The sequence below is a fragment of the Somniosus microcephalus genome, chromosome 11 (genome assembly GCF_052327205.1).
Source record: "Somniosus microcephalus isolate GS21.2 chromosome 11, FLI_Smic_1.0, whole genome shotgun sequence".
In the NCBI taxonomy this organism is placed as follows: domain Eukaryota; kingdom Metazoa; phylum Chordata; class Chondrichthyes; order Squaliformes; family Somniosidae; genus Somniosus; species Somniosus microcephalus.
Window position 1 is genome coordinate 224,870,369 of NC_140997.1, and position 288,358 is coordinate 225,158,726.

The 288,358-nt window shown below is 48.0% G+C and overlaps 1 protein-coding gene and 1 long non-coding RNA gene across 4 annotated transcripts; both read left to right on the forward strand.

Moving 5' to 3' along the window:
- The first annotated feature begins 28,707 nt into the window (after nt 1-28,707).
- On the forward strand, nt 28,708-179,916 carry hemk1 (HemK methyltransferase family member 1). 3 transcript variants are annotated; one of them, XM_086002046.1, is made up of 11 exons: nt 28,709-29,090; nt 34,213-34,700; nt 37,196-37,287; nt 37,817-37,910; nt 119,694-119,861; nt 122,965-123,029; nt 135,254-135,303; nt 148,116-148,221; nt 150,200-150,295; nt 171,847-171,960; nt 178,265-179,916. In XM_086002046.1, exons 2-11 carry the CDS (start codon nt 34,413-34,415, stop codon nt 178,293-178,295), a joined length of 1,104 nt encoding a protein of 367 aa, XP_085858172.1. In that variant the 5' UTR covers nt 28,709-29,090; nt 34,213-34,412; the 3' UTR covers nt 178,296-179,916. The 3 variants fall into 3 exon arrangements, with proteins under 3 accessions (XP_085858174.1, XP_085858172.1, XP_085858173.1); XM_086002047.1 differs by lacking the exon at nt 28,709-29,090 and adding an exon at nt 29,137-29,251; XM_086002048.1 differs by lacking the exon at nt 171,847-171,960 and having other exon boundaries at nt 28,708-29,090.
- Nucleotides 179,917-231,877: 51,961 nt separating this feature from the next.
- LOC147111289 (uncharacterized) lies at nt 231,878-237,949 on the forward strand. Its single transcript, XR_015080116.1, has 2 exons — nt 231,878-232,221; nt 236,576-237,949. It is a non-coding gene; the product is annotated as an uncharacterized LOC147111289 (long non-coding RNA).
- The last annotated feature ends 50,409 nt before the right edge of the window (nt 237,950-288,358 follow it).

Consider the following 288,358-nt stretch of genomic DNA (forward strand, 5'->3'; position numbering starts at 1 on the left):
CTTCGTCAGGACTGAAAAAACACAGGACATGAAACAGATTAAAAGGCCAGTTTGGGGGCTGGGAAATGGGGATGAGAGAACAAAAGAGAAGTGAAGAGACATTAAGAGGTATTCAAAACCAGACGAGATGGTGATCGGACTAGTGGAGACAAAAGACGGCTCTAGATTAGCTGTGAAATGCGCTGGCAGAATGAGAGACAGCTGCCATGTGGGAGAGAGAAAAAGGGGGAAGGGCACAAAACAAAGGTGTGGATAAAAAATATATATAAAAATGTAATAGGGGCCGAGGTTATGATCTGAAACATAAGAACATAAGAAATAGGAGCAGGAGTAGGCCAATCGGCCCCTCGAGCCTGCTCCATCATTCAATAAGATCATGGCTGATCTGATCCTAACCTCAAATCTTCTATCACTCTCCATCCACCCGAACCTATGTGATCTCCCGGGAGAGGCGAAAAACCAGATAAAAAACCCAATGGCCAAATTGGGAGAAAAAATCTGGGGAATTCCTCTCCGACCCATCTAGGCGATCTAAACTCTTCCAGGAGATCACTCTGTCCCTATATTTTCTACAGTACTTACCTTCTGTAAAGGCAATCTCCACCCCAGCCAGGAACAGGAATAAAACCATCTCCTGAAATCTAACACAGAATTAGAACACAAGAAGTAGGAGCAGGAGCAGGACCAGGCTACACGGCCCCTGGGCCCGCTCCACTACCCACAGGGCCATGACCATTCCGAACCTAGACTCATGTCCAATTTCCTGCCCGCACCCCGTAACCCTTAATTCCCTTTACTTCTCGGAAACTATCTATTTCTGTTTTAAATTTATTTAATGATGTAGCTTCCACAGCTTTCTGGGGCAGCAAATTCCACAAACCTACCACCCTCTGAGTGAAGAAGTTTCTCCTCATCTCAGTTTTGAAAGAACAGCCTCTTATTCTAAGATTATGCCCCCTAGTTCTAGTTTCACCCTTCATTGGGAACATCCTCACCGCATCCACCCGATCAAGCCCCTTCACAATCTTATATGTTTCAATAAGATCGCCTCTCATTCTTCTGAACTCCAATGAGTGGAGTCCCAATCTACTCAACCTCTCCTCATATGACCACCCCCTCATCCCCGGTATTAACCAAGTGAACCTTCTTTGTACTGACTCAAGAGCAAGTATGTCTTTTCTTAAGTATGGACACCAAAACTGTATGCAGTATTCCAGGTGCGGTCTCACCAATACCTTGTACAACTGCAGCAATACCTCCCTGTTTTTATATTCCATCCCCCTATCAATATAAGCCAACATTCCATTGGCCTTCTTGATCACTTGCTGCACCTGCATACTAACTTTTTGAGTTTCGTGCATCAGGACCCCCAGATCCCTTTGTACTATAGTACTTTCCAGTTTCTTGCCATTAAGATAATAACTCGCTCTATGATTTTTCCTGCCAAAGTGCATAACCTCACACTTTCCAGTATTGTATTCCATCTGCCAAATCTCTGCCCACTTACTTAGCCTGTCTATGTCCCTTTGCAGGTTTTTTATGTCCTCCTCACTCACTACTTTCCGTCCCATCTTTGTATCATCTGCAAACTTTGATATGTTACACTCGGTCCCCTCCTCCAAATCGTTAATATAGATTGTAAAGAGTTGGGGACCCAGCACTGACCCCTGCGGAACACCACTAGTTACTGATTGCCAGTCTGAGAACGAACCATTTATCCCAACTCTCTGCTTTCTTAGAGAGCCAATCCTCCACCCACGCCAGAATATTACCCCCAATCCCGTGATATTTTATCTTGAACAATAATCTTTTGTGTGGCACCTTGTCAAATGCCTTTTGGAAGTCTAAATACACTACGTCCACTGGTTCCCCTTTATCCACCCTGTATGTTACTTCCTCAAAGAACTCAAGCAAATTTGTCAAACATGACTTCCCCTTCATGAAACCATGCTGAGTTTGTCCTATCAAATTATGTTTATCCAAATGTCCCGTTACTGTCTCCTTAATAATGGACTCTAACATTTTACCAACCACAGATGTTAGGCTAACAGGTCTATAGTTTCCAGCCTTCTGCCTACTACCCTTTTTAAATAAGGGTGTTACATTAGCAGTTTTCCAATCTGCCGGGACCTTTGCTGTGTCCAGGGAGTTTTGGAAAATTATTACCAATGCATCCACAATCCCTACCGCCACTTCCCTCAAGACCCTAGGATGTAAGCCATCAGGTCCAGGGGAGAGCTTAAAGGCTTGAGAGGGAGCAGTCAGAGGCACCGAGGCCCACAGCCCCGAGACCGGAGGAGCAGCGGACCTGCGCGGAAGCAGCCCGAGGCGGGAGAGCTTAAAGGCTTGAGAGGGAGCAGTCAGAGGCACCGAGGCCCACAGCCCCGAGACCGGAGGAGCAGCGGACCTGCGCGGAAGCAGCCCGAGGCGGGAGAGCTTAAAGGCTTGAGAGGGAGCAGTCAGAGGCACCGAGGCCCACAGCCCCGAGACCGGAGGAGCAGCGGACCTGCGCGGAAGCAGCCCGAGGCGGGAGAGCTTAAAGGCTTGAGAGGGAGCAGTCAGAGGCACCGAGGCCCACAGCCCCGAGACCGGAGGAGCAGTGGACCTGCGCGGAAGCAGCCCGAGGCGGGAGAGCTTAAAGGCTTGAGAGGGAGCAGTCAGAGGCACCGAGGCCCACAGCCCCGAGACCGGAGGAGCAGCGGACCTGCGCGGAAGCAGCCCGAGGCGGGAGAGCTTAAAGGCTTGAGAGGGAGCAGTCAGAGGCACCGAGGCCCACAGCCCCGAGACCGGAGGAGCAGCGGACCTGCGCGGAAGCAGCCCGAGGCGGGAGAGCTTAAAGGCTTGAGAGGGAGCAGTCAGAGGCACCGAGGCCCACAGCCCCGAGACCGGAGGAGCAGCGGACCTGCGCGGAAGCAGCCCGAGGCGGGAGAGCTTAAAGGCTTGAGAGGGAGCAGTCAGAGGCACCGAGGCCCACAGCCCCGAGACCGGAGGAGCAGCGGACCTGCGCGGAAGCAGCCCGAGGCGGGAGAGCTTAAAGGCTTGAGAGGGAGCAGTCAGAGGCACCGAGGCCCACAGCCCCGAGACCGGAGGAGCAGCGGACCTGCGCGGAAGCAGCCCGAGGCGGGAGAGCTTAAAGGCTTGAGAGGGAGCAGTCAGAGGCACCGAGGCCCACAGCCCCGAGACCGGAGGAGCAGCGGACCTGCGCGGAAGCAGCCCGAGGCGGGAGAGCTTAAAGGCTTGAGAGGGAGCAGTCAGAGGCACCGAGGCCCACAGCCCCGAGACCGGAGGAGCAGCGGACCTGCGCGGGAGCAGCCCGAGGCGGGAGAGCTTAAAGGCTTGAGAGGGAGCAGTCAGAGGCACCGAAGCCCACAGCCCCGAGACCGGAGGAGCAGCGGACCTGCGCGGAAGCAGCCCGAGGCGGGAGAGCTTAAAGGCTTGAGAGGGAGCAGTCAGAGGCACCGAGGCCCACAGCCCCGAGACCGGAGGAGCAGCGGACCTGCGCGGAAGCAGCCCGAGGCGGGAGAGCTTAAAGGCTTGAGAGGGAGCAGTCAGAGGCACCGAGGCCCACAGCCCCGAGACCGGAGGAGCAGCGGACCTGCGCGGAAGCAGCCCGAGGCGGGAGAGCTTAAAGGCTTGAGAGGGAGCAGTCAGAGGCACCGAGGCCCACAGCCCCGAGACCGGAGGAGCAGCGGACCTGCGCGGAAGCAGCCCAAGGCGGGAGAGCTTAAAGGCTTGAGAGGGAGCAGTCAGAGGCACCGAGGCCCACAGCCCCGAGACCGGAGGAGCAGCGGACCTGCGCGGAAGCAGCCCGAGGCGGGAGAGCTTAAAGGCTTGAGAGGGAGCAGTCAGAGGCACCGAGGCCCACAGCCCCGAGACCGGAGGAGCAGCGGACCTGCGCGGAAGCAGCCCGAGGCGGGAGAGCTTAAAGGCTTGAGAGGGAGCAGTCAGAGGCACCGAGGCCCACAGCCCCGAGACCGGAGGAGCAGCGGACCTGCGCGGAAGCAGCCCGAGGCGGGAGAGCTTAAAGGCTTGAGAGGGAGCAGTCAGAGGCACCGAGGCCCACAGCTCCGAGACCGGAGGAGCAGCGGACCTGCGCGGAAGCAGCCCGAGGCGGGAGAGCTTAAAGGCTTGAGAGGGAGCAGTCAGAGGCACCGAGGCCCACAGCCCCGAGACCGGAGGAGCAGCGGACCTGCGCGGAAGCAGCCCGAGGCGGGAGAGCTTAAAGGCTTGAGAGGGAGCAGTCAGAGGCACCGAGGCCCACAGCCCCGAGACCGGAGGAGCAGCGGACCTGCGCGGAAGCAGCCCGAGGCGGGAGAGCTTAAAGGCTTGAGAGGGAGCAGTCAGAGGCACCGAGGCCCACAGCCCCGAGACCGGAGGAGCAGCGGACCTGCGCGGAAGCAGCCCGAGGCGGGAGAGCTTAAAGGCTTGAGAGGGAGCAGTCAGAGGCACCGAGGCCCACATCCCCGAGACCGGAGGAGCAGCGGACCTGCGCGGAAGCAGCCCGAGGCTGGTGAGTTTAAAAGCTCACCTTTCGCGGGCTTTTTCTTTCACAGCTGGTGCAATCAGGAGAGCAGGAGGCCAGTAACTCTTATATAGGTGGAGCTGTTGCTAAGCCCGAAACACTACAGTGTAGTGTCTCCCACCCTTCCACCTCCTCTAACCTTTTAGGGGTTAGGGGAAGTTGAAAAGGTAGGTTCAATTTATTTTATTTCAGGAGCCTAACCTAGGTGGAAAAGGTTCCAGGACAGGAGGCGGCAGTGAAAATACAACACCAGAAAACAGGTAGGTGACTGGTTGGTGAGTACTTTCACAAACTTATTCTAAGTAGAATTCAATAATTAAGCTAAATCGTAGTAAATAAAAGGGTATTGTAAGGGTTAAGTCATGGAAGGGCAGCTCGGACCCGTGCCATGCTCCTCCTGTGCCATGTGGGAAATCAGGGACACTGTCCCTGACAACTATGTGTGCAGGAAGTGTGTCCAGCTGCAGCTCCTAGCGGACCGCATGGCGGCGCTGGAGCTGCGAATGGACTCACTCTGGAGCATACGCGATGCTGAGGATCTTGTGGATAGCACATTCAGTGAGTTGGTCACACCGCAGGTAAAGGCTAGCTCAGACAGTAAATGGGTGACCAAAAGGCAGGGTAAAGGCAGGAAGGTAGTGCAGGAGTCGCCTGCGGTCATCTCCCTCCAAAACAGGTTTACCGTTTTGGGTACTGTTGGGGGAGATGACTTATCAGGGGAAGGCACCAGCAGCCAGGTTCGGGGCACCATGACTGGCTCTGCTGCACAGAAGGGCGGGAAAAAGAGGGATAGGGCTATAGTGATAGGGGATTCAATTGTAAGGGGGATAGATAGGAGTTTCTGTGGCCGAGACCGAGACTCCAAGATGGTATGTTGCCTCCCTGGTGCAAGGGTCAAGGATGTCTCGGAGCGGGTGCAGAGCATTCTGAAGGGGGAGGGGGACCAGCCAGTTGTCGTGGTACATGTAGGTACCAACGATGTAGGTAAAAAGAGGGAGGAGGTCCTACAAGCTGAATTTAGGGAGTTAGGAGCTAAATTGAAAAGTAGGACCTCAAAGGTAGTAATCTCTGGATTGCTACCAGTGCCACGAGCTAATAAGTTTAGAGAGAGTAAGATAGATAAACTAAATACGTGGCTTGAGCAGTGGTGCAAGGGAGAGGGATTTAAATTCCTGAGGCATTGGAACCAGTTCTTGGGGAGGAGTGACCTGTACCAAGGGGACGGTCTACACCTGAACTGTGAGGGAGCCGATGTCCTCGGGGTAATATTTTCTAGGGCGGTTCGGGAGGATTTAAACTAATTTGGCAGGGGGATGGGAACCTAGGTAGTGGAAAAGAGGGAAGTCATATGAAGTCAGAAATAGATGGTAGAAAGGTGAGAAGCAATAAGCAAAGGAGAGAAACACAAAGGGCCAAACTAATTCATAATGAGAGTGTGAAAAAAGCAAGCCTGAAGGCTTTGTATCTTAATGCTAGAAGCATTAGGAACAAGGTGGATGAATTAGTTGTGGAAATAGAGGTAAACAAGTATGATTTGATTGGGATTACAGAAACGTGGCTGCAGGGTGGGCAAGGCTGGGAACTTAACATCCAGGGATATACAATATTTAGGAAGGATCGGCAAAAAGGTAGGGGAGGTGGGGTAGCATTGCTGGTAAAGGAGGGGATTAATGCAATGGAAAGGAAGGATATTAACTCGGATGAAACGGAATCTGTATGGGTAGAAATGAGAAATAGCAAGGGGAGGAAAACGTTAGTGGGTGTGATATATAGGCCTCCAAATAGTAATATGGAGGTGAGGGAAGGCATAAAAAGGGAAATTAGAGAAGTGTGCGATAAGAGCACAGCTGTCATCATGGGTGACTTTAATTTACATATTGATTGGACTACCCAAATTAGTAAAAATTCTGAGGAGGAGGAATTCCTGGAATGTTTTCGGGACGGTTATCTGGACCAATATGTCGAGGAGCCGACTCGAGATCAGGCCATTTTAGACTGGGTATTGTGCAATGAGAAGGGACTTATCAGCAATCTTCTTGTACGAGGCCCCCTGGGTCAGAGCGATCATAATATGATCGAGCTCTCAGTCGAGATGGAGAGTGAGGAAATTGAATCAGAGACTAAGGTCCAGAACTTAAATAAAGGGAATTACGAGGGTATGAGACGGGAATTGGGTAAGATTGATTGGGTGGTGTTTCTGGGGGGATTGACAGTGGATAGACAATGGCAAGCATTCAAAGATAGAATGGAAGAATTCCAGAACATGTTTATACCGGTTTGGCATAAAAATAAACCTAAAAAGGTGACTCAACCGTGGATAACGAGGGAAATTAGGGACAGCATAAAATAAAAAAAAAGGGCATATCAACTGGCAAAAAAAAGCACCAGACCGGAAGATTGGGGGCAGTACAGGATACAGCAAAAGAGGACAAAGGGATTAATCAGGAAGGGGAAAATAGAATACGAAAGTAAACTTGCAGCAAACATAAAGACAGACTGCAAAAGCTTTTATCGGTATATCAGGAGGAAAAGACTGGTAAAATCCCAAGTCGGTCCCTTGCAGTCCGATTCGGGAGAATATATAATGGAGAATAAGGAAATGGCAGACCAATTAAACTCATACTTTGGTTCTGTATTCACAAAGGAGGACACAAATAACCTCCCAGGAATATCGGCAAACATAGGGACTAATGAGAGGGAGGAGCTGACAGAAATTAGTATCTCTAGGGATATGGTGTTGGGTAAGTTGAGGGGACTGAAGGCCGACAAATCCCCGGGGCCTGATAAACTACATCCTAGGGTACTTAAGGAGGTGGCCCTGGAGATAGCAGATGCTCTAAGGATCATCTTCCGGAACTCCATTGACTCGGGAACAGTACCCGTGGATTGGAGGGTAGCTAATGTTACCCCAATATTTAAAAAGGGGGGTAGAGAGAAAGCAGGGAATTATAGACCAGTAAGCCTTACATCGGTTGTGGGCAAAATGCTAGAGTCCATTATTAAGGATAAAATAGCGGAGCACTTGACAAATGGGGAAAGGATCGGACAGAGTCAACATGGATTTACAAAGGGTAAATCGTGTTTGACTAATCTGCTGGAATTTTTTGAGGAGGTAACTGGTAGAATAGATGGGGGAGAGCCAGTGGATGTGGTGTACCTTGACTTCCAGAAAGCCTTCGATAAGGTTCCACACAAAAGATTATCATGCAAAATTAAGGCTCATGGGATTGGGGGCAAAGTATTAACGTGGATAGAGAACTGGCTGGCGGATAGAAAACAGAGAGTTGGAATAAACGGCTCGTTTTCGGAGTGGCAGGCAGTGACCAGCGGGGTGCCGCAAGGATCTGTCCTGGGACCCCAGCTGTTCACAATATATATAAATGATCTGGATCAGGGAATTGGATGCAATATTTCCAAATTCGCTGACGACACTAAACTAGGAGGAGGGGTGGGCTCTGATGAGGATGTCAGGAGGCTACAGTGCGATTTGGACAGGTTGGGGGAATGGGCGGATACGTGGCAGATGCACTATAATGTGGATAAATGTGAGGTTATCCACTTTGGGGGTAAAAACAGGAGGGTAGATTATTATCTAAATGGCAATAGATTGGGAGATGGGGAAGTGCAGAGGGACCTGGGTGTTCTTGTGCACCAGTCACTGAAGGAGAGCATGCAGGTGCAACAGGCGATTAAGAAGGCAAATGGTATGTTGGCCTTCATATCAAGGGGGTTCGAGTATAGGAGTAGGGATACCTTACTACAGCTGTACAAGGTGCTGGTGAGACCGCATCTGGAGTATTGTGTACAGTTTTGGTCGCCCCATCTGCGGAAGGATGTTCTTGCCATGGAAAGAGTGCAACGGCGATTCACCAGGCTGATACCTGGAATGGCGGGAATGACCTACGAAGAGAGATTAAATAGTTTGGGCTTGTACTCACTGGAGTTTAGAAGATTGAGAGGGGATCTCATCGAAACATATAAAATTATGGCAGGCCTGGACAGGCTGAATTCAGAGAGAATGTTTCCAATGGCCGGGGAGCACAGAACCAGGGGCCACAGTCTAAAAATAGCGGGCAAATCATTTAAAACAGAGATGAGGAAGAATTTCTTCACTCAAAGAGTGGTGAGCCTGTGGAATTCCCTGCCACAGAGGGCTGTGAAGGCTAATTCAATAAATATTTTCAAGAGAGAATTGGATATATTTCTGAAGGCTAAGGGGATTAAGGGTTACGGAGAAAAGGCGGGGACGGGGTACTGAACTGGTAAGATCAGCTATGATCTCAGACGAAGATCAGCCATGATCTCATTGAATGGCGGAGCAGGCTCGAAGGGCCGAATGGCCTACTCCTGTTCCTATCTCTATGTATCTATGTATCTATGATTTATCCGCCTTGAGTCCCATTATTTTACCAAGTACCACTTCCTTAGTGATTTTAATCGTATTTAGCTCCTCCCCCCCTAGGGCCCCCTGTTTGTCCAGTGTTGGGATATTCTTAGTGTCCTCTACCGTAAAGACCGATACAAAATATTTGTTCAGCGTTTTTGCCATCTCCATGTTTCCCACCATTAATTTCCCGGTCTCATCCTCTAAGGGACCAACATTTACTTTAGCCACCCTTTTTCTTTTTATATAACTATAGAAACTTTTGCTATCTGTTTTTATATTTTTTGCTAATTTACTTTCATAATCTATCTTCCCTTTCTTAATCAATCTTTTAGTTATTTTTTGCTGTCTTTTAAAGACTTCCCAATCTTCTATCCTCCCACTAGATTTGGCTACCTTATGTGCCCTTGTTTTTAGTCAGATACTATCCTTAATTACTTTACTTAGCCACGGATGGCTATCTTTTCTTTTACACCCTTTTTTCCTCAGTGGAATATATATTTTTTGGAAGTTGTAAAATAACTCCTTAAATGTACACCACTGATCATGTACCGTCTTACCCTTTAATCTATTTTCCCAGTCCACTCTAATCAATTCCGCTCTCATACCTTCATAGTCTCCTTTATTCAAGCTCAGCACGCTTGTTTGAGATCCAACCTTCTCACCCTCTAATTGAATATGGAATTCAACCATGTTATGGTCACTCATTCCAAGGGGATCCTTTACTAGGACATTTTTAATTAATCCTGTCTCATTACACAGGACCAAATCTAAGGTTGTTTGCCCCCTGGTCGGTTCAGTTACATACTGCTCAAGAAACCCATCCCTAATACACTCAATGAACTCATCCTCAAGGCTGCTCTGCCCAATTTGATTTGTCCAGTTAATATGATAGTTAAAATCCCCCATAATTATAGATGTTCCCTTATTACAAGCCTCAACTATTTCCTGATTAATACTCCGTCCAACAGAGTTGCAACTGTTCGGAGGCCTATAGACTACGCCCACTAGTGTTTTTTTCCCCTTATTATTCCTTATCTCTACCCAAACTGTTTCACTATCCTGCTCCTTTGACCCAATATCATTTCTCTGTATTATAGTGATTCCTTCCTTTATTAACATAGCCACCCCACCTCCCCTCCCTTCCTGCCTGTCCTTCCTGATTGTTAAATAACCTGGTATGTTTAATTCCCAGTCATGGTCACCCTGCAGCCATGTTTCTGTAAAGGCCACAAGATCATACCCATATGTAGTTATTTGTGCCGTTAACTCATTCATTTTGTTACGAATGCTACGTGCATTCAGATAAAGAACTTTCAAATATGTTTTGTGACACTTAATTCCTGTTTTTTCCCCTTTTAGTACTTTACCTTTTACTCCATACCTTCTGTCCCTTCCTGACATGTTGTTTTTTAATTCCCCCACTGCTACCTAAGTCTATGACCTTCTCTGTTGTCATTTTTATTATTTGCTCTCTAGGAACCTCCCCCCCACTAGTTAGTTTAAAGCCCTCTCTACAGCCCTAGTTATATGATCCGCCAGGACTCTAGTCCCAGCACTGGCCAAGTGGAGTCCGTCCCAACGGAACAGCTCCCCCCTGTCCCAGTACTGGTGACAGTGTCCCAAATTAAAGTTTTTTACGGGGCTAAAAATAAACGTATCTTTTAAAAAAGTATTTTAAAATTATAAATGAGTAGGAATTTTTTTTTTTTTTTAACTTTTTTTAAACTCTTATGCTGGTAAAAGCAGGCCTTACGCTTGCTTTTACCAGGCGTAAGATTTTTAAGTGATTTCAACGGGCGGAGGTTCTGCAGAAAGCAGAACACTCCACCCCCACAGAGGCCCTTCTCCAGGGCTGGTGTGCGATCCATCAAGAGCATTCTTGACAGATTGGAAGCACCGGTTTTCAGAGCTGTTTACACACCCGTAGGGATCGGAAAATACGGGTCACTGTCTTAATCAGCTGAGCCATCAGAGAGGCTGCTATGCCGATTTTCAAAGGGGCACAGTAAGACACTTTATCGGATTCGCAAACATGATCTTCTAGGTGCAAGTGATGTTCTGCTACAATTTACAAACATGAAAAGAGAAACGGGCCTAGAAATTCATCTTGGGCAGTGGCACAAAGCGAGCATTATTGGATCGTCGGCCCATTATGCGCAGCGCCCAGTGTTCCATGTAAACTGAACGGCCAGGCGTGCGTACGTGCAGCTCTCTGCCAGTCCCACACAGCCAGGGACTGGCTTTTTCCGTGTAAAGTTTTGCGCAATGGGCCATCAGCTCCTTAAAGGGAACATTGCTAATGATCCCAAAACACAAGTTCAAATCTCCACCACGACAGCTGGGGAATTTAAATTCAGTTCATTCAATAAATCTGGAATAAAAAGCTAGTATCAGTAACAGTGACCATGTAACTACTGGATTGTCGTAAAAACCCAGTGTGATGAAATATTCCATTCATCACTCATCAGTATTTCTCTGCCTGTGACTGTGGTTGGTTACAGTTTCATTTCCATTGTATTGTACTGTGTGTAGGGCTCCGCCCATACCTGGCTCCTATGTAAGCTGGCCCAGCCTGCAGCACATCCAGTACGGCAGACCTCTGGATGGAAGATACATTCTCCTCTGTGTGTTACCTTCTAAGTCAATAAAAGCCTTGTTTTGTTTCGCTAACATCGAGTCTCGGATTTATTGAGGCACATCACCCAGCTGGTTCACTAATGTCCTTTAGGGAAGGAAGTCTGCCGTCCTTACCCGGTCTGGCCTATATTTGACTCCAGACCCATAGCAATGTGGTTGACTCCTAACTGCCCCTCTGAAATGGCCCGGCAAGCCACTCAGTTGTATTCAAGGCGGCAGCTCACCACCACCTTCTCAAGGGCAATTAGGGATGGGCAATAAATGCTGGCCTTGCCAGTGACGCCCACGTCCCGTGAATTAATAATTAAAAAAAACTGAATATCAGGTGCTGCATATAATGGGCGGCCGATCCACTACTGCCCGTTTTGCGCCACAGCCCAAGACAAATTTCTAGGCCACTGTATTTTCAGAGTTGCCACATTATTATGCAACACCAGCAGATCTCTCTGCCATTAATGGCCCAGAAATTCGGGTCGGGGGCTTCCCGCGGGTGCAAGCCCCCGACCTGCACTTACCGAGCGCGCCGGCCGTTGAGCTGTGGGCCCGCGTGGGATTCCGATCCTGGGCCTCCTCCAACTGCCGGCGCGCAGTGCTTGCGTATCCCACGGGCGCAGTTAGTTCAAAGCGTCCCGTGGGATCACGTGGGCCATGGAGAGCCAATGGAATTGACAGGAAGAGCTGTCAAAACTATAAATACTATAAGCCCGAAAACATTACTAAAACTTCAAATAAATTTTTTTTTTTTAAATCACATTTTTATAAAATAACTATAAATTACAGAAAATAACTATTTTAACCAATAATTTAAATTTTTGAAATAAATAATTACATTTTCTAACGGGGCTAAAAATAAACTTACCTTTCTTTAAAGTATTTAAAAATAATAAACCTGTGGAAAAAATGTTTTAATTTTAATTAAATCACCACTTACCTTGTTAAAAGCAGGCCTTGTGCCTGCTTTTTACATGTGTAACTCCTGGAGACTTACCCTCCCGGAGAAACCTGCAAAAAAACCGTAAGTTCCAGGCGTACGCGCTGCCTCTCCGGCGTATGCGTTCGACCTCTGAACCCCTTCCTTTAAGGGAATGGAAGTTCTGTTTTCCCGCGCATGCGCAGTGCATGCACGAAACCGGCACTTCCGTTGGGCCTACGGGCGAGTACCCCATGCGTACTCACCCATGGAGACTCGAATTTCTGGGCCATTATGTAAGTAGGTAGAACATTTCTGGGCCATTATGTAAGTAGGTAGAACAATGGCAGATGCAATTTAATACAGACAAGTGTGAAGTACCGCACGTAGGAAGGAAAAATGGGGAACACATTTACTCCATGAACGGGACTGAATTAATTAATGAGGCAGTTAAAAAGGATCCAGGCGTATTGGTAGACTTGATGCTCAACATGTTCAACCAATGGAGAGCAACAATCAACATAGTCAAAACAGTAGAGTACAAGTCAGCGGAAGTGACGATCAAACTGTTTAGTGCTCTGGTTAGACCACACCTTGAGTACCGTGTCGAGATCCGGTCTTGAAGGAACAAGGGTCATAGAAACATAGAAACATAGAGATAGGAACAGGAGTAGGCCATTCGGCCCTTCGAGCCTGCTCCGCCATTCAATGAGATCATGGCTGATCTTCGTCTGAGATCATAGCTGATCTTACCAGTTCAGTACCCCGTCCCCGCCTTTTCTCCGTAACCCTTAATCCCCTTAGCCTTCAGAAATATATCCAATTCTCTCTTGAAAATATTTATTGAATTAGCCTTCACAGCCCTCTGTGGCAGGGAATTCCACAGGCTCACCACTCTTTGAGTGAAGAAATTCTTCCTCATCTCTGTTTTAAATGATTTGCCCGCTATTTTTAGACTGTGGCCCCTGGTTCTGTGCTCCCCGGCCATTGGAAACATTCTCTCTGAATTCAGCCTGTCCAGGCCTGCCATAATTTTATATGTTTCGATGAGATCCCCTCTCAATCTTCTAAACTCCAGTGAGTACAAGCCCAAACTATTTAATCTCTCTTCGTAGGTCATTCCCGCCATTCCAGGTATCAGCCTGGTGAATCGCCGTTGCACTCTTTCCATGGCAAGAACATCCTTCCGCAGATGGGGCGACCAAAACTGTACACAATACTCCAGATGCGGTCTCACCAGCACCTTGTACAGCTGTAGTAAGGTATCCCTACTCCTATACTCGAACCCCCTTGATATGAAGGCCAACATACCATTTGCCTTCTTAATCGCCTGTTGCACCTGCATGCTCTCCTTCAGTGACTGGTGCACAAGAACACCCAGGTCCCTCTGCACTTCCCCATCTCCCAATCTATTGCCATTTAGATAATAATCTACCCTCCTGTTTTTACCCCCAAAGTGGATAACCTCACATTTATCCACATTATAGTGCATCTGCCACGTATCCGCCCATTCCCCCAACCTGTCCAAATCGCACTGTAGCCTCCTGACATCCTCATCAGAGCCCACCCCTCCTCCTAGTTTAGTGTCGTCAGCGAATTTGGAAATATTGCATCCAATTCCCTGATCCAGATCATTTATATATATTGTGAACAGCTGGGGTCCCAGGACAGATCCTTGCGGCACCCCGCTGGTCACTGCCTGCCACTCCGAAAACGAGCCGTTTATTCCAACTCTCTGTTTTCTATCCGCCAGCCAGTTCTCTATCCACGTTAATACTTTGCCCCCAATCCCATGAGCCTTAATTTTGCATGATAATCTTTTGTGTGGAACCTTGGCCTCCACAGCCTTCTGTGGTAGAGAATTCCACAGGTTCACCACCCTCTGAGTGAAGAAATTTCTCCTCATCTCAGTCCTAAATGTCCTACCCTGCATTTATTGCCCATCCCTAATTGCCCTCGAGAAGGTGGTGGTGAGCCGCCGCCTTGAACCGCTGCAGTCCGTGTGGTGATGGTACTCCCACAGTGCTGTTAGGGAGGGAGTTCCAGGATTTTGACACGGCGTAGATGAAGGAACGGCGATATACTTCTAAGTCAGGATGGTGTGTGACTTGGAGGGGAACTTGGAGGTGGTGGTGTTCCCATGCGCCTGCTGCCCTTGTCCTTCTAGCTGCAAGAGGTCGCAGGTTTGGGAGGTGCTGCCAAAGAAGCCTTGGCGAGTTGCTGCAGTGCATCTTGTAGATGGTACACACTGCAGCCACGGTACGCCGGTGGTGGAGGGAGTAATGTTTAAGGTGGCGGATGGGGTGCCAATCAAGCGAGCTGCTTTGTCCTGGATGGTGTCGAGCTTCTTGAGTGTTGTTGTTGCTGCACTCATCCAGGCAAGTGGCTATGTGACCGGAAGCTCATTTCAGGGTCAAATATGACACCAAGGTTGCGAACAGTCTGGTTCAGCCTCAGACAGCTGCTAGGGAGAGGGGTGGAGCTTTGCGGAACACCTCCGTTCAGTCCGTAAGGGTGACCCCGAGCTTCCGGTCGCCTGTCATTTTAATTCACCACCCCATTCCCACTCAGACCTCAATGTACTTGGGCTCTTGCATTGTTCCATGGAAGCTCAGCGTAAACTCGAGGAACAGCACCTCATCTTCCGATTAGGCACTTTACAGCCTTCCGGACTCAATATCGAGTTCAACAATTTCAGATCATAACCTCGGCCCCCATTACATTTTTACTTATTTTTTATCCCCACCTTTGTTTTGGCCCTTTTTCCCCCCGCCCCCTTTTTTTTTTCTCTCTCCCACATGGCAGCTGTCTCCCATTCTGCCAGCGCATTTCACACCTAATCTAGAGCCGTCTTTTGTCTCCACTAGTCCTATCACCATCTCGTCTCGTTTTGAATACCTCTTAATGTCTCTTCATTTCTCTTTTGTTCTCTCCCAGCCCGGCCTTTCAATCTATTTCATTTCCTGTGCCTTTCCAGTCTTGACAAAGAGTTTGACTCGAAACGTTGACTCTATTTTCTCTCCATGGATGTTGCCTGGCCTGCTGAGTTTTTCCAGCATATTCTGTTGTTATTTCGGATTTCCAGCATCCGCAGTATTTTGCTATCGTCGTAGAGGGATGGAGTCGGTGGATAGGGAACGGAGTTTGTAGCGGGGCCCAAAGACAATGGCTTCAGTCTTCCTAATAGTTAATTGGAGAAAATTCCTGCTCATCCAGAACTGGATGTCAGACAAGCAGTGTGTCAATTTAGAGACCGTGGAGGGGTCGAGAGAAGTGGTGGTGAGCTAGAGCTCGGTGTCGTCAGCGTACATATGGAAACTGACGGCGTGTTTTCGGATGATGTCGCCAAGGGGCAGCATACAGGTGAGAAATAGGAGGGGGGCCAAGGATAGAACCTTGGGGGAACCCAGAGGTAATGATGCGGGAGTGGGAAGAGAAGCCATTGCAGGTGATTCTCTGGCTACGATTAGATAGATAAGAATGGAACCAGGTGAGTGCAGTCCCACCCAGCTGGACGACAGTGGAGAGGCGTTGGAGGAGGATGGAGTGGTCAACCGTGTCAAAGGCAGCAGACAGGTCAAGAAGGACGAGAAGGGATAGTTTACCTTTGTCACAGTCACAAAGGATGTCATTTGTGGCTTTGATGAGGGCCGTTTCGGTACTGTGGCGGGGCGGAAACTGGATTGGAGGGATTCAAACATGGAGTTCCGGGAAAGATGGGCATGGATTTGGGAGGTGACAACACGTTCAAGGGCTTTGGAGAGGAAAGGGAGGTTGGAGATGGGGCAGTAGTTTGCAAGGACGGAGGGGTCAAGGGTTGATTTTTTGAGAGGGGTGAGGACGGCAGATTTGAAGGAGAGGGGGACAGTACCTGAGGGGAGCGAACCGTTAACAATGTCAGCTAACATGGGAGCCAGAAAAGGAAGTTGAGTGGTCAGCAGTTTAGTGGGAATAGGGTCGAGGGAGCAGGAAGTGGGTCTCATGGGAAGGATGAGCATGGAGAGGCCAAGAGGGGAGATTGGAGATAAATTGGAGAAAAATGCAAGTTCAGGGCTAGGGCAGAAACATAGAAGATAGGAGCAGGAGTAGGCCATTCGGCCCCTCGAGCCTGCTCCGCCATTCAATGAGATCATGGCTGATCATCCAAATTCAGTACCCTGTCCCTGCCTTCTCCCCATATCCCTTGATCCCTTTAGCCTTAAGAAATATATCTAACTCCTTCTTGAATATATTTAATGAATTGGCCTCCACTGCCTTCTGTGGTAGAGAATTCCACAGGCTCACCACTCTCTGGGTGAAGAAATTCCTCCTCATCTCTGTCCTAAATGGCTTACCCCTTATCCTTAGACTGTGACCCCTGGTTCTGGACTCCCCGCCATCGGGAACATCCTTCCTGCATCTAGTCTGTCTAGTCCTGTTAGAATTTTATAAGTTTCAAGAGATCCCCTCTCATTCTTCTAAACTCCAGCGAGTGTAAGCCCAATCGACCCAATCTCTCCTCAAACGTCATTCCTGCCATCCCAGGTATCAATCTGGTGAATCTTTGCTGCACTTCCTCCATGGCAAGAACATCCTTCCTCAGATAAGGCGACCAAAACTGCACACAATACTCAAGGTGCGGTCTCACCAAGGCCCTGTACAACTGCAGCAAGACGTCCTTGTTCCTGTACTCGAAGGGGAGGGGAGAACCTTAGAGGAAGTTTGACCCGGTGGGCTAGGGCAAGTGAAGTGGCAGAGGCAGCTGATCGGATGGTCTCGACCTTAGAAAAAGAAGCCCATGAGCTCCTTGCACTTGTAGTTGGAGGTGAGCGTGGAGGAGGCAGGGGAGAGGGGTTTAAAATGTCGGTTAGTAGTAGAAAATATTAGCCTGGAGTTATCTTTGCATTCCAGAATGATCATGGAATAGTGAGCAGTTTTGGCAGACAAGAGTAGGACTCGATAATGCTCTACGTGGTCCAGCCAGATCTGGCGGTGAATGGCTAAACCAGTTGGCCGCCATATCCGTTCCAAGTCTGCGTCCCTTGGACTTGAGGGATCGAAGATGTGGGCTGTACCGGGGGAACGGCCAGGGGGAGAGAGAGTAATGGTTTTAATAGGGACTAGGGCATCAAAGGTGGTGGTGAGGGTGTGGTTGAGCAGATCGGTAGCTGCAGAAATGTCGTGGTGAATGGAGGGCCAAAGGCTGGATCATTGGGATTTTGCTGTTGTAAGGGAGTTGGGGGGAGGAGAGTTTTTTCCAGGGCGGGCACAGAAGTAGGGTTGGGTGGGGAAGGGGGATGTGGGTGGAAAGCGATACAAGGAAGTGGTCAGAGATGGCTTTACCTTCGATTGACACAGTGGGTGTAGCGAGGTCATGAGAGATGGCAAGGTCAAGGGGTGGCCGTGAATATGGGTTGGGGAGTTCATATGGAGGGAGAGATTATGGGAGGATAGGATAGTGAACTCGGAGGAGAGCATGATGAATTGAGTTGGAGGTGGAAATCACCGAGGAGGAAAAGTCCTGGATGGGGCAGGAGCACCATTACATACAATGCACCTAGTATTCTGCAGCTAAGATCCAGTTGTGTGTTCTTTTGAAGCATCATGGTTTCACTGCTGCAAATTGGTGCCATCGTGGCTCAGTGGGTAGCACCCTTGCCTCGGAGTCAGAAGGTTGTAGGTTCAGAGTCCCACTCCAGAGACGTGGGCACAAAAAAATCTAGCCTGACACTCCAGTGCTGCACTGTCGGAGGTGCTGCCTTTTGGATGAGATGTTAAACTGACTGCCCTGTCGGCTCTCTCAGGTGGATGTAAAAGATCCCATGGCACTATTTCAAAGAAGAGCAGGGGAGTTATCCCCGGTGTCCTGGGCCAATATTTATCCCTCAATCAACATCACAAAAAATCAGATTATCTGGTCATTATCACACTGCTGTTTGTGGGAGCTTGCTGTGCGCTAATTGGCTACTGCGTTTGCTACATTACAACAGTGACTACACTATCCCTCTACACCTCCATCCCCTATCAGGATGGCCTGAGGGCACTCTGCTTCTTCCTTGAACAGAGGCCCAACCAGTCCCCATCCACCACCACCCTCCTCCGCCTGGCTGAACTTGTTCTCACATTGAACAGCTTCTCCTTTGACTCCACTCACTTCCTCCAAATTAAAGGTGTTGCTATGGGAACCCGCATGGACCCTAGCTATGCCTGCCTTTTTGTGGGATATGTGGAACATTCTTTGTTCCAGTCCTACTCAGGTCCCCTCCCTCACCCTTTTCCAGTACATTGATGACTGTATTGGTGCCATTTCCTGCTCTTGCCCTAAACTAGAAAATTTCATTCACTTTGCTTCCAATTTCCACACTTCCCTCACCTTAACATGGTCCATCTCCGACTCTTCCCTTCCCTTCCATTCCATGACTTCTCTGTCTCCATTTCTGGCGACAGGCTATCGACAAACATCCTCTACAAGCCCACTGACTCCCACAGCTACCTGGAATAACTTCCTCCCACCCCGCTTCCTGTAAGGACTTTATTCAATTCTCCCAGTTTCTCCGTCACATCTGTTCTGACGATGCCACCTTCCATATCAGTGCTTCTGATATGTCTTCCTTTTTCCTCAACCGAGGATTCCCCTCTACCGTGGTTGGCATGGCCCTCGACCATATCCGTTCCATTTCCCACACTTCTGCTCTCACCCCTTCTCCCTCCCAGAACCACGATAGGGTTCCCCTTGTCCTCACCTTTCACCCCACCAGCCTCCACATTCAATGGATCATCCTCCACCATTTCCGCCACCTCCAACGTGATCCCACCACCAAACACATCTTCCCCTCCCCTCACCTTTCAGCATTCCGAAGGGACCGCTCCCTCCGCAACACCCTGGTCCACGGTCCACTCTTCAATCACCCCCAACAGCCCCTCCCTCCCCACGCAAGCGCAGCAGATGCAACACCTGCCCTTTTACCTCCTCCCTTCCCACTGTCCAGGGCCCCAAACACCCCTTCCAGGTGAAACAGCGATTTACTTGTACTTCTTTCAATGTAGTATACTGTATTCGCTGCTCATGATGCGGTCTCCTTTACACTGGGGAGACCAAACGCAGATTGGGGGACCGCTTTGCAGAACACCTCCGTTCAGTCTGTAAGGGTGACCCCGAGCTTCCGGACGCCTGTCACTTTAATTCTCTGCTCCACTCCCACTCTGACCTCTCTGTCCTCGGCCTCTTACACTGTTCCAATGAAACTCAACGTAAGCTCGAGGGACAGCACCTCATCTTTTGATTAGGCACTTTACAGCCTTCTGGACTCAACATCGAGTTCAACAATTTCAGACCATAGCCTCTGCTCCTATTTTTTCAGGCGGCAGCTGTTGATGATTCTGCCATCCCCATTTGCAATATTATTTCTCTGGCCTTCCATTCTAGCACAGACTGTCCCTTTAGTTCCTTCCTCCCCTGCAACCACACCCCCCCCCCCCCCCTGCCTCTGCACCTGCTTAAAACCGGTTACATCCCCAACTTTTTCCAGTTCTGATGAAGGGTCCCAGACCTGAAACGTTAACACTGTTTCTCTCTCCACGGATGCTGCCTGGCCTGCTGAGTATTTCCAGCATTTTCTGTTGCTATTTCAAAAAGTACCTCATTGGCTGTAAAGCGCTTTGAGACGTCCGGTGGTCGCGAAAGGCGCTATATAAATGCAAGTCGTCTTCTTCTAAATAAGCACCTCCTGAGGTTAATTGTAGGCTAATGGGTCTTCGGCGGGTGCTGAGGTAAATTTTCTGTTACTGAACAAGTTTCTTTGCAGAGTGTGTGTAAATTCCCAACTCCACATCAGCAGGAACCATCAGGAAGTGCCTTTCTCTTAAAAGTGTAGAGACAAAAATTTAGTTTGTGGCAAAGTGTGACAGACACATTTGAGAAGTTTATTATACATCTTTGTATTATTAAAAATCTGCATGGGGCACAAACATTCTGTCCACAAGCCACACTTCCCATTGCATGATCTTTGGTCACACTTTTCTGTCAATATTTAACACTGTAAATTGCTATGTTAGCATTTCCTATTCAATCTTGCTATGTTAACTCTCATGCTGGAGTGAGCCTGGGATCGATGGTAGCATTCCTGGCACTGACTCAGAAGGTTAAGGGTTCGAGCCCCACTCCAGACATATATTCTCTGGAGCTTGGAAGAATGAGAGATGATCGCATTGAAACATATAAAATTCTTATATAGGGCTTGACAGGGTAGATGCTGAGAGGCTGTTTCCCCCCTGGCTGCAGAGTCTAGAACTAGGAGTCATAATTTCAGGATAAGGGGTCGACCATTTAGGACTGAGATGAAGAGAAATTTCTTCACTCAGAGGGTTGTGAATCTTCGGAATTCTCTACCCCAGAGGGCTGTGGAGGCTCAGGTGATGAGTATATTCAAGGCCGAGATCGATAGACTTTTGGATACTAAGGGAATCAGGAGATATGGGAATGGGGCAGGAAAGTGGAGCTGAGGTAGAAATTCAGTCATGATCTTATGGAATGGTGGAGCAGGCTCGATGGGCTGTATGGCCTACTCCTGCTCCTATTTCTTAAGGTCCCCTTAAATACATCTACGCTGTTCACCTCAACTACTCCATATGGTAGCAAGTATTTTTTTAAACAAGGGAAACAGGTTGCAGATTTAGGAAAGTGCAATTGTTTACCAGTAACTATAAAGCTGTGGAATGAAACCTATTTTGTTTTAAAACATATGGAGGGATATGGTAGCATAGTGGTTACGTTACTGGACTAATGATCCGGAGACGCAAGTTCAAATCCCACCACAGCAGCTGGGGAATTTAAATTCAGTTAACTAAAATCTGGAATAATAAGCTAGTATCAGTAATGATGACCATATAACTACCAGATTGTTGTAAAATCCCATCTGGCTCAGTAATGCCCTTTAGGGAAGGAAATCTGCCGTCCTTACCCAGTCTGGCCTATATGTGACTCCAGACACACAGTAACTGCACTCTGAAAAGCCACTCAGTTGTAACAAGAATAATAAAATCGGACAGACCATCCGGCATTGACCTAGGCAACGGCTGCGGACACGACAATGGCGACAGTCGACCCTGCAAAGTCCTCCTCTCTAACATCTGGGGACTTGTGCCAAAATTGGGAGAGCTGTCCCACAGACTAGTCAAGCAGCAGCCTGACATGGTCATACTCACAGAATCATACCTTTCAGCCAATGTCCCAGACTCCTCCATCACCATCCCTGGGTATGTCCTGTCCCACCGGCAGGGCAGACCCACCAGGAGGTGGCACAGTGGTATATGGGAGGAAGTGGCCCTGGGAGTCCTCAACATTGACTCCAGATCCCATGAAGTCTCATGGCTTCAGGTAAAGCATGGGCAAGGAAACCCCCTGCTGATTACCATCTACCGCCCTCCCTCAGCTGATGAATCAGCACTCCTCCATGTTGAACACCACTTGGAAGATGCACTGAGAGTAGCAAGGGCACAGAATGTGCTCTGGGTGGGTGACTTCAATGTCTCGGTAGCACCACTACTGGGCTCGGTAGCACCACTACTGGCCGAGTCCTGAAGGACATAACTGCCAGATTGGGCCTGCGACAGGTGATGAGGGAAAAACCTACTTGATCGCGTCCTCACCGATCTACCTGTTGCAAATGCATCTGTCCATGTGTGGTAGCAGTGACCACTGCACAGTCCTTGTGGAGATGAAGACCTGTCTTCACACTGAGGACACCCACCACCGTGCTGAATGGGATAGATTCAGAACAGATCTTGCAGCTCAAAACTGGGCATCCATGAGATGCTGTGGGCCATCAGCAGAATTGTATTCCACCACAATCTGTAATCTCATGGCCCGGCATATCCCTCATTCTACCATTACCATCAAGCCAGGGGACCAACCCTGGTTCAATGAGGAGTGTAGAAGAGCATGCCAGGAGCAGCACCAGGCGTACCTAAAAATGAGGTGCCAACCTGGGGAAGCTGCAACACAGGAATACAAGCATGCTATAGACAGAGCTAAGTGATTCCACAACCAATGGATCAGATCAAAGCTCTGCAGTCCTGTCACATTCAGTCGTGAATGGTGGTGGACAATTACAACAACTAACGGGAGGAGGAGGCTCCATGAATATCCCCAGCCTCAATGATGGTGGAGCCAAGCACGCGAGTGCAAAAGATAAGGCTGAAGTGTTTGCAATCACCTTCAGCCAGAAGTGCCAAGTGAATGATCCATCTCGGCCTCCTCTTGAAGTCCCCAATCACAGAAGCCAGTCTTCAGCCAATTCCATTCAAACCACGTGATATCAAGAAATGGCTGAGGGCACTGGATACAGCAAAAGCTACGGGCCCCGAAAACATCCCGACTGTCGTGCTGAAGACTTGTGCTCCAGAACTAGCGGCGTCTCTAGCCAAGCTGTTCCAGGACAGCTACAAAACTGGCATTTACTGACAACGTGGAAAACTGCCTAGAAATGTCCTGTCCACAAAATGCAGGACAAATCCAATCCGGACAGTTACCGCCCCATCAGTCTACTCATCGTTAGCAAAGTGATAGAAGGTGTCGTCAACAGTGGCATCAAGCGGCACTTACTCACCAATAACCTGATCACCGATGCTCAGTTTGGGTTCCGCCAGGATCTCTCGGCTCCAGACCTCATTACAGCCTTAGTCCAAACATGGACAAAAGAGCTGAATTCCAGAGGGGAGGCGAGAGTGACTGCCCTTGATATCAAGGAAGCATTCGACCGAGTGTGGCATCAAGGAACCCCAGTAAAATTGAAGTCAATGGGAATCAGGGGGAAAACTCTCCACTGGCTGGAGTCATACCTAGCACAACGGAAGATGGTTGTGGTTGCTGGAGGTCAATCATCACAGCCCCAGAACATCGCTGCAGGAGTTCCTCAGGGCAGTGTCCTAGGCCCAACCATCTTCAGCTGCCTCATCAATGACCTTCCTGCATCATAAGGTCAGACGTGGGGATGTTCGCTGATGACTGCAGTGTTCAGTTCCATTCGCAACTCCTCAGATAATGAGGAAATTATAGACCGGTAAGCCTGACATCGGTAGTGGGGAAAATGCTAGAGTCCATTATAAAAGATGCAATAGCAGAGCACTTGGAAAACAGTGACAGGATCGGACAAAGTCAACATGGATTTACAAAAGGTAAATCATGCTTGACTAATCTACTGGAATTTTTTGAGGATGTAACTGGTAGGATAGATAAGGGAGAACCAGTGGATGTAGTGTATTTGGACTTTCAGAAGGCTTTCGATAAGGTCCCGCATAAGAGATTGGCGTGCAAAGTTAAAGCACATGGGATTGAGGGTAAGGTACTGACTTGGATAGAGAACTAGCTGGCAGGCAGGAAGCAAAGAGTTGGAATAAACGGGTCTCTTTCCAAGTGGCAGGCAGTGATCAGTGGGGTACCACAGGGATCGGTGCTAGGGCCCCAGCTATTCACAATATATATTAATGATCTAGACGAGGGAACTAGATGTAATATCTCCAAGTTTGCAGATGACACAAAGCTGGGTGGGCGTATGTGCTGTGAGGAGGATGCCGAGAAACTCCAGTATGATTTGGACATGTTGGGTGATTGGGCAGATGCATGGCAGATGCAGTATAATGTGGATAAATGTGAGGTTATCCACTTTGGTGGCAAAAACAGGAAGGCAGATTATTATCTGAACAGCAATAGATTGGGGAAAGGGGAAGTACAACGAGGCCTGGGTGTCCTTGTGCACCAGTCACTGATGGTAAGCATGCAGGTGCAGCAGGCGGTTAAAAAGGCAAATGGTATGTTGGCCTTCATAGCGATAGGATTTGAGTGCAGGAGCAAGGATGTCTTGCTGCAGTTGTACAGGGCCTTAGTAAGACCACACCTTGAGTATTGTGTGCAGTTTTGGTCGCCTTATCTGAGGAAGGATGTTCTTGCCATGGAGGGAGTGCAGCAAAGATTCACCAGACTGATACCTGGGATGGCAGGAATGACGTATGAAGAGAGATTGGGTCGATTGGGCTTATATTCGCTAGAGTTTAGAAGAATGAGCGGGGATCTCATTGAAACTTATAAAATTCTAACAGGACTGGACTAGATGCAGGAAGGATGTTCCCGATGGCAGGGGAGTCCAGAACCAAGGGTCACAGTCTAAGGATAAGGGGTAAGCCATTTAGGACTGAGATGAGGAGGAATTTCTTCACCCAGAGAGTGGTGAATCTGTGGAATTCTCTACCACAGAAGGCAATTGAGGCCAATTCATTAAATATATTCAAGAATGAATTAGATATATTTCTTAAGGCTAAAGGGGTCAAGGGATATGGGGAGAAAGCAGGGACAGGGTACTGAATTTGGATGATCAGCCATGATCTCATTAAATGGCGGAACAGGCTCGAGGGGCTGAATGGCCTACGCCTGCTCCTATCTTCTATGTTTCTATGAAGCAGTCCATGACCACATGCAACAAGACCAGACAAAATTCAGGCTTGGGCTAATAAGTGGCAAATAACATTCATGCCACACAAGTGCCAGGCAATAACCATCTCCAACAAGAGAGTCTAACCACCACCCCATAACAGTCAACGGCATTACCATCGCCAAATCTCCCATCAACATCCTGGGGGGTCACCATTGACCAGAAACTTAACTGGACCAAGAGCAGGTCAGAGGCTGGGTATTCTGAGGCGAATGCATCACCTCCTGACTCCCCAAAGCCTTTCCACCATCTACAAGGCACAAGTCAGGAGTGTGATGGAATACTCTCCACTTGCCTGGATGAGTGCAGCTCCAGGAACACTCAAGAAGCTCGACAGCAGCCAGGACAAAGCAGCGCGCTTGAATGGTGTTAGATTCGTGATTCTGAGAGTATGATGTTTTCAAATAACTACACGGATGCTGTAACTTAACAATCAACAGGTGTTTACTGGAGTAGGGTAGTCTCAAGACTGGGGTACAGAGGCATGCTCAAGGCTTATATACAGGTGTGGTCACTGCCGGTACTACAGTATACAGCTGTAAAAGTAGTTCTCTCTTAAAGGTACATACACTACAATTCCTCCCCTTTTAGATTAGCAGTACCCATAATATTCAAATAACAATTAACACTTTAACATGCACATTACACAAAAATAGTCCATTTATAGATTCAGTCTTTGGGGCGGCTTCTTGATCCTTTCTGGATAGCGCCTTTCCTGAGGTTCTTGTTCTTGGTGCGGAGGCGATTCTGGCCCCTTTTCATCGGTTAGTTCATCAGTTTCCACTGCTACTGGTTCTGAGGTAGATGCTACCTGTATGTCGGGTTCATCCCCAGGTACTCGAGACATGGGGTTGACTCGTTCCTGTGACGCTAAGATCTGATCGACGTGGCGTCTCACAATGTTCTCCCCGACATCCACTGTGTACATTAATGGCCCCTGCCTTGTGCATATCGTTCCGGGTTGCCATTTCTCTGTTCGGTAGTCACGGGCCAAGACTGGTTGTCCTACAGTGAAGCTCCTTGTTGGCTTCTCATTGATGTGCTGGAATTGTTTATCCTCAACATTTCTTCGCACATTTGGTCTGAGCAAATCCAGACGAGATCTCAACCTTCGGTTAAAAGAACATCATGGCCGGGGTCTGGTTGGTAACTGCATGTGTCGCATTTCTGTAGGCTAACAGGAAATTGTCCACCTTATGCTGTAGTGGAATTTCATCATCGCACATGGCCTTTATCACCTTTTTAAAGGTTTGTACGAACCTCTCAGCCAATCCATTTGTGGCTGGATGATACGGGGCGGATGTGTAATGCCTTACCCCATTCCTTCTCATAAATTTCCGAAGCTCTTCGGACACAAACTGTGGTCCATTATCAGAGCAAATCTGCTCTGGCAAGCCGTTCCTGTCAAATATGGTCCGTAGGACTGCAATCGTTTTCTCTGTAGTGGTCGAGGACATTTTTATCACCTCAGGCCATTTCAAGTGAGCATCCACTGCTATTAAGAACATTGAGTCCATGAATGGACCAGCAAAATCAATATGCACCCGTTGCCATGGAGAGGAGAGCCACTCCCATGGGTGTAGAGGGGCATGTGGTGGTGCATTTTGGACTTCTGGCATCCCGAGCAGCTCTTGGTTAGGTCCTCGATTTGTTGATCGATCCCCGGCCACCACACATAAGCCCTAGCAAGGCTTTTCTTTTTCACCCCTCCCAGATGACCTTCGTGAAGCTCATTTAGCACTCTCTCCCTTAACTTGGGTGGAATTACCACTCGGGATCCACACATCACTGTCCCCTGGCATACTGACAGCTGTTCTCTTCTGGATGAGAATGCTGGCAACAGTGAGTCGCCATGTGTTGGCCATCCCCTCACCGTCAAATCATATACCCGAAACAGTGTCGGATCATTGTGGGTCTCCTTCACTTTGAAGCCCACACACAAACTTGTCCCTTAACGTATCTGCTAGTCCCACTCCAAACTGGCAGTGTTTCGATAGCTTGCGCAGTTCCGTTAAGTACTCAGCATTACTTTCATCTTTATGCTGGTTCCGTTTGTGGAACTTAAATCTTTCTGCTATCAGCAACGGTGTGGGGTTTAAGTGGTCCTGTAGGATTTCTACTATGCTTCCAAAATTCTTATCCACGGGCTTCTCTGGGGTTATTAGGTTTCGCAGTGAGCCATAAGTTTTTGCACCCATGGAATTTAACAAAACCAGTGCTTTCCTAGCATCTGGCACTTCATTCGCCCTGCAGTACACCTCAATGCGTTCCACATATGTCGCCCAATCTTCGACTTCATTGTCGAACGCAGAGATACTGCCACTCTTCGGCATCCCTGGGTGTGATTTAACTGTCAAAAATGGCGTCTCCCGCGCTCTCCCTTCTTCTCCGCTGGCACAAAATGGCGTCTCCCGCGCTTTCCTTTCTTCCCGCGCTCGCCCTTCTTCTCCGCTGCGGCTTCTAAAAATGGCGTCTCCCGCGCTCTCCCTTCTTCTCCGCGGCTCAATGGCGTCTCCCGCGCTCTCCCTTCTTCTCCCCGCGGACGCTGTTCAGCCCTTGAGCCCTGGCTGTGCTCTGTGCCTTCTCCTGTGCGCCTTTCCCATTTCCGCCGCTCAGTCCTGAACCCGGCTGCTGCTTTACCCTCTCTCTCTCTGTTTTTGTTTTTCCTCGACGCCGCTCGGTTTTCAACTCCCGGCTGCGCCCTGTGCGCTTCACCCTCTCTCTTACCCGTCGACGCTGCTCGGCTTTTTCTCTGCCGTCGGTCGGCTCCGGGAAGGGTCTGCGCTGTACCTGTTGTCAGTCTGTTGCTGGATCGTCGTGGCTGGGGAACCAAGCCCGGCTCTCAACAGCCTCCCCTGCGAGGTTCACTCTCTGCCGGATGACTGGGCGGTTGCTCGTGGTCGACGCCCGTGCTTCTGGCCTCAACTTTCTTCCACCGCCCTCCCGGAGCGAATCCTTGAAGGGAAATGCAGAGTTGCAGGTAGATTCGAATCGACACTCGTCGCCACTGTTAGATCCGTGATTCTCAAAGTATGATGTTTTCAAATAACTACACGGATGCTGTAACTTAACAATCAACAGGTGTTTACTGGAGTAGGGTAGTCTCAAGACTGGGGGTACAGAGGCATGCTCAAGGCTTATATACAGGTGTGGTCACTGCCGGTACTACAGTATACAGCAGCTGTAAAAGTCATTCTCTCTTAAAGGTACATACACTACAACAATTGGCACCCCATCCACCACCTTAAACATTCACTCCCTCCACCACCGGCGCACCGTGACTGCAGTGTGCACCATCTACAAGATGCACAACAGCAACTCGCCAAGGCTTCTTCGGCAGCACCTCCCAAACCCGCAACCTCTTCCACCTAGAAGGACAAGGGCAGCAGGCGCATGGGAACACCACCAGCTGCAAGTTCCCCTCCAAGTCACACACCATCCTGACTTGGAAATATAATCGCTGTTCCTTCATCGTTGCTGGGTCAAAATCCTGGAACTCCCTCCCTAACAGTACTGTGGGAGCACCTTCACCGCACAGACTGCAGCGGCTCAAGAAGGCAGTTCACCACCACCTTCTCAAAGGCAACTAGGGATAGGCAAAAAATGATGGCCTTGCCAGTGACGTCCACATCCCAGGAACAAATAAAAAAATTAAAGATCAGAAGTATCCAATAGGGAATTCAGGAGCAACGTCTTTCCCCAAAGAGTGGTTAGAATGTGGAACCGCAACGAGTAGTTGAGGCGACTAGCACAGATGCATTAAGGGGAAGCGAGATAAACACATGAGAAAGAGAGGGATATGTTGGTGGGATTAAATGAAGAAAGGTGGGAGGAGGCTCATGTGGAGCATAAACACTGGCATGGACCAATTGGACAGAATGGCCTGTTTCTGTGTTGTAAATGCGATGTAATGTCATATTATGTAAGAAAGTGAGCAAGCAAAAGAAAAGCAAGATAAAAGATAAGCGCTTGCTGCTGTCGGCACCTTCTCTGCAGGCTTGGGTTTGTGACGCGGAACCCGCGGCGAGTGCCCCGAGTCTCCAGCCGGAGCGGGCTCGGGGACGGATCCCCCTCCCCTCCTTAGCAACAGCGGCGGTCGTTACCCGGGAGGAGGCGAGTGGGAGAGAGAGTGTGAGTGCTCGACGGAGAGATCAATCCCCAAACAAGAAGGTAAACCGGGGTGGCTGTACACCAGGATAGGGTTGGGTTTGATTCTCGCTGAGAGGGAGCAGGGAGGGGAAGCTCACTGCGCTGATTCTACTCTAAGTCACCCAGCCCGGCCTGGCCGCGCTGCCATTTTGTTCTACCGGTGCCGTGACGTCACGTTAAAGGTTGGATTGCAGAACGTTTTTTCCCACGCTTTTTAACCCCACCCTCCTCTTCTCCTTGTTTCCTCATTCTCCCCTCTCTCTCCTCCTCCTTCTCCTTCTCCCTCATCCCCTTTCCCTCCCCTGCTCCTTCTCTCTATCTCCTCCTCTTCCTCCCCTCTTCCTCAGTTGCTCCCTCTCTCTATAGAAACATAGAAGATAGGAGCAGGAGTAGGCCATTCAGCCCCTCGAGCCTGCTCCGCCATTCAGTGAGATCATGGCTGATCATCCAAATTCAGTACCCTGTCCCTGCCTTCTCCCCATATCCCTTTAACCTTAAGAAATATATCTAACTCCTTGAATATATTTAATGAATTGGCCTCAACTGCCTTCTGTGGTAGAGAATTCCACAGGTTCACCACTCTCTGGGTGAAGAAATTCCTCCTCATCTCCGTCCTAAATGGCTTACCCCTTATCCTTAGACTGTGACCCCTGGTTCTGGACTCCCCGACCATCGGGAACATCCTTCCTGCATCTAATCTGTCTAGTCCTGTTAGAATTTTATAAGTTTCAATGAGATCCCCTCTCATTCTTCTAAACTCCAGCGAGTATAAGCCCAATCGACCCAATCTCTCCTCATACGTCATTCCTGCCATCCCAGGTATCAGTCTGGTGAATCTTCGCTGCACTCCCTCCGTGGCAAGAACATCCTTCCTCAGATAAGGCGACCAAAACTGCACACAATACTATCTCCCCCTCTCCGTCACCTCTTCCCCGTCTGGAAAGGTACCCACTGGTGACAGGAGTTTTAGTTCCATAACCTCCCCCCTCCAAATCCCTGGCTGTACCTCGCCTGACTGGCCATGCTCCTCGTGATGCTGACCCTTCAGGATTGACCTGTAGTCTGCACAAATTAAAGATTAATCTCCTGGAAACTGCTGTGAGCAACAACCGGAGAAAAATCATAGAGGTATCAAAAGAATTGTGCGTGGTTTTTTTTTCATTTGTTTTATCCTTTTCATTTATTAGTTGTAAAAATATTAGAGAAAGGGGGAGAAAAAAGGCTGTTTGACTGGGCGGTTGGAGGCAGGAGGTCATGTGATGGAACCTCCAGCAATATGGACCCTGGCCTGGTCAGTGAGCAGCCCAGTGGCGGTGGTGAAGTCGATCCTTGCTCATCCCAGGAGTCCAAAGCCCAGGCTGATGCATCGCATAGCACCAAGGTTGTGATGCGTTGGTGCAGGTGCCCATTGCCCATCAGGTTGAGAGGGCTCAGTGTGCAGACATACAATCCCACGGCACTTGTGCATGCCAACCATTGGCTTTTTAACCCAAGCAAAATGCTGCCGATGCTGGAAATCCAAAATAAAAACAGAAAATGCTGGCAGCATGCAGCAGGACCTGTGGAGAGAGAAACAGAGTAAACGTTCTGATGAAATGCCATCGACCTGAAGCATTGCATGTTACAGAAACCGCCTGATTTTTATTCCCATTGAAATCGATAGCAATGACAATTCCTATCCCCTTCATTTTTTAGTGAAAACTGATCAAAGATGGCGGGAGAGTCACATCATCTGTGTCTGCTGACATTGATACAATCTGCAGTTAGTGAGGCACCCCATAGAATAGAGTGGGATAACAAGTATTAGGCCAGATTCCTATGGGAAGCCAGCCTGTTCCTGACAAGTGATGAACAAAGTTCTATTCAGTCATCCCCTAGCCATGCCCATAAATTGAGAATGTCCAGATCATTAAGGCCATTGATTTTGTTAATTGCACAACAAATGTCTGACCTGTAGACTGTGACATAAAGCACTGGGAACCATTTGGGGGTAAGGGCTGTGGGGGGGAACTTTGCTCACCAACAAAAGGAGGAAGGTTACAACATCAACTTTCCATTTATATAGCGCATTTAACGTAGTAAAACGTCCCAAGGCGCTTCACAGGAGCGTTCTCATGCAGAATTTGATACTCGAAACATAGAAACATAGAAGATAGGAGCAGGAGTAGGCCATTCGGCCCTTCGAGCCTGCTCCGCCATTCAATGCGATCATGGCTGATCCACATGACACTGAGCCACATGAGTAGATGTTAGGGCAGGTGGTCAAAGAGGCAGGTTTTAAGGAGCGTCTTAAAGGAGAAGAGAGAGGCGGAGAGGTTTAGGGAGGGAATTCCAGAGCTTAGGACCTCGGCAGCTGAAGGCACGGCCGCCAATGGTGGAGCGATTTAAAATCGGGGTTGCGCAAGAGGCCAAAATTGGAGGAGTGCAGATATCACGGAGGGCTGTAGGAGGTAACAGAGATAGGGAGGGGCTAGGCCATGGAAGGATGTGAACACGAGGATGAGAATTTCAAAATCGAGGCGTTGCTGGACCGGGAGCCAATGTCGGTCAGCGAGCACAGGGGCGAAGGGTGAACGGGACTTGGCGCGAGTTAGGACACAGGCAGCAGAGTTTTGGATGAGTTCAAGTTTGTGGAGGGTGAAAGATGGGAGGCCGGCCAGGGGCGTGTTGGAATAGTCGAGTCTGGAGGTAGCAAAGGCAGGGATGAGGGTTTCACCAGCAGATGAGCTGAGGCAGAGGCAGGGAAGCAGGCAATGTTACGAAGGCTGCTCTTGTACACCTCCCAGCAGCCAATTACAAAGCGGCACTGGCGAAGGCCTGTGAGTAGGTAACCTGCCCGCCTGGGTGGGGGATTGTGTGTAGCATTAGGAGACTTAAAAGGAGCAGAGAAAGGTGTTGAAAATAATAAAAAATCAGGTTCAAGAATGTTGTACTGTGCTAAACCAGGTAGTACTGCACTGTGAAGCACCAAAACGTCATTGGGGGAAAAATTTGATTGCTTTACGCCTCCTGTTAGCGCCCTAAGAGGGCGCAAAGCAACTAGCGCCTGGGGGAGGCGCCACCAACGCCACCTGTGAAATTCAGCTCCCCGCTCGCGCCCCGGCCGTGATCTTCGGTAGCGCCCCATGACTTACCGCCGGACACTATGTCTGACGGGGTCGGGAGCCTACCTGCGGTCGGGGCGACGCTATTTAAAGGCGAGGTCCCAGGCGATCATTTTTTTGCTGGCCACCTGCCTCCATTGCTGTCCCTGGCCTCCTGAGCACCCCCCCCCCCCCTCGGCGGGGTGCCGGCTGCGCACCAAGAGCCCGGCACTTCTCTTGAGGGCCACACTCTTTTGCCGGCACTCCCGTTCCCCGGGGGGCCCAGCTGGGCACCGGGTCGCGCTGCGCAAGGCCTAAGGGAGAGGAAGGCCTGCTATACCGCGGCGCAACGTGCTGCAGCGCCGCGATATTCCCTCACAGCGCCCCAAGAGGGAGGCGGGGCACTTCCAGTAGCTCCCCGCTTCCCTCTTGGGGCGCTCCCATTCAATTTCGGCCACGGGGGTGCTAAAAGTAGCCCCGGCGAAGTTAGCGCCCCAAAGGGAAGGGGGGGCGACTCAATTTTCCCCCCATTATGACTTATGCTCTGCTTCATAAGTGAGTGCCCCACTATTCTATCATAATATCTGAGGCATTAGTTATATCAGTTCTTTTTCCAATATGCAGCACGGAGTAGGGAGGCAGTAGCTGTATAAGAAACTGTATTTTTGGTACTTCTGGTGCACCAGGAATTTTTAACTATTAGGGGGAAAAATTCGGTATTGCCCACTTTGGGGCGCTAATATCGGCCAGGCGCAAAGTTTAGCGCCCGGCGCTAATTATCGCCTCCGACTGCAACATTCCCCTCTATCGCCCCTGGAGGTGATTTGAGCGCTAAATCAGGCGCTACACATCTCTTAAGGCGCAAACGTCAGGGAGCGAGGCGTTACCTCAGAGCGCTACCAAAGCTCAGGCGATGTCCGTTACCATGGAAGCCAGACAGACTGGCGCCATCCAGTTCTTAAAGGGGTGGGGCCATCTTGCTGGCCAGCCACACCCTGCTCATTGCAGCCTTGCATCTCGGCCTGGAGAGACCTCGAAAGCAATTGTGTTGGAAGCACTAAAGCCCAGGGAAAGAGCTCGGCGCTTAGGAACCTCAAAAGTGGTGCTGAGGGCCAAAACTCCTTAGTTAAAACCAAAAATGTTGCCGACAAGAAAATGCAGGATGCGCCCGCCTTCAAATAGCGCTCCCCAAGTCCCTTCACGACTTGAAAACGACGTTCCCCTCTACCTGTCGTTCCTAGCGGCAGGCACTAAGGCAGGGGGTGTGACTCAATATCCGGTCCGGGGCATTACATGCTTGACTGACGTCACGATCTGTGGGCGCAGGAGATTGTGGCGGTAGTGTTTAGCGCCACCGCAAAATGATTGGTCAATTTCGCGAGCGGCGCTAAATTCACCTCGCTCGGGCGCTCAGTTCCTAGCACCCCATTAGCACCCCCTGAAGGCACTAACGGGAGGCGCTAACCAACTGAATTTTTCCCCCTTATACTTTAAAAGAAAAGTTTGTTTAAATTGTATAATTTTATATGTCTTCACAGGTTGCCCACACTCACGTTGGACTAGTTGACTGCAGTGGTTAAATGGAACATTATTAGAGCTCCATCCATGTGTGTCAGCCGTGGCTCAGTGGGTAGCACTCTCGTCTCTGAGTCAGAAGGTTGTGGGTTCAGAGACTTGAGCTGACACTCCAGTGCAGTACTGAGGGAGTGCGGCACTATTGGAGGTGCCGTCTTTCAGATGTGACGTTAAACCGAGGCCCCGTCTGCTCTCTCAGGTGGACGCAAAAGATCCCACGGCACTATTTTGAAGAAGAGCAGGGGAGTTATCCCCGGTGTCCTGGCCAATATTTATCCCTCAGTCAACAGCACTAAAAACAGATTATCTGGTCATTATCACACTACTGTTTGTGGGAGCTTGCTGTGCGCAAATTGGCTGCTGCGTTTCCTACATTACAACAGTGACTACACTTCAAAAAGTACTTCATTGGCTGTAAAGTGCTTTGGGATGTCCTGAGGTTGTGAAAGGCGCTATAGAAATGCAAATCTTTCTTTCTTCCACAGTAACCATGGGCTGAAGTTGGGGATTACAGGAACACGGCAGGTCAGACCCCCGATTGAAACCATTGATATGAGCTCCTCACACGAGGCAAGGTGCCGCCAACAGCAACGCATTTAACAGTTTGAGGAAAATTAGTATCGCAAGGACCCCCTGATAAAATACGCCAGGGCCGTGGAGAGAAGTAGGAAGGAACATCAACAAGATGAGAAGCCGGCATGTGTGGTCGAATGTTTTCTCGGGATGCCGTGTCTGCTTGGCCTCACGTCTCGGAGCACAGTCACACTTTCGCAGCAGAGGTGAACACACTGCGTTTCATGGGGCTGCCTCCTTTTCAACTGCTCTCTCCAGGAAGCTTTGCAGATTAGTGCATGAGACAATGACGGGAGCTAGCTGCGTGACCCACTGGCAAAAGATGTTTGAACAGGAGGGAATATCGGAGCCACAGCACTCAAGTGAACACATAGTATCCCATGTGCTTGGAGGAAAAACTGTTAAGTATCATGAAATTGAAGTCTAGATTAGACAGCTAACAGAGATTTGGGTCCGTTGAAATGCTTTTTAAATGTGATGCAATTGGCTGGTTGCCTTAAAGGGAATAAAATCCTTGTGTATATTCTACATGAGGGGGGATTGGAGGATGTGAAAAGGATGTAAAGATGTCACACAGGTGTTCAAAATTGTAAGGGAGATTTAGGAACGTGGGAGCAGGCGCAGGCCATTCAGCCCCTCAAGCCTATTCCGCCATTCAATGAGATCATGGCTGATCTGTATCTTAACTCCATCCACCCGCCTTGGCTTTGTAACCCTTAATACCCTTGCCTAACAAAAATCTATCTGTCTCAGTTTTGACATTTTCAATTGACACCCCCCCCAGCCTCAACAGCTTTTTGGGGGAGAGAGTTCTCAAATTCCACTACCCATTGTGTGAAGAAGTTCCTCCTGACACCACCCTGAACAGCCTAGGATTGATGCCTAGGCGTCGAAGTTGTCACTAGGATTGCAGTATAGTGTAATGGTGGCCAGTGTTCCCCCTCATTTTTTTTGGGGGGCGGGGTGGGGCGCAAGGCCTCTTCAAAGTTTTGCGCATGCGTGAGATTTCACATTTATAAAGCTGGTATAGCGCTGCACGGGTCCGGCAGACAGCTGTGCTGCCGCGCAGCTTAGAGGGAACATTGATGGTGGCTGACATGAATCTTGCCATTCATGTAGAAATGACTTATGGAATAATACTGAGCGGCCTGCTGGTGGCGCTGTCCAGGGAGAGTATAAATACTCGGGCACGGGCCCAGCTTGCTCAGGACATTTTGTAAACAGGAACTAGTGAAGGACAACTAGATCTCCATGTTGTAAAACAGTCGATTAAAGCCTTGTTTAATACTCAGACCAAGTGCCTAGCAGTTTTCCTACATCAGTGGCCTTGTGAAATCTCCATGCTCAAAACATGTCTTTTTTAGTAAAATGTGTGCAATGTTTGTACTATATCCACTTGAACTGTGAAAAGCACCTGTCAGCACAGTTATAGATTTTGCCTGCTGACGGTCGGGCTGTGTCCAGAGACAGCATTTTGAGCTGTTTAACACTAGTGAAGTACTGGTAATCTCACACTGGAGTTGGGAGCAGTGGAAGCAATTTGAGGTGTTGAATGAAAGGTGGCTTTACACTGCAGGAGCGTAGTTCACCTAGCGCTGGCTGCAATCCTTAGTGTAATTGAGTTGGCCATCAGGGACCCTACAACGGTGTAGTAAAATGCGGATCTGCAAATCTGTCTTTGTTTTAAGGCCGCCTGCTCCTGCAAGCTAAACTTGGGGAGCTGGTCCCTAGCCTTCGCACTCGATGCCAATTGGGTCTCTTCATTCCACAGCTAAGCACAGCAGCGTTACAGACACCGGTACTAAATGGAAATGTAAGAGAGGGACAGACAGGGCTACGTAACAGAATGCTTATGTTACTGGACTAATAATCCAGAGGCCTGGACTAATGATCCGGCGACTAGAGTTCAGATCCCACCATGGCAGCTGGGGAATTTAAATTCAGTTAATTAAATAAATAGTATCAGTAATGGTGACCATGAAACTACCAGATTGTTGTAAAAACCCATCTGGTTAATGCCCTTTAGGGAAGGAAATCTGCTGTCTTTACCCGGTCTGGCCTATATGTGACTCCAGACCCACAGCAATGTGGTTGACTCTTAATCTGCCCTCTGAAATGGCCTAGCAAGCCACTCATTTGTATAAGGCGGCTCACCACCACCTTCTCGAGGGCAATTCGGGATGAGCAGTAAATGCTGGCCTTGCCAGCGACATCCACATCCCGTGAATGAATTAAAAAATCATCACCCTTCTTAGATGGGAACAATCTTATTATGTAGTGTAACAGAACCTTAAGTGTATTGTGAAACTTTCAAAAGGGAATTGGATAAGTACTTGAAGGGGGAAATTTGCTGGGCTATGGGGAAAGGGCAGGGGACTGGGATTAATGGGAGAGCACTTTCAAAGTGTTTTTGAGAGGTGATCTCATTGAAACATATAAGATCCTGAGGGGGATTGACAGGGTAGATGCTGAGAGGCTGTTTCCCCTGGCTGGGGAGGCTAGAACTAGGGGGTTGCAATCTCAGGATAAGGGGTCGATTTAGGACTGAGATGAGGAGAAATTTCTTCACTCAGAGGGCGGTGAATCTTTGGAATTCTCTGCCCCAGAGGGCTGTGGAGACTCAGTCGTTGAGTATATTCAAGGCTGAGATCGATAGATTTTTGGACACTAAGGGAATCACAGGATATGGGGATAGGGCGGGAAAGTGGAGTTGAGGTAGAAGATCAGAGGTAGGTTGAATGGCGGAGCGGGCTCGAGGGGCCGCATGGCCTACTCCTGCTCCTAATTCGTATGTTCTTAGCACGGCGAATGAGCGCAGTGACGACTGTCACGTTCATCTTTATTCAACAATCTTGTTCGCTTTTTAATAATTGTCTTTCTCTCTGCTCTTTGCAGATTCACAGCCTTGCAGAGGAGGTCCTCTCTCGCCCGCTCACTGCAGAGCAGAAGCAGAAGATCTGGGATTTGTGTTCTCGGCGCCTTCAACAGTGCGATACTTTAAAAATACTTCCTTTCCCTCCTTTTTTGTAAAAGTATTTTCCCCTCTTTTACTGGCAAGATAGCTGGCCCCAGGCCTCCTCTAATACCACTTTATACCCAGTGACTGAGCAGTACGAGGGTAACCTGTTAAAATTCACCCAGCAGCTTTTACTTCCTTTACTGTGGGGATGCATCTAGGCTCTACATCACTTCTCCAATTGACAATTCTGGCAAAAATCAGGGTGTCTTCATGTGGGAAATGGAGAGAGCAGAACTCCCTTTCAGTGCAGGGCACGGTTGCACTGGTGGCGCACAGTTGCACTGGCGGCGCACAGTTGCACTGGCGGCGCACAGTTGCGCTGGTGGCGCACAGTTGCACTGGCGGCGCATGGTTGCACTAGTGGTGCATTGCTGCACTAGTGGTGGAACACAGGTCATTGTGGGGATTCCTTGTATTTAGTGAAAGAATATATTAGTGACTTTGTAAATGATGGTTTATTTTTCAGCCTGAGTGATGTGTTCTCTTTTCTCTCCTAGCATGCCCGTGCAGTATGTGATCGGGGAGTGGGACTTCTGTGATCTGACCCTGAAAATGAAGCCACCAGTTTTTATTCCCAGACCGGAAACAGAGGTACCCAAGTACATTCAATCACTGGATTGTCTCGAGGGATTGCATGGCGTGTTTTTGTGCTCCAGTTCGTCAAGGCATCCTGCATTTCTGTATCGATAAATAAATCGAGTGCAGAGCCAAAGCATTCAGTGTAGGACACCACTAAGGTTGAAAAGTGTTGTAGGAAGATGAAATAAATCAAGAAAGAGGTACTTAGGTGACACACAGTCTGGGTTTCAAATGGCTGCAGATTGATTGGAAGGCTGAGGGTTTTTCGGAGATCCCTGGTGTTGAAGTCCTGGGAAGGAATGAGTAGACAACAGTGAAGTGAGCGTTGAGAATGCAGCAAAGAGCAAGGGTGAGCAGGATGGTACATAAGGGGAACATGAATGGAACATTTTGGAAGAGCGAGAGAGGGAAGTTGTGAGGAAAGTCACCAGAAGCGAATCCTGTGCACTGTATTAAATGGATGTTTGCCTAACGTTCTTGTTGCAAAGCACATATGTGCACGTTTGAGCAGCATTTACGTGGCAATCTGTGACTGGTTGTCACCGGGTTTTCAGTAAAACACGATGGTGAGTGGGTGAATTATTTTTGTACTCTGTCTCCACTCAAACTATGAGAGCCACCTACATCACAATGATAGATTATGCCTTACGCAACTTGTGCCTGGTGTGAGCATTTTGAGATGTAACACACTTAGAGTGAAATACTGGTGGTTACAGATCTGTTACTGGTGGTGGGAGCAATGTAAGATGATAAGTTAAGAGTGTTGCACTGTATTAAGGTCTGTTGACTAAGTGTCATCTTTCCTTGAATGTGTTAGTACCAAAATGATAATTAAGTGCCCTGACAACATTGCATGAAGTGAAAGGGCAATGCAACTAAAGGAGGCCAATGAAACTGTAAAGAGAAAAAAGAAATGAACTGAGAATTAAAGTATATTTTAGTTATTATTATCATCGAAGGAGTTAGCGAGTAGGAGGAAGCAGAAAAAGAGGGGGCGTATGACAGATGTCAGCTTGCTCATAGAAGGGAGAATCAGGCTGAATATAAAAAGTACAGAGAAGAAGTGAAAAAGGAAATAAGAGGGACAAAGAGACAGTACGAGAATAGATTGGTGGCTAATATAAAAGGGAAGCCAAAGGTTTTCTATAGGCATATCTATATATATAAAGCGGCTCTTCTGTCTGTCTGTCTGTCCGCCTGGTCTCTATACGTTTGGAAGTTACAGAGCGTACCGACACGCGCGTCGCCTCAAAAGAAAGCTTGCGATTCCGGACCGGTCATCGGCGTATTTACGTTTCGGCCGGACAAAAGTCACGCCCGCGGTATCCCAAAAACGTTCAGCGTTCCGCTCATTAGCATCTCATTAGCGACCGTGTGACGTCGAGGTCTTCCTACAGTTGAGTGTCGAGTGACTCGACGATTGACCAATCCCACGCTTCGGTGACCTGACCGGTCGACCAATCGGTGCGTGTGTGGGCGGGCCTTATCCTTCTGAACCGAGGTGAGTGGCCGCCATCTTGATTTTTCACGATTTTTTTCCCCCCACACTTTCTCTGTGTTAGGGAACTAAGGTAAATATTTTAATGATGTGTTAGGGAATTAAATAACAATTTAATGGGGGGGGGGGAGAGCCTCGGGAAATCGCGGGGGGGGGGGAGAGCCTCGGGAAATCGCGGGGGGGGGGGTGGAGAGCCTCGGGAAATCGCGGGGGGGGGGGAGAGCCTCGGGAAATCGCGGGGCGCTCGCGCCGGCCGCACTGACCGCGCATGCGCCGGCCGCACTGACCGCGCATGCGCCGGCCGCGAGAGCCCGCTCCCGGCGCCGGCCGCCGCTCAGCATTCCCGCTCTGGCAACGGCCCTCAGGTAGGCAGGGGGAGGGGCCGGAGAGAGGGACAGAGGGGAGCGGGGGAGGGAGGGACACAGACAGGGGAAGGGGTGGGGGTGGGCGACGGGAGGGGGGGAGCGGGGGTGGGGAGGGGAGCGGGTGGGCGAGGGGAGGGAGACAGGGGAGGGAGGGATAGGGCAGGGAGAGGACATGACAGGGAGAGGGGGGACACACAGGGGCAGGGAGACCAAGCGCCCCAAAATTGCCCTCGCGCCCCAAAATTGCCCTCGCAACGCGGGGCTCCCCAGCTAGTTAATAATAAAAGGGTTGACAGAGGAGCAGTGGGGAGGATTAGGGACTAAAATGGAGATCTATTGGTGGGGCAGATGGCATGGCTGAGGTACTAAATGAGTACTTTGCATCAGTGTTTACCAAGGAAAAGGACTTAGCCAAAGCTACGGTAAACAAGGAGTTTGTCTGGATACTGGATGAGATAAAAATAGATAAAGAGGAGGTACAAGAAAGCTCTTAAAGTGGATAAGTCACTCGGTCCGGATGGGATGCATCCTCGGTTGCTGAGGGAAGTAATGGTAGAAATTGCAGAGGTTCTGGCCACAATCTTCCAGCCCTCCTTTCGATAAAGGGGTGGTCCCAGAGGACTGGAGGATTGCAAATGTTACACCCTTGTTCAAAAAAGGGGAGAAGGATAAACCTGGCAATTACAGGCCAGTCAGCTTAATGTCGATGGTGGGGAAGCTTCTAGAAACAATAATCCAGGAGCAAATTAACAGCCACTTGGACACGCATGGGCTAATAAAGGAGAGCCAGCACGGATTTGTTAAGAGCAAATCATAACTAACTTGATTAAGTTTTTTGATGAAGTAACCAGAGGGTGGATGAGGGCAGTACAGTTGATGTTGTGTATCTGGACTTTCAAAAGGCATTTGATAAAGTACCACATAATACGCTTGTTAGCAAAATTGAAGACCATGAGATAAAGGGGGCAATAGCAGCATGGATACAAAATTGGCTAAGTGATAGAATACAGAGAGTTGTGGTGAATGGCTGTTTTTCGGACTGGAGGGTGGTATACAGTGGTGTTCCCCGAGGTTCAGTACTAGGACCACTGCTGTTTTTGATATACATTAATGACTTGGACTTGGGGGTACAGGGTGCAATTTAGAAATTTGCAGATGACACAAAACTTAGAAGTGTAGTAAACAGTGAGGGAGATAGTAATAGGCTTCAAGAAGACATAGACGGGCTGGTGGAATGGGCAGACACGCGGCAGATGAAATTCAACACAGAGAAGTGTGAGGTGATACACTTTGGTCGGAGGAATGAGGAGAGACCATACACGCTAAATGGTACAGTTTTAAAGGGGGTGCAAGAACAAAGACCTGGGGGGGTGTTTGTGCACAAATCTTTGAAGGTGGCAGGACAGGTTAACAAAGCAGTTAATAAAGCACATGGGATCCTGGGCTTTATAAATAGAGGCACAGAGTGGAAAAGCCAGGAAGTTATGCTAAACCTGTATAAAACACTAGTTCGGGCCCAGCTGGAGGATTGTGTCCAATTCTGGGCACCACACTTTAGGAAGGACGTGAAGGCTTTGGAGAGGGTACAGAAGAGATTGACTAGAATGGTTCCGGGGATGAGGGACTTCAGTTACGTGGAGAGACTGGAGAAGCTGGGGTTGTTCACCTTGGAGCAGAGAAGCTAAGAGGAGATTTGATAGAGGTGTTTAAAATCATGAAGGGTTCAGATAGAGTAAATAAAGAGAAACTGTTTCCGATGGCTGAAGGGTCGATAACCAGAGGGCACAGAGTTAAGGTGAATGGCAAAAGAACCAGAGGCGACATGAGGAAAAAAAAATTTACGCAGCGAGTGGTTAGGATTTGGAATGCGCTGCCTGATAGGGCGGTGGATACAGATTCAATAGGAGCCTTCAAAAGGGAATTGGATAAATACTTGAAGGAGAAAAACTTGCAGGGATATGGGGAAAGAGCGAGGGAGTGGGGCTCTTCAAAAAAGCAGACGCAGACGCGATGGGCCAAATGGCCTCCTGTGCTGTATTATTCTATGATTCTATCATATATCTCTGTCTATATTCTATTAATATATTAAGGGCTAAAAATTGAGTAGTGCCCCCGCGCCGGAACTTGAGTGGTTGCACCCCAAGAGGGAAGCGGGGCGCTACTGGAAGCACCCCGCATCCCTCTTGGGGCGCTGCGAGTCAGTATTGCGGGCCTTCCTCCCCTTCTTAAAGGGGAGGGGCCTTGCGCAGCGTGACTCTGGGCCCCCGGGGATCGGGAGTGCTGGCAAAAAGGAGCCCAGCACTCAAGAGAAGTGCCGGGCTTTTGGAGCGCAGCCGGCACTCCGCGGTGGGGGGTGGGGGGGGTTCAGGAGGCCGGGGATGGGAGCGCAGGCAGGTGCTGGCAGGTGGCCAGCAACAAAAATGGCCGCCCCACACCTCGCCTTTAATTGCGCCTCCTCGGCTGCAGGTAGGCCCCCCTGACCCCGTCGGACATAGCGTCCGGCGGTAAGTCGGGGCGCTCCCGAATATCGCAGCCGGGGCGCTGCGCATGGCGGTGATGTCATCGCCGGTGGCGCAGCGCTGCAGGGCGCAACTGGTTACGGCCGCCAATAACCTCCCGCTGAATTTTGCGAGTTTTTTTGCGGGAGGCGCAAAGCAACCCAATTTTTTCCCCCTAAAAGTCTTGCATATGGAACTCTTTTCCTGTCCTCATTAACTTCGCTTCCTTAGTCACAACTCAAGAGTCACATTTTTTATGTCATCATTTTATAATGGCAAAACGTTGTCAAAATTTTGCTATTGTGTTGTAATTGTATGGCTCAAGTTACTAGGTGGTGACATTGCGACAACCTTCCAACCATCAGGTAGCGCTGCTGCAAAAACCTGCCCGCCACCGGGATGCTCTGTGGCGACAACTTCCCAGCCGCTGGGTAGCGTTATTGTGATACCATATGTAAAATATGTAAAATGCCTAGATGTTCCCGCTCCAAACTAAATACATGCTGGCCCTACACCAATGTTCCCTGTTAGCGGCACTTTGTTCTGCGCGGCCTGTTTCTGTTAATGCGCAGTCTCTTTAAATTTCTGCGCATGCGCGGTATTTACAATGTAAAATCCGGTGAGCGGCCTGCGTGGGACATTTCAGATTACTGTGCAGCTATGCACGCACGCACCTTTGTGGGAACATTGCCCTACACCCACTTCATCTCCCAGCTGCCTCTGGATCCGCTTCTCTCTCTGGCTCTGCCTCTGGATCCGCTTCTCTCCCTGGCTCTGCCTCTGAATCTGCTTCTCGCAGCGGCTCTGCCACCAGTCCCGCCCCTTTCCCTGGCTCTGCCTCTGGCCTCACCCCCCCCACCCCCGCCTCTGGCCCCTCCCCGCCTCTGGGGCTTCTGCTGCTGGCCCAGCTACCATTAGTTTTTAAAAATGGGAACAGTATTCCCCCAGCCTCCATGGCTTTGCCCCACACCTGCAGCCCAGCAACCTGTGAGCTTCCTTAAGGCTTTGCCTTGCCCGTTGCATTGCCTCCCATCCTGCATCTACCTGTGGCTCCACTCCCCTCCCAGTTCTGCCAACAACAGTGGTGCTCTTATTGTCTCACCTTGTCTCCTGTTAAACTGGACAGGCCTCGACTCCCTGCGTGCAGCACCACGGGAGATTGAAATGTATTTTAAAAAACTTCCGTGTAATGCACACTTCCTGTTAGGGTCACACTTACTTTCCTCACCACACTTTGTCGCTAGCACCCCTATTGTTACAAAATCCTGCATTCGCCGACTCACTGTGAGCAGCACCACTGGGGATCTGCTAGTGGATAGTCAGACTTTTCAGCTGTATCGAAAATGTCGCAGTTTATATAGGATTACTTACAGGCTGGAGTGTGTTACAAGGCAGCTCAAACTGGAGCCGTGAAGCCTGAGCCATTTATCAGTGTTATCTGAACCTTGAGATAAGGTTCATCCTTCAAACACACTCTAACCTTTCCTATTTATAATCTGTACAGGTCGAGTTCAAGGAAGCTGTTTGATTCTGTTTTCTGGTGATAGTTATGTTTCTGCTGATGGTGGGCATTGCGGAAAATACCGACCAGCAGCAGAGTTCAGCTGTTCAATGACATAAAGTGCTGGAGCATATAGTAGTAACTGGATTGATCTATCAGATTTGGGCTACAAGGTTCGAAAGAAAGACTTGCATTTATAAAGCACCGTACAAAACCTCAGAACATCCCACCTAATGAAGTGTTTTTGAGACGTGATCTCATTGAAATATACAAGACTCTGAGGGGGATTGACAGGGTAGATGCTGAGAGGTTGTTTCCCCTGGCTGGAGAGTCTAGAACTAGGGGGCACAGTCTCAGGATAAGGGGTCGGCCATTTAGGACTGAGATGAGGAGAAATTTCTTCACTCAGAGGGTGGTGAATCTTTGGAATTCTCTATCCCAAAGGGCTGCGGACGCTGAATCGTTGAGTATATTCAAGGCTGAGATCGATGGATTTTTGGACTCCAGTGGAATCAAGGGATATGGAGATCGGGCGGGAAAGTGGAGTTGAGGTCGAAGAACAGCCACGATCTTATTGAACAGCGGAGCAGGCTCGAGGGGCCGTCTGGCCGACTCCTGCTCCTAATTCTTATGTTCTTTAAGTGTAGACACTCTTGGAATGTAGAAAATGTTGCAGCCAATTTGAGCACAGCAAGCTCCCACAAACAGCACTGCGATGATGACCAGATAATCTGTTTTAGCGATGTTGGTTGAGGGATAAATATTAACCAGGACACCGGGGATTAACTCCCCTGCTCTTCTTCAAAATAGTGCCATGGGATCTTTTACGTCCACCTGAGAGAGCAGACAGGGCCTCGGTTTAACATCTCATCTGAAAGACGACACCTCCAACAGTGCAGCACTCCCTCAGTACTGCACTGCATGTAACACTTGGAGTTTCCCATATTGCCTATACACTGCTATTTTAATTTGTTGAAGGCGCCATAATATTGTGCACGCTGTCATTGTCTATTCCCTCCTTTATTAGTGGTGTACTGCACTACCCTTGGTGTCCAACAGATGGCTGCATTGGCACATTTGTAGTTTGAATCTCAGACTTGCATTTAAAACAGATACTTACAGTTTTGTGCATGAACACCCACTAATCAAAGGAGATTTTTTTTATATCCCTGTCTCATGGAGATTTGTGAATAATCTTGCTTCTTTATTTTTACTTAATTACTCATTGCAACTGCAGAGTAGTTTTCCAGTGGTGTTCTGAATGTGCTGAGTGATGTTCTCATTCAAGTTCAGATCTGCACGTTGTTTGCATCAGATTTGTGTGACACATTAGTTGTTAAAGGAGCTCTTAACTCAGGCTCTGGATAGTGATCAGTGCCAGGAACCCTGGCTTTTTTTTTGCTCCCTGTGGAAGCATTTTTCCACACAAAAGTTAGTGGAAATCTGGAACTCTCTCCCCGAAAAGGCTATGGATGCTAGGGGGGGGGGGTCAATTGAAATCTTGAAGACTGAGATTGATAGGTTTTTGTTAGGTAAGGGTATTGAGGGATATTGAGCAAAGGCGGGTAAATGGGGTTGAGGTGCAGCTCTGCCATGATCTAATTGAATGGCGGGGCAGGCTCAAGGGGCTGAACGGCCTACTCCTGTTCCAATGTTTCCAGCCATAGTACTGAGGTCAGCTGTTGTCCTGACTCAGATCAGCTAGTTACAGGAAACTCTTTATTATCCGGCACCAACAGGACCGGCGTGGTGCCGGTTTATCAAAAAGTCCGGATTACAGAGAGGTATAGTTAAAAGGTACGAGAGCTCCGTACACAGCAACAAATCCAGGCTTCCCTGTTGCTTAGCAACATGTGCAGGAACTCCGGCCACAGACCAAGCGTCCCTGTTGCTTAGCAACAAGTGCACGAACCCCAGTTACACAGCCACAGATCCAGGAACTGCCACTAATATGAAGTAAAACTTACCTGAACCTACTCCTGAATTTTGCCGGTTAACAGAGATTTCCGGCTATTTAGGTGCCGGTAAAAAGAGAGTTTCCTGTAACTTAGTCCAGATCATGGATTAACCAGGCATCTTCTGGTCTTCATGCTCTACTCCTACATTGAGCAGTACATTTACCCACTGGGCACTTGCCTGCAATGTTTTAATATCCAAGTGCTTTTGACGGAGCGAGCACCACAGGGTCAGCAAAAGCAATCAATTCTGTAGCACAGGAACAGGAGGAGGCCATTCAGCCCCTCGAGCCTGTTCTGCCATTCAGTGAGATCATGGCTGATCTGTATCCTAACTCCCTCCACCCGCCTTGGCTCCATATCCCTTAAGACAGTTGGCTAGCAAAAATCTTATCAATCTCCGATTTCAATTTCTGAATTGAACTAGCATCTACCGCTTTTTGTGGGAGTGTATTCCACACTTCTACCATCCTTTACATGAAGAAGTGTTTCCTAACTTCTCTCCTGAGTGGCCTGGCTCTGATTTTAAGGTTATGTCCCCTTGTCCTAGACTCCCCCACCACCGGAAACAGTTTCTCTCTGTCTACCCTGTCAATTCCTTTCAAAATCCTAAAAACCTCCATCAAATCACCCCTTAACCTTCTATATTCCAGGGAATACAAGCCTAGTTTATGTAAGATAGCAAAATACTGCAGATGCTGGAAATCCGAAATAACAACAGAAAATGCTGGGAAAACTCAGCAGGCCAGAGCAACATCCGTGGAGAGAGAAATCGAGTCAACGTTTCAGGTCGAAACCCTTCGTCAGGACTGAAAAAACACAGGACATGAAACAGATTAAAAGGCCAGTTTGGGGGCTGGGAAATGGGGATGAAAGAACAAAAGAATCTAGAGCCGTCTTTTGTCTCCACTAGTCCGATCACCATCTCGTCTGGTTTTGAATACCTCTTAATGTCTCTTCACTTCTCTTTTGTTCTTTATCCCCATTTCCCAGCCCCCAAACTGGCCTTTAAATCTGTTTCATTTCCTGTGTTTTCTCTCAGTCCTGACAAAGGGTTTCGACCTGAAACATTGGGGTCGATTTTCAGTGAGGCGGGCTTTTAGGCGTGCGGGGGGCTAAAATCCCGATTTCGGGGGTCCCGACACCATCCCGCCCAAAACCCGCCTCCACGTAAGTTTCACAGGAGGCTGGGACCCGCCGACCCGAGGCGGGAAGGGATTAGTGCCAATTAACTGCCTGTTAACAGGCAGTTTTTAGCCTAATCCCTATTTTGAGGGGTGTCGTGTGGGATTCCTGACGGCTCCAAACCACGCCAGGTTAGAGCAGGCGGGCTGTCGGGTTGAAGGACTTGGAGGGGTCGCGATGTCGGTGTTCAGGTGAGTGATGGGTGCATGAGTGCAAAGGTAAGTGTGTTTGGTGTGTCTAAAGTGTGTAAAGAAGTTTATATTACCTGTACTTACCTTAACAGCCTTTCTTCCTCTAGGTTTCGGGAGTCCATCACTCAGCCAGCACTGAAAGCAAAATGGCTGCGAGCTGTCAAAAGTGACAGCCTTCAGCTTTCAGTGCTGGTGACAGTTCTAACTGAGTCTGTATAGAAGGACTCAGGTTAGAAGTCAGAGTGTCAGTGTTTGACAGCTTCAAACAGCTGTGAAACACTGATATTTCATCTGTCAAGACCTCTTGACAGATGAAATTTCAGTCTGTGACATCACCTGTTGCCGGGTGGCCCTTAATTGGCCTGCTGAGCCCGCTGGGCGGGCTCAACAAGGTCAATCAAGGGAAAATCGCGTGGATTGGCTGGACGTCGATGTAGGCGGGACTAAAACCCGAAAGTTGTAGTCCCGCCTCCTTCCCGACTGCTGAATGAAAATCGACCCCATTTACTCTATTTCTCTCTCCACGGACGTTGCCTGGTCTGCTGAGTTTTTCCAGCATTTTCTGTTGTTATTCCTAGTTTATGTAACCTCTCCTCATAATTTAGTCCTTGGAGCCTTGGTAACATTCTGGTGGATCTGCGCTACACTCCTTCAAAGGCCAATATCTCCTTTCTAAGATGTGGTGCCCAGAACCGTACACAGTACTCCAGAGGTGGTACTTCCCACAGTATCACGGGTGATGTTAATTCAGGTCCATGACACTATCAAGGCCCCCATATCTCCTTGAAACCAGCTCCTCTTGTGATGTTATCAGTAGTCACTGTTTAGCAAAAATTCAAATGGAAGAGGTAGGGATATTAATGGGTGTGTTGGGGTGGTAGGAAGGGAAGGAGGTAGTGGAGATGAAGTAGTAGACAGTGTGAGGGAAGAGAGGGGGCGGAAGGAAGCATGAGCACTGGGGGGGGGGAGGGGATGGGATGGGATGGAGGCCGGAGGGGGCAATATTTATCCCGCATCCCAAATGTAGCCGCTGGTGGCGCCTTGCCCTGGCACGCCATGCCATGCCACCTGCACTTCCAACCCAAAGGAAGGAAGAGTAAAAAGACAGAGAAAGAAGCAGAAGAGGACAGAGTGAAGCAACAATGAAGGTTTAGGGAGAGAGAAACAGACAAGTAGGGAATGAGAAACAAATCAGAAAAGACACAGCGAGAAACAGCAGCAGAGACAGGTAAGAGAGACCATATTCTTTGACTTATTGTGTGCAATGCCAGGGGACATCATCTAGTATGTATTTTGAGGATACTGTCTTGAGCTTTATAGTATATGTCGAATATCTTTGCTTCTGTATTTTCATTAAATGTCAATAAACTTGATTAATAGTTTTAGCCTGTACACATCTGGTTTAGTACAAAATATTTTCCATCATCAGTTAAACTGAAAACGCAGTGGGAATCTTATGTAGGTTCCAATGTGCGATTTCCTGCAATCAAGGTTAATAGTTGAACCTGAGCCATGTTCTGGCTGCAAGTTCAGAAAGTGTAAGAGGCGTATTTCTAATCATAAGGGACGTAGAGCACTTAAGAACATTTTTGTCAGGCTGTGGACAAGAAACACAGTTTAAAAAAATAAATTTTGAATACTTATTCTTTAAAAGATTAGAGAAAGAAAATTCACTTCTAACAGATCACAAGATTCATTTTAACTTGTTTATTTATGGCCATTTACAGCTTGTCTGGATATTATTGATCATTTAGTCATTGAAACGCTGGAAAAATGAGAAACAGTTGAAGCAAAAGTAGATCACTACAGACTGATCATTTGTGATAGTGTTGTGCTGTTTCAGATTTACGCAGGTCCTGGTTATAAAATGGAAAAGTACTGGTTTAATTTACTCAGCCACATCATCTGATTTTGGTCTGTACAAAGGCTCCTTTCCTCTCATTCCACACTTCTCTTTTTTCCCCCCATTGTAAACTGTCGCCTCCACTAATCTTTTTGCACAGGGAGAAGGTATTGATGGAGAGAACCACCAATAGATTTCTCAGTTTAAAAAAAAACTCCCTTTCCCCCTCACTGCACCCTGTGTGTGCGCACGAGCAGTTTGGCAGGAAGCACATCTGTCGCTGGATAATTGTGTTTTTTTTGCTTTTTCTCATGCACTAAGATGCTTTCTTTCCAGGGGAAAATGTAGGGGCGGTGATGGGGCTTCCCCATCTGGTGATTCAGCAGAGAACTGATGAAAGACATCGCATGACTTCCTGATGATTGCAAGCAGCACTGAGTTTTGTATTGTTAAGCGAGAGAGAGGACCTTTCTATGTTGGTGTAGTCGGTGGGAACAATCTTGCTGTCTGTTCGAAAATTTGCTTGAACAAAGGAGTAAAACAAACTTGAACATATACAGTACTATCCCTCAGAAATGACTCAAAAGTGCTTCACATACAGTGATTTAAACATAGAAACATAGAAGATAGGAGCAGGAGTAGGCCATTCGGCCCCTCGAGCCTGCGCCGCCATTCAATGAGATCATGGCTGATCATCCAAATTCAGTACCCAGTCCCTGCCTTCTCCCCATATCACAGAACAGAACACAGAAACCCCACAGTACAGATAGAGGCCATTTCAGCCCATCGAGCCTGCACCGACACATATCCCACCCGATCCCTGTAACCCCTACACCAACACATATCCCACCCTATCCCCGTAACCCCACGTATTTAATCCCCCTAACACTAAGGGTCAATTTATCATAGCCAATCAACCTAACCCGCACATCTTTGGACTGTGGGAGGAAACCGGAGCACCCGGAGAAAACCCACACAAACACGGGGAGAATGTGCAAACTCCACACAGACAGTCGCCCGAGGCCGGATTCGAACCCGGGTCCCTGGCGCTGTGAGGCAACAGTGCTAACCACTATGCCACCGTGCTGCCATCCTTGATCCCTTTAGCCTTAAGAAATATATCTAACTCCTTGAATATATTTAATGAATTGGCCTCAACTGCCTTGTGTGGTAGAGAATTCCACAGGTTCACCACTCTCTGGGTGAAGAAATTCCTCCTCATCTCAGTCCTAAATGGCTTACCCCTTATCCTTAGACTGTGACCCCTGGTTCTGGACTCCCCCGCCATTGGGAACATTCTTCCTGCATCTTCATTTACTTTGAAGTGCAGTGATTGTTGGTATGTAGAAAGAAAAAGAAAGATTTGCATTTACATAGTGCCTTTCACAACCTCGGGTCGTCCCAAATTGCTTTACAGCCATTGAAGTACTTTTGAAGTGGTGGAACTGTTAGAATGTAGGGAAACACAGCATCCAATTTGTGCACAGCAAGGTCCCACAAACAGCAATGTGAGAATGACCAGACATTTTAGTGATGTTGGTTGAGGGATAAATATTGGCCAGGAATAAATATTAGAATACTCTCCATTTGCCTGGACGAGTGCGGCTCCAACAACACTCAAGAAGCTCGACACCATTCAGGACAAAGCAGCCTGCTTAATTGGCACCCCATCCACCACCTTAAACATTCACTCCCTCCACCACCGGCGCACCGTGGCTGCAGTGTGTACCATCTACAAGATGCACTGCAGCAGCTCGCCAAGGCTTCTTCGGCAGCACCCCCCAAACCCGCGACCTCTACCACCTAGAAGGACAAGAGCAGCAGGCGCATGGGAACACCATCGCCTCCAAGTTCCCCTCCAAGTCACACACCATCCTGACTTGGAAATATATCGCCGTTCCTTCATCATCGCTGGGTCAAAATCCTGGAACTCCTGAAGGGATATTTACTAGTCCCAGCCCCTTTAGGGCTACCCCAGATCAGGCATATTTCTCAGACGTTCACTTTCAACTAAAGTTTGAGGTAGCCGAATCCTAAAGACGCTTAATTGGGTCTAAAGGTCCGGGCCATCTCTCCCTAAATGAAAGGAACAACCCGAGAATGTTACCGTCCTACAGATAGCGCTTTTAATAAGTTTAGCTAGGCTGTTCTTCGAAATAATGCCACGGGATCTTTTACATCTGTGAGGGCAGACGGGGCCTCAGTTTAACGTCGCATCCGAAAGATGGCACCTCCGACAGTGCAGCACTCCCTCAGTACTGCACTCCCAGCCTAGATTATGTACTCCTGGGGCTTGGACTCACAACCTTCTGATTCAGAGGTGAGGGTGCTACCACTGAGCCAGCGCTGATACCTTGGCAAATGTAGGCAACCAAACAACCAGTGTGTGCACAGCAAGATCTCACAAGCTGTAATGAGATGAGTGGCCAGTTAATATACTTTTCATTGAAGGGTGAATGGTGGCCAGGCCAGGACTGGAGAACCACCGGCTCTTGTTCGAATATTGGAATAATGGGATCTTTAATGTCTCCCTGACCCCCACTGGAACAGGCAGATAGAGTGATAGTTTAGCGTCTCATCTGAAGGACGACACCTCTAACAATTCAACATTTCCTCAGTGCTGCACTTAGCTGTCAGCTGAGGTTAGGTTCTGAGTGGGGTTTGAACCACAACCTTCGGACTTTTAGGTGAGAGTATACTGCCAGTTGAGCCAAGCTTCCCCACTGCCCCTGTTGGTAAATACACTGGCCAGTGCACTGAACCATACAGACCAGGAAGCTTGCAAGATCCCTCGCTTGTCTCTGCTGATTTAGTTCGTGTCAGCCGAGCAGTACACCCCAAATGGCCTCCGCACCATATGCTGCAAAGGGGAGAAAGGCAGCGGGAATTACTGCTCCTAATCACTACTTCTTGACTCCTGCTGGAAAGTGGGACGCGAATGTTGGGGGAAAACATGGTGTGGACTCGGCTGTGATGTTCCCCGTGATTGAATAGCCGCCGACACTCATTGCCTTGGGCCTCATACGAAGAGCATCGGAGGGCTGTCGCCGCCACACCCAGGATGGTTCAGTGGCTTCACCTTACCTGAGGAAGGACGTTCTTGCCATGGAAGGAGTGCAGCGAAGATTCACCAGGCTGATACCTGGGATGGCAGGAATGACGTATGAGGAGAGATTGTGTCGATTGGGCTTATACTCACTGGAGTTTAGAAGATTGAGAGGGGATCTCATCGAAACCTATAAAATTCTGTCAGGCCTGGACAGACTAGATGCTGGAAGGATGTTTCTGATGGCCGGGGAGTCCAGAACCAGGGGTCATAGTCTAAGGATAAGGGGTAAGCCATTTAGGACTGAAATGAGGAGGAATTTCTTCACCCAGAGAGTGGTGAACCTGTGGAATTCTCTGCCACAGAGGGCGGTGGAGGCTAGTTCATTAAATAAATTCAAGAAAGAGTTGGATATATTTCTTGAGGCTAAAGGGATCAAGGGATATGGGGAGAAGGCAGGGACAGGGTACTGAATTTGGATGATCAGCCATGATCACATTGAATGGTGGAGCAGGCTCGAGGGGCCGAATGGCCTACTCCTGCTCCTATCTTCTATGTCTATGTTTATGTTTCAGGAGAAATGGTGAGAGAATTTCCCTAAACATGAGTTCCTCACCTTGGGCATGGTACCATGGATAGTTGCTGGACTGATGCTCGGCACTTTTCTGCCTCACAGGAAAGGAGTAAAATATCATTAAGGAGCATCATTGATACTGAGAAATAGTGTGTCATTTATACAAAATATTTATGTTCACTTATGTAACATGTACAGTTATGTGACATAAAGCCATATAATCGTAATATTTGTTATTGCTGCCCCCTTAATGTGGGAACGTGACTTGTACACGATGCCCATTTTGAGCCGGTTTCCGGAGCTACACGTATTTCTCCCGCTCCGTGTCTCAGTTTGGCGTAGCTTTTAAAAAAAAAAATTATTGTTCTTGGGATGTGGACGATGCTGACAAGGCCCCAATTATTGCCCAACCCTAGTAACCCTGACAAGGTGCTGGTAGGCCTTCTCTTTGAACTGCTGCAGTCCTTATGGCGCTGGTGCTCCCACAACGGTATGAGTTAGGGAATTCCAGCGATAATGAAAGAAGGGAGATATCTGTCCATCAGGATGGTGTGTGACCTGGAGGGGAACCAGGAGATGATGCTGTTCCCACATAATCGCTGCTCTTGTCCTTGATCGAAGGCGCAGCAGGGAAGTTGGGTGTTGTTGCGGCTGCACCCATCCAGGCAAGTGGGGAGTATTCCATCACACAAGTAAAAGATGTAATTTCACTTAATCAGTCACTGAGTTAGTGGCCCTGATAATACATCATGTGTTACATAGCATAACACCTCTTGTTATAAAACAGTGAGCAAGGCCGTGAGCGGTCTAATGTGAGCAGAATAAAATGTTCTGGCCTGGCGGTCAGTGTGAATCAGGGCCTTCCTTTGCCCACTAAAAAAATAATACTCCGACTCAGTATGCACCAGTGCCTGGATATTCCACGGGAGTTCTCACGATCGTCCACTGTAACTGCAGACGGCCGTTTATGCCATTTATTCGGGGTTTCTGCTGAAGTTATAGCGGTCGATCATGAGAACCCACCCCCCCTGTTTCCCCTCTCCACCGCCTCTTGGAGGAAATTCTACCCTGTTATTTTCATGCGTTTCGTTGCAACAGGAAACCTGGTAAATTTTCCCAGTCACTTTTGCCTTTTGTTTGATGCCATCAGCGCTGGGTAATTCCCTTGCAGTTTCCTTTTACTATCTGATGTCAGACTTAGAGAAACCCCTGCCGAGATTAATTCTTGCTACGGTGCTGTTGATAGATAACGATATCAGAAGAGGACTTTTCTTTTTTTTTTTACAGCCTTGTATGGTAGTCATTTGATCTCTGATATGTGCTGATCTCAGCTTGAGCAGCTTTTTGGGGTTGTTGCAGTTGGCCTCAGCATCGTGGCGTAGAGAAGATAAAAAATTAAAATCTGGCCAACTTCCCATTCCTGATAGTTGTTCAGTGAGTTCCACTGTAAAGTCTGCACATGTCCACGCTGGGTGAGAGCAGTATAGGGCTAAGTTGTGATGCCCCATGCAGTTGAACAGCCTGCCTATACTCACTGTCTAAACTCGCGTGAAGAATGGCCACTTGGGTGGACCTGAGCAGGAGCGGCAGCAGCGGAGGCAGCATAAAGGGAGGGGCGAAGAAGGCCCAGGACAGAGCGCGGACCGGAGCAGGAGCGGAGGCAGCAGCATAAAGGGAGAGGCGGAGAAGGCCCAGGACAGAGCGCGGACCGGAGCGGGAGCGGAGGCAGCAGCATAAAGGGAGCGGCGGAGAAGGCCCAGGACAGAGCGCGGACCGGAGCGGGAGCGGGAGCGGGAGCGGAGGCAGCAGCATAAAGGGAGAGGCGGAGAAGGCCCAGGACAGAGCGCGGACCTGAGCAGGAGCGGAGGCAGCAGCATAAAGGGAGAGGCGGAGAAGGCCCAGGACAGAGCGCGGACCGGAGCGGGAGCGGAGGCAGCAGCATAAAGGGAGAGGCGGAGAAGGCCCAGGACAGAGCGCGGACCGGAGCGGGAGCGGAGGCAGCAGCATAAAGGGAGAGGCGGAGAAGGCCCAGGACAGAGCGCGGACCTGAGCAGGAGCGGAGGCAGCAGCATAAAGGGAGAGGCGGAGAAGCCCCAGGACGGAGCGCGGACCAGAGCGGAAGCGGAGGCAGCAGCATAAAGGGAGAGGCGGAGAAGGCCCAGGACAGAGCGCGGACCGGAGCAGGAGCGGAGGCAGCAGCATAAAGGGAGAGGCGGAGAAGGCCCAGGACGGAGCGCGGACCGGAGCAGGAGCGGAGGCAGCAGCATAAAGGGAGAGGCGGAGAAGGCCCAGGACGGAGCGCGGACCAGAGCGGAAGCGGAGGCAGCAGCATAAAGGGAGAGGCGGAGAAGGCCCAGGACAGAGCGCGGACCGGAGCGGGAGCGGAGGCAGCAGCATAAAGGGAGAGGCGGAGAAGGCCCAGGACAGAGCGCGGACCGGAGCGGGAGCGGAGGCAGCAGCATAAAGGGAGAGGCGGAGAAGGCCCAGGACAGAGCGCGGACCTGAGCAGGAGCGGAGGCAGCAGCATAAAGGGAGAGGCGGAGAAGCCCCAGGACGGAGCGCGGACCAGAGCGGAAGCGGAGGCAGCAGCATAAAGGGAGAGGCGGAGAAGGCCCAGGACAGAGCGCGGACCGGAGCAGGAGCGGAGGCAGCAGCATAAAGGGAGAGGCGGAGAAGGCCCAGGACGGAGCGCGGACCGGAGCAGGAGCGGAGGCAGCAGCATAAAGGGAGCTGAGCAGCGATTCAAAAAAAAACACGAGTGACGTCACAGGATAGCTAGTAACTGATTGGTAAAGGTCACACCTTTTTTTTCTCCAAGTTAGGGACCGGGGTTAAATAGCTTGTTAGAGACAAAGCAGGAGCTTGGAGATTAGTAACTGTTAATACTATATTAACTTAATAACAGTTAATACTATATTATATTAATAACTTGAATTAGATACATCCTAATCTTAAATTTCTGTAAAGTTAGTTATAGTCAAATAAATAAAGGCATGGCAGGGCACCTCGGTCCAGCGGAATGCACATCCTGTGCCATGTGGGAAGTCCAGGACACTGGAAGTGTGCAGGAGGGGTCATCAGCTGGAGGAGCTCGAGCAACAGCTGGCGTTGCTGTGGTGCATCCGCGAGGCTGAGAGCTACGTGGATTGCACGTTTCAGGAGGTGGTCACCCCGCAGCTAAGAAGTGTGCAGGCAGAGGGAATGGATGACCGCCAGACAGAAGAGGAGGACCAGGCAGGTAGTGCAGGAGTCCCCTGAGTGCATTTCGCTCTCCAACCAGTATTCTGTTCTAAGTACAGGTGAGGGCAATGGTTCCTCTGGGGAGTATAGCCAGAGACAAGTCCACGGCACCATGGATAGCTCAGCTGCACAGAGGGGGAGGAGGAAGGTGGGGAAAGCCATAGTGGTAGGAGATTCGATAGTTAGGGGAGCAAACAGACGTTTCTGCGGCTGCGGATGTGACTCCAGAATGGTATATTGCCTCCCTGGTGCCAGGGTTAAGGATGTCACCGAGCGGCTGCAGAACATTCTGAGGGGGGAGGGTGAAGAGCCAGAGGTCGTGGTCCATATCGGTACCAGCGACATGGGTAGAAAGAGGGTTGAGGTCCCTGCAGGCAGATTTCTGGATTACTCCCAGTGCCACGCGCGAGTGAGTATAGGAATAGGAGGATAGAGCAGATGAATGCATGGCTGGAGAGATGGTGCAGGAGGGAGGACTTCAGATTCCTGGGGCATTGGGGCCGGTTCTGGGGGAGGTGGCACCTGTACAGGCCAGACCGGTTGCACCTCAACAGAGTCGGTACCAATGTCCTCGTGGTGAAGTTTGCTAGTGCTGTTGGGGAGGGTTTAAACTAAGTTGGCAGGGGGATGTCACCAGGATTTTTTATTTATTCATTTATGGGATGTGGGCGTCCCTGGCAAGGCCAGCCTTTATTGCCCATCCCTAATTGCCCTCGAAGGTGGCAGTAAGCCGCCTTCTTGAACCGCTGCAGTCCGTGTGGTGAAGGTACTCCCACAGTGCTGTTAGGGAAGGAGTTCCAGGATTTTGACCCAGCGAAAATGAAGGATGAAACGTTAACTCTGTTCCTCTCTCCACGGATGCTGCCTGGCCTGCTGAGTATTTCCAGCATTTTCTGTTGTTATTACTTCTAAGTCAGGATGGTGTGTGACTTGGAGGGGAACTTGGAGGCGATGGTGTTCCCATGCACCTGCTGCCCTTGTCCTTCTAGGTGGAAGAGGTCGCGGGTTTGGGAGGTGCTGCGAAGAAGCCTTGACGAGTTGCTGCAGTGCATCTTGTGGATGGTACACACTGCAGCCACGGTACGCCAGTGGTGGAGGGAGTGAATGTTTAAGGTGGTGGATGGGGTGCCAATCAAGCGGGCTGCTTTGTCCTGGATGGTGTCGAGCTTCTTGAGTGCTGTTGGAGCTGCATTCATCCAGGCAAGTGGAGAGTATTCCATCACACTCCTGACTTGTGCCTTGTAGATGGTGGAAAGGCTTTGAGGAGTCCGGAGGTGAGACACTCACCGCAGAATGCCTAGCCTCTGACTTGCTTTTGTTGCCACAGTATTTATGTGGCTAGTCCAGTTAAGTTTCTGGTCAATGGTGACCCCCAGGATGTTGATGATGGGGGATTCGGATATAGTAATGTCGTTGAATGTTAGACGCTCACTTGTTGGAGATAGTCATTGCCTGGCACTTCTGTGGCCCGAATGTTACCTGCCACTTATCAGCCCAAGCCTGAACGTCATCCAGGTCTTGTTGCATGCGGGCATGGACTGCTTCATTACCTGAGGAGTTGTGAATGGCACTGAACACTGTGCAGTCATCAGCGAACATCCTCATTTCTGACCTTATGTTGGAGGGAAGGTCATTGATGAAGCAACTGAAGATGGTTGAGCCTAGGACACTGCCCTGAGGAACTCCTGCAGCGATATCCTGGGGCTGTGATGATTGACCTCCAACCACCACAACCATCTTCCTTTGTGCTAGGTATGACTTCAGCCAGTGGTGGGTTTTCCCCTCTATTTCCATTGACTTCAGTTTGACTAGGGCTCCTTGATGCCACACTTGGTCAAATGCTGCCTTGATATCAAGGGCAGTCACTCTCACCTCACCTCTGGAATTCAGCTCCTTTGTCCATATTTGGACCAAGGCTGTAATGAGGTCGGGAGCTGAGTGGTCTTGGCGGAACCCAAACTGGGCATCAGTGAGCAGGCTATTGGTGAGTAAGTGCCGCTTGCTAGCACTGTCGATGACCCTTTCCATCACTTTGCTGATGATTGAGAGTAGATTGATGGGGCGGTAATTGACCGGATTGGATTTGTCCTGCTTTTTGTGGACAGGACATACCTGGGCAGTTTTCCACATTGTTGGATAGATGCCAGTGTTGTAGCTGTACTGGAACTGCTTGGCTAGAGGCACGGCTAGTTCTGGAGCACAAGTCTTCAGCACGGTAGCCGGGATGTTTTCGGGGCCCATAGCCTTTGCTGTATGCATTGTGCTCAGACGTTTCTTGATATCATGTGGAGTGAATCGAATTGGCTGAAGACTGGCTCCTGTGATGGTGGGGACCTCAGGAGGAGGCCGAGATGGATCATCCACTTGGCACTTCTGGCTGAAGATGGTTGTAAACGGTTCAGCCTTGTCTTTTGCACTCACGTGCTGGGCTCCTCCATCACTGAGGATGGGGATATTCATGGAGCCCCTTCCTCCCGTTCGTTGTTTAATGGTCAATCACCATTCATGACTAGATGTGGCAGGACTGCAGAGCTTTGATCTGATCCGTTGATTGTGGGATCGCTGAGGGAGGGCGGTAGGTGATAATCAGCAGGAGGTTTCCTTGCCCATGCTTGACCTGAAGCCATGATGGGGTCCGGAGTCAATGTTGCGACCAGGATGTAGCATTAGAAAGGAGAAACAAAGTGCACAAAGTATTGGGAGAGACGGATAGCACCAAAGTAAGAAAGAGTAAGGTATTAGGTGGGGTCAGACTAACGGAGAACACAGGATGGTCTAAGAGGTTTGCAGAGTATGTATGTGAACATAGAACATAGAAGCTTAGTAAACAAGGTTGGTGAGCTGCAGGTGCAAATAGCCACATGGGAATATGATGTTGTGATAATAACGGAGATCTTGCTCAAAAAAGGGCAGGATTGGGTATTAAATATTCCTGGATATAAGATATTCAGGAAAGACAGGAGGTGGTGTGGCAATATCGGTTAAGGAAAACATTACAGTGCTGGAGAGGGAGGATGTCCTGTAGGGGTCAAAGACAGAATCTATATGGCTAGAGTTAAGAAATAACAGAGGTGCCATTACACTACTCGGTGTATTCTATAGACCACCAAATAGTGGGGAAATTATGGAGGAGCAAATTTGCAGAGAAATTACAGAGAGGTGCAAGAACTATAGCATAGTGTAAATGGGGGACTTCGACTATCCTAATATCGACTGGGATAGTGATAGTGTAAAGGGCAGAGAAGGGGAAGAATTTCTGAAGTGTGTTCAAGAGAACTTTCTTGATCAGTATGTTTCCGGCCCAACGAGGAAGGAGGCATTGCTGGATCTGGTTCTGGGGAATGAGGTAAGTCAAGTGGAGCAAGTGTCAGCAGGTGAACATTTAGGGAACAGTGATCATAAGGTTTAGATTAGCTATGGAAAAGGACAGGGAGCAATCTAGAGTAAAAATACTTAATTGGAGGAAGGCAAGTTTCAGTGGGATGAGAACGGATCTGGCCCGGGTAAATTGGAATCAAAGATTGGCAGGCAAAACTGTAATGGAACAATGGACTGCCTTTAAAGAGGAAACAGTTCGGGTACAGTCGAGGTACATTCCCACTAGGGGGAAAGGCAGAGCAACTAAAGTCAGAGCTCCCTGGATGACGAAAGAGATAGAGAGTAAGATGAAGCAGAAAAAGAGTGCATATGACAGATCTCAGGTCGAGAATACATCTGAGAATCAGGCTAAATAGAGAAAGTTCAGAGGAGAAGTGAAAAAGAAAAGAGGGGCAAAGAGAGGGTATGAGAATTGAATGGCAGCTAACATAAAAGGTAATCCAAAAGTTTCCTATAGGCATATAAATAGCAAAAGGGTAGTAAGAGGAGGGGTGGGGCCGATTAGGGACCAAAGAGGAGACCTACGCATGGAGGCAGAGGGCATGGCTGAGGTGCTAAGTGAGTACTTTGCATCTGTCTTCACCAAGGAAGAAGATGCTGCCATAGACTTAGGTAAGGAGGAGGTAGAGGAGATAGTGGATGGGATAAAAATTGATAAAGAGGAGGTACTAGAGAGGCTGGCTGTACTTAAGGTACAGATGGGAGGCATCCTAGGACGCTGAGGGAAGTGAAGGAAGAAATCGCGGAGGTACTGGCCATAATCTTCCAGTCCTCCTTAGAAATGGGGGTGGTGCCAGAGGACTGGAAAATTGCAAATGTTACACCCTTGTTCAAAAAAGGGGTGTAGAGATAAACCCAGCAACTACAGGCCAGTCAGTTTAACCTCGGTAGTGGGGAAGCTTTTAGAAACAATTATCAGCGAGAAAATTAACAGTCACTTGGACGAGTGTGGAATAATTAAGGAAACATAGAAACATAGAAGATAGGAGCAGGAGTAGGCCATTCGACCCCTCGAGCCTGCTCCGCCATTCAATGAGATCATGGCTGATCATCCAAATTCAGTACCCTGTCCCTGCTTTCTCCCCAAATCCCTTGATCCCTTTAGCCTTAAGAAATATATCTAACTCCTTCTTGAATATATTTATTGAATTGGCCTCAATTGCCTTCTGTGGTAGAGAATTCCACAGGTTCACCACTCTCTGCGTGAAGAAATTCCTCCTCATCTCTGTCCTAAATGGCTTACCCCTTATCCTTAGACTGTGACCCCTGGTTCTGGACTCCCTGGCCATCGGGAACATCCTTCCTGCATCTAGTCTGTCTAGTCCTGTTAGAATTTTATACGTTTCATTGAGATCCCCTCTCATTCTTCTAAACTCCAGCGAATATAAACCTAATCGACCCAATCTCTCCTCATACGTCATTCCTGCCATCCCAGGTATCAATCTGGTGAACCTTCACTGCACTAACTCCATGGCAAGAACATCCTTCCTCAGATAAGGTGACCAAAACTGCACACAATACTCAAGGTGTGGTCTCACCAAGGCCCTGTGCAACTGCAGCAAGACATCCTTGCTCCTGTACTCGAATCCTCTCGCTATGAAGGCCAACATACCATTTGCCTTCTTAACCGCCTGCTGCACCTGCATGCTTACCTTCAGCGACTGGTGCACAAGGACACCCAGGTCTCGTTGCACTTACCCTTCTCCCAATCTATTGCCATTCAGATAATAATCTGCCTTCCTGTTTTTGCCACCGAAGTGGATAACCTCGCATTTGTCCACATTATACTGCATCTGCCATGCATCTGCCCAATCACCCAACCTGTCCAAATCATACTGGAGTTTCTCTGCATCCTCCTCACAGCACACACGCCCACCCAGCTTTGTGTCGTCTGCAAACTTGGAGATATTACATCTAGTTCCTTCGTCTAGATCATCTTAATATATATGGTGAATAGCTGGGGTTCTAGCACCGATCCCTGCGGTACCCCACTAGTCACTGCCTGCCACTCGGAAAAAGACCCGTTTATTCCAACTCTTTGCTTCCTGTCTGCCAACCAGCATGGATTTGTTGAAGGCAAATCATGTTTCACCAACTTGATCGAGTTTTTTGATGAGGTAACAGAGAGGGTTGATGAGGGCAATGCGGGTGACGTGGTGTACATGGATTTCCAAAAGGCGTTCGACAAAGTGCCACATAATAAATAGGCTTGCCAGCAAAGTGATAGACTTCAAGAGGACATAGACAGGCTGGTGGAATGGGTGGACACGTGGCAGATGAAATTTAATGCAGAAAGGTGCGAAGTGATACATTTTGGTAGAAAGAATGAAGAGAGGAAATATAAACTAAAGGGTACAGTCCTAAAGGGGGTGCATGAACAGAGAGACCTGGGGGTATATGTGCATAAATCGTTGAAGGTGGCAGGGCAGGTTGAGAAAGCAGTTAAAAAAGCTTACGGGATCCTGGGCTTCATGAATCGAAGTATAGAGTACAAAAACGTGGAATTTATGATGAACCTTTATAAAACACTGGTTCGGCCTCAACTGGAGATTTGTTCCCAATTCTGGGCACCGCACTTTAGGAAGGATGTGAAGGCCTTGGAGAGGGTGCAGAAAAGATTTACAAGAAATGATTCCAGGGATGAGGGACTTCAGTTACGTGGATAGACTGGAGAAGTTGGGATTGTTCTCTTTAGAGCAGAGAAGATTGAGAGGTGATTTGATCGAGGTGTTCAAAATCATGAGGGGTCTGGACAGAGTAGATAGAGAGAAACTGTTCCCATTGGCGGAAGGGCCGAGAACCAGAGGACACAGATTTAAGGTGATTGGCAAAAGAACCAAAAGCGACATGAGGAAAAACTTTTTTACGCAGCGAGTGGTTAGGATCTGGAATGCACTGCGTGAAAAGGTGGTGGAGGCAGACCCGATCACGGATTTCAAAGAGTTGGATAAGTACCTGAAGGAAAAAAATTTGTAGCGCTACGGGAAAGGGCGGGGGAGTGGGACTAGCTGAAGTGCTCTTGCAGAGAGCCGGCACAGGCTCGACGGGCCGAATGGCCTTCTTCCGTGCTGTAACTATTCTATGATTCTATACTGGATTACCAGTCCCCAGGAACTGACCCAAGCAAGAGAAGGCACCTGTCAAGAAGAAAGTTGAAGTAAAAAAAAATCAAGTGTACTGAAATCCATGGAAAGTTACAACATTTTTCCAACTGATGATTTGCAGATCAGAAAGACAATTTCATCACTTTTGGTAATTTTTGTGTGTCTTTAGCAGCTTGTCATTATCTGAATTATCAGCTGGATTCCTGCCTTAGAATTCAATGAGAGGTATCCATTTACTCGTGTAAATCAGCTAGTGGTCCGGCTTTTTGTCTGCATAGGTTTTGTTTTATGGACAGCTTGTTCTATTTTTTGTGGGTGTTTGTATTTGATTATTTACCTGCCTGTATTTGGCTCCCTTTTTATTAGGTCCCACCATTCCTTTACTGAGATGTGGACCTGATCTGAGGTCCCTGTTATATTAGGTCCCACCATTCCTTTACTGAGATGTGGACCTGATCCCAGGTCCCTGCTATATTAGGCCCTACCATTCCTTTACTGAGATGTGGACCTGATCCCAGGTCCCTGTTATATTAGGTCCCACCATTCCTTTACTGAGATGTGGACCTGATCCCAGGTCCCTGCTATATTAGGCCCTACCATTCCTTTACTGAGATGTGGACCTGATCCCAGGTCCCTGCTATATTAGGTCCCACCATTCCTTTACTGAGATGTGGACCTGATCCCAGGTCCCTGCTATATTAGGTCCTACCATTCCTTTACTGAGATGTGGACCTGATCCCAGGTCCCTGCTATATTAGGTCCTACCATTCCTTTACTGAGATGTGGACCTGATCCCAGGTCCCTGCTATATTAGGTCCTACCATTCCTTTACTGAGATGTGGACCTGATCCCAGGTCCCTGCTATATTAGGTCCCACCATTCCTTTACTGAGATGTGGACCTGATCCCAGGTCCCTGCTATATTAGGCCCCACCATTCCTTTACTGAGATGTGGACCTGATCCCAGGTCCCTGCTATATTAGGTCCCACCATTCCTTTACTGAGATGTGGACCTGATCCCAGGTCCCTGCTATATTAGGTCCTACCATTCCTTTACTGAGATGTGGACCTGATCCCAGGTCCCTGCTATATTAGGTCCTACCATTCCTTTACTGAGATGTGGACCTGATCCCAGGTCCCTGCTATATTAGGCCCCACCATTCCTTTACTGAGATGTGGACCTGATCCCAGGTCCCTGCTATATTAGGTCCCACCATTCCTTTACTGAGATGTGGACCTGATCCCAGGTCCCTGCTATATTAGGTCCTACCATTCCTTTACTGAGATGTGGACCTGATCCCAGGTCCCTGCTATATTAGGTCCCACCATTCCTTTACTGAGATGTGGACCTGATCTGAGGTCCCTGTTATATTAGGTCCCACCATTCCTTTACTGAGATGATCACCTGATCCCAGGTCCCTGCTATATTAGGTCCCACCATTCCTTTACTGAGATGTGGACCTGATCTGAGGTCCCTGTTATATTAGGTCCCACCATTCCTTTACTGAGATGTGGACCTGATCCCAGGTCCCTGCTATATTAGGTCCTACCATTCCTTTACTGAGATGTGGACCTGATCCCAGGTCCCTGCTATATTAGGTCCCACCATTCCTTTACTGAGATGTGGACCTGATCTGAGGTCCCTGTTATATTAGGTCCCACCATTCCTTTACTGAGATGTGGACCTGATCTGAGGTCCCTGTTATATTAGGCCCCACCATTCCTTTACTGAGATGTGGACCTGATCTGAGGTCCCTGTTATATTAGGTCCCACCATTCCTTTACTGAGATGTGGACCTGATCCCAGGTCCCTGCTATATTAGGCCCCACCATTCCTTTACTGAGATGATCACCTGATCCCAGGTCCCTGCTATATTAGGTCCCACCATTCCTTTACTGAGATGTGGACCTGATCTGAGGTCCCTGTTATATTAGGTCCCACCATTCCTTTACTGAGATGTGGACCTGATCCCAGGTCCCTGCTATATTAGGTCCCACCATTCCTTTACTGAGATGTGGACCTGATCCCAGGTCCCTGCTATATTAGGTCCTACCATTCCTTTACTGAGATGTGGACCTGATCCCAGGTCCCTGTTATATTAGGTCCCACCATTCCTTTACTGAGATGTGGACCTGATCCCAGGTCCCTGTTATATTAGGCCCTACCATTCCTTTACTGAGATGTGGACCTGATCCCAGGTCCCTGTTATATTAGGTCCCACCATTCCTTTACTGAGATGTGGACCTGATCCCAGGTCCCTGCTATATTAGGTCCTACCATTCCTTTACTGAGATGTGGACCTGATCCCAGGTCCCTGCTATATTAGGCCCCACCATTCCTTTACTGAGATGATCACCTGATCCCAGGTCCCTGCTATATTAGGCCCCACCATTCCTTTACTGAGATGTGGACCTGATCCCAGGTCCCTGCTATATTAGGTCCCACCATTCCTTTACTGAGATGTGGACCTGATCCCAGGTCCCTGCTATATTAGGTCCCACCATTCCTTTACTGAGATGTGGACCTGATCCCAGGTCCCTGCTATATTAGGTCCCACCATTCCTTTACTGAGATGATCACCTGATCCCAGGTCCCTGTTATATTAGGTCCCACCATTCCTTTACTGAGATGTGGACCTGATCCCAGGTCCCTGCTATATTAGGTCCCACCATTCCTTTACTGAGATGTGGACCTGATCCCAGGTCCCTGCTATATTAGGTCCCACCATTCCTTTACTGAGATGTGGACCTGATCCCAGGTCCCTGCTATATTAGGTCCCACCATTCCTTTACTGAGATGATCACCTGATCCCAGGTCCCTGCTATATTAGGTCCCACCATTCCTTTACTGAGATGTGGACCTGATCCCAGGTCCCTGCTATATTAGGTCCCACCATTCCTTTACTGAGATGTGGACCTGATCCCAGGTCCCTGTTATATTAGGTCCCACCATTCCTTTACTGAGATGATCACCTGATCCCAGGTCCCTGCTATATTAGGTCCCACCATTCCTTTACTGAGATGATCACCTGATCCCAGGTCCCTGCTATATTAGGCCCCACCATTCCTTTACTGAGATGATCACCTGATCCCAGGTCCCTGCTATATTAGGTCCCACCATTCCTTTACTGAGATGTGGACCTGATCCCAGGTCCCTGCTATATTAGGCCCCACCATTCCTTTACTGAGATGATCACCTGATCCCAGGTCCCTGCTATATTAGGTCCTACCATTCCTTTACTGAGATGTGGACCTGATCCCAGGTCCCTGTTATATTAGGTCCCACCATTCCTTTACTGAGATGTGGACCTGATCCCAGGTCCCTGCTATATTAGGTCCCACCATTCCTTTACTGAGATGTGGACCTGATCCCAGGTCCCTGCTATATTAGGTCCCACCATTCCTTTACTGAGATGTGGACCTGATCCCAGGTCCCTGCTATATTAGGTCCCACCATTCCTTTACTGAGATGTGGACCTGATCCCAGGTCCCTGCTATATTAGGTCCCACCATTCCTTTACTGAGATGCTGACGCTACTCCACAAACACCTCTCCTGGGAAATGCACAGGTGAAACCTGGGTTGACTAACCAATCACTTCTCCCTCTTCCTCTCTCTGAGGAGCATTTTGTTTCTGCTCGATAGCTTTAGCTGGAAGTCCAGCTTGCCAACCCCTGTGCTGCCCTTCAGTGTCCCTTTTTGTAGCAAGTGTCACCTAATCTGCTTTCAGGTGGTTTTAAGAACTTGACATCTAAATCCATTGTGATACAAGGCACAAGCAGACTTATTGAATAATTGGTTACTAAATCCGTAACTTTAGCCAGTTGATGTCGCCGTAAAACTAGACTAGTGGGCTCTGTCTTGCAGTACCAATAGATATAACAACTGGCATCATTTCATGCGTAAATGCTTAATTTAATGCCAGAGACTTGAGCACATAAATCTAGGCTGACGCTCGAGTGCAGTAGTGAGGGAGTGCTGCACTGTCGGAGGTGCCGTCTTTCAGATGAGCCATTAAACCGAGGCCCCGTCTGCTCTCCCAGGTGGACGTTAAAGATCCCATGGCACTATTTTGAAGAAGAGCAGGGGAGTTCTCCCCGGTGTCCTGGGCCAATATTTATCCATCAATCAACATCACTAAAAACAGATTATCTGGTCATTATCACATTGCTGTTTGTGGGAGCTTGCTGTGCGTAAATTGGCTCCGCGTTTTCTATATCTCAACAGTGACTCCACTTCAAAAGTACCTCAGTGGCTGTAAAGCACTTAGAGACGTCCTGAAAGGCACTATATAAATCCAAGTCTTTTACAATTAGTTGTAACCTCACATCAGCTTAATTTCCCAGAGAATTAGTCACTACCAATGCTGCTTCACATAGATGCCTCATTACAAAACACAGGAGAGGGATCTCGAGCTACTGGTGGATAGTTTATTGAAACAAATAGTGCAGTGTAAAAACAGCAAACAAGATCTTATGATGTTCACTTGGAAGGACAGAACATAAGTCCCTGGAGGGAATATTGTGCCTGTATAGGGCACTGGAGAACTGTTTACTTATTCTGATCACTGAACTGCAGTGGGAACATCCTGACTTTTAAAAGGGTATGGAGGAGGACAACTAAACTGATATCGGGGACTAGGCACCTGAACCATGACGAGAGACTAAGGTAGATGGGAATGTCTACACTCAGGCAAGATCTTCTCAACAACAACAATTGCCATTTATATAACACTTTAAAAGAAAATGCCCAAGGCGCTTCACTGGGGAGAAAAAGAGCAGATGCTGAGCCTTTTGGGGAGGTTTAGGAGAAATGGCCGAAAGCTCAGTTGAAGAAGGGTGAAGAGGGAGGAAGAAACTGAGGAATATAAGAGGGAGAGTATAGTATGCTTTTTAAACTTTGGGACCAGCCAGATGGACTGCAATGTCCTTTTACAATCCTGTACATTGGTCTAGGTATACCATCCATCTTTCTCTGTACATCAGCCAGTGGTCCAGCACTCAACTATTTCCACTCAGGATACACCTGTTACTGTAGTGCGAGCAATCCATGACTGACTAATCACAACACTGTCTAGAGCCAAATGGTAGGGTTGTCACTCAGATTTCAGTAAAGCACAGTGATGAGTGTGAAATTTTCTTGCTTATTATCCACATGAACTGTGGTTAAAAACCCAAAATATTTCATCCTTCCTGGAACTCCCTACCTAACAGCATTGTGGAAGTAACTTCACCACACGGACTGCAGTGGTTCAAGATGGCGTCTCACCACCGCCTTCTCAAGGGCAACTAGGAATGGGCAGTAAATGCCGGCCTTGCCAGCGACGCCCATATCCCAAGAATGAACTAAAAAGAAACCTATGGTTGTGTCTGGAGAGAGCACTTTGAACTGTGTAACACTCGGGTGAAATGCTGGTGGTGTCGGATCTGCCGCTGATACTGGGAGCAATCTGAGGTGATGAATTGAGCATATCACACTACATTAAAGCATAGTAGCTTAAATGCAGTTTGTTTTCTCTTATGTATCTGTGTCAATCAATGCACAAGTAAATCTAGTGACAACACAGCTCGAGACAAGTCATGATTTTTATTTGTGGGGAAGAGAATTTAAATTGACTGGTAAATTCTAAGGCATGTTGTGGCCTGCCAGATATGCATCTATTGTTACTGTTTCTGAGTCAGATACTTGGTTTTATAACTTTTTTCCACATTTATTTATCTTCCTGTCCTTTTTCAGTATTTTTTTTCTCCTCTCTTCTTTAGATTCCCCTGTGTTATTCAGCATTCCCTGACCTGTTCCTGTGCTTCTATCTATACCTCTCTGTAGCCAAGTGTTAGTGACTTGCCCTCCTGTTCTTCTTTTCCCTTCTTATGGGAGAGCATCTGTTATCTCTCACCTCACCCCATCCTGATTAACATTTTGGGAGTGGTGCTAAAGAGGACACAATAGGGTAGAATGAAACCTCAAAGGATATCAGTTTCAATGGATGCTTAAGAACAATTGTTCCTATATTTAAAAAAAACAGTTGATCTGGTCATTTATTTAACCGCTGTTTAATGGGACCATGCTGTGTGCAAATTGACTGTCACATTTCCCTACATTACAACAGTGACTACACTTTAAGGGGTAAAAATTGGGATGCGGCCAGCGCCCCGAAAAAGTTAGCGCCCCCGCGGCCGATTTTCCCAGGTAGTGCCCCGAGGGGAGGAGGGGGCGCTACTGGAGGTGCCCCGTGTCCCTCTTGGGGCGCTGCGAGCCAATATTGTGACGCTACGCGCTGCAGCGCCACACGCTGCAGCATGTCGCGCTGCGGTATTGCAGGCCTTCCTCCCCTTAATAAAGGGGAGGGGCCTGGCGCAGCATGTCTCGGCGCCCAGCTGGGCCACACCATGGAGCGGGAGTGCCGGCAAACGAGCCTTGCACTCGAGGAGAGCAGCCGGCATCTCGTGGGGGATGCTTCACAGGGGCCGGGAGCAGGTGCTGGCAGGCTGCCACCTCCCTTTTAACTAGCGCCGCCCCGGCCGCAGGTAGGCCCCCATGACCCCGGCGGACATAGCGTCCGGCGGTAAGTCGGGGGGCGCCACCCAATATTACAGCCGGGCGCAAGCGGGGCGCTGTGCACGGCGATGACATCATCACCATGCGGCGCCAACGGTTAGCGCCCCACTAACCTCCCACTGAACCCTCTTAGGGCGCTAACGGGAGGCGTAAATCAACCCAATTTAACCCTCTAAGTGCTTTGGGATATCCTGAAGGGCGCTATATAAATGCAAGTTCTTTAGTTGAGACTAGGAACTTCCTGTGAAGGTTAACAACCAGGATTTTACCCCATCAGTCTAAACTGGCCACTACATTTTAGTGATCTGTGTACAGGGACCCCTAAATCTCTTTGGACCTCCACTGTTCCCATCTTTTCACCATTTAAAATATACTTGGATCTATCTTTAATGTGTCCAAAATGGATGACCTCACTTACTTGTGTTGAAATCTATCTGCCACAGTTTTGCCCATTCACAATCTATCGATGTCTCATTGTAAATTTAAGCTCCAATCTACACTGCTTACTATGCCACCTATCTAGGTCTGTGCCGACTTAGATAACATAATAGTGAGCCAATAATAAAAACAGAACATGCTGGAAATACTCAGCGGGTCAGGCAGCATCTGTGGAGAGAGAAACCGAGTTAACGTTTCAGGTCAATGACCCTTCGTCAGAACTGAAACGTTAACTCTGTTTCTCGCTCCACAGATGCTGCCTGACCCGCTGAGTATTTCCAGCATTTTCTGTTTTTATTTTGTGACTGATGACTAGAAATTCCTCCATGCATCACATTTGTCCAAAGGGCAAAGTCTTGCCAGTGTGGAGTTCCATCAATGGGATGACTAATGCTTGGAGGAATTTCCAGCTATAATGAGAAGAATGAGAGACAAAAACTTTTAACAAGGAAAGAAAGTGAAGGTGAAAAAGGGAAAGAACTCCCTTTTGAAATGCTCTTGTTTCCAGAGCAGCAGAATAAGAAATTCTGCTTCCACACAAATTGTCAGTGGCGCTGTTGATTTTACGACTTGTGGGTTTTTTGCTCAGTCATGAGCTAATGTGCATTTCTAATTGCAAACCGCCCGTTGTGTGTTCTATTTATACTGTATTTGTCGGTCAGAATCTGATTAAGTACCAGCAATGCTGAGTAACAGCAAGGGTGTCAATCCTAACCTACACAGCAATTACTGTGCTGAAAATAGCACAATTTGATTTCCTGTGTTTTTTTTCTATTGTGTTTATGAAGAAATGTAGAGAAGTAGAACAAACAGTGGAGGGGAGACAGAATTAAAATTAGCCAAGCTACTCTTAAAACATTTTCACACACACTAAATGGTTCGATCGGTAAAGGTGACATATAAAGAAGCCACATGGCCCGGATTATCCCAGGTTCAATTGCGAGCCTGTTGTCTGATCTAAGCTGGGGCTGCAGTTACAACTGACCTCCGCAAACTAGGGAGGGGGAATTAATTCCTAAAGATTTCTTGGAAAGGATTATCATTCTTACAAAATGAATTATACAGCACTGGCTACAGATTTAGTAAAAGGAATAAAAAAGGAGGTGGCATCTTTAGAAGAAACAGCTGAAAGGAGCTGCTTACGGAACTGGTAAAGGCAGGGGTGGGGACTAAAACAGTAACAGGTGGGATAGCCTGGCGGTTAACAAAGCCCTTAGCCATTGCCTACTTGACCCCTTAACGCTAGAGGAGACAATCAGACAGCGTTCCTGCTCCTGTCCTGGAAGCATGAAGGTGTGGATGGAAGAAAGAAAGAAAGACTTGCATTTATATAGCACCTTACATGACCACCGGACGTCCCAAAGTGCTTTACAGCCAATGAAGTACAGTCACTGTTGTAGTGTAGGAAATGCAGTAGCCAATTCCCACAATGTGATAATGACCAGATAATGGCCTAGAAATTCAGTGGGCTTTGCGCCCAGTTACCGCCCAAAGAGGGCTTCTGCGCCAGTCTGCAAACTTCGGGCGCACTTCATTGACGCGCTAATTGCGGCGGTAGCCGTTAGCGCTGCGCCGCCACCGATGACGTCATCGGTGTGCGCAGCGCCCCGGTACTGGCCCGACCCCCATCTTCAGTAGCGGCCGCCTCTTCCGTGGCGGCCGCTAATAACATTCGGAGACCGGGTCCACAATCTTCTGACTCAGAGGCAAGAGTGCTACCCACTGAGCCACAGCTGACAGCTGGATGCAGGGTGAGGACAGATTGGGTTCGGCTGTGTTGTGCACCATGGTTCAATATGCACAGTCTTGGGTCATGCATGCAGAATGGCTCTTGAGCAAAGTACTGTGGAGGGTGGCCAGTCCCTGTGGAACTTTAACTTAACAGGAAAAGAGGGCAGAAAATAAAACACCAAAACAAACCTGTGCCTTTTGTTTTCTTTCCACTGTACACACCTCTTGTGTCCTTTAGGCACAGTAGTTGAATGGGAAAAAATAAAAGTTTGTTCAAGTGCACTGTGTGACATCAGTAGATTTAATACCGCTAACCACTGTAGTAGTGCGATAGAAACATAGGTGCAGGAGTGGGCCATTCAGCCCTTCGAGCCTGCTCCGCCATTCAATATGATCATGGCTGAACCTCTATCTCAATACCATATTCCCGTTCTCTCCCCATACCCCTTGTTGCCTTTTGTGTCTAGAAATCTATCGATCTCCTTCTTAAATATATTCAGTGACTTGGCCTCCACAGCCTTCTGTGGTAGAGAATTCCACGGGTTCACCACCCTCTGAGTGAAAAAATTTCTCCTCATCTCAGTCTTAAATGTCCTACCCCGTATCCTGAGACTTTGACCCCTTGTTCTAGACCCCCCCAGCCAGGGGAAACATCCTCCCTGCATCCAGTCTGTCTAGCCCTGTCAGAATTTTATACGTTTCAATGAGATCCCCTCTCATTCTTCTAAACTCTAGTGAATACAGGCCTAGTCGACCCAACCTCTCCTCATACGACAGTCCTGCCATCCCAGGAATCAGTCTGGTGAACCTTCGCTGCACTCCCTCTATGGCAAGTATATCCTTTCTTCGGTAAGGAGACCAAAACTGCACACACTACTCCAGGTGTGGTCTCACCAAGGCCCTGTATAACTGTAGTAAGACATCCTTGCTCCTGTACTCAAATCCACTTGCAATGAAGGCCAACATACCATTTGCCTTCCTAACTGCTTGTTGCACCTGCATGTTTGCCTTCAGTGACTGGTGTACAAGGACACCCAGGTCCCTTTGTGCATCAGCATTTCCCAATCTATCACCATTTAAATAATACTCTGCCTTTCTGTTTTTCCTACTGAAGTGAATAACTTCACATTTATCCACGTTATACTGCATCTGCCATGTATTTGCCCACGCACTCAACTTGTCTAAATCGCCTTGAAGCCTCTTTGCATCCTCCTCACAATTCACAATCCCACCTAGTTTCGTGTCGCCAGCAAACTTGGAAATATTACATTTGGTTCCCTCATCCAAATCATTGATATATATTGTGAATAGCTGGGACCCAAGCACTGATCCCTGCGCTACCCTACTAGTCACCGCCTGCCACCCTGAAAAAGACCCATTTATTCCTATTCCCTGTTTCCTGTCTGTTAACCAATTTTCAATCCATGCCAGTATATTACCCCCAATCCCATGTGCTTTAATTTTGCACACTATCCTCTTATGTGGGACTTTATCAAAGGCCTTCTGAAAATCCAAATACGCCACATCCACTGGTTCTCCCTTATGTATTCTACCAGTTACATCCTGAAAAAACTCCAGTAGGTTTGTCAAACACGATTTCCCTTTCATAAAGCCATGCTGACTTTGTCTAATCCCGTTGATATTTTCTAAGTGTCCTGTTACCACTTCCTTTATAATAGACAGATGTTAGGCTAACTGGTCTGTAGTTCCCTGTTTTCTCTCCCTCTTTTTTTAAATAGTGGGATTACATTTGCCCCCCTCCAATCTGCAGGAACAGTTCCATAATCTATAGAATTTTGGAAGATGACAACCAATGCATCCACTATTTCCATGGCTACCTCTTTTAGTACTCTGGGATGCAGATTATCAGGCCCTGGGGATTTATCGGCTTTCAGTCCCATTAGTTTCTCCAGCACTTTTTTTACTAATACTAATTTCCTTTAATTCCTCCTTCACACTAGACCCTTGGTTCCCTAGGATTTCTGGGAAGTTATCTGTGTCCTCTTCCGTGAAGACAGAACCAAAGTATTTGTTTAATTGCTCTGCCATTTCCTTGTTTCCCATTATAAATTCTCCCGTTTCTGACTGTAAGGGACCTACATTTGTCTTCACTAATATTTTTCTTTTTACATACTTGTAGAAGCTTTTACAATCCGCTTTTACGTTCCTTGCAAGTTTACTCTCATACTCTATTTTTCCCCTCTTAATCAATCTCTTGGTCCTTTTTTGCTGAACTCTAAACTGCTCCCAATCCTCAGGCTTGCTACTTTTTCTGGCAACTTTATATGACTCCTCTTTGGATCTAATACTATCTTTAATTTCTTTTGTTAGCCATGGTTGACCGCTTTTCCTTTTGTGTTTTTGCGCCAGAAAGGAATGTATAACTGTTGCAATTCATGCATTCGTTCCTTAAATGTTAGCCATTGCCTATCCACCGTCATGCCTTTTAATGAAGCTCCCCAATCTATCAAAGCCAACTCATTCCTCATACCATCGATATCCCTCCTTGGCGTGTCACAAAAGTTTTTCCCCTCTTCCCAAGGCCCTTAAATAGCTAATCAACAGATCTTCATCATACCAAGACGTGGTAAGGTGTGGGTTAATGCCCTGCACTTTTTCCACCGTGAAAGTACCTGGTTACTATTATCCTAATGAGTGGTAGAGAAGACACTCAAACAGAGACATGAACTTTTACTGATATCAAAGGGACAGTAATCCTGGGTCATGCTTGCATGTTTTCTAGAGAGAACAGGTTGAGTAATAGCCTGTTGCCTCAGCCAGGATGTGGGGTACAGAGAAATACAGAATGAAAGAAAATATATGAAATAGCTTTGTTATAAAACTGCACTGAGATGGTACATTTGCCATAAAAAGAAATACAATTTTTGTTTTATTTTGCTGTAATTAAGTTGCGGAGAGATAATAGAGCAAGAAGCACAAGTCTTTAGGATCTATTAAAAGCAGAGTTTGAAATAGTTTGCAGTGTTTTTTTTCAGTTTGCTTCTGAAGGTGCCAATTGTTGGTGGGCTATGGTATCCATTGGTGGGGTATGGTCTCCACTGGTGGGGTATGGTCTCCACTGGGGGGTATGGTCTCCACTGGTGGGGTATGGTCTCCACTGGTGGGGTATGATCTCCACTGGTGGGGTATGGTCTCCACTGGTGGGGTATGGTCTCCACTGGTGGGGTATGGTCTCCACTGGTGGGGTATGGTCTCCACTGGTGGGGTATGGTCTCCACTGGTGGGGTATGGTCTCCACTGGTGGGGTATGGTCTCCACTGGTGGGGTATGGTCTCCACTGGTGGGGTATGGTCTCCACTGGTGGGGTATGGTCTCCGCTGGTGGGGTATGGTATGCACTGGTGGGATATGGTCTCCACTGGTGGGATATGGGCCTAGAAATTCAGTTGTTAGCGCCAGCCGCTAGCACCTTAGGAGGAGGAGAAGTGGGGCACGAAGCGGCTAGCACCCGGGCGCGGCGTGATCTGCGCCTCTCGCGAACTTCACTCAAGATTTAGCGGTGGCGCAAAACCGCAGCGCCCGCTCAGCTGCGCGTGCAGATCCTGACATCATTTCATAGTGCAACGCCCTTGGTGTGCCACGAACCGGAACTTCAGTGGCGCCGCCCTTCTGTGCGCCTGGCGCCCCCAGCGACTGGTAGAGGGGAATGGTTCCCAGTCGCTGCGGGGCGCGGGGGACGCTATTTAAAGGGGACTCCTCCTGCATTATAAGTGGCAGTCATTTTGTGACAATCCTTCTGTGTGAGAGATGGATATTTGGAGAGAGACAAAGGGAGAGAGCTTTCTGCTTTGACTCAGCGCTCGCACAGGTACTTCTGGCTTCAGGCCAGAGCTTTGCACTTGGATTTAACTTTCAGTGCCATAGCCTTGAGTTGCCACATATAATGGGGGCTGCAATGGGTGGAAACGTTGGCTTACTGCATTGCATTCAAAGGGCTCAGAGACGCCGTGAGAGAGTGCCAGTCATGGCCAGACGGAGAAGGGCCAACAGGCATCGACACAGGAAGCCTTACCCACCCAGGCTATACCGCCAGCAGTTCTCATATCTGAACATGTATGAGGAGCAGTGTGTTCGGAGGCTGCGATTCAGAAGGGAGGTGGTCACTGAGATCTGCCACCTGCTGCGCAGAGATCTGCAGCCACAGCTGAGGAGCAGGACGTCTCTGTCGGTGGCAGTGAAGGTGATGGTGGCTCTCAACTTCTATGCCACCGGCTCCTTCCAATCCGCTACTGGAGACATTGCCAACATCTCCCAGTTCGCGGTACATTGCTGCATCCGCCAGGTGACCAATGCCCTTTTCAGAAGGAGACGTCAGTACATCTCCTTCCCCATGACCCTGGACAAGCAGCAAGAGCGTGCAATGGGATTTGGAGGAATAGCGGGCTTCCCCATGGTCCAGGGCACCATTGACTGCACGCATGTGGCTTTGCGGGCACCTCTAGAGAATGCCGAGGTTTACCGCAACCGGAAGGGCTACCATTCGCTCAACGTCCAGTTGGTGTGTGACCACAGGCAGCTCATACTAGCTGTCAATGCCCGCTTTCCAGGCAGCAGCCACGATGCCTTCATCCTGCGCCAGACTTCTGTGGCAGACATTTTCGAAGCCCAGGCTCACCCACGAGGATGGCTTCTTGGGGACAAAGGCTATCCTTTGTGCACCTGGCTGATGACCCCGCTCCGTGTGTCCAGCACCCCTGCTGAAGAGCGATACAATGACAGCCATCAAGGTACCAGGAACATCATTGAGCACACAATCGGCGTGCTCAAGCAACGGTTCCGTTGTCTGGACCGTTCCGGAGGAGCCCTACAGTACTCGCCTCAGCGAGTCTCCCATTTCGTTGTAGTGTGCTGCATGCTGCACAACCTGGCTATCCTCAGGACTCAGCCACTGCCAGCAGACATTGGAGGACCACCAGAGGAGGAGGAGGAGGAGCAGCAAGACGGGAGGGAGGCACAAAGTGCAAGGGCCGTCCGTCGGCGGCTTATTGCAACTCGGTTCTAGGCCCCCTCTCAGGGAATGGCTTGTGCCAATGAAAGAACATGAATGGAGCCGCTCCGCAAGCCCTCAGCCGGTCAAGGCAACAAATAGTTCAAAGTGCAAACATGGACAATGTGATTAAAGAATTTTTTTTACTGTGCAAACTCTGTGCCCTTCCCGCATGACAAACGAATTCAGATAAACCCCCCAAAAAACAGTCAGAGACATAACTGGCTCTCACAACCTTCAGAAAATGAAAAAAACAGTTAAACAAAAATGACCATGATCCTCGGCCTTCATATAAAAAACAAACACAACAGTCTCGGCCTTCATATATAAACACAACATTTGGCCACACCTACTTTTTCCCCTGTGAGGGTGATCCGCCTCGCTTCCGCGAATGGCCCCTTCCCGCCCTGCAGCTCCTCCTCAATGGGACCCCAGTGGCTGCAGCAAGGCTGCGGGAAGGCTGCTGAGGGTCAGATGGTGAGACGCCAGATGCCCTTGGGGGGTGGCCTGGACCAGCTCTGGGCCTGGAGGGCCCGGCTGCTGACTGCTCCAACTCTGCTTGGGCGGCAGCAGTCTGTCCAACGGGTGGTGGCAGCTGCAGTGGAGGAGTGACAGTGTTGGCTGCAGGAATGCTGCCAACCTGACAGAGCACAGGCGCTCCCTGGTCGGCTGATACACTGGCACTCGCACGGGCCAGCACTGCAGCATGCGCAGCAATCTGCTGAAGCACAGACTGCTGGGCTGCTGCGGCGCGGCGAGGGCCCCGGCGATGCCTGGCCGATCCAGTGAGGGTGGCAGCAGTTAGTGCCCGTGTGGCCCTGCTCTGTGTCTGCATCAGACCAGCCAGTGAATGCACGGCACGACTGAGCACTTGGCTGGAAGCCGCCTGTGCTGCCGCGAAGTCCTGCAGACTCCTTGCCTGTGCTGCACTGAATTCTTGCAGACTCCTGGCCTGTGCTGCCCCGAATTCCTGAGCACTCCTTGCCAGTGACTCTATGGAGTCAGGCATCCATGCCACTGCAGCCATGAGCTCAGTGTGCTTGCGCTCAGCCCATTTCACCAAGGCGCCGCACCTCCTCTGCGCTCACCGTAGCAGGACTGGAGGTCGCACTCACCCTCCGGGGAGAAGGCCGCCGAGCTTCCCCACCCCTCCCGCGTTGCTGCAGCCCGCTGGGCCCCGGAGCTTCACTCTCCTCAGACCCTTTCCCCCTGCTCCCATCCAGGGAAGACGTGTCCCCATCATGGCCATGGGCTGCCTCGGCTGAGGGTGGCACTGGTGGGCCGGCTTCCTCTTCCTTCTCCTCGAATTCAGAATCACTGACAGTGGCAGCTTGAGGGCCGCCTCCTCACCTGGCGAATCAGCATCTGAAAGCAGGGAGGCACAAGAGTTGCTTTAGAGTGAGGACAGGGCGGCAGCGAGGGAGGCATGAGTGCTGCAATGCACTGCATTGGTTCGATAGTGGCAAAGGATGCTGGTGTGAGGCACAAGTGGAAAGAGAGAGGTCAAAAAGGTGATGACCTTACCATTGCTGTCCAGAACAGGGTTGGCATCTCCACTGGCGACGGGGCCAATCAGCCGGCCTGCCATAATGCGCTCCACACGCTGCTCCAGGTCGCTGAGATCTTTGAGGTCAGGACGGCCCCCCCCGGCCCGTCGCTGCTGCCTGCGATTGTGGACCAGCTTGCCCTGCAAGAGAAAGGACGGCCTCTAAGTACAGTGTCAAGCCCTGATCTTGCCTACACTGCCTCCCATGGTGGAATAGCCCTGGCAGTGTCAAGCCCTGATCTTGCCTGCACTGCCTCCCATGATGGAATAGCCCTGACAGTGTCAAGCCCTGATCTTGCCTACACTGCCTCCCATGGTGGAATAGCCCTGACAGTGTGTAAAGTGCTGAATGTGCAAGTGGTTTTCATGAGAGTCGCATAGCTCTTGGATGAGGGCTGGGCATTGGGGCTTTCAGGTCCCTTTGGCCAGAAACTGAGGTGCACATGCAGGGATGAACAGGATAGTGGAAAGGGTACTCACCCTGACAACCTGAGTGAGGTCGTTGAACTTTTTCCTGCATTGAAGTGGAGTCCTGGCAACCATGCTGTTGGTGGTCACCCTGTTTGCCACCTCCCTCCAGGCTTTTCGGTATTAGTTGGGAAGCGGCCTCCTCCCACTGTCAGGGAAGAGAACAGGTCGCCTGCGCTCCACTGCGCCAACCAGTAGCCTCAGGGCACCCTCGCTGAAGCGCTCCGCTCGCTCCCTAGCCTTCTGCATGGTCCTGGGCGTAGAAATGATGATCCAGCAATGGTCAAGCCTTGCTTCAGGGCTGCAGTGTGCAGGGCGTGGCAGCCAAACAAGTCCACCCTCCCCCTTTAAGAGCTGACTGGCGCTAGCGTGTCTGCCTTCAATCAGCAACTCGCCGCACCTGCGCTGCGCCCGCCCTCGGTGTTAGCGCCTCGGCTCGCCGGCTTAGCACCTTATGATAGTCATGCATCGCCTGCTTTAGCGCAGCAGCAACCTCTTGGGGCGATGCAACTCAATTTCGGCGAAGGTGGCGCTAAGTTGCGCCGGGCGCTAAATTTAGCGAACGCCCGGCTGTAACGCCCCAAACGTGGCGATACTGAATTTCTAGGCCATGGTCTCCACTGGTGGGGTATAGTTCCACTGGCAACAGCAGCCCTCCACTACTTCACCTAACTATACTAAAGCACGTTACGGCCACTTCTGTATTTTGGAAGTGTAGTCAATGTTGTAATGTAGGAAAGGCTGGAGGAGGTTACAGAGATAGAGCTGAAAAAGGTTGCAGAGGTTGGGAGGTGTGAGGCTATGGAGGGACAAGTAGATGAGGCAAAGACATTCGAAATTTATGGCGGTGACTAAAGTGTGGTTTTGAAATTCAGAACACAGTCAAACAGAACACCGAGATTGCAAGCCATCAGAATTAGTATGAATGGGCTAAGCTGTGGAGTTGTTAGGCGGCAGCTAAACTGAATGAACTCAGTCTTGCTGATACTGAGTTGAAGGAATTCTTCATCAGACAGCACAGAGGTTGTTGTGGACTCAAGGATGGTGGAAGAGGGGTAGTGCAGTAGACGTGAAAGCTAGCCCCATGCCAATAAATGATGTTCGCAAGGGCCATTATGTAGACAAGGAAAATAAGTGTGGCCAGGATTGAGCCCTGGGGCACCTCCAAGGTGACAGAGTTGGAGCAAAAGCCATTGTAGGAGATATGCTAGATAAAGTTGGAGTGAAGCCAGGCTAGAACAGTATGACAGAAGTGGACTACAGATGGAGACATTGGAGGAGAATGGGATAGTGGCCCGCAGAGAGTCACACTGCTGTCACAAACCATGCCATTAAATTAAAATCACAAGAATTAACCAGGGCTTTTTTCCTGGTGTCTGTCTAGTTTGTGCATTCAGTAAGTGCAGGCCCGATGGAGCCATTTAAATAAGGCTGGCAGGACAGTCCTAGCATCCTGCATCATTTTCCATCCTCTTTAGGTGTCGCAGTGCATGGATGCCCAGACGTATGGCATTACAGCTTGCCTCTTGACCTCAATTGACCAGATGTCCGCTGGAGCCCTGGGGTGGGGGGGGTATGGTGCAGATTTAAGATCGCAAGGAAATCCTGCTTAGATATTTTTTGCCCTCTCCAAAATCTTTAGATTGATCTGCGGCCTTCTGGCTGCAAATCTCCATCATCAGTCAGAATGACTCAAGCCAGACTTACAGGCCTAGGGGCTGCCCCCTAGGCCATTTAATAAACCTGTACCAGGAAATTGAGGTGACTCCAGGGCTGGACAGGTACAGAGGTTGGGAGGGATGAATCTATCGAGGGACTTGTAGATGAGGACAACAAATTTGAAATTGGTGCAGTGTAGGATAGGGGTGAAGTTGGTCAGCTTTCCCTGTTACTCAAAGAGCAATGTAGGCTGCGATTTTGCTGGCGTTCAAAGGGCGGGTTCGGAGGCGGGTCAGCTGTTAAATTCAAAATGATTGACAGCGGGTTGCGAACCCGCCTCCATGTGAGTTTCCAAAGTGTCGGGTCTGCGATTTCAGAACAGACCCGACACCAAGCGGCCGGGGAGGCATTTAAGATACTTAGCAGCCTTTTTCTATTTTGCCACATTTTCAACGGGTTTCACGTTGTTCGCAGATCACGTCAGGTAAGTATGTCGGGAGTTCCAATGAGCTGCAACTGCAGTATAAAAGCTAAACTCTCACAGCTGTTCATTTTCAAATGTCAGAGGTTGCTGATTTCAGGATTTGGAAGGCACATTTGATCTGTATTGAGGCTGTAAGTGTGTGTTGTAAACTCTATATGCACTGTCACCTCCTTGGAATAACCTCTTTCCCCATTGATGGACTGCTTCTAAGATCGCATCCTCAACTGCCATATATAACAGCAGAATGGGAACAATTTATACTCTCTCACCCTGGTCCTCAGAATCTGAAGAGGATCAGCCGCAGCAGCAACAGAACCAGGCACACCAACATCACCAACAACAACAGCGCCAACCTCCTCCTCAACCACCTGATGCTGCACAGGGCAGAGGCCATCAGCACAGGGCAGAGACCATCAACGCAGGGCTGCACTGCGCTGCAGGAGATACTCCCAACACGGTTTACAGGCAGAGGATGAGCTTCCTCAACATGACTGAGCAGCAGTGCCAAAGGAGGCTGAGACTTTCACGAGAGGTAGTCGCAGACATTTGCACAATGCTCGATCAGGCCCTGCAGCCCAGAGGAGCGGGTGGACACACCTTACCAGTGGCTGTCAAAGTATCCACCGCCCTCAACCTCTTTGCGTCAGGGTCCTTTCACGGATCATCAGCTGACATTAGTGGCATCTCCCAGTCGGCCGCCCACAAACGCATCACGCAGGTTACCGATGCCCTCTTTGCCAAGTCCGCCAATTACATTCACTTCTCCACTGATGAGGCAAGTGTTACCGATCGGGCACTAGGCTTTGTCAATCTGGCTGACTTCCCACGGGTGCAGGGCGTCATCAACTGCACACATATGACCATCAGGGCACCCCATCAGACCCCAGCAGTATTTGTCAACCGCAAGGGCTTCCACTCCCTTAACGTGCAGCTGGCGTGCAACCATAGGAAGAGCATCATGCATGTGTGCGCCAAGTTCCCAGCAGCTGCCATGACTCTTACATCCTGCGCCAGTCCACTGTCCCTCAGCTCTTCGCACCGCCAAATAAACTTTCCGGCTGGCTCCTTGGAGACAAAGGCTATCCCCTGAAAACGTGGCTAATGACACCATTGAGGAGGCCATCAAACGAGTTTGAGGAGCGTTACAATAAAGCCACATTTCCACCAGAAGTGTCATTGAGCAAACAATAGGGTTGCTCAAAATGCACTTCAGCTGCCTGGACAGATCTGGTGGAGCCCTACAGTACGCACCAGCCAGGGTCTCGCGAATCATCGTCATCTGCTGTGCCCTACACAACATCGCACTGCAGCGAGGATTAGTGCTGCATGAGGAACAAGCCGTAGAGCGCACAGCCTCTTCAGAGGAGGAGGAGGGGAAGGAGGAGGACAAGCAGAGTGAGGTTTCAGATGAGGAATACCTGGAGGAGGCGGCTGACCCATTGTGACCAGCACGCGAGCACATTGCTGCCCATGATGCCAGGGATGGCCTAATCAATGCCAGATTCACCTAAATTTATGCAGCACAGACATGTTGCTGCCACATCCACATGAAAGTTGGCATCACCCCACTTCAATACCATAGAGCATCTCTACAATGAACTGTGCATTCCTTGCACTGTCACCACCATTGCTGGACATAAAAGGCACCCTCACCCTTCACTGTCCCACTTCAAATTGTGAGCACACATATGGCAACGAATTCAAACATTCACACAACATTACTTTATTACAACAAAATAAAAGAACAGAAATTTAACATTGATTTATAGCAAAAGACCCAAGTGACTACCCTTGTGACTATTTATGTGGGAGCTTTCTTTTACACGTGCTTCTACGTGGTGATATCCCTGTGGTTTCAGCAGCTGTAGAGGCAGCCTGCTCACTTCCCTGCTGCGCCTGCTTAGAAGCCTTTGGCGGTCGTCCTCTGGGTTTGGAGCCTGTGAGGGCCCCGCCAAAGTCTGGTCCTCCTGCGGCTGTGCAGTGGCAGTAGCTGGAAAGCACCTTGCTGCACATCAGTGGGGCCATGAGGACCTGTGTCTGTACTGACATTCCTCATAACAAGGATGTCCATGAACCTCTGGTTTCTCTCCTCGATAGATGCCCATCTATCCTCCATAGCTGACCATCTATTTAGAAGTGTTACCATGTTCTCCTGAGCCTGGCGATTTATATCCTCCATGGAGGTTGCCATCCTTTCCATGGCGGTACCTACATTTGCCAGTGCGTGTGCCATGGCGTTGCTTATATTTGAGATGGACCCCTCCATTCTCTGCACCCTCGATGTCACCGTGGTTGCAAACCCAGTCAGAGCCTCCTGCAATTGTTTGCGCAGAGTGGCTGGAGCTGGGAGCGGGACCGGAACCCGCCAACTACCTCTCCCGCCGCGAACCCGCCTCCGCTGGGAAAATCCAGCCTGTAGTGTTCTCTGTTGGCCAGTCACAGATGCCACGTCAACCATATCAGTGTTAAGGTCTTGATTGATTAGTTTTGAAGCCTAATTTACAGTTGACTGGAGTTGTCTTATTGCAGTATACTTCAGTCACTAAAGTGTTTATCACTGATAATTTTATGTCTGAGAAAAACTACCAGAAGATACAGCTTACGTATTGGTGTATATGTTACAATCGGCTTCATTTGGCATCAAAGTTGATGCGAAAGGATTATATGACTTGCAAACTTGCGATGTAAGTTACAAATGACTAATTTAGCTGGTTGGCATAAAACATGGGCTTGTGCCCTTTATAATATGTAACTAATACAGTTATGTATTAACTGTTACGGTAAGGGAATATTGATGAGTGAAAACTACTATTATGTGATTAGAAACTGAAAACTTAAGTAAAGGTTTCTGTGTCCACCCACTGTAATCCTACTAGCTCAAAATATTGTAGCTGTAAATCTCTGTCAAAATGAATAGATTTTACTCGGGCTACATTTTTGACTTTGTTTACAACCCCAAAGCCTTGCAGTATAGTTACTATCTGTATGATGTGTTCCGTGACTTACGCCAACTTTTCTGCTAAAATCCAGCACTCTGTCATGAAAGAAATTGTGCAGCAAAACTATTATAAATAAGTAGCAGATATCCCATGGCATCGCTCATGGTAACTCAGAGGATATTTTTAATTCATTCTTGGGATATGGGAGCCGCTAGCAATGCCAGCATTTATTGCCCATCCCTAGTTGCACTTGAGAAGGTGGTGATGAGCCTTCTTCTTGAACCACTGCAGTCCGTGTGGTGAAGGTGCTCCCATTGTGCTGCTAAGTACGGAGCTCCAGGGTTTTGACCCAGTGACAATGAACAAACGGCGATATATGTCCAAGTGGGGAGGGGGGTGTGGCTTGGAAGGGAACTTGGAGGTGATGGTGTCCTCATGTGACTGCTGCCCTTGTCCTTCTAGGTGGTAGAGGTCGCGGGTTTGGGAGGTGCTATCGACGAAGGCCTCGGGGTTGCTGCAGTGCATCCTGTGGATAGTACACACTTCAACCAAGGTGTGCCGGTGATGGAGGGAGTGGATTTTAAAGGTGGTGGATGGACTGTCGATCAAGCAGACTGCTGTGTCCTGGATGGTGTTGAGTTTCTTTGAGTGTTGCTGCAGCTGCACCTGCACCCATCCAGGCAAGTGGAGGGTATTCCATTACATTCTTGAATTGTGCCTTGTAGATGGTAGAGAGGCTTTGGGGAGTCAGAAGGTGAGCCAATTGCCACAGAATACCCAACCTCCAACCTGCTATATTAGCCATGGAATTTATGTGGCTGGTCCAGTTGAGGTTCTGGTCAATGACTACCCCTAGGATTTTGTTGGTGGGAAATTTGGTGATGGTAATGCCATTGAATGTCATGAGGAGGTGGTTAGGCTCTTGTTAGAGATGGTCATTGTCTGGCACTTGTGCGACGTGAATGTTACTTGCCACTTAACAGCCCAAGTCTGTATGTTGTCCAGATCTTGCTGCATGTGGGCACGGATTGCTTCATTATCTGAGGAATTGCAAATGGAGCTGAACACTGTGCAGTCATCAGCAAACAGTCCACTTCTGAAGTTATGATGGAGGGAAGGTAATTGATGAAGCAACTGAAGATAGTTGGGTCTAGGATGTTGCCCTAAGGAACTCCTGCAGCGATTTCCTGGAGCTGAGATGATTGGCCTCCAAATACCACAGCCATCTTCCTTTGTGCTCGGTATGACTCCAGCCACTGGAGAGTTTTCTCCATGATCTCCATTGACTTCAATTTTACTAGGGCTCCTTGGTATCCCATTCGGTCGAATGTTGCCTTGACGTAAAGGGGAGTTACTCTCGCCTCACCTCTGAAATTCAGCTCTTTTGTCCATGTTTTGACCAAGGCTACAGTGAGGTCTGGAGCCGAGTCTTCCTGGCGGAATCTAAACTGAGCATTTCTGAGCAGGGTATTGGAGTAAGTGCCGCTTGATAGTACTGTTGACAACTCCTTCCATCACTTTGCTGATTGTTGAGAATAAGCTGCTAGGACGGTAATTGACCCGGTTGGATTTGTGGATAGGACATACCCAGGCAATTTTCCACATTGTCGGGTAGATGCCAGTGTTGTAGCTGTACTGCAAAAGTTTGGTTAGAGGAGTGACAATTCTGGAGCCAGCACTTCTGCCGGGTTTTTGTCGGGACTTGTAGCCTTTGCTGTATCTAGTGCCCTCAGCCAGTTCTTTATATCACGTGGAATTAATCAAATTGGCTGAAGACTGGCATCTGTGATGGTGGGGACCTCAGGAGGAGGCAGAGAAGGATCATCCATTTGGCACTTCTGGCTGAAGATAATTCCAAATGCTTCAGCCTTGTCTTTTGCACTCACATGTTGTGCTCTGCCATCATTGAGGATGGGGAAATTCATGGAGCCTCCTCCTCCTATTAGTTGCTTAATTGTCCACCACAGTTTGTGACTGGACTGCAGAACCTTGACCTGATCTGTTGGTTGTGGGATCGTTTAGCTCTGTCAATAGTATGCTGCATCTGCTGTTTCGCATGCATGCAGTCCTGTGTTGTAGCTTCACCAGGTTGGCGCTCATTTTCAGGTACGCCAGGTCCTGCTCCTGGATGCGCTGTTTTATAATACTAGAGGTGCTATGGGGAAAGAGCATGGGAGCGGTACTAATTGGAAAGGTCTTTCAGAGAGCCGGCACAGGCACGATGGGCCGAGTGGCTTTCTGTGCTGTATGATTCTATTAGATGTGATATCAACAGAGAGCCGGCACAGGCACGATGGGCCGAGTGGCTTTCTGTGCTGTATGATTCTATTAGATGTGATATCAACAGAGAGCTGGCACAGGCACGATGGGCCGAGTGACTTTCTGTGCTGTATGATTCTATTAGATGTGATATCAACAGAGAGCCGGCACAGGCACGATGGGCCGAGTGGCTTTCTGTGCTGTATGATTCTATTAGATGTGATATCAACAGAGAGCCGGCACAGGCACGATGGGCCGAGTGGCTTTCTGTGCTGTATGATTCTATTCGATGTGATATCAACAGAGAGCCGGCACAGGCACGATGGGCCGAGTGGCTTTCTGTGCTGTATGATTCTATTCGATGTGATATCAACAGAGAGCCGGCACAGGCACGATGGGCCGAGTGACTTTCTGTGCTGTATGATTCTATTAGATGTGATATCAACAGAGAGCCGGCACAGGCACGATGGGCCGAGTGGCTTTCTGTGCTGTATGGTTCAATGTGGGCATTAACAGTACTTATTTCAGTTCCTGATAGCTGTTAAAAAGAGGCATTATTCGGAAAGAAAATTGCAATTTGAAAGGTAACGCAGGTCCTGTAAGAGTTAATGTAATCCCCCGAACATAGGATTTGGATGGTTGCCAAAGTTGAAATGAAAGAGCTCATGTACAGTGTGCTGGTCAGGTCTGTGGTGTCCATGTTTCCTCTGCGTACTTCATGCTCCCTTAAATTCTAGGAACTCGTGCATTCACCACTTCTACTAGGAAGATAATGCAAGCTTAATTTCTCAGGGGGGACTTCATTAACATTGTGTGTTACCAGGAACTTGCATTCGTGATAAACGCAGCAATTCTACTTTATCTTTTTTATGATCAGTGAGTAAGAAAATACATGAGACATTTTTTTCCACATGACATTTGCACTTTGGCTAATTAGAACATTTCATTATCAAACATAACCTGCAACCAAGAGGCATAATTTCTAGAAAACAAGTACAATATCTTCATAGCTTTGCTGTCTTGTCGGCTTTTATCATACAATAAATTTAACAATGGTGTTCAAAATTATCAAAGGTTTTGATAGAAAAATGGAAAGACTTACATTTCTATAATGCCTTTTATGACCTCAGAACGTCCCAAAACGCTTCACGACCAATGAAGTACTTTTTTTTTTAAGTGTAGTCACTGTTGTAATGTAGGAACCGCGGCAGCCAATTTGTGCACAGCAAGCTCCCACAAACAGCAATGAGATAATGAATCATCTATATATATAAATCGGTACTTCTGTCATTCTGTCATTCTGTCTATCTGTCTTTCTGTCTATCTGTCTATCTGTCTGTCTGTCATCGCGTGTGCGTTGCGGGTATGCACTCGAAAGTTACAGGGCGTACCTACGCGCGCGTTATCTCCAAAGAAAGCTTACGCTTCCGAGACGGTTTTAAGCGTATTTACGTTTCGGCCGGGCTAAAATTGCGCCCGCGGTATCCCAAAAACCTTCAACATTCCGCTCATTAGTATCTCATTCCCCGCTCATTAGCGACAGAGTGACCTCGAGCTCGACCAATCGTACACCGGGTTGCTGGCGTGTGCCGCCGGGCCAATCGGTGCGCGTGTGGCCGGGCTTTATCGTTCTGAACCGAGGTGAGTCGCCGCCATCTTGATTCCAAACTTTTCCTTTTTCCCGCTTTCTGCGTCTTAAAAAAAAACGTTGCTTTTAAAACACATATTGTTTTTAAAAAAAATGATTTAGAAAGTAATTAACTTATCTAATCTCATTAATTTTCCTACCTTTCCCCGTTTTTCCAGGTAGGCCTAGAAGCCTCGGCGTCTCCTCCGCACCCACGCCCGAGCTAGGCACCTCCCGGCCCCACTCGAAGGCTGGAGGGCCGAGCCTCAGCCCAGCGCCGCTAGGGTGCGCGCGCAGCAGGAGCTGAGACGTCTCTCTCTGCCGGGGCTTGCTGAGCGTCCAGCGTTACCCTGGCAACCGGGCCCGCCGGACGTCTCGCACAGCCGCAATCGGCGGTCTTCACCTCGGGGGGAGGTGGGGGCGGCCGCGACCCTCGGGGGGGGGGCCGCGCGCGCGCAGCAGGAGCAGCTGAGACGCGTCGTCTCTCTCTCTGGCTTGGTCAGCGTCACGGTTGCCCTGGCAACCGGGCCCGCCGGCCGAGAGAGACGCCGTGTCTCAGCTCCTGCTGCGTGCGCAATCGGCGGTCTTCACCTTGGGGGGGTGGGGGAGCGCGACCCTCGGGGGGGGTCGCGACCCTCGGGGGGGGGGGCGCCCGCCGCCCTCCCTCCCCTCCCTCCCCCCCGCCCTCCATCCCCCCTCCCCCCGCCCTTCCCCCCCTGCCCTCCCTTCCCCCCCTTCCCCCCTCCCTCCCTTCCCCCCCTTCCCCCCTCCCTCCCTTCCTCCCCCCCGCCCTCCCTCCCCCTCCCCCGCCCTCCCTTCCCCGCCCTCCCTTCCCCTCCCTCCCCTCCCCCCGCCTTCCCCTCCCCTGCCCTCCCTTCCCCCCTCCCTCCCTTCCTTCCCCCCTCCCCTCCCCCCGCCCTCCCTTCCCCGCCCTCCCCCTCCCCTCCCCCCGCCCTCCCTTCCCCTCCCCCTCCCCCTCCCCTCCCCTCCCTCTCTTCCCCCCAGTCGCTCTCTCTCTTCCCCCCAGTCGCTCTCTCTCTTCCCCCCAGTCGCTCTCTCTCTCTCTTCCAACAACAACATGCCCTCGAAAAAGCCTCGGCACCGCCGGGCACTTCAGCTAGTATAATCATAGAACGGTTACAGCACAGAAGGAGGCTTCTGGCCCGTCGAGCCCGTGCCGGCTCTCTGCAAGAGCACTTCAGCCAGTCCCACTCCCCCACCCTTTCCCCGTAGCCCTGCAAATTTTTTTCCTTCAGTTACTTATCCAATTCTTTGAAAGCCGTGATTGAATCTGCCTCCACCACCCTTTCACGCAGTGCATTCCAGATCCTAACCACTTTCTGCGTAAAAAAGTTTTTCCTCATGTCGCCTTTGGTTCTTTTGCCAATCACCTTAAATCTGTGTCCTCTGGTTGTCGACCCTTCTTCCAATGGGAACAGTTTCTCTCCATCTACTCTGTCTAGACCCCTCATGATTTTGAATACCTCTATCAAATCTCCTCTCAACCTTCTCTGTTCTAAGGAGAACAACCCCAGCTTCTCTAGTCTATCCATGTAACTGAAGTCCCTTGTCCCTGGAATCATTCCCGTAAATCTTTTCTGCACCCGCTCTAAGGTCTTCACATCCTGCCTAAAGTGCGGTGCCCAGAATTGGACACAATACTCCAGTTGAGGCAGAACCAGTGTTTTATACAGGTTAATCATAACTTCCTTGCTTTTGTACTCTATGCCGCTATTTTTTTAAATGATGTTGGTTGAGGGATAAATGTTGGTCAGGACACCGGGGAGAACTCCCCTGCTCTTCTTTGAAATAGTGGTATGGATGTTTTGCATCCACCTGCGAGGGCAGACGGGGCCTCGGGTTAACGCCTCATCCATATATATATATTTGGAAAGGAAAAATTTGTAGGCCTATGGGGAAAGAGCGGGGAGTGGGACTAATTGGATAGCACATCAATCTAGGCTGACACTCCAGTGCAGTACTGAGGGAGCGCTGCACTGTCGGAGGTGCCGTCTTTCAGTAACACACTTCAAAAGTACTTCATCAGCTGTAAAGCGCTTTGGGGCGTCCCGAGGTCATGAAAGGCCTATGGGAACCTAGGTAGTGGAAAAGAGGGAAGTCATATGAAGTTAGAAATAGATGGTAGAAAGGTGAGAAGCAATAAGCAAAGGAGAGAAACACAAAGGGCCAAACTAATTCATAATGAGAGTGTGAAAAAAGCAAGCCTGAAGGCTTTGTATCTTAATGCTAGAAGCATTAGGAACAAGGTGGATGAATTAGTTGTGGAAATAGAGGTAAACAAGTATGATTTGATTGGGATTACAGAAACGTGGCTGCAGGGTGGGCAAGGCTGGGAACTTAACATCCAGGGATATACAATATTTAGGAAGGATCGGCAAAAAGGTAGGGGAGGTGGGGTAGCATTGCTGGTAAAGGAGGGGATTAATGCAATGGAAAGGAAGGATATTAACTCGGATGAAACGGAATCTGTATGGGTAGAAATGAGAAATAGCAAGGGGAGGAAAACGTTAGTGGGTGTGATATATAGGCCTCCAAATAGTAATATGGAGGTGAGGGAAGGCATAAAAAGGGAAATTAGAGAAGCGTGCGATAAGAGCACAGCTGTCATCATGGGTGACTTTAATTTACATATTGATTGGACTACCCAAATTAGTAAAAATTCTGAGGAGGAGGAATTCCTGGAATGTTTTCGGGACGGTTATCTGGACCAATATGTCGAGGAGCCGACTCGGGATCAGGCCATTTTAGACTGGGTATTGTGCAATGAGAAGGGACTTATCAGCAATCTTCTTGTACGAGGCCCCTTGGGTCAGAGCGATCATAATATGATCGAGCTCTCAGTCGAGATGGAGAGTGAGGAAATTGAATCAGAGACTAAGGTCCAGAACTTAAATAAAGGGAATTACGAGGGTATGAGACGGGAATTGGGTAAGATTGATTGGGTGGTGTTTCTGGGGGGATTGACAGTGGACAGACAATGGCAAGCATTCAAAGATAGAATGGAAGAATTCCAGAACATGTTTATACCGGTTTGGCATAAAAATAAACCTAAAAAGGTGACTCAACCGTGGATAACGAGGGAAATTAGGGACAGCATAAAATAAAAAAAAAGGGCATATCAACTGGCAAAAAAAAGCACCAGACCGGAAGATTGGGGGCAGTACAGGATACAGCAAAAGAGGACAAAGGGATTAATCAGGAAGGGGAAAATAGAATACGAAAGTAAACTTGCAGCAAACATAAAGACAGACTGCAAAAGCTTTTATCGGTATATCAGGAGGAAAAGACTGGTAAAATCCCAAGTCGGTCCCTTGCAGTCCGATTCGGGAGAATATATAATGGAGAATAAGGAAATGGCAGACCAATTAAACTCATACTTTGGTTCTGTATTCACAAAGGAGGACACAAATAACCTCCCAGGAATATCGGCAAACATAGGGACTAATGAGAGGGAGGAGCTGACAGAAATTAGTATCTCTAGGGATATGGTGTTGGGTAAGTTGAGGGGACTGAAGGCCGACAAATCCCCGGGGCCTGATAAACTACATCCTAGGGTACTTAAGGAGGTGGCCCTGGAGATAGCAGATGCTCTAAGGATCATCTTCCGGAACTCCATTGACTCGGGAACAGTACCCGTGGATTGGAGGGTAGCTAATGTTACCCCAATATTTAAAAAGGGGGGTAGAGAGAAAGCAGGGAATTATAGACCAGTAAGCCTTACATCGGTTGTGGGCAAAATGCTAGAGTCCATTATTAAGGATAAAATAGCGGAGCACTTGACAAATGGGGAAAGGATCGGACAGAGTCAACATGGATTTACAAAGGGTAAATCGTGTTTGACTAATCTGCTGGAATTTTTTGAGGAAGTAACTGGTAAAATAGATGGGGGAGAGCCAGTGGATGTGGTGTACCTTGACTTCCAGAAAGCCTTCGATAAGGTTCCACACAAAAGATTATCATGCAAAATTAAGGCTCATGGGATTGGGGGCAAAGTATTAACGTGGATAGAGAACTGGCTGGCGGATAGAAAACAGAGAGTTGGAATAAACGGCTCGTTTTCGGAGTGGCAGGCAGTGACCAGCGGGGTGCCGCAAGGATCTGTCCTGGGACCCCAGCTGTTCACAATATATATAAATGATCTGGATCAGGGAATTGGATGCAATATTTCCAAATTCGCTGACGACACTAAACTAGGAGGAGGGGTGGGCTCTGATGAGGATGTCAGGAGGCTACAGTGCGATTTGGACAGGTTGGGGGAATGGGCGGATACGTGGCAGATGCACTATAATGTGGATAAATGCGAGGTTATCCACTTTGGGGGTAAAAACAGGAGGGTGGATTATTATCTAAATGGCAATAGATTGGGAGATGGGGAAGTGCAGAGGGACCTGGGTGTTCTTGTGCACCAGTCACTGAAGGAGAGCATGCAGGTGCAACAGGCGATTAAGAAGGCAAATGGTATGTTGGCCTTCATATCAAGGGGGTTCGAGTATAGGAATAGGGATACCTTACTACAGCTGTACAAGGTGCTGGTGAGACCGCATCTGGAGTATTGTGTACAGTTTTGGTCGCCCCATCTGCGGAAGGATGTTCTTGCCATGGAAAGAGTGCAGCGGCGATTCACCAGGCTGATACCTGGAATGGCGGGAATGACCTACGAGGAGAGATTGAATAGTTTGGGCTTGTACTCACTGGAGTTTAGAAGATTGAGAGGGGATCTCATCGAAACATATAAAATTATGGCAGGCCTGGACAGGCTGAATTCAGAGAGAATGTTTCCAATGGCAGGGGAGCACAGAACCAGGGGCCACAGTCTAAAAATAGCGGGCAAATCATTTAAAACAGAGATGAGGAAGAATTTCTTCACTCAAAGAGTGGTGAGCCTGTGGAATTCCCTGCCACAGAGGGCTGTGAAGGCTAATTCAATAAATATTTTCAAGAGAGAATTGGATATATTTCTGAAGGCTAAGGGGATTAAGGGTTACGGAGAAAAGGCGGGGACGGGGTACTGAACTGGTAAGATCAGCTATGATCTCAGACGAAGATCAGCCATGATCTCATTGAATGGCGGAGCAGGCTCGAAGGGCCGAATGGCCTACTCCTGTTCCTATCTCTATGTTTCTCTATGTTTCTCTATAAACAAATTGATTATCTGCACGAACATTTTTGTGTCCTTCTGCTCATGTGCACAGTCGGCCCCACCCCTTTTTTGCATGCGCACCCAATCCCCTTCTGCGCAGTCACCAAGGCTGCGCATGCGCAGTACCCCACAGTCACAGCTGCAGCTTCTTCAGTTCCATGGGAGTTCTGGATCCGTGCTGGCTGGGGGGAGAAGAGAGGATCGAAAGCAGAGGGAGAGAGGGAATCAGAGGGAGAGCGAGGGAATCGGGGTGAGAGGGGGAAGAGAGAGGCAAGAGGGGAGAGAGAGGGAGAACAAGGGAATCGGAGGGGGGGAGAGGGGGAATCGGAGGGAGAGAGAGACAGAGAGGGAATCAGAGGGAGAGAGAGAGACAGAGGGTATCGGAGGGGGAGAGATAGAGAGGGAATCGGAGGGGGAGAGATAGAGAGGGCATCGGAGGGGGAGAGAGGGAATCGGAGGGGGAGAGAGGGTATCGGAGGGAGAGAGATAGAGAGGGAATCGGAGGGGGAGAGATAGAGAGGGTATCGGAGGGGGAGAGATAGAGAGGGAATCGGAGGGGGAGAGAGGGAATCGGAGGGGGAGAGAGGGAATCGGAGGGGGAGAGAGGGAATCGGAGGGGGAGAGAGGGAATCGGAGGGGGAGAGAGGGAATCGGAGGGGGAGAGAGGGAATCGGAGGTGGAGAGAGGGAATCGGAGGGGGAGAGAGGGAATCGGAGGGGGAGAGAGGGAATCGGAGGGGGAGAGATAGAGAGGGTATCGGAGGGGGAGAGATAGAGAGGGAATCGGAGGGGGAGAGAGGGAATCGGAGGGGGAGAGAGGGAATCGGAGGGGGAGAGAGGGAATCGGAGGTGGAGAGAGGGAATCGGAGGGGGAGAGAGGGAATCGGAGGTGGAGAGAGGGAATCGGAGGTGGAGAGAGGGAATCGGAGGGGGAGAGAGGGAATCGGAGGGGGAGAGAGGGAATCGGAGGTGGAGAGAGGGAATCGAGGGGGAGAGAGATGGAATCAGGGGAAGAGAGAGAGAGGGAATCGGAGGGAGGGAGAGAGAGAGGAAATCGGAGGGGGGAGAGAGAGGAGGTCACAAGCTCGGGGTGGTGGGGGTAAATAGTACAGAGAGCACAGTGGGGCTGGGGGAAGAACGTGATCCGGGTCTAAAGGTGGGGGGCTGAGAGCGAGAACGTGATCCAGATGGTGAGACGGATCACGTTCTCCCTCTCCTTCCCCTAGGCCTGGTTGATTTCTCGGAAAGCTCGGTACGTGTGTGGCAAGTGACATCATTGGACTGCACCAAATTCAAAAGTCATGACACTGTCACTATTCACTTCATACCCAATAAACCTGTTAACAATTCGTGACCCACACACAATGCCCCATCTATTGGGGCGGGGGGGAAGGTCATGATGCCGGGGTGGGACGGAGAAGGTCAGGAACTTGGGCGTGGGAGAGGAGGTCAGGAACTCGGGCGGGGGGGGCGGTCAGAAACTTGGACCGTGTTGGGTGGGGGGGAGGTCAGGAACTTGGGTGGTGGAGGCAGGAACTTGTTTGCGAGTGGGAGAAGGTCTTAACCCACGCGGGTGAGCCCTGTCTGTTCCAAGTGAGCTCTGTTCTGTCTGGAATAGGCAATCAGAATGGCTCGAATTACACTTTGCAAAGTAACTGATCACGTAGGCAGGGAGGATTGAATTACACATTCCAGAGAAACTGCTTGGTGTGTCTTGTCCTCCAAGGGGACCAATCAGCAATCAGGACTTGTCATCCAAGGGGTCCAATCGGAGCTTTTGGTGTTGCGAATAAACACGTCCCTATATAAATGCAAGTCTTTCTCTCTTTCAAAGAGCCGGCACAGACTCAAATGGCCTCCTCTGCTGTTTTACTCTATGATAAAACACTCCCCAAAGTCAGGTGTGCATGGAAAATTGAACAAAAGAAACACAAAAATAATTGCACTTTTATCATGGTTAACAATGTTGCTTTTAAAGCAGTCTGAAAAAATAACTAAATCTAAAAACACAACTCTTCTAAGTGTACACAGGCATTAGATTACAAAACAAATGAAGGGAAAGCTGAAAAAACAGTGTGGCACTGACTTTCAAGACAACAGTGTTTTCTATCAGTCTTCACGCAGTTTCGATATTTTGCTTAATCTCAAAGACCTGGTCGCTGCAGCCATTGGATCAGTCTGCACACTGTTGGTCATAATTTCTCCAGCCCCACTAGGTATATGAAGTAGACATGGTGTCCTTTCTGACTCCAGCCAATTTTCAGGCCTCAGCGTCAGTTAACTATTGGCGGACTCGCCAGTCACTGCCAGGCATCTGCTTGGAGTGGGAGTGGAGATTAGCTGTGGCTGCTCGCCAGAGTAATACCAGTGGAAACTCCACTGCATGTGTGTTTGTGTGTTTGTATATCTATATATCTACCAATGTTCCTGTTAATTTTTTTTTTAGGTGCACTGCCCCTCTAAGGGGCTGTGCGGCCCATTCAAAATAACTTGCATGCGCAGTTTTTCGCATTGATAAGCCGGCTGCGCAGGAGGTCCAGAGAGCTGCGTGGACACGCAGATTAAAGGGAACATTGATATCTACCTATGTACATATAATATACATTAGGGTACGATAGTGTAGTGGTTATATTACTGGACTAGTAATCCAGAGGCCTCGACCAGTTAATCAAGAGAATATAAATTCAAATCCCACCATGGCAGTTTGAGAATTTGAATTCCGTTTGAAAAATCTGGAAATTAAAAAGTTGGTATCAGTAAAAGTGACTGTGAAGGTGTCTCATTGTCCTAAAAACCCGACTGGTTCACTCATGTCCCTTAGGGAAGGAAACCTGTCATCCTTACCCGGTCTGGCCTATATGTGACGTGGTTGACTCTTAACTGCCCTCTGAAGTGGCCTAGCAAGCCACTCAGTTATATTAGGGATGGGCAATAAATGCCGTCCTTGCCAGCAACGCCCACATCTCGAGAATTAATTTTTTTTTAATTAAATGTTGTGTATAATTTGTGCTTCATTTTCCTGGGCCTCAAGCACCTCCAAAACTTCCAGACCCTGGCAATACCAAAACTTCCAGACCCTGGCAATACCAAAACTTCCAGACCCTGGCAATACCAAAACTTCCAGACCCTGGAGACCCTCAGAGCCCACCACAAGGACTCTTCACCAATGTTTCCTGTAATATTTTTTGGGTGCGTGGCCCCTTTAAGTGACTGCGCGGCCCATTCAAATTTTTGCTCATACACAGTTATTCCAGTTGAAAAGCCAGCTAGCAGCCTGCGCAGGAGCTCCAGACCGCTGCACAGCCACGCAGCTTAACGGGAACATTGCTTTTCACACAGTCCTCACAAATTCCCTAGCCTGCCTTCCTAGTGCTCTCAGCCCCCAAGACCACCCCCAGTGCTCCCATACCCTGTGACCTACTCCCCATGCTGCCTGAACCCAGGACTACCCCGCCCTGTGTCTCAGACCTCAGTACCTCCCACTCAGTACTTCTAGATCCCAGGACTACTTTCCCACTGTTCTCAGATCTCAGAGCCACCACCACTGCTGATAAGTGAGTGCCCCTGATAAAAGTACTTTTCATAACACCCTTGTTCTTATCAAACCTCCAGCTCACCATGAGCATTGACACAGGACATCAACTAGTAATATGTTAAAAGTTTTGTGACCAGCTTCCTATAAGCGTCACACTTCCTATAACATTTTCCCTGTCACACTTTACGTGTTTACGTGTTTATGTGTGTGTGAGTTTGTGTGTGTGTATGTGTTTGTGTATGCACGTTTGTATGCGTATGCAGGGGTGTGTCTATGTGTCTGCGCTTGGGTGTGTGTGTGCATGTTTATGTGTGTGTGTATGTGTTTGTGTATGTAACATCCCCACCGACACCTGGGAATCCCTGGCCCAAGACCGCACAAAATGGAGGAGAAGCATCCGGGAAGGCGCCGAACACTTCGAGTCTCTTCGCCGGGAGCAAGCGGAAGCCAAGCACAGTCAGCGCAAGGAGCGCACGTCAACCCAAGCACCCCACCCACCCACCCGCCCCTTCAACCACCGTCTGCCCCACCTGTGACAGAGACTGTAGGTCCCGCATTGGACTCATCAGTCACCTGCAAACTCATTTTTAATGTGGAAGCAAGTCATCCTCGGTTCCGAGGGACTGCCTAAGAGAGAGAAGAGAGAGATGCACGTCTGTGTGCGTATGCAGGGGTGTGTCTATGTGTCTGCGTTTGGGTGTGTGTGTGTGCATGTTTATTTGTGTTTATGTGTGTGAGTGTGTGTGACCATGTGTGTGGGTGTTGCTTGCAAGGCCCACACCTCCCTCCCACTGTCCAAAAGATACAAAAGTTGCAGACTTGAAGTAAAAATAACTTTTATTGAAGCAGCCAAGTGTTTATTTACTGTTCCAGAGACACCGAGGGTGTTATAGAATCATAGAAATTTCTGGCAGAGAAGGAGGCCATTTGGGCCATCGTGTCTGCACCGGCCGAAAAAGAGCTAACATGCCTAATTCTACTTTCCAGCTCTTGTTCCGGAACCCTGTAGGTTACGGAACTTCAAGTGCATATCCAAGTACTTTTTAAATGTGATGAGGGTTTCTGCCTCTACCACCCTTTCAGGCAGTGAGTTCCAGACCCCCACCACCCTCTGGGTGAAAACACTTCTCCTCAACTCCCCTCTAATCCTTCTACCAATTTCTTTAAATCTATACCCCCCTGGCTATTGACCTCTCTACTAGGGGAAATAGGTCCTTCCTATGCACTCTACCTAGGCTCCTCATAATTTTATACACCTCAATTTAATCTCCCCTTAGCCTCCTCTGTTCCAAAGAAAACAACCCCAGCCTATCCAATCTCTCCTCATAGCTAAAATTCCCCAGTCCTGGCAACATCCTCGTAAATCTCCTCTGTACCCTCTCTAGTGCAATCACATCTTTCCTGTAATGTGGTGACCAGAACTATACGCAGTCCTCTAGCTGTGGCCTAACTTGTGTTTTATACAGTTCAAGCATAACCTCCCTGCTCTTATACTCTATGCCTTGGCTAATAAAGGAAAGTATCCCGTATGCCTTCTTAACCACCTTATCTACCTGTCCTGCTACATTCAGGGATCTATGGACATGCACTCCAAAGTCATAGAAACGTAGAAGATAGGAGCAGGAGTAGGCCATTCGGCCCCTCGAGCCTGCTCCGCCATTCAATGTGATCATGGCTGATCATCCAAAGTCTCTCTGTTCCTCTACACTTCTCAGTATCCGACCATTTATAGTATATTCCCTTGCCTTGTTAGCCCTCCCCAAATGCATTACCTCACATTTCTCCAGATTGAATTCCATTTGCCACTTTTCTGCCCACCTGACCAGTCCATTGATATCTTCCTGCAGTCTATAGCTTCCTTCCTCACCATCAACCACACTGCCAATTTTTGTATCATCTGCCCCCTACATTGAAGTCTAAATCATTGATATATACCACAAGAAGCAAGGGACCTAGTACTGAGCCCTGTGGAACCCCACTGGAAACAGCCTGCCAGCCACAAAAACACCCGTCGACCATTACCCTTTGCTTTGTGCCACTGAGCCAATTTTGGATCCAACTTGGCACTTTCCCTTGGATCCCATGGGCTTTTACTTTTCTGACCAGTCTGCCATGTGGGACCTTGTCAAAAGCCTTGCTAAAATCCATGTAGACTACATCAAACGCGTTACCCTCATCGACCCTCCTTGTTACCACCTCAAAAAAATTCAGTCAAGTTAGTCAGTCACGACCTTCCCTTAACAAATCTATGCTGACTGTGCTTGATTAATCCATTCCTTTCTAAATGACAGTTAATACTGTCCTTCAGAATTTTTTCCAATAATTTGCCCACTACCGAGGTTAGGCTGACTGGCTTGTAACTACTCGGTCTATCCCTTTCTCCCTTTTTAAACAACGGTACAACATTAGCAGCCCTCCAGTCCTCCGGCACCACACCTGTGGCCAGAGAGGATTGGAAAAAAATCCTTTATATCTTTATACAGGAAACTTTCTTTTATCCGGCACGGACGGGACCGACGTGTTGCTGGTTCATCAAAAATTCCGGATAACCGAGAGCTATAGTAAAAGATACAGAGCTGAGAGCTCCGTATAAAGCAACAAACCCTGTTGCTTAGCAACAGGTTCAAAACAATGGCCACAAGTTGCAAGCGTCTCTGTAGCTTAGCAACAGCTGCAGCCACACCCTTGCACAGCAACACATGGAGCAAGGCAAGTACTAAAAGTTACCTGAACCTACTCCTGAATTTTGCCGGTTAACTGACATTTCCGGTTATTTAGGGGCCGGTTAATCGAAAGTTTCCTGTAGTTATTTACTATGCAGCTGTGGTATTTATTTATTTATCAAAGGAAATAAGTTTTTTGCTTATTTTCCAGAAACCAATCACAAAGCACTTAATTCAATTTTTGCAGAGATCTCCGAGAAACTTACAAACCAGTGCTGGCAGTGCCCTCAGAAAGTAGTCCGTCCTTCTGCCCGTCCTTCTCCTATAAGTGAATATTGTGGCTTTAATTCAGGAAAAAAATATGTTTCTCACCGGTAAATAAGTAAAATAAATCAAATAATGGACCACTGTTGCAAACAGGAACATTCTGTGCGAAGGCCATCAGATAGCCTTATTCTGGATGCCTACTTTAACCCAGCGACCTTCTGTGTCTAACATTTGAGGACCAACCTTCCTGACCATTGTCCCTGGGAAGTGCCCTCTTCTTGGGTGCAAAGCTCAGGAAGAAGGTGGCAGAGAGATCTGCCTTTGCGATAGGCGCAGGCCCAGCGTAAAGCACAAGTGAGGCAGGAGTAAGGTTACCAACTCTGGTTGGGCGTAGTCCCGGAGGTTTCATCACATGACCCCCTGTCTCCAACTGCCCCGTCCAGTAAAACAGTCTTTTCTCCATCTCCAATAGTCCAATATTTTTATAACTAATAAATTAAAGTGTTCAAAGAAATTGAAAAAAAATTTTTTTTTTTAATGCTCTCTATGATTTTTCTCCCTGGGTGTTGCTCGCAGCAGTGTCCTGGAGATTAATCTTCAATTCCAGGAGACTCCAGGGAAATCCTGGAGTGTTGGCAACCCTAGGAAGGGGCGGGGGGTGGATGCCGCAAAGGGCTGGTAGTGGGCTTGTGCCAGGACTCCCACATAGACCGGGGGAGGGGCAGTCTGATGGGTCCTGGGAGCAAGCCAAAGAGGATTCCAACGGTAAGTCTACCCATTTTTCTAACATAACCCAGTGCATCTTTGGCCGCGAGGCCAGCGGGCTGGAACACCGCCGCATATCTCTCCGGACTGCAGCTGCGCTCGTCTTACCTCCCATTTTTGCCAACAGCGGGCCCTGGCCCATCTTAATGCACTGCCTGAAAGGGTGGTGGAGGCAGATGCAATCGTGGCTTTCAAAAGGGCGTTGGATAAGTATCTGAAGGAAAAAATTTGCAGGGCTACGGGGAAAGGGCGGGGGAGTGGGACTAGCTGAAGTGCTCTTGCAGAGAGCCGGCACGGGCTCAACGGGCCAAATGGCCTCCTTCTGCGCTGTAACCATTCTATGATTTTATGATTAATGGCCCAGAACAGGAAATTTTGGCATACCTGGGCCTGCACAGGGGCAGCCCAATTTGGGAGCGCTGCATCTGTCCAGCGGCAGTGTAGAGGGCGTCAGTAATGTTAATTCAGCTTCATTACCCACTCAGTAAATCCTCCCAATCTGTTCTACCAGTCGCACCATTAATGCTCACTGATATTAAAAAGATGGTAGGGTGAATTTTCTGACCAGCAGTATTGTTACCAATGGCAGGATTCAGGCAAGTGGGGACTGGGCAATTAGTTGGTTAGTATTCCTCCCATGCGGACAAGAAGGTCCCAAGTTCCGTCTGTACCGAGTTAGCTGATTCTATCCAGGGTTCCTGCTCTTGATTGCTATTCGGTGGCTCAGAAAGCGTATGTATGTGCTGCTCGGAGGGAACAGGATCGGGCACGGATGTAATGCCCTCCACAGTTGAGCAGCCTCATTCCATTCACTGTCTTGCCTCAGGCCGAGGAACGGTCACTTGGTTGAGATAGCCAGCCTCTGTAAAACTATATCCCGACATGAGTCAGGAAAGGGCTGGGCAGATAAGTGGCAAATAATATTCACGCCACACAAGTGTCAGGCAATGACTATCTCCAACAAGAGAGAGACTAACTACCGCCCCTTGACATTCAACGACATTTACCATTGCCGATTCCTCCATGGGAGTACCTTCACCACACGGACTGCAGCGGTTCAAGAAGGCAGCTCACCACCACCTTCTCGAGGGCATTTAGGTATGGGCAATAAATGCTGGCCTTGCCAGCGACGCCCACATCCCGTGAATGAATAAAAAAAAGTCAGTGAAGGTCAACAATCTGTATTTTTTTAATGATAGAGGAATGATCTGTCAGGTGGTAAAACCCATGTTATACATGCGTTTTGTCATTCCTTGTTAACTAAATAAATAAACCCAGTCACAAGAAAATAAAGGATTTACATGCTGGAAAAGCAGCATGCCTTCAGTATTTCTTCCACCCAATCCCAAATTATGCTATTCTGTATCTCTCCATTAAGCTATTAACTCTAGTGTTAGAAGAAAGAACTTGCAGTTATCACCTTTCACATCCTCGGGACATTCCCTAAATGTTTTACAACCAATGCATTACTTTTGAAGTCACCAATGTAGGCAAATGTGGACCAATTTTGTGCCCAGAAAAATTCTCAAAAGCAAATGGAAAACGGCAATCTGTATTTTGGTAGTGTTGATTGAGGGAGCATGTTGGCCAGGACAGGGAGAACTCCCTTCTCGTCTTACAATCATGCCATGGGATCTTTTACATGCACGTGGGCAGGCAGATGGGCTTCGGTTTAACGTTTCATCTGAAATACACCACCTCCAACAATGCTCTCCCAGTACTGTACTCAAGTGTCAGCCTAGATTACATACTAAAATCTATAGTAGGACTTAAACCCGTTGACTTCTAATTCAGAGGTGAGAGTGCGACCAACTGAGCCAAGCTGACAAGTTAAAACCAAAAGGAGAATCATTTCACTTGGTGGATTCAGTTATAACAGGTAAAAATCGGGAGGTCTACCTACCTTCAACGGAAGTATACGAACTGAGTGTCTCAACAAGCATTAAATTAAATAGTTGTGTGCTATATACTATGTGCTATCACTCCAACCCTCATGAATATGTATAAAATACTAGGCTTTGATGTTAAAGTAATTTTAATTTTTAGGAGATTTCTTTCATTCAAGTTCACCTTAGGCTTGCCTCATTCCCACTCTAGTGTCCAGCAATGTTCCCTGTAATTTTGTTCTGGGTGCGCGGACCATTCAAATGCTCACGCATGCGCCTTTATTCCAATTGAAAAGCCGGCAAGCTGCCTGCGCAGGAAATCCAGACCGTTGTGTAGCCGCGCAGTTTAAAGGGAACATTGGTGTCCAGGCAAGGAACGTTTACAGAATGCTGTACCGGCATTACTTTTGCACTCGACACCTTCTGATTTTCCTTTTCCTCCTCCCCCAAGTCACCCAGTCAAGATCAGAAACGTGTTGCGTGACGAATTGTTAAGGGGGAGAGTGGTGCAAACCCATGTACTCTGCCACTTGGTACAAACACATCAATAATACATAGCACAAATCAACCCATGGACATGTGCCTTGTACTATGCATTTAAGGGAAAGCTAGATAAGTACTTGAGGGAGAAAGGAATAGAAGGATATGCAAATAGGGTTAGATGAAGTAGGGTGGGAGAACACTTGTGTAGAACATAAACACCGGCATAGACCAGTTGGGCCGAATGCAATGTTCACCCTAATTTTTTGGGGGGTCTGCGGCCCCTTTAAGTGGGGGGGGGCGGGGAGGCGGGGACGACTTTGGTTTCCTTAACAACCCCACTCTGTTCAAACAGGGCGGTAAGGAGTTGCAGAGCGGAGATTCGCTTCCTCCTGCTCAATTTGCAGTGGTTTGTGGAACTCGCCTGCTTTTCCGGGAGGGAACTCCCATACGGAACAGGTCACAACCTCCTGAATAAATGCAAATTGGGGTCTCGTAACATCGTTGTGACACTGAACTCATTTCCCAACGGTAGCAGCGGACAACCCTGCTCCCGCCTACAAACCATGGGCTGTACCAAGTTCTGAGACAGCCATTATCAAACGCTATTCCAAGAGATCCTCGGCTGCTGTCAGGTAAAGCTTAGGAGACACTTTTCTTGGCGTAACTTGCGGGTATTTCGACCTCTTTAAAAATTCTTTTAGTCGCTTTGTAGGCTCTGGACTCTGCGCTCCTCCATTTCTGGTCTCTTGTGCGTCCCAGATTTTAATCACTCCACCATTGGCGGCCATGCGTTCAGCTGCCTAGGCCCTAAGCTCTGAAATTCCCTCCCTAAACCTCTCCGCCTCTGTTTCCTCCTTAAGACACTCCTTAAAACCTACCTCTTCAACCAAGCTTTTGGTCATCTACCCTAATATCTCCTTATGTGGCTTGGTGTCAAATTGTGTTTGATAACGCTCCTGTAAAGCAGTTTGGGGTGTTTTACTACATTAAAGGCGCTATATAAATACATGTTGCTGTTGTTGGACTGTAAAGGTTTTTTTGGCATTCTGTTTTGTTTCTTTACGGGGGTACTTCTACCAACCGCAGTCTGGGAGGAGGGTGAAGGTGTAAGCAGAGCTGCAGCGGACAGGAGTGCAAATCGAAGTATGAATGCTCTAAAAAATCCTTAGCCTCCCAGCAGAGTTTATAGGCGCAGAAAATACATACCTACAGTTCTCTGAAGAGCAATGCGTAAGGAGTCTCTGCTTCTCCGGGGATGCAGTGACAGAGCTGTGTCAAATCCTGCAAGAAGACCCGTAGAGAACTGCTGCAGCTGGCATTGCCTGTTGCAGTCAAGGTCACTGCAGTGCCTGAATTTCTTTGCCTCCGGCTCCTTCCAGGCTGCCGCATCAGTCAATCAGCAGTCCATGTTTGTATTAAATGGGTGACTCATGCCTTCTTTGCTAGAGCAAACACGTTCATCACTTTCTTCAGCAACATGCAGAAGCAACAGTACTGTGGTTCACTCAGATTACAGGATTTCCCTCCAACACCACCCCCACAAAGCCCAGTTTGTCATTAACTGCTGTTAACGTTGGTCCCTTAGAGGCTGAGACACAAATTATTATGGGAGAATAAAGAAATGGCAGAAACGTTAAACAAATATTTTGTATCTGTCTTCACAGTAGAAAACACAAAAATCATACCAAAAATGGTGGGGAACCAAGGGTCTAATGAGGGTGAGGAACTTAATGTAATTAATATAAGTACAGAAAAAGTACTAGAGAAACGAATGGGACTAAAAGCCGACAAATCCCCTGGACCTGACGGCCCACATCCTAGGGTTCTAAAAGAGGTGGCTGAAGAGATAGTGGATGCATTGGTTTTGATCTTCCAAAATTCCCTAGATTCTAGAATGGAAGGATTGGAAGGTCGCAAATGTAACACCGCTATTCAAGAAAGGAGGGAGAGATAAAACAGGGAACTACAGGCCAGTGTGGCCTGACATCAGTCTTTGGGAAAATGCTGGAATCCATTGTTAAGGAAGTGGTATCAGGACACTTAGAAAATCATAACATGATTAGGCAGAGTCAACATGGTTTTATGAAAGGGAAATCATGTTTGACAAATTTATTAGAGTTTCTTGAGAATGTAACTAGCAGGGTAGATAAAACGGAACCAGTGGATATAGTATATTTGGATTTCCAAAAGGCATTCGATAAGGTACCACATAAAAGGCTATTACACAAGATAAGGGCTCATGGGTTTGGGGGTAATATAATAGCATGGATAGAGGATTGGTTAACGGACAGAAAACAGAGAGTAGGGATAAACAGATCTTTTTCAGGTTGGCAGGCTGTGACTAATGGAGTGCCGCAAGGATCAGTGTTGGTGCCTCAGTTATTTACAATCTATATTAATGACCTAGATGAAGGGACCAAGTGTAATGTATCCAAGTTTGCTGATGATACAAAACTAGGTGGGTCAGTAAGCTGTGAGGAGGGCACGGTGGCATAGTGGTTAGCACTGTTGCCTCACAGCGCCAGGGACCCGGGTTCAAATCCGGCCTCGGGCGACTGTCTGTGTGGAGTTTGCACATTCTCCCTGTGTCTGCGTGGGTTTCCTCCGGGTGCTCCGGTTTCCTCCCACAATCCAAAGATGTGCAGGTTAGGTTGATTTGGCTATGATAAATTGACCCTTAGTGTTAGGGGATTAAATACGTGGGGTTACGGGGATAGGGTGGGATATGTGTCGGTGCAGGCTCGATGGGCCAAAATGGCCTCTATCTGCACTGTAGATTCTGTGATTCTGTGACACAAAGAGTCTGCAAAGGGATATAGATAGACTAAGTAAGGTGGCAGATGGAGTATAATGTAGGGAAATGTGAGGTTATTCACTTTGGTAAGAAGAATACAAAAACAGAATATTTTTCTGTAAGTTGGAGGCAGGACATCGACCCGACAAGCAGCAGTCCCGCCTCCAATGCGCCCCCATTGGCAAAATCGCCCCACAAAGAGTAAGGAAGTCTTGCTACAATTGTACAGGGCCATGGTGAGACCACACCTGGAGTACTGTGCACAGTTTTGGTCTCCTTATCTAAGGAAGGATATACTTGTCTTGGAGGCGGTGCAACGAAGGTTCACTAGATTGATTCCTGGGATGAGAGGGCTGTCCTATGAGGAGAGATTGTGTAGAATGGGCCGATACTCTCTGGAGTTTAGAAGAATGAGAGGTGATCTCATTGAAACATACAAGATTCTGAAGGGAATTGACAGGGTAGATGCTGAGAGGTTGTTTTCCCCTGGCTGGAGAGTCTAGAATTAGAGGGCATAGTCTCAGGATAAGGGGTCGGCCATTTAAGACTGAGATGAGGAGGAATATCTTCACTCAGAGGGTTGTGAATCTTTGTAATTCTCTGCCCCAGAGGGCTGTGCATGCTGAGTCTTTGGCCCCGATTTTCGGCTTGTGTGGGGAATGGTCGGATTTCCCCGAATGTGGGGTTTCTGACACACATAAAAAAGTGTCAGCCAGCTCCACGCAATTTTCCCTCAAGTGGCCAATTAATTCCCAGCATTTGGGAAGCCTTGCTAATTGTCCAATTCGAGTCAGAAATCCCCACAGTATGATGTCATCATTCGTGGTGCTTTCAAGGTCCATAGCAAGCACTGCATCCTCTGAAGGCTTCCAAACGAACCATACAGGATGGCAGAGGAGCCTGCAGCAACTGTGGCCAGTGCCAGACCCCGAGCTGCCTCCAAATTCGACGAGGCTTCACTGCAGGCATTATTGGATGGGGTTAGGGCCCACAGGGAGGTCCTCTTCCCTAGGTCAGGGAGGAAGAGGCCTCCCACTGAGACCAATGCTGCATGGATGCAGGTGTCAGCAGATGCCAACTCGCTGGGAGTCACCAGAAGAACCTTGGCATTACATCTCTATCTCCTTCCTTTACTCCCCCACAGTACCATCCAGAACCCCCGTCCTCACTGTGGAGGAGGAAGAGGCTGTGCAGCCAGACTCCTCAGAGGAAGCTCCAACCTCTGAGGGCGCAGCGTCAGCAGAAGTAAGCGCACCCAGCACCAGCGCAGACACTCACACCTCGGGGGGACCTTCGGGACATAGAGTAGTGTTGTCACCTGGTGTTTCACAGCTCACAAGTGAGCCTCAGCAGATTCTGGAGACAGGGACAGCAGTGGAGAGTCCTCGTCGGAGGGCGCAGGACTCTGCCAGCTCAGCTCAGCTGCGCTGCATGTCGACCCTCTGCCTCTGGGTCCATCCGCAAGAGAAGAGGTGATGGATCTCCATGCACAGATGCAGGATTCTCTGGCAGGTTTTGTCTCCAGGGTCGCTGCGAGTGTGGAGCGATTGGAGGAGTCCATAGCGACCATGAGCAGAGCCTTTGTGGAGTCATTGGCGCGTGAACGCATCACCATGGAAAGGTTGGCAACTTCCATGCAGGAGATAACTCACCAGGGTACGGAAAACTTGGTGAGTGCTCATAAGAGAATGGCATCTCTTGAGGAGCGTTGGCCATCTGTTGAACAGAGAAACCAGATCTTCATGGAAGTCCTTCTGAGTAGGACTGCCGGTGCAGAAACGGGTCCCACTGGCCCCCTAAAGCGCAGCAAGGTGCTCTCAAGCCACTTCCAAGCGCTGGCCCCTTCTGGCCTGTGCAGCTTCAGGTGAGTGAGCAGCAGCCTGGTGCTCATCCTGCTGTTCCTGGTTCTGCTGCTACTGCCTCTGCTGTTGGAGATCCTCTAATGCCAGGAAGGGAAGGTGCCAAAGGCCTCCCATGCTTCTGGCAGATGCCTCCGTTGAGGGGGCGCTGAGTTAGGGTGGTGAGAGGGGCTTCCCAGGAGCTCACACTGGAGAAGTGTGTGAGGCTCCAACTTTCTACAGCTGCTCCTAAGGCTTCAAAAGTTCCCCCAAGCCTTGATCAACAAGGTCCTGCAGCCTGCAAATGCTGCCTATTTAAATCTCTTCAGCCCTCAGCGACCTGCTGCTGCAAGCAAGCAAGCCAGCTGTTTTCACGCCAGCTCTCATCAGCGGGGTTCCCCGCAGGCGTGTTTCATGTGGGGAAAGCCCCAAAGTCGCAACGGCCCCGGAAAATCTTCCTTAACAAGGTGATCATTGGTGATTAGTGCTCCGACGAGCAGTCCCGCCAGTGGCAGCCGGGACTGAAGTGGGTGTCGGAGAAATGGCAGTCCGAAAGTCGGACGGGGCGGGGAATCAGGCGCGGGGGGGGGGGTCCCGACCCGCTTTTTCCGCGATTTTCGGACCCCGGCCGCATGAAAAGCCGCCCGACGGCTGCCAGAAAATCGGGGCCTTTGAGTATATTCAAGGCTGAGATCGATAGATTTTTGGACTCTAGGAGAATCAAGGGATATGGGGATCGGGCGGTAAAGTGGAGTTGTGGTCGAAGATTAGCCATGATCTTATTGACAGGCTCGAGGGGCCGTATGGCCTACTCCTGCTCTTACTCCTTACGTCCTTATGCTGCACCCACATCACTGTGAGCTCTTTCACGCAATGCAACCACCTTCATACAATGTAATTGCCTTCATGTCACCTAGTATGTGATGGCTAGCAGCCCATCATTCAGGTCTGTGCCTGGTTTAAGGAAACTTGGACAAGTAAAATAGGCTGCGATTCACAGAAGGTTTTGGCATCCTTTTCTTCCCTTTTTTGAAGTTGTGCTTCCCATGCCATGAACCGTACTTCACGCCAAGCCAAGCGAGCTAGCAAGCAACTAATATTTGCCCTGTAGCAGAGGTACAAGAGCTGCTGATACTTGTTTCATCCCAGTGATGAAGCGCCTTGCCTCTACCTAGCACCTTACTCGGTAGCACGGTGGCATAGTGGTTAGCACTGTTGCCTCACAGTGCCAGAGACTCGGGTTCGAATCCGGCCTCGGGTGACTGTCTGTGTGGAGTTTGCACATTCTCCCCGTGTTTGTGTGGGTTTTCTCCGGGTGCTCCGGTTTCCTCCCACAGTCCAAAGATGTGCGGGTTAGGTTGATTGGCTATGATAAATTGACCCTTAGTGTTAGGGGGATTAAATTCATGGGGTTATAAGGATAGGGTGGGATATGTGTTGGTGTAGGGGTTACGGGGATCGGGTGGGATATGTGTCGGTGCAGGCTCGATGGGCCGAAATGGCCTCTATCTGCACTGTGGGGTTTCTGTGATTCTGTGATTCATGCGGGTAGGGCTGAAAGCAAGAGTTCACCGTGGGTGGAAACTTGTAATTTAGCCTGCCACATGAAGCACTGCTCTGGACTCAATTAATAAACAACAGATCTCAATTATAAATTGCCTTAAATGTAGAAAAACATCCCAAGGCATGTCACAGGAGAAAAAGAAACCAATGCCAAATTTCTGTGGGAGAGTTAAAATAGGTAACTGAAGTCTTCATCAACGACATGAGTTTTAAATAGTTTTTTTTCATTCATTATTGGGATTATGGGCATCTCCAGCAAGGCTAACATTTATTTTCCATCCCTAATTGCCCTTGTAAAGGTGATGGTAAGTCGCCTTCTTGAACCGCTGCAGTCCATATGGTGAAGGTAATCCCCTCAATGCTGTTAAGTAGAGAGTTGAAGCAGGACCTGGATTGGCCAGGTCTCTGCCCCTCTTAACGCTTGGAAATTCCGGCAGTTGCAAGAAGTGCCTGTCTCGCATCCGCCATGACGTCGCTCAAAGAAGCAGGACTGTTGGGATGACAACTCCCCGTCCAACTCCTCCTTTCCTGCAGCCAGGGTAAAGTAAGTAAGGCTACTTACTATACCAATATGGAGTTGAGGGCCAAATTCCGGTTTCAAGCAGATTCAAAGAAACGATTGCCATTTGTCAATGTGGGTCAGAGGGTAGCACTCTCACCTCTGAGTCAGAAGGTTGTGGGTTTGAGTCCCACTCCAGAGACTTGAGCACAAAAATCTAGGCTGACACGCCAGGGCAGTGCTGAGGGAGTGCTGCACTGTCGGAGGTGCCGTCTTTCGATGAGACGTTAAACCGAGGCCCCGTCTGCTCTCTCAGATGGATCCCATGGCACTATTTTGAAGACGAGCAGGGGAGTTCGCCCCGGTGTCCTGGCCAATATTTATCCCTCAATCAACATCACTAAAACAAATGATCTAGCCATTATCACTTTGCTGTTTGTAGGAGCTTGCTGTGCGCAAATTGGCTGCCCCGTTTTCTACATTACAACAGTGACCACACTTCAAAAAAAGTACTTCATTGGATGTAAAGCGCTTTAAACCTGGTCCGACAGGCTGACACTTTACTTGATTGCCACTTGTGGTTTATTTTTGTCTCTCTTGTCCAAAACCAAGTTTTCCTTGGGTTGGAGCCAGTTGTAAAATACATGCTGGACTACTGGCCAAACAAACAGCTCCCTGCAGCAGATCAGAGAGTGCTTCATGGATTATTTTTTAAATCTACTTTTATACAGCACCTTTCACAACCACTGGACATCCCAAAGCGTTTTACAGCCACTGTTGTAATGTAGGAAACACGGCAGCCAATTTGCACACAGCAAGGTCCCACAATGACCAGATGATCTGCTTTAGTGATGTTGGTTGAGGAATAAATATTGGCCCAGGACACTGGGGATAACTCCCCTGTTCTTCTTCGAACTAGTGCCATGGGATGTTTTGGGCTCGAATTTCCAAGCCCCGTGGAGGCAGGTTTGGAGGCGGGAGTGGGGGGGAAATTGCAGAATCGGGGGGGCCCCCAACCCGCCTCCATGCCCGTTTCCCAGGAGGCGGGTACCCGCCCCACACTGGAACCCGCCTCCCCGAGGTGGGAAGGGGATTAGTGCCAATTAACTGCCTGTTAACAGGTAGTTAACTGGCAGTTTTTGGCCTAATCCCTATTTTTAGCCCTGAAATGTGGGCTGCCCGACGGCTCCAAACCATGCCAAATTAGCGAGGCAGACCGTCGGGCTGAAGGGCTTGGAGGGGGTCGAAATGTCCGGTGTTCAGGTGAGTGATGGATGCATGAGTGCAGAGGTAAGTGTGTTTGGTGTGTGTAAAGTGTTTAAATAAGTTTTACTTACTAATGCAGGCTTCCTTCCTTCAGGTCTCGGGAGTCCCTCATCTCACCGGCGCAGAAAGCAGAATGGCCGCAAGCTGTCAAAAATTGCAGCATTCTGCTTTCTGTTCTGGAGAGATTTCTAACTGAGTCTGTGGAGAAGGACTCAAGTTAGAAGACAGATTGTCAGTGTTTGACAGCTTCACAGAGCTGATATTTCATCTGTCAAAAGCTCTTGACAGATGAAATGTCAATCCTTGACGTCACCTGTAGCTGGGCGGGCTCAACAAGGTCAATCAAGGGAAAATCGCGTGGGTTGACCACAAATCGATGGAGGCGGGACTACAACCCAAAAAGTGGGAGTCCCGCCTCCATCACATCCCCATTGACAAAATCCAGCACTTTATATCCACCTGAGAGGGTAGACGGGTCCTCAATTTAATATCTCAATCAAAAGATGGCTCCTCCGACAGTGCAGCACTCCCTCGGTACTACACTGGTGTGTCAGCCTATTTGTGCTCAAGACCTGGAGTGGGATGTGAACCCTACAACCTTCTGGCTCAGAGGCCAGGGTGCTACCAATGTATATATATAGACATATAATTATATTTATATGGTGTGGTAAACCACTGTTATACCTGTCTGTATGTGTATGTGTATTCCACTAGGTACAGGTCTGGACATGCCTCGGCTGACTCCTCCCACTATTCCAGGTATATAAGTGACTACCTCCCAGTCCCTTGTATTCTGGACGGGTCGACCACTCGAGACTAGGCCTTCATTCTTTAGTTAATAAAAGCCTGGTTGTTACTCGCTTAACCTCAGCCTTTTGAGTAATTGATGGCGCATCATATGGCAAATTAATTTGAGTACAATGTCCACACTTACAGACAGGAGCAATGTTCACACTTACAGACAGGAACAATGTTCACACTCACAGACAGGAGCAATGTCCACACTTACAGACAGGAGCAATGTTCACACTCACAGACAGGAGCAATGTTCACACTCACAGACAGGAGCAATGTTCACACTCACAGACAGCAGCAATGTTCACACTCACAGACGGGAGCAATGTCCACACTTACAGACAGGAGCAATGTTCACACTCACAGACAGGAGCAATGTTCACACTCACAGACAGGAGCAATGTTCACACTCACAGACGGGAGCAATGTCCACACTTACAGACAGGAGCAATGTTCACACTCACAGACAGCAGCAATGTTCACACTCACAGACGGGAGCAATGTTCACACGCACAGACGGGAGCAATGTTCACACTCTCAGACAGGAGCAATGTTCACACTCGCAGACAGGAGCAATGTTCACACTCACAGACGGGAGCAATGTTCACACTCACAGACAGGAGCAATGTTCACACTCGCAGACAGGAGCAATGTTCACACTCGCAGACGGGAGCAATGTTCACACTCACAGACAGGAGCAATGTTCACACTCGCAGACAGGAGCAATGTTCACACTCACAGACGGGAGCAATGTTCACACTCACAGACAGGAGCAATGTTCACACTCGCAGACAGGAGCAATGTTCACACTCGCAGACGGGAGCAATGTTCACACTCACAGACAGGAGCAATGTTCACACTCACAGACAGGAGCAATGTCCACACTCACAGACAGGAGCAATGTTCACACTCACAGACGGGAGCAATGTTCACACTCTCAGACAGGAGCAATGTTCACACTCGCAGACAGGAGCAATGTTCACACTCGCAGACGGGAGCAATGTTCACACTCACAGACAGGAGCAATGTTCACACTCACAGACAGGAGCAATGTTCACACTCGCAGACGTGAGCAATGTTCACACTCGCAGACAGGAGCAATGTTCACACTCACAGACGGGATCAATGTTCACACTCACAGACAGGAGCAATGTTCACACGCACAGACGGGAGCAATGTTCACACTCACAGACACGAGCAATGTTCACACTCACAGACAGCAGCAATGTTCACACTCACAGACAGGAGCAATGTTCACACTCACAGACAGGAGCAATGTTCACACTCACAGATGGGAGCAATGTTCACACTCGCAGACGGGAGCAATGTTCACACTCACAGAAGGGAGCAATGTTCACACTCACAGAAGGGAGCAATGTTCACACTCACAGACAGGAGCAATGTTCACGCTCACAGAAGGGAGCAATGTTCACACTCACAGATGGGAGCAATGTTCACACTCGCAGACGGGAGCAATGTTCACACTCGCAGACGGGAGCAATGTTCACACTCGCAGACGGGAGCAATGTTCACACTCACAGACAGGAGCAATGTTCACACTCACAGACGGGAGCAATGTTCACACTTACAGACAGGAGCAATGTTCACACTCGCAGATGGGAGCAATGTTCACACTCGCAGACAGGAGCAATGTTCACACTCGCAGATGGGAGCAATGTTCACACTCGCAGACAAGAACAATGTTCACACTCACAGACAGGAGCAATGTTCACACTCACAGATGGGAGCAATGTTCACACTCGCAGACAGGAGCAATGTTCACACTCGCAGACGGGAGCAATGTTCACACTCACAGATGGGAGCAATGTTCACACTCACAGATAGGAGCAATGTTCACACTCACAGACAGGAGCAATGTTCACACAGACAGGAGCAATGTTCACACTCACAGATGGGAGCAATGTTCACACTCGCAGACGGGAGCAATGTTCACACTCACAGAAGTGAGCAGTGTTCACACTCACAGACAGGAGCAATGTTCACACTCACAGGCAGGAGCAATGTTCACACTCACGGACAGGAGCAATGTTCACACTCACAGAAGGGAGCAATGTTCACACTCACAGACGGGAGCAATGTTCACACTCACAGAAGTGAGCAGTGTTCACACTCACAGACAGGAGCAATGTTCACACTCACAGGCAGGAGCAATGTTCACACTCACGGACAGGAGCAATGTTCACACTCACAGAAGGGAGCAATGTTCACACTCACAGACAGGAGCAATGTTCACACTCGCAGACGGGAGCAATGTTCACACTCACAGACAGGAGCAATGTTCACACTCACAGACAGGAGCAATGTTCACACTCACAGACAGGAGCAATGTTCACACTCACAGAAGGGAGCAATGTTCACACTCACAGACAGGAGCAATGTTCACACTCGCAGACGGGAGCAATGTTCACACTCACAGACAGGAGCAATGTTCACACTCACAGACAGGAGCAATGTTCACACTCACAGACAGGAGCAATGTTCACACTCACAGACGGGATCAATGTTCACACTCACAGACAGGAGCAATGTTCACACTCGCAGACAGGAGCAATGTTCACACTCACAGACAGGAGCAATGTTCACACTCACAGACAGGAGCAATGTTCACACTCACAGATGGGAGCAATATTCACACTCGCAGACAGGAGCAATGTTCACACTCACAGACAGCAGCAATGTTCACACTCACAGACAGGAGCAATGTTCACACTCACAGACAGCAGCAATGTTCACACTCACAGACAGGAGCAATGTTCACACTCACAGAAGGGAGCAATGTTCACACTCAGAGACAGGAGCAATGTTCACACTCACAGACAGGAGCAATGTTCACACTCACAGACAGGAGCAATATTCACACTCACAGACGGGATCAATGTTCACACTCAGACAGGAGCAATGTTCACACTCACAGACAGGAGCAATGTTCACACTCACAGACAGGTGCAATGTTCACACTCACAGACAGGAGCAATGTTCACACTCACAGACGGGAGCAATGTTCACACTCAGACAGGAGCAATGTTCACACTCACAGACAGGAGCAATGTTCACACTCACAGACAGGTGCAATGTTCACACTCACAGACAGGAGCAATGTTCACACTCACAGACGGGAGCAATGTTCACACTCAGACAGGAGCAATGTTCACACTCACAGACGGGAGCAATGTTCACACTCAGACAGGAGCAATGTTCACACTCACAGACAGGAGCAATTTTCACACTCACAGACAGGAGCAATGTTCACAGTCACAGACGGGAGCAACGTTCACACTCAGACAGGAGCAATGTTCACACTCACAGATGGGAGCAATGTTCACACTCACAGACAGGAGCAATGTTCACACTCACAGACAGGAGCAATGTTCACGCTCACAGACGGGAGCAATGTTCACGCTCACAGACGGGAGCAATGTTCACACTCACAGACAGGAGCAATGTTCACACTCACAGACGGGAGCAATGTTCACACTCACAGACAGGAGCAATGTTCACACTCACAGACAGGAGCAATGTTCACACTCACAGACAGGAGCAATGTTCACACTCACAGACAGGAGCAATGTTCACACTCACAGACGGGATCAATGTTCACACTCACAGACAGGAGCAATGTTCACACTCGCAGACGTGAGCAATGTTCACACTCACAGACGGGAGCAATGTTCACACTCACAGACGGGAGCAATGTCCACACTCACAGATGGGAGCAATGTTCACACTCACAGACAGGAGCAATGTTCACACTCACAGACAGGAGCAATGTTCACACTCACAGGTGGGAGCAATGTTCACACTCACAGACAGGAGCAATGTTCACACTCAGAGACAGGATCAATGTTCACACTCACAGAAGGAAGCAATGTTCACACTCACAGACAGGAGCAATGTTCACACTCAGAGACAGGATCAGTGTTCACACTCGCAGACGGGAGCAATGTCCACACTCGCAGATGGGAGCAATGTTCACACTCAGACAGGAGCAATGTTCACACTCACAGACGGGAGCAATGTTCACACGCGCAGACAGCAGCAATGTTCACACTCGCAGACAGAAGCAATGTTCACACTCGCAGATGGGAGCAATGTTCACACTCACAGACGGGAGCAATGTTCACACGCACAGACGGGAGCAATGTTCACACTCACAGACAGGAGCAATGTTCACACTCACAGACGGGAGCAATGTTCACACTCTCAGACAGGAGCAATGTTCACACTCGCAGATGGGAGCAATGTTCACACTCACAGACGGGATCAATGTTCACACTCACAGACAGGAGCAATGTTCACACGCACAGACGGGAGCAATGTTCACACTCACAGACAGGAGCAATGTTCACACTCACAGACAGCAGCAATGTTCACACTCACAGACGGGAGCAATGTCCACACTTACAGACAGGAGCAATGTTCACACTCACAGACAGGAGCAATGTTCACACTCACAGACAGGAGCAATGTTCACACTCACAGACGGGAGCAATGTCCACACTTACAGACAGGAGCAATGTTCACACTCACAGACAGCAGCAATGTTCACACTCACAGACGGGAGCAATGTTCACACTCGCAGACGGGAGCAATGTTCACACTCTCAGACAGGAGCAATGTTCACACTCACAGACAGCAGCAATGTTCACACTCGCAGACAGAAGCAATGTTCACACTCGCAGATGGGAGCAATGTTCACACTCACAGACAGGAGCAATGTTCACACTCACAGACAGGAGCAATGTTCACACTCACAGACAGGAGCAATGTTCACACTCACAGACAGGAGCAATGTTCACACTCACAGACGGGAGCAATGTTCACACGCACAGACGGGAGCAATGTTCACACTCTCAGACAGGAGCAATGTTCACACTCGCAGACAGGAGCAATGTTCACACTCACAGACGGGAGCAATGTTCACACTCACAGACAGGAGCAATGTTCACACTCGCAGACAGGAGCAATGTTCACACTCGCAGACGGGAGCAATGTTCACACTCACAGACAGGAGCAATGTTCACACTCGCAGACAGGAGCAATGTTCACACTCACAGACGGGAGCAATGTTCACACTCACAGACAGGAGCAATGTTCACACTCGCAGACAGGAGCAATGTTCACACTCGCAGACGGGAGCAATGTTCACACTCACAGACAGGAGCAATGTTCACACTCACAGAAGTGAGCAGTGTTCACACTCACAGACAGGAGCAATGTTCACACTCACAGGCAGGAGCAATGTTCACACTCACGGACAGGAGCAATGTTCACACTCGCAGATGGGAGCAATGTTCACACTCACAGACAGGAGCAATGTTCACGCTCACAGACAGGAGCAATGTTCACACTCGCAGAAGGGAGCAATGTTCACACTCACAGAAGGGAGCAATGTTCACACTCACAGATGGGAGCAATGTTCACACTCACAGACAGGAGCAATGTTCACGCTCACAGACAGGAGCAATGTTCACACTCGCAGAAGGGAGCAATGTTCACACTCACAGACTGGAGCAATGTTCACGCTCACAGACGGGAGCAATGTTCACACTCACAGACGGGAGCAATGTTCACACTCACAGACAGGAGCAATGTTCACACTCACAGATGGGAGCAATGTTCACACTCGCAGACGGGAGCAATGTTCACACTCACAGACGGGAGCAATGTTCACACTCACAGACAGGAGCAATGTTCACACTCACAGACAGGAGCAATGTTCACACTCACAGATGGGAGCAATGTTCACACTCGCAGACGGGAGCAATGTTCACACTCACAGACAGGAGCAATGTTCACACTCACAGACAGGAGCAATGTTCACACTCACAGATGGGAGCAATGTTCACACTCGCAGACGGGAGCAATGTTCACACTCACAGAAGGGAGCAATGTTCACACTCACAGAAGTGAGCAGTGTTCACACTCACAGACAGGAGCAATGTTCACACTCACAGGCAGGAGCAATGTTCACACTCACGGACAGGAGCAATGTTCACACTCACAGAAGGGAGCAATGTTCACACTCACAGATGGGAGCAATGTTCACACTCACAGACAGGAGCAATGTTCACACTCACAGACAGGAGCAATGTTCACACTCACAGACGGGAGCAATGTTCACACTCACAGACAGGAGCAATGTTCACACTCACAGACGGGAGCAATGTTCACACTCACAGACAGGAGCAATGTTCACACTCGCAGACGGGAGCAATGTTCACACTCACAGACAGGAGCAATGTTCACACTCACAGACAGGAGCAATGTTCACACTCACAGACGGGAGCAATGTTCACACTCACAGACAGGAGCAATGTTCACACTCACAGACAGCAGCAATGTTCACACTCACAGACAGGAGCAATGTTCACACTCACAGACAGGAGCAATGTTCACACTCACAGATGGGAGCAATGTTCACACTCGCAGATGGGAGCAATGTTCACACTCACAGATGGGAGCAATGTTCACACTCACAGACAGGAGCAATGTTCACGCTCACAGACAGGAGCAATGTTCACACTCGCAGAAGGGAGCAATGTTCACACTCACAGAAGGGAGCAATGTTCACACTCACAGATGGGAGCAATGTTCACACTCACAGACAGGAGCAATGTTCACGCTCACAGACAGGAGCAATGTTCACACTCGCAGAAGGGAGCAATGTTCACACTCACAGATGGGAGCAATGTTCACACTCACAGACTGGAGCAATGTTCACACTCACAGACTGGAGCAATGTTCACGCTCACAGACGGGAGCTGAGTAGTGCATTGTAATCTATTCTGGACTTTTGGTTCCCACCTGTGATTATAAATGTGGTTTTCCAGCTTGTGTTAGTTCAGTGTGTCATTTAGTACATGGTCTGCTGCATTGGCCTGAGAACATTTTCTGCAATAGACAGGCAAGGAACCTATTATACATAAGGAGGATATTTATGTATTTTATCAAGCCATTTTATGATTAAGATATATTCATACAGAAATTGCATGAGGTCATTGTATATTTATATATTGTATATTTCTGTACATAGTCACACATTTGTTAGCATAGAAACTACAACACAGAAACAGGCAGTTTGTCCCAAACAGTACGATAGCAAAATACTGCAGATGTTGGAAATCCGAAATAACAACAGAAAATGCTGGAAAAACTCAGCAAGTCAGGCAACATCCGTGGAGAGAAATTTGAGTTGACGTTTCGGGTTTGACCCTTCTTCAAAACTGGAGAGAAAAGGAACTAGATCGAAGGCAGGGCTGCGATCGGACAAAAGAATAAAAGAACCAAAAGAAGTAAAAGAGATTAGAAGCTAGACGAGATGGTAATAGGCTGGGATTAGGTGTAAAGTGTACTGGCAGGGCAAAAGATAGCTGCCAGGTGTGAGAGAGAAACAAAAGGAAAGGGGGGGGGGGGGGGGAAGGAAAGGAGTGGAAAAATATAAGTGAAAATGAAATAGGGGCCGAGGTTATGATCTGAAATTGTTGAACTCGATATTGAGACCGGAAGGCTGTAAAGTGCCTAATCGGAAGATGAGGTGCTGTTCCTCGAGTTTACGTTGAGCTTCCGTGGAACAGTACAAGAGGCCAAGGACGGTGAGGTCTGAGTGGGAATGGAGCGGTGAATTGAAATGACAGGCGACCGGAAGCTCGGGGTCACCCTTACGGACTGAACGGAGGTGTTCCGCAAAGCGGTCACCCAATCTGCGTTTGGTCTCCCCAATGTAGAGGAGACCGCATCGTGAGCAGCGAATACAGTATACTAGATTGCGAGAAGTACAAGTAAATCGCTGTTTCACCTGGAAGGGGTGTTTGGGGCCCTGGACAGTGGGAAGGGGGGAGGTATAGGGGCAGGTGTTACATCTCCTCCGCTTGCACGGGAAGGTGCCAGGCGAAGGGGAAGGGCTGTTTGGGGTGATAGAGGAGTGGACTAGGGTGTCTCGGAGAGAGCGGTCCCTGCGGAATGCTGAAAGGGGAGGGGAGGGGAAGATACGTTTGGTGGTGGGATCACTTTGGAGGTAGCGGAAATGCCGGAGGATGATCCGTTGAATGTGGAGGCTGGTGGGGTGAAAGGTGAGGACAAGGGGAACCCTATCGTGGTTCCGGGAGGGAGGGGCAGGGGTGAGGGCAGAGGTGCGGGAGATAGAACTGACACGGTCGAGGGCAGTGTCAACCACGGTAGAGGGGAATCCTCGGTTGCGGAAAAAGGAAGACATGTCTGAAGCACTGGTGTGGAAGGTGGCATCGTCGGAGCAGATACGGCGGAGGCGGAGAAACTGGGAGAATGGAATAGAGTCCTTACAGGAAGCGGGGTGGGAGGAAGTGTAGTCCAGGTAGCTGTGGGAGTCAGTGGGCTTGTAGTAAATATTGGTCGATAACCTATCCCCAGAGATGGAGACGGAGAAGTCGAGGAAGGGAAGGGAAGAGTCAGAGATGGACCATGTGAAGGTGAGGGAAGGGTGGAAATTGGAGGCAAAGTGAATGAAATTGTCAAGTTCGGGGCGAGAGCAGGAAACGGCACCGATACAGTCATCAATGTATCGGAAAAAGAGGTGAGGGAGGGGACCCGAGTAGGACTGGAACAAAGATTGTTCCACATAGCCCACGAAAAGTCCCAAACAGTCTTTGTTGTTGTTTATCCTCCACATAGGCATCACAGGCACGTGAGCTGAATGGCCTCCTGCTGTGCCGTATCATTCAATGACAGGAGCAGCGGTCTTAATCCTATGTGCTCGTTTTTATGAGATTGCACATTCCACACATACTTTATGAAGTCTGCTGCTCCATTGGCATAGCTCAGCTAACTAGGTAGATCGAACCTGAGACTTTACATGGTGGAGTACTACACTGAGCATTTATACCCACTGCTACTGAGAGTAGTCTTTATACGGAGGAATTGCCTGTTGCACCACAATCATGGCGTTGCCTGGTTGTTTCAGTTAAGGGATCTAAGAACTAAAAAAAAATCCCGAGGGGACACCGACTAGGTCGCTTATTACAGATAAAATGATCTCATGAACTGAACGATGAGGTATGGGGGGAAGAAAACTCTAATCTTAATGAAATCTATAATCAGTTGGGCACAGAAAGTCTGTCTGTGCAGCAGTCAGTACAAAATAAGTGGTAGTTCTTTTATGTTGATTTTCTGTGGTTTTTTTTTCATTTTAATTAGGAGTTAGTTAGCCTGGTGCTGTCAGAACTCGCCAAAGAAGAGGACGTTTCAATTTCTGTTGAAAAGGCTCGTTGGCGGAAATCCCATCAGGCTGCCTGCCCTCTGTTCCTGGAAATTGGTTGTGGATCTGGTGCCATAACTCTGAGCTTGCTGCGGTTCTTCAAACAAGTAGGTGTTGCCAATTACTTCATTAAAGCCGCTTTTTAAATTATTAATCATTATTTGAGCTGAAACATTGCTATCAAAATGTTAAAAATCATTCTGATTCATTTTAATATTCTCTTTTTTTCTGTTGATTTATTTGAAATCAGTGCTGGGGTCGGCCACCTAATTCTGTTAAAGCCGTTGAGTAAGATTATATTTTTTAATGTTTTTTTAAGCTCGTGCTTCCTTATGGCTCGCTTATGCAACATGTCATCCTTAATAATAAATTTAAGCAACAGCAATCAAATTCAATCATTCTGAAAACCTTTTACAACTAATTCCGTCAAATAACTCGCAGTCTCTCATGGCATTCTAACTAAGAATATTAACACTGGTGAGTCTGAAAGACATTCTCACTCTCCACTTGTTTCTCTCTGCTTCCATTTTTCCTTCTGTGTCTCTCTCACCTTCCCTTCTGTTTCTGTCTTACCTCTTTTTTTCCCCTAGTCTCTCTATCTCTCACTGCCGCAAATTTAATGGAGGAGGCGGGATGGGGGCAGGAGATCGGGTTTCCGGGTTCCGGTCCCGCTCTCCGCTGCATCCGCTCTGTAGACAGGATTTTCCCTTGATTGGCCTTGTTGAGCCGCCCTGCGGGCTTCCCGGCCAATTAACAGGAAGCGGGTCTGATGATGTCATTTATTAGCGTCATCAGCTGGTTTCCTTAAAGGGACCACATCCACATGGAGTTTGACAGTTGTTCTGTCAGTGTTTGACAGCATTGAGGTGCTGCAATCACTGACAATCACTGCACAAAGGTGAACACTTGCACACAGGCTCTCCAATGACTCCCTCCATATGCTGAGGGAGTCACAGCATGCAGGGAGGTTCTCTTCCCTTCCAAGGGCGGGAGACCTCCCCAGGACACCAGCTTACCTTGCACCTCCACTCAACCCTCTCTATCTACTTTAACACTTCCCCATCTCACTAGCCACCGCTCACATTCACCCTCATCCTACTGCATACCATCAAGCATACCAACTAACAACATACAAGGGTAGGCAATTGAGAGGTTTAGCCAATGTCCATGTGAAATTTCTGGTAATGTGTTGTCATACAGTGAAATCTCTTTTTCCAAAAGTGCCCCTTATTGGCCAGATCTGAGCGCACCTTGAGAAGTGTCTTACTGAGTTCCAGTGATTGTTCAGTCATAACTCCCACACCCCCCCTAAAATGATGAATGTGCATGGAATGGCTTGGACATTAAAGGGATGCTTCACGGCGCTGGTGTGAGATTGTGTCAACCTAGCTATCATGTGGCAGCCAGGGTTTACGGCATCAAGTGAAGAAAGTCTGGCCTTGGTAATGCCATCGCTGGCCTCCCGGCCAGCAATTTTGTCAGGGGCTGATGCCCTGTGTCCAGTGCAGCATCAGGTGATGGCGGAGATGGTTGGTGATGCTGGTATTGGGGCTGATGGTGGAAGGATTCGGAGGACCACGGTCTGATTGCTTCATTGGCTCCGATGTTGCTGGAATAGATGGCAGCTGCAGTTGAGATGACAGAAGCGATCTGTCACTGGTGAGAGAGGTTCTCCCAATGAGGTGGCATTGGACATACAGTTGGATCTAAAAACTTGTAAGCTAAAGAAATCTCTATGGGGGAAAAATTTGGTTGATTTGCGCATCCCGTTTGCGCCCTCTTAGGGCGCTAACGGGGCGCAAAGCAACTAGCGCCCGGGCACGGCGCTGACAATCCCTCCCGCGAAATTCAGCGGGAGGTTAGCGGTGGCAGTAATCGTTAGCACTCTGCGGTGCTGCGCTGCCGGCGATGACATCATCAACGTGCGCAGTGCCCCGGCTGCGATCTTCGGTATCGCCCCCTGACTTACCGCTAGACGCTATGTCCGACGGGGTCAGAGGGGGCCTACCTGCAGCTGGGGCGGCGCTAATTAAAGACGAGGTGCCGGACGGCCATTTTTGTTGGTGGCAGCCTGCTAGCACTTACCCCCATTGCCGTCCCCGGCCTCCTCAGCAGCCCCCCACAGAGTGCCGGCTGCGCTCCGTGAGCCTGGCACTTTTCTTGAGTGCTGGGCTCTTTTGCCAGCACTCCGATCCCTGGTAGCCCAGCTGGGCCCCTCCCGCTTCCCTCTTGGGGCGCTACCGATGAATTTCGGCCGCGGGGGCGCTAATCTTTTCGGGGCACTAAAAGTACTGCCCCGGCGAAGTTAGCGCCCCAAAGGGGGCACGACTTAAATTTTCCCCCTATATGTATTAAAAATGCAGTAACCAACATTTTCTGCGCTCTGAAACTCACCATCTGCAACATGGCATCCTTGACACCACTTCTGCAGCTTTAAGCTTTCCACAAACATCAGAGCAAACTCAAAACACGCCAGGTTGAGCTGGTGTGTTCCCCGAACAGCGGGTAATCCATGGGGAGAAGGTAAAATTAGAAGTAAGCCTCAAAATACTCTTAAATTGGCTCTTAACAGGCCATTTAAGTAGCTGAATTGTATCCCCCGCCGCTTGGTGTCGGGTCAGTTCTCGACTGACAGACCCGACACCTGGGAGACTCGCGTGGAGGCGGGTTGATAGCAGGTTTCCTCCGCACTGTCAATCTTTGCTATTTTGACAGCGGACCCGCCTCCAAAACCGCCCCCTCAGCGCTATTAAATTTGTGTCCTTAATTTCTATCTCTGTATTTCTCTCATGACCTTTCATTCTCTACTTCCCTTCTGTCCTTCTCTATCTCTTGCCCGCCTTCCCTTCTCTCCTTCCTTTTTCTCTCTATCCTTCCTTTCTAACCACCTTCCCTTCTCCCTCTCTCCCTTCTCATCTCTCTTTCCTCCTTGCCTGCCCTCTCGCTCATCCTTCGCATATCTCTCATCCCCTTGTTTTTTCTCTTCTGCTTCTCTCTCCTCTTTCTATCTGCTAAATAAGATACGAATCTGACCTTTATGGAATAACTAGCCATTTCCTCATTTAGCAATTGCATTTTTTTTTCCGAATTCCACCATTTAACTTCATCGTAAGCCTATCTTACTGGTGCCCTATCCCAGTAAATATAGCTCTCTCCTGGACTGTCGTGTTGCTCCATCACTTTTCCTGATTGAATTGTTTTGTTTTGTAGAGTCGTGCTGTGGCCGTGGATAAAAATCCAGAAGCTGTGAACCTCACTAGAGAAAATGCTGAGAGGTAATGGAAGGTCACTGTGGATCATATATTGTGGAAGCACTGTTCATAAATTATTTCTAATGTATGCAAACAATATATTAATATTACATCATGTATTTATATACAGCATATTAATAGTTAATGTATATATTGCTGGTGACATGAATCAGTCATTCATGAAAGAAAGACTTATGAAATAATACTGAGTGGCCTGCGGGTGGCGCTGTCCAGGGAGAGTATAAATACTCGGGCACTGGCCCAGCTTGCGCAGGACATTCTTAACAGGAACTAGTGAAGGACACAACTAGACCTCCATGTTGTAAAACAGTTGATTAAAGCTTTGTTTAACGCTTAGACCAAGTGCCTAGTAGTTTTCTTACGTCAGCTGGTATTTAGATTATGTATTGACGAATAGTTTCTAGTAATCAAGTGTTGAGCATCACTTGACAAAGTTTAGTAACTACCTGAGGAGACGTTAAACCAAACTTCATCTGCTCTCTCGGGTGGACATAAAAGATCCCATGGCACGATTTGAAGAACAGCAGAGCAGTTCTTCCCAGCGTCCTGGCCAATATTTATCCCTCAACCCACATCACTAAAACAGATTATCTGGTCATTTATCTCATTGTTGTTTGTGGGACCTTGGTGTGTGCAAATTGGCTGCTGCGTCTCCTACATTGCAACAGTGACAAAAGGCGCGATCTTGCCAGACCTGGGGAGGCGGGTATGGAGGCGGGACTGCCGGGAAAATGGCTGAATTTAACAGGTAGTTAACAGGCAGATAAGAGGATTATCCCCATTTTGCCCACACAAGTGCGGGCTTCTCGAAGGCTCCGAACCCCGTCAGGGTCACCGAGGCGAGTAGTGGGTCTGCGGGGGTCGGAGGGGTGCAAAAGTGCGCTGTGAAGGTAAGTGATGGGTGCAAGTGTGGAGAGGTGAGTATCTGAGGTAAGTGGAAAGTGTTAGAAAAAGTTTACTTACCTTTGTTTCTTCCTGCAGGCTTCAAGAGTTGGGGATGCGGAGATCTCGCACCTCCGTGGCGGAGATGACAGATGGCCGTTGCATTCTCCAATGCAGCAACCATCTGATTTCTGAAAAAGAAAGAGGTTTGATGAGGTCTTGAATTCAAGAATTCATCAAACTACAGAGAATGTCAGTGTTTGACAGCTTCACAGATTCTAGCTGCACCTTAAATACATCGATGCAGATCACCTCAACCACTCCATGTGGTAACGGGAAGAGAGTAACCGGAAACCCACCAGTTTTCCCACCTTCTCCCACCAAACCCAGAGACCACCAGGAGATGGGGTGTCAGTGGCCCCCGGGCAGGACCAATTTTAGAGCGGGAGGGCCGAGCGGTGGACACCGCTCCCTCTCTCTTCTGGCCCCATCCACTGACCTATTTTAAGCCTCGGCCCAGTCTGCGGCCTAAAGGAATAATTTAATTCAGATCTTCGGAGTTCTCCTGGCTCCTTTAATTCAGCCTGCTCCTTTTCTGGTGCAGCAGCAGATGTCCCACAGCAGCACTGCCACGTTTCCTTCCCTCGCAATAGCAGGCTGCTTCTTGATAGCAAAGATACGACGGGGAGCCCACCCTGAAAAGATAAAAGAAAGAAAAACTTTGCACGGTGGCATAGTGGTTAGCACTGTTGCCTCACAGCGCCAGGGACCCGGGTTCGAATCCGGCCTCGGGCGACTGTCTGTGTGGAGTTTGCACATTCTCCCCGTGTTTGCGTGGGTTTCCTCCGGGTGCTCCGGTTTCCTCCCACAGTCCAAAGATGTGCGGGTTAGGTTGATTGGCTATCATAAATTGACCATTAGTGTTAGGGGGATTAAATACGTGGGGTTACAGGGATAGGGTGGGATATGTGTTGGTGCAGGGGTTACGGGGATCGGGTGGGACATGTGTCGGTGCAGGCTCGATGGGCCGAAATGGCCTCTATCTGCACTGTGGCGTTTCTGTGATTCTGTGATTAATATAGCGTCTTTCACGACCTCAGGACATCCCAAAGCGCTTTACAGCCAATTAAGTACTTTTGAAGTGTAGTCAATGTTGTAATGTAGGAAACACGGCAGCCAATTTGTGCACAGCAAGCTCCCACAAACAGCAATGTGATAATGACCAGATAATCTGTTTTTAGTGATGTTGATTGAGGGATAAATATTGGCCAGGACGCCGGGGATAACTCCCCTGCTCTTCTTCGAAATAGTACCATGGGATCTTATACGTCCACCTGAGAGGGCAGATGGGGCCTCGGTTTAACGTCTCATCTGAAAGACGGCTCCTCCGACAGTGCAGCGCTCCCTCAGCACTGCACTGGAGCGTCAGCCTAGATTTTTGTGCTCAAGTCTCTGGAGTGGGACTTGAACCTACAACTTTCTGACCCCACACAACTAATGACCCCACCCCACCCACCAACCCAGGAAGATGGGTGTCCTGTCCCACCCCTGCTCCAGTGGCAGAACCCACCCCCCAAGGAAAATCCAGGCCTGAGTGTCAGCATCTTTTTCATCCACGGAGTATATCACAGCTGAACCTGGTTTGATTTCCAGTCTGTATATGTTGCATCGCTCACTTTCTGCACACTTTTCAGCAGTAATCGTTGGATAGTGATCAGGGCCAAGATCCCTGGCTGCATTTTCACGCTCTCTAGCCCAGGGGATCTGAAGTCAGTTGTACTGCCTGTTTGCTGCCGTGTCTGAGGTCAACTGACTCAACACAAACCAAGTCATCGATACTAGAGAGTAAAGGCAAGACTGTACTCTTGTAACAATAAAAACTGTAGAGAACTTTAGAGTGTGCTTATAGGAGACATACAGAAAGTGTATGAATTGGGGTGTGCTCTCGCAGGGAATGCCACATAGACCAGGTAAGTCCCGGTTTGTGCTGAGTTAGCTGGTTTCACTCAGCTGTGGGTTTCACCCTCACCTCTGAGTCAGATGGTTGTCGTTTTAAGTCCCTCTCCAGAGACTTGAGCACATAAACCTAGGCTGACACTCCAGTGCAGTACTGAGGGAGCCCGCTGCACTGTCGGAGGTGCCGTCTTTCGGATGAGATGTTAAACCGAGGCCCCGTCTGCTCTCTCAGGTGGACGTAAAAGATCCCATGACACTATTTTGAAGAAGAGCAGTGGAATTATCCCCGGTGCCCTGGTCAATATTTATCCCTCAATCAACATCACTAAAAAACAGATTATCTGGTCATTATCACATTGCTGTTTGTGGGAGCTTGCTGTGCGCAAATTGGCTGCCACATTTCCTACATTGCAACAGTGACTACTCTTCAGAAAGTACTTCATTGGTTGTAAAGAGCTTTGGGACGTCCGGTGGTCGTGAAAGGTGTTATAGAAATGCAAGTCTTTTTTTAAATTCTGGATTCTGCAGTTGACCTCAGCATCCTGAGATTAGGGAAAACAAATGAGTCCGTTCCTGCTTCTGATCACTATCCTACTGGAAAGTGCACGTGTGAATGGAAATGGGGTGACAACAAGATCAGGTCTTCGATATGATAACCCTGTAGTCAAATAGCCTGCCAATGCTCATCATCTAGGCTTACATAAGAGGAATGGTCGGTTAAGACAGATACAGGAGGGCTGCTGCCCCTTCTAGAGCCCTATCCTAGGAAGGGTAGCACCTTCAGCAGAGGAAAGGGATAATCTGAGGGGAAATCACTGTGTGTGTTAGAGAGTATTATATCTGGTTATCATAGGAAGGATGTACGGAAGATGGTTTCTGTAATAAGTAAGGCAGGCTGGAGGTTTTTAACCGTGAGAGAGACATACGAACAGTGACAGACAGGTAAAGACCCTCTGGCCCATCAAGCCTGTCCCACATAATTGTGATTTCCACCCCACCCGATACCATATGATCACCTGGGAGAGGCGAAAAACCAGATGATAAACCCAGGCCAATTTGGGGGGGGGGAAATTCTGGGAAATTCCTCTCCGACCTATCTAGGTGATCGAAACTAGTCCAGGAGCTCACTCTGGTCCTGAACTCCCTGCAGTACCTACCTTCTGTAAGAGGTCATCTCCGCCCGAGCCAGAAACAGGTCCAGCTCTCGATGGATCGGAGAGTGAAAAGCTACTGCGTTAACAAGTAACTAGAAGACTTCTTTAAGTGTGGCTGGCTTGAACATTTATTGTCGATAGGCAAAAATTAGGCTGAACTGAATGTTTGCATTAAAAACAATTAATTCTTATTCAGTTTACACAGGCAGTATGTGATTTGTAACTTACTGTGGTTTAAAACTTTTTGATAAAATCTTTTATCATTGCAAACATTTTAATGTTGTACAGATGAGTCCAGATAACATCTATCTGCGTGCTCATCAGATTCCAAGTATTTTGTTGTTTCATTTGTGAGGCAGGGTAGCACAGTGATTATGTTACTGGGCTAGTAATCCAGAGGCCTGGACTAATGATCCGGAGACATGAATTCAATATCCCACCACGGTAGCTGGGGAATTTAAATTCAGTTAATTAAATAAATCTGGAATAAAAAGCTAGTATCAGTAATGGTGACCATGAAACTACTGGATTGTAAAAACCCATCTGGTGCACTAATGTCCTTTAGGGAAGGAAATCTGCCGTCCTTACCTGGTCTGGCCTATATGTGACTCCAGACCCACAGCAATGTGGTTGACCCTTAACTGCCTTCTGAAGTGGCCTAGCGAGCCACTCAGTTGTATTCAAGAAGGCAGCTCACCATCACCTTCTCGAGGGCAAGTAGGGCAATAAATGCCGGCCTTGCCGCAACGCCCACATCCCGTGAATGAATTTTTTTTTAATTAAAATTTCCCAGAAGAAATCTTCTTCCCCATGCAAGAAATCACTTGTTTTATAAGATCAGATTGCATGATTGGGTGCTTGTGTTTTAGTGCTGAGGACTGAGTGGTGATGTAAGTTTAAAAGCTTGTCCTTTCACCTCTGGGACCTGGATTGATATTCAATCCAGACTGATGGGACAAAAGCTTCCTCTCTCATTTAAGATTCCCATATGAATTGCGTTTGGGGTAGTCTCAATAGTGGACATGAGTCAATGTGAAACTGCCTGTAATTGGCACCAAATGGCATGAAATTGGCAGTCTCACTCGGCGAGGCCATAAATATGGGTCAGGAAGGAAACTTTGCCCTGCATCCTGCGATGTTTTTGGGTTATAAAAAAAGCAGCCAGCTGCATACAAGTTTCCCCAAGTCAGCTGCATTTGGAAATATAGAAGAGTTGACTTGTTCTTGGAGCAGTGGAGACCCATTTTTTTCGTTTGTTGCGAACTGCCACCCAGTTTGCAGGCAGCACTGCTGGTTCGTGTCTGCTGGAGAATGTTAGCGATTTAGGGATGTAAATCAGAGAGACAAGTAAAGTGCCAATCTCTTAAAACCAGAGCAGTATCTTCAAAGCAATTTAAGCCTCTCTGTACTTGCTCTGGAGATAATCCTTGATGCTGGCACAGAGCAGAAATTCACAATCCCTGAGTACAGAAGATTAAGGGGTGACCTGAGGAAATCTGTGTTATCATTTAAAATAAGTTTCACATTGACTCATGTCCACTATTGAGACTACCCCAAACGCAATTCATATGGGAATCTTAAATGGGAGAGGAAGCTTTTGTCCCATCAGTCTGGATTGAATATCAATCCAGGCCCCAGAGGTGAAAGGATAAGCTTTTACACTTACATCATCACTCATTTAAAATAAATAATCGTCTATATTTGAAATAATGCAGGTTTACCCAACTTACTCTCAGGAGCGTGTCCATTCTATCTCCCGCACTTCTGCCCTCACCCCTGCCCCTCCCTCCCGGAACCACGATAGGGTTCCCTTGTCCTCACCTTTCACCCCACCAGCCTCCACATTCAACGGATCATCCTCCGCCATTTCCGCCACCGCCAACGTGACCCACCACCAAACGCATCTTCCCCTCCCCTCCCCTTTCAGCATTCCGTAGGGACCGCTCCCTCCGAGACACCCTAGTCCACGCCTCTATCACCCCCAGCACCCCTTCCCCTTTGCCCGGCACCTTCCCGTGCAAGCACAGGAGATGCAACACCTGCCCTTATACCTCCCCACTTCCCACTGTCCAGGGCCCCAAACACCCCTTCCAGGTGAAACAGCGATTTACTTGTACTTCTTGCAATCTAGTATACTGTATTCGCTGCTCACGATGCAGTCTCCTCTACATTGGGGAGACCAAACGCAGATTGGGTGACCGCTTTGCGGAACACCTCCGTTCAGTCCATAAGGGTGACCCCGAGCTTCTGGTTGCCTGTCATTTTAATTCACCGCCCCATTCCCACTCAGACCTCACCGTCCTCGGGCTATTGCATTGTTCCACGGAAACCCAGCGTAAGCTCGAGGAACAGCACCTCATCTTTCGATTAGGCACTTTACAGCCTTCTGGACTCAATATCGAGTTCAACAATTTCAGATCATAACCTCGGCCCCTTTACATTTCTACATATATTTTTTATCCACACCTTTGTTTTGTGCCCTTCCCCCTTTTTTTCTCTCCCACATGGCAGCTGTCTCTCATTCTGCCAGCGCATTTCACACCTAATCTAGAGCCGTCTTTTGTCTCCACTAGTCCTATCACCATCTCGTCTGGTTTTGAATACCTCTTAATGTCTCTTCACTTCTCTTGTTCTTTCATCCCCATTTCCCAGCCCCCAAACTGGCCTTTTAATCTGTTTCATTTCCTGTGCTTTTTCAGTCCTGACGAAGGGTTTCGACCTGAAACGTTGACTCTATTTCTCTCTCCACGAATGTTGCCTGGCCTGCTGAGTTTTTCCAGCATTTTCTGTTGTTATTTTGGATTTCCAGCATCGTTACTTTCAGGACATTCTTCTAAGAAATCTTCCCCCATTCGCTGCCACGTAACCCATTCTGTGCACCCTTACCATCTCCCCCCTCCCCTTACAGTATGTAATTGGCTGACGAGTGGTGAATCATATACTGAAAGCTTCGCCCAGGGCTCAGTTGCTTCGAGCAACGTGTAGTTGCCGGCGGGAAAGGTCCCACATTTGTCCCTCAGTCTGTGCACAAATTACTTGACCTCCACTGAAGTAGCATTAGGGACGCTACAGGTGGCCTCGGGCAAGGTAGGGGGTGGAATTACACTGGGTCCCCGCTCCGCTCACTAACAAGTAACCCTACTGCTGAAAAGTGAGTCTGTGCGGATGTTGGGTGAAAAAGGATTGAGCTCAGCGTTGATGCACCCCACCCATGTTTGAAAAGTCTTCCGACACCTGCCGTCTAACATTACCCTTTGAAGAATAGACGTGTGGATGAGGTAGTGGAAGGTGATTGCACCCCACGGAACTGTATCCCAGCAAGAGCCAACCCCTTGAGAAGAGGGTTGAAAAATTTGGCCAAAAAAAACTTGAAGGAAAAGAATATATACCGAAGAATGTTTTGGGGGAGGCTAGCAGAGTTGTGACTGAATCTTTCCAGAAGCACAGCTTCCTGATACCCATAAAGTTGAAACATATAAGATCCTGAGGGGTCTTGACAGGGTGGATGTGGAGAGGATGTTTCCTCTTGTGGGAGAATCTAGAACTAGGGGTCACTGTTTAAAAATAAGGGGTCGCCCATTTAAGACAGAGATGAGGAGAAATGTTTTCTCACAGAGGGTCGTGAGTCTTTGGAACTCTCTTCCTCAGAGGGCGGTGGAAGCACAGCCTTTGAATATTTTTAAGGCAGAGGTAGATAGTTCTTTATAAGCAAGGGGTGAAAGGTTATCGGGGGTAGGCGGGAATGTGGAGTAATCAGATCAGCCATGATCTTATTGAATGGCAGAGCAGGCTCGAGGGGCCGAGTGGCCTACTCCTGCTCCTAATTCGTATGTTCGTATGTTCCCCGCTCCCCCATCCCTGCTTCCGACTGCTGCCTCTGACTGCTCCCAGAACACCTGTGTCTTTTCCCACACTGCCAACGCACCTTCTTCCCTGATTAAACCCGATCGCCGTGCTTTTGTCAGCAGCGCCCCATAGTTCTCCCTCCCCCACCCCTGCCCCCAGATCACAACAATCCTTCTCCTCGTGCTCATGGACCCTCACACTCCCCTCCTCCAATTCCCTTACACCTCATGACCTCTCATTCCCAAGCTCCAGGACCCCCTTCCCAACACTACCAACCCACGTTGACCCTGACCCACCCACTACTGCTACACACAGTTGTTACAACCTAACTCCTACCTACCCGCAACGGGTAATATACTCTGTACCTTCTTCCTCTGTAACCGAGGCTCATAAATTAATTACACACTCAACCTTTTGATTATAATCAATGATACTGATTTACTGTTTATAAGCACTAATCGTACCATTCAAGCCCAGAAATAACTCTAACAATCCAAGAAGACTCTGTAATAAAACACAATTTGATTTATTCAATCACTATAAATCAGTTGCCCTGGTACTTCATTCTGTGTTACATATCATAAAACATTGGGGTCGGTTTTAACTGCGGGTGGTTTTCAGGCGGGTGGTGGGTGAGGCCCTCACCGTTGTTATGGTTGGGCCTCAAGTCTATTGGGGGGCAGCCCATGCGGTCACAGCAGTAAAGGGCAAGCCCGCCCAATCAGAGGGCGGCATTTCCGGCAGGCCCGGCATCCATTAAAATGAGGTTGACGTAAGAAAACTACTAGGCACTTGGTCTAAGCATTAAACAAAGCTTTAATCAACTGTTTTACAACATGGAGGTCTAGTTGTGTCCTTCACTAGTTCCTGTTAAGAATGTCCTGCGCAAGCTGGGCCCGTGCCCGAGTATTTATACTCTCCCTGGACAGCGCCACCCGCAGGCCGCTCAGTATTTTTTCATAAGTCTTTCTTTCATGAATGACTGATTCATGTCAGAGGTCTCATTCAACATTCAACTCTGCGAATCTGTGCTGCTACTGGGAGGTTTCTGGAGAGCAACAGCACCTCAATTCATAGACACAGTGGTGGGGGTGCTTGTGGAACAGGTGAGGGCACACAGGCAAGTCCCATACCCCTCGGAAAGGCAGGAACGTGCCCAAGCAGACACTGCAAGCTGCCTGGAGAGAGATGGCAGACAATGTCAATGCCCGTAGCATCACCCTCAGGACGGGGTTTCAGTGACGCAAGCACTTCAATGACCTAGCCTGGGCAACAAGGTGAGAATAATGTCTTCCTATAGAAACATCAGAACAGGAATAAACCATTCAATCCTTTAAACCTGTTCCACCATTCAGTTAGATCATGGCTGAACTGTAAGCTTTCTAAACCTCTCTTAATACCTCCTTCTTTAGCTCAGTGTCAATTTTTGTCTTCTGTGAAGCACTTTAGGACATTTTTCTACATTAAAAGCTATATAAGTGCAAGTTATTATGGTAGTGTTATTTATACTGAGTACTGCTCATTTACCTGTTTAATGTTAAATAAATAAATTTGTCAATTGGTTTATAACATTAGTTAGACAGAATGTATATTCTTCGATCCTCATTGTTGAGACGATCCTATAGTGGCACGTGATATATTCCAGTAAGCACAGTGGCGAGGGTTCACTGTTCAACCCCTGGGTCTTGCTACATTTACGTTTACGGGAACGCTCGGTGATGTTGAACCCAAGGAAAATACTAGCATCAAAATCCCAAAGCATAGCAACGTGTTCTAAATCCTCTCAACAAGAACATTTCAGCTGGTTGTAGTGCTTTTGACTTCAGGCAACAAACTTAGCAGTTGAATTTCTTGTGTGGGTGAATAATTTAATCTTCCTACTCAACAGGGAAATTGTGAATGGCAACATGCAACAATTTTGCAAATTACTTTCAATCTGATCACTTTATTTTGGTGACCCTGTATGGCCAAGCAAAGCAATAATGGAATTGTGATGATATAAGAGAGTGAGAGCCAGTGATTGCCGGTGAGAGCTGGTTTGAGCCAGTGAGAGCCGGTTAGAGCAGGTTTGAGCCTGTGTGAGCCGGTTTGAACCAATTAGAGCCGGTGACAGCCGGCTTGAGACGGTCTGTGCCAGTTTCAACCGGCTTAACCCGTTTTGAACTGGTCTGAGGTGGTTCAAACCGGTTTGTGTCATTTTAAACCAGTTTGAGCTGGTTAGAAATGGTTTGAACTGACTTGAGCCTGACCGGTTTGAGCTGGTTCAAACCCGTTTGAGCTGATTTAAACCGTTTTAAACCCATTTGAGCCTTTTAGAACCGATTAGAACTAGTGACAGCCGGCTTGAGCCGGTTGGAACGCGTTTGAGCCGGTTTAAGCCTGATAATATTGCCTTGAAACGTTTCACATATAATTCTCTAAAATGAGCTGACTTACAATGGCAAACAGCAGCCAATTTCTGCGCAACAAGATCCCACAAACAGCAATGAATAATAATAAAACAGCAGCATACCAACTTAGCATAGAAAACCATATGAAGTTAAGAAATTGTTTGTGTAATATGAACACACAGGTAAAGACAGAGAGACACACAGTGTGAGAGCCAGTGATTGTGGGTAAGAGCTAGTTTGAGCCAGTGAGAGCTGGTTACAACCGTTTAGAACCAGTTTGAGCTAGTGTTAACCAGTTAGAGCCGGTTAGAACTGGTTTTAGCCAGTTTAAACTGGATTCTGTCAGTTTGGACCGGTTTGAGCCAGTTTGAACCATTTTGAGCCGGTTAGAACCGGTGGCAGCCAACTTGAGCTGGTTTGAAACAGTTTGGACCGGCTTGAGCTGGTTTGAACCAGTTTGAGCCAGTTTTAACCGGTTTGAGCGTGAGCCTAGACTGTGAACATTGGCTGACTATTCAACTGCGGATGGCATCACAGGCAAAGTTGGTCCTGTAAGATTACTGCAAGTAGGATGATTGTTAATCCTCGGCCTTGTGCAACTCTGAACTAGGTTAACGAAAAGGTGCAGCTTCCGGGCCTTGGGGTCGATCGGGTAAATTTAGCAGCACCACACTTGCAGCATTGAGTCACGGGGTTAGAGATGGGGCTGCATCAATGCAGCTCTAATTCCCCAATCTATGCTCTGTTACAGGAACTGCATCAAACTATTGAATCAGCAAAGAAGCTTCAAAAACCAGTGACTGAAGCATAAAAATTAATTTCTATATATGAAACAACAACTTGCGTTTATGTAGCACCTTTAACGTAGTAAAACGTCCCAAGGCGCTTCACAGGAGCGATTATCAAACAAAACACCAAGCCACATTAGGAGATATTAGGATTGATGAACAAAAACTTGGTCAAACAGGTACATTTTCACAGAATCACAGAAACCCCACAGTGCAGATAGAGGCCATTTCGGCCCATCGAGCCTGCACCGACACATATCCCACCCGATCCCCGTAACCCCTACACCAACACATATCCCACCCTATCCCCGTAACCCCACGTATTTAATCCCCCTAACACTAAGGGTCAATTTATCATAGCCAATCAACCTAACCCGCACATCTTTGGACTGTGGGAGGAAACCAGAGCACCCGGAGGAAACCCACGCAAACACGGGGAGAATGTGCAAACTCCACACAGACAGTCGCCCGAGGCTGAATTCGAACCCGGGTCCTTGGCGCTGTGAGGCAACAGTGCTAACCACTATTTTAAGGAGCTTCTTAACGGAGGAGAGAGAGGTAGCGAGGCAGAGAGGTTTAGGGAGGGAATTCCAGAGCTTAGGGCCCAGGCAGCTGAAGGCACGGCCGCCAATAGTGGACGTAGCAAAACTATGAACAGTAATGATAGAATTACATTAAAAATCTGTTTGCAAGATGAATATAGTAACCATGCCATCACAAGACATTTACTAAAAAAAACCTTTTGATCTTAACAATGTGCAATATTATACAAATGATTTCCCTTAAAGCTACACTGTGTCAAAAGATGCCTGCAAGGCCACCTACTTTTGGTATTCATGAAAAAATGGACAGAATTGCAGAATACTATTCCTAAAACACTGGCAAAAATCCCAGAATACCAAGGCAAATTCAGTGAGGGTACGTGCAATGATTGGAAAATCAGGAGAGCGGCGAGTTGGGGCACGCTGAAATCTTTGATTCAAGCCCCCCAAGGAGCAATTGGGAGTGTACCCAGGCTGAATTTACGCACCCGTGAATTGAAAATCAACTTTGGCTTATTCATTCGCCACAAGCCAGTAGGCTTGATTATTAAAGAATAGCAACCACTTGCATATTACAGGAAAGGCCACTGGTTTTCGGTTTTCACTGAAAAAAAACAGGTACAATTCCTGCAATACCGTAATTATCTTTTTTGCTGATTGCTTTTGCAGGTTGTGCGTTCAGCACAGGCTTCAAGAATTGCAACTCGATATTATATCAGGTATGTAAAACCAAGGACGCAGGAAGTTATCTTTTTAACTTTGTGTTTATCCATTTTAATTTTCTGTCGTTCAGGAGCCATTCTCCTCCCTAATTTTATAATAATCCCAAAAATAGGATTGTGCTGGAGCCTTCATCGGAGCTCAGAGGGTGCACCGCACTGAACTTTCCAACAGGACTTCTTCCTCTAACTTGAATAGGCTATTGGGACATGAAAAAGCTTGCCTGGAGCGCTTGGCCTATGGCACACTTTGCTGTGGGAGTAGAAAGTCCACAGGGACAGCAGCTCTTAAAGGGCTGCAACTCACCATTAAAGGAGAGATTGTTGGGGGTGCCGGCAAAGTTGACTAATTGCTCACAATTGATAGAGGGAAACTGTTCAACATTGGCAGATGGGTCATAAGAAATAGGAGCAGGAGTAGACCATTTGGCCCTTCGAGCCTGCTCCGAGAACAAGAGGACACAGATTTAAGGTGATTGGCAAAAGAACCAAAGGCAATGTAAGAAAAAACTTTTTTACTTAGTGAGTGGTTAAGATCTGGAATGCACTGCCTGAAAGGGTGGTGGAGCAGATTCAATCATGGCTTTCAAAAGGGAGTTGGATAAGTATCTGAAGGAAAGAAATTTGAAAGGCAACGGGGAAAGGGCGGGGGAGTGGGACTAGCTGAAGTGCTCTTGCAGAGAGGCAGCACGGGCTCGACGGGCCGAATGGCCTTCTTCCGTGCTGTAACCATTCTATGATTCTAATGGTACAGCAGAGATGTGGGCAGCACTGCTACTTTTGATGCTGGGGGTCCAGACATGCGCAATAGAATTGAAAAGCAGAGAAGTTGGCCGCGATTTCTCCAACCTTGCTTATGGAGGGAGTCACAGCACGCAGGGAGGTTCTCTTCCCTTCCCAAGGGCGGAAGAGACCTCCCCAGGAGACCAATGCAGCCTGGTTGCACATTGCACAGGAGGGCACAAGCAGGGATGTAGTCAGGAGGACCAGGCTGCAGTGGCGCAAACCTTTCAATGATCTCAGTAAATCACGAAACGTTACTGCCAAGCCACACTCAACCTCATCCTGCTGTGCCAGTCATCACATCCCCAGCACTCTGCCTTCCCTACCATACTCCTGCACATCCTTACTCAAACCAACTTAGCTAGCACCTCCATCCATCCCTCTTGATCTACATTATCACTTCCCCATCTCACAAACCACCCCTCACACTCACCCTCATCCTAGTCCAATCATACCAACTAACAACACACACTTGTGTGTTTTAGCCAACGTTCATGTAAAGTTTCTGTTAATGTGCTGTCAAACATTGAAATCTTTATTTTCAACACTTTGCGTTCTTGGACAGATTTGTGTGCATCTTTGGAAGTGGCTTAGTGAATTGTAGTAAATGATGAGACATAACGGTACTCCCTGCAATGAGTGTGAAAGGAATGGCTTGGGCATTGTAGGGATGCTTTATGGTGTTGGTGTGGGGTGGTGCCAACCTGGCGCATCATGTGGCAGCCAGGATGTACAGTGTCAAGTTAAGTAAATCTGGCCATGGTGAGGCCATCCCTGGCCTCCCGGGCAGCAATGTGCTGGTGTCCTGTGCAGCATCAGTTGATTGCGGAGAAGGTTGGTGGTGTTGTTGTTGCTGCTGCTGGCGAGACTGATACTGCTGTTGTTGGGGCTGAGCGTGGTGAGATTCTGAGGACCAAGGTGAGATAGTTTCAAGGGCACCGATGTTGATGTAATAGATGGCAGGTGAAGTTGAGATGACAGAAGCGATCTGTGAGAGAGGTTGTTCCAATGAGATGACACTTGATGGAGAGTTTACTCAAAACACTTGCAACCTGCATAAAGCTCTGCATAAAAATCTGTCTTCCAAATGCAGTAAACAATAGCTTCTGAGCTTGGAATGTGAAAAGCTGTGAGATGGGGGCTTTTATAGCATATTTGCAGCTATCAAGTAAAGAGATCATTTCATGGTAACACAACTCCCGACCTCCTTACCCGATGTGATCCCCAAGCTGCGGGAACCCCGTGGGTGACTTCGTAAAATTTAAAGGTGAGCTCAAAATACTTTTTAAGTGGCTCTTAACAAGGTCATAATGACCTAAATTGCCTCCCCCACCACTGCGTGTCGGGTTGTTCAGCATTGACAGACCCGACATCTAGGAAAGTCTCGTGGTGGTGGCTTGACGGCGGGTTCCCGACCCGCTGTCAAAAACATTTTTTTCCCCCACCTGACTCGCCCGCTGACCCCCCGAAAAATTCCCCCTGTTATGTTAAACTTGTATAGAATCTTGGTTAGACCACACTTGGAGTACTGTGAACAGTTCTGGTATCCATATTGCAAAAAGGATATTGTGTCACTGGAGAAGGTGCAAAAAAGATGTACAAGGTTGATACCATAACTGAGAGATTATAACTATCAGGAAAGACTGAACAGGCTGGTGTTATGTTCATATATAAATAGACATTCTTATTATGAACAGCTAGCTTGAGCTAGTCACTTTATTCAGCCATGTGGACTTGTACAGCATCCATCTTGACTACTGCCTTCTGGGTAGCCTGGTGCATCGTGGGTAGCCCACTCTTATATACATACAGCTCCACCTAGTGTACCATCCTAGGATGACATGTTACTGATCATTACAGCTGGGGGCTCTTTTCTCTAGGGGTGGGCTAATAGAGCTCTTTAAAATTATGAAAGGCTTTGATAAGGTAGATGTAGAGAAGATATTGCTCCTTGTGGAGGAGACCAAAACTGGGGGCCATAAATACAAGATAGTCACTAATAAATCCAATAATGAATTCAGGGGAAACGTCTTTACCCACAGAGTAGTAAGAATGTGGAACTTGCTACCACAGGAAGTAGTTGAGGCGATTAGCATAGATGCATTTAAGGAGAAGCTAGTTAAGTATATGAGGGAGAAAGGAATAGAAGGATATGTTGATAGGGTTAGATGACATTGCTCACTTAAGCTTGTTTAAAATCATTTAAAACGTTTAAATGAGGGCCCATGCATGCCAATAGTGCAGCCAGATTTTTGGCCCCACAATTAGGCACACAAAGTCCTGACTAGCAGCGTGCCTGCTCCTAGCAAAGCACTGCAGCATCAGGACAGTCTCAGAAACTCAGGGCCGTGGTTTAGAGCCACTGCTGTAGCATGGGCTTGCTGAATGTACAGTTCCATTTTGTATTTGTTCATTTTGGAAATTCCCAGCACAGGCCTTTCCCACAATCTTACACCTGCAGGATGTGTGATGTCAGTGGGTGCAGATGACAGATGCTGCAACATAAGCAAATGCATGTTTCTGGTGTCGTGGCCAGTATCAAGTTACTTTGCTTTGTGGTGACAGGTTGGGTTACAGACTCTTAGAAGCGACTATCGGTAGCATCGTTTTAGTGGGCCACTTTCACTTGTGCAGTCTCTTTTTTTCTTTGCAGTTTTGTTAAATAATTTATATCGGGCTGGGCTTGCTGATATTTTTAATACTGTGTTCCTAATCGGGTTGTGGGTTATTCTCACGAGTCAACCTATGAGGACACCAAGGATAGGAAGTTAATCAGTGGCTTCCTAATAGGGAATTGAGGTGAAACTTCTTCACCCAGAGAGTGGTGAGAATGTGGAACGCGCTACCACAGGGAGTGGTTGAGGCGACTAGCATAGATGCATTCAAGGAGAAGCTAGAGGGAGAAAGAAATAGAAATATATGTTGATGGGGTTAAATGAAGAGGGTGGGAGGAGGCTCATGTGGAGCATAAACACTGGCTGGGCTGAATGGCCTGTTTCTGTGCTGTAAAGTCTATGTAATTCTATGTAATGTTAGCAAATAGCCAAGTAAGATTTAAGCATGTTTCAGGGGTTAGTTTTATGTTCGCGCCAATGTTCCTTTTAAGCTGTGTGGCCGCGCAGCATTCTTGAGCTCCTGCGCAGCCGGTGAGCCAGCTTTTAAATTGGAAAAAACCGTGCATGCACGGAATTCTGGATGGGCCACGCAGCCCGTTAAACTGGCCAGCTGCCGCTTTGCGCCCATTTCAGGTGGGTATCTATCCGGCGGCACGCAGATGAGGCCTAGCAATTAAAATCGCCCAGGCTTCACGTTGCCAAGGCCAGGGGAGGTAGGTTTTAAGGAGCATCATATAGGAGGAAAGAGAGTTATAGAGACCGAGAGGTTTAGGGATGGAATTCCAGAGCTTAGTGCCTAGCCAGCTGAAGGTACGGTTGCCAAAGGCACGGCCGCCAATGGTGGTGCGATTAAAATCGGGATGCGCAAGAGGCCAGAATCAGAGGAGCGTAGAGATCTCGGAGGATTGCAGAGCTGGAGGAGGTTACAGGAGGCAGTCACACCCTTTAGGTTAAGTAGTACTTTAGAGTTCGTCAGTGGTCAGGGACAGGAGGGTGTGACTGCATCAGGCAGGTATGGGGACCCAGGATGTAGTGATGGAGGAGCCTCGGCTGTTGACCTTGTCCAACAGATATGAGGTACTTGCTACCTGTATGGATGAGGAAAAGGACTGCAGGGAGGATGGGCAAACTGACCACGGCACCGTGGTACAGGGGGCCATCCAAGCGGGGGGAGAAGGAAGGAATGTTGTAATGGTAGGGGACAGTTTAGTCAGGGGGATACTGTTCTCTGCAGCCGCGAAAGAGAGTCCCGAAGGCTGTGTTGCCTGCCTGATGCCAGGGTTAAGGCTATCTCCTCGCGGCTGGAGAAGAACTTGGAGTGGGAGGGGAAGGACCCAGTTGTCATGGTCCATGTAGGAACCAATGACATAGGTAGAACTAAGAATGAGGTTCTGTTGAAGGAGTTTGAGGAGCTAGGGTCAAAAGTAAAAAGCAGAACCTCAAAGGTAATAATCTCTGGATTACTACCAGAGCCATGCGCAAATTGGCATAGGGTCAAGCAGATCAGAGAGTTAAATGCATGGTGTGGGAAGAAGGGGTTTCAATTTACGGGGCACTGGCACCAGTACTGGGGAAAGAGGGAGCTGTTCCGTCGAGATGGGCTCCACTTAAACCTGACTGGGACTAGCGTCCTGGCAAATCGAATAAATAGGGCTTTAAACTAAAAAAGTGGGGGAGGGGTCAGGTGAGGGGAAAGTTAGAAATCTAAAGAGAAAGGTCAAGGCAATAGAGCAGTGTAGCAATTTGGGTAAAAATAAACAGAGTGTACCAAGAACACAGCGAGTTTAACGGTAGCAGTGCAGCAGAGAATAAGGTCAAAACAGGGAATAATGGTAACAAATTAAAATTAAAGGCTCTTTATCTAAACGCACAAAGCATTCGTAATAATGTCATTTAGGGAAGGAAATCTGCCGTCCTGACCTGGTCTGGCCTATATGTGACTCCAGACCCACAGCAATGTGGTTGACTCTTAACTGCCCTCTGAAATGGCCTAGAAAGCCACTCAGTTGTAACTAACCGCTACGAAACCGGACGGACCACCCGGCATCGACCTCGGCACCGGCTACGGACACGGCAACCGCACACCCAGCCCAGTCGACCCTGCAAAGTTCTCCTCACCAACATCTGGGGACTTGTACCAAAATTGGGCGAGCTGTCCCACAGACTAGTCAAGCAACAGCCTGACCTAGTCATACTCACAGAATCATACCTTTCAGCCAATGTCCCAAACAGCAGCACCTCCCAAACCCGCAATCTCTTCCACCTAGAAGGACATGGGCAGCAGGTGTATGGGAACACCACCACCTCCAAGTTCCCCTCCAAGTCACACACCATCCTGACTTAGAAGTATATTGCCGATCCTTCATCGTTGCTGGGTCAAAATCCTGGAACTCCCTACCTAACAGCACTGTGGGAGTACCTTCACCTCATGGACTGCAGTGGTTCAAGAAAGCGGATCACCACCACACTTTCTCAAGGGCAATTAGGGATGGGCAATAAATGCTGGCCTTACCAGCGATGCCCAATTCCCATGAACAAATTTTAAAAAAAACTAGTGGCATATAAATAGAGATAAATGGGTTTGATCTAATAGCCATTACAGAGACATGGTTGCAAGGTGACCAAGGTTGGGAACTAAATGCTCCAGTGTAGTTGATGTTTCGAAAAGACAGGCAGAATGGAAAAGGAGGGGGGTAGCCCTGATCATAAAGGATGACATAAGGGCAGTAGAGAGAAAAGATCTCGGCTCTGAAGATCAAGAAGTAGAATTAGTATGGGTGAAGATAAAGAATAACAAGTGGCAGAAAACACTGGTGGGAGTAATTTATAGGCCCCCTAACAGTAGCTATACCGTTGGACAGCATATTAATCAAGAAATAGTAGGAGCTTGTAACAAAGGTAATGCAATCATCGTGGGGCCTTTAACATAGAAAGATAGAAGCAGGAGTAGGCCATTCGGCCCCTTGAGCCTGTTCCGCCATTTAATGAGATCATGGCTGATCATCCAAATTCAGTACCCTGTCCCTGCCTTCTCCCCATATCCCTTGATCCCTTTAGCCTTAAGAAATATATCTAACTCCTTCTTGAATATATTTAATGAATTGGCCTCAACTGCCTTGTCTGGTAGAGAATTCCACAGGTTCACCACTCTCTGGGTGAAGAAATTCCTCCTCATCACTGTCCTAAATGGCTTTCCCCTTATCCTTAGACTGTGACCCCTGGTTCTGGACTGCCCCGCCATCGGGAACATCCTTCCTGCATCTAGTTTGTCTAGTCACACACAGAAACACACACAGAAACCCCACAGTGCAGATAGAGGCCATTTCGGCCCATCGAGCCTGCACCGACACATATCCCACCCTATCCCTGTACCCCCACGTATTTAATCCCCCTAACACTAAGGGTCAATTTATCATAGCCAATCAACCTAACCCGCACATCTTTGGACTGTGGGAGGAAACCGGAGCACCCGGAGAAAACCCACGCAAACACGGGGAGAATGTGCAAACTCCACACAGACAGTCGCCCGAGGCCGGATTCGAACCCGGGTCTCTGGCGCTGTGAGGCAACAGTGCTAACCACTATGCCACCGTGCTGTTAGAATTTTATAAGTTTCAATGAGATCCCCTCTCATTCTTCTAAACTCTAGCAAATATAAGCCTAATCGATCCAATCTCTCCTCATACATCATTCCTGCCATCCCAGGTATCAGTCTGGTGAATCTTTGCTGCACTCTCTCCATGGCAAGAACAACCTTCCTCAGATAAGGTGACCAAAACTGCACACAACACTCAAGGTGTGGTGTCACCAAGGCCCTGTACAACTGCAGCAAGACATCCTTGCTCCTGTACTCGAATCCTCTCGCTATGAAGGCCAACATACCATTTGCCTTCTTAACCGCCTGCTGCACCTGGATGCTTACCTTCAGCGACTGGTGCACAAGGACACCCAGGTCTCGTTGCACTTCCCCTTTTTCCAATCTATTGCCGTTCAGATAATCTGTCTTCCTGTTTTTGCCACCGAAGTGGATAACCTCGCATTTATCCACATTATACTGCATTTGCCATGCATCTGCCCAATCTCCCAATCTGTCCAAATCATACTGGAGTTTCTCTGCATCCTCCTGAGAGCACACACGCCCACCCAGCTTTGTGTCGTCTGCAAACTTGGAGATATTACATCTAGTTCCCTCGTCTAGATCATTTATATATATTGTGAATAGGTGGGGTCCTAGCACCAATCCCTGCGGTACCCCACTAGTCACTGCCTGCCACTCGGAAAAAGACCCGTTTATTCCAACTCTTTGCTTCCTGTCTGCCAACCAGTTCTCTATCCAAGACAGTACCTTACCCCCAATCCCGTGTGCTTTAACTTTGCAAGCTAATCTTTTATGCGGGACCTTAGCGAAAGCCTTCTGAAAGTCCAAATACACCACATCCACTGGTTCTCCCTTATCTATTCTACCAGTTACATCCTCAAAAATTCCAGTAGATTAGTCAAGCATGATTTACCTTTTGTAAATCCATGTTGACTTTACCCGATCCTGTCACTGTTTTCCAATTGCTCTGCTATTATATCTTTTATAATGGACTCTAGCATTTTCCCCACTACCGATGTCAGGCTTACCGGTCTATAATTCCCCATTTTCTCTCTACCACCCTTTTTAAATAGTGGGGTTACATTAGCTATCCTCCAATCCATGGAACTGTTCCAGAGTCTATAGAGTTCTGGAAGATGACCAGCAATGTATCTACTATTTGTAGGGCCACTTCCTTAAATACCCTAGGATGTAGATTATCAGGCCCTGGGGATTTATTGGCCTTCAATCCCATCAATTTCCCTAACACCATTTCCCTACAAATACTGATTTCATTCAATTCCTCCCTCTCATTTGACCCTATGTTCCCCGACATCTCTGGGAGATTATTTGTGTCCTCCTTTGATACTACTTCTGCAGCTGTCAGCTTTTCACAAACATCAGAGCAGACTCAAAACACGCCAGGTTGAGCTGGTGTGTTCCCTGAACAGCGGGTAACCTGTGGGAAGAAGGTAAAATTAGAAGTAAGCCTCAAAATACTCGTAAATTGGCTCTTAACAAGCCATTAAAGTAGCTGATTGTATCACCCGCTGCTTGGTGTCGGGTCAGTTCTCTGCTGACAGACCCGACACGTGGAAGACTCGCATGGAGGCAGGTTGATAGCGGGTTTCCTCCCCGCTGTCAATCTTTGCTATTTTGACAGCGGACCCGCCCCCTCAGCGCTATTAAATTAGCGACTAAAGAGTCTGCAAAGGGATATAGATAGACTGAGTGAGTGGGCAGTAAGGTGGCAGATGGAGTATAATGTAGGGAAATGTGAGGTTATTCACTTTGGTAGGAAGAATAGAAAAACAGAATATTTTTTAAATGGTGAGAAACTTTCAAATGTTGCTGTTCAGAGAGATTTGGGTGTCCTCGTGCAAGAAACACTGAAAGCTAGCATGCAGGTACAGCAAGCAATAAGGAAGGCAAATGGCATTTATTGCAAGGGGGTTGGAGTATAAGAGTAAGGAAGTCTTGTTACAATTGTACAGGGCCTTGGTGAGACCACACCTGGAGTCCTGTGTACAGTTTTGGTCTCATTATCTAAGGAAGAATATACTTGCCTTGGAGGTGGTTCGATGAAGGTTCACTAGATTGATTCCTGGGATGAGAGGGTTGTCCTATGATGAAGGATTGTGTAGAGTGGGCCTATACTCTCTGTAGTTTAGAAGAATGAGAGGTGATCTCATTGAAACATGCAAGATTTTGAAGTGGATTGACAGGGTAGATGGTGAGAGGTTGTTTCTCCTGGCTGGAGTGTCTAGAATTAGGGGACATAGGGCTCGATTTTCCAAGCCCCGAGGAGGTTGGAGTGGTGGGAAAATTGCAGAATCGGGGGGCAGGAACCCATCCCGCCCCCAACCCGACTCCGTGCCAATGTCCCAGGAGGCGGGTACCCGACCTGTGCTGGGAGCCGCCTCCCCGAGGCGGGAAGGGGATTAGTGCCAATTAACTGCCTGTTAACAGGTAGTTAACAAGCAGTTTTTTGCCTAATCTCTATTTTTAGCCCTGAAGTGTGGGCTGTCCGACGGCTCCGAACCACGCCAAGTTAGCGAGGCGGACCGTCGGTCTGCAGGGTTTGGAGGGGTCGAGATGTCCGTTGTGCAGGTGAGTGATGGGTGCATGTGTGCAGAGGTAAGTGTGTGAGGTGAGTGTAAAGTGTTTTAATAAGTTTTACTTACCTTTACTTTCTCCTGCAGGCTTCCTTCCTTCAGTTCTTGGGAGCCCCTCAGCTCACCGGCACAGAAAGCAGAATGGCCGCTGAACTGTCAAAAGCTGCAGCCTCTGCTTTCTGGTCTGGAGAGATCTCTAACTGAGTCTGAGTAGAAGGACTCAAGTTAGAAGACAGATTGTCAGCATTTGACAGCTTCACAGAGCTGTCAAACGCTGATTCTTCATCTGTCAAAAGCTCTTGACAGATGAAATGTCAATCGCTGACGTCACCAGTAACCAGGTGTCCCTTAATTGGCCTGCTGAGCCCGCTGGGCAGGCTTAACAAGGTCAATCAAGGGAAAATAACGTGGGTTGGCCACAAGTCGATGGAGGCGGGGCTACAACCCAAAAAGTGGGAGTCCCGCCTCCAAAAGCTCCCCATTGACAAAATCGAGCCCTGAGTCTCAGGTTAAGGGGTAGGCAATTTAAGACCAAGATGAGGAAGAATTTCTTCAGTCAGAGGGTTGTGAATCTTTGGAAGTCTCTGCCCCAGAGGGCTGTGCATGCTGAGTATATTCATGGCTGAGATGGCTAGATTTTTGAACTCTAGGGGAATCAAGGGATACGGGGATCGGGGGGGAAAGTGGAGTTGAGGCTGATGGTCAGCCGTGATCTTATTGAATGGCAGAGCAGTCTTGAGGGGCCATATAGCCTACTCCTGCTCCTGCTCCTATTTCTTATGTTTTTATGTTCTAGGAGCCAACGTACTCCCTCAGTACAGTAAACTCTTGTTTAAACGGCACTTAATCATCCGGAATACTTTAATAACCGGCAAAATAGATAACCGGTAATCTTGCCAGATCCATCCAGCACTCATTTTGCCGAGTCCGAGTCTCCCGCGGTGGCCGATTGATGGGCCTTCAATAACCACAAAACTAGAAGTTATAGACTTAAGCAAGTTGGCTTTTAATCACTAAGATTAGAGCTAACATCTCAACCCGCCGACTGGTTCACAGGAATGAGTCATACAGATTCTGGGATCTTTATGTAAGAGAAGTCAGGGGCGGAGCCAAGAGCCAAGACCTGGAACCTCCCAGGTTAGTCGGGAAAGAGGAAGTGAAACTATACACAGTGGGGGAGGGTAATATACATGAGTGCAAAACGAATACAGGATCAAGACAAACAGATTTCATTACACCGAGTTAGTCAGTGGTTTTTATTTTTGTTTGTGTTAAAAATGGCCTACCTCTCTGTTATCCAGAATTTTTCATCAACCGGCACCATCCTGGTCCTGTAGGTGCCGGATAAGAAAGAGTTTACTGTACTGCACTACAGTGTCAGCCTAGATGTAGTGTTCAGGTCTCTGGAGTGGGACTATGAACCTACAACCTTTTGACTCAGAGGCGAGAGTGCTACCAACTGAGCCATGGCTGATATTTAGCAATAAAAATTCATGATGTGAGGCACTACATGACCAAAAGTGATGCAATTTAATAAGTTCAGCAAATTAAAAATAGTGATTATCAGTAATTAACAGACAAAAGCAAGACAGTAAAAGTAACCAGTGTTGTTTTCAGAGCTTTATTAGGATCACATGTTGCTCACGATTTTAATTGCTTTTCCCCCCCATGAACCATGGGCGGGGGGGGGGAAAGCAGTTCTCCTGTGCTAACATAAAACTAACCCCTGAAACAACCCTGAATGGTTCAAAGTACTTTTCAGGAAATATTTTCCTACTGTATTTTTAAAAAAATGTCTCAGGGTGTCCATAAAGCTGTATTATAATTAGAAATGACATTTATTGTCCCTTAGAAGATAATAGAATTTTATTTGAAACGGAAAGTTTAATGTTTCCCTATCACAATATCGCAGCCACCTGTGTGTTATAGCTACCTAAACCTTCACCCAAGAGCAACTGAAAGCAATAAACAGGAGTGCAGTCATATTCCAGGTTATAAATATCATGATGGTAGGAACCGGAAAGTACTTATTTGTTGAATGAAGTGCAGGTCAAACTTTCCTACAGAAAAATTATAAAATGTTTGATGGGATGTCCTTATATCCTTGATAGATTGGACAGTGTTGGGCAATTTTAACCCAACCCGCCCATCGGAAAACTGACGGGATCGGGTGCAAGGCAGGTTTTACACCCCGCTCAATCTTACTCTCCATTGAAGTCATTGGACGGGCTGTAAAATCAGGGATCCACCCAATCCCATGGGTTTCCGAGTTAGGTTAAACTTGCCTCCAATATGCATAGTGTGGGAGAAGGCCTTGAGACTAACAACAGGCCTTTCACATATGTGGGTTTATTGCTAATCATTTATGGATATTACATTTTTGAGGGTCTTACCCTAGATATTCACCTTGGGTTCCACACTACTGGCCAATCCCGTAAGTGATTCTCGTGTCCCGTACGAACCAGAGTGTGTCCTTATCTGCTCGCTATCTAGGTAAATATAGCAAGACTCAGGGGTGAAATAGAGAATCCTTATCATTGTATTCTGCCTTAAAAGAAAATAGAACAAGCAGCAATTTGGGTTAATTGGCAGACCTCAATTTTTAGTTTGAATGTACTGCACTCGGGTAAGCACTAAATCAAAATTTTTTGTTTGCCATCCCTCTTTCACTTTTTTGTACAATCTTGTGACTGAAATGGGATGCATTTGGCAATTCAAATGAAAGAAAAGCACTATTCAGAAACAACTTCAAAGAGGCAGCCCATAGTGCTCTGCACAACAGTTCGATCGAAGGGTTAAGACCTTTTAGGGCACAGTTTGCTCAAACCTTTGTACTGGTTAAAAGGGCAGAAAAACAATTCAAAAGGTTTCGGCGATTTTCTGCTATCCTGAGGTTAAAATAAAAGCCAGCAGATATTTTAAAGGGAAAATCAAACTTTTATTTTTTGTGAATTCGAGCCCCACTGTAAGACTTGAGCACATAATGTAGGCTAATACTTTAGAGAGAAGGGACTCAGGGATGTGATGTGAAGGTGGAGATGATCCCTGAGAAAAGAATGGACTTGTTGAATCTAATAGCCTTGTCCTGTTCCTAAAAATCCTTGTTCTAATCCAGGTATTCTTAGACAACTGTGATTTTTGTTTTGTGGCTGCGATATGGGATATTGAGTACAGCAGAATGCAGTGTCACACCTGTACTGAACCAGAATTTGTATCACACAGATTCCCAGGAGCTGGCTTGGGTCTGTGGATCAGTGGATGTCATTGTCAGTAACCCTCCATACGTGTTCTACGAAGATATGTCTGGGCTAATGCCAGAGATCCTCAGGTAAATCAGACAGAACAAATTCTCCGCACTGCCACTTAACCCCATGAATGCTGCATTCCCTCCACAACTTCAGCTGAAACATAACATTGGACTAGGGGCAGAGCTGGCTTTTTATCTCTGAGATCGATTTGTGTTCATATTCAGCTCAATATAATGGAGTAAAAGTCTCCTCTTCCAGTTGGCTGTAAATTCTGGATCTGCACAAGATACTCGCTTGGGTTCGGCATCACCAGAAACACCCGTAAGCAGACCCCGCATCCCTTACTGATGTAAGCCCCCAAAGTGTGGACTGAGTGATATACAAAGTCGACAACACTGGCTTGTTGTAAGAAAGACAGACCCAATAATTGAGGTAAAACGGTTTATTCAGGCCTGGGGAGCTATGGCTCTTGCGTCCCAACACAAGGCCCCAACTCCACCGAATCTCTTGAGGTTTACACAGTTGTACACATATTCCGAGACCTCCTACTCCAGAGGTCCAATCGATTTAAAAGTCTATACATTAATCACTAACTAGGTGTGCCTAACTTCTACAAGGTAACCAATAACATAAGTTTCACTTTTCACTGCAGGGGCCTGTGGCCCCTCTGATTTCTTGGAAATGAGTCATCAGGTCATGTGATTTCTGAGAAGCGAGACCCTCTCTCTCTTGACCACTACTAAGTTTCATTTTTCCAGAAAAGGGTTATGTCATTGTCTCTTTTTGTAAGTTCATCTCTCTAAACTGGCATGGTCATTTCTGCAATTAAACATACGAGTAATTAGTACATTTCATCTTTAAACATTTTGCTGCGCAATTGCGTTCTACTAAACGTGCCCTGTTACGCTCATTTTTAAATCTTACTTCACTTACAATCAGGGGTTTACATTTACTACCTAATATCTAGTTACACAATAGTGTGACCCATGGAAGTGGGGGTGGGGGGAGAGCTATCAATGAAGTCACTCTTAAGTTAAAATTAGCCAGCAATTCAGAATTCATGGGTTAATCAATGGGAGGTCAGTGCGGATTTATTAAAGGGAAAACGTTTTCGACAAATTTAATAGAGTTATTTGAAGAAGTGACGATTTGGATATTTAAAGGGGATGAAATAGATGCAGTGTATATGGATTTTCAGAAAGCGTTCGAGAAGGGGTCTCACAAGAGACTTGTTAGAAAAATGCAGGTTCATGGTATATGAGGAAATGTAGCAGCCTGGAGGTAAGAGAAGTAGGAAAGATTTACGGTGAATAGGTGTTCTTCAGACTGGACAAAGGTCGAAGGTGATATACCCCAGGGGTCAGTGCTGGGTTCATTTTTCATGCTGTATTATTTTGCCATTCCCATTTGCAACATTTTATCTTTCCTGCCTCTTACATAAGCACAATATGATCTTTCAATTTCTTCCTCCCCTCCTAAACCCCCCCCCCCGTCTGTATACCTGCTTAATATCTGTTACATCTGCAGCTTTTTCCAGTTCTGATGAAGGGTCCCAGACCTGAAACGTTAACTCTGTTTCTCTCTCCACGGAAGCTGCCTGACCTGCTGAGTATTTCCAGCATTTTCTGTTGTTATTTCTAGAACTAGCGGGCATAGTCTCAGGATAAGGGGTCGGCCTCTTAAGACTGAGATGAGGAAGAGTTTCTTCACTCAGAGGGTTGTGAATCTTGGGAATTCTCTACCCCAGAGGGTTGTGGATGCTGAGTCGTTGAGTATATTCAAGGCTGAGATCGATAGATTTTTGGACTCGAGGGGAATCAAGGGATATGGAGATCGGGCGGGAAAGTGGAGTTGAGGTAGAAGATCAGCCATGATCTTATTGAATGGCGGAGCAGGCTCAAGGGGCCGTATGGCCTACTCCTGCTCCTAATTCTTATGTTCTTATGTAACTGGATTATCTGTAGGTGAAGACCCGAAGGTGTATTATCATAAAGTGGGAGGTCAAGAGCTCCCTATAAAACAGGTTTTACCAAAGCTTCTTCACCTGAATACCTCCAGGTATGAAGACCATGGCGCATTAGATGGTGGCGCGGATGGATTGGACGTCATCAGAGCTATACTGCAGCTTGCGCCTACTGTTCTTAAGGATCACGGGTGAGTGTGGATTATTATTATTTTACATTCCAGCATGCATGTATTGGCGTAAGACTGTCATATCTTTCATTATTTATTATTGGAACTACCGACCATCGTCAGGATGCACTCACCACGGTTACGGCAACAGCACCTCCCTCCCCTGCAACCTCTACCACCGAGCAGGACAGGAGCAGCAATGTCACTGGGAACATCATCACCTCCAAGTACCCCTCCACACCATCCTGACTTTGACATATATGCAGAATTTTGATCCAGTGACAATGAAGGAATGGCGCTATATGTCCTATGTCCATGTCATGATGGTGTGTGACTTGGAGGTGAGGATGTCCCCATGATCTTACTACAAGGTATTAAAAAAGTATTGTTATTTTCACATCCTAATCCAATTGTATTACTTTCTATAGATTAAAAAGAATAATTATCAGGGGCATAAAATGTCCTGAATGAGAAAAGCTATCTGGCACCCACGAATTTCATTGAGTGCAGATACAATGAGGTGCATGCAGCTACCAGACTCATTGGGCTAGATTTTAAGGAGGAAGACGGGTTGGGGGCAGGGCGGGGGTGGGAGGCTCTGAGACAGTCGGGAAACCCGGGCCTTGACAGATCAAGATGAATTCCTACAATTTGACCCAGCCAACATCTCCAGAATCATCATGGTCTGCTGCATGCTCCACATCTTTGCGATCCTGAGAGGCATTAGCAACCCCTGGAACTTGCTCAAAGAGTGAAAATTAGGCTGACCCCAGTAATAGGGGTGGGGTTAGTGCACTAATCATTGGGCACTTACTAATACCGCACCACCCAACGTCTGCGTCTGAACAGAGGGCCCCAGGCAAAAGTCAGGGCCGATAAAATTTCAGAGGGCAAAACTCCTGCTTAAGATAATTTCCTCTTTTTTTCCCCCCATTACTGCGTTTCCCCGTGACAGCTGTCAACCCCAGGGAAATGATAATTATCATCTCAAAGTGTAAGACTGGTTGCAATCCAATTAAATACACGGAGTGGTGTTGATTTTTAAGAGTGACACACTTGAAAATGCATCATATGTTCAAACCAAAGTGATTGTCGTTGCAGCTAAGAGACCCTGGTTTACCATCCCCTGCTCAGGGGTCCAGGTCCAGTAAGCGCCCCCTCCCAGCTCCTTACAGGGCGGCTGTACTGAAAAGAATTGCTTGAGAGCAGTTTAAGCTAAAAACAGAAAATGATAGAAATGCACAGCTCTTTTTCAATCAGAATCTGTAAAGCGGAAAGACAAGGGTAATATTTTGGTGCAGGCACTTTGTCAGAATAGTTTCTGCCAAAAGACCTGCACTCAAAACATTAACCTGTCTTACATATAGAATTACATAGAACTTACAGCACAGAACCACACCATTATGCCGGTGTTTATGCTCCACACGAGCCTCCTCCTACTCTAGTTACTCAATCTCCCCCTATAGAACGTAACATTCTATTCCTTACTCCCTCAAGTGCGTATCTAGTTTCCCCTTAAACACATCTACGCTATTCGTCTCAACTACCTCCATGTGGTAGCGAGTTCCACATTCTAACTATTGGAGTACATTTTTTCTTTACTAATAAAATAAAAAAGATAAAGTGCTGGAAACACTCAGCAGGTCAGGTAGTATTTGTGGAGAGACAGAGTTAGCAATGTTTCAGGTCGATGGCCTTTCATCGGAATCTATCTTTACTTCTGTTTTTATTTCAGTTTCCAGCATTTGCAGTTTTTTCCTTTTACCTATTGGGTGGCTTTCTGTCCGATCCTTCTTCCTCGGAGCGAAGCGCCAGGGTTCAATTCAGCCTCCCCCCACGGTAACGGGAATGGGATTAGGAATTTTTTGTGCCGGGGAACCTGTGCGAGGATTTCTGTACCCGTGGCATTTTTAATCTGAAAACTACAGACTTCAGCGGAAAACAAAATTGTACGAATGAATTGATTTATGGCGCTCGTGATTAGCACAGAAAATAGAGAGAGTACAAGCGGCGCAGGCTTTTATTCTCTTCATTTTGATCAGTGCCAGAACGCTGTTACTGAAGCAGATGTTTTCCTTCTCTTACTAGGAAGTGTGGAGAACCATCCAGATAAGCTGGGGACTGTATAGCACGTTCCTGTCAGCAGTGCCGAGTCCAAAATAAATAGAATTGATATACGTGTGTAGAATGTACAAGGCCTTTCTAGAAATTGATTCACAGTTTCCCGTTATCCCTTCATAAGGCCGCAGTGCCAAAAATAGCACAAAGATGTTTTTTTTTCCACTGCCTATTTTTGAACAGATTTTTTCCCCCCATCCCTTTACCATATACGAGCAACGTGCAGCATCTAGTAATTACAGGAGGCATCTCAACAATACAGGAGGAATTACTTTTCAGGAATGCCCTTTTATTTTTTCCTATGAGTAAATTGGGAAATATTAGGGGGGTGGTGGCAAAGAACCAAAGATATGTAAGATAGAAAAACATTTCTCCAGTGCCTTTCACAACATGACAACAGTGACCACACTTCAAAAGTACTTCACTGACTATGAAGCGTCCTGAGTTCGTGAAAGGAATTATATTAATGGACGTTCTTTCTTTAAACTAGTAGGGAGTCATTCCAAGCCTTCACTCATGAACCTCCTTGTGTCTGGTTCCATTCTGGGATTAGCAGAGACACCTCCACCCCCACCCCCACCCCCCGCCCCTGCATTCAGCGGGAGACTCACGTGAGATCCCAGAGGGATTTTCAACTTCCGGCTGCCTGTTTCTCACCTGAGAAACTGGCGACCAGCAGAGGGAAATCTGGTGGGGACCCCGATTTGCCCGCCTGATTCAATTTTCAGACAGGTCTTTAAATGGATGGCCAGCACTCCTGCCCAATAAAAGGCGAGAAACTGTTTAAATATGCAAATCTGGGTCCTACAATTGGCGTTTTCATGGAGAAATGGTCGGAGCATGTAAAATCCACTCCCTTCACCTCACCATTGGCGGTCATGCCTTCAGCCATCTAGGCCCTAAACTCTGGAATTCCCTCCCTAAAACTATCTGCCTTTCCACCTCTCCTCAAGACCCTCCTCTTTAACCAGGTTTTTCATCACCCCTCCTAAAATCTCCTTCTGTGGCTCGATGTCATTTTTTTTGTCTGATTACGTTACTGTAGGATGTATTCCTACTTTAAAGGCAGTATATAAATGCAAGTTATTGTTGTTTTGGGTCCAACTTGAAAATCTTCCCCCCTCATGTTTGTAAAAGACTGCACCAATAATTCCTGGCACCTCCCTTGCTTTTCTTTCCGTGGAGAAAGCGAGAGAACATAATGAAGATGAAGTTATCCCAGGATTCATAATGCTAGTGAAAGTCTATAATCTAAAAATATAGAGAATATGGCCTAGAGATTTGATTTGATTGGGTAGATAGAGAGAAACTTTCTTCTGGTGGGGGGAAGTCCAGAACAAGGGGCCGTATCCTTAAAATTAGAGCTAGGCTGTTCAAGGGGGAATGTCAGGAAGCACTACTTTACCCAAAGGGTAGTGGAAATCTGGAACACTCTTTCCCCCCCCAAAAAAAGCTGTTGAGGGTGGGGGTCAATTGAAAATTTCAAAACTGGGATTGCTAGATTTTTGTTAGGCAAGGGTATTAAAGGGTCACGGAACCAAGGTGGGTAGATGGAGTTAAGATCAACCATAATCTAATTGAATGTTCCTGTGTTTCACTAACAATGCTCAACTTTTCATCACTTTTTTGTCACACTTTTTCTGTCAAGTTGCGATTAAACGTACCTATTCATTTTATTTATCTCCAATTGAGTTCTCCAAGGCTGGTCTCCAAAGTACATAGCTTAATGGTCTACTCCTGTTCCTATGTTCCTTCCTAAATTGGATCGCGTCGCCAGCCTCATTTGTTTATTACCATCTGGGTGCGGGCACCAGTCCGCGGCCGCAGAGTTAGCTCGCCAGTCTCGGGGTGGGGGGGGAGGGCAAGACTGGCTGGCTCGGATCCGGGCTGGGGGGGTGGTGGGGAGGGGGAGTGTGGGAGGCAGTCGGGATGGGGGCGAGCGAGCGGTGGCCGGCAGCAGCCCGTGGATTGAATGTGGAGCCGGGAGGAGCAGGAGTTCCATTGAGGTCACTGGAAATAAAAATCGGGAGAGATTCCATTTGCACTGCCTGAAATGGTGATGCAAGCAGATTCAATCGTAACTTTCCAAAGGGAATTAGATAAATAATTGAAGGGGAAAAATTTGCAGAGCTATGAGCAAAGAGCAGGGGTAGCGGGACCAATTGGATAGCTCTTTCAAAGAGCTAGCACAGGCAGGACGGGCCGAATGGCCTGAGGGGCTCTCATTGAAACTTATAAAATTCTGACAGGACTGGACAGACTAGATGCAGGAAGGATGTTCCCGATGGTCGGGGAGTCCAGAACCAGGGGTCACAGTCTAAGGATAAGGGGTAAGCCATTTAGGACAGAAATGAGGAGGAATTTCTTCACCCAGAGAGTGGTGAACCTGTGGAATTCTCTACCACAGAAGGCAGTAGAGGCCAATTCATTAAATATATTCAAGAAGGAGTTGGATATATTCCTTAAGGCTAAAGGGATCAAGGGATATGGGGAGAAAGCAGGGACAGGGTACTGAATTTGGATGATCAGCCATGATCGCATTGAATGGCGGAGCAGGCTCGAGGGGCCGAATGGCCTACTCCTGCTCCTATCTTCTATGTTTCTATGTAAAATCCTATGTAAAACAGGCTGCTAACTCATTATCACCCTTCTTACACTATAGCAACAAAGTCAAGATCTATCCCCAAGGTAATTGAAAATATATTTATAATGAGGAATTTACATGGAAATCTTGTCATGATTTTTAAGAGGATTTATGTAATCTATTTTGTAAAACATTACCATGACAACAGGGGATTAGGATGTTGACTGAAGTTGTGTTAAGAGTTTCCAGGGGTGGATAATGGCCATTAATTTATCTCTCCACTGGGTGGAGCTGGAAACAACTGTGGACTAAAGGCAGCCGTAAATCATTTTAATAATAGTTTATGTCAGGAGTGAACTAAAAAGAAAAATTATTAATCCTGGAAACCCTGAAATAGAAAAGAAAATAAGAAGCTGGAAATAGGATGCAGCTTAACCAGTGTGGAGAAAAAGAGCCCTCAGCACAACACAGAGGGGTAGAAATGGGTCCAGATGGACAATGGGGGCAAAATGGACCAGTTTTGCAGATTTATTCCCGTGTCCCAAGCATGCCTGAAATATGTCCCAACACCACATTGGTCTCAGACAATTTGCAGGCATCTTGGGCGGCTGCCTTAAATAGACATTAGGCCTCTCGCACAGGCTAATAAGGGGCGTCACGCCTGCTGCAGGACCCCTCAGCAACCTTGGTCAGCGCTGAGCAGAGCTGGCGTCGGGTTCTGGCGGGTTTGCTGCGGCCGCCACCAAAAGGTATTTTATTTACTCACCTTCCTAGGGAGCCTTAAGGAGCAGGATCCACAGCACTGCTGCAGGCCTCTCCCGGCCCGCGATCACCACCCACCGACCCCCCGCCACCTCTATTCTTCTCTCTTGCCCCTCCCCACCCCCCCACCCCGCGTAGGCTTTACCTGAGGGCCATTGCTGCCTTTTCATTTTGTATTTAAATATTTCCCATCACTGAGCTACAATCCTATTTACAGTTTCCCCCCCCCTCCCCCTTTCATTTAACCTGGGCAAGGTCCTTTTCTTATATCTCTATAATTTGCTCTCTATTTTTGTCAGCTACCCTTCATCTGTACTTTTCTTTTTCCTTTTTTTTAAATATTGAACCTAATCACTGTGTGGTCACTTGTTTTTCCTAAATCATCTCCTGCTTTTAGGTCACTCTGTTGCATCACCCAGAGCCAGGTCAGGTAGTGCTGGAGCTGCAGCAGAATTTCTGAGTGGGAAAAAATATACCAATGCACACACTACACTGCAAACATTTTCCCTATCCCGATTATGAAAATCTCCTTGCAATTACACAAAAAAAAAAGACCAAGTAATGTGGCTGCTGAAAATCTGAAAGAAAGACAGGAAATGCTAGACGCGCTCAGCAAGTCGGGCAGCATCAGTAAAGAAAGGGAAAGTGTTGATGGTTTTTCAGTTCTGAAAAAAGTAAAACATGTTTCCTTCCTCCACACCTGCTGAGTGTTTCCAGCATTTCCTGTTTTTGTTTCTCCTTCAATTACAGCTCTGTTGTTAATACCTAACTCTCTCCTGGCTGGCTCGTTACTAGGTTTCGTTGCCAGCCGTTGCTCAGTGGGTGGCAGTCTCGTCTCTGAGTCAGAAGGTTGTGGGTTCAAGTCCCACTCCAGAGACTTGAGCACACAATCTAGGCTGACTCTCCAGTGCAGTGCTGAGGGAGTGCTGCATTGTCGGGGGTGCCGTCTTTCGGATGAGACGTTAAACCGAGTGCCCCATCTGCCCTCTCAGGCGGAAGTAAAAGATCCCATGGCACTTTTTCAAAGAAGAGCAGGGGAGTTCTCCCCAGTGTCCTGGCCAATATTTATCCCTCAATCAACACCTAAAAAACAGATTATCTGGTCATTGTCACATTGCTATTTGTGGGAGCTTGCTGTGCGCAAATTGGCTGTTGCGTTTCCTACATTACAACAGTGACTATACTTCAACGGTACTTCATTGGCTGTAAAGCGCTTTGGGATGTCCTGAGGTTGTGGAAGGCGCTATATAAATGCAAGTCTTTCTTTCTAAATTGACTTCAGATTTTATCCCGAATTTCCTTTCCACCATTTGATGGTCTATAATATACTCCCAGTAATCTGATCGATTCCTTGCTACTTCTCAGCTCAATTAAGGAATTCTGTTTGGACCACTTCTCTATTTATGCCCTTAAAGTCTAGTCCGTCTCTAATTAATATTGCTACCCTTCTCTTTCTTCCTTCCGCATCTCGCCTGAAAGCTTTAGAGCCAATATTTAATTGCCAATCCTGACCCATTTCTGAAGCAAGTACTCAAGGATGAAAAATATCTTTAAGCTGGATCATGATAGTGAAACTCTCTTTAAATGAAATCAGGAGCCTGTCTCCTGTATAGGGAAAAGAAGTGATTGTGGTAGGTTTATTTGCAGCAATTACAAATGGGCATAAGGATCAGGTCGGTTTTCCTGCCTTTGCTAATTTAAGGAATAAAAGTAAAATTGAGTAGCAAGCAGAGGGCACATTCTTTACAAGTGGTCTTAAACCGAGTGCAGAGAGTGGCCTTAAACGGAGTGCACTTAAACAGAGTGTTAAACTTGGGAATTTGGAGAGAGTGGGAATTCCCTGCATAGGGGGAAGGAGCTGCTGCTTTTGCCTCCACAGGACAGCAGTTAGGTGATTGGTTGGTGAGTATTACAAGGTTTTTTTTCTCTAAGCTAGGTAGTGGTTTAAACTAAGAGCTGGGGAACTATAACTAATACTTTATTAAATTAATAACTTAACTAGATAAACGAATTAATTAAAATAACTATAAATAATCGTTTGAATAAAAATTTTAATTACATTAATTCAGGCTATCAGTAAGCAAATAAATAAAAAAGACTGGAGCTGGCAGGGCAGGCCTCATCAAACCTTTTTTGCAGAAATGAGATGGTTGCTGCATTGTCAAATGCAACAGCCATCTGTCATCTCTGCCGCGGAGGTGTGAGACTCTCCGCATACCCAACTCTTGAAGCCTGCAGGAAGAAACAAAGGTAAGTAAACTATTACTAACACTTTCCACTCACCTCACATACTTACCTCTCCATGCTTGCACCCATCACTTACCTTCACAGCACACTTTTGCAACCCGCAGACCCACTACTCGCCTCAGTGACCCTGGCGGGGTTCGCAGCCTTCGGGAAGCCTGCACTTGTGTGGGTAAAATGGGGATAATCCTCTTATCTGCCTGCTAACTACCTGTTAACAGGCAGATAATTGGCACTAATCCCCTTCCCGCCTCCAAGGAGACGGGACCCGGCGCGGGTCGGCTACCTGCCTCCTGGCAAGATGGCACGGAAGCGGGATGGGCACCCGCCCCCAAATTCTGCCATTTTCCTGGCAGTCCCGCCTCCCCAGGGCTGGCAAGTTCGCGCCCCTAGAAAGCAAAAATATAATCATTAATAGTCAGCATGGTTTTCAAAAAGGAAGGTCTTGCTTGACCAACCTCATTGAATTTTTTTAAGAGGTAACAGAGAGAGTAGACAAGGGTAATGCAGTAGATATAATTTATCTAGATTTTCAAAAGGCCTTCGATAAGGTGCCCCATAATAGACTGATGAACAAGATTAGAGAATGCGGAGTCAGGGGACAATGGCAGAATGGATAACTAGCTGGCTTCAAGACAAAAAGCAGAGAGTAGGGGTAAAGGGTAGCTATTCAGAGTAGCAGAAGGTGGGTAGTGGTGTTCCACAAGGATCAGTGCTGGGACCACTGTTGTTCACAATTTATATTAACGATTTAGACTTTGGAATCAAAAATATAATTTCTAAATTTGCAGATGACACCAAATTGGAGGGGGGGATAGTCAATACTGAGGAGGACTGCAACAAATTACAAGAAGACATCAATTACATAGGATATACGGCACATAAACTTGAAGAATGGGCATATAATTGGCAAATGAAATTCAACACAGATAAATGTGAGGTATTACATTTTAGTAAGAAAAATAGGGAGGTCACATATTACTTGGAAAATACGGATCTAAGTTGGGTAGAAGAGCAAAGGGATCTGGGAGTACAAGTGCACAAATCACTGAAAGTAGCGACACAGGTTAACAAGGCCATAAAAAAGCAAAGCAAGCACTAGGCTTTATTTCTAGAGGGATTGAATTGAAAAGTAGGGAAGTTATGCTAAACTTGTATCGAACCTTGGTTAGACCACACTTGGCGTACTGTGTACAATTCTGGTTGCTATATTATTAAAAGGATATAGAGGCACTGGAGAGAGTGCAAAAAAGACTTACAAGGATGATACCAGAAATGCGAGGGTATACCTATCAGGAAAGGATGAACAGGCTGGGTCTCTTTTCTCTTGAAAAGAGAAGGCTGAGGGGTGACCTAATAGAGGTCTTTAAAATTATGAAAGGTTTTGATAAGAGTGGATACAGAGCGAGACTTTCCACTTGTGGGGAAGATCAAAACTAGAGGCCATCAAGATAGTCACCAAGAAATCAAATAGGGAATTCAGAAAGAACTTGTTTACCCAGAGAGTGGTGAGAATGTGGAACTCGCTACCACAGGGAGTGGTTGAAGCGAATAGTATAGATGCATTTAAGGGGAGGCTAGATAAGCACATGAGGGAGAAGGGAATAGAAGGATGTGCTGATAGAATAAGATGAGTAAAGACAGGAGGAGGCTCGAGTGGAGCATAAATGCAGGTATGAATTTGTTGGGCCGATTGGCCTGTTTCTGTGCTGTATATCTTTTGTAATCCTATGTAATGATCTACTTTTTCTGCATAATTAGCATAAAGCAGGAATTTTGGCGCTTTGATTTTACGCTTGGGCAAGATGAAAGTAAAGGATCAGCACTTTGGAAATTTTGTATGCAGTCCCACGATTGGATTTCCCCTTTAGGAGACCAGTAAGAACGCGATAGCTTAAGAAAGGTCAGCAGCCACTGCGATCATGTCATTTCAGCCCGTGCATGATTTCAGAATGGGGGATCTTGGAGCTACTGACAAGTATGGAGACTTGTCATCTCTCATTTTACTTTGCGTTCCACCCTCCCTCTCACCCCCGCTCCCCTCGGTCCAGTGTAGAATCTACTCAATGATATGTGTGCGCTGTTGTTAGTAATTGGTGCACAGTAAAACCATTTTTTTTACTGATATATATACACTACACATTAGAAAACAGGGCCTAGAAATTCAGTTGGTAGCGCCAGCCGCTAGCGCCTTAAGAGGGCGATAAGTGGGGCGTGAAGTGGCTAGCGCCCGGGCGCGGCGCGATCTGCGCCTCTCGCGAACTTGAGTGGACATTTAGCGGCGGCGCAAAATCGCAATGCCCGTTCAGCTGCGCGCGCAGATCCTGACGTCATTTCATGGTGCAACATCCTTGGTGCGCCCCGAACCGGAACCTCAGTGGCGCCCCCCTTCTTTCCGCCTGGCGCTCCCAGCAACTGGTTGAGTGGAACGGTTCCCATTCGCTGGGGGGGGTGCTATTTAAAGGGGGCTCTTCCTGCCTTCTTTGTGGTAGCCATTTTGGACCACTCCTGTGTGAGAGAGAGAGAGATTTGCAGAGAGACAAAGGGAGAGAGCTTTCTGCTTTGACTCAGCGCTCGCACGGGTACTTCTGGCTTCAGCCCAGAGCTTTGCAGTTGGATTGATTTTTCAGTGCCATAGCCTTGAGTGGCCACATATAATGGGGGCTGCAATGGGTGGAAACGTTGGGTTTCTCCATTGCATTGAGAGAGCTCAGAGACGCCGAGAGAGAGTGCCAATCATGGCCAGATGGAGGAGGGCCAACAGGCGTCGGCACAGGAGGCTTTACCCTCCCAGGGTATACCGCCAGCAGTTCTCATACCTCAACATGTCTGAGGAGCAGTGCATTCGGAGGCTTCGATTCAGAAGGGAGGTGGTCACTGAGATCTGCCACCTGCTTCAGAGAGATCTGCAGCCTCAGCTGAGGAGCAGGACGTCTCTGTCGGTGGCAGTGAAGGTGACAGTGGCTCTGAACTTCTATGCCACCGGCTCCTTCCAATCCGCTACTGGGGACATTGCCAATGTCTCCCAGTTCGCGGTGCATTGCTGCATCCGCCAAGTCACGAATGCACTCTTCAAAAGGAGACGTCAGTACATTTCCTTCCCCATGACCCTGGACAAGCAGCAGGAGCGTGCAATGGGATTTGCAAGAATAGCGGGCTTCCCCATGGTCCAGGGCGCCATTGACTGCACGCATTTAGCTTTGCAGGCACCTCTAGAGAATGCCGAGGATTACCGCAACCGGAAGGGGTTCCATCCGTTGAACGTGCAGTTGGTGTGTGACCACAGGCAGCTGATACTAGCTGTCAATGCCTGCTTTCCAGGCAGCAGCCACGACGCCTTCATCCTGCGCCAGACTTCTTTGGCAGACCTTTTCGAAGCCCCGGCTCACCCAGGAGGCTGGCTTCTCGGGGACGAGGGCTATCCTTTGTGCACCTGGCTGATGACCCCGCTCTGTGCGCCCAGCACCCCTGCTGAAGAGCGATACAATGACAGCCATCAAGTGACCAGGAACATCATTGAGCACACAATCAGCGTGCTAAAGCAATGGTTCCGCTGTCTGGACCATTCCGGGGGACCCCTTCAGTACTCGCCTGAGCGAGCCTCCCATTTCATTGTAGTGTGCTGCATGCTGCACAACCTGGCTATCCTCAGGACTCAGCCACTGCCAGCAGACATTGGAGGACCACCAGAGGAGGAGGAGGAGGAGGAGGAGCACCAAGACGGGAGGGAGGCCGTCCGTCAGCGGCTTATTGCAAGTCGGTTTTAGGCCCCCTCTCAGGGAATGGCTTGTGCCATTGAAAGAACATGAATGGACCCACTCCGCAAACCCTGAGCCGGTCAAGGCAACAAATAGTTCAAAGTGCAAACATGCACAATCTAAATAAAGACAATTATTTATTTAGCAAACTCTGTGCCCTTCCCGCATGACAAACAAATACAGAGAAGCCCCCAAAAAAACAGTCAGACACATAACTGGCTCTCACAACCTGGAAACAATGAACAAAAGAGTTAAACAAAAATGACCATGATCCTTGCCCTTCACAAAAAAAACCAGAGCATTTTGCCACACCTCCTACTTTTTGGCCTGCGAGGGTGATCTGCCTTGCTTCCGAGATTGGCCCCTTCCCACCCTGCAGCTCCTCCGCAATGGGACCCCAGTGGCTGCAGCATGGCTGGGGGAAGGCTGCTGAGGGTCAGATAGTGAGTCGGCAGATGCCCTTGGGGGACGGCCTGGACCAGCTCTGGGCCTGGAGGGCCCGGCTGCTGACTGCTCCAACTCTGCTTGGGCGGCAGCAGTCTGTCCTACGGGTGGTGGCAGCTGCAGGGAGGAGTGACAGTGTTGGCAGCAGGAGTGCTGCCAACCTGACAGAGCACAGGCACTCCCTGGTCGGACGAGACACTGGCACTCGCACGGGGCAGCACTGAACCATGCACAGCAATCTGCTGAAGCACAGACTGCTGCGGCGCGGCGAGGGCCCCGGCGAATCCTGCCCAATCCAGCGAGGGTGGCAGCAGTTAGTGCTCGTGTGGCCCTGATCTGTGTCTGCATCAGACCAGCCAGTGACTGCATGGCATGACTAAGCACTTGGCTGGAAGCCGCCTGTGCTGCCCCGAATTCCTGTACACTCCTTGCTGGTGACTCTGTGGAGTCAGGCATCCTTGCCACTGCAGCCATGAGCTCAGTGTGCCTGCGCTGCGCCTGGGCGCCCATTTCAGCAAGGAGCCGTACCTCCTCTGCACTCACTGTAGCAGGACTGGAGGCCACACTCTCCCTCCGGGGAGAAGGCCGCCGAGCTTCCCTACCCCCCCCCCCCCCCCCGCGTTGCTACAGCCCGCTGGGCCCCGGAGCTTCCCCCTCCTCAGACCCTTCCCCCCTGCTCCCCTCCAGGGAAGACATGTCCCCATTATGGCCATAGGCTGCCTCGGCTGATGGTGGCACTGATGTTCCGGCTTCCTCTTCCTCCTCCTCGCCTTCCAATTCACTCACAGTGGCAGCTTGAGGGCCCGCCTCCTCACCTGGCGAATCAGCATCTGAAAGCAGGGAGGTACAAGAGTTGCTTTAGCATGAGGACAGGATGACAGCGAGGGAGGCATGAGTGCTGCAATGCACTGCATTGGTTCGATAGTGGCAAAGGATGCTGGTGTGAGGCACAAGTGGAAAGAGAGTTCCAAAAGGTGATCACCTTACCATTGCTGTCCAGAACGGGGTCGGTATCTCCAGTGGCGACGGGACCAATCAGTCGGCCTGCCATAATCCGTTCCACTCGCTGCTCCAGATCGCTGAGGTCTTTAAGTTCAGGGCAGCCTCCCCCGGTCCGTTGCTGCTGCCTCCTATTGTGGGCCAGCTTGCCCTGCAAGAGAAAGGACGGGCTCTGAATACAGTGTGAAGCCCTGATCTTGGCTGCACTGCCTCCCATGGTGGAATAGCCCTTACAGTGTGAAGCCCTGATCTTGGTTGCACTGCCTCCCATGGTGGAATAGCCCTTACAGTGTGAAGCCCTGATCTTGGCTGCACTGCCTCCCATGGTGGAATAGCCCTTACAGTGTGAAGCCCTGATCTTGGCCGCACTGCCTCCCATGGTGGAATAGCCCTTACAGTGTCAAGCCCTGATCTTGGCTGCACTGCCTCCCATGGTGGAATAGCCCTTACAGTGTGAAGCCCTGATCTTGGTTGCACTGCCTCCCATGGTGGAATAGCCCTTACAGTGTGAAGCCCTGATCTTGGCTGCACTGCCTCCCATGGTGGAATAGCCCTTACAGTGTGAAGCCCTGATCTTGGCTGCACTGCCTCCCATGGTGGAATAGCCCTTACAGTGTCAAGCCCTGATCTTGGCTGCACTGCCTCCCATGGTCGAATAGCCCTTACAGTGTGTAAAGTGGTGATTGTGCATGTGATTTTCATGAGAGGCCCATAGGTCTTGGATGAGGGCTGGGCATTGGGGCTTTCAGGACCCTTTGGCCATAAAGTGAGGTGCACATGCAGGGATGAAGAGGATACTGGAAAGGGTACTCACTCTGACAACCCGAGTGAGGTCGTTGAACTTCTTCCTGCATTGCGTTGGGGTCCTAGGTACCATGCTGCTGGAGGTCACTCTGCGTGCCACCTCCCTCCAAGCTTTTCGATATTCATTGGGCAGCGGCCTCCTGCCACTGTCCGGAAAGAGGATAGGTCACCTGCGCTCCACTGCACCAACCAGAACCTGCAGGGCCCCCTCACTGAAGCGCTGCGCTCGCTCCCTGGCCCTCTCCATGGTCGTAGGCGTAATGATGTCGCAGCAGGTCTGTCCAGGCCTAGAATCAGGGCTCCAATGTGCAGGGTGTGGCTGCAAGCCAAATCGACCCTCCCCCTTTAAGAGGTGACCGGTGCCAGCATGTCTGCCTGCAATCGCTAACTGGCCGCACTTGCGCTGCGCCCGCCCTCGGTGGTAGCACCTCGCCTCTCCGGCTTAGCGCCTTAGGATAGTCGTGCAGCGCCTGCTTTAGCGTAGCAAGAACCTCTTGGGGCGATGCGACTCAATTTCGCTGAGGGTGGCGCTAAGTTGCGCTGGGCGCTAAATTGAGCGCACGCTCGACTAGCGCCCCAAACATGGCGATACTGAATTTCTAGGCCCAGATGTTTAAAGGAGGAAGGGAATGTTTAGTACTCTGATTAAAAAAAATTTTAAACACCACTACCCCTCTCCAACTGGGAATTCTCTTTTTAATTTTCAAGAACAGTTATTTTTAATAGGCCAATTTTTGCTAGGAAATCTGTACTGATGTTTCACATCAAGTTCCACTTCTGAATACTTAATGGTCATTAAATATTTATTTTAAAAAAACGTGTGATAAGGTACAGGATGTGCTGATTTTTATCATGCTGAATATGCAGCAAATGGGGAATGACAATATATTCCTGAAATAGTGGCAATTATGAGCAATTATATTTTTTTGGATCTGGCACTGTTGATCCTATTCCAGGTGCCTCTGGTACATGCAGTAAGCTTGCCAAAGAGAATATCTCGAATGCTTTATTATTAACCTTTCAGTTGGATGGTGCTAACCGTGTTGCCCAATGAACCTGCTCACAGGAAGCTTCACTTCCGACAAAGTAGAGCAGCTTTCACAAAAGTAAGGAAGAGGAAAATGAACAACAGCAACCTGCATTTATATAGTGCCTTTAACGTAGTAAAACGTCCCAAGGCGCTTCACAAGGAGCGTTATCAAACAACATTTGGCACCGAGGAGACATTAGGACAGATGCCCAAAAGCTTTGTCAAAGAGGCCGGTTTTAAGGACCATCTTAAAGGAGGAGAGAGAGGCGGAGAGGTTTAGGGAGGAAATTCCAGAGCTTAGGATCTAGGCAGCTGAAGGCACGGCCACCAATGGTGGGGCAAAGGAAATCGGGGACACGCAAGAGGCCAGAGTTGGACTGTTACGCAAGGGATTCCACAAGTTTAAACTATAAAGAAATGCAAAAAAATAAAGTTGGCAACGGAATGGACAGATCCTGTTTTCATAATGGCGGTGTGAGCTGCTATGCTAATCCCGATCGCAATCATGCATGAAGCCGTGCGTTGGATAAAGTAGAGGAGCTTTTCTATGAAATGATATAAGGGGTGCCACAGAGTGGCTTTATTCAGGCTCGTGCCCAATGCCTCCCTCCCCACAAGTACCCACATTCGACCGTGCCAGTGTTTGGAGGTTTACCAACAGGAGCCCAGGCATTTCTGCGCCGTGAGGGTTGAGGGTTCAGATGCGGTACGTTTCTTAAGGGGCATTGGCAGGAGCCTGGGGGCAGGTCAGCCACTAGCTCAGCTGGAGATGGTGTATGCCATAGAACAACCCAGGGAGTGGGTAAGGAGAGGAAATACATCTTTAAAAAAAATGACCCAAAAAAAATCAAAGATAATGAGTATTGTGCTTTTTACTTCAATTAAAGACTTTGAACTGGGAATCTGTACTTTTCAAGGTCGCTTCCCCCACTGTCCAATTTTTAAGAGCCTGACACTGAACTGAAGGAATATGAGTTGAAAGAATCTTACATCCCAATTGCCTCACTTTAATAAGCCATCCTGATTATAAACAGTATTGCTGAGAAAAGTAGCAACAAGGCTCCAGTCATTTAAAAAAGTACTTATTTGGCTGTAAAGCACTTTGGGACATCCTGAGGTCGTGAAAGGCGCTAGATAAATGCAAGTCTTTCTTTTACTTTCTTTTTTTGCTTCTTTCTTATCAAAATCAGCAGATTTGCCAGTTCGACAGAAAACTGAACTCCCACCAAAAAGCCCATATCTAAATTTTAACCCATTCCGCACTTCGGAGGTTGAGGGAATGGAGGAGAAAGTTGTAGCATGCTTCATACTTGGGCTGGGTTTTTTTTGCATGGCTTTTAAATGTGATTCTGAGGGGGATTGACAGGGTAGAGGCTGAGAGGTTGCTTCTCCTGGCTGGAGAGTCTAGAACTAGGAGGCATAGTCTCAGGATAAGGGGTCGGCCATTTAAGACGTAGATGAGGAGGAATTTCTTCACTCAGAGGGTTGTGAATCTTTGGAATTCTCTACACCAAAGGGCATGTGGATGCTGAATCATTGAGTATATTCAAGGCTGAGATCCATAGATTTTTGTACTCTAGGGGAATCAAGGGATATGGGAATCGGCCAGGAAAGTGGAGTTGAGGTTGAAGATCAGCCACGATCTTACTGAATGGCGGAGCAGACTCGAGGGGCCGTATGGCCTACTTCTGCTCCTAATTCTTATGTTCTTATGTTACACCACGTATTATTTGTTAAATGGAGAAGTGATAAAACAACAATACTGCAGCAACAATGCCATTTTGCATTGCTTTGATCCTTCACAGTGTCTAACTGTGATGCCAACCATGTCGTCACCCCCAGGAAGTTTTGGTGCATTTTCCAACATTTTGAAGTGCATTGCAATTCCGCCATTGGATATTTGGGTTTAGCAAAGGTGGCAGCAACTCTAGCTGCCGCAGTCCAAAATTAATTATATTTAAAATCCATTTAAACATTTTTTTTAATTGAGTTTCTAGCTGATTTTAATTTTAATTTGTTTATCTAATGGCTAATTTTGTGCTCTTAGGAGATCGTCCCCACTGTCTGTTATCACTAACGCACCCATCCTCTTAAAACTCTGGTGACACTTTACGATGAGCCTTCCCTATACCGAGCAGTTGACGGCCATTTGTTATTATTTGCTGCTGTAGTTGCCAAGGAGCCACATCCATTGCCTGGCACCCGGAAGATCAGTACAGCAAATGTATTTTAACACCGTTGCGAGTCGCTGCTTGGAGCAGTGAACCGACCCCAACCCCTATCTGGAATCTTACAGCACAGGTGGAGGCCCATTCAGCCCATTGTGCCCGTGTCGGCTCTTAGAAAGAGCTAACCAATTAGTCCCAGTCAATGTTCCCTTTAAGCTGCGTGGCCGCACAACCACGCAGCACCCCAGGGGTCCCGCGCAGCCGGTGAGCCGGCTTTAAATTGAAAACAAACGCGCGAGCGCGGACTTTTAAATGGGCCGCGCAATCCATTAAAGGGGCCGCGTGGCCCAAAAAGAAAATCACGGGGAACATTGGTCCAAGTCCCGTCCCCTGCTTTTTCCCCGTAGCCCTGCAAAAGTTAAAAGTTGCTATTGAATCTGCTTCCACCACCCGTTCAAGCAGTGCGTTCCAGATCACAACAACTCACTGCGTAAAAGAATTTCTCCTTACCGCCACCCTTTGTTTCTTTTGCTCAGGCCATTCAGCAACAAACAGTTCAATCAGCTATAATTGAGATTTAAAGTCACTTACTGGGCTCCATTGGTGGCCCTTAGTCTCCCCTCAGATTCTCAGCCCATCTCAGAAAAGAGCTCCCAGTCAATTTGCCTCCCAACTGCTTGATTATTAGCTCATTTTAAGAACAACAAAGTGCTTCAGTTACAGTTTGATTAGCCTTGAAATTGGTTAAGTAAAGTCCCAGGAATCCCTTTAGCTTTCCAAGCTTAAATTGCTAACATTTGTGTGACCTATCCCTCCACCGTCACCACCACCACCCAGCTTTTCGCAAACTTTCCACTTAACTACAAAGTTGGCCTCACTAAGACCTTTGAAAAGAAAGGGACTGCCGGAATGTTTACCCGAAGACTTTTCCAACAACGGGCTTCATTCTTCTTCAAAACAACTTGCCAATGTTGAATTAAAGAAAAAATAAAGTCTTAACTGAATTGCCATACTGACTGCGTGCGAGGATGAGGACCACTTAATTGTTTGGAAACCAGAGAGCAGATTCTCAAATGGTACAACAGGGAACATGAAAGAGATAACAAGTCAATAAAATCTTTCAGCTGGAAAACTATTAAAAGCTTTCATTTTTTTTTTAAAACAAGCAGGGTCTGGAAATCAAATCACTATGGCTTCAGTGCAATAAGTTATGGCGTACCATTTATAATCGTGTATGTTCACAGCACTGAAGCATCAATAACACCAAACTTAAGATAGTCCTCTAGAGTAAATTCAAAGCTGATCATAATGACTATTATCGGCCTGATTATTAAAATGTTTACGAATGGTGAGGAGAGGGGTTGCAGTTTTCACAGTGGGAACCGGGGCATTGGCGCTCTGAAAATCGTGATGCTGACCTTCCCGCCATGTTCCCGATCCCCCCGCTGCCATTTTGCTGGGGGTCTTTAGAAGGGCGGCCAGAGCTGCCTGCTTGATTCAGCCGAGCCCCTCATTAAAGTATGTAAATCGGGGTCCCGTGACTTGCAATTTTCATCACAATTGTGCACCGCGTACCATTGGTACTGGGCGTAGAGCGGCCTAACCAGCCACCCTTAAAAGGACCGCAGCCCGCTGCTCACATACGGCCAGAAAAGAAGCCATGCTGCTGATTTTTGTGGGATTGGGTAGAGCAAGAATGCAATTTCAGGCCCCACAAAAAATGTTAACGGCCCGCTTCCGGTCCTTTCCTGCCCCCTCCCTTTAACATCCGACTTGGCTCTGTGGAGGGGCTGCCGGATTCCCCTCCCTGGCCCTCCAATCCCAATCAGTAGACTACCTGTGGGCACTCTTTCAGCTCGCCAAACCCATGTAAATGAGGCCCGGCCGTTAAAGTGGTTCGGTCCTCTCGCCGGGGATATTGGGCGGGTGGGTCCTATCGCCCCGCCCACCTGCTGTTCACCAAAAGTTAAAATAATATATAAAAATAAATGTGTTTAGCTCCCTTCGCAGCCTATTGGCTGAAGACTCCAGCGTGGTGGTAAATCACATGGGTGAGGGCAGGACTGGAATCAGCTGCGTTGCACCTTAGAGTCAAATAGCCTGCTGAGACTCACGATTCCCGCATTTGGAGCAAGCAGCCAGTTGGGCAGAGTACTGGAGGAGCTGTACTCCAGCAAGTGGTTGAGCCTTAAGGAGAGGGGGGAGAGAATTGTGAGGAGGGGGAGAAAAATATTTTTAGATGCAAAATTCATTTTCATTCATTCATTAAAATGTATGCTTTTTTTTGCTTGTTTTTCGAGAGGCTTCTTTGTTTTTGCTGTATTGTGCCAAATAATTTTTCATAAAAGCAAACCGAGCGGAAAATTTATTGCCCTTCAGTTCCATTAACTGTCGACTTACAAAGGTTTCTATTTTCTTCATTTAAAAAAATAAATAAATCACAGTTCCTAAATCTATAGCTATCCAGGATTTGTTAATGTACAATCCCGACCAGCTCCGATGCCAAATAATGTTATGCTTGGATGAAGATTTCTGTTGACTGTGTGAAAGCAGCCAGTTCGCAATCTATAAGGGGATAGCAAAATACTGCAGATGTTGGGGAGTGTTGTTATTTCGCAATCTATAAGTCCCAACATGTTTAATCGTTCTTGCTACAGCCCGAGTCAAAACAACATCAAACTTTTTATGGCTGTGGGGCTGTTTCTCCCTCCTGTTAATTTATATACCAGTTTTTTTCTTATATTACCTCAAGCTGTCAATCCACAGAAGGCCAGCCTGTGCTCGGTGGAGCCCAGAAATGGATTGCCAATGTTCTATATGCACAGCATAAATCACTGGGGGAAAAGGTTATTCCTGGATTGAGATTATGAATTCAAAGTATTAATGTTTGCATAAAGAAATCTTTAAAATGTAGAACGAGTTAAGTAAGGTAGCCCATTTTAGTTCATTGGAATTGCATGGCTGGATTAGGACAATGCTTGGATCCAGTACACTTGGCTCTATTCGGCTACCATTTTAGAGTATAACTTAATTTCATGGAAAATAAATTGTTCCACAGTGGCAGCTGTGGCTCAGTTGGTAGCACACCTTGCCTCTGAGTTAGAAGGTCGTGGGTTCAGAGTCCCACTCCAGAGACTTGAGCACAAAAATTTAGGGTGACCCTTCAGTGCAGTACTTGGGGAGTGCTGCACTGTCGGAGGTGCCGTCTTTTGGATGAGACATTAAACCAAGGCACCGTCAGTAAAAGATCCCATGGCACTATTTCGAAGAAGAGCAGAGGAGTTCTCCCCGGTGTCCTGACCAATATTTATCCCTCAATCAATATCACTAAAAAAAAACATGATCTGGTCATTATCACATTGCTGTTTGTGGGAGCTTGCTGCTGTGTGCAAATTGGCTGCTGTGTTTCCTACATTGCAACAGTGACTACACTTCAAAAGTACTTCATTGGCTGTAACTTGCTTTGGGACGTCCTGAGGTTGTGAAAGACACAATATAAAGGCGGGCCTCCCTTTCTTATTTTTGAAGAGCATTGTGGGGAAAGTTTCTATTTTGTTTGTCCCCCTCCTCTTCTGAAGATGCTCATTCTAGCTTGCGTACAGTTCCGGGGCACTGTCAGTCCCCCAGCACCTTGCCCAAGCCGCCAATCTTCATGTGTGAATCTAGATAGTGGTGGAAGGCATTCAACCATGGGGGCATCACAGTTGAGGCAGATCCTGTCCCCACCCAACATCCACACGTGCATGGGATTCCTGAACGATTCCCTTTACTTCTCCCTAGCCCAGGGGTTGTGAAGCCGGTTGTAGAAGCACAACCAATGCTCCGGATAAGATCAGCTAACACAGCACAGACTAGAGATTGAACTTGAGAACTTCTGGTTTATGTGGCTCAGTACCATACTGGCCAGAAATCACTTTCACGATCAAGCGATACATTCTTTGGGGTAATCCTGTGAGTTTGTGCACCCGGCACGAGCAAATGTCCTCTGTGATTGTGATCGTGGTAATTATTCCTCTTCATCCTCCTGGATCTTGCCACGGTGTTCAGTGCTGTTGACCATGACGTCATCCTCCTCCTCCACCACCTCTCTGTTCCATTGTCCAGCACCATGGAACTACCCTTGCATGGTTCCACTCCTACCTATTGGACTCTAGGGGAACCAAGGGATATGGGGATCGGGCAGGAAAGTGGAGTTGAGGTCGATGATCAGCCATGATCTTATTGAATGACGGAGCAGGCTCGAGGGGCCATATGGCCTACTCCTGCTCTTACTTCTTATGTACTTCTTATGTTCGTATCCGAATGCAGCCAGTGATACATTTTGGTCGGAAGAATGAGGAGAGACAATACAAGCTAAATGGTACAATTTAAAGGGGGGAGCAAGAACAGAGACCTGTGGTGTTTGTGCACAAATCTTTGAAGGTGGCAGGGCAGGTTAACAAAGCAGTTAATAAAGCCCGGGCTTTATAAATTGAGGCTTTATAAATCAATTTCTACAACACAACAGTGACTACACTTCAAAAGTACTTCATTGGCTGTAAAGTGCTTTGGGCCGTCCCGAGGTCGTGAAAGACGCTGTATAAATGCAAGTTCTTTCTTTGTTCTTTTCCTGTGGTCCTGCCTTTCTGTTGTCCTCTCAGCTAGCTTCTTCTTTACTCCAGCAAGGTTTACCTCGAGGTGGATCCCAGACATCCAGAGATGATACAAAACTGGCTTCAGGAATGTGCCAACCTGCGGCTCACCTATATGGCTACTCACCGGGACATCTGCGGAAAGTAAGCGTCAATGTTTTTTTTAATTGACCAACGTGAAGGTTAGAGTCCATAGTGCAGTACACCGCCAGGGGTAAAAAGAATCGGAGAACTGGAGAGGTATATCAAGAGCCATTGAGCAGCTGATGCAAAGTTTAGGTCATAAAAGCATGTGGTTTGAAGGAGGAAGTGAATGCTAAAGAAGAAATGGAAGTGTGGGATGGTACGTTTTCGTTTTTAAAAAAAAGTACTAATTCTACTTCGAAGTTTGGGTAAAGTAGAAGAGCTGAGAGATGTGTGGGTTCAGGAGACATTGAAAGCAGCAATTCAAGTGGATGGGGCCATTATAAAAGCTAATGGAACACTGGCTTTGTAGTATCCTGCAAATCCATTGGCAGGATAGGCGCACCAACGTCAGTCTTCTCGCTCAGGCCAACACACCAGCATCGAAGCTTTGACCTCACTCGATCAGCTCCGAGGGACGGGTCACATCGTCCGCATGCCCGATACGAGACTCCCAAAACAAGCGCTCTACTCGGAGCACCGGCACGGCAAGAGAGCCCCAGGTGGGCAGAGGAAACGCTTCAAGGACACCCTCAGAGCCTCCTGGAAAAAGTGCAACATCCCCACCGACACCTGGGAATCCCTGGCCCTAGACCGCACAAAGTGGAGGAGAAGCATCCGGGAAGGCGCCGGACACCTCGAGTCTCTTCGCCGGGAGCAAACGCAAGCAGTGGAAGGAACGCACGTCAACCCAAACACCCCACCCACCCGCCCCTTCAGCCACCGTCTGCCCCACCTGTGACAAAGACTAGGTCCCGCATTGGACTCATCAGTCACCTGAGAACTAATTTTTAATGTGGAACCAAGTCAATGGGAACGGTAGTTTAGTGGTAATGTCATTGGGCTAATAATCCAGAGGCCTGGATTAATGATCCAGAGACATGAGTTCAAATCCCACCACGGCAGCTGGGGAATTTAAATTCAGTTAATTAAATAAATCTGGAATAAAAAGCTAGTATCAGTAATGGTAGCCATGAAACTATCGTATTGTCGTAAAAACCCATCTGGTTCACTAATGTCCTTTAGGAAAGGAAATCTGCTGTCCTTACCTGGTCTGGCCTATATGTGACTCCAGACCCAAAGCAATGTGGTTGACTCTTAACTGGCCTAGCAAGTCACTCAGTTGTAATTAACTGCTACAAAACAAAATAATAAGAATGAAACCGGACGGACTACTCGGCACCGGCTATGGACACGGCAACGGCACACCCACCCTGCAAAGTCCTCCTCACCAACATCTGAGGACTTGTGCTAAAATTGGGAGCGCTGTCCCACAGACTAGTCAAGTAACAGCCTGACATAGTCACACTCACAGAATCATACCTTTCAGCCAATGTCCCAAACTCCTCCATCACCATCCCTGGGTATGTCCTGTCCCACCGGCAGGACAGACCCACCAAGGGTGGTGGCACAGTGGTATACAGTCGGGAAGGAGTGGCCCTGGGAGTCCTCAACATTGACTCCGGGCCCCATGAAGTCTCCTGGCTTCAGGTCAAGCAAGGCCAAGGAAACCTCCTGCTGATTACCACCTACCGCCCTCCCTCAGCTGATGAATCAGCACTCCTCCATGTTGAACACCACTTGGAAGTTGCACTGAGAGTAGCAATGGCACAGAATGTGCTCTGGGTGGGGGACTTCAATGTCCATCACCAAGAGTGGCTCGGTAGCGCCACTACTGACCAAACTGGCCGAGTCCTGAAGGACATAGCTGCCAGTCTGGGCCTGCGACAGGTGGTGAGTGAGCCAACAAGAGGGAAAAACCTACTTGACCTCGTCCTCACCAATCTAACTGTCGCAGATGCATTTGTCCATGACAGCATTGGCAGCAGTGACCACCACACAGTCATTGTGGAGACGAAGTCCTGTCTTCACACTGAGTACACCCTCCATCGTGTTGTGTGGCACTACCACTGTGCTAAATGGGATAGATCTAGCAGCTCAAAATTGGGCATCCATGAGGCGCTGTGGGCCATCAGCAGCAGCAGAATTGTATTCCACCACAATCTGTAACCTCATGGCCCGGCATATCCCTCACTCTACCATTACCACCAAGCCAGGGGACCAACCCTGGTTCAGCAACGAGTGTAGAAGAGCATGCCAGGAGCAGCACCAGGTGTACCATACAAGATGCACTGCAGCAACTCGCCAAGGCTTCTTCGGCAGCACCTCCCAAACCCGCAACCTCTTCCACCTAGAAGGACAAGGGCAGCAGGCGCATGGGAACACCACCACCTCCAAGTCACACACCATCCTGACTTAGAAGTATATCGCCGCCGATCCTTCATTGCCGCTGGGTCAAAATCCTGGAACTCCCTCCCTAACAGCACTGTGGGAGTACCATCACCACACGGACTGCAGCGGTTCAAGAAGGCGGCTCACCACCACCTTCTCAAGGACAACTAGGGATGGGCAATAAACACTGGCCTTGCCAGTGTCGCCCTGATCCCATAAACAATTTTTTTTTTTTAATCCTCGGTTCCGAGGGACTGCCTAAGAAGAAAAGTATTAGGTGCAGTTTTGGGCTCTACAATAGAGGAAGTTTTTTGAGTCAATAGAAAGGGTACACCACAGATTCACTGGAAAGCTGTCTGGTATGAGGGAATACCAATATGAAGAAAGACTTGGAAAATTGGGGATATTACAGTGTGATTCAAAACAGATGATAAAAATTATAAAGGGATAGGGCAGGGTAGATAGAAACAGACAGTTTTCAGTGGTTGAGGGGCTGGAACAAAGAGGCATAGATGTAAGATTAAATGTAGTGGTAGCAGGAGAAACCTTTTTACACAGAGGGTTGAGAGGGTGTGGCATTCACTACCAGAGTTAGTGATTGAAGCAGAGACATTTAAGAATAGGTTAGATAGGTGGTTGAAGAAAAGGGGAATAAAGGGATATGGGAACAAGGCAGGCACATGGAATTAGGATTGGAAAAGAGTCTGCTGATTGCAAAAGCAAAGATCTCACAATCGCATACTCCCTCAAAATGCAACCAATTCTCCCTTAAATGAAAAAAGCTGTTTAATGAACGTGTCATGTTGCAGGCACCATGGAAAACTGTTGTGGCTTTTTTTAAGCCTATTCATATATTAATTATAGAGTAAAATGCGATCTGTTTAACCGTGGGGAAGATTTCCTCCGTGCCTGTTTGTGTCTGGGATTTCCCTCCCACAAGAAACTAGCAACTTCCCCACAGGGAAGGAAAGGCGCAAATGAAGCCAGTCACCTTGGATCAATTTGGGCAGCTAGAAGCTGGTTCAGAGCTGGATTGTCAGAGGTCCCTGGAGCAGATTTTTTTAAAATTCATTCCTGGGATGTGGCCGTCGCTGGCAAGGCCAGCATTTATTACCCATCCTTAATTGCCCTCAAGAAGGTGGTGGTGAGCCGCCTTCTTGAAAGAACTGAGTGGCTTGCTAGGCCATTTCAGAGTGCATTTCTCCACTTCACCTGAAGAAGGAGCAGCACTCCGAAAGCTTGTGATTTCAAATAAAGCTGTTGGACTATAACCTGGTGTCATGTGACTTCTTACATTTGTCCACCCCAGTCCAACTCCGGCATCTCCACACCATTTCAGAGTCAACCACATTGCTGTGGGTCTGGAGTCATATAGGCCAGACCGGGTAAGGACGGCAGATTTCCTTCCCTAAAGGACATTAGTGAACCAGCTGGGTTTTTACGACAATCCAGTAGTTACATGGTCACCGTTACTGATACTAGCTTCTTATTTCAGATTTATTTAATGAACTAAATTCAATTCCCCATGGGATTTGATCTCAGATCATCAGTCCAGGCCCCTGGATTACTAGTCCAAGTAACATAACCACTATGCTACCGTACCCCATAAGGAATGGTGTGTGACATATAAGAAATAAGCTGAGAACAAAAATAGCTTAAAATATAAAGTTTCACTTCCCATAAACCTTATCTAATAACATGCAATGTCATGGATTCTAAGAAGTTGCATTTGGTTTGCAATTCCACCAGCAAATAGCTTCAGTTTCAGCCGAGGGTTGCCAACCTCTGGTTGGACGTATTCCTGGAGGTTTTGTCACATGACCTCCCGCCTCCAACCGCCCCGCCTGGTCAAACAGCCTTTTTTCCCCCCCCCCATCTCCAATACTTTTATCACAAACAAACGAAAGCGTTCAAAGAAAATGGAAACAAGGTATAATTCTTTTATTGCCCCTATGATTTTTCTCTCAGGTGTTGCTCGCAGCAGTGTCCAGGAGGTTCCTCTTCAATTCCTGGAGACTCCAGGATAAGCCTGGAGGGTTGGCAACCCCATCTCAGCCAGGTCCTCAAGGGTCAGTGGGGAGTGAATTCAGAGTGCGTCAGGGAGAGATGGAAAATGCATGTGTCCTATCAGCTAACACAAAATCAGTATAGGCTGGGGCTGATACCATATGCCTGCTCCCTTCGTGTGCATCCCCCACTTCCTTCGCCCCACCATTGAGAGCTGTGCTTTCAGCTGCCTAAGCTCTGGAATTCCCTCCCTCAACCTCTCTCCTCCTTTAAGACGCTCAGTGGGCAGCACTCTCTAGGTGGGAGGGGCTAGGAGTGGGCAGGTGCTGCTGGTTGTTTGATTACTGCAGGGAGTTGGAGTGAGTTTGTAAAAAGTTGGTGGTGGTGGGGTTTTTTTTCAGATTTTAGGGCCTTTTTGGTCCTTAAACAGCAGCCAGGTGGCTGCTGAGGGGCCCGGAGGACAGTGCTCCCAGGATGAATTTAATCAGGGGAGACGGGGAATCGGACATCTCGGGCAGCAGGAGGGGCAAGACAAGGAGAGGGTACAAGAGGCAGGAGTCTTAAAGGGGCAGCAGGACGGGAGCGGGGAGACAGAGACGCCAGAAGGGAGCAAGATAGGTGCAGATGCGCCATTGTCCCAGAGAGAGAAGAAACGGGGAGTAAGGGTCAGCGGTGGAGATGAGGCCGAAGGGAGTGGCACCGATGAGGAAACCGTGATAGCAGGAAGACTCTCGAAGGGAGATTATGTATCTGACGGGGAACAGGAACAGGAGGTTACAGAAGAACTTGAAAGTAAGGAGTCAGAGGAGGACAGAGACATGGAAGTGGGGGATGGGGTGGCATTGTGTGGCAAGGGAAAGGTTAGTGAGGGGCAGAAGGAGGGAGAAGAGGCTGAAACTGCAGTGAAGGTTCAAACAGGAGGTGAGAAAGAGCCGGAGGCTGCAGGAGAAAGAATAGCTGCCCGAAAAGTTGGGAAGGAGATGAGAGGAGGGAAGGGCCGGAGATTAAATGATGGGGGGGATTATCAGGCACACTTCCCTTATTTGGAGCCATGATTATTGATCAATTTTTAAAGTAAAATAAATTGGTATATATTATGGGAGACAATTAAACTTCAGGTTTTGATGTTAATATGTGGTGGAGGAATGGCTGTGCAGAGCGGCGGAATGGCTTTGTATGATACAATGGAATGATCACGATGTAAATGTTTTTAATGTTCAATAAATAATGTATATATTAAAAAAAGTGGGTAGCACTTTCGCCTCTGAATCAGAAGGTTGTGGGTTCTAGTCCCACTCCAGGGGCTTGAACACACAAAGCTAGGCTGACAGTCCAGTGCAGCGCTGAGGGAGTGCTGCACTGTCGGAGGTGCCGTCTTTTGGATGAGACGTTAAACCGAGGCCCCGTCTGCTCTCTCAGGTGGACGTAAATGATCCCATGGCACTATTTCAAAGAAGAGCAGGAGAGTTAATCCCCGGTGCCCTGGCCAATATTTATCCCTCAATCAGCATAGCAAAAACAGATTACCTGGTCATTATCACATTGCTGTTTGTGGGAGCTTGCTGTGCACAGATTGGCTGCCGCGTTTCCCACATTACAACAGTGACTACACTCCAAAAAAAGTACTTCATTGGCTGTAAAGCGCTTTGAGACGTCCGGTGGTCGTGAAAGGTGCTATATAAATGCAAGTCTTTTTTCTTTTACCTCTTTGACCAAACTTTTGGTCGCCTGTCCTTATGTGGTTCAGTGTCAATTTTCATCGGATTACACTCCTGTGAAGCGCCTTGGGACATTTTCCTACATTAAAGGCGCTATATAAATGCAAGTTGTTGTTGAGTGGTACACAGTGCGTTGAGGCTGGTGGAGGAGAACCCGAAGAGGGGGCTTATTTAAAACTACATCCAAAAGCCGTGTCCTAAAAATATCAGAACATGTGAAAAATGAGGAGCAGCTATAATTAATAATGTTTATGGTCCATTGATATTTCTGATTATTAAATGGCAGAATTTATTTGTTCCCATTACAGGCCACGTTTCTGTGTCCTCCAGAGAAGTTGAACAACTGACGGACCAAACACGCACCCCCTCTACCTATTTTTAATAAGAGACCGTAAGATTACTTCTGCACAGCTCCAGAACTTTTACCTTATCAGCACATTATGGATACAGTGTTTCTACCTGGAAGGGCAGAGTTCTGCATTGCTTCTGTTACTACAGGCAACCTCACACCGAGATCTCTGATGTATGACGGATGCCGTAAATGCCACAATATGCAGCGGGAATTTCTTCGGGAAGGGGGCTCCAATCGGCCACTGTAACTTTGGCGGAAGACTGGCGGGATCCACATTTATGCGTCTGACCAGGATTTACGGCAAAGTGACGACAGCCAATCGGGAAAACTCCCTTGGAAATTCCCGTGATAGTCTTATCAGCTTTATTTTCTATTCATAGAATCATAGGTTCTTACAACACAGATGGGGGCCATTGGGCCCGTCGTGCCTATGCCGGCTCTTTAAAACAGCTGTCCAATTTAGTCCCACTCTGCCGCTTTCTCCCCATAACCCAACAAATTAGTCCTCTTCAAGTACATGTCCAATTGCCTTTTGAACGTTCCTATGGAATCTGCTTCCACCACCCTTTCAGGTAGCGCGTTCTAGATATTAACAACACTCTGTATGAAATATTTTTTCCTCATTCCACACTTTTGTACTCTATACCTCTATTTATGAAGCCCAGGATCCCTTAAGCCTTTTTAATCGCTTTCTCAACCTGCCCTGCCATCTTCAATGATTTGTGCACACATACCCCCAGGTCTCTCTGTTTGTGCACTCCCTTCAGGATTGTACCATTTAGTCTATATGTCCTCTCCTCATTCTTTCTACCAAAATGTATCACTTCACACTTTTCTGCATTAAATTTCATCTGCCACGTGTCCGCCCATTTCACCAACCTGTCTATGCCTTCCTGAAGTCTATCACTCTCCTCTCCTCCTCACTGTTCACTATACTTCCAAGTTTTGTATCATCTGCAGATTTTGAAATTGTGCCCTGTACACCCACGCCCAAGTCATTAATATATATCAAGAAAAGCAGTGGTTCTAGAACCGACCCCTGGGGAACACCACTGTATACCTTCCTCCAGTCCGAAAAACAACCGTTCACCATTACTCTCTGTTTCCTGTCACTTAGCCAATTCCGTATCCATGCTGCCACTGTCCCTTTTATTCCACGGGCTTCAACTTTGCTGGCAAGCCTATTATGTGGCACTTTGTCGAACGCCTTTTGGAAATCCATGTGCACTACGTCAACTGCATGACCCTCATCAACCCTCTCTGTTACCTCATCAAAGAACTCAATCAAGTTACAGTAAACTCTTTCTTATCCGGCACCTATGGGACCAGGATGGTGCCGGTTGATGAACATTTCTGGATAACAGAGAGGTATACCTACCAAGGCAATTTTTAACACAAACAAAAATAAAAAATCAAGAAATGTACTGTATAATTGGGTACTCACCTACAGAATATTCCGTTAAATGTATGGTAGAAGATGCTTGATGAAGTACAGTACTGCCAGTTGAGGGTAATCCATTACAGCACTGTAATTTACTGTAGATAACACTGTAATACTGTAACACTTCACTTAAATAAAAATGTGCACTTCTTAAACTTGCAAACACAGTAATGTAAACTTAAATTACTTGATACTAAAACTAAACTTATAAACTACTGTATACTGTAGTTCACTGTACACTTATTCCACCTCAACAGATTCATCAGGCACTTCCACTGCTTCAACTCTTTTGGAAGCTTTCCTAAACATGTCCCGGATGTCTGCTTGCTTAGTGGACTCTTGCCTTTTTTGTAGAAAGGTGGAATGCAAAATATGAAGGTGCATAACTTCTTGGGCAGAGTAGCAAGGATGCCTTTCAGCAAATTGGAGGATTACATCAAATCCTTCTCCAGCTTTAGCCCAAGAAATCTTCTTCTCTTCATAAATCTCATCCTCTTCACTTTCTATCTCACTTTCCTTTTCTTTCTTTGGATTCAAAACAGTCTCAATTATTTCATCATCACTTAGCATATGCACAACACCAACTTCTCTATCTGCATCAACCCACTGCTCAATATCACTTTCACTGAGGTGATGTGGAGGGTTTGCTGGGCCTACATTTTTCACCATGCCAGCCATTTCCATCACTGTACTCCTCTTGGGACGAACACTGAACCCATGAAATTCCTCCTCTGAAGAAGAACCTTCGGCAAACATTACAGAAGGCCACAATTTGCGTCAGGCTTGTCTCAAAGTGTGACCTTTCACCAAGTTCCACGAACATGCAACATTACAGATGACATCTTTAAGATTGTATTCCTTCTGAAATGCTTGAATTTTGTCATCTTGGTTTATCAGTTTACGTAGGAAGTCTTGTAATGACACTTGAGATTTTGGATAACGCCCTGGTCCATGGGTTGTATGAGAGAATTTACATTTGGTGGCAAATAAATGGTGAAAATATTTCCCGAAACCAACTCGGATTCATGCGGATGGGCGCTATAATTATCAAGCAATAAAATGCATTTGCTATCTTCAGGTATTCTACGGAAATGTTCCTTCACAGATGGAACAAAAATATGATGGCACCAATACAAAAATATTTCCTTTTCCATCCAAGCATTTTTTTGAGCTTTATATTCAACAGGTAAGTGCCTCCCTCACATTTTTAAATGCACGGGGATTTTTATACTTCCCAATAACAAGAAGTTTAACCCGGTGTGATCCAGCAGCGTTCGCACATGTTAGCACGGTTACACGATCTTTATTTTTCTTGTAACCTGAAGCACTAGCCTCACTAGCCCCAGCAAGTGTTGATTCTGGCAAAAACGTCCAAAATAAGCCAGTTTCATCAGCATTGTATATCTGTTCTGGCGATAAATCATGTTGCTGCACAATCCGATTGAAGTAATCGCAGTATTCTTCTGCAGCGTCGTGATCAGCTGATTTCTTCTCCTCGGAAATATCAAGTCGTCGTATCCCGTGCCATAACTTGAAGCACGTTAGCCATCCCTCGGAGAAAGCACACTTGTCAGTGAGCTCCATCTTTGCGTAGAAATCCTTCACTTTCTCGATTAGCATGAGTCCGGAAATCGGAACACCCTCTGAACGCTTAAGAGAAAACCACTCATAAAGCACGGTATCCAGCTCTTCAAGCTTAGGCTTACGAAGCGTATACCGTTTCTCTACACCCTTAGATGTCTCTGAACTTGAATAAAACTTGAGCAGCTTATCCTTCTGCGATTTGATGTTGTAGATTGTTGACGAATCGATTTTGAATTCATTCATAATGTTCATACGATTCCCCTTTCTACTCTTTGGCATATCTCGATTTTCTGTTTTAAAGTTAACGCCACTCTCTTCCTTTTGCTTGGACCAACTTTTTGGAATTCCATAATGCAAGATGGGGGAGATAATCCATGTTAAAGATGGAGAGACACAATGTAAACAGACAGAAAAATGGCAGATTGGAAGAGACTACCGGCAGCACCACGATGCCGAGTAGTGGCGGTTTGGAAAACTACCCCCACGGTGCTGCTTTTCCACTCACCATCACCACTGACTAACTCGGCCACCGCGGGAGACTCGGACTCAGCAAAACGAGTGCTGGATGGATTCGGCAAGATTACCGGTGATTGAGGTGTTGTTTTGTATTGAGATATATCTATTTTGCCGGTTATTAAAGTATTCTGGATGATAAAGTGCCGTTTAAACAAGAGTTTACTGTAGTTAAACACGATTTGCCTTTAACAAATCTGTGCTGGCTTTCCTTAATTAATCCACACTTGTCCAAGAGACTGTTAATTTTGTCCCTGATTACTGTTTCTAAAAGCTTCCCTACTACTGTAATGTAATGAGAAAGGATTAATTAGCAATCTTGTTGTACGAGGCCCCTTGGGTCGGAGCGATTATAATATGATAGAATTCTTCATTAAGATGGAGAGTGAAGTAGTTGACTCAGAGACTAGGGTCCTGTATATTTAAATAAAGGAAACTACAATGGTATGAGGCGTGAGTTGGGTAGGATTGATTGGGGAATGTCACTCAAAGGGTTGACGGTGGATAGGCAATGGCAAACATTCAAAGACCGCATGGATGAACTACAGAATTTGTTCATCGCAGTTTGGCATAAAAATAAAACAAAAAAGGTGACTCAACCGTGGCTAACAAGGCAAATTAGGGATAGCATATGATCCAAGGAGAGGACATATAAATTGGCCAGAAAAAGCAGTAAACCTGAGGATTGGGAGCAGTTTAGGATTCAACAAAGGAGGACAAAGGGATTAATTAAGAAAGGGAAATTAGAATATGAGAGTAAGCTTGCAGGGAACATAAAAACTGACTAAAAGCTTTTATAGATATGTGAAGAGAAAAAGATTGGTGAAGTCAAGCGTAGGTCCCTTGCAGTCAGAATCAGGGGAATTTATAAAGGGGAACAAAGAAATGACAGACCAATTAAATACATATTTTGGTTCTGTCTTCACAAAGGAGGACACAAATAACCTCCCAGAGATGTCGGGGAACATAGGGCCTGATGAAAGGGAGGAACTGAAAGAAATCAGTATTTGTAGGGAAATGGTGTTAGAGAAATTGACGGGATTGAAGGCCGATAAATGCCCAGAGCCTGATAATCTACATCCTAGGGTACTTAAGGAAATGGCCCTAGAAATAGTAGATGCATTGCTGATCATCTTCCAATATTCGATGGAATATGGAACAGTACCCATGGATTGGAGGGTAGCTAATGTTACCCCACTATTCAAAAAAGGTGGTAGAGAGAAAACGGGGAATTACAGACCGGTAAGCCTGACATCGGTAGTGGGGAAAATGAGAGTCCATTATAAAAGATGTAATAGCAGAGCACTTGGAAAACAGTGACAGGATCGGACAAAGGCAACATGGATTTACAAAAGGTAAATCGTGCTTGACTAATCTACTGGAATTTTTTGAGGATGTAACTGGTAAAATAGATTAGGGAGAACCAGTGGATGTGGTGTATTTGGATTTTCAGAAGGCTTTCGATAAGGTACCACATAAGAGATTAGCGTGTAAAGTTAAGGCACATGGGATTGGGGGCAAGGTATCGACTTGGATAGAGAACTGGTTGGCAGACAGAAAGCAAAGAGTTGGAATAAACGGGTCTTTTTCCGAGTGGTAGGCAGTGACTAGTGGGGTACCGCAGGGATCGGTCCTTGGACCCCAGCTATTCACAATATATATTAATGATCTAGACAAGGGAACTAGATGTAATATCTCCAAGTTTGCAGACGACATAAAGCTGGGTGGGCGTGTGTGCTGTGAGGAGGATGCCGAGAAACTCCAGGATGATTTGGACAGGTTGGGTGATTGGGCAGAAGCATAGCAGATGCAATATAATGTGGATAAATGTGAGGTTATCCACTTTGGTGTCAAAAACAGGAAGGCAGATTATTATCTGAATGGCAATAGATTGGGAGAAGGGGAAGTGCAACGAGACCTGGGTGTCCTTGTGCACCAGTTGCTGAAGGTAAGCATGCAGGTGCAGCAGGTGGTTAAGAAGGCAAATGGTATGTTGACCTTCGTAGCGAGAGGGTTTGAGTACAGGAACAAGGATGTCTTGCTGCAGTTGTACAGGGCCTTGGTGAGACCACATCTTGAGTATTGTGTGCAGTTTTGGTCGCCTTATCTGAGGAAGGATGTTCTTGCCATGGAGGAAGTTCAGCGAAGATTCACCAGGCTGATACCTGGGATGGCAGGAATGACGTATGAGGAGAGATTGGGTCGATTGGGCTTATACTTGCTGGAGTTTAGAAGAATGAGAGGGGACCTCATTGAAATTTATAAAATTCTGACAGGACTGGACAGACTAGATGCAGGAAGGATGTTCCCAATGGTCGGGGAGTCCAGAACCAGGGGTCACAGTCTAAGGATAAGGGGTAAGTCATTTAGGACAGAAATGAGGAGGAATTTTTTCACCCAGAGAGTGGTGAACCCGTGGAATTCTCTACCACAGAAGGCAGTAGAGGCCAATTCATTAAATATATTCAAGAAGGAGTTGGATATATTTCTTAAGGCTAAAGGGATCAAGGGATATGGGGAGAAGGCAGGGACAGGGTACTGAATTTGGATGATCAGCCATGATCTCACTGAATGGCGGAGCAGGCTCGAGGGGCCGAATGGCCTACTGCTCCTATCTTCTGTGTTTCTATGTTTACTGAGGTCAAACTGACTGGCCTGTAGTTGCTGGGTTTATCTTTACACCCTTTTTTGAACAATGGTGTAACATTTGCAATTCTCCAGTCCTCTGGCACCACCCCCATTTCTAAGGAGGATTGGAATATTATGGCCAGTGCCTCCGCGATTTCCTCCGTCAGTTCCCTCAGCATCCTAGGATGCATCCCATCCACTCCTGATGATTTATCTACTTTAAGTACAGCCAGCCTTTCTAATACCTCTTTATCAATTTTTATAGTATCAAGTATCTGCACTACCTCCTCCTTTACTATGTGGCAGCATCCTCTTCCTTGGTGAAGACAGATGCAAAGTACGTTTTTAGTACCTCAGCCATACCCTCTGCCTCCATGCATAGGTCTCCTTTTTGGCCCCGCCCCTCTTACTACCCTTTTACTATTTATATGCATATAGAAGACTTTTGGATTACATTTTATGTTGGCTGCTATTCTAGTCTCATACCCTCTCTTTGCCCTTCTTATTTTATTTTTCACTTCTCCTTTGAACATTCTATATATATACCCTGATTCTCACATGTATTTGCAACCTGACATCTGTCATACGCGCTCTTTTTCTGTTTCATCACATTCTCTATCTCGTCATCCAGGGAGCCCTGACTTTAGTTGCCCTGCCTTTCCCCCTAGTGGAAATGTACCTCAACTATACCTGAACTATTTCCTCTTTAAAGGCAGTTCCTTGTTCCATTACAGTTTCGTCTGCCAATCTTTGATTCCAGTTTACCCAGGCCAGATCCGTTCTCATCCCACTGAAATTGGCCTTCCCCCAGTTAAACATTTTTACTCTAAATTGCTCCCTGTCCTTTTCCATAGCTAATCTAAACCTTATGATACTATGATCACTGTTCCCTAAATGTTCACCTACTGACACTTGCTCCACTTGACATACCTCATTCCCCAGAACCAGATCCAGCAATGCCTCCTCCCTCGTCGGGCCGGAAACATACTGATCAAGAAAGTTCTCCTGAACACACTTCAGAAATTCTTCCTCTTCTCTGCCCTTAACAGAATTACGATCCCAGTCTATATTAGGATAGTTAAAGTCCCCCATTATTACTACTCTATAGTTCTTTCACCTCTCTGTAATTTCTCTGCACATTTGCTCCTCCATGTCTTTCTCACTATTTGGTGGTCTATAGAATACACCTAGTAGTGTAATGGCACCTCTATTATTTCTTAACTCTAGCCATTTAGATTCTGTCCTTGACCTCTCCAGGACATCCTCCCTCTCCAGCACTGCAACATTTTCCTTGACCAATACTGGTACACCACATCCTATCTTTCCTGAACACTTCATAACCCGGAATATTTAATACCCAATCCTGCCCTTTTTTGAGCCAGGTCTCAGTTATTGCCACATCATATTCCCATGTGGCTATTTGTGCCTGCAACTCACTTACCTTGTTTACTACGCTTCATGCGTTCACATACATACACTGTAAACCCATCTTAGACCATCCTGTATTCTCTTAGTTTGACCCCACCTTATACCTTACCATTTCTTACTTTAGTGCTCTCTGCCTCTCCCAATCCTTTGAGCACTTTATTTCCCCTTTCTGATGTTACATCCTGGTGCCTATCACCCTGCCAAATTAGTTTAAACCCTCCCCAACAGCACTAGCAAACCTCCCCACAAGGATATTGGTTCCAGCCCTGTTGAGGTGCAACCTGTCCGACCTGTACAGATCCCACCTCCCCCAGAACCGGTCCCAATGCCCCAGGAATCTAAAGCCCTCCCTCCTGTACCATCTCTCCTGCGGCAGAAGGTGGGTAGTGGTGTTCCACAAGGATCAGTGCTGGGACCACTGTTGTTCACAATTTGTATTACCGATTTAGACCTTGGAATCAAACAATTTCTAAATTTGCAGACCACACCAAATTGGGTGGGATAGCCAATACTGTGGAGGACTGCAACAAATTACAAGAAGACATTAATAAACTTGCAGAATGGGTATATAATTGGCAAATGAAATTCAACACAGATAAGTGTGAGGTATTGCATTTTGGTAAAAAACATAGGGAGGTCATATATTACTTGGAAAATAATCTAAATGGGGTAGAGGAGCAAAGGGATCTGGAAGTACAAATACACAAATCACTAAAAGTATCAACACAGGTTAACAAGGCCATAAAAAAGCAAACCAAGCTCTAGAGTTTATTTCTAGAGGGATAGAATCGGGGAGTCCAGAACCAGGGGTCACAGTCTTAGGATAAGGGGTAGGCCAGTTAGGACAGAAATGAGGAGGAATTTCTTCACCCAGAGAGTGGTGAACCTGTGGAATTCGCTACCAAAGAAGGCAGTAGAGGCCAATACATTAAATATATTCAAGAAGGAGTTGGATATATTTCTTAAGGCTAAAGGGATCAAGGGGTATGGGGAGAAAGCAGGGACCGGGTACTGAATTTGGATGATCAGCCATGATCGCATTGAATGGCGGAGCAGGCTCGAGGGGCCGAATGGCCTACTCCTGCTCCTATCTTCTATGTTTCTATGTTTCTGTGTAAGTAGTGAAGTTATGTTAAACTTGTATCGAACCTTGGTTAGACCACACTTAGAGTACTGCGTACAGTTCTGGTCGCCATATTATAAAAAGGATATAGAGGTGCTGGAGAGGATGCAGAGAAAATTTACAAGGGTGATACCAGAAGTGCGAGGGCACACCTATCAGGAAAGGATGAACAGGCTGGGTCTCTTTTCTCTTGGAAAGAGAAGGCTGAAGGGGTGACCTAATAGAGGTCTTTAAAATCATGGAAGGTTTTGATAGAGTGGATACAGAGAGAGTGTTTCCACTTGTGGGGAAGAGCATAACTAGAGGCCATCAATATAAGATAGTCACCAAGAAATCAAATAGGGAATTCAGAAGAAACTTCTTTACCCAGAGAATGGTGAGAATGTGGAACTCGCTACCACAGGGAGTGGTTGAAGCGAATAGTATAGATGCATTTAAGGGGAGGCTAGATAAGCATATGAGGGAGAAGGGAATAGAGGGCTATGCTGATAGAGTTAGATGAGGAAAGACAGGAGGAGGCTTGAGTGGAGCATAAACAGTGGCATAGACTGGTTGGGCCAAATGGCCTGTTTCTGTGCTGTATATCCTATGTAAACTAAGGTGACACTTTGACGCAGTACTGAGGGAGCGCGACAATGTTCACAGTGCTGCCCTTTGGAAGTGATGTTAAACTGAAGTGTTCCCAATTCAGGTGTAGCATTAAAGATTCTTTGACACCCAAAGACACGAGTGCAATCGCATTGAGTTTAAGCAGACTTTGGTAAGTGGCAGAAAAAGTCTTTTAAGTGCATTTACTGAATTTTAGTGAGTAAAAAAGTGAATTATTTGAAGTAAGTTTAATTTTTTAGAGTAAATTAAGCTGTTGGGGAGTTGAAACCGGAAGTAGAATCCGGGTATAAAAAGGGGCGGGCTTAGTGCGGTAGCGCTGAGTGCGGTCGCATTGAGTGTAAGTAGAGTTTGGTAAGTGGGAGAGTTCGGGCAAGTGGGAGGTGAGGGGGTGCTTGTTGCTCTGTTTTGCTTCCCTCGCTCAGGCTAATCCAACACTGTGGACGCGGAGCAGCGAGACAATTCAACCGGACAGGTCCCCCAGACAGCTTCCACGAGGGAGGTTGGTGATCAGCTGGTTGGTAGGTTCTCTTCCTTCTCTTCTATACCTTTAAGTTGGTAAGTCCTATTAAATAGTGGTGTAATATTATCATCTATATCGGGACAGAGGGTCTTCATAACTAATAATAAGAAATTTAATTAATTACACAGATATGAGTGAACAGGTGATGTGCCACTGTTGTGAAATGTGGGAGCTGGTGGACCTCATTGAGGCTCACGGTGATTACATTTGCAATAAGTGTTTGCTGCTAGAGGAACTCAAGCTCCATGTTAAAGAGCTTGAGACCGAGCTTCAGACACTGCGACACATCAGGGAGGGGGAGAAGTTCCTGGACTCTATGTTTAAGGAGGTGGTCGCACCTATGAAATTAATTACTGCAGATGTAGTCCGTGGTCAGGGACAGGACGGTGTGACTATGAGTGAGGGATCCAGGATGTAGTGTTGAAGGAGCCGCAGCCCTTGCTCTTGTCAAGCAGGATCGAGATTCTTACTCCCTGTGAGGGCGGAAGCGGGGACTGCAGGGAGGATGAGCAACCTGGCCACAGCACCGTGGTACAGGGGTCCATTCAAGTGGAGGGAGTAAAAAGAAATGTTGTAGTGGTAGGGGATAGTATCATTAGGGGGATAGATAGGGTTCTCTGCAGTCAAGAGCGGGAGTCCCGAAGGCTGTGTTGCCTGCCCGGTGCCAGGGTTAAGGACATCTCTTCTGGGCTGGAAAGAAACTTGGAGTGGGAGGGGGAGGATCCAGTTGTCATGGCCCATGTTGGTACAAACGACGTAGATAGGACAAGGAAGAAGGTTCTGTTAAAGGAGTATGAGCAGCTAGGGGTCAAATTAAAAAACAGGACCTCAAGGGTAATAATCTGGATTATTACCTGAGCCACGAGCAAATTTGGCTAGGATAAATCAAATTAAAGAGTTAAATGCGTGGCTCAAAGACTGGTGTGGGAGAAATGGGTTTTGCTTCTTGGGACACTGGCACCAGTACTGGGACAGGAGGGAGCTGTTCCATTGGGACGGACTCCATTTGGCCAGTGCTGGGGCTAGAGTCCTGGCGAATCATATAACTAGGGCTGTAGAGAGGGCTTTAAACTAATTAGTGGGGGGGAGGTTTCTAGAGAGCAAATAACAGAAATGACAACGGAGAAGGTCATAGACTTAGGTAGCAGTGGGGAAATTAAAAAACAGAACGTGTCAGGAAGGGACAGAAGGTATGGAGTAAAAGGTAAAGTAGTAAAAGGGGAAAAAACAGGAACTAAGTGTCACAAAACATATTTGAAAGTTCTTCATCTGAATGCACGTAGCATTTGTAACAAAATGAATGAGTTAACGGCATGAATAACTACATATGGGTATGATCTTGTGGCCATTACAGAAACATGGCTGCAGGGTGACCATGACTGGGAATTAAACATACCAGGTTATTTAACAATCAGGAAGGACAGGCAGGAAGGAAGGGGAGGTGGGGTGGTTATGTTAATAAAGGAAGGAATCGCTATAATACAGAGAAATGATATTGGGTCAAAGGAGCAGGATAGTGAAACAGTTTGGGTAGAGATAAGGAATAATAAGGGGAAAAAAACACTAGTGGGCGTAGTCTATAGGCCTCCGAACAGTTGCAACTCTGTTGGATGGAGTATTAATCAGGAAATAGTTGAGGCTTGTAATAAGGGAACAGCTATAAGTATGGGGGATTTTAACTATCATATTAACTGGACAAATCAAATTGGGCAGAGCAGCCTGAGGATGAGTTCATTGAATGTATTAGGGATGGGTTTCTTGAGCAGTATGTAACTGAACCGACCAGGGGACAAGCAACCTTAAATTTGGTCCTGTGTAATGAGACAGGACTAATTAAAAATGTCCTCGTAAAGGATCCCCTTGGAATGAGTGACCATAACATGGTTGAATTCCATATTCAAGTAGAGGGTGCGAAGGTTGGATCTCAAACAAGCGTGCTGAGCTTGAATAAAGGAGACTATGAAGGTATGAGAGCAGAATTGATTAGAGTGGACTGGGAAAGTAGATTAAAGGGTAAGACGGTACATGATCAGTGGTGTACATTTAAGGAGTTATTTTACAACTTCCAAAAAATATATATTCCACTGAGGAAAAAAGGGTGTAAAAGAAAAGATAGCCATCCGTGGCTAAGTAAAGTAATTAAGGATAGTATCTGACTAAAAACAAGGGCATATAAGGTAGCCAAATCTAGTGGGAGGATGGAAGATTGGGAAGTCTTTAAAAGACAGCAAAAAATAACTAAAAGATTGATTAAGAAAGGGAAGATAGATTATGAAAGTAAATTAGCAAAAAATATAAAAACAGATAGCAAAAGTTTCTATAGTTATATAAAAAGAAAAAGGGTGGCTAAAGTAAATGTTGGTCCCTTAGAGGATGAGACCGGGAAATTAATGGTGGGAAACATGGAGATGGCAAAAACGCTGAACAAATATTTTGTATCAGTCTTTACGGTAGAGGACACTAAGGGGGAGAAATTGGGTGAGTAGCGCCACCTGTTAGCGCCTAAAGAGGCAGTCAGTGGCTGTAGCGCCACTGGCTGCGTCTCCGGTGATATTCAGTAGGGGCGCTAATGGTGGCGTTAGGCATTTGCGCTGCACCGCCACTGATGACGTCATCGGTGTGCGCAGCACCCCATTCGTGCCCCGTTCGCGATATTTGGTAGCGAACGCCGCAGTTGCGCCGCTCGCTACCCGCGCCCGGTTCACGGGGCCTTACTGTGCCGGCAGCAGCGCAAGTTAAGGTGGAGGTGCGGGGCGGCCGCTTTTTCGGCGGCCGCCTGCCAGCACCTCCGTCCCCGGCCTCCTAACCGCCCCCGCTGCAGCATTGCCGGCTGTTTCCCGAGAGCCCGGCACTTCTCCTTTGTGCCGGGCTCATTTGCCGGCACTCGCGATCGGGGTTCGCGCTGTTGCAGGCACCTCCCCCTTAACAGTGGGAGGAAGGCCTGCAGTACCGCAGCGTGCCGTGCCGCAGCACGTGGCGCTGCGGCACGTTGCGCTGCGATAATCAGTTTCAGTGCCCTAAGAGGGACGTGGAGCGCCTCGAGCCTCGCCCCGTCTCCCTCGAGGGGCACTGAAACTGAATTTCTGGCGATCGGTATCACTCCGATCGCTGCACTAAAACCTGCGCTCAGGCAACTTTTGCACCACTTTGGCGCCCCAACCCAATTTCTAGGCCTAAGAATATCCCAACACTGGACAAACAGGGGGCTCTAGGGGGAGAGGAGCTAAATACAATTAAAATCACTAAAGAAGTGGTACTTGGTAAAATAATGGGACTTAAGCCGGATAAATCCCCTGGACCTGGTGGCTTACATCCTAGGGTCTTGAGGGAAGTGGCGGTAGGGATTGTGGATGCATTGGTAATAATTTTCCAAAACTCCCTGGACTCAGCAAAGGTCCCGGCAGATTGGAAAACTGCTAATGTAACACCCTTATTTAAAAAGGGTAGTAGGCAGAAGGCTGGAAACTATAGACCTGTTAGCCTAACATCTGTGGTTGGTAAAATGTTAGAGTCCATTATTAAGGAGACAGTAACGGGACATTTGGATAAACATAATTTAATAGGACAAACTCAGCATGGTTTCATGAAGGGGAAGTCATGTTTGACAAATTTGCTTGAGTTCTTTGAGGAAGTAACATACAGGGTGGATAAAGGAGAACCAGTGGACGTAGTATATTTAGACTTCCAAAAGGCATTTGACAAGGTGCCACACAAAAGATTATTGCTCAAGATAAAAAATCACGGGATTGGGGGTAATATACTGGCGTGAGTGGAGAATTGGCTCTCTAACAGAAAGCAGAGAGTTGGGATAAATGGTTCATTCTCAGACTGGCAATCAGTAACTAGTGGTGTTCCGCAGGGGTCAGTGCTTGGTCCCCAACTCGTTACAATCTATATTAACGATTTGGAGGAGGGGACCAAGTGTAACATATCAAAGTTTGCAGATGATACAAAGATGGGAGGGAAAGTAGTGAGTGAGGAGGACATAAAAAACCTGCAAAGTGACATAGACAGGCTAAGTAAGTGGGCAGAGATTTGGCAGATGGAATACAATACTGGAAAGTGTGAGGTTATGCACTTTGGCAGGAAAAATCATAGAGCAAGTTATTATCTTAATGCAAGAAACTGGAAAGTACTGTAGTACAAAGGAATCTGGGGGTCCTGGTGCACGAAACTCAAAAAGTTAGTATGCAGGTGCAGCAAGTGATCAAGAAGGCCAATGGAATGTTGGCTTTTATTGCTAGGGGGATAGAATATAAAAACAGGGAGGTATTGCTGCAGTTATACAAGGTATTAGTGAGACCGCACCTGGAATACTGCATACAGTTTTGGTGTCCATACTTAAGAAAAGACATACTTGCTCTCGAGTCAGTACAAAGAAGGTTCACTCGGTTAATCCCGGGGATGAGGGGGTGGTCATATGAGGAGAGGTTGAGTAGATTGGGACTCTACTCTTTGGAGTTCAGAAGAATGAGAGGCGATCTTATTGAAACATATAAGATTGTAAAGGGGCTTGATCGGGTGGATGCGGTGAGGATGTTCCCAATGATGGGTGAAACTGGAACTAGGGGGCATAATCTTAAAATAAGGGCCTGCTCTTTCAAAACTGAGATGAGGATAAACTTCTTCACTCAGAGGGTGGTAGGTTTGTGGAATTTGCTGCCCCAGAAAGCTGTGGAAGCTACATCATTAAATAAATTAAAAACAGAAATAGATAGTTTCCTAGAAGTAAAGGGAATTAAGGGTTACTGGGAGCGGGCAGGAAATTGGACATGAGTCTAGGTTCGGAATGGTCATGGCCCTGTGGGTAGTGGAGTGGGCCCAGGGGCCGTGTAGCCTGGTTCTGCTCCTACTTCTTGTGTTCTAATTCTGTGTTAGATTTAAGGAGATGGTTTTATTCCTGTTCCTGGCTGGGGTAGAGATCGCCTTTACAGAAGGTAAGCACTGTAGAAAAAAAGGGACAGAGTGATCTCCTGGAAGAATTTCGATCGCCTAGATGGGTCGGAGAGGAATTTCCCAGATTTTTTTCTCCCAAATTGGCCATTGGGTTTTTTATCTGGTTTTTCGCCTCTCCCGGGAGATCACATGGGTTCGGGTGGGATGGAGAGTGATAGAAGATTTGAGGTTAGGATCAGATCAGCCATGATCTTATTGAATGGTGGAGCAGGCTCGAGGGGCCGATTGGCCTACTCCTGCTCCTATTTCTTATGTTCTTATGTTCTTATGAGTTGAGGTCGAAGATCAGCCATGATCTTATTGAATAGTGGAGCAGGCTCGAGGGGGTCGTATGGCCTGGTCCTGCTCCTAATTCTTATGTTCTTATGACACTTTTCAAAATGAGCAGAAAGTACACCTGGTGTCACGAGCAACCTCACACCCTCAATCTCTGTTAGCAAAAAAAAAACAGCTTCATCGCTGCTGGTGGGATCTTACTGTGCAAATTGGCTGCTGCATTTGCCTCGATAACAAATCACTGCACTTAAAAAAAAAGTAATTCACATGAGAAAATATGTCTTCCTTTATCACTTCAGCAGACTGCAGATGACCCAAAACATACCTTTTCAATAGACCTTGGGGGAACTACACTACGCAAAAAACGGCTTCTTTAAATCTGTGTGTTGGTGTGACAGAAACTAAACCACTGCAAGGATCACGGTTTGATAAATATATTTTTTATTACAGATACAGCTTCTTGAGGAAGCCACACCTGTGGTATGCTTTCGATAAAGGAATCCTCAAAGTTGCACTTGAGCAGGACTTGCAAGTAATTCAGACGAGTTTCCCAATCTGCTCATGTGTTCAGTTCCCTATTTTACAGCTCAAGTTAGTCACTTGCGGTTCATTGCATCAGAATCCACACTGACTCAGTGAGTAACACACCAGATGATGTGCTGAGCGAGCTACACAGCCTGGCAAGGGCCCGAGCTTGGCTGCTGTACTGCCCGCAGTTGGTTACATCTTAGCAGAGACAGCAGTACAGCTCAAGGTAGAAAATCATCGTGAGCGGTGGCGCAAAGCAGGCAGTATTGCATCGGCCGCCTGTTATTCGCCTCGTCCGATATTGGGTTCCATTGCAGTCCGTCGAATTCAATAACAGGCGTGGTGTAAAACGGGCGCCCAAGTCGAATTTCTACCCCTTAGTCTCAGTGTGCCTGTGCTAAGAAGAGACTCCTGCTTTTTTCAAACAGGAAGGCTGCAAGGGCAGGCAGGTTTATCAAAGGGAAAGCTGTGAGGGCTGTCACTAAGGCAAAAAGGTTAGAAATGCTGGAGGACAGCTAGAAGTTATTGGGGACAATTTTCAGCTGCCGCCCACCCGTTTTTCGGCTGAAAAATGGGCAGCCAGCAGAAGAAACTTGGGCTGGGGGAAGGTCGGTTGCCTCTTAGTCAGTTAAGGCATGCCTGATGCAATTTCTATGCGGGCCTTTAAATAGTCACACAGCACACACCCCTGTATCTGACAGGATGCTCTTTCAATATGCATATCGGAGTCCTACACCCTTGCAACACCCCGATTGCAACTTTGAAATACAAATGGGTGGAGTATGCACCACACACGATAGAGCTGCAAAGTTTTCCCTTTTATTTTTGTGGGGCCAGGCAAAACAAAGGGTGGCTGCACATAAATACTGCAGCCCGATCCGTGCTCACCCTCCCCACTGGGCCCGACCTGCTGGCCAACTCGCCATAGGAGCCACAACCGGCTAGCTGCAGCAGCAACACCCATTTGGAGCCTGCAATTCACTGGCTACATTCAAATGAAGCTTGAACCTGAAGGTGGTTCAGGCGTCTCGACACTGGATTTGGGCGGGGGCACGCCTATTTTGGGCAAAAGTCTAAAATCTCCCCCCCCCCAATCTTGTCTAAGTCTAATAAGACGAACTACTGTTGTGGGAAAGCATGGCATTTTCTTTATTTTGTATTATTACGCAAAGATAAATTGTACGGATTAATTGGTGAATGGGGTGAGTCCAGCCATAATGGCCATTCTGTATGTTTACCTTCCTATTAAATAAAACATCTTAACAATTCGTATCTGGCCTATTCTCATCAAGTCAGTCAACCTTTGGAGAGATTGATGAAGTACACTTTTGAAAGCCACAAATATCCAGCCCAGGTCACAAGGCAGTGTAAATGTAAATTGGGTTGAGCAGACTGATGATGTGAATTAATTATCCTGCTATTGTTATTGAATTGTGGGCAGTGGGAGAGAGAGAGAGATATCCCTCTTTTATCTAGCTGTGCAATGAAGTCACTCGATAAACAAATTAATTTAGCACAAGGTGGTCACTTCATGCTCGTTGGGGTGTTGACTTTTCTCTTCAGGGCCCTGGTGAATTTATAGATGCTTTCTGAGTGTCTGAGGTAGGTTAGGATTTAGTGATCTACTTGAGTTATTTCCCTCATGTTCCCCTATAATAATAAAAAGGATAAGCAGGCTGGTAGTGTTTTTACACAGAAACCACAGAAACCCCACAGTGCAGATAGAGGCCATTTCGGCCCATCGAGCCTGCACCGACACATATCCCACCCGATCCCCGTAACCCCTATACCAACACATATCCCACCCTATCCCCGTAACCCCACGTATTTAATCCCCCTAACACTAAGGGTCAATTTATCATAGCCAATCAACCTAACCCGCACATCTTTGGACTGTGGGAGGAAACCGGAGCAAACCCACGCAAACACGGGGAGAATGTGCAAACTCCACACAGACAGTCGCCCGAGGCCGGATTCGAACCCGGGTCCCTGGCGCTGTGAGGCAACAGTGCTAACCACTATGCCACCGTGCTGCCCTTAATTCCACCCTCTCCCACCTCTGACTCTAAGGGAAATTGTCAGCTTAGCTCAGTGGTAGCACTCTTGAGTCAGAAGGTTGTGGGTTCAAACCCCACCCCAAGGCTTGAGCACATAATCTAGGCTGGCAGTTTTGTGCTGTTCGTTTGGATGAGTCATGAAATAAAGGGCCCATATGCCCCTGACGTAAAAGAAGAGCAGAGAAAGTTCTTCTATGTCCTGGCCAACATTTATCCCTCAACCTACCAATTAACTGGCCATTTACGTCATTGCTGTTTGCGGGACTTTGCAAATTGGCTGCCATATTTGCCAACAAAACAGCAGTGACTACACTGGAGTAATGCATTGGTTGTAAAATGCTTGGGGACATCCTGTGGATGTGAAAACACTACATAAATTCACAGTTCTTTGCTTTTTTCAAAGTCTTGTCACCCATTTTACACAGTTTCTTTACACGCTCTGCAAGGCGAAGAGTGTTCATGATTTCCCTTTTCTCCCACTCTTTTTATGAAGGCACCAACTCTTGCTGCGGTACGTCAGCAATTCCCTAGAGCCTGGTCGAAGTGGTTATTCTTCGGGAGCCAAGACAGTGAGTGTCATCAGACTCCCAGCTGCAGAGGATACCATAGCTGAGCCCAATCTCATTCTCACGTGACTTCCGCACAAGGCCACTTTCTTGTAGGAGTTACAACAGAAAATGCTGGAAATACTCAGCAGGCCAGGCAGCATCCGTGGAGAGAGAAACAGAGTTAATGTTTCAGGTCTGGGACCTTTCATCAACTCTGTTTCTCTCTCCACGGATGCTGCCTGACCTGCTGAGTATTTCCAGCATTTTCTGTTGTTATTTCAGATTTTCAGCATCCGCAGTATTTTGCTATTATATTCTTGTAAGAGTTACTGGCTATTGATCAAATATTCTCCGATGGCCCAGGAATGCCGAGGCCAGTTTCAACATGGTTAGATCCGCTGTGACTGAGAGTAACTAACAGTACCGACCACAGGGTGCAATCATGGAAACGTCCTCAGAAAATCACAGAAATCACAGAAACCCCACAGTGCAGATAGAGGCCATTTCGGCCCATTGAGCCTGCACCGACACATATCCCACCCGATCCCCGTAACCCCTACACCAACACATATCCCACCCTATCCCCGTAACCCCACGTATTTAATCCCCCTAACACTAAGGGTCAATTTATCATAGCCAATCAACCTAACCCGCACATCTTTGGACTGTGGGAGGAAACTGGAGCACCCGGAGGAAACCCACGCAAACACGGGGAGAATGTGCAAACTCCACACAGACAGTCACCCGAGGCCGGATTCGAACCCGGGTCCCTGGCGCTGTGAGGCAACAGTGCTAACCACTATGCCACCGCACTTGCCCACCGCACCGTCCTAGTCAATTTGAATCAGTACCACACCTGTACCCAACAAGCCATCAGGAGTTTATATTCATGATTATCAGAGCCACTGTGATTTAACAGCAGCTGTTGCATTAGCTTACAGTGCCCTTTTGCTTTTTGAAGTAACTCGTAGACATTTTATCAGCATATTCTTGAGCCTCAGCACCATCACATAATTGTGTCGCGCTGTCACACTATCACTTTGGTCAGTGTTGCCTCAAAGTGAACCAAAGTTCCACACAGGAGTCAGGTAACCCTCTCTTCAATACATAATAAATAATTAAAACAGTTGCCGTGGTAGCATGAGATGCCGTGTTGGATGACAATGCTGCCGCCAGAAGCAGAGAACACCATGTTCGTTGCTCAGGGACCCCAAGGGGCCTTGGCCCTCACTTGCTGGCTGTATGTGGGTTGAACTCTCAGTCTGGCTGTGCTGCACGGAACAACAGCGATATTTTCGCACAGAAATTAAGAAATGGGCCAGCAGAGTGGCCTCAATCTCTGTTTTTTGAGTGGCTGCAGTGTCACTTTCTGTAAACATAGTGTGGAAAGGCTGTACGAGCGTATGAAATGACGGGCAGGGAAAGACCGGCTGGTCCATCAAGCCTGCCCGACACTGGATTAGGCATTTCTTACCCACTCCCCGCAACCATGTAATCTCCTGGGAGAGGAAAAAAGTCCAGGCGATCACACTGACCATGCGTTATCTGTTACTCCACATACAACCTATATGATGCAATCCATGCGCAAAGTATTTGACCATGAGATGAGCTTCTGACCACATATCCACGCCATCACTTATACCGCCTATTTCCACTTCCATAACATTGCCCGAGTCTGCCCCTGCCTCAGCACATCTGCTGCTGAAACCCTCATCCATGCCTTTGTTACCTCTAGACTCTAGACTCCAACGCACTCCTGGCCGGCCTCCCACAACCCACCCTACATAAACTTGAGCTCATCCACAACCCGGCTGCCCGTGTCCTAACTCGCACCAAGTCCCGTTCGCCCATCACCCCTGTGCTCACTGACCTACATTGGCTCCCAGTTAAGCAACACCTCAGTTTAAAAATTCTCATCCTTGTTTTCAAATCCCTCCAAGGCCTCGCCCCCCTCCCTATCTCTGTAATCTCCTCCATCCCTACAACCCTCCGAGATATCAGCACTCCTCCAATTCTGGCCACTTGAACATCCCCGATTTTAATCGCTTCATCATTGGCGGCCGACCCTTCAGCTGCCGAGGTCCTAACCTCTGGAATTCCCTCCCTAAACCTCTCCACTTCTCTTTCCTCCTTTAAGACGCTCCTCAAAACCTACCTCATCGGCCCTAATATCTCCTTATGTGGCTCGGTGTCAAATTTTGTTTGATCTTCTTAGGCAGTCCCTCGGAACCGAGGATGACTTGCTTCCACATTAAAAATGAGTTCTCAGGTGACTGATGAGTCCAATGCAGGACCTAAAGTCTCTGGCCTAGAAATTCAGTTTGGACACTTTTGGGGCGCTAAAGTCGGGCGCTCGCTAAAGTTAGCGCCCGCCGGAAAGTGTAGGCCACATCGCCAAAATTCAGTAGAGTTGGCCCTAAGTTTGGCCGAGCGCTGAAACTGGCGTTGAAATGCTGTGTTCCGGCGCTAAGCCGGCGATCGGCCTAATAACGCCGAAGCCGGGCGCAGCGCAGGTGCGGTCATGTTTTGATTGACAGCAGACACCCTGACGCCGGCCAGCTCTTAAAGGGGGAAGGGTCAACTTTGACTGCTGCCACGCCCTGCATACTGGAGCCCTGCAGCTAGGCCTCAGCACTACTGGTGTGTCAAAATAGCGCCTGGAGCAATGGAGAGGGCCCGTGAGCGAGTGCAGCGCTTTTCAGAGCATGCTCTGAGTGTGCTCATTCATGGTGTGGAGAAGAGAAGAGAGATCCTGTGCCCGGACAGTGGCAGGAAGGCTCCCAGGAGCCAGTACAGGAGAGCCTGGGGCAAAATCGCCCGCAGGGTGTCATCCACCTGTGATGTCCCCAGGAGTGCGGACCAATGCCGCAAGAAGTACAACGACCTCACTCGGATGGTGAAGGTGAGTACCCTTTCCAGTGTCCCCCTCATCCTTGCATGTGCACCTCACATTATGGGCAAAGGGACCTCAAAGGCCTAATGGGCAGCCCTCCTCCCGCAGCAATGGCACTTGCATGTTCATCAATAGCACTTTCTGCACTTAACACACTGGCCAAGCTATTCGACCATGGGAGGCAGTGCACCCAGCAACAGGGCACCACACTGGCCAAGCTATTCGACCATGGGAGGCATTGCACCCAGCAACAGGGCACCACACTGGCCAAGCTATTCAACCATGGGAGGCAGTGCACCCAGCAACAGGGCACCACACTGGCCAAGCTATTCGACCATGGGAGGCAGTGCACACAGCGGCAGGGCACCACACTGTACTTAGAGGCCGTCCTTTCTCTTGCAGGCCAAGCTGGCGAGCAATGTAAGGAGCCAGGCTGTCACTGGTGGAGGCCGTCCCGAGTACCAGGCGCTCACTGATCTGGAGGAGAGCGTGGCACGACTCATGCGTGGCCGGGTGACTGGCCCTGTCGCGATCGGCGAGGCGGACCCTGTACTGGGACCCACTGGTAAGGACATGACCGGTTGCACCTCTCTCGTTGCCCTCGCGCTTCAGATCTACATCCTTTCCCACTGACCGACAAATGCGCATAATTCACCACTCAGGCTGCCCTCGCTGACGGCCTGTCCTCACTCTAAAGCTACTCTTGTGCCTTCCTGCTTTCAGCTGGTGAGGAGGAGATGGTCCCTGAAGCGCAGAGAGCCAGGCCCTTGGAGGAGGAGGACGCCGAGGACCAGGAGGAAGGCGGCACATCGGGGGAACCCTCCTCCGCGCCAGGGGATGGCAATGGAGGGGAGACGTCTGGCCTGCAGGAGAGCCAGGGGGAGGTGCTGGAGGGGAGGGCCGAAGCTGGTCCCAGTAGGGTGGACGCACGCGGGAAGGCTCCGGCAGCACGCCGGCCTTCTGCCCAGAGGGGGGAGGTGTTGGTGGGGAAGGCAGAACCTGGCCCAAGTGGGGTCGACGCACGCGGGAAGGGTCGGCCAGCTCGGCGGCCTTCTCCCCGGAGGGAGAGTCCGCCCTCCAGTCCGGACACGGTTCTCGCCCAGGAGGTGCGCATCCTCGATGAGATGTCGGCAGCGTCTGAGCGGCGCCACCAGGAGTTCATGGGGGTGGTCGAACAGATGCCTCACGCCATTGAGTCCCTGGCTCAGAGTGTGGTGGCTTTCGGGGAATCACAGGCCAGGGGGTTCGAACAACTCACGGCAGCGCACGACAGGGGTGTCCAGCAACTGGCCACAGCGCACGACAGGGGTGTGCAGCAACTCGCGGCAGTGCAGGACGCGGGTGTGCAGCAACTGGCGGCAGCGCAGGACGCGACTCGCGAGATGAGTGGTGCCGTCCAGACACTGGCACAGCTGATGCGGGCACATACCAGGGCAGTTCGGGCACTCACTTCTGCCACACTCGCTGTGGCACGGAGGCATCGCCATGGCACCCGCCGCCCTGCTGCAGCACAGCGGTCTGGCCTCCCCCAGATTGCTGCGCTTGCTACACTGCCAGCCCGGCCGAGTGCCAGTGTCTCTGGCGAGCAGCGCGCACCTGCCATCAGCCAGCTTGCCCCCAATGGTGCTGTCGACACTGCCACTCCCCCAGCCAAGGTGCGACGAGCTGCTGCTAAGACTGATGCTGCCCAGCCACAGCAGTCAGCAGCCGGCCCCTCCCGGGCCAGGCCTCGTCTAGGCCGACCCCCAAGGGCATCTGCCGACACGCTTTGTGGCCCTCATGAGCCTTCCCCCAGCCTCGCCACACCCGCAGGGCCCAGGTTGAGGCGGAGCAGCAGGTCGGCCAGGGGCCGGAGAAGCCTGTCTAAGGACTCGCCCTCTCGGCACACCCATTAGAGTGTTGTGAGAGCGGTTTCTTTTATATTGGGGGGCTTGTGTTGTGGGGGGCATTATTTTGTTAAGGCCGAGGATCAAGGCATTTTTTGTTTTCATGGGGGTGTCTCTGTTGTGGGGGGGGGCTTATTTTTATAAGGCCGCTGTTGAAGGCCTTTTGGATGGGCAAGTTTTGTTAGTCCTCCCCAGGTTTTGGGAGTGACAGATGTTTTTGACTGTTTTTTGGGGGTCTTGTCTGTTTTTCTGTTTCATGTGGGAAGAGCCCTGAGTTTGTGAAATAAAGCTTTTTATTTATTCAGCATGTCCAGGTGTCATGTTTGAAGTGGTTGTTGCGTTAACCGGCTGAGGACTTGCGGAGCGGCTGCCTCAGGTGCGTTCATTGCCACAGGCCATTCCCTGACAGGGGGCCTAGAAGTGTCGATCAATAAGCCCCCGGCGGACGGCCCTTGGCCCTTGTCGCTCCCTCCTGGGCTGGTCCTCCTCCTCCTCCTCCTCCTCCTCCTCCTCCTCCTGCTCGTCCTCCTGAGGTGGTGGTGCAATGCCAGGTGGCAGTGCCTGAGTCCTGCGGATAGCCAGGTTGTGCAGCATGCAGCACACGACGACGAACTGGGAGACTCTATCCGGCGAATACTGAAGAGATCCTCCGGAACGATCCAGGCAGCGGAACCGTTGCTTGAGGACGCCTATCGTTTGCTCGATGATGTTCCTTGTGGCTTGATGGCTTTCGTTGAATGCCTCCTCTGCTGGGGTCCTGGGCACACGGAGCGGGGTCATGAGCCATGTACACAAAGGGTAGCCCTTGTCCCCGATAAGCCACCCCCTTGGTGGAGGCTGTGCCTCGAACATGTCAGCCACAGTAGTCTGGCGCAGGATAAATGCATCGTGGCTGCTTCCTGGGAAGCGGGCATTGACAGCTAGGATGCGCTGCCTGTGGTCACACACCAGCTGTACATTTAGGGAATGGTAGCCCTTCCGGTTGCGGTAATCCTCGGCATTGTGGATAGGTGCCCGCATAGCCACATGCGTGCAGTCAATGGCGCCCTGCACCATGGGGAAGCCCGCGATCCTGCCAAATCCGACTGCACGCTGCTCCTGCCTCTGTCGGGTCATGGGGAAGGAGATGAATTGGTGTCTCCTCGTGTAAAGTGCATCGGTGACCTGCCGGATGCAGCGATGCGCGGCGAACTGGGAGATGTTCGCTATGTCCGCAGCAGCGGCTTGGAAGGAGCCGCTTGCATAAAAGTTCAGAGCCACCGTGACCTTCACTTCCACCGAGAGAGACGTCCTGCACATCAGCTGTGGACGCAGATCTGTGTGAAGCAGCTGGCAGATCTCTGCAACCACCTCCCTTCTGAAGCGCAGCCTCTTCACACAATGCGCCGCAGTCATGGTGAGATAGGACACCTGCTGCCGGTATTGCCTGAGTGGGTAAGGCCTACGTTGCCGACGCCTGATGGCCCCTCTGCGTCTAGGCATGGCTGGCCCTCTCTCACAGCGTCTCCGAGCCCTTCGCACATAATGCTGCAACTGAGGGTTGGCCCCCCATACAGCCCCCATAATAAAGTTGAGAACAGATAAATCACAATGAATCAAATGTCAAAGCACTGGCCAGAAGCCAAAAATACCTCTCCTATGTTGTCCCAAATCAGTAAGCTCTGTTCCTTGGTCTCTGTCCAGAAATCCAAAGCAGTAAAGTCATTGCAGCAAAATGGCTGGGCTTTATAGGTCAGTGTAAGTGCCCTTTAATTAGCGCTCCCCGAGGCCCACAGGGCCTCTGTTGCGTTCCACTTCACAGTTCTTAACAGCGCCACGCCCACATTGGGCGGGCGCCACTGAATTTCCGGTTTGGGGCGCACAAACAGCGTTGCACGACGAAATGACGTCATAAGCTGCGCGCGCAGCTGAGCGGGCGCAAACACTTTGCGCCGGCGCTAAATGTCAACTGAATTTGGGCGTAGGCGCAGATCGGTCTGCGCCCGGGCGCTAAGTGCCTAGCGCTGGAAATATACCCCTCTTATGGCGTTAACGGCTGACGAACGCAACTGAATTTCTAGGCCTCTGTCACAGGTGGGGCAGACGGTGGTTGAAGGGGCGGGTGGGTGGGGTGCTTGGGTTGACGTGCGCTCCTTGCGCTGCCTGCTCTTGGCTTCCGCTTGCTCCCGGCGAAGAGACTCGAGGTGTTTGGCGCCTTCCTGGATGCTTCTCCTCCACTTTGTGCGGTCTTGGGCCAGGGATTCCCAGGTGTCGGTGGGGATATTGCACTTTTTCAAGGAGGCTTTGAGGGTGCCCTTGAAGCATCTCCTCTGCCCACCTGGGGCTCTCTTGCCGTGTCGGAGCTCCGAGTAGAGCGCTTGTTTTGGGAGTCTCATATCGGGCATATGGATGATGTGACCCGTCCATCGGAGCTGATCGAGCATGGTCAAAGCTTCGATGTTGGGGATGTTGGCCTGAGTGAGAACACTGACGTTGGTGCGCCTATCCTGCCAATGGATTTGCAGGATCTTGCGGAGGCAGCATTGGTGGTACCTCTCCAGTGCTTTGAGGTGCCTGCTGTACATGGTCCATGTCTCTGAGGCATACAGCAGGGCGGGTATCACTGCTGCTCTGTAGACCATGAGCTTAGTGCTGGGTTTGAGGTCCTGGTCTTCAAACACTCTTCCTCAGGCGACCGAAGGCTGCACTGGCACACTGAAGGCGGTGTTGGACTTCGTCATCGACGTCTGCCCTTGTTGACAGTAGGCTCCCGAGGTATGGAAAGTGGTCCACATTGTCCAAGGCCTTGTCGTGGATTTTGATAATCTCGAGGCAGTACTGTGTGGCGGGGGCAGGTTGATAGAGGACCTTTGTCTTCCGGATGTTTAGTGTAAGGCCCATGCTCTCGTACGCTTCGGTGAAGGTGTTGACGATGGTTTGGATTTCGACCTCCGAGTGAGCGCAAATGCAAGCGTCGTCTGCATACTGTAATTAGGTGACAGAGGATGGGACGACCTTGGATCTGGACTGGAGGTGACGGAGGTCGAACAGTTTCCCATTTGTTCTGTAAATTAGCTCCACTCCAGCGGGGAGCTTACTGAGGGTGAGATGGAGCATTGCAGCAAGGAAGATCAAGAAGAGCGTTAGTGCGATGACACAGCCTTGTTTGACCCCGGTTCGTACGTGAATTGGGTCTGTGGTGGAACCGTTGGTCAGGATCACGGCTTGCATGTCGTCGTGAAGTAGGCGGAGGATGGTGACAAACTTTTGAGGGCAGCCGAATTTGAGGAGGACACTCCATAATCCCTCATGGTTGACAGTGTCGAAGGCCTTTGTGAGATCAAAGAAGGCCATGTACAGCGGTTGGTGCTGTTCCCTGCATTTCTCTTGTAATTGACGTGCGGTGAAGATCATGTCCATTGTACATTACAATCGGTCCCTTCATCCAAGTCATTAATGTAGATTGTAAATAGTTGAGGCCCCAGCACCGATCCCTGAGGCACCCCACTAGTTACCGTTTGCCAACCGGAAAATGACCCATTTATCCCGACTCTCTGCTTTCTGTTAGTTAGCCAATTCTCTATCCATGCTAATATACTACCCCCAATTCCGTGAGCTCTTATCTTATGCAGTAACCTTTTATGTGGCACCTTATAGAATGCCTTCCGGAAATCCAAATACACCACATCCACTGGTCCACCTTTGTCCATCCTGCTCATTACCTCCTCAAAGAACTCCAGCACGTTTGTTAAACATGATTTCCCTTTCATAAAACCCTGCTGACTCTGATTGACTGCATTATGATTTTCTAAATGCCCTGCTACTGCTTCCTTAATGAATAGAAGCATATGTCGATAGGGCGGGATGAAGTAAATAGAGTGGGAGGAGGCTTGTATGGAGCATAAAAGTCGAAAGCCCTGTTTCTGTGCTGTAAATTCTATGTAAAACTACAGCGATCCTTTAATAAGCTTAAAAAGCATTGGCAGATGAAACCGCAGCCCGCATACCCTCAAATAATCAAGCAAGATAATATCCTGACCTGGTAAAAATTTAAAAGCGTTCAGTAAAATAATGTAAATTGCAGAGCAAGTGATTTCTCTTTGGAGGTTTATTAAATACAGCAGTGCGTGCTGATTGCATTACTCGTGGATGCCTTTCAGGAATGTGCTTTTCATAGCCACAGAGTGGGAATTAATGCTGTGGGAGTTCTTGGCAAACCTGTTAGGATTACTGGTAAGTTCTCTTGGGTTAAATTCGAACCTAGAGTTCAACAGCTGACGCCAGGATCTGTACTTCACTAGAAAACTGTGAGCAAGTGCAAATGGAGTAGAGTCCCCTGCAGTGCGTCCAGCTCTAATGACAGGAAGGAGCCTATCAGGCAGCAAAGAGCCAGTGTCCACATTTAGCACAGTAATCACTAAAATTAATTTAAAATAACCTGGCATTTTGTAATTCAAACAAAAATAAAATTCTCGCTAATTAAAAAGAGAATTATATATATATAGCGAGTCAGTCCACATCCGAAAGAGAAAGACAGGTTAATATTGCAAGTGGAAACCTTCATTAGGACTTCGGATGTCCCTCTGAAATATAAAAGAAAGATTTGCTTTTCTGTGGCGCCTTTCCCAACCTCAGGACGTCCCAAAGCACTTTACTGCCAATGAAGTACTTTTTGAAGTGCAGTCACTGTTGTAATGTAAGAAACGCGGCAGCCAATTTGTGCACAGCAAGCTCCCACAAACAGCAATGTGATAATGACCAGGTAATCTGTTTTAGTGATGTTGGTTGAGGATTTTGGACATGACACCGGGGATAACGCCCCTGCACTTCTTCAAAATATTGCTATGGGATCTTTTACCTCCACCTGGGAGAGCAGATGGAGCCTCGGTTTAACGTCTCATCCGAAAGACGGCATCTCTGACAGTGCAGCACTCCCTCAGTATTGCACTGGAGTGTCGGTCTGGATTTTGTTCATTAGGCTCTGGAGTGGGACTTGAACCCACAACCTTCTGACTCAGGGTAAGAGTGCTACCACCAAATATCAATCAGCTTTATTTTCAGGTGCTTCATTTGCAGCTTTTTAAAAAATCTCTCCTGTATATTATTTTTTGTGTTTGAAATTTCTTTTCAGCAACTGAAGATTTAAACCTAGAAATGAATGGACAAATGTTCATGTGACATTTCTCTGTCCAGTCAGAAACAATAGTAACAGGGTAGCGGGAACGGTGCGGGGTGAAGTGCGAGCCGATAACGTGGCGAAGGCAACAGGTCATCTGGGACCTTGGTGAACAATAGGACCGACAGTCTATCTCCTTAACCAATGAGATTGAAGAATTGAGAAGCAAACAGAGGAATGATGGAGCGGGAAATAGAGTCAAATCAGGTAAAGAAAGAGAAATAGAAAGGGAAAGAAAGATTGGATTAAGAGAGAGAGGGAAAAAGAGATAGAATGGAAAAGTAAGAAAAATAAATAAAATTAAAAATTTTACAAATCTCTTGACAACAATTTACTAGCAGTAGGAATGAGTTTCCACAGTTGTTCCCTTTCCGGGCCAGGGAGGTTGGTTGGCATTGCAGGAACATAAATCTCCTCATTAAAATGTACTTACTCTGTTCAGTAGCAGTCCTAACTTTCTGCGGCGAGTTAAATGGACAATTAATGCGCAAATGCAGCAATTTCATGAAACTGATGGGGAGGCTGAGGGCGAGCTGACGTTTTCGTGAGGCTAACGGCAGAGCGGCGCAAATCATCCAGGAACTTGTGACGATTCCCAATTCACGGGGTATCTCTCCGTCGCCACAAGTTGCTGAATGATTTACACATTATAACAGCGAGCACCATTAAACTCTGGCAGCAAAATCTGGGCCAATAATTCTGTGGTAGAGATCTATAAGGACCGTCAGAAACAGCACTCTGGGAGGTTGCTGGTGCAGTGAGATAGCATAATGTCCAATCACTTCTGGTTCAAATCGAGTCCAGACTAACAGCAGGAAAGTTTCCTTTATCCTTTCCTTGATGGATTGCAAGAAAGAAAGACTTGCATTTATATAGCGCCTTTCATGACCACCAGATGTCTCAAAGCACGTTACAGCCAATGAGGTACTTTTTGAAGTGTAGTCACTGTTGTAATGCAGGAAATGCGGCAGCCAATTTGCACACAGCAAACTCCCACAAACAGCAATGTGATAATGACCAGATAATCTGTTTTTTGTTATGTTGATTGAGGGATAAATATTGGGCCAGGACACCAGGGATAACTCCCCTGCTCTTCTTCGAAATAGTGCCATGGGATCTTTTACGTCTCATCCAAAAGACGGCACCTCCAACAGTGCAGCACTCCACTGGAGTGCCAGCCTAGATTTTTGTGTTCAAGTTCCTGGAGTGGGACTTGAACCCACAACCTTCTGACTCAGAGGCAAGTGTGCTAACCACTGAGCTTGCAAAAAGAGCTTGCACTTATATAGCATCCTTCATAACATCCCAAAGCTCGCCACCGGCAGCGACACTGTCCCCAAACTATCTCCTGGTGAACCCACGGTGCAAAACTGCCCTGAGATTGCACTGATTTTCAATCTCACATTTAGGAAGAGATATGTTTGTCAGGGTGGAAAGTTCTAAATTCACAATGGTGCGGTTGAGGTTGAGGTTAGGGTAGAATAAAAGGGGCTTTATTCACTAGGTGGCTGTGCTGCAACCTAACTGTAGAATGTTTAATACTGACACTGGGGAGCCATTTCATGCAGTTAAAAATGCACATCAAGCGTCCGTACAGAAACAGCAGTTGGTCAGAAAATATACCCGTAAATGACAAAATTGGAACGTGTTCAACCCTGCCGCACTGACACTCTTCGGTTTGAAGAGCATAAAAATTCACAACCCACAAAAATGCCATGTTCTTTTTTTTTGAAGTAGAAAATCTCTAACAACAGATGCAAAGCTTTGACATAGCAAGTGAGTAAGGTAGTCTTCGATGATTCCATATGCCAACATCTACAACAACAACAACGTGCATTTATATAGCGCCTTTAATGTAGTAAAACGTCCCAAGGCGCTTCACAGGAGCGTTAATCAAACAAAATTTGACACCGAAGCACATAAGGCGATATTAGGGCAGATGACCCAAAACTTGATCAAAGAGGTAGGTTTTAAGGAGCGTCTTAAAGGAGGAACATAAGAAATAGGAGCTGGAGTCGGCCATTCAGCCCTTCGAGCCTGCTCCGCCATTCAATGAGATCATCGCTGATCTTTGACCTCAGCTCCACCTTCCCGCACTATCCCCATATCCCTTAATTCCCTTAGTGTCCAAAAAATCCAAAAAGATTTAAGTGCCAGCGAGGTTGTTTGGCAGTAATTAAGAGTTATCACGTCGTTAAAAAGGGTACTTAGACGGAAACGGACAAGTCCTAACCAATGTTCCCTCTAATTTTTTGGGGGTCACGCGGCCCATTCAAAATACCGCGCATGGGCGGTTTTTCCATTTAAAAGCCAGTGAGCCGGCTGCGCGGGACCTCCAGAGCGCTGCGTGGCCGCGCAGCTTAAAGGGAACATTGGTCCTAACTCTCTGTGGCGAGCTTAGCCCATATCTACGACGTCAGTACAGGAACTTCACACCGATCAATATATTTGAATGGGGAGCCACACGGCGAGATGCCGTATTCGCACAGTTTACCGAGGAGTGGGCCAAATCGGACAGCAACCTCCGGATTTTTGCGTTTAACTGCACATCAACGCTCGGCTGAAAGTTGCTGTTCGATTTGCGTCTCAATAGCGGCGCGCCCCGTTAGCCTCACTGTGATTTTTACAGTAAATTCTGGCCCATAGTGCAGAGTATTACAAGTTTGCCTACAAAATTATAGACTAGAACTTGCTGTTGATGATCCTGTCAGACAAACGCTGAACACTTTGCTCTGACATTAATCTGCTATTTTAGCAGAGGCATTAACCTATTTAAAATAAATGGGTTAATGCTCCTGTTAAAATAGCAGACAGAGGAATGTCACACTAACACGTCAAACATTTGCCTGATAACATCGCCTATAGTGACTTTGATCCTTGAAATCCTAAATACAAGACATATTCACATAAATCCCATATTTATCTTCACCATCTTGTAAACCTTACTGTGAATTATTCCCTATCCCATGGCAAGGAGTCCCCTGACATTAACTAGAGCTTTTTGAAGCTGCTTTTTATATAGGGCTTCTTTTAATTTGGTTTCTGGGAGACTGATGTCTCAGCTTCTAAGTCTGGCTCCCTATTCCTGGTGGAAGACTCAAGAGACATAGACCCATGGAAAACAGCGGCTCCAAGTCTCCCACTAGGTTAAAAGAGACAGATTTAGCAGCGTAAACACTGGGAACCCTTTCCAGGAAAATGGAATCCAAATTAAATGAAGCTCAATATAAAGAAAGAATTTATATACAACAACATCAACAACTTGTATTTATATCACACCATTAACGTAGTAAAGCGTCCCAAGGTGCTTCACAGGAGCGTTATCAAACAAAATTTGACACCGAGCCACATAAAGAGATATTTGCAACTCCTCAGATAATGAAGCAGTCCATGCCCATATGCAGCATGACCTGGACAACATTCAGGCTTGGGCTGATAAGTGGCAGGTAACATTCACGCCACACAAGTGCCAGGCAATGATCATTCCCAACAAGAGAGTGTAGCCACCTCCCCATGACATTCAACGGCATTACCATTGCCGAATCCCCCACCATCAGCATCCTGTGGGTCACCATTGACCAGAAACTTAACTAGACCAGCCACATAAATACTGTGGCTACAAGAGCAGGTCAGAGGCTAGGTATTCTGCGGTGAATGTCTCACCTCCTGACTCCCCAAAGCCTTTCCACCATTAACAAGGCACAAGTCAGGAGTGTGATGGAATACTCTCCACTTGCCTGGATGAGTGCAACTCCAACAACACTCAAGAAGCTCGACACCATCCAGGACAAAGCAGCCCGCTTGATTGGCACCCCATCCACCACCTTAAACATTCATTCCCTCCACCACCGGCGCACCGTGGCTGCAGTGTGTATCATCTACAAGATGCACTGCAGCAACTCGCCAAGGCTTCTTCGGCAGCACCTCTCAAATCTGCGACCTCTTCCACCTAGAAGGACAAGGGCAGCAGGCGCATGGGAACACCATCACCTCCAAGTCACACACCATCCTGACCAATGTTCCCTCTAAATTTTTTTGGCGTGGGCCATTCAAAATACCGCGTGGGGTCCCTGGAGCGGGAACATTGATCCTGACTTGGAAATATATCGCCATTCCTTCATCGTCGCTGGGTCAAAATCCTGGAACTCCCTCCCTAACAGCACTGTGGGAGTACCTTCACCACACGGACTGCAGCGGTTCAAGAAGGCGGCTCACCACCACCTTCTCAAGGGGCAATTAGGGATGGGCAATAAATGCTGGCCTTGCCAGCGACGCCCACATCCCATGAATGAATTTTAAAAAATTAGGATAGATGACCAAAAGCTTGATCAAAGAGGTACTTTTTAAGGAATATCTTAAAGGAGAAGAGAGCTTTCACGAGCACAGGGTGTTTCAAAGCTCTTCAGAATCAGTGAAATACGCTTGAATGTAGTCACTGTTGTAATGTAGGAAACACAGCAGCCGATTTGCGCACAGCAAGGTCCCACAAACAGCAATGAGACAAATGACCAGTTAATCTGTTTTTTAGTGGTGTTAATTCAGGGACAAATATTGGGCAGAACAACTCCCCTACTCCTAAATAGTGCCGTCGGAACTTTTATGCCCACCTGAGAGGGTAGGGGGGGCCTCGTCTCATTTAACGTCTCATTCTAAAGGAGGCACCTCTGACAATGCAGCACTTTCTCAGTATTGCACTGAAGTGTCAGTCTAAATATATATGCACAAGTCTGTCAGTCAGTTGGGGCTTGAGCCCATAAATTTCTGACTCAGAAGCAAGAGTGCGACCACTGAGCCAAGGCTGACGTCTATATAAAGGCAGCTTTAGAATGAGAAGCTACTTTGTCAACGTCATGAATCTTACCATTCATGTAAAAATGACTCATGAGATAACACTGGGTGGCCAGCTGGTGGCGCCGTCCAAGGAGTATAAATACTCGGGCGTGGGCCCAGCTTGCTCAGGACGTTTTCGTAACCAGGAACTAGTGACGTAACTAGAACTCATGGTTGTGAAACAGTTGATTAAAGCCTTGTTTTATACTCAAACCAAGCACTCAGTAGTTTTCTTACGTCAGTCATCTAACACTAACTAGAACTGTTTCTAACCAGGAGGTGTACATATTTCATACAGGAGCTTCGGTAGACCAACTTCTCCTTGTGATATTTGACCAATGCCAGTTGTTTTATATGTTTAGAATCATAGGGGGAAAAATTGGGTTGCTTTGTGCCCCCTAAGAGGGCGCTAACGGGGCGCAAAGCAGCTTGCGCCCGGGCGTGGCGGTGCCCACGCCTCCCGCGAAATTCAACGGGAGGTTAGTGGCGGTGCTAACCGGTAGCGCCCCGAGGCGCTGCGCCACCGGCGCTGACGTCATCGCCGTGTGCAGCGGACCGCTCGCGCACCTGCCGCGATCTTCGGTAGCGCCCCCTGACTTACCGCCAGACACTATGTCCGACGGGGTCACGGGGGCCTACCTGCGGCCAGGGAGGCGCAATTTAAAGGCGAGGTGCGGGGCAGCCAGTTTTGTTGCTGGCCGCCTGCCAGCACCTGCCTGCGCTCCCGTCCCTGGCCTCCTGAACAGCACCCCCCCCACCCCCCCTGCGGAGAGCCGGCTGCACTCCAAGAGCCCGGCGCTTCTCTTGAGTGCCGGGCTCTTTTGTCGGCACTCCCGATCCCCGGGGGGCCCAGCTGGGCCCTGGGTGGCGCTGCGCAAGGCCCCTCCCCTTTAAGAAAGGGAGGAAGGCCTGCAATACCGCAGCACGTAGCGCCACGATACTGACTCGCAGCGCCCCAAGAGGGATGCGGGGTGCTTCCAGTAGCGCCCCACTTCCCTCTTGGGGCACAACCACTCAATTTCCGGCGCCTCAAATGTTGCGCTACTCAATTTTTAGCCCATAGAATCATCCAGCACAGAAGGAGGCCAATCGGCCCATCGTGCCTATGCCAGATCTTTGAAAGAGCTCTGCAGTTAGCCCCACTCCCCCTGCTCTTTCCCCACTGCCCTGCAATTTTATCCCCTTCAAGTATTTATCCAGACCCACGTCCTTCTGACACTTGACCCAATAGCTGTGTGGTAGGATTACTCGGTGTTGCCTTTAGCTTCAGATTGCGGTGTTCATCTACACGGGGGATAAAACAATTTTACAAGACATGCCTGGTGTCAGAAATTCCAGAAACCAAAGTTAGCAAAAGAAGAAATGAAATGAGGACGGGTTCACAAGGATCTCTGCCCCAGTGATGCAATCACTCCTTCATCTTCATCTATTCCTTTGATCAACCGTTTGATGAAATATTCTCTTGTGTTGCCCAGCCAACTTTCATTTTTGAATTCCTGCAGGAAAATAAATTGGTGGCAGGCTTTTGCAGAGCACGTGCACAACCCACAGTGGTGCAGCTGTCGGAGCTGTATGCAAAATTGCACGGGTCCAATCCTGCTCTTACTGGCTGTGACTCCGGAGCACTAAGCTACACCATTTAGGCTCCAATTGGCTACATTTGGCACTGAATTCATCAGTGAGCTTTCAGATTCCTACACAAGCCAGCCCATCCCTCTGAGTGAGAATGGTAATTCATGCCAAATAAAGGGCAGTTGTGTCTTGTGCTCACACACGCCAGGAAATGCGTAGGGGCTGTCCAAGCTCAATTCATGTAGAACCCCAATAGGCAGAGAGAGAGAGAGAGAGACAAGGCTCCCATTGAGTAGAATGGGCCTATACTCTCTGGAGTTTAGAAGAATGAGAGGTGGTCTCGTTGAAACATATAAGATTCTGAGGGATTGACAGGGTAGATGCAGGGAGGATGTTTCCCCTGGCTGGTGAGTCTAGAACTAGGGGTCACAGTCTCAGAATAAGGGGTCAGCCATTTAGGACTGCGATGAGGAGGAATTTCTTCACTCAGAGGGTGGTGAATCTTTGGAATTCTCTACCCCAGAGGGCTGTGGAGGCTCAGTCATTGAGTATATTCAAGATAGAGATAGATAGATTTTTGGACTCTAGGGGAATCAAGGGAGATGGAGATCGGGCGGGAAAGTGGAGTTGAGGTCAAAGATCAGCCATGATCTTATTGAATGGCAGAACAGGCTCAAGGGGCCAAATGGCCGACTCCTGCTCCTAATTCTTATGTTCTAACTCCTTGTGTACTCAGTAAAACCCTGCCACCATGACTTTAGACTCACTTAAGTCATTGAATTGATATCATGGCAGGGGGGCAGGACAGTGATTTTCCATGGGAGATTTTGTGTCTTCAGCAACATCATTTACACAGTTCCTGAACTTTTCGTTTTAGGTCATGCCACGACGAAGTTTGTTCTGTCAGCTTCCTGACCTCATTAAAATAAATAGTTTCTTATAAACATGAAGCTCACTATTGGATGTTGTCCTGATCTGACCATCTCTGTTCCTGGAAAAGCATACACGATTTGTTTTTTCTTGTTTCTACTGAAGGCTTGAAAACCATATGAAAATTTAAATAAAATTTGCAATTACATGATGGCATTGTCAGAAACTGCTGAAGCTGTTAAAATATGTTTAGAGAGTATTTCCAACTAAGGTGATGTGCACATCAATGGATCAACATTAATTGAGTCATATACCTGTCATGCCATGCATTACCATAAAAAACAGTGTATTTCGTTGCAAAGGTGCATAAGTTGCATCCCCAGGAATTAAGGTCATTAAAAGAAAGAAAGACTTGCATTTATATAGCGCCTTTCACGACCACCGAACGTCTCAAAGCGCTTTACAGTCAATGAAGTACTTTTGAAGTGTAGTCACTGTTGTAATGTGGGAAACGCGGCAGCCAATTTGCGCACAGCAAGCTCCCACAAACAGCAATGTGATAATGACCAGATCATCTATTTTAGTGATGTTGGTTGAGGGATAAAAACTGGCCCCAGGACACCAAATTAACAACAACTTACATTTGTGTACTGCTTTTAACGTAGTAAAACGTCCCAAGACGCATTCACAGGAGCCTTATCAGACAGAATTTGACACCGGGTCAGGTAAGGAGGTATTAGGACTGATGGCCAAAAGCTTGGTCAAAGAGGTAGGTTTTAAGGTGCATCTTAAAGGAGGAGAGAGAGGTAGCGAGGCGGAGAGGTTTAGGGAGGGAATTCCAGAGCTTAGGGCCCAGGCAGCTGAAGGCACGGCCGCCAATGGTGGAGCGATTAAAATCGGAAGAGGCCATAAGAACATAAGGACATAAGAAATAGGAGCAGGAGTAGGCCAATCGGCCCCTCGAGCCTGCTCCGCCATTCAATAAGATCATGGCTGATCTGATCCTAACCGCCAATCTACTATCACAGAACCATCTCCTGAATCTAACAGAATTAGACACACGAAATAGGAGCAGGATCAGGCTACACGGCCCCTGGGCCCGCTCCGCTACCCACAGGGCCATGTCCGATCCGAACCTAGACTCATGTCCAAATTCCTGCCCGCTCCCCGTAACCCTTAATTCCCTTTACTTCTAGGAAACTGTCTATTTCTGTTTTAAATTTATGTAATGGTGTAGCTTCTACAGCTTTTTGGGGCTGCATATTCAATGGACCTACCACCCTCTGAGTGAAGTAGTTCCTCCTCATCTCAGTTTTGAAAGAGCAGCCCCTTATTCTAAGACTATGCCCCCTAGTTCTAATTTCACCCATCATCGGGAACATCCTCCCCGCATCCACCCGATCCAACCCCTTCACAATCTTATATGTTTCAATAAGATCGCCTCTCATTCTTCTGAACTCCAATGAGTAGAGTCCCAATCTACTCAACCTCTCCTCATATGTCCATCCCCTCATCCCCGGGATTAACCGAGTGAACCTTCTTTGTACTGACTCGAGAGCAAGTATGTCCTTTCTTAAGTATGGACACCAAAACTGTATGCAGTATTCCAGGTGCGGTCTCACCAATACCTTGTACAACTGAAGCAATACCTCCCTATTTTTATATTCTATCAGAATTGGAGGAGCGCCGATATCTCGGAGGGTGGCCGGGCTGCGTGATACTTGGTTTTCATTTTGAAAAAGGGATATGGGGACAGTGCGGGACAGTGGAGTTGCGGTCGATGATCAGCCATGATCTCATTGAATGGCGGAGCAGGCTCGAGGGGCCAAATAGCCGACTGCTGCTCCTAGTTCTTATGTTCTTATAAAAATATTGGTTGGGCATCATTACCATCAGGACACCATTCAAAAATAAATATCAAGCCAATAGGGAGTTATGAAATATTGTGGGGGGAGGAGTGAAATGCAACAACTGAACACAACCCAGTGACCCTGCTCTATCTGCATCAGCAGACCAAGGTTCACTCACATCACCTATTATGCAGATACAGCAGGGTCACACACCTATTGCCAACAATGCGTCCTTAAAGTATGGTGTAATTAAATTCGCAATGAGTTTCCCTAATTTCTGTGTAGGCAGACAGAGAATTAGGATTAATTGTAACAATTTTCTTGGGGTTTTTTTTCCGTTGGGGAATCTTTAGTGCAGAGTTCCTATAACGTCATTCGAGGAATTTCGATGAGTTGGCAATACACAGTTCGTAGAATTTTACAGCACAGAAGGAGATCATTCAGCCCATCGTGCCTGTGCCGGCTCTCTGAAAAGTTATCTGCTTAGTCCCATTCCCCGTGACCGTTAACACTTCTCTTTTTTCAAATATTTACCTAGTTCCCTTTTAAAAACTGATGTGGATTTTGCTTACACTCCATGTACTAACATCTCTGTATAACAAAAAATTCCCCTTTGCTCTTTTGGTAAGTGTTATGTCTGACATTTGGTGATAGGTACTCGATTGCCTTGGCCTGAGCACATGGAGTTTGATAGTGCTGTGATCATTGTATTGTGTATAGGTATTCGATTGCTTGTGCCGGGAAGTGTGTGTGTGTGGAGCCATGATTAAAGCAGCATGAACTGAACTCACTGACGGTCTCTGGATTATCTTTGCAAACACAATATTTGGCGACGAGGATGGCTGAAATCTCTCTTCCACCACCTCCTCCCTTCCTTGCACTACCAGGTGAGCCCCCGATCCCATGGGTTCGCTGGTTACAGTCCTTTGAAACCTATCTCATTGCTCTTGGACTAGAAACTGTGAATACGGCTCGGAAAAAGGCACTGTTATCCCATTGTTTGGGAGCGGAGGGCCAGCGTGTTCTTGGGACATTATGCACAGCAGACTCAATCCAAACATATGATGAGGCTGTGGCTCTGTTAAGCACACACTTCTCTGCCCCACAAAGTGCCCTCCTGCGGCGATTCATTTTTAGACAGCGTCACCAACTCCTCGGCGAGTCAGTGCATCAATATGTGGCTAATTTGAGGGGGTTAGCTAGCTCGTGTTCGGTGCATTACAAGATGAGATGGTGCGTGATCAACTAATAGAGCACACAAACAACGTGAGAGTGTGTGAAAGACTGTTACTCGAGTCCGACGATCTGTCGTTGTCACAGGCAGTCAACATTGCCTTTCAAGTGGAGTCTGCAGCCGAATGTGCAGCGAAACTAGCACACACACCCAGTGACAGCGCCCTCGGCCCCGACAGCTCTGACACAGTAATGCTCGCATGACGGCAGCAACGCACGCTACCGCGGCAACAGTGTGGAAACTGCGGATCTCGTTTACATGTTACCAGAGCACAGAATTGCCCCGCGCGTGGCCAAGCCTGTCGCAATTGTGGAAAACAAAATCACTTTGCCAATGTCTGCTGCTCTGCCCCGGTTGCTACAAATGAACACTCTCAGTCCTCAAGCACTATAATTCACAACATGAGCTCTGGGCCATTAGTGGCTTTCAAATCATGCACAATTAACCTGAATGATGTGTGCATCCCGCTGTTGTTGGATACTGGTGCCAGCGTCTCACTGCTGAATGTGGACACATTCAAATGCTTTTTCAGCTCCCTGCCACTCTCTGCGCCCTCCACTACCCTTTGTGGGTATGGTAATTCGAAAATTGGACTAGTGGGCTCAGTCAACCTCACTGTACGCTATGGAACAAAAGTTTTGCCAGATTTTTGTTTTCATGTGGCACGCCAAGGAGCTAACCTGATGGGATTGGATCTTTTCACTGACCTGGGTTTTTCTCTCTTGGACACCGGTGGGTCTGCGATCTGCACGTCGCCTCACCGTGGCGCCAAACATGGCCAGCACTCTTTGAGGGTCTGGGCTGCCTGACTGCCTTCACCCACCAGCCCATGGTTGACTCCACCGTTACCCCTGTCATTCAGCCACTGCGCCGCATCCCGCTTGCTCTCCGTGACGGGGTAACAGCTGAACTAAAGCAGCTACTGGAAGCCGGCATCATCGAACCAGTTGATGCCTCCCCATGGGTCTCCAACCTGGTGGACGCAACGAAAAAGTCAGGTGGTCTACGCGTCTGTGTCGATCTTCGAGCAGTGAATAAGGCCGTAATCCCTGACAAGTATCCACTGCCCATGTCAGAGGAACTCACAGCGCAGTTCTATGGTTCCATCCTGTTCTCAAAACTGGACCTTCGACAGGGCTATCTACAGGTTCCCCTCCACCCCAGCAGCAGGGACCTCACTGCTTTTGTGACACATGCTGGCATCTTTCGGTACACCAGGATGCCATTTGGACTTAGCTCTGCACCCAGCTGCTTCCAAAAGGTGATGGCCTCTGTGCTCGCGGGCATTCCTGGGGTGGCCATCTACCTGGATGACATCGTCGTGCATGGGCCCTCGACCTCCACTCACGACGAATGCCTTCACAGGGTTTTCACAGCTCTGGCAAAACACAAGCTCACACTGAATGGCGAAAAGTGTGTCTTTGCTGTTTCAGAGATCAAATTTGTGGGGTTTCGGTTGTCGGCTGACAGTATATCCCCACTCCAGTCAAACGTGGATGCCATTCACAGCATCCCAGAACCCAGCTCTGCAGCACAGGTTGCCTCCTTCTTTGGCATGACTGGGTACTACCTGAAGTTTTTGCCCCAGTACTCAGCTACCACAGCCCCACTGCGCCAGCTCCTGCGAAAGGATGAGCCCTGGGTGTGGTCACAAGCCTGTACGGAAGCTGTTCGCCTCCTCAAATCGCAGCTCACGTCGCCTCCAGTGTTGGCTCACTTTGACGTCGCCAGCCCCACCCTCGTCACCTGCGACGCGTCCGCTGCAGCTGTGGGGGCGGTGTTATCGCAGATACAGAATGGAGTGGAGAAACCAATCACCTTTGCCTCCCGAGCCCTTAGCCCCACCGAACAGAAGTACTCAGTAGGCGAGCGTGAGGCGCTGGCGTGCGTCTGGGCATGTGAGCGGTGGCACCTGTACACGTATGGCCGTGCCTTCACCCTGCGAACCGATCACCAGGCTCTCACTGCCCTGCTGTCGACATCCGGCACGGGCCACAGACCACTGCGTCTACACCGCTGGTCTGACCGCCTCCGCCAATACAATTTCAGTCTCCAGTTCACACCAGGACGTGACAATGTGGTTGCAGATCTGCTCTCCCGCACTGTGTCTGCCCCAGCCCCACTCGTCGGGTCTGAACAAGTGGAACAGGATATCGTCCAGATGCTGCACACGCCTCTCCAAAGCACAGTCTCTCTCCAGGCGCTCAAAGAGGCCTCTGAACAGGATCCGGCCCTCTCCCAGCTGTGTACCTTCATCAGAGATGGCTGGCCTCGCAAGGTGCCTGAGGAACTGTCTGCCTACTCCAGAGTTAAAGAGGAGCTCTCCTGCTGGAATAACTCCTGTGTTGCACGTGAGCTCTGCACTGTGGTCCCAAGTGCCCTTCGTGCGCATGTTTTATCCATGGCGCATGAGGGCCACTTGGGCATAGTGAAGCTCAAACAACGATGCCGAGACCTCGTGTGGTGGCCGGGTATCGACAGGGAAATCGAGGCCCTGGTCAAGGACTGTGCAGCCTGCCTTGTAAGTGGCAAGACTGGCCACCAAGCTCCCCCACCCCTGCAACCCCTTGTCTGGCCCTCTCAGCCCTGGGAGCACCTGCAGCTGGACGTCTGTGGGGAGATCCATGGTGTCCCCCACCATCAACGGTTCCTAGTGGTGACCTATGACCTGCACTCAAAATGGCCAGAGGTCACTGCCGTGGGCTCCGTCACCTCTCGGGTCATCATTGATATCCTTGAGTCCCTCTTCTCCCGCTGGGGGCATCCAAAGGCCATCACCACAGACAATGGCCCCCAAATGGTCTCTTCGGAACTCTCCTCTTACCTTGAGAGCAAGGGCATCCGTCACATTCGCACAGCATACTACCACCCCGAGTCAAATGGGGGGGTGGAGCGTTTTAACCAGACACTGAAAAATGGCCTCAGAGCACACCTATCCCAGGGGTGTGCATTTGACAAGGCCCTCCTCCAGACACTGCTGCACTACAGAGCCTCCCAGCATTCCACTACAGGGGTCTCACCCGCATCCCTCATGCTAGGCCGTGAGCTCATGCTGCCCCTTGGCAGGCTCCGCCCCTCGCTAGCTCAGAGCCCTGCTCCACCGGCTCAAGCCACAGTCGCTAGACAGCAGGAGAAGATGAAACTCCGCTTCGACCAGTCGAAGAGGGCCAAGGCGCCCAACATCTCAGTCTCCGATTGGGTTAGAGTCCGCAGGCCTCACCGCAATAATAAGATGGCGTCATTCTGCTCCTCCCCTCTCCAAATCAGCCGCCAACTTGGACCAGCCACCTTCTGCCTCACTGACGGCTCTCGGTGGCATGCCAGCCGCCTTCGGAAAGTGCCAGCACCCCCTGATGCGGGATTATACGGACCTAACCCCCAAGCCTTACCCCCAGAGTGGCGGGATGCACATGTGGCTCAGCCAGCCAACCCTCAAGCAGATGTTGCGCCTCAGCCTGCTCCTCACCAGTCCCCACTTCGGCCTGCTCTTCACCAGTCCACACCTCGGCCTGTTCGTACACGTTCTCGCCCTGGCCACCTACAGGACTTTGTCACTACATTTCATGTTTGAAATTCTGTGAGGGGGGAGGAAATGTTATGTCTGACATTTGGTGATAGGTACTCGATTGCCTTGGCCTGAGCACATGGAATTTGATAGTGCTGTGATCATTGTATTGTGTATAGGTATTCGATTGCTTGTGCCGGGAAGTGTGTGTGTGTGGAGCCATGATTAAAGCAGCATGAACTGAACTCACTGACGGTCTCTGGATTATCTTTGCAAACACAATAGTAAGATTCTTAAATTTATACTCTCTAGCTAGCAACGCAGTGGCCGGCAACGTTCCCGCTAAGGTGTGCGCGCGCGCAGCCGTGCAGTGATCTGCAAGGTCCCGCGCAGGCCGCTCACCGGCTTTTACACTGTAAATCCCGCGCATGCGCAGAAATTTAAAGGGAACGCGCATTAACAGAAATAGGCCACGCAGAACAAAGCGCAGCTTACTGGGAACTTAGAAACTTAGAAGATAGGAGCAGGAGTAGGCCATTCGGCCCCTCGAGCCCGCTCCGCCATTCAATGCGATCATGGCTGATCATCCAAATTCAGTACCCTGTCCCTGCTTTCTCCCCATATCCCTTGATCCCTTTAGCCTTAAGAAATATATCTAATTCCTTCTTGAATATATTTAATGAATTGGCCTCAACTGTCTTCTGTGGTAGAGAATTCCACAGGTTCACCACTCTCTGGGTGAAGAAATTCCTCCTCATCTCAGTCCTAAATGGCTTACCCCTTATCCTTAGACTGTGACCACTGGTTCTGGACTCCCCCGCCATCGGGAACAGCCTTCATGCATCTAGTCTGTCAAGTCCTGTTAGAATTTTATAAGTTTCAATGAGATCCCCTCTCATTCTTCTAAACTCTAGCGAATATAAGCCCAATCGACCCAATCTCTCTTCATATGTCATTCCTGCCATCCCAGGTATCAGTCTGGTGAATCTTCGCTGCACTCCCTCCATGGCAAGGACATCCTTCCTCAGATAAGGCGACCAAAACTGCACACAATACTCAAGGCGTGGTCTCACCAAGGCCCTGTACAACTGCAGCAAGACATCCTTGCTCCTGTACTCGAATCCTCTCACTACGAAGGCCAACATACCATTTGCCTTCTTAACCGCCTGCTGCACCTGCATGCTTTCCTGCAGCGACTGGTGCACAAGATCACCCAGGTCTCGTTGCACTTCCCCTTCTCCCAATCTATTGCCGTTCAGATAATAATCTGCCTTCCTGTTAGAATTTTATAAGTTTCAATGAGATCCCCTAACATTTGATGGCCAGTAGAACTAGTTTTCCCTATTTAACCTATCAAACCCTTCATGACTTTCAACAGCTCTATCGAATCTCCTCTTGGCTTTCCCTGCTCTACAACAACAACTTGCATTTATATCGTCCCTTCAACGTAGAAAAACAACCCAAGGCACTGCACAGAGGTGAAAGGGAAAATGGATGCCAAGCAAAAGAAGGACAGGTTAGGAAAGGTGACCAAAAGCTGGATCAAAGTGGTGAGTCTTAAAGGAGGAGAGGGAGAGGTGGAGGAGTTTAGGGAGGGAATTCCTGGGAATGGGAACCGAGGCGAGAGAAGGCACAGCTCCCCGTTGGTGGGACAAAGGGAGAGGCGATACACATGAGATTTCGAGGGGGGAGAGTTGTAGGGCCAGTGGAGGTTACAGAGATAAAGGAGGGGCAAGGCCATGAGGGACAGGGGGATGAGAATTTGAGGCATTTGGGGACTGGGAGTGAATGTCGATCAGTGAGGGTAGGGTTAATGTGGAAACAGCACTCAGTGCGGAGATAGAATACCGGAAGTATAATTTTGGAATATCTGAAGTTTATGGAAACTGGAGATTGGAAGGACAGCCACGAGAGCATTGAAGTAATCGAGTGTATCATCATAGAATCATAGAAGTTTACAGCACAGAAGGAGGCCATTCGGCCCATCGTGTCTGTGCCGGCCGAAAAAGAGCCTAATCCCACATTCCAGCTCTTGGTCCGTAGCCCTGTAGGTTACGGCACTTCAAGTGCATATCCAAGTAGTTTTTAAATGCGTTGAGTGTTTCTGCCTCTACCACCCTTTCAGGCAGTGACTTCCAGACCCCCACCACCCTCTGGGTGAAACAGTTTCTCCTCAACTCCCCTCTAATCCTAACACCAATTACTTTAAATCTATGCCCCCTGGTTATTGACCCTTCTGCTAAGGGAAATAGGTCCTTCCTATCCACTCTATCTAGGCCCCTCATAATTTTATACACCTCAATTAAATCTCCCCTCAGCCTCCTCTATTCCAAAGAAAACAACCCCAGTGTAGAGGATGACAAAGGCATGTATGATGGGCTGAGGTAGGAACAGAGGCAGGCACTGGTACCAGAGGCATAAATAGGAAATTTTTGTGTTGGAGAGGATATGGGGTTAGAAGCTCAGCTCAGGGTCGAACAAGACACCAAGGGGGGGAAAAATTCGTGTTAGCCAGCAAAGTTGCCGGTGTCACCAGCAACTGCAGTTAACGGCCACTGGAAATGACCGCAATGCTAAGCGAATGAAATTGGTCTGGGGTCCTGGTCCTGGTGGCGTTGCTGGAGGGATCCGGGACAAAGTTTCTGTCCAGGTCCGGTGTTGCAGCTTCCCACAGCCTCTGGGAGCGAGGCTGTGGAGCTCGCAGGGAATTGTGGGCAATGAAGAGGTCTGAGAATTAAAGGGGCCACACACACTGAAGCAATACACAATAAAATGAAGTGAATCAATACATTTTTCAGCCCTTTCTGCCTTTTAAAAAGTATTCAACATTTAAAAGAAGTTCCAAATGTGAATATTCAGCTGAATTACCTTCCTAACCTCAACAAATGGGAAAACTGCCTCAGCACTAACGCAAATGGCTCAGCAAGCCAGGGAAGGGGCACCGAGGGTCCCACACGCAGCATTCCAGCTTTGTGCAGGGGGTCAACACAGCTTCACAGGCCCTCTACCCATAAGGGCCAGGAGGCCCTCCAGAAAGAAGGATGTGGGAGCACATCACCGAGGCCATCACTGCCAGCAGTGTCGCTCCCACCATCTGGCTCCAGAGCCCAAAGAAGTGTCATGACCTCTGACCACTGACCACTTCAAAAGCCGTCTCCTACCAACTGCACCACTAGCCTCACACACTGCTCAATGCATGACCCCCAATCACTCACCTACCAACAATCTGCACCAATGATGAGGCACATCTCCCATTCCTAGCCTCATCTCACCTCCTAGGAGGAGACAGTGCATGCCATTCTTGGCAGGGGCATGGTTGAGCCCTTGGCCAGCGGCAGGGCTGAAAAGATACAAGATGCTGGTATCCTCATATCCTCCTTCTGGCATGCACCTCTTGCTTTCCCGCCCTCCCCTCACCACAACTCCACCCTTGTGCCTTCCTCATTTCACACACCCAAGAAATGCAGCCCACCCAGCCAGTGGGTCAACAAGAAGAGGGAGAGGAGAGTGAAGAAGAACAAGTACAGAAGACGATTGATTTGACATTCCCGGCCACCAACTCCTCAAGTTCAACCAGCAAGGACATTCCAGAGCTTAGGGCCTAGGCAACAGAAGGCACGGCCACCAATGGTTGAGTGATTATAATCAGGGATGCTCAAGAGGGCAGAATTAGAGGAGCGCAGATATCTCGGGGGTTGTGGGGCAGGAGGAGATTACAGAGATAGGGAGGGGTGAGGCCATGGAGGGATTTGAAAACAAGGATGAGAATTTTGAAATCGAGGCGTTGCTTAACCGGGAGCCAATGGAGGTCAGCGAGCACAGGGGTGGTGGGTGAACGGGACTTGGTGTGGGTTATGACACGGGCAGCAGAGTTTTGGATGACCTCAAGTTTACGTAGGATGGAATGTGGGGGGCCAGCCAGGAGTACGTTGGAATAGTCAAAGTCTAGAGGTAACAAAGGCATGGATGAGGGTTTCAGCAGCAGATGAGCTGAGGCAAGGTTGGAGATGGGCGATGTTACGGAGGTGGAAATAGGCAGTCTTAGTTATCACCCGGATATGTGGCCGGAAGGTTGCGAACAGTGTGGTTCAGCCTCAGACAGATGTTAGGGAGAGGGATAGAGTCAGTGGCTAGGGAACAGAGTTTGTGGCGGGGACTGAAAACAATGGCTTCAGTCTTCCCAATATTTAATTGGAGAAAATACGGGTGATGAGTTGATTCCTTGATGTCATATTGGATGGATAGATGTAGATAGGTGGATTCGAAAGTTTGCTTTGTGGTGCCTTTTATTTCAGCATCGTGGCCAAGAGGATGTTGCGATGGTCATTAACAGATGGAAGGTAAGGTGTGGGACTAATGTTGAAAGGGGAATTGGGGTTGTGGTCACTGGGAGAGCAGGTGGATGATTCCATCCCGGATATCCCAGCCACAAAGGGGCTGTCTGGGATGCATCCTTCCGTCTGATTCCTCCTCTTCTGATTCCTCCTCTTCTGTGTCTTCCTCTTCCCTCTGCAAGCGGATGCTGTAAATGTGAAATGACAGCATAAAATGCTTGAAACACTCAGTTGCTCAGGCAGCATGTCAACCTGAGACGTGAACTCTGTTTTTCTCTCCACGGATGTTGCGTGACCTGCTGAGTATTCGCAGCATGTTCTGTCTCCTCAAAGGCCTTCATTTACCATCCGAGCCCTTGCAAGCGCCCAGCAGCACTCCCGACACACATAAAAAACTTTTCACATCTATTTCAGCAAACCAACACGTCAAAAAAATCAACAACAAAAAACAGCCCAAACCCTTAAGTTCAAACTTAACTGAATGATGTGTGTGTCCCTTTAAGAGGTCCAGACATCACCACTGTCAGTCTGTTTGCACGCCAGGTTAACTTGGCATGCTTAGGACCCAGCGGTGAATTCAGCGCTAGGGTCGAAGTTCGCGCTTGTGATGTAAAGTCGGCGTTGCATGCCGATTGACATCACAACGCCACCATTTTGTCCAGCATGGCGCAGCCAGTTACAGGCAGCGGCCGCCATTTTAGCGCCATTTATTGGGGCTAAGGCCACCAATTTCTAGGCCCCAAGGTTGGAAACAGTTTAATTCAGCCTAAGACAATAGCCAAGGAAAGGGATGGAGTCGGTGGCAATGTGATTGGAGGGAGCCTTGTCGGTGATTGAGATCGCCCGCCCTGGCCTTGAACCACGATGCCACAAGTAAGCTGCATTGCCCCGCCACTCCACTGGGGAGCACTGCAGACGGTGGAGCTGCACCAAAACATTTGGGAGTCAGGAACTGTGTCGCAAAATAAACCTCCCCCCGCCCATCGAACCAACCCCAGTTAGGAGGAGTCAGCAAGGGGAGCCGAGGGAGAGAGAGAAAATCCTGTGGACCTCTTGGGGGTGGACTGGCAGGCAGAGGACTAGAAAGAAAGACTTGAATTTATATAGCGCCTTTCACGACCACTGGACGTCTCAAGGTGCCTTACAGCCAATTAATTACTTTTGAAGTGGAGTCACTGTTGTAATGTAGGAAACGAGGCAGCCAATTTGCGCACAGCAAGCTCCCACAAACAGCAATGTGATAATGACCAATAATCTGTTTTAGTGATGTTGATTGAGGAATAAATATTGGCCCAGGACACCAGGGATAACTCTCCCTGCTCTTCTTCAAACTAGTGCCGTGGGATCTTTTACGTCCACCTGAGAGAGCAGACGGGGGCCTCGGTATAGTGTCTCATCCAAAAGACGGCACCTCCGACAGTGCAGCACTCCCTCAGTACTGCACTGGAGCGTCAAGCCTAGATTTTTGTGCTCAAGTCTCATGGAGTGGGATTTGAACCTCACAAACTTCTAGACTCAGAAGCCAAGAGTGCTACCCACTGAGCCACGGCTAACATTGGCTCCAAGGTCTGAGATGATCTAAAGGAAGGAATTTTAAAAGAAACCTGACAAAAATAGCACAAAACTATTATGTCCGTATATAATTGAGACATGGACAGCAGGAGTTGATTTAAACAAGTCTTTACTGAATGGAGACAAACAGGAAACTGAAACTACAGAAGGCTGCTAGCGCCTTTTATACAGGGGTGGTCACTGCCGGTACTGCAGTCTGAGACCAGTTATTCCCTTAAAGGTACATACACAACAATTCCTCCCCTTTTAGATAAACAGCACATAACATTCATTTAACAACTAAATGATAACTAATTACAATCACAATTACGGTTGCTAGATACATTGGTTGAGGTTAAACAATTATAAGTTCAGTCTTTGAGGAGGCTTGCTGATTCTGTCTGGATAACGCCTCTTTGGGGTATCAGGTTCTACTGGCAAGGTTGAGTCGGGATCAATGTCGTTGTTTAGTTTACCTGCTTCCAATATCGCCGATTCTGCGGTAGATGCAATTGGTAAATCAGTTTCATCGCCAGGTGTATCAGATCGTGGTGTGGAGTTGACGTTTTCCAGTGACTCTAGAATCTGGTCAGCATGGCGTCTTACAATGTTCTCTCCAACGTCCACGGTATACATGAGGGGTCCTTGCCGTGTACAAATCGTTCCTGGCTGCCATTTCTCTGTGAGGTTGTCCCGGGCCAACACTGGTTGACCTATCTTAAAGCTCCTGGTCGGTCTTTCATTCATATTCTGAAACTGCCTGTTCTCCACATCTCTTCTGATGTTCGGCTTAACCAGATCCAAGCGGCATCGTAGTCTTCGATTGAAGAACATCATGGCAGGAGTTTGGTTGGTAACCGCATGTGTCGCATTCCGGTAGGCAAACAAGAAGTTGTCCACCTTGTGTTGTAGGGGTATATCTTCATTACACATTGCCTTGATAGCCTTCTTGAATGTTTGAACAAACCTCTCGGCCAATCCATTAGTGGCTGGATGATATGGGGCGGATGTGTAATGCTTAACACCATTGTTCTTTAAGAACCTCCGGAACTCTTCAAACACAAACTGTGGTCCATTGTCACAGCAAATCTGTTCAGGCAACCCATTCCTGGCGAATATGGTTCGTAAGACTGTGATAGTTTTTTCTGTGGTGGTTGAGGACATTTTTATTACCTCTGGCCACTTTGAATGTGCATCCACCGCAATTAAAAACATCGAGTACATGAAGGGACCAACAAAATCAATGTGCACCCTTTGCCATGGAGATGAGGGCCACTCCCATGGATGTAGAGGAGCTTGTGGTGGGGCGTTTTGGACCTTCTGGCATCCTGTACAGCTCTTGGTCATCTCTTCGATTTCTCTATCGATTCCTGGCCACCACACAAACGCTCTGGCTAAGTTCTTCATTTTTATCCCACCCAGATGACCCTCATGAAGCTCATTGAGCACTCTATCCATCAACTTAGGTGGAATTACTACTCTGGATCCACACATCAAGATTCCTCTGCACACTGACAGCTGTTCTCTTCTCGGCGAGAATGCTGGCAGCAGTGGTTCGCCATGTGCTGGCCATCCCTTCACCGTTAAATCATAGACCCGGGATAGTGTCGGGTCATTCCGTGTTTCCTTTTCTATGCTTGCATTCGTCACAGGGAGACATTCGACTATAGTCGAGTGGAATATCTCCATTGGATCCACTGCAAGTTCTTCTTCCACCATCGGCAACGGTAGGCGCGACAATCCATCAGCATTCCCATGCTGTTTAGTTCCTTTGTACTCGATGTCATATTGGTGTGCCCCAAGGAAAAGGGACCACCTCTGTAGCCGTTGTGCTGTCATTATCGGTACGCTCTTCTGAGGGTTGAAAATGGAGACAAGAGGTTGATGATCAGTTAGTAGAGTAAATTTTTGACCGTGCAGGTAGTGATTGAACTTCTTCACCCCCCACACTAGGCTGAGGGCCTCTCGGTCAATCTGGGCGTAGTTACGCTCGGCCGAAGTTAACAAATGTGACGCAAAAGCTATCGGCCTCTCTAACCCATCAAGGAATTTATGTGACAGTACCGCCCCAATACCGTAGGGAGACGCATCACACGCCAGTCTTATCGGTAGTGATGGGTTGTAGTGAGCCAATACTTCCCTTGAAGTGATTAGGTCCTTACTCTTCTGAAAGGCCCGCTTACAGTCATTGCTCCATTGCCATGCTACTCCCGTTCGTAGTAGGGCGTTCAGTGGGTGCAGAATTGTGGACAAATTCGGTAAAAACTTATGGTAGTAATTCACCAATCCGAGGAATGACCTCAGTTGCGATACATTTTCAGGCGCTGGGGCCTTAACAACCGCTTCAATTTTGTCAGGGGACTTATGTAGCCCCTCTTCATCAATCACGTGGCCACAATCCGATATCTGTTTCTTAAAAAACTCGCACTTGGGGCGGTTGGCTCGTAGCCCATGTTCATGTAGTCTAGTGAGCACCTGTTCTAGGTTGTTAAGGTGTTCACTGTCATCTTCACCTGTCACTAGGATGTCGTCTAAGTAACACTGAGTTCCCGGAATCCCTTGCAGGACTTGTTCCATCGCCCTTTGCCATATCGCCGGAGCTGATGCTACTCCGAATACCAGTCGATTATACTGGTAAAGACCTTTATGAGTGTTTATCGTGAGATACTTCCTAGAGGATTCTTCAACCTCCATCTGCAAATATGCTTGTGCTAGGTCAATTTTTGTAAAACGCTTCCCTCCAGATAGTGAGGCGAAGATATCTTCTATCCTTGGAAGAGGATAGTGTACTGTGTGAAGGACTGGGTTCACCGTCACCTTGAAGTCCCCACAGATGCGAACCTTCCTTGGCTCCTCAGGCTTATTGCTTAACGTTTTCTTCATGACAGGAATGATGGGTGTCGCCCACTCGCTCCAGTCTACCTTAGATAACACGCCTGCATTCTCCAGATGCTCCAGCTCTGCCTCGACGGCTGGGCGAATTGCATATGGTACCGGTCTTGCTTTGAAAAACTTGGGAATTGCATTTTCCTCTATTTTTATCGAGGTGGTTACGCCTTTAAGAGTGCCCAGTTCTTGTTGAAATACCTCTTTGGCGTCAGCTAAGATTGTTGACAATCGTCCAGGAGTGACATCGTCATCTTTTTTACCCGCCACCGTCAGTGCCTTAATGGAGTGCCAGTCTAAACTTATCTTTCTGATCCATTCACGTCCCAATAACGGTGGCCCACCATCTTGCAGAATGTAGAGATACAATTTCCGTATTTTCTTGCCGTTGTATTCGACAGGCACCCTTAATTTTCCTCTGGGGTATACTTTTTGCCCCGTATACGTCCTCAAGACAATGGATGTCTCTCTCAAGGGTATGTGTGAGAATAGCCGCTCGTAGTCTTGTCGATTCATGACGGTTAGAGCTGATCCTGTATCCAATTCCATTTTGACTTGGGACCCTGCTATCGTGAGGGTGACCCAAATGGTTCGGTGATCCTCTTTTGCGATTACGTTGTGAAGTTTGAGACAGCTTAGTCTCTTATTCCCGGATTCACTATCGCTTATCTGGTCTTCGGAACTACTGTCCGTCATCTTTTGTACTTTCCTGTACGGTTCCTTAGTAGCCTTTTTGTTGTCGTTGGTCTTCTTCCCAGACCTGCAAACTCGTGCAATGTGTCCCATCTTTCCGCATTGCCTGCATATTTTGTTCTTGGACCAGCAGTCCTTCTGGTCATGGTTAGTTCTACCGCAGCGATAACATTTTGCAAATCCCCGTGTCATTTCGTGGGTGCCGTATTCCTGTGGCTTTTGTTGTATTTCCGCAGCTCCCCATGCTGCTGCTTCGTACGATACTGCCATGCTGAAAGCCTTATCTAGCGTCAGCTCTTTCTCTGAGAGTAACCTCTTTTGGGTTCCTTCACTCAGGAGTCCACAGACAAATTTGTCCCGTAGGGTATCTGCCAGTCCTGCTCCGAACTGGCAGTGCTTTGATAGCTTGCATAGTTCCGTAAGGTACTCAGCATTGCTCTCATCTTTATGCTGAGTTCTCCTGTGGAATTTAAATCTTTCTGCTATCAGCAGCAGTGCAGGGTTTAGGTGTTCCTGTAGGATAGCAACAATTTCGTTAAAACTCTTCGCCTTCGGTTTGGCTGGAGCAATCAGGTCCCACAATAGGCCGTACGTTCTTGCGCCCAATAAGTTTAGCAGTACTGATGCTTTTTTCTCATCGGCTATTTCGTTTGCCTCGCAATATACCTCGACTCTTTCCATATACGTGGTCCAGTCCTCTATTGCATTATCAAAGGCAGTGATACAGCCAGTCTTCGGCATCTTGGAAATCTAAAATGGCGCCTCCCGCGCTTTGCCTTCTTCCCCGGTTTAGCAAAATGGCACTTCCCGCGCTTTGCCTTCTTCCCCGCTGTTGCTAGCGCTGCTTTCCGTGGTTTCCGTTGCAACCTGCAGCTCCTCGCGGCTTCCTGCGCGATTTATATATATTTCCTTTGTTATTTTATTATTTTCCCGTCGTGGAACAACCCTGTGGGACTCTTGCCTCACTCTTCTCGGGTCTGTACGCAGCCCGGCTTCGTAGCACCGGCCGCGCCCTGTTTGCTCCACCCTCTCTCTCTCTCCTCTTCCCGACAACGCTGCTTGGCCCCGTTGCAAGCCACCCGCTCGACTTCTAGACCGCCGCAGCCCAGGAAGGATCAGTGTACTACCTGCCACCAGCCCGATTAGCTGAAGCACCGTCGACAGGAACCAAACCCCGCTCTCGACAGCTTCTCCAGCAATCTTCAACTCCGCTGACTCAGGGGCGGATGCCCACGGTCGACGCCCGTTTCTACTGCTTCTTTCTTCCTTCTGGCCTCGACCTCTGCTCACTTCACTTCAGGAATGGATCCCAGGAGGTGGTGCAGACTGTAGGTAAGTTCGTATCTGCTCGTCGCCAATATTATGTCCGTGTATAATTGAGACACGGACAGCAGGAGTTGATCATAACAAGTCTTTACTGAATGGAGACAAACGGGAAACTGAAACTACAGAGGCTGATAGTGCCTTTTATACAGAGGTGGTCACTGCCGGTACTGCAGTCTGAGACCAGTTATTCCCTTAAAGGTACATACACAACAAAAACCTCTCCAGTTTAGGGTTAGAAAAGCTTTAATTCAGCCAGCAACTTTACTATATTGAAGCCGGGGAGAATCTATACTAAGATGGACTCACTGATGGAGGGACATGTTACATGGGTGGATATATTTCATGCCAGGGTAATAGGACCCTCCTGGATAAATCAGGAGGCTTATCAATTATAGAAGTGTCAAGAGACTATCAATAAGTAAAAATTATACCAGGAAAGAAATTTCCGAGCATATTCTGTCAATTATTGATTCAATGCCCATCTACGCTAAGCACGAATAGCCCAGCAATGTAAAATATGTGTTCTGGTTGTTAATGTGACGCAATACAGGGCCAGGGAAAGATCTTGAGGGCTGGTGCAAACGAGGTGATGTCACATCTGTTCCTCGGGGTAAAGTTACTTGCGGTGTTCCCGTGTCAAGAGTGGTGGCTGGACACCAACTAATGATGACAAACAGCAGATGGAAAGTGACATGAATCCCGAGCCCAACCAGACATGTAAATGATTGCGAGCGGTCTCGCAATCGACCTCCTAAATGGGCTGGCTCTGATCTGGGCCGCAAGTGAAATGGGCTGACGCAAAGTGTTTTTATGTTTAGCTTGGGGGTTCTTGCGATGCGGCGCTCAAGCCACAAATGTTTGGCTCCACATGACTGCCAGCTACTGCTCCAGAACAAGCCCCCGCAACCCCAACCATTGCTCGCTGCAATCCAATCAATGTCCAGCTTTGTGTGAAGACCCAACAGCAGTTTGCTGGACTCAGGAAAATCTGGGTCCCCGGTGTCATCGGGACTACAGAAGACCCCGGCCTTACATCAGAGGGTGCCCAAGACAATTGGAATATTGGCCTGCCCCATCATCAATGGCACTCCGTGAATGTAAAAGTGCTTTAACACAGGTATGGTTCTCTGAATCTTCACCATTTCTCTAACCATAGCCATCATGTGAAGAATAATAAAGAAAAAAAGATTTGCATTTATATTGCACCTTTCACAACCTCAGGACGTCCCAAAGTGCTTTACAGCCAATGAAGTACTTCTTGGTATGAGTGACCATAACATGGTTGAATTCCAAATTCAATTGGAGGGTGAGAGAGTTGGATCTCAAACCAGCGTACTAAGCTTAAATAAAGGAGACTATGAAGGTATGAGAGCAGAGTTGACTAAAGTGGACTGGGAAAATAGATTAAGGCGTAAGACGGTACAGGAGCAGTGGTGTACAATCAAGGATATATTTCACAACTTTCTAGAAAAATATATTCCACTGAGGAAAAAGGGGCATAAAAGAAAAGACAGCCATCCGTGGCTAAGTAAAGTAATAAAGGATAGTATCCGACTGAAAACAAGGGCATATAAAGTAGCCAAATCTAGTGGGAGGATAAAAGATTGGGAAGCATTTAAAAGCCAGCAAAGAATAACTAAAAGATTAATTAAGAAAGGGAAGATAGATTATGAAAGTAAACTAGCAAAAAATAAAAAAACAGATTGAGTTTCTACAGTTATATAAAAAGAAAAAGGGTGACTAAAGTGAATGTTGGTCCCTTAGAGGACGAGACCGGGAAATTAGTAGTGGGGAACATGGAGATGGCAAATATGCTGAACAAATATTTTGTATCAGTCTTTACAGTAGAGGACACTAAAAATATCCCAACACTGGACAAACAGGGGGCTATAGTGGGGGAGGAGCTAAACATGATTAAAATCACTAAGGAGATGGTGCTCGGTAAGATAATGGGACTTAAGGCGGATAAATCCCCTGGACCTGATGGCTTACATCCTAGGGTCTTGAGAGAAGTAATGGTAGGGATTGCGGATGCATTGGTGGTAGTTTTCCAAAACTCCCTGGATTCAGGAAAGGTCCCAGCAGATTGGAAAACTGCTAATGTAACGCCCTTATCTAAAAAGGGAGGTAGTCAAAAGGCTGGAAACTATAGACCAGTTAGCCCAACATCTGTGGTTGGTAAAATGTTGGAGTCCATTATTAAGGAAGCAGTAACAGGACATTTGGATAAGCATAATTTAATCAGACAGAGTCAGCATGGTTTTATGAAGGGGAAGTCATGTTTGACAAATTTGCTCGAATTCTTTGAGGACGTAACAAACAGGGTGGATAAAGGGGAACCAGTGGATGTGGTGTATTTGGACTTCCAAAAGGCATTTGACAAGGTGCCACACAAAAGATTACTGCACAAGATAAAAAATCACAGGATTGGGGGTAATATACTGGCATGGGTGGAAGATTGGCTATCTAAGAGAAAACAGAGAGTTGGGATAAATGGTTCATTCTCGGGTTGGCAATCAGTAACTAGTGGTGTTCTGCAGGGGTCAGTGCTGGGACCCCAACTCGTTACAATCTATATTAACGATTTGGAGGAGGGGACCAAGTGCAACGTATCCAAGTTTGCTGACGAAACAAAGATGGGAGGGAAAGCAGTGAGTGAGTAGGACATAAATAACCTGCAAAAGGACATAGACAGGCTAAGTGAGTGGGCAGAAATTTGGCAGATGGAATATAATGTTGGAAAGTGTGAGGTTATGCACTTTGGCAGAAAAAATCAAAGAGCAAGTTATTATCTAAATGGAAAGAAACTGCAAAGTGCTACAGTACAAAGGGATCTGGGGGTCCTGGTGCATGAAACACAGAAGGTTAGTATGCAGGTACAGCAGGTAATCAGGAAGGCCAATGGAATCTTGACTTTTATTGCAAGGGGGATGGAGTATAAAAGCAGGGAAGTCTTGCTTCAGTTATACAGGGCACTGGTGAGGCCACACCTGGAATACTGCGTACAGTTTTGGTTTCCATATTTAAGAAAAGATATACTTGCTCTCGAGGCAGTTCAGAGAAGGTTCACTCGGTTGATTCCGGAGATGAGGGGGTTGACTTATGAGGAAAGGTTGAGTAGGTTGGGCCTCTACTCATTGGAATTCAGAAGAATGAGAGGCGATCTTATCGAAACATATAAGATTGTGAGGGGGCTTGATCGGGTGGATGCGGTGAGGATGTTTCCACTGATGGGTGAGACTAGAACTAGGGGGCATAATCTTAGAATAAGGGGCTGCCCTTTCAAAACTGAGATGAGGAGAAACTTCTTCACTCAGAGGGTAGTAAATCTATGGAATTTGCTACCTCAGAGAGCTGTGGAAGCTGCGACATTAAATAAATTTAAAACGGAGATAGACAGTTTCCTAGCTGATAAGGGAATTAAGGGTTATGGGGAGCGGGCAGGGAAGTGGACGTGAGTCTAGGTTCGGGTCAGCCATGATCCTATTGAATGGCGGAGCAGGCCCGAGGGGGCGTATGGCCTACTCCTGCTCCTACTTCTTATGTTCTTATGTTCTTATGAACTGCTGTAATGTAGGAAACGCAGCAGCCAATTTGCACACAGCAAAGTCCCGCAAACAGCAATGTGATCAGGATCAGATAATCTGTTTGTTCAGTGATGTTGGTTGAGGGATCAGTATTGATACTGGGGAAGAACTCCCCTGCTCTTCTTCAAAATAGTGCCATGGGAGGTTTTGTGTCCACCTGAGAATGCAGACAAGGCCTCAGTTTAAGGTTGCATGTGAAGGACAGTAACTTGACAGTGCGTCACTCCCTCAGTACTGCACTGCAGTGTCAATCTGGATTATGGGCATGAGTCTCTGGAGTAGGACTATGAACTCACAACCTTCTGACTCTAGGTGAGAGTGCTACCAACTGAGCCATGGGTTCAAGTTTTGGGTTTGAGGCCTACTCCAGACACACTTGAGCCCATAATCCAGGCTGACACTCCAGTGCAGTGCTGAGGGAGTGCTGCATTGTCGGAGGTGCCGTCTTTCGGATGAGACATTAACCCGAGGCCCAGTCTGCCCACTCAGGTGGATGTCAAAGACGTCTGGCTATCTGCCGGGTGGGAAAACCAGCAGCCCTGGCAATCGGGAGAGATATGGAGGGCAGGGGAGGGTTAATATCGAGGCCGTTAACTCTGTTTCTCTTGCCACAGATGCTGCCTGACCTGTTGAGTGTTTCCAACACTTTCTGTTTAGATTTCAGATTTCCAGCATCCGTGATATTTTGCTTTTGACATTAGCAGAACCCTTCTCTATTGCATATCTTTTTCTCTTTTGCTTACTTACATAGATATGTTTTTACATAGAATCTACAGCACAGAAACAGGCCATTCGGCCCAACTGGTCCATGCCGGTGTTTATGCTCCACACGAACCTCCTCCCACCCTTCATCTCACCCTATCAACATATCCTTCTACTCCTTTCTCCCTCATATACTTATCTAGCTTCCCCTTAAATGTATCTGTGTTATTCGCCTCAACCACTCCCTGTGGTAGCGAGTTCCACATTCTCACCACTCTCTGGATAAAGAAGTTTCTCCGAAATTCCTTACTGGATTTATTACTGTCTTATATTTATGATCCCTAGTTCTGGTCTCCCCTGTAAGTGGAAACACCTTCTCTACATCATCAAACCCCTTCATAATTTTAAAGACCTCTATCAGGTAACCCACCCCCTCAGCCATCTCCTTTCTGGAAAAACGAGCCCCAGCCTGTTCAGTCCTTCCCAATAGTCATGACGGCCCGGATTTTGTGGGGCCGTCGTAAGTCCTCAGAATGGCCCCGTGGGTTCCGGATTTCCGCATGCGCTGCGTAAGCGCGGAAACCCAGAACTTGCGATCTGTCAAGTTTCGCATTGACAGATCCTTCGCCTCCGCTGCAAAAAACACTTTTGCTGGCACAAAGTTGATCTGTTTGCCCAACTACTGCCCAGCGATAGCCCACAAAACCCTTACGCCAGGTAAAAACAGGCCCTCTTTTACCAGTGTAAGGATTACAATAATTGTTTAAATAAAATTTTTTAAATGATTAAAACATACACATACATTTAAAATTAGTTTAGGTAAATTTTGGCCCGTGTTAAAATGTTGACATTTATTTTTCAAAAAATTACATCTACCTCAGTGGGGCCTTGGTTTAACGTCTCATCTGAAAGACGGCACCTTCTGACAGTGCAGCACTCCCTCAGCACTGCACTGGAGTGTCAGCCTAGCTTTAATGCGCTCAAGGGTCCCTGGAGTAGGACTTGAACCCACAACCTTCATAACTCAGGAGCGAGAGGGCTACCAACTGAGCCACAGCTGACACTGTGCAGTTGCTAAGCAGTTTATTTCAGTTTTGCTGTGTTGGTTATGGAGGAGGTCACAGCAGGCATTGATAGCCAGGACACTTCATGGAAATGATAAATAATGATTTACGCTTTCAGCTGCAGCGACACTCAAAAAGCTCGACATCATCCAGGGCAAAGCAGCCCGCTTGACTGGCACCCCATCCACTACCTTAAACATTCACTCCCTCCACCACCGGCGCACCGTGGCTGCAGTGTGTACCATCTACAAGATGCATTGCAGCAACTCGCCAAGGCAGCACCTCCCAAACCCGCGACCTCTACCACCTAGAAGGACAAGGGCAGCAGGCGCATGGGAACACCACCACCTCCAAGTTCCCCTCCCAGTCACACACCATCCTGACTTTGAAGTATATCGCCGATTCTTCATCATCGCCGGGTCAAAATCCTGGAACTCCCTCCCTAACAGCACTGTGGGAGCACCTTCACCACACAGACTGCAGCGGTTCAAGAAGACGGCTCACCACCACCTTCTCAAGGGCAATTAGGGATGGGCTATAAATGCCGACCTTGCCAGCGATGCCAAGGGGCAACTAGGAATGGGCTATAAATGCCGACTTTGCCAGCGACGCCCACATCCTAAGAATGAATTTTAAAATGTAAAATCTAGATTTTTCACAACTGCAGCAGAATAGCGAGGAATGTAAAACACAGGGCATGTTGACCAGCCAACAGTTAGGTTAAAAGTGGAAGATACAGAAAACAAAAGGTGATCAGTTTAATGTGATTGTTTCCTGAACCTCCTTATAAAGTCAGACAATTGCCCAGCGGCACCTATAACTTTAACCTTAATTTGATTGATTTCAGGCCAAAGCCTCTGGTGTGGGGGTAGCTTTGACTTTGCGCGATGGTGTAAAAGGGGCAATAGCGAATCGGCCGCCCGTTTTACATCTCTCCCGAGCTTTATTTCCATTGATGTAAAACCGGCCTGCTGATTCGCTATCACCCACTTTACACTATCGCACAAGGTCAAGATGACCCACTAGGTGTTAAATGGTTTCCAAGTGCTTTGGAAATAAGATGTATTTGCATAGGAATAATACCTTTTTGTGTACCAGCCAGTAACGTGTATTCCTTTAATACAGCAAGTTGGAAGTAACCAAGTTTAAAGTAACCAGTGATCTGTAGATAAAGATTATCTGTACAACAGTAAATTCTTTCCTCTGCCTAGTGGTCAGCTTTGGTTACCTATCTGTTAAGTCTGTGAATTATTTAGTTAATTAAGACACAGACTAATGAGTAACAATAAAACAGGTCTTTACTGGTTGGAGGTAGGGACTATACTGAATACAAGATTACTGCACAGTGCTTATATACCGGTGTGTTCACCCCCGGTATTACGTCTACAGCAGCCTGAGAAAGTAGTACATCTCTTAAGGTGGAACAGGCTTAAGCTCTCTTAAGGTGGAACAGGTTACATACACAACACTCCTCCCTTCTTAGCTTTATAGTCATCCCCCCCATTTAACATAACGTAATAACATATATACATATATAACTTCATGTTTAACGTAACATATCACAGATTCAGTCTCTGCGGAAAACAGTTCACAGATTCAATCTCTGTGGTGTAGTCGGTTCACGTTACTCATTCAATAGTCCTTTCATGGATTTAACCGCTTGAACTTCCGAACTGATTTGGCTCCGTTCGGAGGGACCACGTGTGTGATCTGGTAGAGGTGATAATGGTTCAGATGGGTCATCTTCTGTTTTTACTTTTCCTTTTCTGCTTCTTGGAGACTCTCTGGGCTCCATTGTCAGCTGCCACAGCTGCCAGCTGCATGCGCAGTTCCTCCTTCTCTTCCTCCTGTTTCCGTCGTAGAGCCAGCTTCTCCCGATGTTCCGTAGACTTTTGGTGCTCCTCCATGATTTCTGCACTTTGGGAGTCGAAGTTACAAGCTGGGCAGGACAGGACATCGTAATATTCGGTGTCGTCCTGAGCTAGACCAGTGAGAGGGTCGTCTATTTCCTCCATACCCAGCTGGACGTTAGCCAGCTCTTGTTCCAAATCCAGACATCTTTCCTGAAGAGACTTCTTCATGTGTACCTCTGCATCCAGCTTTTTCTGGGCTTTCAGCAAGTCGTTTACTAGTGACCTCATTTGTGATTTTAATACTTCAACTTCCTTTGGAGATTGATTGATCGGACTATGCAATCCCTCTACCGGAGCAGCTGTTTCAGCGGTCTGTTGTTCTACATTGACGTGAGTCAGCGTACTTTTGGCATCCAATGGCTGCTCTGTTGCAGTCGTTTCAGTCTGTGTCGTCACATCAGCCATCTCAATGACTTTTGAGAGCTCCGAACCCTTTTCCTTTGAAGATCGCAGCTCGTGTTCAAGTTTTTCCCATTTCAGAGTCTTGTCCCTCAGCATATGAAGGAGTTGGCTGACCGTTAACTCTTCTGACACCAGATTATGGCACGCACCTTCAGAACCTGAATCAGCTTTGATTCGTTCGGCCTCCTCGCGCAGATGGTTGGTGTGCTCCTGCTCCATTTTCTCCATCAGTTGCTTCTGTTGACTTTCCAGATTCTCCCACTCTGTAACAAAGAACTTTTTTATTTCATTCATCTCTTGCTCAAAACGGCGAATCATTTGTTCTAATTGCTGTTGTAGTTTGAAATGGAGTTGAGTTCGAGCCCAGTGTCCCTCAAAAATGTGCATATCAGTAGACTTGACAGACTCAGAATTCTCTGTTAAACTATGTTGTTGTTGCTCAGTGGAATTCTGTGCTGAAACTTTGTCTTTTGCACATGGGTTGGTCTTACCATCATCAGTTCTAGAGTCTGGGCTGATTATCTGCACCGAGTTCTCACTCTTTATGGCTTTTAGCGAATGCCAGTCCATATTTATGTTTCTAAACCACTCCCGGCCTAGTAGTGGTGGACCTCCCTCCGGTAGCACATATAAGTCCATTATTTGACTTCCTTCGCCCTTGTTGGCCACTGCAACCTTTATTGTCCCGATGGGGTACACTCTCTGCCCCGTGTAGGTTGTCAATATAATCTCCGTATCCTGTAGGGGAATATGTTGGAATAACCTTCTGTAATCTTCCTTATTCATGACCGACAATGCCGATCCAGTGTCCAATTCCATTTTTACTTGACTCCTTCTATCTGAAGAGTAACCCAAATTGTCTGGAGGTCTGCACCCTTACCAACGTTGAGTACCCTTAAGCTAGCCAGTTCAATACTGCTTAAGCCAGCCAGTTCATTACTGCTAGCGTCTGAATCGGACTCCTGTTCGGCCACCTTGTGTACCTTTGCGTATTTCCCTTGCGGTGACTTCTTGTTGCTGGTCTTCTTCCCTGACCTGCATACTCTAGCTATATGTCCAAGCCTACCACATGTTCTGCATTCTTGGTTTTTAAACCAACACTGGTTCTGATCATGCGTTGTCTTTCCACAACGATAACATTTAACAGAACTCACACCCAATTTGTGTGCACTGAGCTCCGGTGACCGTAGCTGCATTACTGCCGTGCCTCTCGCTGCGGCTTCGTGTGCTGCTGCCATAGTGACCGCCTTCTCAAGCGTCAGCTCATTCTCCTCGAGCAGTCGCTTTTGTGTATCCTGTTTAAATAAACCACACACAAATTTGTCTCGTAGTGCATCTGTCAGTCCCGTTCCAAACTGGCAATATTTCGCTAATTTACGCAATTCCAGCAAATATTCAGCATTGCTTTCATGCTGTAGCTGCCTTCTGTCGTAAAATTTAAATCATTCCGCTAGCATCAGCGGCGTGGGGTTTAGATGATCTTTCAGGACAGTAACAATCTCATCGAACGTCTTATCCGCCGGTTCATCTGGTGATAACAGGTGTTTCAATTGCCCGTATGTCTTCGCACCCATTAAATTTAATAATGTTAGAGCTTTATCTTGGTCACGAATTTTATTGGCCTTACAATAATTTTTTACTCTTTCAACATATATGGCCCAATCTTCGAGGTCACTATCAAAGGTGCTAATATTCCCGTGTTTAGGCATTGTAGATTTGCAATTTCTCAGATTTTATTTTCTTTACTTGTTATCAAAGATGGCGGCTTCCCGCTCTTCCCGTCGTCCTCCGCCCACAAAATGGCGGTTTTCCCGCGCTTGGCGGTCTTCACCCGTCCCCCGACGCCGTCTCCCTTCAGCCCCCGATTGCGGCCCTTATCTTCGCCGCGATCGCCCGAGTGCGGCCCTTATCAGCGGATGCGATCGATGGCCCGGCTGCGCCTCGCACTTGAAAGCGGCCCGGCCCTTATCAGTGCTTGCGATCGATGGCCCGGCTGCGCCTCGCACTCCAAAGCCCTTATCTCCCGATCGCGATCGATGGCCCGCGCTTTTCACCGCGGCTCTCGCGCCTTCAATTTCTGCAGCCGCTGCCCTTTCAGCCCGAGTGCGGCCCTTATCGGTGGTTGCGATCGATGGCCCGGCTGCGCCCCTCACTTCAAAGCGGCCCAGCCCTTATCTGCCGATCGCTATCGCCCTGTACCTCTGTCTTCCCCCAGCCCTGTCTTCTACTCCGGTTCACAAGCTGATGGAGGCTTGAGGGTCCTAATGCCTGTCGCTTCCAGTGGGGTGGTGAGTGGTGAGGTTTGAAACCTCTCTTCAACCGCCGTGGAATAACTGCTGCAGGGTAAGAACCTGACTCGTCGCCAGTGTTAAGTCTGTGAATTATTTAGTTAATTAAGACACAGTCTAATGAGTAACAATAAAACAGGTCTTTACTGGTTGGAGGTAGGGACTATACTGAATACAAGATTACTGCACAGTGCTTATATACCGGTGTGTTCACCCCCGGTATTACGTCTACAGCAGCCTGAGAAAGTAGTACATCTCTTAAGGTGGAACAGGCTTAAGCTCTCTTAAGGTGGAATAGGTTACATACACAACACTATCCACTTTCCAGAGGAAAGTTTTTCCCTACTTTGTCTATCAAAACTCCTCATAATGTTGAACAACTCTACTAGGTCTCCCTTTAACCTTTTCTGCTCTAGAGATTCTCCAATCTCTCCAATGGGATACATTTAGGACTGATATCAGGAAGCTTACCTTCACACGAAAAATGGTCATCGCATATGATTGGTGGGGGGGGGGGTCTTCTTCTTAGGCAGTCCCTCGGAACCGAGGATGACTTGCTCCCACACTAAAAATGAGTTCTCAGGTGACTGATGAGTCCAATGCGGGACCTACAGTCTCTGTCAGAAGTGGCAGACGGTGATTGAAAGGGCGGGTGGGTGGGTGCTTGAGTTCACGTGCGTTCCTTCCGCTTGCTCTCGGCGAAGAGACTCGAGGTGTTCGGCACCTTCCTGGATGCTTCTCCTCCACTTTGTGCGGTCTTGGGCCAGGGATTCCCACGTGTCAGTGGGGATGTTGCACTTTTTCAAGGAGGCTTTGAGGGTGTCCTTGAAGCGTTTCCTCTGCTCACCTGGGGCTCTCTTGCCGTGTCGGAGCTCCGAGTAGAGCACTTGTTTTGGGAGTCTCGTATCGGGCACGCGGACGATGTGACCCGACCATATGATGGACTCCCAGATAAAGTAGCGAAAGTAAAAAGAAACCCTGAAATCATTTAAGAACCAATTAGACACAACAATATTTTCAGGTCATTCTGGCTGGATGGGCCTTCCCTCGTCCATAATTATCTTGTGATATTAAAAATATATAAATTTTCTCCAGAGGCGAAATGAGGGAATTTTTTTTACGCAGCGAGTTGCTGTGATCTGGAATGCGCTGCCTGAAAGGGCGGTGGAGCAGATTCAATAGTAACTTTCAAAAGGGAATTGGATAAATACTTAAAGTGAAAAAATTTGCAGGGCTATAGGGAAAGAGCAGGGGAGAGGGACTGATTGGAGAGCTCTTTCAAAGAGCCGAACCAGGCATGATGGGCCGAATGGCCCCCTTCTGTGAAAGAAGAAAGAAAGAAAGACTTGCATTTCTGTAGCGCCTTTCACGACCACCGGACGTCTCAAAGCGCTTTACAGCCAATGAAGTACTTTTGAAGTGTAGTCACTGTTGTAATGTGGGAAACGCAGCAGCCAATTTGCGCACAGCAAGCCCCCACAAACAGCAATGTGATAATGACCAGATCATCTGCTTTAGTTATGTTAGTTTAGGGATAAATATTGGGAGAACTCCCCTGCCGTATCATTCTATGATTCTATGATTTGAATTGTGCTAAACTCCCATTCATCGCATACACATTGTCATTTAAGGATTGAGCATAATGTGCTGAATGGCTTTCTCATTCTTTATTTCTTGTATGTTTGAATGTGCTAATAATTGTGATGCAGTCATTGCATGTTAATGAAATGATAACCAGTAGTGGAGTACTAGGAACTTACAGATATTTTTAACCATTAGCACAGCTAGACGCAATCTTTTGGCAGCCTTTCCTGTTTTGATGCACTTTGTGCAACGGACAGTGTGCTGAACCTTTCGAAATCAGCAATGTAGAAGGCGAACAATGGACTCTGTCAAGTCCTCAATTATATTAACAGTGTAAGCTATCTTGATGTATCTCACTGCTAAAAATAAACGCATCTCATGTGTTAAAATGAGTCATTTAAAAAAAATCAGATCTCACTCCTACCAACTCCCTGATGTTGAGAGTTCTGGTGTCAATGTGCTGTTTGACAAAGAGGAGTCATAGAATCATAGAATCACAGAAAGTTACAGCACGGAAGGAGGCCATTTCAGCCCATCATGTCCGCGCCGGCCAACAAAGAGCTATCCAGCCTAATCCCACTTCCCAGCTCTTGGTCCGTAGCCCTGCAGGTTAGAGCATCCCAAGTGCACATCCAAGTACATTTTAAATGTGGTTAGGGTTCCTGCCTCTACCACCCTTTCAGGCAGTGAGTTCCAGACCCCACAACCCTCTGGGTGAAGAAATTTCCCCTCAAATCCCCTCTAAACCTACCATCAATTACTTTAAATCTGTGCCCCCTGGTTTTTGACCCCTCTGCTAAGGGAAATACATCCTTTCTATCCACTTTATCTATTCCCCTCATAATTTTATACACCTCAATAAGGTCTCCCCTCAGCCTCCTCTGTTCCAAGGAAAACAGACCCAGCCTATCCAGTCTTTCCTCATAGCTAAGATTCTCTATTCCCGGTAACATCCTTGTAAATCGCCTCTGTACTCTCTCTAGTGCAATCACATCTTTCCTGTAATGTGGTGACCAGAACTGCACGCAGTACTCTAGCTGAGGCCTAACTCGTGTTTTATACAGTTGAATCATAACCCCCCTGCTCTTATATTCCATGCCACAGCTAATAAAGGCAAGCATTCCGTATGCCGCCTTAACCACCTTATCTACTTGGCCTGCTACCTTCAGGAGTCACCACAGCCAAGCCTGTTAGAAAGAAAGAAAGACTTGCATTTCTATATCAATAGATGGGCAGGAGGGAATGAATTCACTGCAGTTCAAACAGTGACCTCTGGAAGGATATCAACAATTTGGCGCCTCCTAAGAAATTAAGATTCCTTAAATTTTTTCTTTTGAATTGTTTGGATGCTAAATCCCTGTTTTTTTTCATCGCTCCACCGTTGGCGGCCGTGCGACCTTTCACGACCACTAGATATCCCAAAGCGCTTCACAGCCAATGGAGTACATTGTGAAGTGTAGTCACTGTTGTAATGTAGGAAATGCAGCAGCCAATTTGCGCACAGCAAGCCCCCACCAAAAGCAATGTGATAATGACTAGATAATCTGGTTTAGTGATGTTGATTGAGGGATCAGGACACCAGGGAGAACTCCCCTGCTCTACTTTGAAATAGTGCCGTGAGATCTTTTATGTCCACCTGAGAGAGCAGATGCCCGGGGCCTTTGGTTTAATGTTTCATCTGAAAGATGGCACTCTCTGACAGTGCAGCACTTGCTCAGTACTTGCACTGGAGCGTCAGCCTAGATTTTTCTGCTCAAGCCTCATGGAGTGGGTGGCTTGAACCCACAACCTTCTGACTCAACAGGCAGAGCGTGCCACCCACTGAGCCACAGCTGACACTAGTATTAGTGTTCGCACGCGACATCCACACCCGACAGGAGGCTTCTGGACATCGGGGAGCGGGAGCACTTGGCTGGGTTTTTACCCCCCCCTCCCCAACTAGGCCAACTTTAGTGGGCCTCACTGCTATCAAAGGGCAGGGGTCAAATTGCAGTTCATTTACCCATCAGGCAAATTCACAGTTGCTATTTAGACAAAGTATATTTTTTAACGTCACCATAAAGATAGAAGGAAACAAATCATTCAAAATAGACATCAAAAATAGGTCAATTTGAAAGGGGGACTAATTTTGTAGCTCACACAGTCCTTGTTTGCTCAATGACCCTCATCAAGCATTCTCCTGCTTCCCAGACCAGCATTCGTCCCTCAACAACAACAACTTGTATTTATACAGCGCCTTTGGCGTAATAAAACGTCCCGAGGCGCTGCACTGGAATGTAAAACTGAGCCGCACAAGGAGATGTGAGGGCAGGTGACCAAAAGCTTGGTTAAAGAGGTAGGTTTCAAGGAGCGTCTTAAAGGAGGAGGGAGAGGTAGAGAGGCGGAGCGGTTTCGGGAGGGAATTCCAGAGCTTAGGGCCCAGACAGCTGAAGGCATGGCCGCCAATGGTGGAGCGATGAAAAAAAACAGGGATTTAGCATCCAAACAATTCAAAAGAAAAAATTTAAGGAATCTTCGGAGGCACCAAATTGTTGATATCATTCCAGAGGCCACTGTTTGAACTGCAGTGAATTCATTCCCTCCTGCCCATCTATTGCTTGAACTGTACTGAGTCCAATACCTTATCTGTACCCATCCAATAATAAATGGAGCGTTACGCCCAGTAACAGAGAGGATAGAATTGAAAAGCAGGGAAGTTATGTTAAACTTGCACAGAACCTTAGTTAGATCACATTTGGAGTACTGTGCACAGTTCTGGTCACATTATAAAAAAAAGGTTATAGAGTCACTGGAGAAGGTGAAAAAAGATTCACAAGGATGATACCAGAACTGAGAGGATATACTTATCAGGAAAGGTTGAACAGGCTGGGGCTCTTTTCTCTAGAAAAGAGAAGGCTGAGGGGGTGACCTGATAGAGGTCTTCAAGATTATGAAAGGGTTTGATAGGGTAGATGTTGAGAAGATTGATGCGCCTCAATAACTTCAAGGCTCAAAGTTAACTGGATAAAACAAGGCTTTTATTAGCAAAGAAAGATGCCTGTGTCTTCACCTAGCATTCTGCTGTTCTGCTGCAAGACAAGCCTGGGCTTGTCTTAAGTAGGGCCAGGTATGGGCGGAGCCGACACACCCAATGGGGAGAAAGGGGGCGGTGCACTATATACAATACAAGGTAAAGAACCGGAGCAGGCAATACAATATATGTAGTTAAATACAGAGTCTGATGAATGACATATTTCATCACAAAGATCTTTCCACTTGTGGGAGAGATTAGGGGTCATAAATATAAGATAGCCACTAATAAAACCAATAGGGAATTCAGGAGAAATTTCTTTACCCAGCGAGCGGTTAGAATGTGGAACTTGCTACCACAGGGAGTGGTTGAGGCGAATCGCGTAGATGCATTTAAGGGGAAGCTAGATAAACACACGAGGGTGAAAGGAATAAAAAGATATGCTGACGGGGTTGGATGAAGGGGCGTGGGAGGAGGCTCGTGTGGAGCACAAACGCGAGCATGGACCAGTTGTGCTGAATGGCCTGATTCTGTGCTGTAGACTCGATGTAACTATTTGTCAGTAACTCTCTCTCTCTATCAGCGGACTTCTCCCTCTCCCAATATAAACTGTTCTACAGTTGGCCAGCTTAACAACAGTCAATGGACTTGAAAATAACTCATTGCATGCCACGCGCTTTTGAATGTTTGCAAGAGACATGATAAGGTATTAAGTAAATACATATCATGCTTTCTCTAGCATACCAATCTTAAAATAAATTAAAACACCCTCTCTTTGCATCACATGAGCCAGACCTGTCAACACCCAGCTCAGGTCAGCCATGATCTTATCGAATGGCGTAACAGGCTTGAGGGGCTGAATGGCCTACTCCTGTTCCTAAGTTCTGACAGGGAGATGACGGTAATGGATGAGAAGAAGTAATATGGATGCGTAAAAATAAAGTAGAATTTTTAAAAGATGTACTAATTTCATATGAGAACGGAAATGGGGGGGGTGGTGGGGCCCTCATGACTGGATATTCTGTCAACTTGGGGCCCTCATGACCAGATAGCCTGTCAACTTTCACTGCCTAGGCTTGCACATGGGGAGTTGCTGGAGGCTCCATCACATGACCTCCTGCCTCCAACCGCACTGCCCCCCCACCCCCCACGCACACACACACGCCATTGGTTGCCCGACACGTCCATCCTCGTGGTCCCCCCCTTCCCACGGCCAATCAGAAAGCGAATAGACTCTTCATTGCCTGATTGGATGATTCTTGACTGTCAGTCAAACAGCCTTCTTTCCCCATCTCACAGAATCACAGAATCACAGAAACCCCACAGTGCAGATAGAGGCCATTTCGGCCCATCAAGCCTGCACCGACACATATCCCACCCGATCCCCGTAACCCCTACACCAACACATATCCCACCCTATCCCCGTAACCCCACGTATTTAATCCCCCTAACACTAAGGGTCAATTTATCATGGCCAATCAACCTAACCCGCACATCTTTGGACTGTGGGAGGAAACCGGAGCACCCGGAGGAAACCCACGCAAACACGGGGAGAATGTGCAAACTCCACACAGACAGTCATCCGAGGCCGGATTCGAACCCGGGTCCCTGGCGCTGTGAGGCAACAGTGCTAACCACTATGCCACCGTCAGATATTTTTATTACTAATAACCAAAGTGCTCAAAGAATTATTTTTATTTACAACACAATTTTTTTAATGATTTTCCTCCCGGGCTTTTGCTGGCAGTGGTGTCCGGGAGATTCGTCTTTAATTCCTGGAGACTCCAAGGCAATGCTGGAGGGTTGACGACCCTAGCTATAATGTAGGACTCCACCATTTAAATGCAAGTTCTTTCTTACCCTTTCCATGCCTGTAATATTTTTCCTAGAATCGGGTATGCGGAACTGATCTGGATGCTCCAATTCTGCACCCTAAAGTCTTGTAGAAATTCAACATCGCTTTCTTCTCTTTATATTCAATGTCCTCAAAAATAAAACCCAGAATCCCATTTGACGTTTACGGGTCTTTTCCGCCTGCACTCCCACTTTGTTTTTGTTTTGACTGTCCCAGGAGAAGACATGGCTGGCTGCGGGGGGGTGAGGTTGTGTAGGGAGTGTCTAGTCCTGATGCTCCAGCCATCATGAGAGCGGGGCAAGCTTGATGGGCCAGCTGCTCTTTTCCTGCCCGTCATTTTCATATGTTTGTAAGTAGGTGAGTAGCTGAGCTAAATCAATAATCAAGAGGTCAGTCCGCAAGCGTGACCCCGAGCTTCTGGTCGCTTACCATTTTAATTCTCCGCCCCAGCCCCACCCTGACCTCTCTGTCCTCGGCCGCCTACACTGTTCCAATGAAGCTCAATGGAGGTTCGAGGAACAGCGCGCCTCATCTTTCGATTAGGCACTTTACAGCCTTCTGGACTCAACATCGAGTTCAACAATTTCAGACCATAACCTCTGCCCCCAGTTTTTCATCAGCAGGTGCTGATTTTGCTGTTGCCATTTACAGCTCCTCTCGACCCATCTTTTCTTTCTTTACTTGTCCCATTGCCAACAATGTTCCCTGTCATTTTTTTGGGGGTGCGCGGCCCATTCACAGCTTCGCGCATGCTCGAACTATAACATTGCAAAAGCCGGTCGCGTGGCCGCACAGCTTATAGGGACCGCTGATTACCACCCCCTTTTGCCTCGCCCCATTGTCCCTTTCATCATTTACTCTCCTGCTTTCCAGCCTATCACAGACCTTCCCCTTTGTTCTCCCCTCCCCCCTTTCCTTGCCTCTGTATTTGCTTAAAAACCTGTTACATCTCTAAAATGTTCCAGTTCTGATGAAGGGTCACAGACCTGAAACATTAACTCTGTTTCTCTCTCCACGGATGCTGCCCGGCCTGCTGGGTGTTTCCAGCATTTTCTGTTTATATTTCCGATTTCCAGCATCTGCAGTATTTTGCCTTTGTGCGGTTAGGTTATACCATAGAAACATAGAAGATAGGAGCAGGAGTAGGCCATTCGGCCCCTAGAGCCTGTTCCGCCATTCAATGAGATCATGGCTGATCATCCAAATTCAGTACCCTGTCCCTGCCTTCTCCCCATATCCATTAATCCCTTTAGCCTTAAGAAATATATCCAACTCCTTCTTGAATATATCTAATGAATTGGCCTCAACTGCCTTCTGTGGTAGAGAATTCCACAGGTTCACCACTCTCTGGGTGAAGAAATCTGTTATCAGTAAAAGTGATTGTTGTAAAAACCCCACTTGTTCACTAATTGTCCTTTAGGGAAGGAAATCTGCCACCCTTACTCGGTCTGGCCTACATGTCACACCAACATGGTTTACTTGCAAGCCACTCAGTTGTATAAAGCCACTACAGCGGATCAAGAAGAAGGCGGCCCACCACAACCTTCTCACGGCAATTATGGGACAGGCAATAAATGCCGACCTTGCCAGCGATGCCCACATCCCGAGAATGAATTTAAAAAAAACTCCACTCTACCATCCAAGACAGTGCAGTCTGTTTGATTGGCACCACAATGAGGCTGCACTGAGGTTCTATCTACAGGATGCAGTGCAGCAACTCATCAAACTTACTTCGACAGCTCCCACCCAACGACACCATCTCTACCATCAGGAAGGACAAGAGCAGCACTGTCAAGGCGACATCATCACCTCCAGGTTACCCACCAAGACACACACCATCCTGACTTGGACATATACATTGCTAGGTCTTAGCAACTTGCCGAGTTTCTGAGCCTTATCCCCTGTAGAACCTTGGCTTCCCCAATTTCATAAAAATCAGGCCCCAGACAGAGCAGGCATCGAACGTGGAGCCCCTGCCCCTCCATGCCCACCCGCCCCTCCCCTCCACCGATAGCTTGGTTGCTGGGGCAGTGTGACTGGGCTGTGCAGGCCATGGAGATCTGACATTCAATTCCTGGTCTCAGCTGAGGGGCAGTATGGGTGCTGCAGTCAGCTTCCACGTCCCTCAGCTGGGAAGGAGAAGTCAACCGTGGTCCCCAACCATGACAGCAGTCCACTTTAGCCCCTGCTGGGAATGTGGTGGTGAGTGGCATCAGGTGTCTCTGTGGTGCACCAACACTGACTGTCCAGAGTGAGGTGGTTAATATTAAGTTGTTGTTGCTTCGTATGACAGGAAAAGCCTATAATGGGATGTCTAGTTTGGCTCTCCATTTGAGAGGCCGAGTGGAGAAATGAGGTGCCTCCCGCAACAGGTCTCAGTGGGCAGGTTGATGTGATGTGTTTCATGGTCTGGGACTCTGCCACAGTCGCACTTCGGGTCGTCCCTTATCTTCCACTTGTGGAGCAGGTGGCCACATCGTCCACGCCCTGTGCGGATTGGGTTGAGCGCTGCCCACTGTCTCCGAGGGAGGTCGAAGCCAGGGACCTCTGCTGTTGGGTCAGTGATGAGGTGTTGGTTCTTTATGTTGCGTGCGTCCCACGATTCCCTCCATCTGGTTAGTGGGTCGATACCAGTATTAAAAGTATTAAATGGTATAAGTGAAGTACGCCACGATAGTACAGCAAAGTAAGCCAGGTCAATAAAGGACAGAAATTTAAATGAGTGAAAAGCAAATTTAAAAGATATTAAGAACGTCTTTACTCAGAGTAATCTGCCATGCGGGATAGTATAGACAGAGACTCTTGAGATAGTCAAGGTGCAGTTGAATGCTGAAGTGGGGAGTTTGGTTGCTGGAGGAATGAGTTTTGATGGGCTGAATGACCTTTCTTTGTCCTTGACCTCCGTTATGATGCAGCGTAGACAGCCGTCACAGCTTTACTTCATTTCTTGAAGAAGGGCGAAATGTGGCAGCTTGGCTTGGTTAGGAGGACTCTCGGCGTAAAATCAAATGGGCGCAGGTTCCAGCTCCACTCAAGGACCCTGGCCACGTAATCTAGGCTGGTATTCCTTTAGATGTTGCCTGTCTGCTCGAGGTGTTTAATAACAAAGATATGATTGAAATCCTGATCCCAGGTTCTTGCCATGCTAATTCATTTGTTGGATTTTGATAAATAAAACAGCAGTGGTTTAAAATGCCGCAGTAACCCAGTCGAAATGTGTGCACCTTCCCATCGCATCGACAGGTGGAATTCTGTCAATATTTTCTTTGATCAGTGTGTCAGATCCGTCTTCATGAAAATCCTGTGCCGATTTTCATAGTGACTCAGTTTTCCTGGAACACTCCCATATCTCTTTCACCTATCCCGCCCCCCGTCCCCCCCCCCCCCCCCACTGCACCAATCGCTCCGCCCTCCCCCTCCCTCACTCCCCCCTCCCCCTCCCTCGCTCCCCCCGCCCCCTCCCCCTCCCTGCGACTTACTGAGAAATCAGTGGCCAGGCGGTCATATGCCTGTTCCTGGAAACATACAATAGGGCTCTCATCATGAAAATGAAAATAATCCCTTATCATCACACACAGACCATCTGCAGGCAGGCAGCTAGCGGGCAGTGTTTCTCTTACCGAGACAGGGCCTGTGCACAAATGGAAAATAAGTGGCATGTTAACAATTTGCTTCTCATCAGGTCAGCTTTGGTGGAAAACTAGAGTTGTGAACCCACAATGCTGTGAACTGTAATTATTAGAGCTCACTATAAATAACCAAGACAAGAAATGACAGCTTCATTGACCTGAACTGGGTCCCTTTTACAGAGAACGCAGGTCTTCTGCTTGGGTCTGGATTCCGTTTACTGTGAGCTGGTGTCCTAATGAAACACCAGGCTTCCTTTCCCAAACCGACAGCGTATCATTGCACATTTGCAGTGTCAGCCGTGGCTCAGTGGGCAGCACTCTCGCCTCTGAGTCAGAAGGTCGTGGGTTCATAGTCCCACTCCTGAGACTTGAAGCACATAAATCTAGGCTGACACTCCAGTGCAGTGCTGAGGGAGTGCTGCACTGTCGGAGGTGCCGTCTTTTGGATGAGACGTTAAACCGAGGCCCCGTCTGCTTTCTCAGGTGGATGTAAAGGATCCCATGGCACTATTTCGAAGAAGAGCAGGGGAGTTCGCCCCAGTGTCCTGGCCCGATAGTTATCCCTCAATCGATATCACTAAATAGAAGATGATCTGGCCGTTATCACATTGCTGTTTGTGAGAGCTTGCTGTGCGCAAATTGGCCGCCGCGTTTCCTACATTACTACAGTGACTACGCTCCAAAAAGTACTTCATTGGCTGTAAAGTGCTTTGGGAGGTCCGGTGGTCGTGAAAGGTGCTATAGAAATGCAAGTCTTTTTATTTGTAATCAGGTGCCAGGATCAAATGGTATCTGGGGAGGAGGGTGGGGTGGGTGAGCGAGAGGGTTAGCTGAGTGACATGCAGCGGAGTCAGGTACTAGGTGTGATATAGGCGGAGAATGTGGACCATCAATCACTGAGAGTCTGGAACGCAAGTCACGGGAAATCCTGAACCCTCTATCATAATCATAATCAAATCAACTTTATTGTCATTGTTAGTGCACAAATGCAGTACAACGAAATGTAGGCTTGCGGCTCCCGAGAGTGTACATTTAGATTAAGACATTTAAACATTCAACATTCATTTGGCTTGTAATACATTAACATAAACATAACCATAATAAAGTGCATTGGCAGATGTGCAGGCTTTAGCGTTTATTTGTGGAGTTCAGTAGGATGACAGCCCTGGGAAAGAAGCTGTTCCTAAATCTGGTCGTACGGGTGCGAATGCACCTGTAGCATCTCCCAGATGGCAGGAGGGCGAACAGACTGTGGCTGGGGTGGGTAGGGTCTTTGATGATGGTCCGTGACCTCCGTAAACAGCGTTTCTGGTATATGTGCTCTATATGCGGTAATGCGTTGGGCAGTTTTGACTACCCGCTGCAGGGCTTTCCGGTCATAGTAGCTACAGCTGCCATACAATACTGTGATACAGTTTGTCAGGATGCTCTCTATTGTGCAGCGGTAAAAGTTAGAGAGGATCAGGGGTGACAGGTTACATCCCTTCAGCCTCCTTAGGAAATATAGGCGCTGCTGGGCCTTCTTCACCAGAGAGGAGGTATTGAGGGACCAGGAGAGGTCTTCCATGATGTGGACTCCGAGGGAGTCCTCTATTAGGGAGGAGTGGGTGTTTTCCATTATTGAAGTGCCAAGTCCCATTCACCCATCAACCCCTGTGCTCGTTGACTTACATTGACTCCCGGTTAAGCAGCGCCTCAATCTTAAAATTCCCATCCTCGTTTGCAAATCCCTCCATGGCTTCGCCCCCTCCCTATCTCTGTGACCTCCTCCAGCCCCACAACCCTCAGAGATATCTCCGCTTCTCCAATTCTGGCCTCTTGCACATCCCCGATTTTAATCGCTCCACCATTGGCGGCCATGCTTTCAGCTGCCTGGGCCCCAGGCTTTGGAATGCCCTCCTTAAACCTCTCCGCCTCTCTACCTCTCTCTCCTCCTTTAAGACGCTCCTTAAAATCTACCTCTTTGACCAAGCTTTTGGTTAATCATCCTAATATCTCCTACGAGACTCAAATGTTGTTTGATAAGGCTATCAAACGCGCTAGATAAATGCAAGTTGTTGCTGTTTACAGAAACCCGTAAGAAGTCATTGGGGTGGCGGGGAACCTAAATGCTAACCTAGCAAGGATAGGACGCACAGCGCAACCTAGACCAGCTGGAAATCAAGCAAATTCTGGAGTTTCTCATTGCAAACCTTCAACACTCATTGTTAAGTCCTAGGATGTGAGAGCACAAGCAGTTTTGGGAACAGGCAAAGGCCATTTTTGGGCCCAGCTACCCTATGCCTTTTAGAGAGATCAAGCCCACCCAGCTGCCTTCTGACTCTATACCTCAGTCCCTTTTCCATCTGGATGCTAATCTGTTTATCTCTCGCGTCTCTTTTCCATAGTCCGCTTCTCATAATGTCGGTTGCCAAGAGCTTGCATCATTTATTACTCAGGTCCGTAGGAACACAGGAACATAGGAACAGGAGTAGGCCATTTCGCCCCTCGAGCCTGTTCCGCCATTCAGGTCACAAGCAGCTCACTCAGGGTAAGCACGGAGTGTTGAATTGGCCATTTAGGACTGAGATGAGGAGGAAGTTCTTCACTCAAAGGGTTGTGAATCTTTGTAATTCTCTGCCCCAGAGGGCTGTGGATGCTGAGTCGTTGAGTCTATTCAAGGCTGAGATAGATAGATTTTTGGACTCTAGGGGAATCAAGGGATATGGAGATCGGGCAGGAAAGTGGAGTTGAGGTCGATGATCAGCCATGATCTTATTGAATGGCGGAGCAGGATCGAGGGGCCGTATGGCCTACTCCTGCTCTTATTCCTTATGTTCTTATCACATGATCACCAAAATTGGTGTTGACAAGCTTGGCAAATCCAGGTTGACCATCGCACCTCCTCCCAAGATCTGCAAAGTAGAGTCTGAGATCACATCAGAACTCCTTTTCTCTCCTGTTGGAGCACTGCTTTCCAGTAAGTTCACCTCCTCCCTAGGCAAATGTATTCCTAGGTCTGTGAACGCAGGCAGCCTTCTCACCCGCACTGCCATCTGTCACGCTGAAGGAGCTACCGTCTCAACTTCTAAAGCCACCTGTCTGGATCAGATGTCAGCAAAGTTACTCAAGAGCTGATGTTGATTTTCTTGTCAAGCCATTAGCCCATGTAACTAATCATTCAATCAGGCAACAGAAGTCGTCAGTGTTCAGGGCTATTTAAGCATCCACTTCAGAAGGCCAATGATGTTGGTCGTTGGCCCAGATGAAGCTAGGATTGGCGCTGAAACTACCAGGGCACCTTTGCACTGCCCCTGATCAGTGGTGGTTCAGTTGGTAGCACCTTTGCCTCTAAGGCAGAAGGTTGTGGGTTCAAAATCCCACTCCAGGGACTTGAGCACAAAAATCTAGGCTGACACTCCAGTTCAGTGCTGAGGGAGTGCTGCACTGTCGGAGGTGTTGTCTTTCAAATGAGACGTTAAACCGAGGCCCCGTCTGCTCTCTCAGGTGCACATCAAAGATCCCGTGGCACTATTTCGAAGAATGTAACACCCTTATTTAAAAAGGGCAGTAGACAGAAGGCTGGAAACTATAGACCGGTTAGCCTAACATCTGTGGTAGGTAAAATTTTGGAGTCCATTATTAAGGAGACAGTAACAGGACATTTGGATAATCATAATTTAATAGGACAAAGTCAGCATGGTTTTATGAAGGGGAAGTCATGTTTGATAAATTTGCTGGAGTTCTTTGAGGAAGTAACATATAGGGTGGATAAAGGGGAACCAGTGGACGTAGTGTATTTAGACTTCCAAAAGGCATTTGACAAGGTGCCACACAAAAGATTATTGCTTAAGATACAAAATCACAGGATTGGGGGTAATATTCTGGTATGGATAGAGGATTGGCTATCTAACAGAAGGCAGAGAGTTGGGATAAATGGTTCATTCTCAGACTGGCAATCAGTAACTAGTGGTGTACCGCAGGGGTCAGTGCTGGGTCCCCAACTCTTTACAATCTAGATTAACGATTTGGAGGAGGGGACCGAGTGTAACATATCAAAGTTTGCAGATGATACTAAGATGGGAGGGAAAGTAGTGAGTGAGGAGGACATAAAAAACCTGCAAGGGGACATAGACAGGCTAAGTAAGTGGGCAGAGATTTGGCAGATGGAATACAATACTGGAAAGTGTGAGGTTATGCACTTTGGCAGGAAAAATCATAGAGCAAGTTATTATCTTAATGGCAAGAAACTGGAAAGTACTGAAGTACAAAGGGATCTGGGGGTCCTGGTGCACGAAACTCAAAAGGTTAGTATGCAGGTGCAGCAAGTGATTAAGAAGGTCAATGGAATGTTGGTTTTCATTGCTAGGGGGATAGAATATAAAAATAGGGAGGTATTGCTTCAGTTGTACAAGGTATTGGTGAGACCGCACCTGGAATACTGCGTACAGTTTTGGTGTCCATACTTAAGGAAGGACATACTTGCTCTCGAGTCAGTACAAAGAAGGTTCACTCGGTTAATCCCGGGGATGAGGGCATGGACATATGAGGAGAGGTTGAGTAGATTGGGACTCTACTCATTGGAGTTCAGAAGAATGAGAGGCGATCTTATTGAAACATATAAGATTGTGAAGGGGTTGGATCGGGTGGATGCGGGGAGGATGTTCCCGATGATGGGTGAAACTAGAACTAGGGGGCATAGTCTTAGAATAAGGGGCTGCTCTTTCAAAACTGAGATGAGGAGGAACTACTTCACTCAGAGGGCGGTAGGTCCATGGAATATGCTGCCCCAAAAAGCTGTAGAAGCTACATCATTACATAAATTTAAAACAGAAATAGGCAGTTTCCTAGAAGTAAAGGGAATTAAGGGTTACGGGGAGCGGGCAGGAATTTGGACATGAGTCTAGGTTCGGATCGGTCATGGCCCTGTGGGTAGCGGAGCGGGCCCAGGGGCCGTGTAGCCTGATCCTGCTCCTATTTCGTGTGTCTAATTCTGTTAGATTCAGGAGATGGTTCTGTGATAGTGGATTGGCGGTTAGGATCAGATCAGCCATGGTCTTATTGAATGGCGGAGCAGGCTCGAGGGGCCGATTGGCCTACTCCTGCTCCTATTTCTTATGTTCTTATGTAAGAGCAGGGGAGTTATCCCCGGTGTTCTGGCCAATATTTATCCCTCAATCAACATCAGCAAAACAGATGATCTGGTCATTATGACAAATTGGCTGCCATGTCTCCTACATTACAACAGTGACTACACTTCAAACAGTACTTCATTGGCTGTAAAGCGCTTTGGGACGTCCGGTGGTCATGAAAGTCACTATATAAATGCAAGTCTTTTTTTTCTCCACTCCCCCTATCCAAACAATGTATATCCCTACCTGATAGGGATTGGACGTACAGGCACCTAAACGCTAACCTATCAGGGATTGGATGCACAGCACAACCTAAACCCACAGGAAATCAGTCAACCCTCTCTCCTGATAGAAGGACACAACCTATCTTTCTCAATTGTCAGTGATTGGAGACTGGCATTCGATTGACAGGGATCAGCCTTATGCCCCCGTCTGAGAAAAATGAGACAAGCACATCCAAGAGCTTACCAGGGATTTGATATAGCCGCCCACCGAGCAGACCGGCAAGTAACCAAAGCTTCCCCAAAGCCAATGAGTTACTTTTCAAGTTAGTCACTGTTGCTTTGTAGGCAAACATGGCCACCACTTTGCGGCCAACAGTATCACACGAACAGCAATGAATGACCATTAAATCTGCTCCTCTAATTATAATCGCTCAACCATTGGTGGCCGTGCCTTCTGTTGCCTGGGCCCTAAGCTCTGGAATTCCCTGCCTAAACCTGTCTGCCTCGCTACCTCTCTTTCCTCCTTTAAGACGCTCCTTAAAACCTGCCTCTTTGACCAAGCTCCTGCCCTAATTTCTGCTTCTGTGGCTCGGTGTCAAATTTTTGTCTTATAACACTCCTGCACAGCACCTTGGGACATTTTACTATGTTAAAGGCGCTATATAAATACAAGTCGTTGTTGTTTTGGTGGTGTTGGTTGAGGGAAGAATGATATATCCAATGATAGTATCAACCCTATGTTGTATCATTGGTAACCCAGCATTATCTTCTGTAGTGAAGAGTGATGAAAAGTAGCCAGTTAAATCCTTGGACTCCATCCAAGTGGAATCCTTCAATTGTCCCACACAGTCCTCGCTGGCCCTCTGGCTCCGAATGTATCTGACGAAGAGCTTGCCGCACTGACAGGGCAACTTAGAATACGTGCTGAAGTCCCGGAGTGGGACTTGAACCCGTAACCTTTAATTCAGCGACGAGAGTGCTGTCGACTGAGCCAAGCTGACACAAGACTGATAAGTAGGCCCCCCCACCACTACCAGCCTGGTTAGAATTAGATTGTGCACATGGACCCACCCGCCCACTAGCCTGTTGAGAATCGGATGCATGTATAGAATATTCTAGACCAACAACCAATTAATCACACCTCTCTATCCTCACTAAATGAGAAAAGATTGAGTAACACATGTGCTCCCCTCTAGGGATTGAACAGCTTTTATGTACCTGTAGTAACCAGGCGGGTAGTACCCCACTCCCCACTTCCCAGCCCCCCAACGATTAATCATTTTCCACCCCGGTCCAAGCAGTAGACTGTCAGTTGTACACTTAGCAGTGTCAGTTGTGGCTCAGTGGGCAGCACCCTCGCCTGTGAGTCAGATGGTTGTGGGTTTAAGTCCCACTCCAGAGACTTGAGTACAAAAGTCTAGGCTGACACTCTCCAGTGCCAGTACTGAGGGAGTGCTGCACTGTCGGAGGTGCCATCTTTCAGATGAGATGTTAAACCGAGACCCCCGTCTGCCCTCTCGGGTGGACGTAAAAGATCCCACGGTACTATTTCGAAGAAGAGCAGGCAAGTTCTCCCTGGTGACCTGGCCAATATTCATCACTAAAACAGATTATCTGGTCATCTATCACATTGCTGTTTGTGGGATCTTGCTGTGTGCAAATTGGCTGCCGCGTTTCCTACATTACAACAGTGATTACAGTTCAAAAGTACTTCATTGGCTGTTGGGATGTCCTGAGGTTGTGAAAGGCGCTGTAGAAATTCAAGTTCTTTCTAACAAGAGTATGTCAAGGCCTTGGAGAGGGTGCAGAGGAGATTTACTAGAATTGTACCAGGGATGAAGAACTTCAGTTATGTGGAGAGACTAGAGAAGCTGGGATTGTTCTTCTTAGAGCTGCGATGGTTAAGGGGAGATTTAATAAAGGTGTTTAAAATTATGAAGAGTTTTGATAGAGTAGACAGGGAGAAAGTGTTTCCACTGGCAGGAAGGTTGGTAACCAGAGGACACAGATATAAAATAATTGGGGAAAGAACCAAGGGGGAGATGAGGAGACATTGTTTACGCAGCGAGTTGTTGTGATCTGGAATGCGCTGCCTGAAAGGGTGCAGGAAGCAGATTCAATAATAAGTTTATAAAGGAAATTGGATAAATACTTGAAGGGGAAGATTTTGCAGGGCTACGGGGAAAGAGCGGGGGTTGTGGGACTAATTGGAGAGCTCTTTCAAAGAGCCGGCACAGGCACGATGGGCCAAATGGCCTCCTTCTGTGCTGTAGGAATCTATGAGCTGTGGAATTTCCCTAGTACAGGTGCACGATCCCTTATCCGAAACCCTTGGGGCCAGATATGTTTCGGAATTCGGAATTTTTCGGATTTCAGAACGGACATTAATAATGCTTATAAATGGACAAGAGGCAGCCGTCGGGTTTACCCCACAACTACACTAGTGATGGATGCAAACCTGGCTAGGTAACCAGATTACTATAAAGAAATAGTTAACAGCAATGTTTCCTCAAAGTTGCACACGGCCACGCAGTAATCTGCAAACTCCCGTGCAAGCTGCTCAAGCTTTTACACTGGAAATACCGAGAGACGCTCCACGAAAAAACTTTCGGTTTTCAGAGCTTTTCGAATTTCGGAATTGCGGATAAGGGATAGTTGACCTGTACTCTGATAATCCTGCAGTAATGACATCAGAAAGGATACACCTCCAGAACCATAATTTGAGCTCTGCACAGTCCCTGGAGTTTCCTCAAAACCAGTAAAAATCAAAATGCTGTAACATTTCATATGTTGTATTTCAATGATACAATAGTGGAGCTGAGTGAAAAGTCTGGAATTTCCCGAATGTTCACGATTTGCTCTGGTTGGTTTCTTGAAACTCTTAATGAGATTACAGACTAGGAAAGGCCTAGGTTTCAAGTCACAGTTTAGGTGAGTTAGTTGAGCTAAAAGAAAATGTTTTCTCACTGGTATAGAAAGAATTCTGAAAGGTTTTGAGAGGGCCAATAGTTGTATGACGGGAAAAGCTTATGTTGGGATGTCTAGTTTGGCTCTCCATTCGATGTCCTCCTGAGAGGCCGAGTGGAGAAATGAGGCACCTCCCACAACAGATCTCAGTAGGCAGGTCGATGTGATGTGTTTCATGGTCTGGGACTCATGGTCACAGTCACACTTCGGGTCGTCCCTCATCTTCCACTGGTGGAGCAGGTGGCCACATCGTCCATGTCCCGTGCGGATAGGGTGGAGCGCTGCCCACTGTCTCCGAGGGAGGTCGAAGCCAGGGACCTCTGCTGTTGGGTCAGTGATGAGGTGTTGGCTCTTCATGGTGCGTGATTTTTTTCCATCAATAGTGAAAAGTTTTTTCCACTAGTTGGCAAATTGGTAGAAGAGGGCCTAGATTATCATCTGAAGAATGGAGGCGGAAGTTAGTAGAAATGTTTTTGCACAGAGGATTATTAGAACATGGAGTTCTTTAGCACAAGTGACTAATGAGGCAGAGACGATAAGATCATTTAAAAAGGAATTGGATAAGCATTTGAAAAGGAAGAATAGAAAAGGTTAAAGGGAAAGGGCAGGGATGTGGGGAAAGAAAGAAAGAAAGAAAGAAAGACTGACTTACATTTCTATAGCGCCTTTCACAACTTCAGGACATCCCAAAGCGCTTTACAGCCAATGAAGTACTTTTTGAAGTGTAGGCACTGTTGTAATGTAGGAAATGCAGCAGCCAATTTGCGCACAGCAAGCTCCAGTTGAAGAAGAGTTTGCATGGGACAGGCACAATGGGCTAAATGGCCTCGTTCTGTGCTGTAGGTTCCATGGTCACAGTCAGTAGGGATGCTATAGTCGGGCCAAAAGTTGCAGGACTGGAGAGGGGACAAGTTTAGCCAAGCCTCTTGCTGATGATTGCTGGACGGTGAGCAGTGTTGGAGACTGGCCGAGGACATGGTTCAGCTCAGTTCAATCCCTCCACAGACAAGTAACCTGCCAACTGTCTAGACACATGTTTGAAGAATTGCCACATGGGCAGGTACTGGAGGGCTGGTGACTGTGCTCCAGCAAGTGTCAGCCGCTTCAAGGGAAGAGGGGAAATAACTGGAGGCGGAAAAATATATTTAAGAAGTAATCTTTCAAAGGACATACTGTAGATTTAAGGTAATTTGTAGAAGGATTAGAGGGGAGTTCAGGAGAACTGTTTTCGCCCAGAGGGTGGTGGAGGTCTGGAACTCACTGCCTGAAAGGGTGGTAGAGGCAGAAACCCTCATCACATTTAAAAAGTACTTGGATATGCACTTGAAGTGCCGTAACCTACAGGGCTACGGACCAAGTGCTGGAAAGTGGGATTGAGATGGAGAGCTCTTTGTCGGCCGGCACAGACACGATGGGCCAAATGGCCTCCTTCTGTGCCGTAAATTTCTATGATTCTATGACATAGTAAGGGAACAAAATTCTGATCAACTGAGAGACGGTTTATTTTTTTCAGAAATTTTTTTTCACTATTTTTCTCCCTCTTTCCCTTTTCATGACAAGTACCACCCAGGCACATAAGGGTTTGGGGTTAGTCAGCCCTCCTTCCAAGTATCAGATGGTGCTGTGTCAGCCTTGGCTCTGTGGTAGAACATTCACCTCAGAGTGAAGCTCCCACTCCAGAGACTTGAACACATAACCTAGGCCGACACTTCAGTACAGTGCTGAGGGAGTCCTGTACTGTCAGAGGTGCTGTCATTTGGGTGAGATGTTAAACCAAGCCCTGCCTGTTTAGTAAAATATTCCATGGTACCATTTGAAGAAGAACTGGAGAGTTCACCTGGTAACTTGGCCAACATTTATCCCTGAATTAACATCATTAAAAAATAGATTATCTGCTCATTGCTGTTTGTGGGATCTTGCTGTGCACAAGTTGGCTACCACATTTCCCTCCATTACAACAGTGACTGCATTTCAACAAGTCCTTTATTGGCTGTAAAGCACTTTGCAATGTCCTGAGGTTGTGAAAGGTGCTATAGAAATGCAAGTACAGGAAACTTTTTTTTATCCGGCACCGACGGGACCGACGTGGTGCTGGTTCATCAAAAATTCTGGCTAACCGAGAGCTATAGTAAAAGATACGGAGAGCTGAGAGCTCCATATAAAGCAACAAACCCTGTTGCTTAGCAACAGGTGCAGAACAATGGCCACAAGTTCCAAGCGTCTCTGTAGCTTAGCAACAGCTGCAGCCACACCCAATTGCACAGCAACAGATCGAGGAAGGCAAGTAATATGAAGTAAAACTTACCTGAACCTACTCCTGAATTTTGCCGGTTAACCGAGATTTCCGGTTATTTAGGTGCCGGTAAATCGAGAGTTTCCTGTAGTTTATTTCTTTATGACAATGGCCACTAGGAGGTGCAGGAGAACGGGCACTCACTCTGGTTCCTTTCTCCTCTGTGTGGAGCCTTGGGCCTCAGCCTGACACCTGACGCACGATGCCTCGTCCCCTTGTGGGAGATGGAGGGCACAAAACCCATGGCACGCCGCTCTGCGGCACAGTGGGTTGGTGCCGAGGTCCCCCGTGCCTCGACGCTGTACGGGAGCTGATCCACAGACCCACAGCCATTCTGCCTCACTGCGCAGCACCCAATGACAAGCTCTGCAAACCCAACACTTAGAACTGCAACAAAATACTGGTTCAGGAGTAATCCATGATATTCCCCAATGCCCGCGCATGGAAAGAATGAAATTACAGTCCGTGAGAGGCCAGCGCGTAACGGATCTCACTGAGCACTTTAGGGAAATGAAAGGGTTGGATGTCAGGTTTGGAACCATTGCTTGGCCAATCCTACCGGTTTGCCTATATAACAACAGTGACTACACTTCAAAAGCAATCCATTTGTTGTGAAGCGCTTAGCTCTCTAAAGACATCCCGAGAGCAGGAACGGTGCTTTTTCCTACCTTACAACAGTGACTGCACTTCAAAAAAAAGTACTTCATTGGCTGTAAAGTACTCTGGAATGTCCCGAGGACGTGAAAGGCACTACATAAATGCAAGTTTTTCCTCTCTGTATAAATGCAACTCCAGTCTTTTCTCTCCATTGGCAGTGATTCACCGCACCCCCCCCCCGCCACCCCCACCCCTCCTGTAGACGGCCACTGAATTCTGTGACCCCTATGCTTTAAATTGTAGGTTGTTTTCAATCAAGGTGCATGAGGGGAGGAAGGGCGCCTTCTGAAATAGAAAACAAACATGGATTAAAAATAGCATCTTTTGCATGCTGCCGGGTGTGAATCTATTGCTGCTTCTAAGAAATTGAAGAAAAAAAATTGGGCCCAGGCGTTAACCCTTTGAATGCTGAAATTCCCTTCCTTGCATGTCTAGTGCAGACACCTCAGCAGGTCGCTCGAATGCTACTCTAGATTAACCACCAACCGCGCTGTGTTACCAGCGACTGATTCCAGGTTATCACTGCAACTCTGCAGCAGCCAATTGTTACTAAACTCAACCACCTCTTGGCATAGACAATGGAGCTCAAGTCAACGAGAGTGCCCAGCAGTCCACTAAGAGTGTTGAGACGTTTTACTATGTTAAAGGTACTATACAAATGCAAGTTGTTGGTGTTGTTGTTGGAGGTGCTTGCCAGGCCGTTTCCTGATTCTCGCCATTTCCCCTATCAACTCCCTTTGCCCCAAAACTTATACGGTGTGGCATTGGATATGGGCAGGACACAAAACAGCCGGCGTCGCATCGGTCACCTGTTATATGCTCCGCCCCATATTCAGGTCCATCGACTTCAATCAAACTGAATACCGGACGTGTCGTTTAACGGGCGGCAAATGTGACTCTGCCTGTTTTGCATGCCCGCCCATGTCCAACTTCACAGCCCCCCCCCCCCCCCCCCAGAGTCACTGTCTTGCTGCTCTTCACTGCTTTTCTATTGCTGTCACTCGGAGCGGTTGTGCGGCCAGTTCCCGAAACGCCAGTCTTGCGAGATCCAAAATGCAAATCCTTGGTCAGCGCTGTGTCTCAGCTGGTGCCGCGGTCGAGGTTCTAGACTGGCTTCAGCACTCCCGAGTTAGTGAGCTGAAAGGCGGCCCTGGTTCTCACTCTTCACCGCTGTAGTGTCCGCGTATCAATAACACACGAACTGCAGGGGAATGGTAATAACAGGTGTTTACTGAACAGAGGGTATGCTGGAACTAACTGTACAAATTACTACACGGTGTTATATACAGGTGTGGTCACTACTGGTACTGCAGTATACAGGGGCTGTAAAAGATAGTTCCTCTCTTAAAGGTACATACATTACAATTCCTCCCCTTTTAGATAAACAGTACATAACATTCATTTAACAATTAAATAATAACTAATTACAATTACAATTTTCTTTGTACTATATACATCAGCTGAAAGTAATCATTTATAAATTCAGTCTTTGAGGAGGCTTGCTGATCCTGTCTGGATAGCGCCTTTCTCGAGTATCCTGTTCTTGCGGCGGAGTCGATTCTGGCTCATTGTCATTGGTTGGTTCGTCAGCTTCCAATACCCCTGCTTCTGAGGTAGACGCAATCTGTACTTCGGGTTCATCACCAGGTGCGTATGATCGTGGTATGGGTTTGACTTGTTCCTGTGACTCTAGAATCTGGTCAGCACGGCGTCTCACGATGCTCTCTCCAACGTCCACTGTGTACATTAGTGGTCCCTGCCGTGTGCATATCGTTCCTGGCTGCCATTTTTCTGTTCGGTAGTCGCGGGCCAAGACTGGTTGCCCTATCTTGAAGCTCCTGGTTGGCTTCTCATTGATGTGCTGGAATTGCTTATTCTCAACATCTCGTCTTATGTTTGGTTTGAGCAAATCCAGGCGACATCTTAACCTTCGGTTAAAGAACATCATGGCTGGAGCTTGGTTGGTGACTGTGTGGTAAACCACTGTTTGTATTCCACTGTGTACATGCCTGGACATGCCTCGGCTGACTCCTCCCACAAGTCCTAGTATAAAGGTGACTGCTCCCCAGCCCTTTGTATTTCTGGACCGGTCGACCACTCGAGGCAGACCTTCATTCTTTTGTTAATAAAAGCCTTTAGTTACTCTCTTAACTCTCAGTCTTTTATGAGTAATTGATAGCGCATCAGACTGCATGTGTCGCATTCCGGTAAGCAAACAAGAAATTATCCACCTTGTGTTGCAGTGGTATGTTGTCGTTATACATCGCCTTTATTGCTTTTTTAAAGGTTTGAACAAACCTCTCAGCCAATCCATTTGTGGCTGGCTGATATGGGGCGGATGTGTAATGCTTTACCCCATTATTCCTCAAAAACCTCCGGAAATCCTCGGACACAAACTGTGGTCCATTGTCGGAGCAAATCTGTTCTGGCAAGCCATTCCTGGCGAAGATGGTCCGTAGGACTGCAATAGTTTTCTCCGTGGTGGTGGAGGACATTTTGATGACCTCTGGCCATTTCGAATGTGCATCCACGGCGATTAAAAACATTGAGTCCATAAATGGACCAGCAAAATCAATGTGTACCCATTGCCATGGAGATGAGGGCCACTCCCATGGGTGTAGCGGGGCCTGTGGTGGAGCGTTTTGAACTTTCTGGCATCCTGTGCATCTCTTGGTCATTTCCTCGATTTCTTTATCGATTCCCGGCCACCACACAAACGCCCTGGCTAGGCTCTTCATTTTTACCCCTCCCAGATGACCCTCATGAAGCTCATTGAGCACTCTATCTCTCAACTTGGGTGGAATTACCACTCGGGATCCACACATCAAGGTCCCCCGGCACACTGACAGCTGTTCTCTCCTTGGCGAGAATGCTGGCAACAGTGAGTCGCCATGTGCTGGCCATCCCTTCACCGTCAAATCATAGACCCGAGAGAGTGTCGGGTCATTTCGGGTTTCCTTCTCTATACTTGAGTTTGTAACAGGTAGACATTCGACTATGGTCGAATGGAATATCTCAACAGGGTCCACTGCAGGTGCTTCCTCCACCGTAGGCAGCGGCAGGCGCGACAGCCCATCAGCGTTTCCATGCTGTTTCGTGCCCTTATACTCTATGTCGTATTGATGTGCCCCTAGAAAAAGGGACCATCTTTGCAGCCGTTGCGCCGTCATCACCGGAACGCCCTTCTTTGGGTTAAAAATGGATACAAGAGGCTGGTGATCAGTCAGTAAGGTGAATTTCTGCCCGTGCAGATAGTGATTGAACTTCTTCACCCCCCACACCAGGCTGAGGGCCTCCCTGTCAATCTGGGCATAGTTACGCTCGGCTGAGGTTAACGAGCGTGACGCAAAGGCTATTGGCCTCTCTGAACCGTCAAGGAATTTGTGGGACAGCACCGCTCCAATGCTGTAGGGAGACGCATCACATGCCAACCGAATCGGTAGTGTTGGATTGTAGTGGGCCAATACTTCTTTTGAAGTGATTAGGCATTTACATTTCTGAAAGGCACGCTTACACTCATCACTCCATTTCCATGCTACTCCAGTTTGCAGCAGGGCGTTCAGTGGGTGCAGAATTGTAGACAAATTTGGCAAGAACTTATGGTAGTAGTTCACCAACCCGAGGAACGACCTCAGTTGCGACACATTTTCCGGTGCTGGAGCCTTGACTACTGCCTCAATCTTGTCTGGGGACTTATGTAACCCCTCTTCATCAATCACGTGGCCACAATACGAGATTTGTTTCCTGAAAAACTCGCATTTGGGGCGGTTGGCTCGTAGCCCATATTCTTGTAATCTAGTGAGCACCTGCTCCAGGTTGGCAAGGTGTTCACTGTCATTTTCGCCCATAACCAGGATGTCGTCCAAATAACACTGGGTCCCCGGGATCCCTTGCAGAACTTGTTCCATCGCCCTTTGCCAAATAGCCGGAGCTGATGCTACCCCGAATACCAGTCGGTTGTACTGGTAAAGACCTTTGTGAGTGTTTATCGTGAGGTATTTTCTAGATGTTTCTTCTATCTCCATTTGTAGATATGCTTGGGCCAGATCAATCTTCGTAAAGCATTTCCCTCCAGATAGTGAGGCGAAAATATCTTCTATCCGTGGAAGTGGATATTGTACTGTGTGAAGGACTGGGTTCACAGTTACCTTAAAGTCCCCACAGATGCGAACCTTCTTCGGCTCCCCAGGCGTGCTGCTCAATGATTTCTTCATTACAGGAACGATGGGTGTGGCCCACTCGCTCCAGTCCACCTTGGACAGCACACCCGAACGCTCCAGACTCTCCAGCTCTGCTTCGACGTCTGGGCAGATCGCATACGGTACCGGTCTGGCCTTAAAAAATTTTGGGTTTGCGTTATCTTCAATTTTTATCATTGCCGTTACACCTTTTAGAGTCCCAAGTCCTTGCTGGAACACCTCTTTCGCGTCAGTTAGAATCTTTGACAGTCGTCCAGGTGTGACGTCGTCATCCTTTTTGTCAGCCACAGTTAGCGCCTGAATGGAATGCCAATCCAATTGTATTTTTCGGATCCATTCACATCCCAATAATGGTGGTCCTCCATCTTGTAGTATATATAGATACAGTTTCTGTGTTTCCTTGCCGTTGTATTTAACGGGCACCCTTATTTTTCCTCTGGGGTAGACTTTTTGCCCCATATATGCCTTCAAGACAATGGACGTGTCCTTCAAGGGTATGTGTGAGAATAGCCACTCGTAGTCTCGTCGATTCATGACTGTTAGGGCTGATCCTGTGTCCAATTCCATCTTCACTTGGGACCCTGCTATCATGAGGGTGACCCAAATGGTTCAGTGATCCTCCTTTGCGATCACGTTGTGTAACTTTAGACAACTTAGTCTCCTGCTCCCAGAGTCATTATCACTCTTCTAATCTTCTGAACTACTGTCCGTCATCTTTTGTACTTTCTTGTACTTTTCCTTAGTAGTTCTTTTAGTGTTAGTTTTCTTTTCCGACCTGCAGACTCGTGCTATGTGTCCCACTTTTCCACATTGCCTGCATACTTTGTCCTTAAACCAGCAATCCTTCTGGTCATGGGTTGTTCTGCCGCAGCGATAGCACTTTTCTGCTCCATATGCCATTTCATTGGTGCTATATTCTTGCGGTTTCTGTTGTATTTCCGCAGCTCCCCGTGCTGCTGCTTCGTAGGATACTGCAATGCTGAAAGCCTTTTCTAGCGTAAGGTCCTTTTCCGAAAGTAGTCGTTTCTGGGTTCCTTCACTCTGGAGCCTGCAGACAAACTTATCCCTTAAGGTATCTGCCAGTCCTGCTCCGAACTGGCAGTGTTTCGATAACTTGCGTAGTTCCGTAAGATAGTCAGCATTACTCTCGTCTTTGTGCTGGTTTCTTTTATGGAACTTGAATCTTTCTGCTATCAGCAGCGGTGTAGGGTTTAGATGTTCCTGTAAGATATTGACAATCTCTTCAAAGCTTTTCTCCATTGGTTTAGCTGGGGTAATTAAATTCCGCAATAGGCCGTACGTTCTCGTGCCCATCAAATTCAATAATACCGACGCCTTCTTTTCATCGGCCACCTCATTTGCCTTGCAGTACACTTCAATTCTTTCCACATACGTGGTCCAGTCTTCTATTTCGTTGTCGAAAGCAGTGATGCTGCCACTCTTCGGCATCTTGGGTGGTTTAAAATGGCGCCTCCCGCGCTTTTCCTTCTTCCCCAATGGATTAAAATGGCACTTCCCGCGCTTTTCCTTCTTCCCCCTGCTGCCAATGCTGCTCCTAGTGTTCTAAATAGTAATGGCGGCGCCCCGCGGCTTTCTGCGCGTCTCTCTTTTGTTGCTTAATTTTCTTAGTTTTATTCTTCTTCGACGCTGTCCACTGCGCGTCTCTTTTCCTTCCCCTTTTTTATTTTCTTTAACGCTGCCCGGCTCTTGAGCACCGGCCGCGCCCTGTGCGCTCCACCCTCTCTCTCTCTTTTTTATTCCCAACGACGCTGCTCGGCCCCCTTGCAGAGCCGCTCGATCGAGCTCTAGCCCGCCGCAGTCCGGGAAGGGTCAGCGCACTACCTGCTACCAGCCCGAGTTGCTGGGACACCTTGACTGGAGAACCAAGCCCAGCTCTCCACAGCTTCCCCTGCGATTCTCTGAACTCCGATGGATCACTGGGCGGTTGCCCACAGTCGACGCCCGTTGCTCTGGCTTCGACCTCCAAGAAGCTTCTTTTCAGGGATGGATCCCTGTGAGGTGATGCAGTACTGCAGGTGAGTTTGAACCTGCTCGTCACCACTGTAGTGTCCGCGTATCAATAACACACGGACTGCAGGAGAACGGTAATAACAGGTGTTTACTGAACAGAGGGTATGCTGGAACTAACTGTACAAATTACTACACGGTGTTATATACAGGTGTGGTCACTACTGGTACTGCAGTATACAGGGGCTGTAAAAGATAGTTCCTCTCTTAAAGGTACATACATTACAACCGCAGCCCATTTATCCCCAGCTGGAGATCGGGATCAGCCTCCACTGTGATTGAGTGCTGAGAGGTTGTTTTCCCCCTGGCTGGAGAGTCTAGAACCAGGGGTCACAGTCTCAGGATAAGGGGTCGGCCATTTAAGACTGCGATGAGGAGGAATTTCTTCACTCAGAGGGTTGTGAATCTTTGGAATTCTCTACCCCAGAGGGCTGCGGATGCTGAGTCTTTGAATATATTCAAGGCTGAGATCGATGGATTTTTGGGCTCCGGCGGAATCAAGGGATATGGGAATCAGGCGGGAAAATGGAGTTGATGTAGAAGATCAGCTTATTGAATGGTGGAGCAGGCTCGAGGGGCCGTGTGACCTACTCCTGCTCCAAATTCTTATGTTCTTATGAATAGCCTGCCAACATTCACCATCTAAGCACACAGGTCAGGACTGGGAGCTAGGTCGAGAAAACAGAAGCCCCATAGCCTTGGCCCCATAACCTCGGCCCCATAACTATATCCCACCATGAATCAATGCCTTCAGGAGACACAACACATGTAACTATAGGAGTTCACTGTACAATTCTTGTTGCATTTTTACTTGGTGGCGCAGTGTTTCTATAAATGGTTTATTTGGTTCCGTTCCATGAAAGGTTTTGGGTGGGACACTGGTGATGGTAAAGTCAGTGTTCCCGCGCTTGCTGGAATTGGGTGTGAGTTGGAGAATCAGTGTTACAGTGTCGTAGCCCTGCCTCAGACCAGTGCTTGCTTTGTGCGTGGCTGCACACTGAGAGTGCGGGATCACCTTGTCATAAAGAAAGACTTGCATTTATATAGCGCCTTTCACAACCAAAGGAAGTTCCAAAGCGCTTATTAGTCAATGAAGTACTTTTGAAGTGTTGTAATGTGGGAAACGTGGCAGCCAAAATTGCACACAGCAAGCTCCCACAAACAGCAATGTGATAATGGCCAGATCATCTGTTTTTAGTGATGTTGATTGAGAGCTAAATATTGGCCCAGGACACCGGGGATAACTCCCCCTGCTCTCCTTCAAAATAGTGCCATGGGATCTTTTACGTCCAACCTGATAGAGCAGACGGGGCCTCGGTTTAACATCTACATCTGATGACGGCACCTCCGACAGTGCAGCACTCCCTCAGTACAGTACTGGTGTGTCAGCCTAGACTTTTGTGCTCAAGTCTCTTGGAGTGGGACTGGAACCCACAACCTTATAACGTAATTCTGAACACGGAAAAACTTCTCTTTGCTAGTTCATTGACACCATCCTAGCAACCCTCTACCAGTACAAATATTGAAATTGAGGACTCAGTAACAGTTGCCTGTAGCACAGAAGGTCAAGGTACACATTTGTTTTAAAGTGATATTGATAAACTACACGGAGGGAAAATAGAATTGAAACAGAAGCAATGAAAAGCATTGAGATAGCTGGGACTGGATGAAGCAATGTAAAGAACTTGCAGTTGTATAGCACCTTCTACAAATTCAGGACGTCCCACAGCATTTTACAGCCAACTAAATACTTTGGAAGTGTAGTCACTGTTGTAACATAGGAAACGCAGCAGCCAATTTGCGCACAGCAAGCTCCCACAAACAGCAATGAAATAAATGACCGGATCATCTGTTTTTAGTGATGATGGTTGAGGGATAAATATTGGCCAGGACACCGGGGATAACTCCCCTGCTCTTCTTCGAAATAGTGCCAGAGGATCTTTTACATCACCTGAGAGAGCAGACAGGGCCTCGGTTTAACGTCTCATCCGAAAGACGGCACCTCCGACAGTGCAGCGCTCCCTCAGCACTGCACTGGAGTGACAGCCTAGCTTTATGTGGAGAGTGGGATGGCATTCTATTTACAACACAGAAACAGGCCATTCCGCCCAACTGGTCCATGTCGGTGTTAATGCTCCACACGAGCCTCCCCCTACCTCTTTTCATCTCACCCCATCAGCATAACCTTCTATTCCTTACTCCCTCATGTGTTTATCCAGCTTCCTCTTAAATTAGATTAGACTAGGTGCAGAAAAACACCCACAGATTTGATGGACTGACTCTCTTGTTCCTGCACTCCAACACGGGATGATTCTGTATTAGCTGGTGCCTGGTTCTTTATAAAAAACGTGTTGTTTTTGCTTCGTTTTTCTGTGAGTCCGCAAATGTCCATCACACAAGTCCGTGTGAAGTCTCCACCAGCGCAAATAAACCCCAACCAGACCTGCCTTTCACTCTGTAACTGGGTCGGAGCTGAAACTCAATGACCTAAGCACCGCTAGACTGTGTGATGTCAGTCTAGCCCAGCAGTGTAGGCCCGGTCACCATGGAGCGTGACTTGGATGATGAGCTGGTCTGTTAGCTCTGCCGGCCGCACAGAAGCGGAAAGGTTACAGATATTGATCCGTGTTGTCAGACTGAGTTGTGAAGGAAGTCTGGAAAATCTCGCTCCTTTCAAGATGGAAAGGGAGGCAACTGAGAGGAGACCTCGGAGAGGCCTACAAGATAAGTAAACGGTGGCATAGTGGTTAGCACTGTTGCCTCACAGCGCCAGGGACCCGGGTTCAAATCTGGCCTCGGGCGACTGTCTGTGTGGAGTTTGCACATTCTCCCTGTGTCTGCGTGGGTTTTCTCCGGGTGCTCCGGTTTCCTCCCACAGTCCAAAGATGTGCGGGTTAGGTTGATTTGGCTATGATAAATTGACCCTTAGTGTTAGGGGATTAAATACGTGGGGTTACGGGGTTACGGGGATAGGGTGGGATATGTGTCGGTGCAGGCTCGATGGGCCAAAATGGCCTCTATCTGCACTGTGGGGATTCTGTGTGTGTGATATGGCAAAAGGTAAATCCCCCCCTCACCCCAATTGTACCATAGTGGTAGGGTGAGCCGGGGTGGGTGGGTGGGTGGGGGGGGCACAGGTTCAAATTACCAAAATGTAAATTTAGGATTGTAGTTCTTTTCTTTACGGAGAGCGATCAACATATGGAATTGACGTCGGGAGCCAAGGCTGCCTTGAATGCACAGTGCGTGCAGTAGTTACTCCACAGTGCAAGAGGAGCCTCTATAATACCGTAATACATGTTCTCAAACCTTTCCACCCATCGTGCCTGTGCCGGCTCTTTGAAAGAGTGATCCAATTAGTCCCACACCCCCTGCCCTTCCCCCATAGCCCTGCAAATTTCTCTTTTTCAAATATTTCTCCAATTCCCTTTTGAAAGTTACTATTGGATCGGCTTCCACCGCCCTTTCAGGCAGCGTGTTCCAGATCACAACAGCTCGCTGTTGAAAAAACTTCTCCTCATCTCCCCTCTGGTTCTTTTGCTTCTTAAATCTGTGTCCTCTGGTTACTGACCCTCCTGCCACTGGAAACAGTTTCTCCTTATTTACTCCAGCAAAACCGGTCATAATTTTGAACACCCCTATTAAATCTCCCGTTAACTTTCTCTGCTTTAAGGAGAACAACCCCAGCTTCTCTAGTCTCTCCATAGAACTGAAGTCCCTCATCCCTGGTATCACCCTAGTAAATCTCCTCTGAACCCTCTCCAAAGCCTTGACATCCTTTCATAAATGTGGTGCCCAGAATTGGACACAATACTCCAGCTGAGGCCTAACCAGTGATTTATAAAGGTTTAACTTCCATGCTTATGTACTCAGTGGGCTGGATTTTCATTGAGAAGTCGGGTAGGAGGCGGGACTACAACTTTCGGGGTTGTAGTCCCGGCTCCATCGAGTTGTGGCCAACCCGCACGATTTTCCCTTGATTGACCTTGTTGAGCCCGCCCAGCAGGCTCAGCAGGCCAATTAAGGGCCACCCGGCAACAGGTGACATCGCAGATTGACATTTCATCTGTCAAGACCTTTTGACAGATGAAATATCAGCGTTTCACAACTGTTTGAAGCTGTCAAACACTGACAATCTGTACTCTAAGTTAATTCCTTCCTCTCAGGATGATTTAGAGATCTCTCCAGAACAGAAAGCTGAATGCTGGAACTTTTGACAGCTCGCAGCCATTCTGCTTTCTGTGCCAGTGAGATGAGGGACTCCTGAGACCTGAAGGAAGGAAGGCTGTAAAGGCAAGTAAAGGTATGTAAAACTTCTTTAAACACTTTACACAGACCAAACACACTTACCTTTGCACTCATGCACCCATCACTCACCTGAACACCGACATCTCGACCCCTCCAAGCCCTTCATCCCGATGGTCCGCCTCCTCTAACTTGGCGTGGTTTGGAGCCGTCGGGAATCCTACACTTCAACATTAAAAATAAGAATTAGGCTAAAAATTGCCTGTTAAAGTTAACAGGCAGTTAATTGGCACTAATCCCCTTCCCGCCTCGGGGAGGCGGGTCCCAGTGCGGGGCGGGTACCCACCTCCTTTGAAATTGGCATGGAGGCGGGTTGGGGACGGGATGGGTTCGTGCCCCCCCGATTTCGGGATTTTAACCCCCCACACGCCTCCAATCCCGCCTCCACGACCAAATGAAAATCCTGCCCAATGCCTCTATTTATAGAACGCATGCTATTTTAACAGCCTTCTCAACCTGTCCTGCCAGTTTCAAAGATTTGTGTGCTTAAATCCCTACGTCTTCCTGTCGGGTCCAGGTGGGAGTCGGGGCCTGAATATTTAAATAAGGCTCGGGAATCAAAATCTCTCCGGGCCTCGCCGTGCGGGTTTGTCGCTCGATCTGGCCTCCTTCGCGCACCGATCCCGCCGCTGCCTAAAAGCCAGGCCTTCAAATGAGCACAAGGTCAGATTTCCTCCTGTCCTCTATGTGTAGTGTTAGTGGTGCAGGAGGATTACCCCAGAGGCCTTGAGTTCAAAGTAACAACAGAAAATGCTGGAAACACTCAGCAGGTCAGGCAGCCTCCGTGGAGTGAGGCAGGGTCATCGACCCGAAACGTTAACTCTGTTTTTCTCTCTCCACGGAGGCTGCCTGACCTGCTGAGCGTTTCCAGCATTTTCTGTTGTTACTTCAGGTTTCCTGCATCCGCAGTATTTTGCTACTGTCTTGAGTTCAAATCCCACCAAAGCAAGTTGTGAAACTGAATTCAGTAAATCTGACCGTGAAAGCTGTCAGAAAGTCGGAAAAGCTCAACTGGCTCGCTACTATCCTTCAGGGAAGGGGAACTACCTGGTCTGACCTACATGTGACCCCAGTCCCATGTGCTTGACTCTTAGTACATTGGGAGAGTTTGGAGTATGTTTTTAGCCTAATCCCTATTTTCATTGTTGAAGTGTGGGATTCCCGACGGCTCCAAACCACGCCAAGTTAGCGAGGCGGACCGTCGGGCTGAAGGGCTTGGAGGGGTCGAAATGTCCAGTGTTCAGGTGAGTGATGGGTGCATGAGTGCAGAGATAAGTATGTTTGGTCTGTGTAAAGTGTTTAAAGAAGTTCTACTAACCTTCACTTACTTTTACAGCTTTCCTTCCTTCAGGTCTCGGGAGTCCCTCATCTCACTGGCACAGAAAGCAGAATCGCCGCCAGCTGTCAAAATCTGCAACCTCTGCTTTCTGTTCCGGGGAGATCTCTAAATCATCCTGAGAGGATGTAATTAACCTGGAGTACAGATTGTCAGTGTTTGACAGCTTCAAACAGCTGTCAAACGCTGATATTTAATCTGTCAAAAGGTCTTGACAGATGAAATTTCAATCTGTGACATCACCTGTTGCCGGGTGGCCCTTAATTGGCCTGCTGAGCCAGCAACGCACACATCCTGAGAACAATTTTTTTTTAAATCATAAGGGAACTACATTTGCACAGAGCAGCAGAATTTCAGACCCAACCATGGGATATTGGAGCAGACCTCACACTCTTCTGATGAAAGATAAGAGCATTTGAGATGGACTTTGTGTGGTGATTAAGCCTTCACATCTCTTTACCTGACTTTAACAATTTGTTCAATAGCTATTACACCCATCATCATCCTCTTTGTGAGCACATCGGTACTCCTGGCCTGTCGTGGGTGCTTTCTTTTACCCTCTCTTTCTTTCTTTTACCCTCTCTCCTCTACTCTGACCAACAAGCCCAGGGAACCCTGGATGTCAAGGGATATACAAGAATGGATTAGGAAAAAAAGGGAGGCTTTTGGCAGATACAAAGGACTAAAAACAGTGGAAGCCCTAGAGGAGTATAGAAAGTGTAGGGGGGTACTTAAAAAAGAAATTAGGAAAGCGAAGAGGGGGCATGAAAAAACACTGGTGGGCAAAATAAAGGAAAATCCCAAGGTGTTTTTATAAGTATATTAAGGGCAAGAGGATAACCAAGGAAAGAGTAGGGCCCATTAGGGACCAAAGTGGCAATCTGTGTGTAGAGCCGGAAGATGTAAGTGAGGTTTTAAATGAATATTTTGCATCTGTGTTCACTATGGAGAAGGACGATGTAGGCATAGAAATCAGGCAGGGGGATTGTGATATACTTGAACAAATTAGTATTGAGAGGAGGAGGTACTAGCGGTTTTAGTGGGCTTAAAAGTGGATAAATCCCCAGGCCCTGATGGGATGTATCCCAGGCTATTTTGTGTGAGGCAAGGGAGGAGATTGCAGGGGCTCTGACACAAATTTTCAGAACCTCTCTGGCCACAGGGGAGCTGCCAGAGGACTGGAGAACAGCTAATGTAGTACCATTGTTCAAGAAGGGTAGTAGGGATAAACCAGGGAATTACAGGCCAGTGAGCCTAACATCAGTGGTAGGGAAATTATTGGAAAAAATTCTGAGGGACAGAATTATTCTCCACTTGGAGAGGCAGGGATTAATCAGGGATAGTCAGCATGGCTTTGTCAGGGGGAGATCATGTCTGACCAATTTGATTGAATTTTTCGAGGGGGTGACTAGGTGTGTGGATGAGGGTAGTACAGTTGATGTAGTCTACATGGACTTCAGTAAGGCTTTTGACAAATTCTCCCAACATATTCCAAACTCTCCCAGCGTACTCCAAACTCTCCCAACGTACTCCAAACTCTCCCAACGTACTCCAAACTCTCCCAACGTACTCCAAACTCTCCCAACGTTCTCCAAACTCTCCCAACGTTCTCCAAACTCTCCCAATGTACTCCAAACTCTCCCAACGTACTCCAAACTCTCCCAACGTACTCCAAACTCTCCCAACGTACTCCAAACTCTCCCAACGTACTCCAAACTCTCCCAGCGTACTCCAAACTCTCCCAACGTACTCCAAACTCTCCCAACGTACTCCAAACTCTCCCAACGTACTCCAAACTCTCCCAACGTTCTCCAAACTCTCCCAACGTACTCCAAACTCTCCCAATGTACTCCAAACTCTCCCAACGTACTCCAAACTCTCCCAACGTACTCCAAACTCTCCCAACGTACTCCAAACTCTCCCAACGTACTCCAAACTCTCCCAGCGTACTCCAAACTCTCCCAACGTACTCCAAACTCTCCCAACGTTCTCCAAACTCTCCCAGCGTACTCCAAACTCTCCCAATGTACCCCAAACTCTCCCAACATACTCCAAACTCTCCCAATGTTTTTAACAGCAATCTGCACTTTCCACTCCCTTATTTGAATATTAAAATATTAATCTGACAGGAATCTTCTATGATTACATCAAAAACTGAGCGAGGCTCTGGCTTTGTGGTAGTGTTCCTGCCTGTGAGTCAGACAGGTGCAGGGTTCTGAACCCCTCTCCAGACATTCCCAGCGAGTGGAGACCAGAGCTCCAGCTCTGAAACCTGGGTTGACATCCAGCAGGATACTCGCGTCCAGTGAACCCTTCATCGTATGGGTGGTGGGAGCCCCTAAAACCCTCCCGCCGGAGAGGACTAAGCCTCCCCTGTCGGCTGGTATAAAGGCGGTTATGGCCATGGAAGAAGCATGTCCTAACTCGCACCAAGTCCTGTTTGCCCATCACCCCTGTGCTCACTGACCTACATTGGTTCCCAGTTAAGCAACGCCTCGATTTTAAAATTCTCATCCTTGTTTTCAAATCCCTCCATGCCTCACCCCTCCCTATCTCTGTAATCTCCTCCAGCCCCACAACCCTCCGCGATATCTGCGCGCCTCCAATTCTGGCCTCTTGTGCAACCCTGATTTTAATCGCTCAACCGTTGGCGGCTGTGCCCTCAGATGTGTGGGCCCTAAGCTCTGGAATTCCCTCCTAAACCTTTTCGCCTCTCTACCTCCCTTTCCTCCTTTAAGACGCTCCTTAGAACCTACCTCTTTCAGCAAGCTATTGGCCATCTGCCCTAATATCTCCTTATGTGGCTGTGTCAAATTTTGTTTTCGTAACACTCCTGTGAAGCGCGTTGGGACGTTTTACTACATTAAAGGTGCTATATAAATACAAGTTGTTGTTGTAGCATTCACGTTGTGGCCTGTCAGACTGTTAGTCAACCTGTGAATCCTTCCACTACTTCATACTATTCTCCAGGGGAAGAGTGTGAAGATATGAAAACAAGAACACCAAAAACCAGGATAACACAGCAGAAAGAGAAGTCTTGTCCAGCAGTAAAGCTTTGACCAGCTCCAGATCAGGCTCAGCTGCAATATCCAACATAGTCTGATAGCCTGTGTGCACTCAATGTCTCGGCCTCATACGTGAGGTATGATCACTTTGGTGAGATGTCATTTGGCATCCCCTAGCTTATTGGTTCCAAGGTCCCTGTCCTTATTTTCAAATCCCTTCACGATCTTTACCCACTGTAGGTGGTTTGCCTTGGTGGCTCAAATCACCTCTCCTACTTAGTTTTAGATGACAGGAATTATGGTGAACAGGATTGGAACACAGACAAGCTTTTCAGACTCAACCGTACGGAGTTTAATGAGGTTAACACGCACACCCGCCTCCAGTACGTAAAATGTCTGGTGGCATAAAACAAACAGTACAACAATACAACTTGGCCCATCGAACAGGCCCCTGTCTCGTATTAAGATGCCTAAAGTCACACTGTGTTGCTATACAGAGTATAACATGGACATGTCCCACAAACCCCGGAACATACACTATATAATACACACAGAACCTCCCCACTAAGCCCCTCTGGATTGGTTAGGACACACAACACCCCCTCACACAGTACCGGTGGTCTTAAGGATGCGTGGGCTTGGACAATGCTCACCCCGATTGTCCATTTTCTTGCTCGCTGCTTCCCTGTGTAGAGCGTGTCTCCTGGTTCCGTATCGCCGATGTAGTATCCAAGTCCCAGTTTCGAGGTTCGTTCCTATAGTCGAAGTGCAAGGCGAGGCTCGTGTCGCTCGTGGTGGTTTCTTCTCTCCGTCTCAGACGGCGTGCTCGGTTCTTGGTTCAGAGATGAAGGCACGCGAAGGCGAGAGCAAGCGAGAGAGAGCGAGAATGGCCAAAGCTGCCTTCTCTTATACCCTCAAGGTTCATTAAGATCTGTGTATTGCAGTGATGTCCTTTTAATCACCCTCCTTTGTCAGGTTTCTCGCCTTTTGGGGCTATCCCATCTAGCTGCTGGTGTTAATGGCAGATGATGGGCTGCACTTCTCACCCGATCCTGGGTTAAGTGGTTTCCCATTAATTTACAATGACCCTCCATCTTCTGCCCGTTACCGTATGAGTCACCTTCCCGGGCCCATTGTTTCCCAGAGAACTCTGTCTGCTCAGACATTCTCCCGTAATCAGTTTGTCGGCCTGGCTGGAATCTCCTGTCCATCATGAACACCTGGGCCCCTCCCATCGGGGTCGATTTTCATTAAGCTGTCGGGAAGGAGGCGGGACTACAATTTTCGGGTTTTAGTCCCGCCTACATCGATGTCCGGCCAATCCATGCGATTTTCCCTTGATTGACCTTGTTGAGCCTGCCCAGCGGGCTCAAATAGGCCAATTAAGGGCCACCTGGCAACAGGTGACATCATAGACTGAAATTTCATCTGTCAAGAGTTTTTGACAGATGAAATATCAGTGTTTCATAGCTGTTTGAAGCTGTCAAACACTGACAGTCTGACTTCTAACCTGAGTCCTTCTACACAGACTCAGTTAGAACTCTCACTGGCAATGAAAGCTAAAGGCTGTCATTTTTGACAGTTTGCAGCCATTTTGCTTTCAGTGCCGGCTGAGTGATGGACTCCCGAAACTTAGAGGAAGAAAGGCTGTTAAGGTAAGTACAGGTAATTTAAACTTCTTTACACACTTTAGACACACCAAACACACTTACCTTTGCACTCATGCACCCATCACTCACCTGAACACCGACATCACGACCCCTCCAAGTCCTTCAACCCGACGGGCCGCCTGCTCTAACCTGGCGTGGATTGGAGCCATCGGGAATCCCACACGACACCCCTCAAAATAGGGATTAGGCTAAAAACTGCCTGTTAACTACCTGTTAACAGGCAGTTAATTGGCACTAATCCCTTCCCGCCTCGGGTTGGCGGGTTCCAGTGCGGGGCGGGTACCCGCCTCCTCTGAAACTTACGTGGAGGCGGGTTTTGGGCGGGATGGTGTCGGGACCCCCGAATTCGGGATTTTAGCCCCCCGCACGCCTAAAAGCCCACCTCACGGCACACTGAAAATCGACCCCATCTTCTCCAAACAGGCTGCTGGTCAATCAGCAGTAACGATCATACAAAATGTCCGATACAAAAAAAATCCTTGGGGCCTGCGCTGATGCTTACAGCACCTCACCTCAGCAATCTCCTCCAAAACCCCACGTTCCTTCAACTCCACACTACTGCCCATTCCACTGCTCCCACCGAGTCTGATCTTACTGCTTCTAGGCCCCTGCCTCCCAAAACCATACGGCCTCTCCCTCCCTTCCTTAAAATCTCTCCTTTTCAACACAGCTAAGGTGAGGAATCTATTGTATATCGAACTGCGGATGAGACCCTCAGTCCCACCTTGCAGCAAGCTGTCCCTCCCTTAACTCTCTTTCCACCTTTTAAAATGAAAACCTCTTCACACAAATCTCTACAGTCAAGCTTTTTCTGTCACATCTCCTAATCTCTGCTTTCCTGGCTTGGTTTGCATTTTCATTTCCAAAGCCCACCTGTGAAGCGCCTTGGGATGTTTTATTCGCATGAAAGGCACTGTATAAATTAAGAACATAAGAAATAGGAGCAGGAGTCGGCCATTTGGCCCCTCGAGCCTGCTCCGCCATTCAATAAGATCAAGGTTGATCTTCGACCTCAACTCCACCTTCACACGCCATCCCCCTATCCCTTGATTCCTTTAGTGCCCAAAAATCCATCGATCTCTGTCTTGAATATACTCAATGACTCAGCATCCACAGCCCTCTGGGGTAGAGAATTCCAAAGATTCACAGCCCTTTGAGTGAAGATTTCTCATCTCAGTCCTAAATGGTCGACCCCTTATCCTGAGACTGTGACCCCCAGATTCTAGACTCTCCAGCCAGGGGGAAACTTAAGCGGTTGTTGTTGTTGTCGTCGATGGTATTATCCCTCTTGAGAGGATTAAAATGGGAGGATTATTTAGCCGAGGCAGAGATTGTGGCTAAGGGAGCGATAATAGGATTGTATTCGCAAGGTGACCTTTTCCTTCACATTATGGCAGGGGGGGGAGGGATGTGGGGAGAGCATCAGGCTCTTCTTTTAGTGCAGGCTCGTACATGCAAAGACTGGCTTGGGTTATCACTCGATTGCAACTGAATATCTGTGGAATCTTGCCATTTTAAGTGTAATGAGTAGAATATGCTAATGAAATATGGCTCAGAAGCACTTGGCAGAACATTTATTTTGTTTTACCCACAGAAACTATTTCAAATTCCATTCAGATCAGTTTCTTCTTGGAAGTCTTTCACCTTAGTTCCAATTAACGGCTTTAGATGATATCACAACACTGCTCAATTGTTTTGTGTGCACTTGTCACAAAGCCAATGCTTCTGTTTTTAAAACAGTTCTTTCTTCGGCCCCTCCCTGTGTCTAGCATTGTGGCCACAGCTTTGGGTGGCAGGTAAAGGGATCGAGGAAAGGGAGATAGGAAGCCTTTCATCAACTCATCTTTGTCCCACCATTACAACAAGCCTTTATCTTCCGAACATACGAACAGTGACGGACAGGTAAAGACCCTCTGGTCCATCCAGCCCCGTCCCACACAATTGCGATACCTTGTGTATCACAATATATACACTTCCCCACCCCACCCGAAACCATGTGAACTCCTGGGAGAGGTGAAAAACCAGATTTTTTAAAACCCAGGCCAATTTGGGGGGAAAAAGTCTGGGAAATTCCTCTCCGACCCATCTAGACGATTGAAACTAGTCCAGGCGATCACTCTGGTCTTGAATTCATTGAAGTAGCTACCTTTTGGTGTGGAGATGCCGGAGTTGGACTGGGGTGGACAAATGTAAGAAGTCACACAACACCAGGTTATAGTCCAACAGCTTTATTTGAAATCACAAGCTTTCGGAGCGCTGCTCCTTCTTCAGATGATGTATTTAATTGGTCAGTTTCTCTGCATCCTCCTCACAGCACACACGCCCACCCAGCTTTGTGTCATCTGCAAACTTGGTGATATTGCATCTAGTTCCCTCGTCTAGATCATTAATATATATTGTGAATAGCTGGGGTCCAAGGACCGATCCCTGCGGTACCCTACTAGTCACTGCCTGCCACTCGGAAAAAGACCCGTTTATTCCAACTCTTTGCTTTCTATCTGCCAACCAGTTCTCTATCCAAGTCAACACCTTGCCCCCAATCCCATGTGCCTTAACTTTACACGCTAATCTCTTATGTGGGACCTTATCGAAAGATCACCTCTCATTCTTCTAAACTCCAATGAGTATAGGCCCAACCTGCTAAACCTTTCCTCATAAGACAAGCCCTTCAACTCAGGAATCAACCTAGTGAACCTTCTCTGAACTGCCTCCAATGCAAGTATATCCCTCCTTAAATAAGGAGACCAAAACTGTACGCAGTACTCCAGGTGTGGTCTCACCAATGTCCTGTACAGTTGTAGCAGGACTTCCCTGCTTTTATACTCCAGCCCCCTTGTAATCTGTGAATCGTTGTTAAATGCAGTCTAAATGGCTCCCTCACAAGCTCACGACACAGTATAGATGAAGGACAGGAAGAAAGAAGCTGGAACTTGCATTTATATAGCGCCTTTTGCAACCTCAGGACGTCCCAAAGCGCTTTAGAGCCAATGATGTACTTTTGAAGTGGAGTCACTGTTGTAATGTAGGAAACTCAGCAGCCAATTTGTGCACAGCAAGGCCCCACAGACAGCATTGTGATAATGACCAGATAATCTGTTTTAGTGATGTTGGTTGAGGGATAACTATTGGCCAGGACACCGGGGAGAACTCCCCTGCTTTCCTTCGAATTGAGTTGTGGGACTTTTTATGTCCACCTGAGAGGGCAGGCGGGGGCCTCGGTTTAACGTCTCATCCGAAAGACGGCACCTCTGACAATGTCAGCCTAGATTATGTTCTCAAGCCTCTAGAGTGGGACTTGATCCCACAACCTTCTGACTCAGAGGTGAGAGTGACCATTTGGCTCATCTAGTTTGTCCTTCCCTCGAAATGGTCCCCCCATTGCAGCATCCAACCAGCTCATTCCAGAGTTTTTGCCTCCCCAATCTCCCTGGAAGCATTAATCACTGTTTGTGGGGCGAAATGCTTCAGGACATCTGATACCAGTGAGGTACACAGCTTCATGACTGACTAGATACAAGAGGAAGCCTGTCGCATTCTTCTCATTACCTCTTCGTGCCTCTAGTGTATCAGCCAGGGGCTCCGTGGGCCGCACCCTCACCTCCTGAGTCAGGAGGTTGTGGGTTCAAGTCCAACTCCAGAGACTTGAGACCAAAGTCTAGGCTGACTCTCCAGTGTCAGTACTGAGGGAGTGCAGCACTGTCGGCGGTGCCGTCTTTTGGATGAGATGTTAAACGTGGACGTGAACGATCCCATGGCACTATTTTGAAGAAGAGATGGGGAGTTCTCCCCGGTGTCCTGGGCCAATATTTATCCCTCTATCAACGTAACAAAAACAGATTATCTGGTCATTATCACATTGCTGTTTGTGGGAGCTTGCTGTGCGCAGATTGGCTGCCACGTTTCCTACATTACAACAGCGATGACACTTCAAAAAAAGTACTTAATTGGTTGTAAAGCGCTTTGGGACGTTCGGTAATCATGAAAAACGCTATAGAAATGCAAGTCTTTCTTTCTTTTCTTCTTGGGTTTCAACAGTTAGGTCTTATAAATATTCTTTTTTATTGTTTCAAGCAGGGGGAGGACAGGAGAAAGACCATGAAAATTGCACCGGTGATGCCGCTGACATACTGCGGAGGAGAAATTGGTTAGCACCCGACTACATTCGCGGAATGGGCAGCGCCACAGCGATGCGTGCCCGAAGCGGTCGGCCCGAGGATCTCCCGAAATTGGTCCATGGGCCTCGTTACCATGAAACCAGTGAACTGTGGGCACCAATCCCAATGCAGCTCAACGGCCGGGCCTAGAGCAAGATGGGCTGGCTTGGACCCCAGCAGCGGCCCTCAGGTAGGTTCTAGGACAGTTGTGGGGGGAACGTGGTCGGAGAACGTGAGGGGTCAAGCGCAGGCTGGCAACGCCGCACCCATGGTACTGCTGTGTAACCAGGTGGAACAAACCTCTTCCTGCTCCTCCAGGCTTTACCTTCAGATGGGTTAAGAACACGTTTCCTTGCCTCATCTTCGGTGGCCTTCAGCGGTTACTCTAAGGACCTCTGGTTAGGTCGCTGTTGAGCCTGAAAAACTAGTTGGGGCTAGCCCACTGCAAGCTCCGCCTTGGTTTTTGACCAATTTTGGAAAGGGGTCCTTAAATAAACCCATCTGGTTCACTAATGTCCTTTAGGGAAGGAAATCTGCCATCCTTACTTGGTCTGGCCTATATGTGACTCCAGACCTAATGTGGTTAACTCTTAACTGCCCTCTGCAGTTCAGGAAGGCAGCTCACCGTCACCTTCGCAAGGACAATTAGGGATGGGCAATAAATGCCGGCCTTGCCAGCGATGCCCACATCCCATGAACAAATATAACAAAAAACAGGCATCGGGCCCCCTATTAGCAAAGGGGCCTAACACCTGTTTAAGGCATACGCCAGGGACGCCTGAATATTGCCCAAGCCAATATGGTGTTGGACATACAAAAAGAAAATACCGCAGATGCTGGAAATCTGAAAAAAACCCAGAAAATGCTGGAAATACTCAGCAGGTCAGGCAGCATCTGTGAAGAGAAAAACAGAGTTTGTAGCGGTACCACCGAGTGGCTCTTACTTACTGTACATAATTCCCTTTAACTATATTTATATAGAGTTTGCATGTACGGGGTGTTGCCCCTTTAAGAACGCGACCTAACGCGATGACGTCACGTCGCACATCACGTGACCGCCCCAAGCGCGGGCAAACGCGATGACGTCACGTCGCAAACGCAATGACGTCATGACGCAAACCTCGGGACTGACTACTCAGTCCTCGTGGCGTCCCCGTCGGGTGAAGACCTGCTCCACGGCTCTCCTGCATCGATCTCTGTTGTTCTCTGCAATTCGTCGAATCTTACATTAAAGACCTATTTGATTCTTCTCCTGAGTCGACCTCAGTTATTAGTTAGGAATACACCAATACCTACATTGGTGACCCCGAATTCCTACATCGGTGACCTCCGACATTGGTGAATTCCTACAAGGTAACATTTCAGGTCGATGACCGTTCGTCAGAACTGGAAAAAAACAGGAAACGGGACAGATTTTTAAGCAAGTGAAGAGGCTGGGAAATGGGGGTGGGGGGGAGATGAAAGAACAAAAGGGAAGGCCTGTGATAGGCTGGAAGGCAGGAGAGATTAAGATACATTAAGAGATATTCACGGCAAAAGGGGATGGTGTTGGACATATTTGGGGCGCGGGACACAGCCCAGCGAAATTGGATCTTTTTTCCCCCCATTTCGCAGCTGAGAAACAAGTCCTAATTTCATCCCCATCAACTGCATGAATATAGAAATCAGTTCCACATTTTCCAGCATGCACAAGTGTGTTGCGACTCTTAGCTCTTTCCCAGGGTAGCTGGCTTGCATGGACAGCCTGACCTCATTGAACTTGACCTTGATCAATGCAAATAGTATTGCTTCAGTGTCAAAAGTTATTCACTGTTAGCAAAGCCAAAGATTATTTTCTTTGAGGCATAGACCTTTGTATAGAGGGTAAATATATATATTTTAAATATTAATTGACAGGACAACAATTCGTTTCTCAACATGGTTCATTGTAATTTCAGTTGGAAGAAGTCTAACTAAGTTCATTGGCTGGAACTGCTGACATTTGCTAATCTTTTCCATTCTCAAACATGGAAAGCACATTTCGACATGCAAAACCTGCCTGCGATCGGTCAGGACTTCCGTAAAGATTCAAAATGAAGTTAGAAAGTAAACAAACAGATCGCAAACACGCCATTTTTGATGCACAGAAGCTGATATCAAGTGAACTCATGGACTGCCCTTCATCACAACTAAGTAAGAGCTTGCTTTTAGATAGCACCATTCGCGACCTCAGGCCATCCCATAGCGCTTCACAGACAATGAACTACCTCTTGAAGTGCAGTCACTATTGTAATGTGTAGGAAACACAGCGGCCAATTTGCGCACAGCAAGGTCGCACAAATAGCTATGTGCTAATGACCAGATAATCTGGGTTTTTTTTAGTGGCGTTGGCTGAGGGGTAAATGTTGGCCAGGGTAGCGGGAATAGCGGGCAGGGTTAAAATCGCCCTCGCTGACTTTCTCCAACACAGGCACTGCTCCAGAGTTGCGATAGAGGCAGTGAAACAGAGACCCTGGCAGATTTGGTCTGGGAAACAGAAATTTAAAATTTCCAACCAAGGGCCAGTGTATGAAGATAATGGTTCACTATACAGTGAGCATTGAGTTATGGTATGCACATTGTGCCCTCATATTTTTGGTCAGCCATATGAAAAGTATTGGATGAATGTAATTATGCCCTTGTCCTCGGGTGTATCAACTGATGCCTGACCATGCTGCAATGTTCCATCCCACCCTCAGTAAGCTCCCCACTGGAGTGGAGCTAATTTAAGAACATAAGAAATAGGAGCAGGAGTAGGCCAATCGGCCCCTCGAGCCTGCTCCACCATTCAATAAGATCATGGCTGATCTGATCCTAACCTCAAATCTTCTATCACTCTCCATCCACCCGAGCCCATGTGATCTCCCGGGAGAGGCGAAAAACCAGATAAAAGACCCAATGGCCAATTTGGGAGAAAAAAATCTGGGAAATTCCTCTCCAACCCATCTAGGCGATCAAAACTCGTCCAGGAGATCACTCTGTCCCTGTATTTTCTACAGTACTTACCTTCTGTAAAGGCGATCTCCACCCCAGCCAGGAACAGGAATAAAACCATCTCCTTAAATCTAACACAGAATTAGAACACAGTAGGAGCAGAACCAGGCTACACGGCCCCTAGGCCCACTCCACTACCCACAGGGCCATGACCATTCCGAACCTAGACTCATGTCCAATTTCCTGCCCGCTCCCAGTAACCCTTAATTCCCTTTACTTCTAGGAAACTATCTATTTCTGTTTTAAATTTATTTAATGATGTAGCTTCCACAGCTTTCTGGGGCAGCAAATTCCACAAACCTACCACCCTCTGAGTGAAGTAGTTCCTCCTCATCTCAGTTTTGAAAGAGCAGCCCCTTATTCTAAGACTATGCCCCCTAGTTCTAGTTTCACCCATCATCGGGAACACCCTCCCCGCATCCACCCGATCCAACCCCTTCACAATCTTATATGTTTCAATAAGATCACCTCTCATTCTTCTGAACTCCAATGAGTAGAGTCCCAATCTACTCAACCTCTCCTCATATGACCACCCCCTCATCCCCGGGATTAACCGAGTGAACCTTCTTTGTACTGACTCGAGAGCAAGTATGTCTTTTCTTAAGTATGGACACCAAAACTGTATGCAGTATTCCAGGTGCGGTCTCACCAATACCTTGTATAACTGCAGCAATACCTCCCTGTTTTTATATTCTATCCCCCTAGCAATAAAAGCCAACATTCCATTGGCCTTCTTGATCACTTGCTGCACCTACATACTAACTTTTTGAGTTTCGTGCACCAGGACCCCCAGATCCCTTTGTACTTCAGTACTTTCCAGTTTCTTGCCATTAAGATAATAACTTGCTCTATGATTTTTCCTGCCAAAGTGCATAACCTCACACTTTCCAGTATTGTATTCCATCTGCCAAATCTCTGCCCACTTACTTAGCCTGTCTATGTCCCTTTGCAGATTTTTATGTCCTCCTCACTCACTACTTTCCATCCCATCTTTGTATCATCTGCAAACTTTGATATGTTACACTCAGTCCCCTCCTCCAAATCGTTAATATAGATTGTAAAGAGTTGGGGACCCAGCACTGACCCCTGCGGAACACCGCTAGTTACTGGTTGCCAGTCTGAGAATGAACCATTTATCCCAACTCTCTGCTTTCTGTTAGAGAGCCAATCCTCCACCCACGCCGGAATATTACCCCCAATCCCGTGATTTTTTATCTTGTTTTTTTACAGAACAAACGGGAAACTGTTCGACCTCCGTCGCCTCCAGTCCAGATCCAAGGTCATCCCATCCTCTGTCGTCGAATTACAGTATGCAGACGATGCTTGCGTCTGCGCTCACTCGGAGGTCGAACTCCAAACCATCATAAATACCTTCACTGAAGCATACGAGAGCATGGGCCTTACAGTAAACATCCGTAAGACAAAGGTCCTCTACCAACCTGCCCCCGCCACACAGTGCTGCCCCCCGATTATCAAAATCCACGACAAGGCCTTGGACAACGTGGACCACTTTCCATACCACGGGAGCCTACTGTCAACAAGGGCAGACGTTGACGACGAAGTCCAACACTGCCTTCAGTGTGCCAGTGCAGCCTTCGGTCGCCTGAGGAAGAGAGTGTTTGAAGACCAGGACCTCAAACCCGGCACTAAGCTCATGGTCTACAGGGCAGCAGTGACACCTGCCCTGCTGTATGCCTCAGAGACATGGACCATGTACAGCAGGCACCTCAAAGCACTGGAGAGGTACCACCAACGCTGCCTCCGCAAGATCCTGCAAATCCATTGGCAGGATAGGCGCACCAACGTCAGTGTTCTTGCTCAGGCCAACATCCCCAGCATCGAAGCTCTGACCACGCTCAATCAGCTCCGATGGACAGGTCACATTGTCCGCATGCCCGATACGAGACTCCCAAAACAAGCGCTCTATTCGGAGCTCCGGCACGGCAAGAGAGCCCCAGGTGGGCAGAGGAAACGCTTCAAGGACACCCTCAAAGCCTCCTTGAAAAAGTGTAACATCCCCACCGACACCTGGGAATCCCTGGCCCAAGACCGCACAAAGTGGAGGAGAAGCGTCCGGGAAGGCGCCGAACACCTCGAGTCTCTTCGCCGGGAGCAAGCGGGAGCCAAGCGCAGGCAGCGCAAGGAGCACACGTCAACCCAAGCACCCCACCCACCCGCCCCTTCAACCACCGTCTGCCCCACCTGTGACAGAGACTGTAGGTCCCGCATTGGACTCATCAGTCACCTGCGAACTCATTT

Excerpts from the sequence above, each read along its gene's own strand:
- hemk1 (XM_086002046.1), top strand. The coding sequence starts at position 34,413 with ATGAGAAGCCGGCATGTGTGGTCGAATGTTTTCTCGGGATGCCGTGTC. Across the intron at positions 150,296-171,846 it reads ACTGTTCTTAAGGATCACGG|CAAGGTTTACCTCGAGGTGG; the intron begins GTGAGTGTGGAT and ends TCTTTACTCCAG. Across the intron at positions 171,961-178,264 it reads CACCGGGACATCTGCGGAAA|GCCACGTTTCTGTGTCCTCC; the intron begins GTAAGCGTCAAT and ends TTCCCATTACAG.